Below are 234767 nucleotides of genomic sequence, written 5' to 3' on the forward strand. Positions count from 1 at the left end.
AGATAGTGGGAACAACGATAGTCATTAGATAAAAGTGTTTGAAAAATCCAGTTTGCCTGATGAGCCCCAGCAATTCAAGCTGCTACAAGCTATTTGACACGATGGATGACTCCCGTTTTCTGAGAAGGGGCCAGATCTTTCCTAGGATTCCTGAGGAGCAGCTAAGCCCAGACTCGGAACACACAAGACTCAAAGGCCCCTCACAGGCTCTGGGGCTGTGGGGCTGGGAGTGAAGAACCACTGAACTGTGTCAGTGCAAGTGTAGAGGGCTCATCTGAACCTCACCTCCCTACCACGTACGCCATTAGCATGAAACAGGCATGCAGACCAGTTTAGCTCACAGCCTGGTGCACAGTAGGTCTCAAGAAATAGTAATTTCTTTGCCCTCCTTCTATGCTTTTGTCCTGGCTGCTGCCTTCCTCTTCAAAGCCCTTGATTCATGCAAATTCCATCCCTTCCCAACCCAATTTTCACACCTGTCATCCCAGTCACTTGGAGGCTCCCACGGGAGGACCGCAAGTTTGAGGCCAGCGTCTGCAACTTCGTGAGACCCTGAGCAACTTAGGGAGACCCTGTCTCAGAATAAAAGTAAAAAAGGGCCAGAGATGAGACTCAGTGGTAAAGCACCTCTGGGTTCAATCCCTGGCACAAAAGAAAAGAAAAATCCTCAGAGGAAGCATCCTTCCCCGGCCTCCCCTGGACTTGCGCTCTGGACCATGCAGTCGGGGCTAATTGCATCCAGCCCCACATTGTCCTCTAATTGTTTGGGGTGTGTTTGTGTTGTGTCCACGCTATTAGTTCATAAGCACCCCTGACTGTAGAGGGGACGTGTGCCGGAGCCAAGACAGCTGCACTCAGCCCTGTCTCTGCCCTGGGCTGAACGAATCATCGAACCTCTCAGCTTGTTTCCTCAACTGCAAACTCTGAGCTAATGACATTGCCTCCCAGAGCTGGTGCTGGGATAATGGGTGTGAAAGCGCCTAAATCATTGCACAGTGTCAAGTGCTGTTATTATCACCTCTGTTGAATCTCCAGGGCCCCAGTGCCTCCCCTGCCTGGTGGGATGTAGCTGATAAATATCTGATTGATTGGAGATGGAATCGCTTGGTGACAGCTCCTGTCTCAGGCTCCTGGGAGCTCCAGTCTGAGCCTAATCCTGCTATTACTTCCTTCATTGGCAATGCAAAACCTCCTGCATTTTCTACATCCCTAAGAACCTTCAGCTGATAAAGCAAGGGCTAGTGCCCCTTGGATAACAGGACTGCACCCCAGGCTGAACCACAGTGCCCTGGACAGGCGGCACCAAGCTGCACAAGGAAAGCCGAAGCTGCTGCTTTTACTAAGTGGGATTCGGGTAGTTGCCCCTGCAGAAGACTCGGCGAGCCCAAGGAACCTGAGTCCTTTCTGATAAAGGTATCATGGCATCGGTAGAAGCTTGTAAAATACCTCCCTGCCAAACTTCATAAATGGGAGAAAAAAGGGTGCATGCGGCAGCCACCCACAGGCAGGGAGAGAGCGGTGTTTGCTTTGGGAGGTTTTGATAAGAAGCCAGGCAGTTACTTTTTTCTCTCTGTGTTGAAAACTCTGGTTTGGGCTTGCTGGCAAATGCCGTGCAAAGCTCATCTTTTGTTAGTCTGCCGAACAATGTTATTGGTTATAATTGGGGCAATTATGGGCTGCTTGAGGAAGCTAAACGCAGATGTTGAAACCCAGGATCAGAGTATCCAAGTCCAAAGCAGCTTGCTCTAAATAGCCCCTTCCCCGAATCATCCTGCCTTACTTGAAATTCCCCCAGAACTTGCCCATGTTCCCAGTGAGACAGGGGAGGAGGGGACGGGAAAGGGAGGGGATGGAGACACGCAGGGGAGACGCACAAAGAGAGGAGGAGAAGGAGGGGGCTGAGCGAGAGCAGCCAGAGTCGCTACGTTGCCACTTGTGAATGGAGTATTCCACGCGCCCTGGGCAGAGACCTGGGCAGAAGGGACACAGTGCCGAGAAAGGAGGGAGACCTGGACACAGTGCAGGGTCTAGAGATCAAGGTCACGCCCGCAGAGAGCCTCTGTGGAATTCACCCACAGCCCTGGCTTTGGCAGTGTATACAGGTGGCGCACACCCTGCAGGTCTGGCTCTTCCCCACGTCATTTGTGATGACTTCTATTTAGGGTGGAAGGCAGAAGGGTTCCCTCCAGATTAAGAACTCGAGACCAAATGGCATTAAGTTCAGTGGTACCTTTGGAGCAGCCCGAACATGTCAGGGAAGCAAGGAGAAAAAGCCACAGCAAGAACCCTGGTGCCGGTACCAGGGGCTTCCTGGGGGCTGCCCCCCAGACAAGCGCCCTCCAAGTGCCGCTCCCCACCTGACCTCAATCCTGCAGCCACCTCTCCTCAACAGAGCAAGTCAGGGCCACAACTGGGGAAGCAAAACTTTTCCTCATTTGCAAGTTCAGCTTTCTTCTTCTGCATCTCTCCGTGAGATCAGAAAACCCTCCGCACTCCCCCTTCCTCACCCTCTGAGCCCTGAAAATAAGATGAATGAAGAAATACTCTCAGGAGAGGCCAGCAGCGGCCACACTGGACAAAGGACAGGGGCGGAGGAGCCAGCCCGGGCTGCCCTGCTCTCCGAGGCTCCCGCCATTGGTCACGGCTGGGGCTGGGGGCCGCATGCAGTCGCCTACCTGAGAGCTGTCAGTGGCAGGGCTCCCTCGGATGCGAGGCTCGGTTCCTCCGAGGCAGCCACACCAGCATATATATCCTCCCCCCACGCACAGCCCTCCCCTTCCCTGCCCACCTCGATGACACATGCACACGCTGACCCCCTTCATCAACCAGACAGCACAACCTTCCAGCCTCCCTGCTGCCCCCTCCCCCCTGCTCTGCAGGCAGACCTGACCTGCCAGCCCCCCACCCAGCCAGGCTCCAGCCTGCTTCACCTGGGCTCGGTGCAGCCGGGATCCCACGGCTGCCTTCCCGTTGCTTCCAGAGGCACTGAGAGGACTGACGGGGAGCTCTGGCAAGTCAGTCAGAGAGAAAGACTCCTGGCGACAGCGATGAGGCAGACCCCAAATCCTGGAGTCTCCTTGAGCAACCTTTTGCCTGAGGAGTGGCGAAGAGGCAGCAGGCAGAGGGAGGAAGAGCTCACGCAGGCTCCCACCGGCTCACAGGAGCCAGGGCTGAGCTAAGCCAAGCCCCCTCCTAATGTCATGGCCCTACAGGCGGCAAGGGCCAGGCCAGTCGAGGAGGTGTCTCCACCTGCGGTGGCCAAGTCAGGAGGCATTTCCACAGGTGCCCACAGCATGGCGCAGTGCAAAACGCTGAGCTGAGGCTCAGACGGAGGATCTAAAATTCTGGCTCTCCCTTTGGAGCAGGTCCTCCTGTTTGCCCACCTCAGGTCCTCCTCTGTGAAATGGGTGCCAGGCCTCTTGAACAGCAGTGAGTGGAACAAGGAGGCCCTTAACAAACCTAGCGCTGCGCTCTCCCCCGCCCGCCACCTTTCCACACTAGTACCCCCAGTCTAGAAGCCTCTCCCAGTGGGTCACAAGGGGCTTGTCTAGCTGCTGCTGCACCTTCGGGTGTAGGGGCCTGGAAGCTGTTGGAGATGTCCTGCCCCGGGCTGCAGAGCCTCCTTTTCTGCTGCGGCTCGGGCGGGGAGGTGGGCTGCAGGAAGGCAGCTCCCAGGCAGCCAGGTCTGCAGTGCTCAGATCCTGAGGCAGGCCTGGACACTCTGACTGCCCTTGTCCTGGGTGACTTGCTCTGTGACCTCGTCCTTGGCTTTCCCAGGAGGATCTAATCTATTCCAGAACCCCAGGGCTTGAGCCTGGGTGGTCTAGGGAGTGCAAGCATTTACTCGAGGGCAAGTTCCGCTCTTTCATAGACCTGGGAAGAGGAGGATTAGGGGTAGAATTTGCCCTTCTTTTTAGAGTGATGGAAATGCTCTGGAATTAGATTGTGCTGGTGTTTGTACAATAGATACTAAAGCCCTCCTACTTTAAATGGTGAACTTGATGTTATGGGAATTATATCTCAATAAAAAGAAAACAGAAGAAAGGAAGCACTGCCCCATCAGGAGCCACAGTCCTGAGACTACACCCCCTCCCATTGTGTCCCCAGCAGAAGGGCCCAGGAGGCAGCGCAAGGCGACTCCCCACGTAGCTGTCTGTTGCCCAGGTACCACCCGCCTCCCCTGCCCATCAAGGTCACCACTACGAACCTTTTTGGAAACCAGCATGTTCTCTGCATGGCATGGTTGTTTTGCACCCTCATGTATTTGGGGGTTTGAAATCTGGAATCTGATTTTGCATGTGTCTTGGCAGATTGTGCTGGTTGCCTACTGAATACCCACTTCCTGGCTCTTCTTTACTAACCACTACCCTTGATTTTATTCTAGGTGGCAATATGCTCATTGAAAGACTGGCTATATTTCCCCGCTTTCTATGCAGCTAAAAGTAGCTGATGGGAATCAAACAATTAGTCCTTGGATGGGGCTTCTAGGAAAGTTCTTTTAAAGGAGGCTAACTCAGTTAGAAGAGGCCTCCTCTTTTCTTCCTTCCTGGAATACAAATATGTTGACTGGAGCCCTAGCAGCTATATTGGATCTTGAGACAACTTTGAGGCTAAAGATGATGGAGCATAAAGGTAGCAGGATTCTGGGTCCCCCAGGACTATGGAAGTACCACATGAACCCTAGATTTCAATCATCTCTATTTTTTTAAAGAAAAAATTACAAACATTTATTTCTGCTATCAGTAAAGGCTCAGATACAAATTGCTGTATACCAAGCTGCACCAAAGCCAGAGGCTTAAACACCTAACCCCTCACCTGACTCGGTCTTCAGACGGGCGTCCGGCTGGGGCAGCAGGGCAGGTCGCTCTACCTCGCTCTCTCAGGCTTCTGCATGGGGGCTGTCGAGATTCTCCTCCACGCCTCTCATGCCCCTCCAGAGACTCACGGCAAGGCTGAGGTGTAGCATAGCAAAGAGACATCACAGGAGGGAGTGCAGTCTGTGGAGCCTGTCCAAGCCTCCCCGTGCAGTGGCTCCATGGCTTTGGCTGCATTTACTGGCTGAAGGCTCTCACCAGGCTGTCCAAAGCCAAGTCACAGGGCTGAAGGGGACAGTGTACAGATCCCATTCATTGGGGTCACCAAAAACTTTAACCCTTGTTGGGTGCACTAGTGAATGCCCATAGCCCCAGTGATTTGGGAGGCCGAGACAGGAGGACAGCAAGTTCAAGGCCAGCCTGAGCAACTTTTATTTTATTAAAATAAAAGATAAAAAGGGCTGGCTCAGTGGTAGAGTGCTCCGGGCTTCAATCCCCAATATCTCAAAAACAACCAGAACAAAACCAAGAACAACCCCTCCCCACAGAAACAAGGAGCAGAACACTTCAAACTTCCACCTGTTGTGTAAGCTACTCATTTGGATTTTCTGTCCCATGGAAGGGAGAGTCAGCCTGCAGTATGTCCTTGACACACCTGCCATTCCTAGGTCGTTTGGTGGCTACCGATTTTCTGCCTTTGCAGTTGAGAGAAAGAAAGAGCAAGAGTGGAAAGCCATTTCTCGGAACCTTTCTTTCCTGGCTTGCTTAGGGGAAGAGGAGAAGCTGGGGGTCTGGAAGTGCTCTGGCTCTGGAATGAAGCCACATCTGCCAGGCTGTGTCCTGACACAGGGAGGGGAGGTGCTGAGCCCAGCGGGGACCCTCGTGTGGGGTGGGGGTGCCAGAACCTGCCCCTCAGGAAAACATCTGCTGCAGGAATACCAGAAAGGGCTTGACCCGGGAATCCTGGGAGAGACCAGAGCTCCTGGAAGCCTGGAGTTTCCCTCTGGTTCACTAACGGGTGGGCAGGGACAAGCTGCCCTCCACTTTGTGACAAGATGCATTTGTTAAACTAGTTGGCGGGAAGGTCACACTATCTTACTTATTTTGAGGGGACAGAGGTCTGCTCTTGCCCACTGCAAGCTGTCTTCCTCCTGCAATGGGGAGGTCCCACAGGCGTGCTCTGAGGAGGTGGGGCAGGGTCTTGGCAGGGTCCTCAGAACCTCTCCAGGGAGGATGCACCAGGAAGAAGGCGGCCAGGCCCGGCTCCCGCATCGAAGTCCACGCGCTCCACCCACCCAGCTATTTCTCAGGGAAAGGAGCATCTCACGCCCAGGTACAGGAGACCCTGGATTTACTTATTTATTATGGCTCCTGCATCCAACTGGTCTCCTTAGTAACCAGAGGAGCAGGGTCCCAGTTGGAAAAGCTGCTTCTTATTTCCAAAGAGGACAAACCCATTTCACATTTAAAAACACTTTTGGGCTGGGGAGATAGCTCAGTTGGTAGAGTGCTTACTTTGCAAGCACAAGGCCCTGAGTTCAATCCCCAGTACCGCAAAAAAAAAAAAAAAAAAAAACAAAAAACAAACAAACAAACAACAAAAAAAAAACTTTTAAGTTTGGTCACAAGTGGCAAGAGTAGACAGAGACACATTTCCCAACTTTGCATCAAAATAAGGATGGGCTTTTGGACTACTGACAGCAAGGTGAATTTTAGTGATCAAGAAGAGGTAGGTTGTTTTAAAAAACTGATACTTCATAACTGCATGTATCTATGGGGTGTGGTGTGAGGTTTTGATACTTGTATCTAATGTGAAATGACTGGATCAGGGTAAATAGCTTTCCTCTCACTTCAAAGTCTTTCCTTGTGCTGGGAAGATGCTCTTCTCATTTAAAAATCACCATAAACTTTTGTTAACTGTAGTCACCCTACTGTGCTGCAGAACTGTAGAACTTAACCCTCCCCTCTAACTGTGTTTTTTAGCTGTTGACCAGCCCTTCTCCTTCCGCACCCCCACGTCTCCCTGGCCTCTGTAATAATTCTACTTTCTGCCTCTATGAAAGTGGCTTGTTTAGCTTCCATACATGAGGGAGAACATGCAGGATTTGTCTTTTTGTGCTTGGCTTATTTCACTTAACATAATGTCCTCCCATCCATCCACATTGCTGCAAATGACAGAATTGCACTCTTTATGGCTGAATAATATTCTGTCATGTACGTATCCCACATTTTTAACCATTTGTCTGTCCACGGACACTTGCATGCATTCCATATCTTGGCTGCTGTGATAAACACAGGAGTACAGTTATCTCTTCCACTTCCTGAGTTTAATTCCTTTGAATCGATAACCAGCAATGGGATTGCTGGGTCACATGGTGGTTCTATTTTTATCTTCTTGAGGGCCCTCAATACTGGTTGCCATAATGGCTGTACTCATCTCCATGGTACAGCTTTGCCACCACTCAATGCTTTTTGATTTTTAATGATGGCTGTTTCAACTGGGAGGGTGGAAGAGTGAGGTTTTAGGTGATGAGTTGGGTGAGCACAATTTTGGTGCAAATAGCTAACGGTTGCTTTGGCAAGTGCACGACTTAACCATAGTGTCCAGCTGAGCGAGGGGTGCTATGAGAACAGAAGGCGTCCTCACCCTGGAGAAGTCAGTCTGGGTGACAGGAGATATGCTAATGAAGGGGGACCAGCACAGTCTATACCGCAGTGGCTGATGATCAGAGAGCCAGAAAGTATATGATACGAATTGCTAATTGTAGATTAGACTGGAAGTGAAAGAGAAGTTCAAGTGAGGGAAGATGACATGATGTTTATCTTTTTTGAACACAATGTTAAGATGCTGAGGACAAATTGCTGGTTCTGAGTGGGCAGGAAAGTGGCAGGTTGGCATTGATACTGGCAGGTAAAAGGATGAGGGGGCGTAAAGTTGGCTTGGACTGTCACAGTGAAGCACCAGGCTGGGCGGCTTTGACCACTGGTATTTATCGTCTCACGGTCCTGGAGGACAGAAGTTCAAGGTCAAGGCTGGTTTGCTCTGAAGGCTCTCTCCTTGACTGGTAGATGACCTGTGTCCTCACATGGTCATCCCTCTGTGTGTCTGTGTCGTAATCTTTCTTTTCATAAGGACACAAGTCATGTTGGATTAGGGCCCACCTTAATGGCTTCCTTTGCACTTAACTACTTCTTCAAAAGCCCTGTCTCCAAAACAGTCACATTGCAAGGTACCAGGGGCAGGGCTTCAGCACAGGGGCTTGGGGGAGGGTCAAGTTTGTCTATAAGGGGGAGGATGAAACTGGGCCCATCAGACAGCGGGGATAAAACCCCAGAGAGGGAACAAAGGGACACTCTGGGACATTGGCTGAATAATGGTCACAGTGTGTTCCTTCCACCTTCTGGTCTCCAAACTCAGGAACTAGTATCCCAGGTGATAAGCTGATGTTGTATCCACTTTATGCAACTCCTATGGATACGTCTTAGCATTTGTCACTACCAGGAGCTGTATCCTGATAGTAGGTGGTTAAGAAATGCTATGTGCAGAGTCAGAGGCATCCAGCTATTTCAGAAGTCTGATCATGTCCCTGGAAAGTTTTTTTTTTTGGGGGGGGGAGGGACAGGTACCGGGGATTGAACTCAGGGGCACTCGACCACTAAGCCACATCCCCAGCCCTATTTTGTATTTTATTTGAGACAGGGTCTCACTGAGTTGCTTTGTCCCTTGCTGTTGCTGAGGCTGATTGTGAACTCGAGATCCTCCTGCCTCAGCCTCCCAAGTGGCTGGGATGACAGGCGTGTGCCACCACACCTGAGGTCTGCAAAGTTTTGTAGGATGGTGCGGTTGATCTGAATGCTGGGGAAGCAGCTTGATATTCTCATGTTCCATAAATTCCCAGAAATGGACATATGCTCCACCAGTACACAGACCAGTACCCAGTACTCGGCTTGCCCCTCTGTTAAGTTGGTTACGAGTTCCACATGTGAGCTCATGTGCATTCAAACTCCCGGAAGGGCCCTCCCCAGGAACCTCAGCGCCCTGTTTCCAGTGCTCTCAGGAATTCTCACTCGATGCCACCTTGATGTTCAGAGGCTATTGTCCTGTCCCTGCTGGCTGGCCCTGTCCAAGTGTCCAGCGGCAGTAATAACATTCTCACAGCCTGAGCTCATAGTCTCTTAACCTAAGCCATCTCCTGGTTCTTTCCCTCATGCTTGGTGTTCGGATGCTGTCAAGTGCAATCGATTCATCCTTATTGTCATTAGTCAGAGCACCTGGTGTGCTCTCTCCCTCTCTTCGATCTACGTGGCATACAGCAAACAGCCCAATATTTTTAAATGGTATTTTCATTTTGCTTCAATATCTTGCTCTAAAATTTAAAGTCAGGAATGAACACTGGAAGGAAACAGGGCTCCCAGTAGAGATCACTGGATCTGAACCCCAGAGACCAGGGTTTGAGTCCTAACTTTCCCCTGGCCAGCTACAGGACTTTGGCCAAATCATTCTTGCTTCCGGGGACTTGTAGTCTTATTTTAAAAAGTGGACATAAGACCAGGCATGGTGATGCACACCTGTTATCCCAATGACTCAGGAAGCTGAGGCAGGAGGATCTCAAGTTCAAGGGCAGTCTCAGCAACTTAGAACCTGTATCAAAATAAAAAAATAAAAAGAACTGAGAATGTAGCTCAGTGGTAAAGCACCATGGATTCAATTCTCAGGACCTAAATAAATAAATATAAAAAGGTAAAAATAGGTATAAGAATACAAAACAACTGTGGTGTGAGAATTTATATTCAGTTAATGTCAGTGAAGGGGCTTTGAAAACTACAAGATCCCAGACAAATACAAAACACAGTACTTACCTCTCAAGGCTTTCTCAAGTACAATCACCTCTTTCAACTAATTAAAAGTTGGACTTTTCCTTCCTGACCTCATAGCACTTTTCTGGAAGACCTCTCAGGACAATTGCTTATCTGCAGATTTGCAGTCTGCACAGCACACTGCCGGCTGTCTTCTGCCGGTCTCACATCTGGCCTGTCCAGGAAGACCGGAAACCCCTGGAGGCAAGCAGCTTAGATCTAATTCCCCCGCATTAGAGCCCAGTGCCAAGCACACTGGGGTCCATCAGACTCACAGGCATTGATTGGGCACCGTGTATTTGCTGATATGCAAAAGGCCCATTATATTGATAGTCAGGGCATTCACTAAAACATAACAGAACTTCCCACACTCAAAGAGCTCAGTGAGACTCGGGAGATGAGCTGCCAGGATTCAACGAGGAATAGAGGGAGTTTCTGTGTTAGTGAAAGATTTCTGGGCGTCGAGAGGCAGTGCATCTCCTGTGGCTGGAATGGTGGCAAAGTCTTGGTGACAGGGAAGATGTCAGAGGGTCTTGGAGAACAAGCAGGATCTGGGTGGGCAAGATGGGGGAAGGGATGAGGAAGGGGTGGCAGCAAAGGGACTGGAGTGCAGGTGGGTAAGATGGCAGAGGGCTTGAAGGGTGGCCGCAGGAGCTCACGCCTTCCTCAGGCTGTGGGACGACTCTGTGCTTTGTGCAGGGCAGTGTGATGCTTGGCAGGATTTTAGGAGTGCTCATTTGGGGCTGCCTGGAGTCTTACTGACTGGAGATAGCAGGCGGCGCCTGTCAGCGTTCATCTCATTGTGGCTGGTTCTGTCTGGATGACTGCAACCTCAGAATCCAGCTGCAAACAGATGTACAAACAGTCAAGCAACCGCAACGAAGGCTTTCTATTTTTTTCAGCAAATAGTGTCACATGAAAATCTTAATCTCTTGACATTTCCCGTTTCTAGATCAGGAAATCTCCAGTCTCCAAACTCTGTCACCACCACCGTGGGAGTCATGACTACCAGTTCCGGCATGAACCTGTGCTGAAGGGAAGAGGGCCCCTTTCAGCTCCGTCTCCCCTGCCTCACATCAAACAGTTGGCTTAAAGCTGGTGGAATGCCATTTCACGAAATTGTGTTGTTGTTCATGTGAGATGACTATCTTCCCAAAGCAATTTTGTGGTTCTGGAAGAGAAAAATACAAAAGAGATTAAAAAAAAATTTGGGACAGAAAGTGGTTTTGGTCCTTTGCAAAATAAAATAATGAATCTTTAAGTCCAATTTTTTCTGCACCAATTAAAAGACTTCCTAGCACCTTGTTGCGACTTTCCTCCTCCATGGCCTTTTACTGTTGTGGTCTCTGCTGGCTGGACAGACACACAGACTTGGATGTACAGACAGTGTGCATGTACACAGCTTTGTCTATCATCATGAGGAAGAGCATTAAGGGAGCACCCACGTGAGCTGGTGGTGTTGGAATTATTTGCCAAATGCATCTCGCTGGAACACATAAGAACAGCCCCAAAACCATCTGAGGCCACATGGTCGTTTTAGATAATGGAATTGTCTCTCGGAGGGAAAGGTAGGCGATTAACCTCTTGTGTCTTGTGTAGCACCACTGAGTGCTGAGCTCTGGGGGAGGAGCTTTTGCAGGGTGGCTGGCACTTGCCAGAACTCTGTCCTACCTCTTCCTGTCACTTTGCCCACCAAGGCTGTAGCTACCCACTCCCAGCCCCAGGGGGTGAGGCTCCTACCCTTATGACAGAGAAGACTGAATGAGAACGGAGTTCCCTCCTGAGAAAACACATCTGTATTCCAGGCTGTCGCACGGCCTCCACTGGGGCTCCATCCAGGACCTGAATGTTTTATTGAACCATTAATAGTGAATTTTCTGCTTGAATTCCCTGCTGCTTGGAGACAAAGACACCAGAGGGCTCTGAGTTAGGGCTCAGGGTTGGGGTGGAAGTACTCTTCGCATTCCATAGCTCTGTGCGTGTCTATGCTCTCAACAAGGCAGGGAGCCCTCTCCCCCACAGACTCTGCCCCTGTTCATGCTTCCAGTCACATGCATGGAGCCCTCCCTGGTGCCAACCCGTGCCGGGGGTTGCACACAGAAAAGACTGAGACTGGATCCTGTCTGCGTTGTGCCGGGGCCCTGGAAGCTTGGAACAGGCACTTTGGATGAATAGAAAGCAAATGTGAACGGGCTCCAGATGGACTTAAATGAATGAATGACAGGTTCAGGAGAGGGTAGTAAAAGGAAGGTCAGATGATTACAATTGCATAAAATTACCACAGGTGTGGATGGTTGGGAGACAAGAAAGAAAGCATCAACGCGGTGATTTTTCCTTATTCTCAAAAATGTATTTCATGCTGGTAATATTTATGTGGTGAAATTGGGGAAAATGTTAAGGTTAGATAAGAAGCCTTTTAAGATGTAGAGTCTTTGCAAGCTAATACTATAGTCTCTCATTCTGAAATATTTGCTGAATGAACAAGTGTTATACCTCACAGTTGTCCCAATAACTTCCTGAGCTGGAAAGATCCCTATGGAACAGGAAATGGTATTCTCTCCCCAATGAGAAGGTTTTTTTTTTTTTCCTGAGTATACAAACAATGCATGTTTTTTGTTGTTTTAAATTCCGCCAGCATAAAAATCTTATAAAAATGAAAGTAAGAGATCATCTGAAATTTTAACTCTGAGAGATAACTGCCATTCATATTTGCTTGTATTGACTGCACACATTTTTTTTTTAAACACATGTATCTTTAAAATCCTACCACTACAGTCACAGTGGCATTATTCACAAGAGCCAGAAGGTAGAAACAACCCACATGTTTGATGCAGGATAAATGGGCAAGCGGAATGTGGTCTACCCGTGATGTAAGAAGTGTTCAGTCTTCAGGAGGAAGGAAGTGCTGGCGGGAACTCCAACACCAATCAACCTTGAAATGAGCTGGACTCAGAAGGACTTAAGTGAGGCAACCAGAGAAGTCAAATCCCTTGAGACAGAAGGTGGACCAGGGCTTCCCGGGGCTGGGCAGCCGGGTTGGGGAATCAGTGCTTAACGGGTGCAGAGCGTCAGCTTAGGAAGATGGAGACATTCTGGAGATGGATGGTGACAAGGTCCCGCCACTTTGAGGGTGTACTTACTGCCACTGCACTGTGCACTTAAAACGGCGGACATGGTAAATTTCACGTTAAGTTCATTTCATCACAGTGAAGACGGCACAATTGTCAAAAACCTCCAAACGCTACTCTTAACCAGTCTTCCAGCTCTTAGTGACACCAGGTCGGCCATGGGTTCTTTTGTTTGATTCAGGATAGAAGTCAAGAACAGGCACGCATATGGCATCACCCTACGAGGCTTTGCTGGGCTGATGCTTGGGTGGAAGGGAGGTGGCACACAGGGTCTGGCGGGTGGACTTCTCCCTGAGGTGTCAAGGAGCAGAGCTCCCACAGGCAGGAAGGGCAGGCTGGTGCAGGTGCACCGTCTCTGTTGCACACCATCCCAGAGCTTCTGCACACATCTCATCAGTTCTTCGCTCTTGGCGCTGGGTTTTGCACTTGGCACAATGATCTGCTGCGTGTTGGGTCTGACTGCACTCAGCTTGCAGGAGCTGGGGGAGTCCTCAGTGTGGCACCTCCAGTCAGGGTGACGTCAGCAAGCCCAGGAAGGTGTACATTGGTCAAAGTTGGGATTCTGCCCATGTAGGGATTGCCAAAAGGCTTGGGGGAGGAGTCAGAGCTCCTGAACCTGGTCACTGGTAGAACCATCTTTTGAAGACAGCTTGTACCATGGACGAGAACATTGACCAGAGAATGAGAGTCCTTTCTATTTTGTCTCATACCTCATTGAGTGATTTTATCCTCCTCCATCATAAAATGGTGCTGGACGAAGGATTTTATTTTCTGTGGTTGCTTCTTGCTGACCAGGGACATTGACCTTATAGTTCCCGAGAGGTGTAAAAATCTCTCACTAACTGTTCTAATGATCTATATAGGCCTGATTCTTCCCCCAAAGATTTTGATTTGAAAACTTGCATAACCATCAGTTCGATAAGCAATCACTGTAAACCGGAAGAAACAAATTTTACTAAAAGGTTGAAAACACAAGGCCCAAAGATAACAACAGTATAATAACTACTAATGGACCCAAGAAAGACAGGAACCAAGTTTCTGATGGTAGGGTAGATCTGACCACATCCCCACAAGGTTACCTTGTCTGAAAGTGTGAAGCCACTTCACCTGGTCATATAGAGCCCTGATGCTAACTTCTCTATCTCTGGTGGTGTTAACCAAAATATGGCAAGAGGTATTGCTAACCATACAGACTCCTCTTGTCCATCTAGAAAGAAGTCTACAGCTAGACGGATATCAAGGGCCACACTGCCAAGAGAGTCTAAGGACTCAAAGAGATCACTGGTGGTATCTCTAGTCTTCTGAGTCAGATAGGTGAGATTCCCTAGAGTGGCCTCTTGGTATATGAAGCCACCCCGTAGGGCCAGCAAACCAATTCTGCTCATCCTACTCTTGCTAGAAGTCCCCAATGGCTCTCTTAGATCTTGCCACGGGGGGAGTCTTGTGGTGACATTAAAAACAGTCATGCCCATTTCTCTGGGTCCTGGAATACTGACAGTGTATTGTCCTGGAACTGAAGGTTCTTTGTGCTGGGGGTACCTAATGCTTGCGGGTGGGGGAGTGGAGAAGGCGAAATTGGGGTTCTCCTCATAGAGTAGCAAATCTTATTGGTGACAACATGGAACAGGTATTTGGGGGTACACAAGACTGATGGGGAGTTGAGGAGTTGAACCCTTTCAGTAGAGAGTTTCCACAACTTGAAGAGTCACGGCACAGTGTAGGTAGAGATCCTTCTCTTAGAAATGGGCCTCCAGATCTGTGGCCACCTGAAGGCTCGTGGGGCAGGAAGACGAGGCTGCATTTAGCCGTCTCCTCCCCAGCCTCCTCTTCCAGGTGGTGTTCCTTCAGCTTTTCACCCTGCCCACCTCTGCCTCTCAGTGCCCTTTCCATCTTCCTCCAACGGGGCTCAAGTTTCTATTATTCTAAAAATCTTTTCAGCTGTTCCCTCTAGTTACGTTCCTATCATCTCAAAATTTCTAGAATGAAAGGCCTAAAACTGTTACGTGCATGTCTTTAGCACCCACTCATTTCCTAATCTCATGCAATCTGGTTCTCATTATCATTTCTCCTAAATACAACCCACCAAATTTAGTCGGGAGTCTCTGCAGTTTTTGGCATTTCCTTACAGTTTCCCGTTGAGAATCTCCTCCTTCAGTCTGGCTTACCGCATCCTCAGTGTCTGTGCTTGACCGTCTTCTTATCTACTGGCTTCACACCCTTCCTCTGCCCTAAGTGGAGTAGCTCCTCAAGGTTTTTCCCTAGCTTTCTCTTAATTCCCTTCCTTCCCTTAGGGATCTGCACTTCTGGTCTCCTATCACCTCCCTGCAGCGGACAGGTGATCACTGACATCTCTGGAACTCTAGACCTTCTTCACAACAATCTGCTGGCAACTCTACCTGTACTTAAGTGTTTATCCCAATAGAACCCATGACTTTTTCTACCCCTCATGCCCCAAACTAATTCTACCCATTTCTTTTAACAGAACGTTATGGAAACTTGTAAGATCATGCCACTCTCCCACCTGCCTATGCCTGAAACCTTCGTATTATTTTTCATTATTCCCTCCATCTCTACCCCATGTGTAAATAGCACACAGTCCTACAGACTGCCCATCTATCATCCCTCTCACTTCCACCCCTCCTTCCCATTTCTACTAACCACAACCTGGGCCAGGACCTTGATGGGTCTTGTCTGGCTTTCTTCTTCTAAACTGGTCTTCTTAATTAATCTGTATCATTCTGACCCCCTGCCATTTCCCTGCACATGCCACACTCTAACACAGAGGCTCTTGCCTGGCGACCTTTAGAATCATTTTGTTTCTGAAACAAAAGCCAAGGCCACCCCCAATGGTTCTGGTTTAGCTGGCCTAGGGGAGTGAAATTCATTGTTGGTGGTGGCATCTTTTACTTTCAGGTGATTTTATCGTACAGTATAGTTGAGGCTGAGAACTACTGCTAGCCAAAGTAGAAATGGAGTTTCTCAAACATACACTAGTTTTCTTTCTTTCTTTCTTTCTTTCTTTTTTTTTTTTTTTGTATTGGTGATTGAACCCAGGGACACGCAACTACTGAGCCACATCCCCAGCCATTTTTTTAATAAATATTTTATTTAGAGAAAGGGTCTCGCTAAATTGCTTAGGGCCTCGCTAAGTTGCTGAGGCTGGCTTTGAACTCACAATCCTCTTGCCTCAGCCTCCTGCCTCGGCAGTGGTGAACCACCAAGCCTGGCCAACCCAGGGGTGCTTAATTACTGAGTCACATCCCCAGTCCATTTTTTTATGTTTTATTTTGAGACACAGTCTTACTAAGTTGCTTAGGGCCTTTCTAAATTGCTGAGGCTGCTTTGAACTTGGATCCTCTTGCCTCAGCCTGCCAAGATGCTGGGATTACAAGGCATGTGCCACCATGCCTGGCTCATACAGTTGTTTTCTTACATCAAATTTACCCACTAGTTTTTGTCTGGTTCTATTCTTATGGTATTTCTCTGCTGTGAACTACCATGAATCCATTGTGTTTTAACAAATCTGTTCAATTTTATTACTCATATATTAACCTGAAATGTTTGCTCAATTCCTTCAGCTTCCTTCCTACTGGTCATTTGTTATATATACATATGCACTAAGTAGTTTTTTTTTTTTTTTTTTAATAAAGTTTATTTTATTTTGGCAACTTGGTGCTGACTTTAGGCAAGTAACCTCTCTGCTTCTGGATTTCTCATTCCTAAATTAAAAAGTCTAGATTAGATGATCTTTGAGTTTCTTTCTACATAAGAACTATGATTCTATGATTATTTTATCAAGACTAAGCTCTTGGACTCCTGGTAAACGATGCTTTCAGTATATTTTACCTAAATGCCCAGTTCTAAGTTCTCTGATGGTTTTTGCAATTAGAATTACTACCTTATCTAGTGTGATATCAACAGTCTGCACCTTGCCCTGTGAAAGTGTCCACAAACACCAAAAGATAGGGCCACTGTCCTTCTCTTTTAATTACCCCTGTATGACTTTTCTTCCATTCCCATAATAGCACAGTTTTCTCTGGTTATAATTCCCTACAAGGTGTTCAATACTGAGTAGGTGGTCCCCATGTCAGCCAAAAATCAACCTTTTTTCCTTCTTACTGTTAAGGTCAGTTGAAACTTCTCAAGGATTGCTTTTAGTGACTTGTGAGGAGCCTTTTGGCTCCTTCAGTCTTTTCCCTCTACCAGTTGTGCCATCTTCTGGGCTGGGTCAGGGTTTTGCTGACCACATGGCTTCCCTTGGAAGCACCAGGGACATCCCCCTTCCAGATGACCCTCCTCTGCAGAATGTGCACTGGTTGGTTCCTAGTCTCTAGGGTCCTCACAGTTCCCCTGATTGGGAAGTCAGGCAACTCACTGGACTTGCAGGCCCTTCTAGTGGGGTCCCATTGTGTCCTGGGTTCTGGCTCATCTTGAAGGGAAAAGGTCAAAATACTGCCTGTCCTCTGAGCCCTCGGATCTCAAGTTCTCTCTGGTTGGTCTCCAAGTCTCAGTGTTGGACATCTGTTCCACCAGTCTAGAGTCCCTGGTCAAGTTCAGTCCTATCTGTCCAGTTGATGGCTAGCATCTCAAAACACCTGGATCACATGATTTTGTTAGGAATTGTACTTCTGCAGAAATAGGAGAGGCAGAAGTTGATTAAAACCATGAGTGACAAGGACTTAGAACTGTCATATTTAGAATTTTGGAAAGAACTTAACAATTGACAACAAAATTCAGTTATTTCCATTGTATGCAACATTTTAAGATAATAAGTATGACTGACAGTATTTTGATAGGACCATCAGAGTTTATAAGTTTTATAAAATCTCTGGAATATTTACATAGTGGTCACATATCATTGTAAAACAATGGTTGTTTACTTAACCAGAGTTATAACCAGACCATTTAAAAGACTTTAATGTAGGTGCTTAAATAGATCCTTACCCTTTTAAGATCCAGTTTCCCTATGAAATGAAAAACCTAACAAAGGCAGTTGAAAACACAAGAAATTTTCTTGGTACAATACAACATCTTTGCTCCTTAAGTCAATTCTTCATAAACTTCACTAAGAGCAGATCAATATTTTAAGAAAATCTTGTTGTTTTAAACATAAATAGTTAGACGGTGGTTTTTACACCAGTGTATTAAATTTTAATTCTAGAAAATAATGTAAATAAGTTTTCTTACTTATAGCTAATTTAACTACACACAATTTTCCTTTCATTCCACTGTCCTTCCCAAACCTCCGACAAATTGCTGTTACTCTCTAACTCAGGTGTACTCTTTGAACTTTTGTCCTATCTTCTTGTTTCCCTCTTGGAACAATCCAGACATTTACTTTAGGATAAAAATCTTGTTTTACTGGACAAAATCCTCCCCATCCCAAAACATCTTCTTTCTTTTAACCTTTGTTGCTCCAAACATATCCTCACCCTCCTCACTTTCTTCTCTCTTTATCTTGCCCACTGGTTCTTTCCTTCCATGTCTCTCTCTTAAATTTGTATTTTAAAAATCAATCCTCACTAGGTTTTTGAACTTAAACAAACTAATTCTTTTCGAATAAGAAAACCCTTTATAGTTTTCTTATTGAAACACAGCTTATATTCCCTTTTGGATTTTTTCATATAGAATTTACAAATGTTAATTAGAAAGTTAATTCTTGGTAGTCTTACTGTTTAGTGTATGCCCAGAGGAAGGTACTCTTAAGTTGTTTCTCTATATGCCAACAGTTTATGAAAGTTAATTTAATACATCCACATACATACTTACCAATGACTCAGGTGTTTTATCTTTACCATACACATTCATAAACATTTATCCCACTGCCTTTACCTAATGTATCCATTTGAAACATCCTAGAATTACCCATGAAGATAAAGATATCAGGCAAGCAGAGTCAGTACCTGAAATTATTCCTTCATCAAAGAAAACCTCAGAGAGTTGCTATACTTGAAACATGGAACGTGACCTGCCACGTCAGAGGTTAGCTGAGGCTCTGCTGATGGTGATGTTTCCAGGGGGCCGAGGAGCCTGGTCTCTGCTTCACACTCGGTGAAGACCTCTTGCACCGAGTGTGACATCAGGGTCCCAGGTCCCGCCCAAGTTTTTGTGATTCTCTTTCATGTCTGGGTCCCCTGAGTCGTAAGATGCACGTTATTAAGGTCCTTCCTTCCACCCGCTCTGGATCAATGTGTGTGTGTTTTTGGAAGGTCTCTGGAAGTGCCTTGAGAACACTGCAGGATTTTCTGACCTTTCCTGGGTTACCTCCTTAACTAGTCACGACTGACAGGCCTAACTAGACGTCTTCCATTCCTTCAAGAACACAGGTTGTAGGATGCTCCTCCTTATCCCTAGGGAGGGGATCCTCAGGGTCCCTGTCAGTAAACAGACACCTGAGGGAGGCCTTTGGAAGGCTGGGAGCATTTGCTGTTCCTGTAGAGTCAAGGACCAAGTGCCGAAGGTCCGGGAGAAGGGTGAGCCTCGGGAGTGGGGGCCTGCTTCTTTTGACTCTGCAGCCAGGCTTGGTTCCCTGCTTTTCTAAGCACATGGGAGAGGCGCTACTCACAGCTCCGGGGTTTACTTCTCTGTTTGAACGGCCAACCCTGAGTGCTTCATGTTTCTGAATCCCAATTGCAAATCCCCAGACAAGAGATTAGGAGCAAATGTCTCAACTCAAAAAGTTGATAGAATAACAAAGCTTCCGTCAGACCCATCAGGGCTTCACATGTGTCCATGTGATCTCCACCCCCCACCCTGATTTTTTGCTGGAACCACTTGAGAGTTGTGGTAGATATCATCATACTTCTCCGTTGAATTCTTCAGCAGGCGTCACCCAAGATAAAGAGCTCTTTCCCCAACCACTACATGCTTATCATATTTAAGAAAATTAGTCATAATCCAGCATCTAATGTCCAGTGTTTATTCAAAATTTCCCATGTCTTCGACTTTTCCTTTATAATTGTTTTTTTTTTTTTTTAAATCAAGGATTCAATCAAAGCTGATACATTGTATATTTTGGGTCATTTCTATAATCATTTAAAATCTGAAATGGTCTCCCTGTCTTCTTTTATGTCTCTTTTTAAAATTTTATTTATTTATTTATTTTTATTGTAAACAAATGGGATACATGTTGTTTCTCTATTTGCACATGGAGTCAAGGCATACCATTTGTGTAATCATAAATTTACATAGGGTAAGTTTGTTTGATTCATTCTGTTATTTTTTTCCCTTCCCCCCCACCCCTCCCACCCCTCTTTTCCCTCTATACAGTCCTTCCTTCCTCCATTCTTGCCACCTCCTTAACCCTAACCCTAAACCTAACCCTAACCTTAACCCCTCACACCCCCCATTATATGTCCTCATCCGCTTATCAGCGAGATCATTCGTCCTTTAGTTTTTTGAGATTGGCTTATCTCACTTAGCATGATATTCTCCAATTTCATCCATTTGCCTGCAAATGCCATAATTTTATCATTCTTTATGGTGGAGTAATATTCCATTGTATATATATGCCACAGTTTCTTTATCCATTCATCTATTGAAGGACATCTAGGTTGTTTCCACAATCTGGCTATGGTGAATTGAGCAGCAATGAACATTGATGTGTCTTTTATGTTTCTTGACACTAATTTTTGGACACTTACTGGCTAGTTATCTTATAGGCTGTTCATCCTCCCGAATTTGCCTGGTAAAGTGATTCCGTAAGTGCTCTTGGGTGCTTCTTATGTCATCACATCATGAGGAACTGTCCCCTGAGGCCATGATGAATATTCTCTTTCCCCACACCTTTTGACCCAGTACTTTTTTTGTGATCCTTACCTGAGTCAATAATTGCGTTGTGAGTCGCAAAGTGGTCATTGTCTACCACTCCTTCCTTATTTCTAGTTGGCCTTCTTAGTAAAGAAGAGCTTTCCCTCACTTTCCTTCTCTTTGCCTCTTCCTGTCTCTGTAGGAGCACTGTAGGTGGATAGATCTTAAAACAATAGCTCTGTGGTACTGAGTTTGCCAAGGATGCTGGAGGCCCCAGTTTCCACTCAACACTGGAAAAAAAATACCAAAACCCTTAATGGGTTGTAAAAACTTAATGTGATCATCCCTTTTTTGAGGTTCAAATTGCCCCAAATATGACCAGTGGTTCCTGATCTGACCCTATTAGTCTTCGAACACTGTGTTTTCTGGCACAATGTGTTCCAGAATGATCTTGAACATTCCTTGCCCTAGACATAGAATCAACCACGAGAGAGAATTTGAGTGACCCAACTTGCAACCTGTTCCCTGTCACCCTCGCCCCAATGGTCATGGAGGTGGGTAAGCATTCCACAGAACAAATATCCCTCTGTGTGTGTGTGTGGGTGTGGGTGTGTGTGTCCTATACACATATGTGTAGGAGGGGGAGTCCTTTGGGTGCCAGAAAGGTCTGGAAGGTTTAACAGCCCAGGACACCGTGACTGGGACCAAGCGCCTAGCCCAGCGCTCTTTCCCGTTATTCGCTGGGACGCCTCATCTCGCCACTTTGCCTCCGCTGGTCAGCTGAACCAGTTCTGTCCGTGTGGACGTTGGAGCACAACAGTGTTGTTTATTTTGACCCCTGACCTCTTTAGAGATGCGGACTCAGATAAGCCCTTATACATTTGGCAAATCTTTGCTGATCTACTGTGTGCCAGGGTAGCTGATTGCACAGATAGTATTTAGGCTTCGAAACAACTGTGCAAAGTGGGTGCTATTACTCTCGATTTACAAAAGAGGAAAGAAGCTGCAGGTGAAGTCACACGCTCAGGGTTCCTCCCTGTAAGGAGCAGAGGCTCAGTTAAATCCAGGTCATCAGACCCCAAATGTGGCATGCTCTCTCCTATATCTTACGAGTCTGTGTGTGAAAACAACCTGGCACCCTGGTAGAGTCAGTCACCAGATACGCCTTGAGTACTGACTACGTGTTGGCCACCATTTCAGGCAATTCCAGCTCACATCACAGAGGAAGCGCCGACCGTGGTGGGCACTGAACTCATTGCGGCAGCAAATGAAGGAAAGACATGCTTCCGATTGTTCAGCCTTCATGCTGTCATTTGCCAGTGAGGGGGAACATGAGGAAAGACTCAAAGAAATGGTAGAGGTCTCTCGAAGAAGGTGAAAAAGATGTCACAGAAACATCAGGGCATCAGGGAATGAATTCTGTTCTTTCAACTTGCTCAAAGAATTGTGCAAGAATTGGCCTGGGTGTGGAGAGACCTTCTGGATAATTAGGTGCTTTTAGACTGAGCACCTGTGGTGTGCTAGGTACATTATCTAAGGACCACGCTCTAGCCCTCATAGCCCTCTGTTCTGAACCGAATTCACACGCGAGGCCCTCACCCGCAGTAGAGCTGTTTAAAGAGGTGATTAAGGTAGGAAGAGGGCACATAGTGCACCCTACCACAATACAAGACTGGAGTCCTAATAAGAAGAGGAAGGGACACATACAGAGGAGAGGCCATGAGAGGTCATGAAGGTGGCTACCGGCAAGCCAAAAGACAGACCTTGGAGAAACCAAACTTGGTGTCACCTTAATGTTGGACGTTCACTCTCTAGAACTGTGAAAAAGGAAAGTCTGTCATTCAAGACCCCTTCTGCATTGTTGTTATGGCTCCCCACGCAAACTCATACACAGCCCTTCAAGGAAGAAAATAGACCTCCAGTTTCCAGTGGGATGGTCCAGGTTCTTGTCACAAATTATGGCATAATGAAGTCCTTCCTGTTGACTAACAGGACGGAAATGCTGTATTTCCTTTCTTTCCTTCACGATGCATTATTCACACGTCGATCCTTAGGTCTGAGAAAATTCACTCTGGGGAGTGCCATCTGAGGACTCATATTCTGAGATTTCACGTATTGGATACATTTTGCCATCAATAGAATCTCGAGAGCTGCTCTCTGTCTCTTCATTTCATCTTCTGGTTGGTCTAATAGTTTGAGATGTCTTTCTTTGTCCATTTACTTTTCTTTGCCTTTAAGAGTGGAAAATGAGAAATTCTGAATTGTCGATTGTGTTCCGTGAAGACTAAAAGCAGACTACAGAAATGGTGTCCGTGCCTTTTTTCATCCCTCCCTGAAAGAGATGATGTGATTCTCTGGCAATAAGAAAACAAAAAGTGATGTTCTGCTTTACCATTGCATTATTCTTCTGGGCCATTCCCTCACTCTTCCATTCAAAAACTATTTTTGCCTCTGGGTGAGGCTATACACACCTGTACTCCCAGCAACTCAGGAGACTGAGGCAGGAGGGTGGAAAGTTTGGGACCAGCCTGAGAAACTCAGTTAGACCCTGTTTCAAAATATAATGAAAGGACTGGGGATGAATCTCGCTGGTAGGGTACCACTGGGTTCAATTCCCAGTATACAAACATATGTAGCATATGTATTTCAGTACATGTGTACACAGTACATACGTATGAAATACATATATGTAATAATATACATATATTTTATATATATATGTTTTTTGTTTTTTTTTTTAGTATAGTTGGAAACAATTGATGTGTAATGATGAATAACAGTAATTCCTAGGATAATGAATAGTGAACTATTTCAATATATACAAAGAGAAGATCACTGAGGACCCATAGTGTATCTTAATAAAATGGGTCCCAAAGGACTTTAAGAAAATAGAATGTGTTCCATTTAATTTAAAAGATGTAAATTGTTTCTTTGTTCTTTGGAAGAACTCTAAGAAGAAAAGTCATGATATCCATCCTTATGAAGAGTTAGAACTCAAAATAAGTAACCACAGGGGACTTGCCGCAGCAGACAGACGGACAGGCACACAGCTGCCCTGGAGCAGGGCTGGCCAGTGGGTACAGTGGGTACAGTGGGTGTGGCCACAAGGGAGCCAGCAACTGGGTCCGATTCCTCATGGCCAGGGTGTCACTGGGAAGCAGGGAGGAGGTGGGGGTCCAGCGGCCACCTGTCCATCTGAGCAGCGTGGTCTCTGTTCCACAGCTGCTCTTACCTCTGCTGGGATCTGGACAGGGGCGTCATGATGCCGAGATGTGTGCAGACATTTTCCTGGATGTTTTCTACTGTGACCATGGAGCTTCATTCCCGAGGGAAAATTTTATGATGGTTAGAGTAATAACAATCATACCTTCAGTTCAGAACATTTATTTTGAAGTACTTCAGTAGGCGCTAATTCATTAACGCAAATTAAACCCCATGCTGTCTTCAAAGCCGATTAAAACCAGCCACATGTTAACAGCCGGTTGTTTGGTTAAACCCCGTTTCTTTGGCACTGATTGCGCAGGCCTTGACTGTTCTAGGTGCTACCCTGGTTAGCCTTAGGGGTGATGAAATACCCAACTCACCTGCGGTGGGGGCGGGGGGGCGGGGAGCCTTCCACCCAGTGCTGGGCACGTGGTGAGTTTGCAGCTGTTTTTTTTTTTCATAGTGAAGAAGTTTATGGAACCATTATCTCAAGAGGTGGTAGTGCCTGAAAACTAATTTCAAAGATTAAGGTAAAGGTGGGATGACAGTTATAATTGGCTATAAAAGAAAACCCAAGCTGTGGGCGGCCCACCCCTGCAGGCTGCAGTCAGGGCGGCTCATCTCGGGCTGCTGGGACTCTGGCCCTTCCTGTGCTCTCGGGAGGCACTTGCTCCAAGAGGAGCCCCTTGCTCTCAGAACACGTCCACACCCACTCTTCCCCTTCTTGCAAGGCAACTGCTCACTGTTGACTGGGCTCGGGAGGTGGTTCTCCCTTGAGGTCTCTTGGGAGGCTGCAACCAGAGAGTGACAGGACCTGCCATCATCTCATGAAGGCTATTGCTGATTTTGTTTGCTAGGACATTGCTTGGGGCTGGGGACCAGGACACCCACACTTGGCTTCTCTATTGACGGGTGGGCTTCCTCCCTGCATGGCTGCTAGGAATTGAAAAGCAAGCATCCCAGAGAGAGCCACAGGCTGTGTGGCACCTTTTGTAACCTTGCCTTGGAAGTCAGGCAGTGTCCCCTTGTGCTGCATCCTCATTAGAACTGGGTCTCTGATCCAGTCTATATTCAGAGGTAGGAGAATTAGACTCTACCATGGATTTTTTAAAAAAGAATACTGGCCATCATAGCCACATATTGGTAATAATGACAGCTAACATCTTCCCATATCATTCCTTTGGTAAGTCATTCATTCATTCAGCAAATATGTATTGTTAGGCTTTATGTCCAGACTTACTCCAAATAGGGCTTTATAGTTTTCAGACCACCTTCATAGCTGTGATTTTACTTGGTATTCCCAACAACTATGCATGAAAGACTGGCCATGTTTTGTTATTTCCATTCTTCAGAAAAAGCAAGGAGGGACTAAGAACCTCACCCACAGTTCTTGAGCTGGTGCCTGGTCTGGAGGTCATTCACACCCAGCTGTCTAGGGACTGTGATCTTTCCACTTTTCCAGCATGGTCCCCATACATTTGGTGAAAAAGCACAAGACACTTTCGTTCTAGGCAAGTTTGGCTGTGTGTGGGAAGGGTGACCATCTGTCTGAGGTACCTGGAATGGCCCTGGTTGGTGCCTGTCACCCCATGTAACAATTAAGAATGCTGCCTTTCCTTCTCAAGAGTCTCAGCGTGGGCACCCAGCGCACAGGCCAGGTTGCCTCAGAGCCAGCCTGATGCTGGCTGTCGGTCCTCCTCCATTTTGCACATGCTGAAAGCCAGGCGGTGCATACCTCACGTGCACCCAGGCTGTTATAAAAGAAAATAGAAAAAATGTCTGTTTTAAATGAGGTGTGGTCTGCAGTTTAAGGGACCCAAACCTGGTGTAGCTGCTGCCACTAATTAATTTGTGTGACTGTGGGGCTGTCTTTCCTGCCTCCCAGGACTCCCTGTTCTTATTTATAAAAGTGAGAAAACTGAGTTAGAGTTGGAGCTGGCCTGGCTCCTGGTGCCAGTCACAAAGCTACCTGAGCTGGGCAGACTTCTCTATCTTCCGAGAGTAGGTTGAATGGGGCATTTCTGCACTTGGTTGGGATATTCATTACAGGCTATTCAAAGTAAACTAGAATACCCCCTGGGGAAGAGTGTTTTAAATGAAATAGCAATTTTTGTGTGTATGTGTGTGACTGTTAAGTGGCTAAAGAACAGAGAATCCCTAGGGAGTGATCAGATGCCACTTGTCACCCTTGTTAAAGATGTAGCCTTTCCATTAATGGGAGAGAGTGTGTACAGAGATGTGGTTAATCACTGTCTTGTACCACACTTAACCTTTATGGAGAATGGTATTGTGTCTTTTCTCTTTTTTGGATTTTACTTCCTTCCTGAAAACTCTTCACTGGCCTCTTGTGTGTTTTATAAACATCAACTTAGAATGGTACATTTGATGTACCAAGTTTTATTTTTTGATCTTTCTGAAACTAAAGGATTATCTGTAGCTTTCCATTACTCTTATCTCCTATTTCCAAGGTCATTTAAAGATGACTCTGCCATTGAGTAATTTCAAGCATTTTATCCAGTTATCTACAATATTTATCTTTCTCTGAATTGCCAATCATCCTATTTTCTTCTACTTGATGAAATCTTGGAGGTTTCACTGTTTCTGGCAGGTTACTGACACCAGGGGCGGAGGTCGCCCTGGGACCTACCTTTGAGTCCTCTGCAGAGTTGGGCTTCTGTAAGGTTGAGGTAGGAGCCTTAGTGACAGGTGGGCATATTAGAACATTCCACCAGGCTTCTCAGAGGATGGTGGAGGTAGGGGAACCAGCGACCTTGGAGGTGGCATCTCTGAGCATGTGGAATTGTCTTCCTGTTCTGAGGGGGTGACCTCAGGAGCCATGGCCCCACGGGTGGAAGACAGCGGAAGAGAGTGCCTTGGGCTGTAGAGTCAACTCTAGTGCTGAGGGTCTTCAGCAGTGAGAGGGGAGAGGGGACCAACATGGGGCCATGACCATTGATAAAGGTCATCTCTGGGTTACAGTTGAGACGAACCCCGAGGAGCTGAGGTGGAGTGTGAGGAACATGAAGGCTATTGACATTGATGGGTAGAAAGGAGTAGGGCCCATGTCACAAGGGCACTCCAAGGCCAGGACTCAGCCAGGGCTCCTGTGTGCTGGAGAACAGACCTGGGCTGGCCCTCACAGGGAAAGGATGTGGATGGATGAGATGGCTGTTGGGAATCAGAAGTCCTTCCTCCAGGTTTTGCCTGCCAGTAACCTGAGGGGTTGAACTGGGAGCCATGGCAGGTTCTTGAGACTGTGGGAAAATGCATTTGGAGTCTTTAGGGAATGGCTCCCAGAGGGGAAAAGACTGGATGGCAGGGGACACTCAGCGGGAGAGGAGGGAAGGAAAGTGGTGTGGAAACTCTAAAGCCCAGTACAAACAGGTCCTTTCTCAATGTCATCAACACCCTCCAGAAACCTGGACCTTTGCCTGGGCTATAACCTGGTAATGCCCCAAACAGCTCCACAATGCCCCATTTCCCCCTCCCCTGCCCTGTCCCTCATTGATCCCAAATAATCTAAGTCGGACGATCATGAAGAGCTTCCCCTTGGGCTCTGCCTTGGTCTCCTCTCCTGCTTCTGGAACCACCTTACTAACGCAGCTGTGATCTTCTCTTCTGGATGAAGTACCCCTCTGTCCCTTCAAGTGCGGCAGAAGTCGCTGAGCAAGCGCTGAGCCTGTCAGCTCACCCTTCCTCGCGGATCTCCTGTACCCCCGCACCCAGTCCTACAGAAAGTCACTTTTAATTTTGCTGCTTCTGTGTCTTTATTTATAACTTGTCCTCCTGATTAAAGTCTCCTCCTTTTCCTCCTCCCCCTGTGACCTCATTGGTAGAAACTTGCTTGGTGAAGGCCTGGATCTATTGCCACTTTTTCAGAAAGTCTGCCAAGGTTTCCAAGAGCAGACCCCATCTCTTCTTAGCACCGTTATCACATTTAGTTCTTTTTACCCTGTTTCCTGTCTTCCCCATCTACTGCTGGTAGTTGAAGGGTGGGATGGTGTCCGATTGATCTACCTGTGCCACGTGGTACCTGGGCATTCAGACACAAGTCGCTATACCCCTTACCGCTGTCCCTTGAGACTTGGACATCTGTTATTTCTCCTTTCTACATCCTGTTCCTCTTGGTGACCACTGTTTCTTCCTCGGATGTCCTGGTTGTGTTTCTCTTTGGGCCAATGCCACCTGCCTCCACATGTCCCCCCTGAATGGCAGCAAGAACAGTCAATGTCCCCAGCCCTTCTGCAGCAGGGGCTGTGACTGCACAGGACTGTTTCCTCTGTGCTGACCCCACATGGGGACCCACCAGTGTCAGGGGGCAGATCACTGGGTAAGTTCCATAGCCCTATTTTGCAGATGCTAAAACTGGGGATCAATAACTACTTCTCTGGGTGTGATAAAAAATAAAACTGCTGGTGAATGAGGACTTTGTAGAGTTTAAAGCTCAGGGTGAAATGTTTAGATGATCCTTAGCTCATTATTTGAATTTTGGATGTTGTTGAAATATCAGTTCACCTCCACTTATAATCAGTGATATTAGAACTGGGGTCCTTAGAAACACTCATCTAGCCCCCTGGAGAGTGCAAGGGGTGAACAGAATGGAGTGAGTGACCCTCGGCCACACGGCCAGCCGGTGCCACATGGTACATATGACCATCTATAAGCCAAGTACAGAGAGAAGAGGAAGTTGTACTGGAGCCAGAGGTTCTGAGGGCGAGTAGACTTCCTTCCTGAAGAGATGGACTTGGCATCCTAACGCGTCATTAAGTGGCTTGCCAGGGCCACGGCTATTGACTAAATTGGTCATCTGGCTTGGTCACCCACACCTCTTCCCAAATCAATATAAGTGACTGTCTCAGGCTCTCCCTCTGCTGTGTCACGCTGCAGCCAGCTGACAAGAACCGCCACTGCAGATAAGCGCAGTGGGGAAGCGCCGATGCTCCTGCTGGGCCAACCAGAAGAGTGGCTGGGAGGATTAAAAGAGGTCATGGCTGTGGAGGGTCCCTATGGCTCCCGACCAGAGTAAGCACCGCATTAACGAGTATCACTCAGAACTGTCATCTGAGCTACTTCCATATAATCTCAGAATTTGCCACTGGAAGAAAGTGTAGAGATCTTTTAGTTTAATCTCTTCAACAAAGACTTCCTGTTGGATGGTCTGAACCAGAGCCTTGCTACTCAAAGTGTGGGCTTTGCCCGGCGGGGTCAGCCCCGTGTGTGTACCTGGGAGCCCTCCACCTGACCTGAATGCCGCTTAGGGATCTCCAGGGAGGGGAGTGGGTACTAACGACTGCCCCATCCCCAACTTTGTTTCTTCTTCTTTATGCTGGGTGAGGTCTTCTTCTCCAGGCCTGTACCCTGAGTTGGGATTTGGCCTTTTGGTGCAGCACAGATCAAGTCTTTGCAACTCCCTTAAGGTCAATCCTTCAGTCTTTTGAGGATAAGCATGTTTCTCCCCTGAGTCATCTGGGCCTAGAGGAGTCTGACCCCTCCAGCTGAGCCCTGGGAGGCACCGTGATTTCCTGAGCCATGAGTCTTGCTTCCCTGCCTCGGGCCATTTTCAGGTTTATAATTAATGCAGAGCCTCCTCCTTAAAGGATTAGAGTTGGCTTCTGACAATGACAGCAAAAGTGTAGTAAGAGGGGGCTTGATGTCTGTCAGAAAGGGGAAACAGACTAAGAGAACGGAGGAAATGTGCCTGGCAACCCTGGGTTAATGAGACAGGTATCTTCCAGGTAGAACTCGACTCTGAGCATCTAACAGCAACTGTGAATGGAAAGGACTTTGTGTTCAGTGTCTCTCGATAAAGAGCAGGACACATACAGGACTCTCTTGGGAGACGTGTTTTCTTGACTTTAAGTTTCTCATGCAAAATTTTTTTAAAATACATTTTTTATGTTGGAATAGTTTTGATTTATAGAAAAATTGCAAAGGTAACCGAGTTCCCCTATGTTCCTCATTCAATTTCCCCTAATGTTAACATCTTAGACAACCATAGCACAGTTGTCCAAACTAAGAATTTAACATGGGTACCTACTAATTAACTAAACTCCAAACTTTTATTTGGATTTCACCACTTTTCCCACTACTATTCTTGTCTGTTCCAAGATTCATTCCAGGACAACAGTTGAATTTGATTGGACTCCCTAGACTTTGGTTGGTGTTGTATGGTTTGGATATGAGGCGACCCCCAAAAGTTTATGTGCGAGACAATGCAAGAATTTTCAGGGTGAAATGATTGGTTTATAAGAAACTTAACCTTAATCCACTGATTAATCCACTGATATGTATTAACTGGGCAGTAACTTAGACAGGTAGGGTGTGATTGGAGGAGGCTGGCCCCTGGGGTGTGGCTTTGAGGTTTGTGTTGTGTCCCCTGGTGGTGGGGGGCTGCTGTCTTCTTCCTGGTTGCTTCGTCCTGAGCTGCTTCCTCCACCACACACTTCTGCCATGATGTTCTGCCTCACGTGGGTCCAGAGCTATGGAGTTGACTGACCATGGACTGAACCTCTGAAACCGTGAGTCCAGAATAAACTTTTCCTCCTCTAACTATTCTTGTCAGATCTTTTGGTCACAGGGATAGTGAGTTTCTCATGCTTTCCTTCTCACAGAAATTTATTGTTGTAATCAGAGCCATCTCCTTAATGATAAGATTCATAACAAGAGCAGAATCACCTTTTATATACCCTCTCTTGTAATGACGCTCGCCACTAGCCGTTGTTCAACAATCCGGTGCCTGCTCGGGAGACTGGGAACGGGGCCAGGGCGAGTAGCCTTCAGGTGGTTCAACCTGCACAGCAGGGAGCAGGGAAGCTGGAAGGGGGACTTTAGGCCCTCATCTTGGACATCACCTCTCCTAGCAAGGCTTTCTAAGTGCCCAGAGTAGGTGGCTCAAAGTCATATTCTCCGGCAATGACTTGAAGTGGTGGTATCTATATGGACAAAGAGGTATTTAGTGAGGGTAAATCCTCATTTTTTAAAGGGAACAGTATGGTTTTGGAGACTTTTTGTCATGTGAACAGAAAATTCATCCTCTTTAAGTTTAAAAATTTACTCTCTGCAGGCTTTCTCTGCCCCTTTCCTTCAAACTGAAGAAATAGGTGTTCACTTCAAAAGTTTTTCTTTTTCTTTTTCCCAAGCTGTTTCCATGTGAGAACAGTGTACTGTGAGAACCGATGCCACGTGGGCAGTGGCAGCTACATAGTGGCGACGGGACAGTTGTTAATCGGGCCAGCCATAACGGGGCTGGAAAGGAACGCAACATAATGGACTGGAACGTATGGATTGCTTCTAGACAAACCGACATTGTGGTCCGGCTGGACGAATCCTTCTGGCAAAGCAGAGTCTCCTGCTAACACTGCACATTGGCCTGCTTCACATGGTGTGTTAAAGAACTTTGCAACCTCCAGGATCAACCTTCAGAACTCCTATGATTAATTTTTCTGGCCTAGATGAGCAAGAGTTTCAAATATTAGACAAACTATAGTATTGTTTGGGCAAACTATAGTATTGTTTGGGCAAAAATATCCATATGCAGAAAACCAAGGCCAGGTAATAATCTAACTTCAAATAACTCTTGAAATCCAGTATTGCCTTGCCAAATAATGGAAAATTCTTCATCATGTGTATTGCACTTTAAATACTTTGGCTTAATTTATTAAGTGCTCATAGAAAATTTGTGGGGGGATTGTAAAAAGAGTAGGAATTTCATTCAAGTTGGAAATTGTGACATAGGTTCAATTTAATTCAATAAAAAGATACTTGGTAGACATGCCTAGTGATTGACACTATGTTGGGTACTGGGAGGAAGATAAATAAATAAGTCGAGGTCCTAGCACCAGCCTTGAGGTGCTAACAGTTTAGAAGTTTGGTACCATTTGTAGTAGATGTTATGTGAAGTGGACTGTGGGGATAGGGATGAGGGACCAATGTCCCTCAACCTGGGGGTTCAGGGAGAGTTTGCTGGAGGAAGGGACACCTGAGCTAAATCCTGAGATAAAAGAACATTGGAAGCAAGATGTACCATAGCAGTGTGGGCAACAGCGTGTGTGCAAAGGCAGCGCCTGTGCACATACAAATTGGGAGTCTCTGAGGGGCACGGTGAAACCCGTGGACCTGCTGAGAGCTCGCACTTTTTCTTTGGCTGATGGAGAATCACAGAAGGGTTCTCACCAGGGCATGCCCATTTTGTGCTTTAGGGAAATCTCTCTGGGGACCACTTGAAGGATGGGTCCAATGGGTGCCAGCCTGGATCAGGGAAGATGTTGGCTGGAGGCACTGTTGGGATCCTGTGTTTCCTTCTCTTTGCCAGGATCAGGGACCAGTATGACAGATGGTTCCTGAAAGTTTGGTCTGGCAGAGGGATGCATTGGCACATGATTTTCCGTGCTTCTGAGGGAAAGCCCAAGGACCTTGGAGGTAGCAAGATTTTTTGGATAGGCCTAAATCAGAACCCGTGGAACGGAAGATGATACTGTGACAGGGGATAAACTGTCAGGGGATAAACTCCTGACTCCATTGATCCTGGTCCCCCTCCAGGGGAAGCTTCCCTGTTGGACTGACCTGCTCTCTTTCCCTGTGGTTGTGGGGAGAGGTGGGCACTAGCGCTCCTGGAATCCCTGGGAAACTGGGCGCCTCCTGAGGTGCTCAAGAGTCCCTGCTGCAGGAGCAAGCTCCCCAGGTCCTGTGCGAACCTGACCTGAATTCAGTGATGTGGGGAGGCAGAGAGGGTCTCTAAGTCATTTAATGGGCTCAGTAGCTCAGAAGAAAACCTAACCAAATCCAGAATAGGGACCTATGATTTAGATTTAGGATAAAACATACAGTCAGACAATCACATAATCATACAAATTATACAAAACTTACAGAGTTACTAGACTACTGATTTCAAGGGAATGGTCAGAGAGGAAAAAAAGGTTCTGGAAATTGAAAAAGTTATTTCTAAATTAAAAAGTTAAATCAACTACCTAAAAAAATGGAACAAGCATGACTGATTTAGTAACCTGGAAGATCAAAAGTGTGCACAGATTTCTAGTTACTGTGGTCCCTCCTCAGCGATCAAGGGAATCACAGGTATTTTCAAAAGAAAAAAAAACAATGGGGCTATAGTATTCATAACCATTTTCTGCATTTTTAAGGCTAGTTATTGATTTTAAGGGGCTCTCACTGCATTGTCTGTCTCCTCAAATCGTTTTGTATGAACAGCATTGTCACAATATCATCTTCCGTCACATTTCAGTGAACAGAAATCAGTCCTCCAGGTTGATGTATTTACACGTCATTTGCAGGTTGATGTTTATGTACATGGGTTGAATTTTTCCTCCAACATAATCACGTTTGCATTGCAATCTCTGAAAAACCAGTGAAATGGAGAGCAGGAGATCACTCGGTGTCAAAATCAGCAGGGAACAGTGAGAGCAATACCTATGGGAAACTTTATAGCTTGAAATGTGTCGCAGTGCTTTCCCAGTTTACAAAGAAGGTAGATGGCTTGAAAGAGGTTTAGCGAAGCACAAAGGTAAATATGAAAACAATGTTGTGAACTCTGCAACAGGAATGGAGAGTGTGCAAATGCAGAATGGGATTTTATGTGCCGCAACAGGTAGAACTGCCTGGTTCATCAAAAGAAGAGTGCGGATTAAGTATGAGAATAATTAGATTATGGCTTTTATTGGGGGTAGTTCATTTTCCCCTGATGCCTTAGATACTGTCTTCTGTGTCACGTTACGGAGCTCTTAAAATTCTTGCATTGCTTCTTCATGAAGCTCAGGAACCTACTCAGTCATCTTCCAATGGATTACTTTTGACACTATGGGTAGAGGAGAAACTAGAATTCCAGAAGTGTCATTCAGTCTTGTAGTCATAGCAAAAAGAGGTACTGGTTACAGTGGTGGTGGGAGACTTGTAGAATCAGCCATCACTGATGATAGATATACTTGGAGAGAAAGTAAAAAAAAAAAAGTTATTGCAAGATTCATTTAAAATATGATGCTGTTGGGGCTGGGTTTGTGGCTCAGTGGTACGGGGCTTGCCTAGCATGTGCAGGGCACTGGGTTCGAGTCTCAGCACTGCACATAAATAAATGAGTAAAATAAAGGTCTATCAACATCTAAAAATTTTTTTAAAATATGATGCTGTTATAAATGATGCTGGTGGATATCCCAGGCAATAAGAAGGGGCAGCTGTCATTGTGTATGGTTTGGTGAAACCACTGATATGGATACAGGATGACTTAGCTCATGGGATACATGTGATCCATACACGGGGGAAGAGAATTTGGAGACTTCTGTCTTGTTTGTCACTAAAAAAGCACATGCTGCAAAAGTAGTTTTCCATTTAGTTGCTCATTAGTTCATGAACTGTGGCACAGACTGCTAGAATGTGCTGGGATCTTCTCTGAGCATACTGATCTGTGTGTACAGGATGGGCGTTGATTGACAGCAGTTTGCTCTGCTAGTATCAATCCACATGCTGCTGAATTGTCAAGGACAATTAATAGCCTATATTCTGCAGCCTGATGTTGGTTGCAGCTTGGTGGACTCAGTGAAAATTGTGAATATATCCAAATCAAATCCACTGCTAGCATATCTTTTTAATAGGCTAAGTTAAGAAATGAGCACCTAATTAGTACAAGAGTCTTTCCACACTAAAGCACCCTAGCTATCAAAGAGCAAGAAACTCTCAAGAGCTTGTGAATCAGGAATGAAATGAAAACATTTCTTCATGCCACTGGCAACGTCAGACACTCTGATTTTGAGATGGCAAGTGTTAATGCTCAACTTACATATTCAGCACTATGTTTATTGTCTCTGCGACCGGAACCTACTGCCTCAGAGTTGAATGATCAGTTTTATTATTGAGGACAAGTCACCAAAATTCTTCAGGGTCCAAGGAGCTCAGCTGCAGAAAGTAGGTCTTTTCTTTAGGACTTGATGACTTTCTTCTCAGGGAGAAAGAAATCAATGATATATTATTGGGCATATATTCCAGTTACCTCCAAGGGCTGTAGTGAAGCATGAAAAGCTACTTCCTGAAGAGTAGATTTCGAATCCATTCAGCACTGATTCCTGAGCTGAGTCCTTCCTCCAGCTTTGGAGCGTGATACGCTTGTTGACTTCACATCTGACGGACGACTGGAAGGCAGCTTCAGGGAGACATGCCCCGGGCTTTCTGTGTCCCGTCCCATCCACATATCAAGCACTATCGAACGCAGCCAAGCTCTTGCTGCCATGAGCTCAGCGACTTATCATTGGGACTTCAAGTTTTACACTTAAGTAGAAAACTTAATCAGATATGGGTGTGATCTGGTAACACAAGCCATCACCAACCCAAGGAATGGAAGAGTCCAATGGATCTTTTCCACTGATATAAATAAGCATTATTGATTTTATATAGGTCATTGTTATTGTTAAAATCATGATGAAACTTTCTAGAAATGACCTAAAGTGTGTGTCCCTAATGCCAGTAAGTGTCCTGTGGGCATGACCCGGTCAAGGCAGTGTTTGCCAGGCTTCTTCACTCCAGAGTTACATTTCCCACTTTTCCACACTTCGTTCTTTGGAAGTGAGTCATAAATCCTGCTCATACTTGGGCAGGAAGTGATTACTAGATTAAACCTCACCTCCTGGTGGAAGGGAGGGGTGGATCATCTACATAAATTATTTGAAATTCTTTTGTAAGGAAAGATTTGTTTCTTCTTCCCTGTTCATTCACTTACTAAATAATTTACTTGGATAATAATCCAGTCCTGTGTTATGTGTTTTGTTGCTCAAGTTGTTCCAGCTTTGAGCATGTGGAACTCTTTCAGCTTGGTTTCTGTGTTGCTTGGGCATATCTTATGGTTTTGACATGAGGTGTCCCCCAAAAGCTCATGTGCGAGACAATGGAAGAAAGGTTAGAGGTGAGTCAGGTGCAGTGGCATGTGCCTGTAATCCCAGTTATGTGGGAGGCTGAGGCAGGAGGATTGCAAGTTCGAGGCCAGTCTTAACAACTTAGGGAGACCCTGGCTCAAAATAAAAAAACAAAAAGAACTGGGGATGTAACTCAGTGGTAAAGCACCCCTGGGTTCAATCCCCAGTACCAAAACCAAACCAAAATACAAAGTTTACAGAGGAAACAATCGATTTATAAAAGCCTCAACCTAATCAGTGCATCGATCCTCTTGAACAGATTAACTGGGTGGTAACTGTAGGCAGGTAGGGTGTGGCTAGAGGTGGTGGGTCAGTGGAGAGGTATCTTTGGGGTACATATTTTGTCCCTGGTGAGCTTCCTGATCAGCATGTCCTGAGCTGCTTTCCTCCACCTTGCCCTTCTGCTGTGATGTTCTGCCTTACTTATGGGGTTGGCATCTATGAACAGAGACCTCTTTAACCATGAGCAACAAATAAATTTTTCCCTTCTAAAATTGTTCGTTTTGGGTCTTTTGGTCATAGTGATGAAAAAGCAGACTTAAACAATGTGACCTCATCCTTTATGTTTTGAACATGTGCTTTCTGGCACTGCTACCTGCTCCAGGCTCATCTTGTATTTGCCTCAGTCCTAGAATCAGCCATTTCTCCAGGGAGTCTTGGCTCCTTTTATTGAATTGTACTTAGAAACCAAGATCCGGTCTCCGAGTGTGCTTGTTGTTGCTGGGGTGTCACTGCTCCCAGCGGACAGCTAAAGGAACTATATGCATGTACACCAACCCATCTATGCACATATCTATACCTGTGCCTGTTAACTACCTGTCTATATTTTTACTAAACTAAATAGAGTTCATAATGACGGATGTTTCTAATTCTAATTCAGTATCACAGGATTCATTCTAGTTTTCTCTTCTTATTTATCTGTATCCTCCCTTTTTAACATTGAGAAACCTGGCTTTCACTGTTCACCATTCATTCACATTTTTTTTTTTTTCAGTTTATTTGGTGCTCATGGAGATTAAGCTCAGGGGCACTGTGGCACTGAGCTACATCTCCAGATTTTTAAAATCTTGAAAAAAAATGTATCTTGAGACAGGATCTTGCTAAGTTGCCCAGGCTGTCCTTGAACTTGCGATCCATTTCTGACTCAGCCCCCTTAGTAGCTGGGATTACAGGCATGTGTTGCTTCACTGGAATTTATTTACTTTTTAATTTGATTCCAGTGTATATGTAAATAAGTTTCAGACTTATTATGTCATACCTGTGAGACACAACTTTATTAACTAGAGTATCATTAATAATAATAATAATAATCAGAGTATTATTTATATACAGTTCCTTTTTTTTTAGTCTTACAATTTTGTCAAAATATTTTCCAAATTTACTCATGAGTTTCTTCCTTTCCCACCCCTTTCAGTGAGTATATCTATATATATATGGAATGTGTTAGATTATTTGGTCTCAGTCTGCATTCTACCCTTAGATTCTCAAAACTCATTTAAAAATTTTTTTTTAACTTTTACATACATTAGAATTATTAGAATTGGCTCTATGGTATGAAGTTCCATGGGTTTTGACAAATGCATAGAGTCATGCACCCATCATCTTAGAATCACGCAAAGTAGTTCCATCACCCTAAAAATTCCTTTGTGTATTTCTTTTCCCAACCCCTGAAAACTATTGATATGCTTTCTACCCCTGTAGTTTTTCTTTTTCCCAAAATGAATATGAATAATGATATATAATATTTTTTTTGTGGCGTCTTCTTCTACATCTGTGTGTGTGTGTATGTGTGTGTGTGTGTGTTATGGGATTGAACCCAGAGCTTTGTAAATGCCAGACAAATACTCTACCACTGACTATCCCCTGGCTTCTTTTATTGAATAATATGTATTTAAAATTCATCCATATTGTTGGGAAAGTCAATATGTGTTCTTTTTTAAAATCACTAAATATTATAACACTTGGTGGCTATATCATGGTTTATACATTCAACTTTGAAGGACATCTTGGTGGCTTCCAGTTTGGGATTATTATGAATAAAGCTATCATAAACATTCATGTAGAAGTTTTTGTGTAATTTCACACAGTTGAAATTCAGAAACTATAATTATCAATTTTCAAATTACTTGGAAACACAAATATCTAAGCGTTTGATTGCTGGATTACGTGGCAAATCTATGTTGAACTTCTTAAGGAACTGCCAGATCATCTTCCAAGTGTCTGCACAAGTTTGCATTCCCAACAGCAAGGAAAAAAGAAAAAGAAGTTCCAGTTGCTCTGCATTCTTGTCAACATTTGATATTGTCAGCTTCTTGGATTTTAGCCATTCTAATAGGTGGGTAGTGGCATATAATTGCTGTTTTAATTTGCATTTTCCAAATGATAAATGTTATGGAGTACCTTTTCATATTTTTATTTGCTATCCATATATCTTCTTTGGTGAAATACCTTTTCTTTAAACTTTTTTATAACTTCATTTGTTTTATTTCTTTTATGTGGTGCTGAGGATCAAACCCAGTACCTCGCATGTGCCAGGCAAGCACTCTACCACTGAACCACAACCCCAGCACCCCCCAGTTTTTCTTTAAATGACTTTATTGAGATTTAATTCATTCATTTAAAAAATACAATTCAAAGGCCTTGTGTGCGGTCTGCCAAGTTAAAAAAATTGTCACTGTGGTAAAATATGCATAAAATTGATATTTTAATCCTTGTTCGGTGTGCAGTTTGTTGGCATTACGTACATTCCCACTGCGGGCAAACATCAACACCCTCTGTCCCCAGAACTTGCTCCTTGTCCTCAGTGGAAACTCCATATCCACCGAACACCAGCCCCCATCCGCCCCAACACCCAGCCTCTGGCAACCACTGTTCTAGGTTCTGTCTGTGTGATTTGGACTCTAGGTACCTCATTAAGTTCCTAGGACCTTGCCAAGTTGCCGAGGTCAGCTTTGAACCCTTGAGCCTCCTACCTCAGCCTCCCTGAGCTCCTGGGATTACAGGCGTGCGCCACCATGCCCAGCTTCCCTTTCTTCTCAACACGGTCAACACTTACTATGACACTTACCGACATGTACCATGCTGCACACGCGGCTATACACCGTTTTCCATCTTTTAATTTAACGCCATCTCTTGGAGCATTCTCGTTCTTCCTTGCAACTTCATCAATTACCGTCGTATGGAGGTAGTACACTTCAGCTCCCCTGTGGATTGTTGTTTAGGTGGTTTCCGTTCGTGTGTTTTAGAAATACAGCTGCAATCATAAATGAATAAACTTGGGGAAATGTCATTTCTTATGTGAATCCATATGTCTGACACATCCCTAGTTCCTAGAAGTGGAATTGGTCAAAGATAGTGCATGAGTAATGTGTGTGTATTTAGCCAAATGTATATAGATAGCGATCTGTAAATATCTCAGAATCACTCCTATATATATATGAGTAATATATTTAGCCCGTTGCCCTCCATGGAAGCAATTCCGATTTATGTGCCCATCAGCAATGCGTGAGCGGCTGCCTGTGTGACCTTGCTAACGAGTACCTTATCAAAGTTTTTCATTTTTTCAGACCTAAAAGATGAAAAGTATCTGGTATCCACACAGAGACTTAGCCAAGAATGTACGTGACAGCATTATTCATAAGAGGGAAAGACATTTGCACCAATTAAAAAATAGGCTGTGAAGATCATGCGGTTCCCAGCCTGGCCTTCTCTGTGCCCACCTCAGAGGGTCTGTGGAGGACCGTGGGCCAGGGAGCTCCAGAGGGCAGAGAAGGTCACTCCAACAGCAGAACCAGGGATCACCTGTTTGACTGAGTCACTTCTCTGTCAACCAGAGTCTCTGCTCTACTCATCTTTAATGGACTGTGGTGTGTGTTAGGGGCCTGGGACTTCCTTGTGTTTTCTGCTCTCCTCATTCCTGAAAAATACTGAGTCACTTATTTTATTCCCGTTATCATTCCTTATCGGGTGAATGCAGTAATGCATTTTTTAAAAACTCACCAGATACTGAGAAGGCACATTTGAACCCAGCTGGATGTGTGAGTGGAACAGACATTAAGATATGGCCCGATATCTCATGGGTAGACTGAGGCAGATGCTCTTGGATTTCTGATAAACACTCACCTTACTGTCTTCAGCCTGTACTGTCTCGATTAGAATCCTGATTTTATTGGGGTGGTTGGAATTTGTCCAGCTGCCATTACGGAATCACAATGGATTCACCCCAATTCAGAGGCCATCAGGGAAGTGTCCTTATCTTATATAAAGAGCCAATGTTGTCCTTTCTCTCCTCCTACCTTGATACAAGCGGGATGCCTGGAGCGTCAATACTATCCTGTGACGATGACGTGATGGTGGAGGACGGTGGCAGAACATGAAAAGGAACCTGGGTTTTTGGTGTCTCTAGGCCAAATCCTGCAATTCATATTTCCAGAGCTCTTTTTATATGATATAATTAGTCTTCAGTGTTCTAGCCACTCTTAACAGGAATGTTTCATTACCTGGAACTGAAAGCATTCCTAATGAATTCATTCAGATTGCCAGTCTTATGCCTTCATACTAGTGGGACTCTTAACTGTCTGGAACTCTGAGCAGGTAGGACAACCAGTCCTAGGGCCCTCTCCCAGTTTTTCCTGAGATTAGTCACCCAAAGTGCCTTCCTTTCTATGTCAGTTGTTGAGAACCAAGAAGCATCAGAAATTTTGTTCTGCTTGTTAAGAAGTTAGCTCACCGGGGTTTCATGGATGCACGATCAGAGACAAAGGACCTCATTACGTATTGCAGTGATGATAGCCAGAACATGAACATGTGTGCCAGTTCCCTGAGCCCCAGGGATAACAAGAAGCCCAGATGATATCTGCATATACAGTGGGTGCATTTCAAGAGAGGACCTCAAACTTCAGGACACTGAGTCTTTTCTAATGGATATCTGCCTGTCTGACTTTTGCCTGGGAAGATGTTATTTTCATCAAGCTGGAGGAGAGTAAAGCTGCCTCGCCTGCTGCTTCCAGGGAGGACCCTGTCCTTCTTTTCCAGAGGCTGTCAACTCTATAAACATCCCTGAAAAAAAAGTCTAGGACAAAGATGGTCAGGAACTCTGCTGTAAGTTGTGCAGAGTGGTGGAAACCCAGGGAAATTGTCCCCAACATCAGTTTGCACTCTTTGTTCCAAGTCACAGAAATGGACTCTGGTTGGTTTAAGCAGAAAAAATAAGATGGAATACAGCCATTTTCAAGAACAAAATGCATGACAGTATCTAATCAACTTGGAAAGGCTCAAGGGGTAGGACCCAAAGCTCTGTAACTAGGAATGTCCCTCCCTCCTCGAATGCTTGCACACGGAAGTCAGGAGACATTTGCAAGAGGGTCTCCGGCAGTGTTAATATCATCTTCGAAATAGCTCATCTCCACCCGCGGGGGAAGGTACAAATCGCAGCACAATCATTCAGTAGTATTCGAAGAGCCACAGCAGTAAAAATGAAAGAACTAACAGCCACATAGATCATCCTGGAGGAATCCCATAATGGCAATGTTGAATAAGAAAAAGCCAGAAGGACACTTAATGTACACTACCATTGATATGAAGTTTAAGAATATACAAAATGGTTACCATCCAGTGCTTAGGGTTATCTACATATGTAGTATAGTGTTAAAAATACATGGAAATGATACTATTTAATTCAGAGCAGAATGTTGCCTCTCTGGGGTGATGTGAGTAGGAATGATCCAATTTGTCAAAGTTTTGCCTTTAAGCTTTGCTATCTGTGTACCCTCTGTGACCTCCACCTTGCTCACTAAATCCAGGTGTTGTACCAATGATGCTGGCTAGCCTACTGGAGTGGTAGAGGCATGCAGGCCTGAGCTCCAGGGCCACTGAGCCAGGACCCAGGTGTAGAATTCCAGTACGTTTCAGTACGTTCCAGAACATTCCAGTATAAAGCTGGCCTGGGGAGGACGCTACTGCCTACCGGACTCTGGATCCTTTGTGGCACCAGGACCACAGGCTGTGGACACTGGCTTCTGTCCCTAGCACTGGCCTTCCCTTCCCCAGCAGTTCACTTTTTTTTTTTTTTTTTTTTTTTTTGCAGTGCTGGGGATTGAACCCAGGGACTTGTGCTTGCAACAAAAGCACTCTACCAACTGAGCTATCTCCCCAGCCCAGCAGCTCACTCTTGAGACACTCGCAGGCAGAATGACCTAGGAACCCTGCCTCTCTGTCTCATGCACTCCCGTCTCTAAGCTGAGGACAGGTACACTGGCTGCACAGCTCGGCTGCTTGAGGGTGCTGTACCTGCAGGGGAGCTGGGAAGGTGATTCCCTGGTACTTTCGGCCCCTTTAAGCAGGAGGTGGGCTGTGCCTTTCACTAAAATACATAAGGCTGGAAGCACCCCACACATTGGAAGGGGGTTCAGATTCTGTGCCATCCAGAAAATAAAAATGTGCATCGTAAACTTGCCATGTGGCCAGGCAGAGTTAGTGAAGTAGGCATTGGAGGGGAAAGAAACAGGTCATGAGAACACGAAGTGGAGTTTTTCTAGAATACAGGGAAAAACTAGTAAGAGATAAAACACAATAGACCAAGCTTTCCCAGGTTATAAGAAGTACTGAAATCTCAATCTCTCTGCTCACAATTATTACCTAATTGATTATTATTTTTTATTAAACCAAAATTACCTCCTTTATTAGACAATAAGTTCCTCAAAGTTAAGGAACAGTCCCTCCTTTGAAGAGACGCCAGGTTTGCCATGGAAAGTCAGACATGCACGTTTGGGGCAGAGGAACTGAGCTGGAATCCTGGGGTCTGCCACTGATCAGCTCATTGGAGCGGCCACACCAGATGCCATTTTGAGAAATGGGGCTTGCACCCATTTCTCCCCGTGGCAAAGGTGACGTGCAACTTGCATGTAATCGGAGCACTGATGTTCAGCAAACATCTCCTTTCTTCCTGTTCCTCAGGCCCCAGCGCCGGGCCCTGAAAGCTCTCTGTTGGAGTTTGCTGACTGAATGAACTTGGCTTCCACGTGGTATTGGTAGATGTGCTTCTGCCCCTTAGACTCTGCAGCAGTTTGGCAGCTTGGTGTAATTCTTCTTTTCATAGACAGCCTCCTGGAGAATTTCACAGGCCAGTACGACTTCACGGTCACTACTCCTCTTAATTCAAGAACAATTCATTGAACAAATGGAGCACCAGATACACACTCAGCTCCGGGGGTCATCAACGTGGCTCTCGCCATCATGGTGCTGACTGCAGCAAGAGGAGGGGCAGGCTTGACCCACCATCCTGGAAACGCAAGTGCTGCAGTGGAGAGACAGTCAACAAGCAGCCTGCGTGCCATCTGTCCCAGGTTGACATCTGCCATCTTACCCTTGGTTATGCCATATAGTCCCTAGGGTGTCTCAAAAGATGACTGTTCAGGTAATGATCGTTTAATTGTTCTATCAGAATGTTTTGAGAAAGCGATACCCTGATACACTCCCCAGCACGCCTGAACTACGACTTCCACTTGCCTCTATTTACCGAGCCGCAGTGGTCTTTCCGGTTAGGAATTAGTCAGATCCCATTTCAAATTTCCTGCTTCCCATTGTTTTGAAAGCTCTGTTCCCACTTTCATCACCCCTTCTTCCCACTGAGAAGGATCATGACTAAAACAACTTCTGCTGAGAACTAATTATGAAGATGGCAGTGAAATTACTATATCAACAGTCTCATTAATCCGATTACTTGGGGTAAACCCTGATGGAAATCAGGGAAGGCTGTAACGTGGTAGGAGATGGGCCCTTCAGAGCACAGGAGGGACCATGGAACCTGGCTGCCTGCTCATTCTGATGGAGGAAGAATGGAGAGAAGGGAAGGAGAGGACTCCTGGCAAGACTCTGGCTGTTGGAAAGAGGTGAGGTTGTGGAATACAATGGTAGTTCAAAGGAGAGAAGTAGAGCTGATGTGTGGACCACACTCAACACCAAGCTAAATGCCAGTGTGGAAAGCAAAAAGAAAAAAAAGCAAGTTGCAGAATAATATAAAATATTTTGCAATCCGCAAAAAGATGATGATATTTATACATATATGTTCAAACTAACATTAGTAAGTCTACATGGGCAAGACAAATTCTGAATCCAGGACTAAGGTTATCCCTGGGGAGGGAGGAGAGACAGTGGAATTCAGGCAAGGATTCAAGCACTGTAGTGTTTCAGCTCAAGCAGATCTGAAGGACAAGGAGGGACAGTGTGTGAGGACAGAAGCTTTGCTGTCCCCTGGATGCAGCGTGCATGTTATAGGGGAAAGTGCACGGGACTGGATGGGGAGGAACCTCAATCTGCTACTGTCCATCTGAGGTTGCATTCTGAGGATGTGTCTTCAATTACTTCCTTTCACTGGATGGTGGAAATTGTGCTTGGCCCTACCCTCCTTGTGTTTCTGTGAACATCCTTTCTTTGAGGAGTAGGAACGAATTGTTATGACTGCCGGGTGTTCTCCAAACGAGGGTTCTTTAGAGCTGGGAGAGAAGATGAGCTACCACAGGGGACCTCTGTATCCACACACAGCAGAGTTTAGGCCGAGAATCAAAATCATTTTAAAAAAATGTGAAGAAACGCCTGCAAACATCAAGAAAAACAATCCTAAAGCTTTTCCCAAGTTCCCTGTTCAACTTCAAGGCATCTCCAACCCTGAGAGCATTTGTTGGCAGCTTCCAGAGGGTGCCGGGCTCAGGTTGTCTGGGTTTGAGGGGAAGGAACATCATCTATGGTCATCTGCCATAAAGTGGTCTGATGTCACCTGTAGCCCTTGAAGGCAGAAATCAGTGTGCAAGATTCGCTGTCCAGGCTGTCCCACTGAGCGCAGCTTGTTGGGGATGCAGGGTGGATGAGATTGTACCTGGGGTCTCCCACCTGCAGTCTTCTTTCCAGAATTATAATCTGGAGAGGTGGTGGGGGGTTTTGCTTGCACTCACACTAATACTTCTTCCCTATTTTTCTGGAGGAACAAATCCTGTCTGGAGTCGAGTGCTGGGAGAGAGCCACGGTGGGTGAGCGTTCACTTTCTTCTGTGTGCGTCCCTGTTCCTCCAACCTCTGCAAGACACCAGAGTGAGAGGCCATTATGTTCATGCTGGGCCGTGGTTCAGAGAGCTGCTTCTGGGGACGTAACTCCAGAGATGGAGTGACTGGGTGAGCAATGCGGCCTCGCTGGTCAGATATGATTACATTTTGGGAATTTAGAGAGCAGCTCAGTAGAGAGGAAAATCCTCATTTCAGGCAGTCATAACTTCTCACTCTAGCATGTCGCTGCCGATGGTATCGAAAAGAAAAATAAACAACAACGAAAAAATTGTTTATTTTTTTTTCCATGAAGGTCTGTGTGGTCATTTTTCCAGCCTGGACTTGCCACACTGGGATTGTGAAATGAAAATTGGATTTATTTAAGCTAGTGGAACCAATCAGCACCCCCACACTGATCAGGGCAGGAGCCAAAGCATTGAAGAATGAAATAGAGGTGTCTTAAGGCAGCTTTAGTGAGCAGAGCTGGGGTAGGGGTGGGGGCTCCTAGCAAGGAAGGGCTCTGCCTCTTATCTGGGTCCCAGATTCTCATGCTTAGTGGCGTCGAGCAGTGTGGACTCAGAGCTCAGAAGCTCTAGCTGCTGGATGTGGTTCTCTGGTTAGGGATGAACACAGGCGCTGTGTTTAAGGCACACTCACCATTATTTGGGTCAGACGGAGCCAGAATTCATACAGGTGTGTGCATACGCACACACACACACGCACACGCACACACACACACACACACACACGATGCGCATCACATAGAGAGAAGCATGGCCGCCTCCAAATGGGAGTACAGAAGATATTCCTTGCCCCTTGGACACGGCCTCGCCCTCATCCTGTGTCCCATGGAGCTGATTCAGTTTGCAGCTTCTTGCCAGCAGGCCTCCTGCACAAGGCTCTGCATCTGGAGCTCCCGCTGCCCTTCTGGGATGCTGTAGTCATGGAGATGGTGCAACCCAGCAGGTCAGAGCAGAGGCTGAGGCCAGACCTCAAACATGAGTCCTGGCTCTGCAGGCGAACCCCGTCGGCTCTGTTCCTGCCCCTCATCCTTCAGAAGCCCACTCTCAGCCAAACCCAAGAAAGTCCTCAGAGGAGGACTGGGAAACTCAAGGAGCTAGAGCAGGCAGAAACCAGAATGGCCCAACACGACTTTGCTCCCCTCAGGAATCTGACAGAGCCAGCCTGGAGCTGGGTGGGGATAGCGTGCCGGGTCAAGGCAGAGGCACACTGGGTGGGGGCACCCCTTCTCCTCCCCTGTCCTCCTGCATCCCCAGACCATGGTGGGTCTCGTTCTCAGCTCCTGTTCTGGAGGCCCTCTGCGTGCTAGGATCAGGGCTAATTGCTTAGCTGGAAAGTGACATGCTGAATTCCATCTTGGATCAGAATGAAGGCCTGAGGAAGTTCTTCTTTCATTTATGGCCCCAAGAAGTATAATCTGGACGGAGAGGGGGAGGGGGAATCGATTTCACCCCGTCAAAAACAAATTTCCAATACAGCCACCCAAAGATAGAATGGCCACACCTGGGAGAGGCTAATGTAGTCAGCGGATGAAAGTTTACTGGGAATGTTGCTGGGCAGACTCCAGCAATGGGCAGAAATAGGACAGGTGGCTTTAAGATCACACATATTCTAAGGTGGTAAAAGCCGTGTGGCCCGTGGACACCTGTTTACTTCATTTTCTGGAGTCTGGAGCACATTTGAGTTCAATGGCAGCAAAGCCTAGTGGGGACTGATTCCTGTCCCTTCCTCCTGCCTGATCCCGGCTTCCCCTACCCCTTCAACTTTCCTTCCGAGTGACCTGTCATTCACCCAGCAAGTACCCGTGGTCTGCCGTGAGCAGGAAGAGCCAGACTTGGGACTGGAAACAACCTGGATGAGATGCGAGTTCTACCTTCAGGGAAATTTCCTTCTGGGATGGGTGGATGAACACTTAGGATGGGAAAGAGATCATTTCTTTTCTAAGAGAAATCATTTTTTGTCAATATATTATTTTCTTAACTTGGGCAATATTAGAAGTACATAAGAATGTAGAAGTTGCCTGAGATAACTGCCACCTTTGTGCATCAATTTTAAGCATGGAAAATATGTAAGTATAAAAGATGGGATGACATTATGGGCATGGAAAGCATTTTATATGATAGCACAATAACAGATGAACAGGCAAGGTGTCGCGGGGTTGTGATCGGGGCTGGGGTCGGGGGCGGGAGGAAGGTTTCCTGGAGGAGGCCTGGGTCCCTTTGCTGGCCTGCTCCTTGCTGCCCTGCTTCTGGCTTCCAACCTGCTTCTCCTGGTTCCCTCGCTGCTCTTTGGTTCCTACTTAGAAAAATGAATTTGCCTCTTCTCACTCAGATCAAACACCAACTTTATTGTTTCCAGCAAACAGATTTGAAAAGAGAATACTATAACAGAAACCCACAAACCCACTCCCCAGCTCCATCAAATCTCAATATTTAGCCACATTTCCTTAACATTCTTTAAGAAGAAACGACACATCACAGACACGGCTGAGGCCCCCGTGCGCCTTCTCAATCTTTCCCTCTCCCTCCCTCTCTCCCCAGAGGGCATCATGCTTATGATTTCAGCATTAGTCATTTCCACCCAAGTTTTTAAAATTTTTTTTGCCACATGTTGTGTATCCATAAAAATCACAAAGCTTTGTTTTGCCTATCTTAAAAGTTTATATAAATGGCATTTTGTTGTAAATGTCCCACTGCCTCTTCATTCTTTTGCTCAACATTATTTTTGGGATTTATTCAAAATTGATAGATGTAGCTCTGGTGTTTTCATTCTTAAATGCCATATGGCGTTCCAACGTCTGACTGTAGCACGATTTTCTTAGCCATTCTCCTCTGGAGGGGCATTAGGTTATTTCCACTGGGAAGGACTTGTTTTGTTTCTATTACGTGCCATCGATGTCCCTGTACACGTCTTTTTGTGCATATATGTAAGAGTTTCTCTAGGACATTTACGGATTTTAAACCGGCAGACCAGAGGATGCACAAGGTCAGCTGCGCTGGATGCTTCCAGGGTGCCCTTGAAGTCCTAGCCATGTATAGTACCTCATGTGCGCTGCCGACCTTCAGTGTTCTGCCAATTGCATGTGTAGGAGTGGGGCCATGGCTGTGGTCCCTTGCACTCACCTCGTTGCTAGAGATGTGACGAATCTTCCCATGTGTCCATTGGCTACGTGGTTTTCTCTCTTGAGCAGTGCTCTTCATGTCTGTCCATTTTTCGGTTGGACGTCCTTAGCATCTTCCCTGTGAGAGAGAAGAGCCACCCTGGCATCCAGGAGCTGGTTGGCACCATCAAGGAGGTTTCATGGAGTATCAGCTTCAGGCAGGGCCACTCCATGACTACGAAGGATTGAGACTGAAACAGGACTTCTCCACCATTGTGTCTGAACACGGGCAACACATGAGTATCACCCAAGCCACAGGATACCAGGTACCCAGCTGTGGAAGGCAGAGTTCCTAGCTGACCCCCACAACTCTATCCCTGGCATGGATATACCTACCCTCAGTTGTTCGGCAAATATTCCTCTACTCACCATGCAAAAGGATTTCACAGATGTCCTTCATGTCCTGTTCAGTTGACCACAGGGTAGGTGGATTACCCAGGTGAACTTGACCTAATCACACAAAACCTTATAAAGCAAAAGAGGAAGTCAAAGGGACACCTTCAGCTTCTCTGGAGGAAACTCCATACTGGGAGCTGTCTGTGGGGACTGCATGACCACCACTTCAGGGAGCCTCTTGGAGCTGACAGGGGTCCCCAGATGCAAGGAAAATAATTCTGTGAGCAGTCAGTGAGCTTGGAAGCAACCACCTCTTCTCTCCACTCCTCAGGCCTCTACCTGTTCCAAGTTTATCTTGCCTAAACTTGTATTGATTAAGTATCTCCAAAGAAACAAAACCAACTGGTGATTGATTGATCCTATTCCTGATTGGAAATAATACACATGATTACGGAATCTGAGATTCCATGATGTGCAGTTAGCAAGATGGATACAGGAGAGCCAATCATTAAGCTCTGGTCTGGGACTGAAGGCCTGAGAACCAGGAGATTCGATGGTGTAAATCCCAATCTAAGATCAGAAGTAGACTGATGTCCCAACTCCGGCAGTCATGCAGAGGGAGACAGAGAGAGAGAGAGAGAAAGGAGGTGGGAGGAAGGAGCATGGATTCTCTTACCCTGCTTTGTTTTCTAGTCAGGCCCTCAATGGCTTGCATGACGCCCACCCACACTGGAAAGGACCATCTGTTTTAGTCAGTTTACCAACTCTAATGCTAATCTCATTTCAAAAATAGCTCTGGTCTCAATCCATGTGTGCTGCTATAACAGAATACCTGAGCCCGTGTGATTTATAAAGAACAGAATTAATTTTCTCATAGTTTTAGAGGCTGAGAGGCTCAAGATGAAGGCACCAGCAGTTTTAGTGTCTGCTGTTTCCAAGATGGCCCCTTGTTGCTATGTCCTCACATGGTAGAAGACAGAAAGGCAAAAAAGGGTCTAGAATGCTCTCTTCAACTTCTCCTCTCAGAGCACTAATCCACTCAGTGGGGGAAGAGCCCTCATGACTTGTCACTTCTCTAAAGACCCCACCTCTTAACACAATCATCATCTTGGGACTTAAGTTCCAGCATGTGAATTTTGGAGGGACACATACATTTAACCACAGCAACCCTCACAGGATAATGTTTAACCACATATTTGGGCACCCCGAGGTCCGAATCAAATTAACACAAAATTAACTGCCAAATATCTCTTCTTTAGGGAGGATGTTTGTGTCTGGCCCTGAAATCTCTCTACTTCCCTGAAAGTTATCTTCTGTTGTACCATTCTAACTCTGTGGACACATATAAACACATTTGAATCTAAGTCATCACTAAGTCACTAGTTTGATAGGAATTTTATTATGTGCTGGGAAAAAGACAACATTGCTCCTGTCAAGAGCTCAGCATAATGGCACAAAGAAGAAAATACATGAATGGGCAGGAGGATGTAGGGAGTGAGACAATTACTGGAGGGCAATTACAGAGAGGAGGTGAATACCGAATGGCAGGGTGCCACACGTGCAGACCGGCGGGCCAGATCATGCAAGTCCTCGTATGAGTTTATAAAGGCTGCCACAGCGCAGACCTAGACCTGGTGGCTTAGACAACAAGCATTTACTCTCTCTTAGTTCTGGAGGTGTTGGTTGAATCTGGAATGTTCTTCAAAGTCTCACGTGTTTAGAGGTGAGGCTTCTGGGAAGTGATTGATGGGATGACGAGGACTCTGGCCTCATCAGGGGATCAGTTCATTGACATCTGAATGTACTGTGGGGGTGGGTCTCTGTTGGAGGAAGTAGGTCACTGGTGGCATGTCCTTGGAGACTATCCTGTCCCTGGCCCCTTTCTCTTTCTCTTTCTCTGTGTTCCAGCTGCCTTGAGCTGAGCAGCTTTCCGGGGTCACACGCTCTTGCCATGATTTTCTGCCTTGCCTCAGGTCCAAAGACAGAGCCAGCCGACTCTGGACCGAAATCTCTGCAACTGTGAGCTGAAAACAAATCTTTGCTCCTCTAAGTCGTTTATGTCAGGTTTTGGTCGAACCCTATGAAGCTGGCTAACACAGAAGGCTAGACATCCGAGATCAAAGTTGGCAGGTTTGTTTTTTCCTGGGACCTCTCTCCTTGGCTTGTGGATGACTACCTTCTCCTGTGTCTGTACTGTGTTCCGGTCTCTTCTCTCCATACTGTCTCTAAGCTCTTCTTCTTATGAGGACACAGCCATTTTGGATTAGGGCCCACCCTGAACAGCCTTGTTGTAATGTAATCACCTCTTTAAAGCCCTCTGAGTTACTGAGGATTAGGTACTGAGGTTTAGAGCTTCAACATGTGAATTTTGGGGGGACACAGTTCAGTCCCTAACAGCGCTACAGGCTTTGGGCAAGCAGGTGTTTGGATTTCACTCGAGGCCTGAGTGATGTGAGGGAACTGAGTCATGTACGCTAACTAACTGACAATGTGGAGCAAAGGCTGGCTGATGTAACAAAGTGCCCACTAGCTGTGTGGCTTCACGAACCAGGAGTTTAGCATTGTCCTCTCGTGTTTCATTTGGGGTGGTAGGTGGATTCTACCTCATGACCTCAATCCAGAAGCCCGGCTGGCAGGTGCCATTCTCAGAAGGGGCTGAGAGTTTCAACTGTGACTCTCAGACTTGCTCTAATTCCCATGGGCTCATCTGGGGGAAACTGGAAGATTCTGTCTCTAGCTTTTGTGTCCACAAAAGAGGGGAGAAAAAAATCTGGGGGTGAGGAGGGCAACCGGTCTGGCAGAATCTCCACATTTTATTCTTCAGTGATGTTAGAGGAGAGCACACCTTTGTTAAGTTTTAATATAATTTCTCCGTTAATTTATTAAGATTTCCATTTGTTCCCGGGGGTCATCCACCAAAGAAAATGTATCTCATTCTTTAAATGAAGACTTGAGTTGCGATTTGGGGCTGTTGATGGGTTGTGGGGGGCTTGTCAGGAGATCTGAGCTCAGAATCCTGGCTCAGCGACCGAAGCCTGTAAGTTAATTGAGTGGAAACAATGAGTTAGTCAATTGTCATTCGAGTCAGACCATACATCTGACACACTAGATCATTGAAGCCAGGCATTCTGGGAAAGAATGATTATGCTCATTCATTATGCTCAGAGTCTCCAGACACTTGAAAAACGCTAGATTACAGAGTTGCTGGGGCAGAACCTGGAAAAGATAAAGTCATAATTGAAAGTTACGTGATATATTTTCAATGAGTTCAACTTTCCGCTTGCAGGCATGTTAAGAAATCTCAAATAATTGTTTTTGGCCAGAGCTAAATTTAGAACCACAGAGATGGATGGTTCTGTTCTGCTCTTGCCCAAGTCGTGTTAATGGCTTCCTGCTGTTAAACAAGTGCCACCACTGAGTGCCTACTGTGTGCATGCCGCTTCAGGCCCTTGTCATCATTTTCTTGAATCCTTGCAGTCCTTCTGGATGTGGTTGCTAGGTTTAGTAAATAAAATGCAGTATGCTCAGTTACATTTGATTTTTATATAAATAATAAAGCTTTAAAGTAAAATGATGCCCTGAATATTGTATCAGACATACTTATACTAAAAAAAATTATTTATCTGAAATTCAAATGTAACTGGAAAGCTTGCATCCTCTGGTCACCATACCTAGGAAGTAGGTGGGACCATCCCTGTTTTTCAGAAGAGGAAATGGAGATTTATGAAGTCTTACTTGGACAGGAAGGATGGAGCAGGGTTCACACACGGGCTTCTGGATTTAAGAGTCCTTGGTTTTGCAGGCACCTCGTGCTACTACATATTTGTCATGCGGTCTGCTTGAGCGTGGCCCTGTCCACCCTGCTGATATGGCCTCTCTTACCTCTCTCGTGTGGCTCAGCTCCACCAGGTCCTATGTGGGGGCAGGGGCCATTTCTGTCCTCAAGAAGATCTTGTCTAAGAGAGGACGGGCAGGTATCTGGTCAATCATAGCACTGTTGTAGGCTGTTAATACCACACACTGGGTAGTCTAGATCCCACAGTTCTTGGACTGGCAAGTCCAAGGTCAAATGGCTGCATCTGGTGAGGATGGTGTCACCACAAGGCAGAGAGCATCACAGGAACAGAGAGAACATACCCGAGAGGGAAAGGGGCTGAACTCCCCCTTGGATAGCTAGCCCACACCTGTGCTAATGGCATGAATCCTTTCATGAGGGTGGAACCTCAGGACCCCAACCGCTTCCCATCAGGCCCTCCCTCTTAATTCTGCGATGATGGCAATTAAACCTCAACATGAGTTTGGGAGCAACCAACATTTGAACCCTGACACGTACCAAGAAGTAAGTGTGGGGACCGGTCAAGGATCTAATTCATTCTGTCTGGGAGGCTAGAGAAGGCTTCGTGGGGCAGGTGACACCTGAGACAGAGCTAGGAAAACAGGCAGACATTAATGTAGAGGGAGGAGAGACGTCCTGGCAAGAGGACGAAAAATCATGAGCTATATTGGAGTCACGGTGAGTCATCTGGGGACTGAGGAGACGCAGTGCTCAAACTTTCTGTACCTGCACGTCCGCTGGGGCTTATGTTCCATCCTGGGTCAGTGAGCTCAGGAGTCTGCATTTTCACCAGGAGTCAGGTGGCTCTGGGGTGGGTTCTCCATTGACCACACTGAGAAACCACACAGCTCCAGGGGCACCTGGAGACCAGGCAGAAAGGGCTCACTAGACCAGGTAAAAGAATTTTATGGGGCTGGAGAGATAGCTCAGTTAGTAGAGTGCTTGCCTTGCAAGCACAAGGCCCTGGGTGTGATCCCCAGCACAAAAAAAAAAAAAAAAAAAAAAAAAAAAAAAAAAAAAAATTATGCTCCTTGGAGGAGTTAAGAGCTTATCACACATTTATTTATTATTTTTTCAGTGCTGGGGATTGAACCCAGGGCCTCGCTCATGCTAGGCAAGCACATTTCCATGGGCTGCACCCCAAGTTCTCATTTTAAACTGAAGACAACTGTAGACTTAAGAAAAGATCAAGATGAAGTCTCCCAAGATCAAAATAGAGGTGTTTTTGAAAGTTTAACTTTGAAAAGATTTTAAACAATGAAATTAAAGCTCTTTGACAGTCCAGTTGGATGAGATGAGTTAGGAGAATTTCACCCACAAATTTGGGACCAAGATTAAATTGCAGAGGTCAGTTTGGAGTCAGGAAAGCTGACAGGTTGCACATGTGGGAGGACTGGAGTTTGTTTTATTGCTCTTTCTGAGGTGTGAGGGACTAAATCCAGGACCTTGTGCATACTAGACAAGTGTTCTACCCCGGAGCTACATCCTCAGCCGTAGGCTGGCTTTTAGATGGTTGGCTTCTGTTTGTCAGAGAGCTGGACCAAATGTCAGTTTTTCTTTTTGGTGAAATACTTACCTGATAGTGTCAGGAAACTGGTGAATGATACATTTGGGCTAAAGAAACAAGCATATCTGCTGAATAATCCTGTGGATATGTCATAAATGATTATGTGATTTTTCGTTTCCTAATTTACTTGTTTAAAAGTTACTTTGTTAATAAATAAGCACACATTTATGAAAATTAGGAAAACATTGAAAGATAGAAGAAAAATTCACTCCTATTCTTATTTCTCAATGATATATATGTATATATATATGTATATTTTGGTTTTAAAATGTAAAATTCTTTGTTCTCTGATATTACTTCCAGTTTGGACTGATGCAACATGCCAATGTCCCCACCTTATTTCAGGAAACACGATTTTTTTTTTTTTATAACCTGGAACAGACCTGAATTAATGACCTAGTTTAAATTACATTCACTATGACAAATATCTATTGCATGCCTGCCACGTGCGTGGTGCTGAGTTAGAGCCTGTGGCGGTTACAAAGATTAATAAGGCACAGCCCCTGACTTGAGGAGGCTGTGAACTAGTGAGGGAGCCGGATCTGTGTAGAGCGAGATGGAAGGAGAGGCAGACACAGGTAGGAGCCAACTCCAGCTCACCTGCAGATTGGCATGCTGAGCAGGGACTGAAAGGACGCCGTGGCCTTGGACGGAACCATCTGCAGAAAAGAAAGCAAAGGTGTGAAACTGTGTCGAGAAAGGGAGAGAGGGTGACTTTGGCAGTTGCTGTTAATGAAAACATTTGGTAAGGAGAGATTCTAAAGTGGATCCTAGGCACCTTTGGTAGGATACACCTTCTAAAATCTGGAAACATCTTTTTCTCACCTTTGAGATCATCCCTCAAGAATTTGGTGTTGGATTTTACTTTATTTGGATGAGCTGACATGCAGAGTCAGATGGACCAGACACGGTGTAACTTCCTGCATGATTTCTAATGCTGGGCCCCAAAGACTTTCAATTAATTAGGTCCCTCCCCCAAGAGGCAGCTCTCGTTATGAATTGTGTTATTCCCTGGTTTTTGAAAAGAGTCCACTGCGCGTGGACGAGTCCTGGACGCCACTTCCTTCTTTGCTGGGAAGTCTGCCTTTGGAAGTTGGTCAAGCACGGGCAGTAGGTCTGCCTGCCTGGCTGCAGGAGGCCTCACCTTCATCTCGCTGGCCAGCATGCAGGCCTGGCCTTGCTCCGGAGGGCAAGCTCCATCTTCGAGCTTCTGCAGCACACAAACACCTTTGGAAAGAGGGTCCAGAACTCCAGGCCGGCAGCACCTCCCTCCCAGGACGTGCAGTAGAGTGTGCTGGCCCTGGAGCAGTGCTTCCCTGTAGCATCCATCAGCAAACCAGACAGGACAGAGCCCTGCTCTCAGCACACGGAGACAGGACACAGGCAAACAGACAGCGGATTGTCTCTGGTGGCTGAAGAGACATGCAAGTGCACAGAGCCAACTCAGGATGACCGTCAGGCGAGGCGGCCCTAGGTGGGGTGGATTAGGCTCCGGGTGGGAAAGCACACCACAGCCAGCGGGAACAGCCTCTCTAGGACTCACAGGCAGGAAGGAGCATGGTGGCTGTGGTGGCTGAGAGGCAGTGTCTGCAGAACAGCCAGCTGGGAGAAGAGGAGTCAGGCCTCCAGCTGTGGGGCTGACCGTGCACAGGGAGCGTCTCGAGAGCTGGCTGGCTCTTTCTCCAGGCTCACTCACTGCTGTCGCAGGCAGGATTGGAGGTCTCCTTAAATCATCGACGAGCCTTGCTATTCCGGATGTCACTTTCCACTCAATTGCTCCACCTGACATTCAACAGGCTTCGCCTTCCCTATCCTCAATTTAAAAGCAATGTTAAGTTTGATCATGGACATTTCTTGCAGCTTCTGATAAGAACACATGGCTTTTCCTTCTCTCTCTTCTGTTCTCATCTCAGGCACTCACATGGTAAGAAGGAAAAATGCCTGATTGATATTTTTATTGAACTAAAGTCCACACGAATACCTTGTGGACCCCGGATGCTTTACCCAGGATTAGGCAGGGGGCTGACTTCCTTAAACCCAGAGATCTGTATGAACCCCCAGACAATGCCTCTCCTTGGTCCCCTCTCTTGGGACCCTTCCCTCTTTGGGAGCTCCGCTTTCCATTATTCTAACAAATCCTATTGGTTTATCCTGTGCCCCTGGCTTTTATTCTTCAAATTCATGAGACAAAGGACCCAACCCCCCGTCCCATGCCACACCAGCGTGGCACTGTCACCTCTGAGTGAGGCACAGGTGTGGTGGAGAATCACGGGGGCCTGTGCTCACTCCCAGCCTCCCCTGCAACGTGTGGGATCTTGGCCAAGCCTCAAAGTCTGGGAGCCTTGGTTTCTTTATGCGTAAAAGAAAAAAACGCAGCTGGTCTAACGAAGCTCCAGAGGATGACTGAGACTCTAAGGAGGTAATGGATGTAAAGTGGGTGTCGTCGTTATTTTCTCGCAGCCTGCTGAGTGCTCCGTTCTCCCGCTTTTAAGGTCCACGGGGTTCCCTGTTTGGAAGGTGTTATGGCGACTCTCCTGTCCTCCTCTTGCTGAGATGCTTCACCTGCCAGAATCGAATTTCTTCCTCCGCAGGGACCTCACTGTTGGTCATCAAGTCTTGGTTTTCCCCCCCAGGGGTCTAATTTTCATATCCTTTAAAGATATGAAAACTGTCCCTTCTCCACTTGGGAGCCCCTCCATTGGCCCTGAAGGGGATGATCTTCCCTGTGTGAGGTGACCTGGCTGTCCCGAAAGCCAGCTGCGTCACAGTGAGCAGTAGCTCTGGTTTCCAGTCCCGCTGTGGCTTTGGTGCACGTGACAGTTCACCTGGGAGCCTGGACTCAGGAGCATCTTTATTCCTCAGAGGACAGCACAGGTTTTCTCTTGTCCTTTCCAAGGCCAGAGAGCGGGGCAGCTGGGTCCCTCTCTGGAGCCCTCCTTGACCTCTGCAGGGTCAGGCCCGAAGCTGACCTGAGGGATACGAAGCTCTCCCGAGAGAGCCTGGTGTGATAGTCTCCAGGTGAACTGGCCTTGAGCTGACTGGCTCCCCAGCTCGCCCACGGTTCCCCTCTGGGCTTTCCAGGCCCTGGGCCATGTTGCTGGTGTCCTCCTGGGGAGGATTCAGAGGCTGGTCCTACCTAGGGACAGTGGTGTCCAGGACCACCTAGCAGACTGTGAAGGCTCTTCTGCCTTCGGCCGAGTGACCCGGGAGGGTGGACTGGACCTCTCATTTATTTCAGCTCCTCCGCTGTCCAGGCCCCTGTGCGGAGCTTGTCTTCATCGGGCCTACAGGTGCCAGGGTCAGGGCTCCCCAGGGTGTGGTAAATAGAAAGTTCCGTGGTTCATTTTCAGAATATAGTACTTAGACTTAATTGGGATTAAGATCCACCTGTAGCCATTTTAACTCTAACCCTTCCCTTTGCCCGTGCCAATTTAAAAAGCAGCTCATCGCGTACATTGTAACCCCAAGCTCCTCCTACCAGTGATGCGTCAGGGAGGAAAGCGGGTGGACCGCTGCCCAGGTGCGCTTGCTAACCAGGGCTGGTAGCGCATCCTTCTGGCAGGTAAAGTTTGCCTTGCTGGCCCACCTCCAAGCACGTGTGATTTCCTGCGGCACCTTAGTATGTCTAAGAGGATCAGAGCCAGGAGGGCAGATGATCTCCCTCTCTCATTATCATCCACCTTGCATCTGTTTATCACCATCATCTATATATCATCTACCACCTACCTACCTACCTACCTCCCTATCCATCTATCTACATAGCATCTACCACCTACCTACCTACCTACCTCTCTATCCATCTATCTATATATCATCTACCACCTACCTACCCACCTACCTTTCTATCCATCTATCTACATAGCATCTACCACCTATCTACCTATCTACCTCTCTATCCATCTATCTATATATCATCTACCACCTACCTACCCACCTACCTTTCTATCCATCTATCTACATAGCATCTACTACCTGTAATACAAAGCTGCTCTCCCCGCCCTTTCCGGTGCAGCCATTTTCCCTGTCTCCCAACCACTTGTCAATCTGTGAACATCTTAGCTAGCTATTGGTTCATCAGTCTGCTTGCAAGTATCCTTCTCCATTATTGGTCCCCTGTTAGCCCAGCAGAATTCAACTGCTTCACGGTAGCTACCCCACCATCTTTCCTCTCTTGCTTTTCTCTCCCCGTTACTCGCTTTCTTTCTCCTCCTCGCTTTCTACTCTCTCTAGCACACGCCCTTTCTCTTTCCTTTCTCTTTTCCTCTCATTTTCTCTCTTACCCTTCAGGGAGACACTCTGTTTGCTCAATAACTCTAAGGTGTGATTTCCCGTGTCCGGCGTGGTCTTCGTGGGATCCCTTACACTACCTACCTCCCTCCCTATCTATCTACGTAGCATCTGTCATCTACCTACCCATGATCTATCATCTGTCTTTTGTCTGTGTGTCATTTATTACCTATCATCTGTCCATTCTTATTTATTCTAAGGAACTGATGTAGGGGTTGGCAAATTGAGTCTGCAGCACAAGTTGGCCGGCAGCAAATCCGGGGAAGAGCTGACATTGCAGTCTTGTGTCTGAACTCTGTGGGGCTGTGGGCTGGAGACGCAGGTAAGGTTTCTAGGTTGCAGGTTGAGCAGAATTTCTTCTTCTCGGGGAAACCTCAGTCTTTGCTCTTAGGGCCTCCACCTGGCTGGAAGAGGCCCAGCCACTTCAGGGAGTTATCTGTTTTCCTCAAGGTCTACTGATTCACTACAATCGCATCTAAGAAAGAAACTCACAGCGACATTTAGACTGGTGTTTGACCAAACAACCTGGCACCAGAGCTTCGCCAAGTTGACACGTAAGATTAAACATCACAAAGGCAGCGTGGGGCGCTGTCACCCTAGAATCTGTTGCTGTTGTCCCTATCGCTTCTCCTTTCTCCTGCCTGCTCCCCAAAATTCCACTATAATTTCAAAATAATCATAAGCGTGTCTCTGGCTTCCACCGCCCCACCTGCTCACTTGCCGCCATGAGGCCCCGGGCTCCTTGCTCTGAAAGATAAACCACAAGACCCTGAATGCGTCTACCTGCTACACCTGCTCAAACTTTCCCAATTAACTCTTTAGGAGTTTGCAAAATGTGCCCAAATGTCAACAAGGCAGGAGCGCTAGTATTCTCTGAATATTTACAATTATGACTTACATGTTGCAGATAAAATTCATGATAGAGTAGCATTGTATGTTCATATGTTTATGAGTGTACCATGGAACCTTGTAATCAGCATAATACTATATTTATGATAGATTTATTATTGTTCTTTGTAAATTTTTATGTAAACAATTTGAGAACGATCTTAAAGATGGTATGTTTTTTCTATCAGTGTATTTATTAATTTCCAGTTATAACATCATTTCCACAAGCGATATATGCTTTAAGACGATCTGCCTTTTGGAAACCTCTAGAGTTCATTTTGGCCAGGGGGCCGGTAACTGACCTTGAAACCCCCTCCTGCCCGTCCCTGAGGGCCGAGGCAGGGCTGGAGGCCCCATTACTTTTGGTGTTAACAGAGGAAGTCCAAATATCTCTTACTACGTGTTTGTCCTGAGGATCAGGCCAAATCTACAAAAATGGAATGTTTGCCTTGTAAGAAATTTATGTTTTTCCTGTTTTCAGAAGAAGCCTCAGGCTAACATCCTTGTACATTTTAAAATGAGAAAGAGTCTTCAAACAAATCCTCTAATTTATCTCTCAAGAAAAGCCCCTGAATCCTTGTTTACTAATTTATTTTGAAAGAACCTTCCCCGCTGGAGGCCTCCTGGAGAGCTTCCTGCAGGCAGAGCTTTTTGAGTCTGGGAGGTGAAGCTGGGGGGTAGGCGAGGGGGTGGGGGATGGGGTGAGGCCAATTGTGCAGTGGAATGGGTCCCGGGTTTTGAGACACACAGGTGGAAAGAGGGCAGCTGCCCTTACCTGGGGGCCTTGGAGAGGAAGAAACTTGGCCTTCCACCCGAGCTTTGCACGGGCAGGGAGGAGGAGGGGTGAGCGAGGGAAGGCGGAGTGAGCTTCCTGCAGGGAGTGTGAGCCTCAGGGCTGCAGAGGCCTGGGGTGCAGGGAGGCAGGCAGGAGGGCGAGGCTGACCTTGGAGAGAGGTGAGGGTGGGATGGAAGCAGGATTTCTCTAAAAAATCCTGGGAGAGGAGTCACAGAAGGTTCCGAGATGGTGCCGAGGCGGAAGGCAGGCTGTGTTTGGGAGGAGTGGGCCCGGCAGGATCTGGGAGCCGGGATACAGGCAGTTTGGCGGTTGGGATGATGACAGCCCAGCCTTCTCACTGTTGATTCGTCCCTTAAAGGGCTTATGCAGCCCGAACCAGGACTAGACAGGTGCCCCTGGACTCCTGGGCTGGGTTCTCCATGCTGTCTTGGTGGGAAGATTGGGAGAGGCAGAGCTACTTTCCAGTCACCACCAGGAGAGGCTACTCAAAGGAAGGTGTGTGTGGAGGAGATGCGCCATCTCCTCCTCCTCCTCCTCCTTTTCTTTTGGTACTGGAGATTGAACTCAAGGGCACTCGACCACAGAGCCACATCCCCTGTTTTGTATTGTATTTAGAGACAGAGTCGCACTGAGTTGCTTAGTGCCTCTCTTTTGCTGAGGCTGGCTTTGAACTTAAGATCCTCCTTCCTCAGCCTCCTGAGCTGCTGGGAGTATAGGCTTGTGCCACGTATTATTTCCTTCTTGTTTTAGGAGATGGTTACCTTCCAGTGGAACTTTTAGAGAATTAAGGACAAGTTTCTGTTTGGTTGCGAGCGGCAGAGAGGCGAGTGACTAGAATTTGGTTCCAAACAAGTTGGCTTTATATGATACACTCGGGATAACACAGACCTTAATATTCCTAATATCACACATCAATCAAATCGTATGGCAAATAAACACACCTCAATCAAATAGTCCAAAGTCCTCTCTGCCTTGTCGGTTCCGAGGACCCCGAATGCGACGTATCTTAGTCGGAGAGAAGATGACGGCTGGTCTCAGAACTTTTCTCCGGCCGATGGTCGGAGGATCGAGGACGGGCAGGCTCTGCTGGTTGTGAAGCCGTCAGAGCAGCGGAGTCTCGGCGGGCGGTCTGGAGGGATGATGGGTGGGGCTCGCGAACCTGGCTGGCCTGGATTGGTCAGGAGCTCTGGGCTGAGCCGAGGAGCTGTCTGAGAGGGGAGTTTATACACCCTTCTTCTTGGCTTGTTTCCAGTTCTGATCCAGATGGTGTCCTATCTCCTTGGTGCAGCGCTCTCCTGACACTTATGTCTTTTTGGCTTGCCGTCCACTGGGGGCTTATCATTTATTCCTTAGACATCCAAGTCTGCTCCTTTCAGGTAACCCGTTCATTCCCATGATTTTCCTGCCTAGGAATGTCCCTAATCCCAGATCAGGAATCGTGGAGGAGAACAACAGGAGAGATGGGGCTGGCCAGGACATGCTTGTGGTCCCCAGGGTGCCAGGCCCTCCACACGCTTGTCTTCACACCACCCCACCAGGTTGAGTGTGGGATCCTCATTTTGCATGTGAAGAAACAGAAACTTAAAACAACTTGGTTCAGAGCCAACTTGGAAATCTTGACCACGGGCCAAGCCAAGGTAAAATTTAGATTCAGAAATAATGCAGATTCTCGTGGTCCATTACTTCTACACAGGGGGAAGAGAACTGGGAAAACTTGCTCTTAAAGTTAGCCATCCTATTTAAATTTCTTTCTTCAATACGTATTTTTGGGGAGGAAGCGGCTTTGAAGTAGGGAGAGAGAGACTCAGTCTGGAAGTTTAGGCTTTGGAGAGCATGGTTGTGTTGGCTCAGGGCCCACAGAGCTTTGGTCAGAAACACTACAGGTAGAGGATGGGACCCTGAAACTCAAGAGGAAAAGACAGAGCTTTGGGAACGGGGACATTTTCCATGCGTCCCTGCCCATGTTCTGCTTATATGGAAATTGGTCCATTTGCCACACAGAAGATGGGACTCCACATTGACAGCAATGGCAAAGAAGGAGTCAACTGGTCCTGACGTGCACCTGTTGAGAAAACACCTTTGCCTTTACATTTTTAAATTTTAAGCAGTATTACTGATTACAGAACTGATTGAGTGCAACATCTTTTTTTTTTTTTTTTTTCCCCGAGACAGGGTCTCACTAAGTTCTTAGGACCTCACTAAGGTGCTGAGGCTGGCTTTGAACTTGCGATCCTCCTGCCTCAGCCTCCCGAGCGGAGAGTACAGTGTGCACCACCACGCCTGGCTTAACATCTTTCCATTGCTCCCATCTCCCTGTCGCTCTGTAGCTGCTGGTTGGTTAACAGTTGCACAGATGTAACTACTGCCCTGGGTCTGGCTTTTATCAATTGTTATTTTTTCAAACACAATTCCAAGTGTTAACATTATCTATTTGATGTTATTTGTACTCTCCAGCATTTTGACTTCTTTTCATGTTCTTTATCATTTCCCTAATTTGGAGGGGAGCCGTGGTATACGCTGAGGGCAGCATTGGAGTTATTTCCAAACTTTCCATTCTGTGTATGAAACCATTACGAACTGCTTTGTACAAATCATCTTTCTTTCTTGGAGGCTGTTACACACAGTGGAATACTGAGTCGAAAAAACCCACTACACTTTCATAGTTTTTATTAGTTCTGCAGTATTTTTTTTTTTTTTCACACTGAGGGCTGAACCCAGGAAAGCTCTACCACTGAACTACATCCTCAGCCATTTTTATTTTTTATTTTGAGATAGGGTGTCACTAAGTTGCTGGAGTTTTCCTTGTACTTGAAATCTTCCTGTCTCAGTCTCTAAGTCACTAGGATTACAGATGTGTGCCACTGCGCCCAGCTCCTTGGCAGAATTTTGTGAATTCATCATTCCTCTCTCCCCGTCACCCAACAAAAGAAATTCTGGTCCTCCCTGGGGATAGCCTTTTTCCACACTGGGAACTTCATCCTAGTCACAGAGAAGTTGGAAGCCTCCATTCTAGTCTCTTCTGCCATTTAGCTCTGGGTTTTGTCCAAATCATTTAGGTTTCCCCCTCTATAAAACGAGGCCATATTTATCCTTCCCATTCTGACGGAAGATCAGTTAAGTAAAAAATACCAAGGACTCTGCAGGTGAAGGTGGTGTCACTTTATGTGGGGACTTGCGTGCGCTCTGTGCTGAGGGCAGGGAAGCCAACACCCAGCCTGAGTATCAGGCGCTCCCCTTCATTCAGTCCAGGCTCGCTGGATCCTTATTTCAGCCTGCGAGGTAGGATCTGCCTTCAGTACCCAAGGAACCTAAGGTCCAGAGGCAGAAGTCCGCTCCTAGTCACACAGCTGTGAAGCAGCGGACACAGGATTGTGACCCCGGTTGGCTTGATGCCAAGCCCCTGGTACATCTTCTGTCAGGACCCTGCAGGACCCTTTGTTGGACATGATAGCTCACAGTCAAGCCTGAAAGCTTCACCTGAGGATCTGAGGTCAGGGTGTTGGTTTGTCAGGGCTGCCATAGCAAAGTTCCATAAACTGGGTGACTTAAGCCACTCTCTCCCTGTTCCGAAGTCCAAATCAAGGTGCTATCAACGCTGACTTCTCTGTTTACTTCCCTCTCTTTCTTTTTTTGAGCTGGGATCTTGCTGTGTTGCCCAGTCTGGCCTCAAACTCCTGGACTCAAGCAATCCTCCTGCCTCAGCCTCTCAAGTATTTGGGATGGGCGTGTGCCACTACGCCTGGCAGGGATGGCTTCTCCTGAGTCCTCTCTCCTTGGCTTGTAGGTGGCCATCGCCCCCCTGTGCCCTCTGTGGTCTCCCTCTGTACATGTCTGTGCCCCGATTTCCTCCTCTTATGAAGACCCTGGTCCTAATGAATTAGGACCCACTCATTAGGTCCCTCCTTTAGGTCTTTTCTAGCTAGTCCTATCCCCTTTATCCCATTAGCATAATTTTGTCATTTCAAGAATGTCATATAAGGCACTGGGGTTGTAGCTGGGTGCCTAGCATGTGTAAGGCACTGGGTTTCATCCTCAGCACCCATAAAAAATAAATAAATAAAATAGAAGTATTGTGTCCATCTACTACCAAAAAAAAAAAAGGTTATATAAGTGGAATCTTACAGGTCACTCTGAGGTTAGCTTCTTTTCTCTCAGCACAGTTCCCTGAGTATTCATCCAGGTGGTTGTCAATAGTTATCAATTGTTTGTTCTTTTTATTGCTGAGCAGAAGTCTATCATATGGATGCAGCACAGCGTGTTTAACCATGCACCTGCTGAAAGACATCTGTGTTGGTTGGAGTTTAGTGCTATTACCAGTAAAGCTGCTACAAATGTTTATGCGAATTTTTGTGGGAACACGATTTTTTATTTCCCTGAGCTAAATGTTCAGGATTGCATTTATTGGGTTGTTTGGGGATTGAGTATTTAGTTTTTTAAGAAACTGACAGGGACTGCGGCGTGGCGGAACCTATGGAAACTGAAACCCAGATTTGTGAGGTACTGGAAACCTTCAGGACGCTATAAATCTACAGGGTAGAAACTGTACTACCTCAGATCCCCACGGCTAGATGGGAAAACACAAACAAAATGAGAAAAAAAAAAAAAAAGGAATAAAGCACTCCAAACAAACCAGGATGCTCCAATTATAGACTCCATTGACAAACCAGTAATGTCAGAGAAGGAGTTCAGAATTTACTTAGTAAAACTGCTTCACGACTTTAAGGAGGATATAAAGAGTGAAATCAGAGCTATGTTTCAGGAGAAGGAAGATAAAGAGATAAAGATCCTGAGAAGAAATCTAGAAGAAATCTTTGAAATGAAGGAATCAATAAACCAAAAAAAAAAATTCAATGGAAAAGTAGTACCAACAGAGGAGACCACTTGGAAGACAGAACTTCAGGCAATGAAGACAAAATGTATAATTTTGAAAATAAATGTGACCACACAGAGAAGATGATAAATTGCGTGACGTTCCCTCACCCAGACACAATGCCTGAACAGCAGCTGCTGAAGCCAACGGAGCGGAGCTACTGTGACTACTTCTGGGCTGATAAGAAAGACCCCCAAGGCAATGGCACCGTGGTGGGGTTCGAACTGCTGCTCCAAAAGCAACTGAAGGGCAAACAAATGCAGAAAGAAATATCTGAATTTGTCTGAGAGAGGACAAAGATTGAAGAAGAATATGCAAAGATCTTGGCTAAGCTCTCAGCACTCGTTGGCTGCACAGGAGGAAGGCTCCCTGGGAGAAGCATGGGCTCAGGTGAAGAAGAGCCTGGCAGAGGAAGCAGAAGTTCATCTCAAGTTCTCCGCCAAGCTGCACAGCGAGGTGGAGGAGCCCCTAATGAAGGTGGAGAAGGCCGGGAAAGCCCTCACAGAGCGGCAGAGAGACCTGGAGATGAAGACCCAGCAGCTGGAGAGCAAGCTGAGCAACAAGACGGAGGAGGACATCAAGAAGGCACGGAGGAAGTCCACACAGGCTGGTGATGACCTCATGGGCTATGTGGACCTCTGCAACCAGGCCCAGTCCACGTGGTTTGAAGAGATGGTGACCACCACTTTGGAGCTGTAGCAACTGGAAGTGGAGAGGGTGGAGTTGACCCGGCAACATTTGTGCCAGTACACACAGCTGCGGCACGAGACGGACATGTTCAACCAAAGCACAGTTGAGCCTGGGGACCAACTGCTTCAAAAAGTGGACCTGGCCAAAGACAGAGAGCTGTGGGTCAGAGAGCACAAAACGGGCAACATTCACCCTGTGGACATGGAGATCTAGACACGCCTGTGTGGCCCCGGGGTCCTGCCCAGGAGAGGGGCTGGGTGTCCCACGGAGAGGAGATGGTGTCTCCTGCTGGGTGAAGCTGCCCTCCCACCCACTCTCCTGTCCACTGAGGAGAGAAGAGAGAGCTGGTGATTCCAGAAGGGTGATCTGGATGACCCAGCTGGGGGACCCCAAATATTCCCAGGCCAAGAAGACAGACCTGCAACCCTGCCCTTGTCTCCAAGATCCCCAAATCCCCAAATCCCATGCCATGCTTGTTGCTCTGAGAACAAACTGAGGCTGGAAAAAAAAAGAAAGAAAGAAAGAAACTGACAAACTGGCTGGGTGTAGTGGCACATGCCTGTAATCCCAGAGGCTTGGGGTGGCTAAGGCAGGAGGATTGCAAGTTCAAAGCCAGCCTCAACTTAGCGAAGCCATAAGCAACTTAGTGATGACCTGTCTGAAAATAAAAAAATAAAAAGACAGGGCTGAGGATGTGGCTCAGTGGTTAAGTACCCTCGGGTCCAATCCCTGGCACAAAAACAAACAAAAACAAAACAAAAAGCCAAACTGTCTTCTAGCGTATCTATGTTGTTTTATAGTCCCATTCCCAAGGTGATGTACAAGTGATCCAATTTCTGGACATCTGTGCTAGTACATGGTATTGTAACTATTTTTCATTTTAGTTATTCTGATACCCTCATTGTGGTTTTATTTTGCATTTCCCTGATGGCTAATGACGTTGAACATCTTTCCGTGTGCTTACTTGCCATATATCTATATGTATATTTCTATATATCTGCATCTATATCTATATCCTCTTCAGTGAAATGTCTTTTTGTGTCTTTGACCCATTTTCTTTGGATTTTTCATTTGTTCTCTTACTCTTGTGTTTGAGAGTTCTTTATATCTTGTAGATGAGCTCTTTGTCACAAATATGACTTGCAAACCTTTCCCCAGTCTATAGCTTGTCTTTTCATCCTCTTAATAGAGTATATTGTAGTGCAAATGTTTTTAGTTTTGATGAAATCTAATTTACAATTTTTTCTTTCATGAAATATAATTTTGAGGCCAAGTCTAACAGCTCATTGCCTAGAAGATGAAGAGTTTTCTCCTATTTTTTTTCCTAAAAGTTTTATATTTTTATGTCTTACATTTAAGTTTGTGGTCCATTTTGAATAGAGTCTGTATAAGGTGTGAGCCTTAGGTCAAGGTTCATTTTTTTAACGGAGGGAAAATCATCATTTATTGAAAATGATATCCATCCTATGTTGGATTTCTTTTACATTTTTGCCAAAAATCAGTTGGGCATATTTGTGTGGGTCTATTTCTGGGTTCTTCATTCTGTTTCATTCATTTATGAATCTACTCTTTCACTAGTACTACACAATCTTGATTATTGTAGCTATGTAACACAATGGACTGATTCTGTCCATTTTATTCTTGTTTTCCAAATTTTATTAGCTATAATTTCCTTTGTTTTTCCATATACATTTTTAAATACTATTGATATTTACAAAACATCTTGCCAGAATTTTTATAGGAGTTACATTAAAACTGTATATCAACTTGAGAAGAATTGATAGTCTCGCCATTGAGTTTCTCAATCCATAAACATGGTATATATTTTCATTTATTTCAGTCTTATCAGCATTTAATAATCTTCAGCATGTAAGATCTGCATGTTTTATTAGATTTATACCTAAGTATATTTAATTTCTTGAGTGATATTTAAAAATTTGATGTCTATGTGTTCATTGATGGTATGTAAAAGTGCAATTTATTTTTTGTATGTTTAACTTGTATCCTGTGCCGTTGTTGAACCTATTTATTAGTTCTAGGAGCTTGTTTCTTTTAAAAAAATTTGGGGACTGTTGATGTATATAATCATGCCACCTACAAATAGGCATTTCTTCCTGTTCCTGAGTGACTTTTTACTTCCTTTTTCTTGTCAGATTGCATTGACTTTGAAACCTATGTTGAATAAGAGTGGTGAGAGTAGATATCCTGGCCTTATTCCAGATCTCAGGAGGAAAACATTTTACCATTAACCTTAATGGTATGCTTTTATCATTAAGTATAATGTTAATTGTAGGAATTGGGGGGGCAGATATTTTTTATCAGAGTGAGGATATTTCCTTCCCTTCCTATTTTTCTGAGAGTGTTAAAAATATTGATTGATTTTTCAATATTGAATCAACTCTGCATTCCCAGAATAAACCCCATCAAGTCACAGTGTATACTTTTTTTATATATTGCTGAAATCTATTTACTATTATTTAAAAGGAGTTTTTGCATCTATATTCATGTGGATATTGATTTGTAGTTTTCTTCTTTTGTACTATATTTATACGGTTGTTATGTCAGCTTAAAAATGAATTGGGGAAGCTAGGTGTGGTGGTGCATGCTTGTAACCCCAGCAGCTCAGGAGGCTGAGTCAGGAAGATTGTGAGTTCAAAGCCAGCCTCAGCAATAGCAAGGCGCTAAGCAACTCAGTGAGACCCTGTCTCTAAATAAAATACAAAATAGGGCTGGGAATGTGGCTCAGTGGTTGAGTGCCCCTGAGTTCAATCCCTGGTACCCCCCCCCCCAAAAAAAAAAAAAAAAGAATTTGGGAATATTTCCTTCTTATTTATTTATTTTTTGCAGTACTAGGGATTAAGCCTAGGGGTGCTCTACCACTGAGCTACATACAACTCCAGCCCTTTTTTATTTTTATATTTTTGAGACAGGGTCTTGCTAAATTGCTGATGCTGGTTTAGAGTTTGTGATCCTCCCGATTCAGCCTCCCAAGTTGCTGGGATTACAGGCATGCCTCTCCATACTTGGCTCCTGTAGTGAGACAAGGAAATAATAGAAATTGCTATAGTTGTGTGTTCTGTAGTAATAATAAGCTGTATTTGGCATTTGCCTGGACTTGTAAAACTAAAATAAAGGCAGCTGGTGACAAACTTGCTGTGTGGCAGGATGACACTCCTGATCAATGCCGATATGAGCCTTTATCTACGATTTGAGTGGTAGCTCCTAGTCTAGTCGTGTTCTGGTCTTTATCAATGAATACCAGAGCATGACTGGGCTGAAAATCACTACTTAAACCCCTGGACTTTTGGAGCAAACTGTCAGTAGCACCATGACCAGAGGACTTCATGTCGCTGTCTCTTGACTGCCCCGGCTGCTGTCCACTCCATCACTGATTGCTGATCGACTGTTGTCACTGAGGCCAGACGACTGACCACCTCTCCCATGGTGATGACTGCCACCCAGCCTCCGGCTTATTGGACACCCCAGGACGTTCGGATATCCAAGGAGCTGAGAGAGGCTGCGGCTGAGAAGAATGCCCTCGGTCTGCTGACTGACTTCTCGGCTAAGAGACGTTGCATTGAGTAAGTGCATGGGGACTGGACTCTAGGTGAACAAGGGAGTGAATCTTCAATGTATTCGTGACTTGCTATCATTAGGGATGTTAAGTTGGGTGTGCATTCCATGACTAAAATCCACTTGTTGGAACCAAACTTGATTCCTCTCTTACTGCTCGCAACAGCTCCGCCTTTTGCATTTACTGGATGAAGTTGTGGAAAACTAGTGTTAAGTGATCTTTAAATGTTTATTTCAGTGAAACACCTGGGCCTTGATATTTATTTGCTGGGAAGTTTTGAGTTAGGAGTTCCTTTTTCCTTAGGCATCGTGAGGCTCTCTGAACCATCTGTTTCACCTGGGTGAGCTGTGGTGGTTTTCCACCGCCTCCCAGCAGGGCTGTCCTGTGGACCAAGCCTTCAATTACAATGGGTCCTTGGGGTGGGGGGCATTTAAGTGACCTCCAAACCGCAGCGCGACCATCTCAGGATTTACTGCACTCCCTGCCGAGGTGGTGTCCCCAAGCCCCTTTCTATCTGTGTGTCCCTTTGACTTTGGGAAAACACGGCAGAGCTTCAGGAAAGGCCTGAGGAGGCAGATCAGGGTTGCATATCTCACTGTGACCTCAAGTCCCTTAAACTCTTGGAACCTCATTTGCCCCATCTGTATGCACTTGACCCTCAGGACTGTTCACAGGGTTGAATAATGTCATATAGTCCCTCCTGCCTGCTTGCTTTTAGCCTTTGCACTAAATAATTTCCCAATACTTGGGAGATTTCTTGAGGGCTTTTAAAAAACCTATTCTTTATTCATTTCTTTACTTCTGCCTCTACCTGCCCCGAACTCCCCAGAGAAAAGATGCTGAGATCTGGGGCTCCTAGGAAGCCCCTGAGAGGTTTCTGAGCCAGGACAGATAAGGCTGACTCTTCCTGCGATTCCCAGAAGGGAGAGAGAACAATGGGCTGGATACACGTCACTGTCAGCGCCGTGCACTGTGAAACCAATCTCCTCTTACGCCTCTGCTTGACTTTCCTCCTAAGTTCTCCTTCCTCATTCAGAGCTCTTTACCCCTGTAAAAAGCAAAACAGGAACAAAGAGAAGGTCTTTGCATGTCTCGGAATAATAAATGGTCTACTTTATTTATTTTTTTTATCAGAGTGCCAGTGAGATCAATTCTTTGGATCTAAGACTGGCTGTCTGTGGGCTTTTATGGTGTTTGACCTTGAGCACAGCTCTGGCTGAAATAGACTTGAGATGCAGAAATCTATGCACCGCCCCCTCCCCAGCCCTCAGGAGAGGAGCTGTCACTCACACCCACCGTATCAGCGCCGTGGACACCGGTTATGCAGCCGTCGTACCCCAGCACTTACACAGAAGTTCTGCAGTTCCCACTCTTTCCTTGGCCAGTGGAGGTGTGTACATTTGGGTGCTCTGCACTCACGGATGCGTTCTGCCATGAAGGTGGGAGGATGCGTCAGTGTCCCTGGGCTGCTGAAGCTGATCATTGCGAACTTGATGACTAAAAACAACAGAAATTTATTCTTTCCTAGGTGTGGAGGCCAGTTACCTGAAATCCAGCTTGTGAGTCTCTAGGAGAGGCTCCAGTCCTGCCTCTTCTGGCTTCTGCCATCTGTCCTGGCACCGCCCCAGCCTCTGCCCCTTCTTCACACGGCCTTCTCCTCGGTGTGTCCATCTTCTCTTTTCTCTATCCCTCAAACCCCCCTCTGCCTTTCTCTGTCAAGGACACTTGCTATTGGATTTAGGGCTTGTGTGGCTAAGTCTCCTCTCAATATCCTTAACTTAATCACATCTGCAAAAGCCTTTTTGCAAAAAAGGCTACAGTCCAGGTTTCGGATATTCAATAAGAATATGCTCTTTTGGAGGTGGTGAGTGAGGTGCATTTTTTATCCTACCACAGAGGAATAAGGATCACTTCCGGTTGGATGACTTGTGGGTATCTTCTCTTCAGCGCTACACCTGATATTTGGAACGACTGAAAGATTTTTGTAAACTGGCATACCAGACAGTTCCTGGGAAAATACAGAAATGGCCAGGTGGCCATATAAATGCTATAATTCTGGTTATTTCTCTAATAGTGAAATTTCACTCATTCCAAATAGTTTATAATGTGTACGGTTGCTAAGACTCAGAAATGCAAAAAGGAAACCCTTGACCGTTTACTTGTAATTTCTATCTCAAGCTTCATTTACTTAATAGGAAAAAGTCAAGTCGCTTTGAAAACATCTCAGATTCTCTACTGATTTCTCTGTTGCTTTAGATTTAAATTCAGTTAAGTATTTACCCTTCTTGGGCTAATTCCAATTTCGCTGGCTGGGTAGACTGGACAGCACTGTGGTTGTGATGGAAACTTCAGGCCCAACTTAAGCAACAGCGGGGGTCTTCCTGCCAAGCCTCTCTCCTGGAACTCTCCAGCCCTGCCTGGGGCAGTCGCAGGGCTGCCTTGTTAGTTTCCTGTCTCTCAGGGATCACAGTTCTTGGTGACCTGATGGCCAGTGACTTGGAACCCACTTGTAATGGGTTTTGCCTGGTTTGGGGTAGCTTCAACACAGAGGCTAAGCCTAGGGAAAGCAAAATTTGACTGGGGTTTTCAAAACCTAAAGGCAGAGAAGTTTTTTCTTCTCCAGGGTCTCCATGACTCTTTTCCAATGTCAGCCTGGAACTTCTGGGCCTGAAAAGAGATGGCTACAGGTTGTCAGGAACATCAAAACCCCAGAACAGAATTGCTCTGTGCCACCCTCTCCCCTGGCCACGGGTGACTGGTATGGGTTCCTTCACCTTGACACCTTGATCAAGTTCATCCTCTTCACTGAGGTGGATTTAGGGTCAAAACTTGTTTATTCTTGGGTTTTTTTTTTTTTGGTGGGAGAAGTTGTCTAAAATGCACACAAGTCCTCTGAGAAATATGATCATCCAACTGTGAAAGTTTAAAAGCAGCGTGAGGAGAGCCCTGTGCTCCCCAGGATCTCTCCCCTGGGTGTCTGAGATCCGAGGCTCTCCAGCGCCCACAGGGTTCCATCCATCTGCGTCTGGCTGTCTCACCACAAGCATCACTCCGCAGAGCCATGGGTTCTTTGCCAAAGCACCTCAAGGTGCAGGGCATAGACATTTGGCCTGGCTCCTGGGCCCTCACTAAATCCTATAGGTCCCCTGGGAAAGTGAAGACAGGAACTCTGGGCGTTCAGGTCCTTTCGGGTCTCTGCTGTTTGTAACTGCTCTGTAGCGGAGGTCCCAGCTACTCTGGATTGCCATTGCAGGAGGACAGTGCTCTGGCTGAGTGGACTTACCAGGTAAGCTGAATATTCACCGTGGCCGATCTCCATATGGCCAGATGGTAACGTTCAACATTCAAAGCTGAGGCCAAAACCAATTACCACCAACACTGAAAGAACTTATGGGACGTGGGATGGAACTGGCATCTTATTGGAAATTCAATTGTTTGCTTTCACGAAAGGTGGAAAACACGCCTTCATTACATATGCCTCCAACACAGCCAGGTATAAATCCTTGGCATCTCCTTTAAACATGTATATATTTCTTACATAGTTACAGTAGTGTATAACATAATTTTGCTTTTAAGAATACATTTTTAAAAATTCAATAAGCACTGTATTTATGAGTCAGACCGCCCTGGATTTAGCCGTGTCTAATTTAGGTCTCATGTAGAATAGTAAAAATTAAAAATGAGTAATCCAGCTCGCAATGAAAGATATTTCCATCACAGTAACTCAGACTCTTCTTTTTTTCTTTTTCTTTTCTTTTGGGTGAAATTTTAAAGTAAGTTCACCCCAGGCCCCAGGTTACTGTGTTTTATAATGTGAAGACAACAAAATATAAAAGTGTGATGAATGCTCTTTATCATGACTAATTGCTCAGTTTGTTAGTTGTTTCAATCAAGTAAAACTTCATGGTGAAATAGCGTACTAGGAAGAGCTTTAGAAAAGCTTTCTACTGACATGCTTACGAAAGGACAGACGCAGGTGGAGATGTCGTCAGTGTGAAAACCTTGAACTCATTTCCTGCGGTGCGGCTGACTGGCAGACGCAGGCGGGCTGTTCAGGGCCAGAGTTGCTCCGTAGTGCCGACTTTGCAATTGTGCCAGCTTGGTTTCCAGTCAACCAATGGGTCGGTTTCCATTACTTCAATAATGCAGACATTCTCCAGGAGCAGTCGTGCACGCCTGTAATCCCAGCAGCTGGGAAGGCTGAGGTAGGAGGATCCCGAGTTTGAAGCCAGCCTCAGCAAAAGCGAGGTTTTAAGCAAATCAACGAGACCCTGTCTCTAAATAAAATGCAAAATAGGGCTGGGAATGTGGTGGGGTGCCCCTGAGTTCAAACCCCGGTACACACACACACAAAAGCAGAAATCCCACTTTATCAGCTATTCGAAGGTTTCAGAGAGGGATTCCTTTGGCTCTGATGACATTTGCTCCTGTGCCATTGTTCCTCACTGGTGCCCGTTCTCCCAGGAGGTCTTACTGTATCACCCACCCAACATCATACACTGCTTTTATCCAGGAATTGTCAGCAGGAGAGACCACCATAATATTCAGTTGTGATTTTACTTACCAGTTTAAGACTTTTTCCAGGAATGTTGGGGAAGCCACCAGGTCCATTATGACAGCCTGTGTTGAAGGTGAGTGAATCTGGAGGACCAAGTTTCTGATCCCTTCAAGAACATGGGATGTTGAGCCACCCAATGTCCAGAAATCAAGTGCAAACCTAGACCAGGTAAGGATGTTGTCAATATATAAGCTAGAGATTTAATTCCCCCAAGGCAGTGCATTATAGTGCCATTAGTGATCTGTACCAAAGTATTGATAATTTCCAGATAAGAAATTGGTTTGGGGTTGATGAGGAGACAGCCATAGGAATAAAAGAGAGATCCTGATGTTCTATGTGGATGCCTTCAGCCCCAAGGTGTCAATGATGATCCATGAATACCTCTTAAAGGAAATCAAATATGGACTCCAAGAGGAAGATTCTCAAATATTCCAAGTCAGCAATTCCATAGTTTTGTAGTGGACAAGCTACTATTGGGAAAACCTCATGAACTTCCAGAGTCACTGAGTGGCTAACATAGCCATCAAAGGAATAGGCCCTCAACGTGACCCATTTCCACTCCAGGGCTTTGGCTAAGTGACATGCAGTCAACTGTGAGAGAACCATCATAATTATAATTCATATGGAGTTGGGCATTTGATCCTTAGGTTTTTTTGCCAGGATCTCCTGGTGCTGATGAGCAGGACTGGGGGTTGTAGACAGGGGGAGTCTTCTTGAGTAAGCTGCTTCCCAGGGGGACCTGGGCTCAGTGTTTCAGCTCACATATCCTTCAGATTAAACCCAAGTACCCATTTTCAATTCCGATGCTTAAGTATCATTTCCTCACAGCTGAGCTGATGGTCCCTAGGTGTGCTTTAGCAAGAGGTATCAGCAGAATCGGTGCTGAAGCTGTGGATTCATGTGGACTTCCTGTCTTCTGCTTTGATGACACCCACAGAGCACTTAAGGTACTGAAGCTTGGGAAATAAAGGTCAGAGCATATTCATCTAACTCTGAATCAAATTTGTAATACCACCAAAGTTTTAAACACCTCTTTTAAATGGCTAAGTGTTCAAAATCTGTGCCTACACAACCTGTTCCTGCCTTGAGAAGAGAAAGGAGAAAGACATCTGCAGAAGATACCTGTTTCTCTTTGTAAGGGTACTTAAATTACTTTGCCTTCTCTCCCTAGTGACAATTTCAGGAAGTCCTGGAACTAACAGCTTCTGATTTAATGACTCCAGGTGATTTTCAATCATGGTGGGGGTTGGCACAGGGTCACGGGTGGTGGCGGTGGAGGCGGTGGAGGCGTGGATCTGTGTGTGAAACACATTTGTGTGACCTGAGCTAGGTCTCACATAGGCATTCGCAAACATGTTTTGGCTACATTCCATTCCGGAAGAGATCTGACCTGACCGCACGTTTAAGTTGGTAGTGAAACAGAGGGTACTTCTGTAGCTCAACACCTGGAGACAAAATCTTTCAATCATTTCATTAAACTACAGAATACTAATACAAATTATTTCTATTAAAATACCTGAGGGGGCCCAAAAGGAAAAAATCAAGTGATAGTCCTAAATAAATATTTTAAAGGGAAAGAAGCTGATCTGCCTCTGAAGTCAGAGTTCGCTGCGCGGTAATCCTGTTCCCCGCGGGGCGGCAGCTGGACCCCAATGCTGGGTTGATTGCTCATGTTCTCTCGGTTATGTTGGAGTGTCCCTCGCCATCTGGGGAATCACTAAGTTCTGATGACCGCAGGATTGCTGTAGGGACCTGGTGACCAGGGTGCTCGAGGGTTTGGGCTGCTGTAACAGCCCCACAGATAGGGTGGAGGCAACGACAGATTTACCTTCGCACTGTTTGGAGGCCAGACGTCCAAGATCAGGGAGTGGGCATGGCTGGTTCCTCCGGAGCCTCTCTCCTTGGGTGGTGGACAGCCTCTCCTCCCAGCGTCTTCTCCTGCTCTTCCCTCTGTGTGTCTGTGACCTGTCTCCTCTTCTCATGACCATACCAGCCTGATGGGTCAGAACCAAGTCCAGTGACCTCGTTTTACCTTAATTACCTCTCCAATGGCCCTATTCCCAAATGCAGTTACATTCGGAGGTACTGGGTTTAGGGTTTCAACATAGTAATTTGGGGGTTCTAATCCACCCCATAATAAATGGGTGCTAACTCAAATAAAGGGCATATGAGGATATGTTTGGAAACTTCACAAACACTCCGTGTCAGAGTCTGACTCTCCCTGAAAAGGGTGCTGCTTGGTTTATAGATGGGGCAGGCTGTTTGGGGATTTGTTTAGACAAGAGTCCACCATTACACACTCGTGGTGACAGACACGGGCTGAGAGGGACGCTGAGCTGAAGCCACCTTCACATCCAAGCAGACGGCACACCATCCCACTCCTCTCCTCCTGGATTCACACAGGGCAAGTCTTGAAGATGATCTTCGCGCGTGAACTCAGCTTCTCCTAGCTTGGATATCTGCCCTGGAAATTATGTGCCTACAAGAATAGGATCAAGACGATATGGAGCCCAGGATGATAGGGTAGTATTCCAGAAGTGGACCTAATTCGGGGACGAGTCAATGTGGTCCCTTTTTTTGACAGTGAATTTTATTCAGGGAGTCATCTGATACTTTCCCCATAAAGACAGATGGGATGCCATTTAAAAAAAATCATATCGAACGGATCCCATTAGTTTATTGGAATCCATATTGTGAACGCTGGTTGCTTTTTGTATGGTTCTCCATGCACTTGAAACCTTAATAGCAAAACCATAAACAGTAGGGCTGGGGCAGAGCAAGCAAGAGCACCACGGTGGGGGTTCGGTTTGAGCGTGTCCCCAAAGGTCATGTATTTGCAGCTTAGACCTCAGAGTGGTGATGCTGGGAGGGGTGGAACCTTTAGTAGGTGGGGTTTAGTGCGAGGTAATCAGGTCACTGGGGACACTGCCCTTGGAAGGTCTTGGGGGACCCCAGTTAGTTCCCCATGAGAGTGAGTTTTTATAAAAGAGCCAGGCTGAGGCTGGGGTTGTGACTCAGTGGCAGAGTGTTTGCCTGGAATGTGTGAGGCCCTGGGTTTGATCCTCAGCACCACATATAAATAAATAAATAGCAAGCCCGACCCTTCCCTGCCCTCTGGCTTCTTGTCTTGTCCTGTGATCGCCCCTCACACGTGTGCTCCCACCATGACACCATGCACCATGCGATGCAGCCAGGGGTCCTCGCCAGAGCTGAGTAGATGTTGGCACCATGCTCGTGAACCTTCAAATCTGTGAGTTAAATAAACCTGTTTTCTTTATACAGACCCATCCTCAGGTATTTTATGATAGAAATGGAAAACTGACTAGTATAGTATCTCAAGGCAAGGAAGTAAGGGAATGCTGACTCTCTTAACAAGGAAAGGAAGGAAGGAAGGAGAAGAGAGAGAGAGGAATGGGAGCATGTCAAAGGGACATAAGAGCAAACTGAAGGAGCTCCCAATGACCAAAGCTGGAAAATTTTGAGTCAAATAATGATAATCATGGATTATATACAAAAGAATAAAATGCTCTGAGCCCATATTGATATAACTGCAAAGCTGCCTTAAAGAAAATTCCAGGCTGGGGTTGCAGCTCAGTGGTAGAGTGCTTGCCTAGCGTGTGTGAGGCACTGGAGTTTGATTCTCAGCACTGCATCTAAATAAAGGTCCATTTTTAAAAAAAGAGAATTCCAAATTATATATATGGACTCTCTCCCCACCTTTCCCCTTGATTGTGGGTCAGATTTAGTGACCTGCTTCCAAAAAATAGAGCGTGGTAAAGGAAACCTGGGGAAGCCTGGCAGGCACCGGCTTAACCAAGTGACCAGGTTGACTTCACCGTGGCTCATCATGTTGGTATCCTGCATCTTTTGATAGCATGGGAAGGGCATATTATCTCTGTGGTGCTTTTATCAAAACCTTATGACCCCAGCCTGATAGTGAGAAAGCATCAGAAGAGCCAGCTCGGGAATGTTCTCCAACAAACCCGATGACTGACTCTGCTTTAAAACTTTCAAGGTCATGAAAACAAGGAAAGATTGGGAAAAACTGTCCTAGACAAGACAGGATGAACAAGTGCAAAGTAGAACCATAGACTGGATCCTAGGGCTGAAAAGGAAACTGCCTGGAGAAACCAGTGAAATCAGCAGAGTGGAGTTAATTAACAGTAGCCAGCTAGCGTTACCTTTTTGGTTTCGACAAATGCACTGTGATTATGTACGATGCTGACATTAGGAGGAGGGTGGAGCAAATGTGAGAACTCTCTGAAGTATCCTTGCAGTTATGTGTAAATCAAAAATTATTCCAAAATAAAAATCATTAAGAAATCATAATCATTTTCCTAATCGACCCGATGACCACCTGAGATGAGACGGTGTTCAGCGCTCAGGGTGCTGGGAGTTCAGAGGCATTCTCTGGTTCTGGGCTAATCGAATACCCTGAAGCCTCAGTCTAAAGTCTGCCACCAAAACTTGCTAGAAGATTGTCAAATGTCTGAGGTGGATTTTCAAAACCGTTTTGAAAAATGGTCTTAAATATTTGGAAATGTCTCCATCTCTGGGCAAGAATGGGTTTAAGAAGTCAAAGGACCCAGTATTCCTAATGGTCCACAGCGGGATGGGTCGCAGTGCTCACGTGGCCCTGCCAGAGCTGACCGAGGTCACGTGGCTGTGTCTGTGCAGAAGGCCCTGCCAGGACGGGAACCGGATGTCTGCCTGGAGCCCAGAGCCTGAAGCTACAAGTGAGCATTACACTTTTTGTACTGAAAGTTTAGGACTCAAATTGTATAAGTATGATACTTGAGCGCAGGAATAATAATAGTGCCACACACGCAGCAGCTCCATTGTTCCTGTTATTGCTGCGCTGCATGTCGGCAGGACCACACGCTCACTTCCCATGGCACGTAAAGAAATATAATGGGTCCTGGCTGGGGAGATAGCTCCGTTGGTAGAGTGCTTGCCTTGGAAGCATAGGGCCCTGGGTTCAATCCCCAGCATTGCCCCCCGCCCGGGTCAAAAAAAGATAGAGCTGGGATGTGGCTCAGTGGTGCCCCTGAGTTCAGTCCCCGAAATCCTGCCAAAAAAAAAAAAAAAAAAAAAAAAAAGAAATATAACAGATCTTTTTGTGCATGGCAGAATAATAGCTTAGTATTTTGACTACTGTGGATTCTAGATTGGGTACCAAGGTTTCAGCGCTTGGGCATATCTAAGTCCTCATCTTTGCAGAAAACAGCATTCTACAGCAAAGATTATTTATATATCTTTTGTTGAAAATGTTGGCTTCTATAGATTCAAAGCTATGAGGAATTATCTTCTTAAAATATCCTTTAGTCTACTATTTTGAATTTGACTAGTAAAAGCAAAATGTGTTTGGAGCACTTTTTTCTCTATCACGCTCTTAATTTCTTCATGTTCTATATTTAGGAAGCTTGAATCAAAGCTGATTAATCATAGAAGTTCCAAGACATGATTTTGGAATTTTACATTCTGAAGAAATCCTGAGCATCAGAAACGTGTGTATGGAAATTTCTTGCTGGTGCACCTTTTGGGGGGTCTAAAGCTTATTTTACAGCCACAGGCTCTTAAGTTTAGGCCCCCATTGTTTTCCAAGTGGTAATTCAATTCCAAAAATCTTATCATTTCAATGAAAAGATAGTAGCCAATACAAATTATGATTGAGATAGTTTCCTTGTTTCATACCAGGTCTTTGAGATCTGGTGTCTGTTCTACTCTGCGTCCGTCAGGGCAGCCAGGCCTGGTGCTCCGTCACCATGTGGGTTACACAGCGTCCTTCTAGACACCCCCTCGAGCCTGCCTTGTTGCTTCCTCCCTGGCCCTCCGGGGTTTCTGTTTCAACTTATTGGAAGCTGTCTTGTAAACAGCACCGCTAATCTGATCTTTCCAGGAGTGCCGAGTCCCTCTGAGTAATTAAGAAACCCTGGCCATTTGAACTCTTACCCTTAACTTTTGTGCTGCATCTATTTCCTTAACTCTGTTCTCAGACTAGGCATTTTTGTCTGTGCTCAATTCTTTGTCATACCTGCTAAGTGCAGCAAATAAAAACATACCCACAAAAACATTTGGGATTGTCTAATCATTCTTCTCAGAACCATGGGCTCAAATGAGCACATGAGCTACCTTCCAGCTATGGCAGGTGACAGTGTAACCAAATGATTCCCAACGCTGGCTTAGCCTACAAAGTCTGTTTTCTCTCAGCCTATACCTCAACTGCCAAACTATGGTCATGTATTCTTGGTGTTATTGTGGCAGCACCCCGCTTTAAAATAGCAATCTCTGATTAAAGATAACGCTAGCTGCTGTAACAAATAAACCCCAAATTTCCATGGTTTTACACAATCAACCACAGCTTCTTGCTCTGTAGCAATCTAGTTGGTGGAGATCAGGTGCCTTCTGTCTTGTTGATCTGTGGTCCCCTGGGGCCTTGCAATCCCCTGCATCCAGCAAGTGGACCAGGAAGAGTCTGGAGGAAGCACGGGTGCTTGTTAAGAGCCTTGGCCTTAATACGCATCACCTCTGTTCATAGTGTTTGTAAGAGCAGGATTGGCCTGTAACTTCCCTTTTCTATGCATTCTTTGCCTGCTGTTTGATAACCTGAAGTCAGACCAGGTTCCGCTAACTAGCATGAAAGTTTCTATCCTTTATAAAAGGACATAAATTGGGGGCTATTTATCCTTTTACTCTTCCTTGGAAGTGTTTGTGTAAAACTAAAACCTAGCTATTGCTTTAATGATCAGTAGATTTTCCATTAAAGTTGCCTGATTGCTTCCTTGCGGAAAGATTTTTGGCTCTTGATTCAGTTTTTTAGATGGTTGTGGGATGATTCAGGTTTTCCATTTCTTATCGATTTTGGTAGTCTCCATATTTTTTAAGGAGTCAATCCATTTTAACCAAGTTTTCAAACTTCACAAACTTGTTCACAGTACACCCTTCATATCTTTTTTATTTCTGCAGCTTTGATAGTTGTCTTTCCTTTTTCATTTCTGATACTATCTATCAACCATTCTTAGAAAGCTACTTGAGGATATTTTCCAGCAAAACAAAAGAGGGTAAACAGAAAAGGGGCACACCTGGAGATAGTGGATTCCGAGCTGGGAGGGCAGAGCAGGAGAGAGCACTCAGGAGAGAGTGGGGTTGACTTTGAAAATGACAGTCATGAGGGAGAAGGGGACCAGGGGCCTTCTTCAGAATAAAAGGGGGATTACAGATGGAGGGAAGACTCAAAGGTTGGGAAAAACTGAGGATATAAAGTTAAATAAAAAGGGAAGATAGTTAAATAAAAAGAGAAAGGAAATTAGAATAAACTTACCAGGGCATAACACCACGTATGGCCTAACTCTGGGGAGTGGATGGGGTGTCATGGTGGAGAATTCATTTGTCCTTCACAGTAGGGTTGTCCTCCTCCCTGTGGCTTGGTGTTGTGCAATTACACCCATGGAAAAATAAAAGACACCGTGTGGTCCAGGATGGGACAATACTGGCACAGTACAGTAATGAAACGCTTTTTAAAAATATTGGTTTCAACTTTCAGGGTGAGTGTACAAACTAGAAAGAGGTGAAGCACAGAGGCGAAATTTAATCAGCCTTGAAAATACAAACGAGTGGAAATACAGATGTCGTCGGAGCATGCATCTCCGTACTCATGGCTGTTTTTCCTTAGGTAAGTCCCCAGGGGCAGGGGGCTGCAGGTCTGGGCGTGCACCTTTATAATCGACATGCTACCCAACCGGCCTGCAGAAGAGGGTCCCAGTTTAAACCCTGTTCCCACCAGCTTCAGTTCTTCCAGGACGTCCTCAGAGCTTCCTGTGCACTTGGGGTGACTTTCTCCATCCTCGAGTCTGGCTGCTGATGCTTTGCCTTTGATCCACTATTGCATTGGCGGGTAAGTGAGCGTGCGCCTCATTATCATCTTGAAGCCTGGAGTCTCCTGCTAGATATTTAAAATATAGGTTTTTTCCCTTGTTATCAAAGTGAAGTGTGCTCATTGTAGAATCAGCGGGGTGGCGACCGCCAGCCTGCGCAGAGGCAGGAGATCTGAGACCAGGGCCGGCGCCCTGTGGCATCTCCTCCACCAGGACAGAAACAGAAGAGACAAGCTCTGTCCCGTTTGCCAGCTGCTGGAGAGACCAGGAGCACCGCTTCCTGTAGCCTCCCCAAGGCAGCGGCGGGGTTTGAGCGGGCTGCTATGCTGTCGCTGGTGGTCTCATCCGCTCACTCTCTTCACCTTCCTTCTCCTGCCTCACTGGTGCCTCTGCGCTGCCGGAACCCCCGCGGCGCCTGCTCCTTCAGGCAGTGAGGTCCGGCAGCTGGTTAATTTAGAACTGGTAATGACTCGGCACCCTCAGGAAACGTGTGTTACATCAGCTGGGGCCACTTGATACCCCAGCGTGGGGGGAAAGGGAAGGAGCCCTGCGAGAGCCATTGAGATCCAGACTGGATCTGTGAAGACGGGGTGTCCTGGGGGCTTCCATGCCCCTTGGGAGTTGGCCTGACCTGTCCCCAAGCTCCCTCCTCAGCTGGGTGGCTGGCTTCCTCCCGCTTGGCCCTTGCTTTCCTGCGACTTTCTTCAGCGTTGCTATTTCCATGTGGCAGCTCTGATTCCCAGGCACCTGGCAAACTTGGTAAGGAGGCTTCAGAGGGAGCCCTGGCTCGGGCAGGGCTGGCCCGTGGCCTCTTCACTCTCTCCTGCCTCCTCTCCTGCACAGGCGACCTCCTAGTGCAGGCTATGGCCTCTCCAGGCTCCTGGGGGGTCCAGGCTGCCCAGCCCTGGTCATGGAGGTCCCAGTGAATTAAAATGTCCCCATGGAGGTGTTGCGTTTTGTGCTGGGCGTCAGACACCCCTGTGTGATGACCCGCTTCCTGTCAACATGGCCACAGCACCCTGTTCTTTGATCAGACACCAGATGTGGTTAGCATCTACACTCAGTTGACTTCATTTCCTTGTAGTTCTGGGGATGGATTCCAGGGCCTGCTGCAGGCTAGGCAAGCGTTCTCCCACTGAGCTACCTCCCTGGCCCTAAGTTATGTTGACTTAGTAAAGGAGATTAGCCTCAGTGATGGGTGGGCCTCGTCCAATCAGCTGAAGGCTCTGAGAGAGAAACTGAGGTTCCCCCGGAGAAGAAGCAATTCTGCCTCAAGACGAAGGATCTGCCCCTGGCCCTACCTGGTTGCCAGGCTGCCAGCCTTTGGTTCTCTTCATACTTACCTAGATCCTGTCGACACTACACGCACGTGTGCAAGCACACACAGGTCTCCTGCTGCTGTGTGTGTCGTGCACACAAGTGTCGTGTGTGCCTGTCTCCTACTGGATCCGTTTCTCTGGAGAACCTTCACTGCTCCACCTGTTTGTTTATTTTAATATGGCAAGTCTATTACAGAAATTAGAAATAACAAATAAACCCAAAAAGATTGTGTTAGCAATTTCACTGCCACAAAATAATCACTACTAACTTTTTAAAAGGCATATATAGGTATACATATTTCAAAAATGTGTTTTTTATACATTTTTTTATAGATTTTCCTTTGGTTATGAATAGCCGTGTCGGTAGGTACAGGAGCAGGATTCCTGCGGAGCGTCGCATTTCGGAGTCTCCACAGTGATTTGCCTACTCCTTCCCTTTCTGTTGGAACATTTCATCTTTGTGTTTTGCTATGATAAACAACACCGTAAGGAACATCTCTTTGTGCCTCTGACTGTTGCCCCCTGAGGACATGTTCCGGCCTTCCTCTTACCTCCCCACACCCCCTTGCACACAAAATAGGGTTGGGTTTTTTTTTCCAAAATAGTAATTTCTACGGATTGCTAACCCCTTTGAGTGGGGTTCATGGATCCCTCGCAGTGGAGAGACTTTAAGAGTCTAGTTGGATGTCATCATATAGATAAACGGAGGTCGAGAGGGAGGAAGTGCTCTTCCTTACACAGCACAGGCCGGGGACAGCGGGGGAGGCCCAGAACCCCTTTCATGGCTCTGCTTCTGGAGGAACTGATCCACTCCCTTCAGCTGCTGGGTTTTCCTCTGGAAAGCTTTACACCTGCCCAGGTGATAACCTTCAGCTGGTGGAAAGCCCGCGGAGCCCTGTCAATGCCCACCCGTAGCACCTGCCCCCCAGAAGCCAGCGGGTGACGGCTGAAAGAGAAAGCTGCAAGTCCTCCATTTCTTTTTGCTTGACTTTTTGATCAGGGAAACTATCCGGCAGGCAAGATAGATGGTTGCTACTGAACCAATGTTTAGGCAAATTGAACTGAGAAGAGGTAGTAATTAATCACAGCAATAAAATGTCTCTTTCATTAGGAAGAAAGTTCTTGTGTTATAAAAATAATATATGGTCTTTAAAGCTGGGCTTGTTAAATGGTAGGAAGAACACCAACTACATGCTGCTGTGTTGTCCACAGAGGGCCATAGCTCATGCTGTGGTGGTGGATTTGCTTCCACGTTTTTGGATTTGCAGTTCTTTTAATTCTCTATACTTTGTTTTCTCTAACACCGCGTCGTAAACATCATCTGTCTTATGGTCAGTTTTAACACCTGTATAATATGCCACCTCCTGGTGCTGAACACAGGGTTGCTTCTGCTCCTTCCCTGGGGAATGACTAGCTTGGCACACTTCCTGCAAGTCAGGCTGGGAGGGAAGCTTTAGGTGAGTGTGTTCTGTGATCACTGGTGTCCTTGGCTCCCCCAGGATACAGGCAGGGATTGGCTTCCCTCAAGTAGGTATAGGATAGAAATTCTGGGAAGAGTTATTTCAGGCTTAATGTATGTGGGTAGGTCTAGCTGCCTTTCAGTTTAATGGATGAGGACCAGAAATAAGATAATCAGGAGAGCTCTAACCTGGCAGCGCTCTCAAGTCCCCAGTGCTAAGTGAAGGGGCCCCTCTTCACATACCTGAATTCGCTTTATCAGATCTTCAGAAAACAGTCCTCCTTTCTGTGCACTGAGTTTGCACAATCCCTTATCAAGGCCACCCTGACCCACTTTGTGGAACTGAGACACCTAGAGAATAGGTCAGATTCCTGGGCCCACCTGCAGACGGACCTGGGAATACCCGTTCTTAACCAGAAGCCCAGCGCATCTGGTGCCGGTGGCACGTTAGCTCTCCCCAGGGGACACACGATGCTGGATGATTGTGGGGGCGCAGACCCAGGGTGCCGTTCCATTCCTCAGGGAACATCTCCCCTGCTGTCTCGGCGGCGGGGGGTGAATCAGTCTGACATGTTCCCCGTGTGAACTGAACCCGGACTTCACTGGAGTCCCCATTTTACATCAAGATTAGGTTGCAAATGATACCAAAGATTTCCGGCCACCTCCTCTGTGGTAGGTATAAGTTTTAAAAATTTTAAATAATTTCACCTCATTGAAAGGGGAGGATCAGGCCTTCTATTTCACAAAATGAATGATAATTTTCCTTGCATCTAACGCTACTCAAGCATGATTATGCTCTGACGAGAGCTGGCTCACCGCGGGGCATCTGTGTCCCCAGATGACAAGAGTAATGAGCTGGTTGTTAGGAACGAGAGATGCGCCGGGTCCATCTGACTCAGTGGGCGGTGGGGACACAGAATTTCACCTGCGTGTCTGGGCTGACCAATGGGTGTGGACCGCTGGACTAAACACAGCCACAGCAGAGGGACCGATGACCGGCTGAGAACACGGCACAGGACTTGAGGAGACCCTTCTCCACAGAAGCCAACGAGCCTGGGAATGGATGCTCAGCATCTCACCTCAGGAAACGGGCCGGAGCCAAGATCAGATGCCACCGTACACCCGCTGGGATGGCTATGCTGATCACTGTACCGAGAACAGGGATGGACACGTGTTGGTGAGGATGCGGACAGGCTGGAGCCCACCGCCAGGGAAAGACTTCATGGTGGTTTGGTGGCTCTTCAGAAAGCTAAGTACAGAGTCACCACAGAGCCCAGCAGATCCACACCGGAGGTGTCCCCCAAGGAACCGAAAACACGTTTCAAATAGATGCTCCTCCGCGTTCTCCATGACAGCCAAGAGGTGGGACAGTCCCAGCCCCGTCCAGAGGTAAAGGGTCAGCACCACGGTTCACACGCACAATGGAGTACTTCCAGCCTTAACTAAAGTGCCCTACTGACTCGTGGACCACCCTCAGAAGCCTGCTGCTAAGCGACAGTGACAAGAGTCCACACGTTCTTTTTTTTTTTTTTTTGCGGTGCTGGGGATCGAACTCAGGGCCTTGTGCTTGAGAGGCAAGCACTCTACCAACTGAGCTATCTCCCCAGCCCGAGTCCACACGTTCTATGTTCCATTTACAGGAAACCTCTGGGCCCATCAACCTACAGGGATGGGAGGTGATGACTTAGGGGTGGAAGGGGCGGGGAAAGGAAGGGATAGCGAAAGGACCTGGGAATTCTGCTTGTGGAAATGAAAACATCCCCAAACTGACTGACAAGGGTGGCGTGACTGTGAACACCAAACCCCACCGGATCCCGCGCTTCAAATGGGTGAATTGTATGGTATGAGAATTACATCCCAATAAGTCTGTTTTTAATGAAAGAAAAATTAGCTAAATACATTTATAGCTTACATTTCTGATTCAGGGGGATGGAACAAATTCAGGATAATTATCCACGTGGAACTCTGATAATGCTGCAAGAGAAAGTAACAACAGAATACTTCAAGAAAACAGAGCAACGCAAAGCTACGTGTTAGTGCACAGCCTGTTATCCAAGAAACACCAGCTGGGGCATTGAAATCACTGCCCATTAATATTAATAGGATGCTAATGATGATGAAATGGAAAATATTCTTTTTGCATATTGGTAAAGGTCCGTATCCAGGAGAACTTTTTCCTGATCTTTTTCTGTCTACGTATGTGTCTGCAAGTGTATGTCTACATGTACTGTGGTGCACAACTGCCGTGTGCAAACACGCTTGACTCTGCAGGTTTACTTATTCACATTCATAGATCTGTGCAAATCACTGGCAAGAGGCTTTTTCGTGCCTTGATGGCGGCCCTTGTTCTTGTCACTTGCCCTTGTTAGTGTGAGTAATGGGCGTTTTCCCTGGAGACCTGCTGCCCCTGCCCCCAGGAGATTCAAGCCTGCAGCCGGAGTCAGGAGCCCCGGGTCCCGAGAGGCCAGGGAGGCACGAGCACCCGGCGGACAGTCAGGGAGGCTTCTTACGCTCAGCGCTGGATTCCTCCTGCGTTTCATCTTCCATTTCCCCAAAGTCTTTCCCCGTGTGGCCAATTCGCTTGCTAATTCAACCAAAAACCTGATGATAAAAGTTTACACCCTGAGACTGAGAACGGAGCCCCTGAGAACAGGGGAAGAACAGGGAAAAATACAAGCAAAAAGTCAGATTTTCAAAACCAGGGTTGGGGATATCGCTCAGTTGGTAGAACGCTTGCCCAGCACGCGCAAGGTCCTGGGTTCAGTTCCCAGCACCGCACACAACCGAAACTGCGCAAATTTCCAAAAACCATGACTATGTCGCAGGTTGACCGTTTGGCTTAGAAGGCTGCAGGCAGAGCTCAGGGACCTTCCACGCCCAAAGACAGAGTCAAGGCGGAGCCTGCTGTGTGGAGAACTGTCCCCCAGCCCTAGGGCTTCCGTGGCCACCGCCTGTCGGGACACGCAGGTGTTTTGATGGAAATGCCAAGGTCCTCTCAGGAGCACCGATTCTTATAATCCTGCAATTTTACTCCCCCACAAGCCTGGTAAAGCAGGTGACCACCTTTATTAGCCCCTGTGGGACCAGCCAGGTCCCACCTCTGTCCCACTCCCTCACACAGTGAGTACCTTTTTACATGACCTTGAGAATCAAGGTATTCTTAAAACCTTTACCCCTTAAGTTTTACTTTAGGTTCACAGCAAAATCAGCAGAGGGTATAAGGAGTTCCCGTATGCTCCCCCATACCCAGAGCCTCCCTATTATCAAGATTCCCCATGAGAGTGGCATGTTTGCCACCATCTAGGAACCTCTGTTGAGATATCATTATCAGCCAGACTCCACAGTTCACTCAGAGTTCACTCTTGACATTGTACATTCTGTGGATTTGGACCAATGTACCATGACATGCATCTGCCATGACAGTACCCAGAGCCCTCTGCACTCTCCCACCCAACCCCTGACAACCTCTGGTCCTTTTCTGTCTCCAGAGATCTGCCTTCTCTAGAATGTTGGGTAGTTGGAATCACGCACTATGCAACCTTCAGATTTACGTTTAGCTTTCTAATAAACTGCTGCTGTCTTCCGCCATGGCTGCCAGCAATGGACAGATGAGAACTCCTGGTGTTTCTGGTCCTCATCAGCATGAGGTGGTGTTTCAGATTTTGTCTGCACAATGGTATTTCATGGTTGGTTTTCTGTGCCACTCCCTAAGGATGCAGGAAGTTTGGCATATATGTCCATGTGCTACTTACCGTCTATCTTCTTTGATGAGATGTCTTTTGCCCACTTTTAAAATGCGGTTGTTCATTTTCTTATTATAGAGTTTTAAGCATTCTTGGTGTGTTTGGCTATAAGTCCTTCATCAGATATGCCTTTTGCAAATATTTTCTTCCAGTCTTGTGGCTTGTCTTTTCGTTCTCTCGACATTATCTTTTGCAAAGCAGAAGTTTTAATTTTAGCAAAACCCGGCTTATCAAGTATTTCTTTCGTGGCTTGTGCTCTTTGTGTTGTGTCTGAAAAGTCATTTCCACTCTCAAAGTCATCTGGGGTTTCGCCCGTGTTATCTTCTGGAAGTCTTATAGTTTTGTGCTTTACGTTGAGGTCTGTAATCCATTTTAAGTTAACTTTTGTGAAGGGTGTAAGACCCGAGTCTAGTCTCATTTGTTTTTCAGGTGGATCGCTGAGCATTTTTTACAAAAAACTTCCTATGTCTTCATTTCCCCTTTGTGTGGGCTCTTTCAAAGTTAAACCATTCAAAGTCAATTCTTAACCAGTTTTCAAACACAGTTAGAGAAAGGTTTCCTCACAGTGTCTCTGTCGGGGGCGTGAACTTCTTGCTTATCATGTGGAAACAGCGTGGGCCTCAGCCCAGCGCAGATCGCTCTCCTGTTGATCTGATTTCTTTTCTTTCTCCCCTCGGTGAGTAACCAGGGAGCACGGCATTTATCAGCGACAGCCAGTGTCAGGTAAACAATGCGCTGGGGAAAAGGTTACTGTTGATTTCGGTGTAGCCAGCAGGCAGCTGATGTTCAGGGCCAAGATTACGGAAACAGATCCCAAATTGTCTCTGGAAGGGGTAACACAAAGCAGAAGCCCCTGAGCGGGTGGGAGGGTGATGGTGATTCAGTGTTTTATGGCTCCTTCCCTATGAGTCAGCACAGAAGCTATTTTCTCTAAGGGACCAGGAGGACTGTCTACAGAACCGGGCCTGGTAGGTTGAGCTGAGGAGTAAATGAACCTCAGGCGGGTGGGAGCCTGGAGCCTCCTGCCCAGGAGTTGGACTTGGAGGAGAGGAGCCCCCGGCAGAAAGCACAGGTTCTTTCCCAAGGTGGCGCTGACGTGGCTCCGCTGGCCGGGGGAGCTGACTGACAGGCAGGCGGTGCATGATTCTCCACAGAGCTTGCCGGTTCCTCTGGGGCTCCCTCCTCCCTCTCCTCCAATCCACTCCTCACTCGGTCCCCTCCATTGCTCAGGACGGGGGTTCTGATGGAACTCCCCTTCACACCAGAGTACCGAGTGTGTGCTCTGGGCCCAGACCCCGGACTCGGCCTGGCCCTGGGCGGAGCACAGACGTATACAAGACAGTTTCTTTTCCAAGGGGCCAGGAGGGGCATGCATGGCATTATGGCAGCAGGACAATCCTTAATATCTGTGTTTTGATCATCACAATGTCAGAAAACACACAATTGAATTTTCCTCTTTAAAATAATCGAAGTGTGTGTGTGTGTGTGTGTGTGTGTGTGTACTGAGTATTTCTGAAAAGATGGGTGGTCTCCCTTGGGAAGCGGGGGTGGGTGAGAACTTAGTACACAGGAGACATTTCATGATACATCCTTTGTACCTTTGGAGTCTTGTACTGTGTGTATGTATAACTTAGTAAAAGAAAAAAGAAAAAAGAAAAAAAAAGTCAAAGTAGTTAAGGAAATAGAGTTCCTGTCTTGTGAGGCACAGACCTTCCTACTGTCCCTGAGTGTCCGCCAGCTCAGAGACCGGTGAAGGGCAAGATGGTGTGTGGGTCAAGGATGTCTATTATGAATATTTCTAGGCAATTAAAATAAAAGCAAAACCAATAATGCAACTGATAATGCATTTGTGTTCTGATATGCCTGCATCAGGCCTCCTCAAAACGTCTTCATTGCCAAAATGACCCCACTGGCTCTCGCTGAGCCAGAATGTCACACCCTCCTTGACCAGATACACCTCAGAGAGAAGGTGCCACTTAGCACGGTGGCACTGATGATGCGGGTGATGTGGATCCATTTGTCCCTCATATGCATTCAACTGAAGAGTCTGTATTTGTAAGAAAACATGCTAAAAGCAGAAATCAAACATGTTATCAGTTAACGGAAAGGGTTCAGCTGGATGCAGAACACGGTAACGAAAAGTACTGTTCCAAGTGAGGTGCACCGTGAACTTGGCCAAGCACCAGCCCGAGCCTTCTGGACAGACTCCCTTCGTGGTCTTGAGCTTGCTTTCCGCTCGTCCCGACAGGTCTTGCTGCGTTCGGTGGGCCTGCCAATGGTGACGTGAGACGGAAGCTGGGATCCCGTGGTTAAAGCAAGAGCGCTGGAAACCGGGGAGCTGGAGGTTCAATCTGCAGCCCACGAATTGGGGCCAGGGGAGAACCAGGCGGAACCATGTGCAACCAAAGAGGCAGCGAAGTTGGCAGAACAGTGGACGACAATTTCCAGATAGCCAGTGGCTGGCTGACGGGTGGTACCTAGGATGCCCCAAACCCAGGCTTTCTTCTCGGGGAACTTGACCCACAGAGCAGGGAAAAATCAAATTGTTCAACTGAGCCACAACAGCAGCACAGCCCAGAGGCAGCAGAGGGCTTGGTGAGCTGAGATGGCTCCAGAAGGGGCCGCACGGGGTGGGCTGAGCTGTGTTTGGAGAACAGGACAGGAGGCAAAGAGGAAGGGAGACACGGGAGCACAGGAGGGGAAGCATGTGGCACATGTAGCCACGGGAAAGGTACCAGACTCCCCGAAGTCAGGGGAGCTGTGTGGAGAGTAAGGTCCAGGCACTCAAAGGAGGAAGGAGTTTCATCTCCCTTCTGTAGTACATGGGGAACCCCCAATGTCCTCCTCCACATCTTTGCTGTGTGTTTCTGGGCAAGCTACTTAACCTCTCTGTGCCTTAAGTTTTCTCATCCGTAAAATGAGAAAAACAAAATGAAGGTTGCTGTATCGAATGTATGCAGACACATAAAGATCTCAGAACACTGCCCAGCACATATTGAGTGTTTAATAAACGCTGGCTATTTTTACTGTCAATATGGTTACAAGAAGGTCAATCTGATAAGTTAAATTTAAGGATAGAGAAAATGGAGGCAGATGGATCAGTTACAAGGAGCAGAGGTAAAGTAATATAAACCCAGAAGCTGGTCCAGGCAGTGAAAATTCAGAGGAATACTAGAGACTATCTGAGAAAAAAAAGCGTAGTAACTGGCCTCCTCCACGGGGGAGGACGGGGGAGGACAGAGTGACCACAGACTGGAGTTTGGGTGGTGGGTGGCAGGAGGACGCTGAAGCCATGAAGGGCTGTGGGAGTCACAGCGGGCAGTGGTTTGTGGGGATGGAGGGAAGGAGTCTAATTTTAGATGACTTTGAGGTGACAGTGGGACATCACAGCAGAAATGTCAAGTGGGCCATTGGAAACAGGTGACTGGTGCTCATGGGAGGGGACATGGCTGTCACTGCAGGATGCAGGATCCTCTGGGCGGAGCACGCGGGGCGGGTGGGAGGAGGCGGCGGCTGCAGGACGCTGGCTGTTCACTGTCACCTCACAGGAGCCCGAGGGCGGGGAGGGGCCGGCGCGTGCTGGGCAGGGGCCCAGGAGGAGCTCCGGGTAACGGCCCTGGGGTCTCGAGCAGCAGATGGACGCTGAATTTTAAAGCACAGAAAACTTTCAGTGTGTGACATTTAAAGTAAAATGTTAAAAGTAAGTGACAAAATATGACGCAGTTTTGCTTTCGTTTTCCTGTGGGCTAGGACAGAGGCACAAAGAAAACCACACAGAACGACCCTGGGCCACCGCGCGACCGCGCCCCGGCTCCTTCCGGGGAGGCGACGCTTCCTCCAGAGCCTCCGGTCCTGCTGTTTGTCCGGCCGGCACGCATCCTCAGGGCCTGGGAACACCTGGGGACGAGGTGATCAGTCCCAGGCCTGGAGCTGCTCCCAGGGAGGCCGGCCCCTCACCTGCGCCCTGCGACACACACCTGCGGGGCCCAGAAGTCAGGCTCCAGGGCACTGCTTCCCGCTGTGCCGGGCCCACCCGGCCCGCCTGGCCGTTCTGGCTGCATTTGGGGCCTCCGCACCGAGCTCCCAGACATCTGCCAGGTGCCCCGCCGGCCTATTTCTTTCTAAAGTTGGCCCGAGCCGCCTGGGTCCCGCCAGGCTGGGGCCGCCTGGGGGCTCCCTGCTCTCCTGCTCTGCGCGCAGCCTCGGGACGCCCCCCAGCTTCAGATTCTCTTCTGCCAACTCCTCATCCGTCTCGGCTCTGACTTCATTTCCTGCTGCTGTAACAAAACCCCTGCGGTACAGAAAGAGGCCGGGTTGGCGCACTGTCCACGCCGGGGCGGCTCCGTCTGCTGGGCGTCTGGCGAAGGCGGCATCGTGGGAACGTGAGGAGATCACGGCGAGACGGGACCAGGGCGACTCGGGGCCAGCGCCCGCTGTGGAACGGCCTGTGGCTGGGGCAGCTGGCCAGGGCCGGAGCCTGGCCCCTCGCCCGTCACTCCCCCTACACGTGGAACTCTGGGGAGACGCTCCAACCACGACCACAGCTTGCCCATGGCCCTCCTGGGTCCCCTCGCCAGTGCTCGACGAGCATCCTATTTCCTCGTGCAGTCTGTCCCGGGTAGAAAGTGAAGGGCAAGGACGAGCCCCTGTTGGCGTTGCAGTGTGGCCCGTCTCCAGGCGGCCACACCTGCGGGGTGATTCCAGAGTCTGAGAGCAACGCAGTGCTGGCAGAGCTTGCGGAGGGTGCTGGGGTTGCCTGCATTTCCTCAGGTTTGCCATGAATTTAAAGCGTGAATTCAAAACCCGTCCTGTTTTCCACTCAATAACATTTCCTTGCACTGATAAATTCATGAAAATTCAATATGCTTGATTTCCTTTTATGTTCTTCAAATGCCTGACGGGGCAATTATTTTTCATTTTATTCTTAAGATGGGGTCTTGCTGTGTTGCTCAGGCTGGTCTTGAGCTCCCAACCTCAAGTGAGCCTTCAGCCTCAACCTCCCAAGTAGCTGGGACCGCAGCCTGTGTTCCCACACTTAACAGGCACAACCTTTCCAGGTAATTTTTAAAAAGTCTTATAAATCTAACACTGACTCTCAAGTTTTCCTAAACATGCCAGCATTGTTTATAAATGTAGCCCAAATCTCTTAGATCTTTCAACTTAGAATTCTAAGTCTAAAAACCAACTGCACATTTAAAATTTGAGTTGTAGCCAACCTGTCAATGTTGGGACTTAGAACAGGATAACCTCAGGTATGGCGGTCCTAAAGTATGGCACCCTGGCAGGCCAAGTATTTGGAAGGGCCCAGAGTAAGCTCAGAAGCAAGCTCCCTTGGCCTTCTCCTGCCCTCCTGTCTCCACTCCCTCTGGCTCCCCGAAGCAAGTCACAGAAACCCGAGTTCCCCTTGCCCAAGGTGGAGCATGGAAACTAGACGCCCTCTCCCCGAGAGCCAGCCCCAAGACCTAGAGAGGTCACTTTCCCCTTTCTCTTGAAGACCCATTCCAGAGAGGACCTGCTCCCTACACACACAGTGGCCAAGACTGAGTGATACCTAATTTTAACCCCAAAGTGTTGATACTGTGAATTTCATCTCATTCTAAACTTCCTGAAGACTGAAAATGGCCTCATCCACTAAATAATCCCAGGAGAGGGATTCCAAGCTGGGAATCCTCTAGTCCCAGAGAAATGTCAAATTCGACTCATGGGAGCAAACCTCTGCTGCGCAGTGTCTATCTTCAAAGGGGGTCACCAACTATTGAAACAGAGATGATGCTAAATATCTGTTATCCCATATTGTTGCTGTTTGTGATTTTAAAGTGGACTCCTCCTTGCCCGCGTGTGCCCTGCTAAGTGGACAGCTGAGCGCATGGAGCACACGCAGCGCACCAGGATCTGAAGGAGCCCAGTGGATGCCGGGCTCTCGAGGTGGCCGCGTTTGCCTCCCCTGACTTTCATGGAGTGACCTGTCCTTCCTCCTCTGAGCCCCTCACCATGATCTTGGCTGCACAATTAGGACGTCCCATCCCTAGACAGCCACATGTCCAAAGTGTGGTTGCCCTCTCTCCCATGACAGCCTGATCCACCCCTTGCGGACGAAGGGACTGGACGCTGGGGACGAAGGTGGGAGGAGCCCTCTGAGGTCAGGCCCCACCTAGGTGACCTTTGCTCTCTCTGGGCCCAGCACAGGATTAAGGAGCAGAAGGCCCTGACCCCTATTCTGCGTGGTCACCGACTCCTCTGCAGTCCTAAGAATCGTGTCCATGGGGTACTTTCGGCTTCTCCCTGTGGAGACCTCTGTGCCCTCTGGGAAGACCTTCTGGACCCGCGCCAGCCCCCCTCCGGCGTGGCACCTCTGATCCCGGGGAGCACTCGGCATCTGTGTTGGACCTGGGAGCCATGCCTTCCTCCTCTCCCCCTCCTCCCGAGTCTCTCAGAGGGACACAGAAGCTCCAGGTTTCTCTGCAGGGCGATACTTCGCCCATGTTCTCAGAGGGTCCCTGCTGTCCCCACCTCTCGTCTTTGGCAGATCAACCGTCTCTAAAACGTCCTTTTCCAGAATCTTTGTGAACGTCCAGCCTGACTTTCTGCACTCTTGGTCTGGCTGAGAGGCTGAGGGTCCGAGGAGCTCCAGGGCCTCATGGGGAGCTGGGCGGGGGCTTTCCGACCTTCTGTGACTTGGGCCGAGGCTCAGCCGCTCAGCAGGCATTGTCCGGTCGTTTACCTTGCCGCCCGCCGTCCTGCGACTCCACTGCTGTCCCTGCCTGCCTGCCCCACGATGCTCGGCAGAGGCTGGAGGTGCTGAAGCAGAGTCGGTTTGGGACATTTGAAAGTCCACGGGGTGCCCCGCACCCCTTCTCGCCCCCTCTCTCCCCGCCCCCAGGTGGACCAGGGTGCAGTGCCAGTGCTGCTGAGAGCCACCCGGCCCCTCTCCAGCGAGGTTTGGGTCTAGAAGGAGGGCCAGGGCCTGGCTGGCATCAGTCCTCGCTCTGCTGACCGTCTCCACCCTCACCACCGGCGTCTCAGGGCACCTTCTGTGGAAGCCATCACCCCGGCAGATGCCCTTTGACATGGGCAGTCTGTGTTCTTGGGTCCCCAGCTTCACGGGAACATGTGCGTCCGGCTGGAACTCCCGGCTCCTCTCCTGGCCCTGCGATTCCCTTGTCCCCACCTCCTGGCTGGCCCCCACCTCCTGGCTGGCCTTTCTGGCTGCGAATCCTCCTGAGAGGCCCTTGCACCCCAGACTCCAGCTCTCCCCAGACCCTCCTCTCTGGGCCAGGCCCTGGTGGTCTCGCCCACGGCCTGGGTTCCCGTGGTGCCTTCTGGGGCACCAGGTCTGCCTCTGAGGGCACCGGGCGTCTCGGTGGTTCTCGTGGAGTCGCCACCGTTGGCTGCGGGGAGGGAATTCCTTCCTGATGGCTCCCCAACCCCACCTCAGCCTTTTCTCTACGGGGAGTGTGTGTGGCAGGGACAGTGACTGGCCACTGTCACTGTGTCCTCGGTGTGGAAGACCCCAGCCCAAACCCTGGGACAAGGGAAGAGCACGGTCACAGCGCCCGAGTCTGTATTTATAGCCTCCTGGCTTTCCTGCGGATTCTTTCTCACCCGACTTCACTGGCCCTCTTAGCGCCTCGGCCCTGGTGGGCACTGGAGACCCAACCCCTGGCCTATTTTCCACTTTCCTTTTTTAAGCCGTCTGATCTTCCCAGGAGGGGTCGGGCCTCCCGTTGCTGCCGTGCTTTGTGTTTCCTTCACATTCGCTTCTTTTTGTGCTTTCCCCAGAAAAATGATCTGGGACTTGGAAATGGGCAAAAGGGATTTCCAGGAGCCTTTCAGTGCAGTGCTGGGCCTGGCCTGCTCTGCGCGGCAGGGCTTCAGGTCTGCAGGGGTGGAGGCCGACTGTCGTCCAGTAGAGCTGTCCGTCACTTCTGTCCCAGGGGATAGATCAAAGTTAATGGCCCTGTTGGATATTAACTAGTTTTGTTTCGAATCCATGATTTATTAAATTAACTGCATAGGCACACCCAGCTTCTCGAATGCTCTCTTGACTGGTTTTAACATCTTTTTGTTTCCCTCATTAATAAATTAGTTAAATGAACTCTTTGACACTATGGTTTTTTTTTTTTTTTTTTATTTGTCTGAGGACTTTTATATATTTAAAATTATAGGGCTGGGGAGATAGCTCAGCTGGTAGAGTGCTTGCCTTGCAAGCACAAGGCCCTGAGTTCGATCCCCAGTACTGCTAAATAAATAAATAAAATAAAATAAAATTATACCGTAAGGGTCTTTACATTTTCGTACATACTAACTGACATGATAGTTTCTCTTATGTGTTTAATATTTTTGATGAAATTGTTTTGTCTGATATGAATGTAGTAACTCCAGTTTTTGCTTTTAGTTGATGTTTAATAGAGCACACAGATGTGTTATGTTCAGTCTTTCATCTTAAATATCTCATACTTAACAATCATTAGATTTTATTATTTGGCTCTATAAGAGTGTGTTCCGCTTCTGTTTATTAAAATTACAAGCATATTGTTACAGTGTGAATCTGGAATGTGCCCTGAACATGCACGTGTTGAAGGCGTGGTCCTGAGCTGGGTGCTATTGGAAGCGGTGGGAACTGTAAGTGGTGGGCCTAGCAGGGGGTCTTCAGGAGACAGAGGGCGTGCCACCAAGAGGGACTCTGGGATCCTGGTCTCTTCCGCTTTCTCTCTTTGGGCCTGCTTGTGAGATGAATGGTTTCACCACACGTTCTCGCCATGATGTGCTGCTTCACCATGGGACCAGAGCGATAGGGCCAATTATGGACTGAAACCAGGAGCCAAAACTGAACTTTCCTCTTTTTAAGTTTTTTATCTCAGGTATTTTGTTACAGTAAAAGACAGGTAAAACATATGTTTGGTCTTAATAATACTATCCTTTTGTTTTCTTTAATACTTTTAAGCTATTTCTTCCTCATGTCATTTTAAAGCTTAGGGTATACAGTGGGTGTCTTATTCTGATCCATACCATAACAAATATCACATACTGGGGAGAGCTTCAACAACAGATATTAATTTCCTCACAGTTATGGAGACGGGAAGTCTAAGATCAAGGTGCTGGCAGGGTTCATTTTCTAGAGAGGGCTCTCTTCCTGGCTTTGGATGGCTATCTTCTTGCTGTGTCCTCATTGCAAAAAAGGAGAGAGGTTGGTGGTGTGTGTGTGTGTGTGTGTGTGTGTGTGTGTGTGTGACAGAGAGAGAGAGAGAGAGAGAGAGAGAGAGAGAGAGAGAGAGAGAGAGAGAGGCACACGCATGCGTGAGCGTGGGTCCCCATGTCTCTTCTTTTGAGAACACTGATCCTGTCAGGTCAGAGCTCTGGTTTCCTCACTTAGCCTTAATCACCTCCACAAAGCCCTGTTTCCCAATATGGTCACATTGGAAGTAGGGGCTTCAACATGAATTTGGAGGACACAGACCACAGAGGTGGGCTTCCTGACTCTGAGTTTTACTATGGCGTGGCCCTTCTGGCTTGTTCCTTGAGGAACTCTGCACACAGTATCTTTAGGTCCTCCTTCTCGGGCTGGTCAGATTCTCCAGAGGAGCCTTTCAGTTTCCTGCCTGACCTGGGCATGGTGGGAGGATGGCTTGAGCCTGGTGTTTGAGACCAACCTTGACAAGATAGCAAGACACCATGTCCAAAAAATAGACAGGCAAACAAACAGACTTCCCGCCTGTGGGGAGAGGCCTAGCTGCCGCACTCTGATCCAAGCGAGGAAGCACTGGCAGGATCACTTCACCTCGGCCCATCGCCCACTCCCTTGACCCTGACGCCCAGTCCTGTGGGCCTCGCTGGAGAGCAACCCAGCCTGCAGCAGCCCCTCCGTGCCGCTCCCTGTCTCCGGGGCAGCCTGACCGGGCGCCCCTGCAGGCCCGCTCTCGGGGCTCTGGGGGTGCTGCGTGCTCTACCAGGTCTCCCTCCTCTCCCGGCGGGGTATGAGGGTTGTTTTAAGATTCACTGGTCTGCTCTCGGGTGCTCTGGGGGTCGGAACTGACGTGGGCATTCAGTCCTCCTCCTAATTCAGAAAGCTCCGAGGTCTTTCCGCAGTGACTGCCAGCGCCACTTCGCTTCCGCCTGTCCGGGTAGGCGGGTCACCTGCCCGCTCCTCTCTGCATCGTGCCCACTCCCACGCTCTTTATTTGGGTGCAGCTCCGGGTGCATTTCTTCACGGGGGGTGGGGGGTTCGTGGCGCCCGTTGGCAGGGCGGGCGGGTGCAGCACACGGGTCTGCTGTGCCCGTGTGCCAGGCCCATCCTGTCGCCAGCCCGCCCTTGTCTTAGAGACTCCTGAGCCACTGCAGATGCGGGCAGGAGTCCTTGGCTCTGCACGTGACGTGTGCCACGGTCAGCTGGCTGCCTTTACGCCCAGCTCTTCACCCAGGGGCCCTGTGCCTGGTGACGGCACTTCCTTCCTTTGAACTCTGATTCTGCTTTGTAAAGGGAGACCCTGGTTCCTACCTCGAGGACTGTCACGAGGGTGTCAGGGAGTGGCCACTGGACAGGCACGACTCCCCTCTGTTCCTCCCTGTCTCCTGGCCTTTCTCCCTCCAGGTAGCTGTGGTTGGCCCTGTGCCACTGCCCCAGCACCCCAGGCACTCAGTGACCCAGACCTGTCTGCAGCGTTGGGCAGAGGTGAAGCCCAGAATCCCCAGAACCCTGGTGGCTGGACACCGGGCCACTTCCTGGGGACAGCAGGTCCGAGTGCTGGGAGCCCGTCTCTTGCCTGCCCTGACTGTGACGCCAGGGGCTGCCAAGTCTTCCTGGAGGTCTCCTGTTCCAACCTCGGAGACAAGAGGGACCCTGAGACCAGAGGAAGGCCTTCTCCGCAGGGCTGTGGCTGGTGCAGGAGCCAGCCTCCACAGCAGGGGAGGGAGGACAAGGAACGGCCACCTCTGACCTCAATAAAGGATGTCCACGCTCCAGTGGCTCACAGTGAGCATGCGGGCTGACATTTTGTATGACGGGATTGTTCACCGTCCGTGTGCGGCGACCGACTGAATGAAAAAGGCCAAGTGCCAGACAGCCTGGCCCGCCCGCCCGCCTTCACCTCCACAGGCGTCAGGAGGGAAGGGCTGGAAAGTGTGGGGGCGCATCTCAAGGGAGGACACGGGGGCCTTGGCTGAGTGATGCTCGTAGGAAACAACTGGAAGCAGCAGACCTGGGGACTGACTCCACCCCTGTGCAGCCCGTGCTCATCTGATTCCAAGCACTGTGACGGAAGCCAGAGGGAGACCTGTCCTCGCCCGCCTGTGCCACTGCAGTGCACCTGAGGGGGTCCCTTGACAGGGCACGGACTGGTTTCCCACGGTTCTGGAGGTTGGGAAGTCAAGGTCAAGGGGCCAGCACCTGAGGGACCTTCTTGCTGCGTCCTCCCACGGTGGAGAGTTAACAGGTGAGAAGCACGTGCCCAGGAGAGAAGGGAAGGGGCCAAGTCCATCCTCCATCGGGGCCCACTTCCGGGACGACCCAGCCACTCCTAGATGAGCCAGGCACCTGGGAGGGCAGAGCCGACTCCTCGGAATGGCTCCACCCTCAGCACTGTTGCTTCGGGGACCAACTTCCACGGCATGGACGCTGGGGGACATGCTGGAGCCTGAACAAGCTATTCTCATTTTTTCAAAGAGCAGCCCCTGCTTTTCCCTCCCATTTTCTTGATGAAGTCCTCTGCTCCCTCCATTTCCAACCGTAGACACTGGGGTGGTGACAGGAGGACCTTCCTTACAGGTTGGTGTGCAGATGACATAAAGACACGAAGGACTGTTCCTGTTGGCATCCTCTTCAGCGTGAGCTGACTGACAGCTTTTCCCCCGAGAAAGGAGATGTGGTGTAGAGCGGCTGGCATGGCCCAGCCACCGACCGGTGTTGAATCCTTGGTCTTCCAGCACCTCAGTGGCTGAGACCACGGCTGGTGTGCCGGGCCACTCGGGGGCCTGCTCATGCTGCAGCGGAGGCCACCCACACTGCAGGAACGGTGCTGACCGCCACCAGCAGCACGGTGGCCGTCTGCCACTTCAGGCCTGGACATCAAGACACCAGCCCATGCCCACATCTGATAAATGGCAGAGACTATCATTCGCTTTGAGGATGGCCCTGAGGATTCCTCAAGATCAGAAGTCACCTGCACAGAACCTGGGGCGGAGTCCAGAGCATGGAGCAACCAATGTGGTTCCTCTGAAGCCAGGTGGACAGCAGGGTATTCTAGGCCCAGGGTGGGACAGCAGCAGGAGATAAGGCTGCACACAAATGGGGGATGGGAGGAGGAGGTGGAAAGGGGGCAGGAGGAGGTGGAAAGCGCTGATTTGTGCTTGATCGGGTCGGTGGGATGATCTGTGAAGGTTAAAACCCATTTCCTTAAAAGGTCTGTAGCTCTGCTTGTTGGAGTTGCCTTCCCGGGACGTTGTGGTGCACACAACTCTATACAAACATGTCTACCCCTGCCACACGAGGCGGCCCTGCTCCCTCAAAAGGGACTCCCTCCGACACTGCGACCAGCTCACAGGCAGCGAGCAGGGCACACCACATTGGACAAGCTCTCAGAATGACAGTGGCCTTTAAAAATGCTTTGTGCTGCTGTAATCTCAGCGAGTATCTTGTCCCCTAAGGCAAGGATTTGACAACCCGCAACCCTACAGATTAGGTGAGCAGAAGAGAAAGATCCACCAGTGGATGGAGGAGACGGGGCTTCAGAACACCAGACACGGTCTTTTTGGTGCTGGCTTCCAAGAAATTTAGATTCCAGCAAAAAAAACTGGAGATTCTGTAGTCAGCAGATTTAAAACTCCCTCACTGAGACACTGCCCAAATCATGCTTGCTGGATGTTTGTAATTAGAGCGCCACGCAGGCCCTGCCTGAACTTGCCTTGAGCCGTTTCTCCAGCCTGAGGCCGCACGTCCCTGGAGAAACTGCTTCATCAGGGGCAGCGACTGTTCATAGAGCTCTGCTTATGTGCTGCCCTCAGACAGGAACATGCTGACCCTCCCACTTGCCCAGGGACGGGGGTACCGAAGCTCAAAAGGTGAGGGATGTCTCCAAAGCTTCTCAGTCAGCGAGCCCAGGCCTCCAGCTCTCTGCAAGCTCAGGGTTCTGATTTATTTTTTTCCTGGTCCCCCTACTCACTGCTCCTTGTGGTGGGGAAAAACCCCAGGGGTGCCCTATCACTGAACTACACCCCCAGTCCTTTTTGTTTTCTGAGACAAGGTGTCACTAAGATGCTGAGGCTGGCCTCAAACTTGCCATCCTCCTGACTTAACTTCCCAAGTCGCTGCGATTACAGGTGTGTGGCTTTTGAATACCTCAAGAACAAAATTTAACTTCAACTAGATGATAATCTAAAAAAATATCCCAAACACCTTTGGCTATGAAAATTTGCAATTAGAAAGATGTTTACATAGAAAGGCTTTGGTTTTTAATTGCATTTTTTCAGTACTCTTTCAGATCAACAGAGATGGAAAATAAGTCCATTTGTTCCTAAATCTGAGAAGCAATAAGCTTTACCAGGCTTTTTGCTTGGTAGTAATAGTTTCTACAATCTCATTTTTTATCTAAACATATCTGCCTGGTTTTGATACGGTTTGATTTTTTTTTTGCTTTTTCTGTAAGTCTTCACTTGCACTGAAAGCAGAACTTCCTGTCTGGGCTGTGGGTGGCTGTGGGTGGCTGTGGGTGGCTGTGGGTGGCTGTGAGTGGCTGCAGGGACGTCATCACTGCACATCAGAAACGCGCCTTGGCTTTGCTGGTTTGTGCCAAGGATCATGCCCACTGGATCTTTCTCACGGGCTGCCTGAGGCTGAACAGCACAGGTCTCAGAAGGGCCAGACTGGAGAGGTGGCAGCAGCACCAAGTGCCACCCAGTCATGACAAGCTGGAGCTTCTGGTGGCTGAGAGCTTCCCAACTGCTGCCACTGCGCACAGCCATGGAGACTCCTGCCAAGGAGCGCTGAGGCGAGCCAGGAAGTGGCCTTCTGAACCCGGAGGGGAAAACAGGGTTAGCCAGGGCCGGGGCCATCACAAGGGAGCGGGCTCCTCAGCAATCTGGTTTTAAAATCTTGTTCTAAGTAGTCGTATTTTAAAATGATCACTGCTTTTTGACAGTTTCAAAAGGGCTTTCGGTACACTGCATGTTTTGATCCATCTGGGAAAACAGGAGTGAGGAGGTGGAGGCCCACCGGCTTGTTTTTCAGGCCCTGCCTGCGGGTCCAGCACAGCCGAGGCTCCTGAAATGTGCATGACAGTGTGGGCTACACTTTATTAGTTTTAATAGTTTTATTTTTATACAGAAAAACCCTATAATTGAGAAGTAGCTAAATTCCCCAAACCACACTCCTGGAAAGCCGCAGGGCCGCAGAGCGCCCGTAGGAAAGCCACCGTCGCTCGCCTTCTGGCAGCTTAATGAAATGGCAAACAGCACCCAGGAGGAAACCCAGTGTTGTGGGCTGGAAACTGAAACCTGTAAATTCATGACAAATGTCACTGCATTTAAAGGGGGAGGAAAATCTCCCACAGGGCTTCTCTGTATGTTAAAGACTTTATTTTCAGACCTTTTTAGAGGAATCAAGTCCATTAAACAAACCTCTGCAAGTGGCACAGGAGCCACAGGGCCCGCGGGAGCCACGCTCTCAATTAGGAGCTGACCCGCTGAGCCGTCTCCTTTGCAGATTGCCTGGAAGTTTAGAGGCAGCTTTACAAGATGAACCTTTGAAAAAACCCAATCTTTCCCCCATTTTTAGGTAAGGGCCTGTTTTTTTAGTTTTTTTGCTTTCTCCACTGAACACAAGCCACCATCCACCTTAGAGAACTAACAGTGGGCAACGGCTTCTACGGATGCAGGCAGGTCCTAGTTCACAGCCACAGCCTCAGACCATGCAGGGTGGACTGCTGGACAGGCCAGTGCTTTCCGGAACCACACTGGGGGCTGCCCCCACTGTCCTGCAGTCATCGAGTGTGGGAGCACACAGACAATCAGGACTGTGCACAGGAGGCTCTGTGACGCCTGGCTCAGGGGCAGCCTCCTGGGGGGGACAGCTGCTTGACTATCATCGCAAGCTACAGTCTCATTTCCAAACATCAGCACAGTAGCCAGAATGATTTCCGGGAAAAGGAAAGCTCATTTTAACTTGTGGGCAAATGCACGTGTGGCTGTGGGCCAGAGACCCAAGTCTGACAGTTTTCATGTGTCTAACCTGACTTTTGTCCCTGGAGTATATAAATAACTTCCTCACAGGCCAGTCATGGGGCTTATTTCACAAGTTACGCTGTTCAAGTGAGCTGATCTGCTTTTCACTGTGTCTGAGTCTACATAGGTCACTTGCAGCCCTCATGCAGAATGTAGAAACTGGATGAATGAAGTGGCTTCCTGGGTACAGAGATGACTGCTGCAGGGCTGGGTCAGCAGACATCGCCCCGGCTGTGAAAGCAGTTTCCAGTCTGCAGCTGCAGGAGGGTGAGGCTCCTTGCCAGGGGACAGTGTAGGTTCATTGGTCCATCGGCTTTGCCAGCCTCTCTGCTGAGTTGCCAAGAACTCCTGCTTCTCGTCTTCTGCCAGGAAGCAGGCTGCATCAGGGTGGACGGGTGCAGCCATTACTTAAGCATTTTGACCATATATGGGCCTTGTAATCTGTAGCCGATCTTTCTATAGTAGTTCCTGGTGCCAACCCCTGCAGAAAAACCAAAGTAAACAGCGTGTCATCAGCACAACTTTAGTAACACTTGAAAGTCAGCAACTCGTCCCTCAGCCCCTCCCACTCCCATTCACAGACCAAACCCTACTCGGGGCAGAATCTCTCGGCTTTAATGAGTTTCATTATGCGAAATTCAAGCTGTAGGCAAATATGGAAACTGCTGCATACAGTCCTCCTTCCTTGACTGCTACACAGTGTGGGTCCATGACTGCTCCCTCCAGAGCATGTACGCTGGTGGCCCTGCCAGCAAGACACTGCTTTAGGGGCTTCTGGTAGACGAGGGGGATGTGTGAGGAAGCCCGCTGATGCCATGGTTTCCCAGAAGTGAGGAGAAGTGGAGAAATGGGGTCTCCACACTCAACCAGGCTGGTGTCAGAACTGTGGAGAGGAGAGCAGTGCTCACAGGAAAGCACCTCCTCATTAGCTGCTGCCACAGAAGAGGGTTTGCTGGGATGGCGCTGGTGCACAGAAACGTGGCGTGCGGGGAGGAAGGGGGTCTTCCACACCAAGAGGTTCTCCAGTTCTCCATGGACACCAACCGGGTCCTACGATTTGACTCAGTTCTGATGCTGACTGCATGGAGTGCAGAGCCCGAGGTGAAGGGCTTGGCCCCACAAGCCTGCCCCCAGCTGCCGCAGACCTCCCTTGTGAGCAGTGGGCTACCACTACCAGGTGACTTCTGTCGAACCTGGCTACAAACTGGGGTTCCCACAACGCCATCAGATGAGATAATTTGCTATAATAGCTCAAAGAACTCAGAGAAGCATTTACTTAATGTCTACTGGGTAAAGGATGTGACAAAGGATACAGATGAACGGCCAGATGGAGTGTACGAGGTGAGGTCTGAATGGGCCCTGCAGCTCCTGTCCCGTGGAGTTAGCGTGGGCCACCTTTCCGGCACATGTGTGTGTTTGCCCAGCTGGAAAGCTCACTGGACCCAGTCTTAGGGATTTTATGGAGGCTTCGTCTTATAGGCAGGATCAATTATTAACTCAATCTCCAGCCTCTTTCCCCTCCCCTGGCTGAAGGTTCCAAGCTTCTAATCCCTGTCTGGTCTTTCTGGTGACCAGCCCCCATCAAGGAGACCACTGAGGGCTGCCCCATTAGAACAAAGGACATTCCAAGGGCTTTACAGCTCTGTGTCGGGGAGGCGATGGGCTGGGGGTACAGAGGCCAGTTATATGTTTCTTACTATGCCTTCATATTTAAGGAACATTTACTGACTTAAGCCAGGACTACAGGTCCTTGGAATTTGTTTTTTCTTTAAAAGAGATCTGTATATGACCCAAGTTTGAGAAATACTATCTTAAACAGTGCTTCTAAAACAAATGTTTCTGCATCTAAGAAGCGGAACTTGCAGGACAGAGCTGACTTAAGCGGTGCCAAGGAGGTTACAAGAAGGTGCTTTCTGATGGTGGACCTGGGTCCGAGACCTGAACTGCCCTTTTGGAGACAGTGGTTCCTTCCCTCCCTGAGTCTCCACTACCTCACTGGTAATCTGGTGTCTGTGTCTTTAGGGTGCTGAGGAGTAAATGGGAGAGGAACCTGCCCTAGTCCAGAGCTGCCGAGCCCGGGCTGTTTGCTGTTATCCCAAAGTGCTCTGTGACCTGGTCCTGGCAGGTTCCAGTGCCTTCCCCGACGTGCTCCAGAAGTGCTGAGTCCCCATGTCTCCAATTCTCTGGTGCGCAGGCTCTTGCTCCAGCTTCCAGGCCTCTGCTCATGCTGCTCTCAGCCCAGCAGTGCCCAGCTGCTGCCCTTTGTGGACCGCGTACCTGATGCCGCCTGCTACAGCCCCCCAGCCCACTGTGCTCTTAGGCCACGGCCCGTGGCTCTGGAGCACTGGGCACTCTCCCGTGCTGGGCTGCAGGGTCGACTCCTCATGGTACTGGAGCCAATGATCCCGTCCGTCACTCTGTTCCCAACCATTAGTGCTGTGCCCAGTAAGCATTCATCAAATAAGTTAGATGGGAGGCAGAGCGTTCTGACGGGAAAGCAATCCCTTGTCAGCTTCCTCTAGTCTATGTGAATCTTCAATCCAAACGTTCCATATTCAGGAGGTGGATTCACCACCATGTTCTGCTTTACATCCACTTCAAAATTTACATTTCAGGAAAATCTAAAGAAAGTTAAAGAAAATGGAACTGCAGTGCACGTGATAGAGGCAACAGAACAGCACCACGGGACAGCAGAGACGCCCTGCTGACCCAGGGCCACTCAGATCCACCGTGCACATGTCCAGTTTTTTCTGTGTCACCAACAACACTCTGGGTTAGAGCAAGGGGAGGTAAGCATTAAGCCGCAGTGGGCTGAGTGACAGCCCCAGCTCAGAGACTAACGCAGAAGCCTGAAACCCGGGGCCTGTGCAGCGGCCTCCGTGCGGCATCTCCCGGGTTCTAGGTCCATGGGCACACCCTCCACCCAGCAATCATGCTCTCGAGTGAAAAGAGAAAAGCTTACGTCCAACAAGACGTGTTGTTCAAAACAGCCCAAACAAAGGGGAGCCCTCATCCACTGGGGGTAGAGCGGATAAACCGGCAGGTTCACTCAGGAGTCTGATGGCGTGACGGGAGAGTAACTACTGCTCGATGCAACAGACACAGAACCGACTGTCAGTGAAAGAAACCAGATACAAAACACTTGGCATGCACAAAGTTCACACACAGGCAAAACTAATTTTATGGCGACAGAAGTCAGAGAGTGGTTGCCCTTAAAGGATGGTCTGGCTGGTTCAAGAAAGCCTTTCAAGGTGTTGAAAAGGTTACATTGATCTGGGTAGTGGTGACACGGGAATACACACAGTAGTAAATCAAGCTGTCGACTTAAAATTTCACACTGCATTCCATGGATATTAAACTTCAATTAAGAATCCTCGGGAGGGGGCACCATCCACTCAATAGGCATTTCAGTGTGTTCAGAGAGTTCACTCCGTCCAGAGAATGGGGCAAAATGAGGCTGAAAGGAGCAGATCCAGAGAGGTGGCACTCAAGAGGATGTCCCCAGGACGGTCGTGGTACGGTTCACAGCGCCCGGAGTCATTCACTGTGGTTCTCCCACGTCTAAAACCCTACCGGCCAGAAACTGAAGTTGGTTCCAAGCTTACTTTAGTTTCTTCTAAGTAACGAGAATTGCAAATTCTAAGCTTGACTCCTAAGTAGAAAAAGGCACCAGCGGAGCTGTCTGATGTGGCTTACGTCTGAAGGGATCCCTGTAACTGCTTTTGAGAGAACAGAGTGGAAGGTCCCGGAGGGCAGGCGTTTTGTAGAGTGCAGAGCTGCCAGTGCCTGGGACGATATAAGTCGCCAAGGGTGGAAACAGGGAGGCCAGTGAGAAGGCTACTGCAAAGATCCCAGTGGGAGGGCAGCGGCTCAGGCACTGCCCCAGCGCTCAAAGGAGCTAGAGCCAGAGACCTTTCTAAGGCACGAGTAAAAGAACGTGTTGATGCCTACGGGGCTCCAAGTGAAGGAAGAGACTGGAGACGACGCTGCCATCTGGGAAAGCGGGAAGACTGGGAAGAAGAGGAGGAAGGGAAACCGGGAGCTGGGTTTTGGTCATGGGCATGTGAAATGGCTAGGAGGTTGTTCCAGGTGCAGAGGCCGAATACTGTGTGGTTCTGGAAATCCTTCTCTGCTCTTAATAAGAGACACAGGGACGGACGGTCTCTTCAGAATGCTCCTTGGCACTTCTGTAACTTTGGTTGGGACAGCTGTCTTAACTGGGGCTGCAGGGGATACGCAGAAGGTGGCAACGTGAGAAGATAGAGGCAGTTTGGCTTTTTGACACTGCTGAACCATGAATTAACAAACCCCAAAGCTGCTCCATCTGGAGATTTGTCATGAAATAATATATTTTTCCATTTGATTTAAATCATATTTTGTGGTATTTTTTATTGTGATAAAATATATATAAAATTACCATTTTAACCACTTAAATGTACAATTCAGAGGCATTAAGTATATTTACATTACACTATCATCACTACCACCCAGTCCAGAACTTCTTCATCCTATAAAATTGAAACTATACCCATTAAATAACCCCACAGCCCTTGGCAATCACCAATCTACTGTCTCTACGGATCTGACTCTCAGGGGCTTCATGAGGGGAATCAAGCAGTACTCTTATTTTGGTGACTGGCTTATTTCATTTAGCACAATGTCTTCACTGTTAAATCATGTTGAATTTAAACCATGTTATTAGTTCATTTTTCATCATCTTAACAAAATACCTGAGGCAGGTTAACTGTATAAGGAAAAGAGGTTTATTTTGCTCACCATTTTAGAGGTTCAAGGGCATTGGCTTAGCTCTGGTGAGGACCTTCTTTGCTGTGTCACATCATAGTGAATGGCAGTGGCAGAAGCATGTGTCAGAATGCTCATCACCAGACAAAATGCCAGAGAGAACTGTGAGGCCCAGATTGCTCTTTTTATAACAACTTTTTTTCTCAAGATCTACCTTGGGGATCCCACTTTAGAATCACATTAACTCTTTCCAAGGGCAGTGTGCACACAGTGACCCAAGGCCTCACCTCCTACAGGTTCCATATTCCTACATCAACATACTGGAGACCACACTTCCAACACAGGAACCTTTGAGGGGCAGGTACAAAACATCAAAAGCACAGCAGTTGTTTTGAGAAGAGTTGCCTTTTCTCTGTAACTGACATATAAACTTGAGGACAGGAAGTGATAATCCCATGAGGTTAAGTCACCAAGAATATAAACATCAGAATCAAGGGTGAAAATTCCGACCACACTATCTTCCAGCTTAGAATTGCTAAGGGCACATCCCAAGAAAAAGCTCCAATTCCTTAGCCTGAAACACAGGTCTTTCATGTACTGACTTTTTGGTGTTCGTGCTGCCCAAACGGACCTTAACGACACTATAGTCTATAGCTGAAAACCAGACACAAAGCCATGACTCTGCCGTCCTGGTGCGGCTCTCTGGTTTGGTGCTGCCCCAGCACACTCCCACTTGTTCTCGGATCCCCAGTGTGGACACCACTATCACCAGGAGGGAGGCTGCCCCCGGGGCCATCAGTCCACACTGCAAGCGGGTTCTGTTGTCCAGTGACCTGCCTGCTCTGTGTTACCTGCTTGTCCTCTTCTGGCAGGTCAGCTCTTCAGAGTCAATGGCTTCTTTCGTCAGGGATTATTAGTGTCTGGCACACATCAGCATGGAGTAACTCTCTGCAGATCCATTACAGTCTAGTTGTTTTTGTGTTGTCAACATACACAGAAACGTGATCCTGGAGGACGTACTGAAAAACGTTCCTGCACTGTCGTGGGAATGACTCCACACGGAAGGCACAAAGCGCGGGGCCTCCTAACCTGTGAACTCCTACCTTGTTGGCTACGAGATCTAAAAGCAGTTTTCCAATTTAGCACTATTCTTTCTAGCTAATAAGAACAGCCCAGGGGGCTGGGGGGATAGCTCAGCTGGTAGAGCACTTGCCTCGCAAGCGCAAGGCCCTGAGTTCGATCCCCAGTACCAAAAAAACAAAACCAAAACCAAAAACAAAAACAAAAAAGGACAGCCCAGGGCGGGGAGGCAGCTCAGTGGCAGAGTGCATGCTGCGTATGTGTGAGGACCTGGGTTCAGTCGCAGTGCAGCAAAAGAAAGAAACAAAACAAAACTGTCCCCAGATCTTTCAGAAATATCTCTGGCTTTTTATATTTCTATTCTAATTTTACAGAACAGATGCTATTTTCTGTGGACTTACACAGAAAATGGAAGAGTACACGGGACTCCCTGCCTGCGTCCTGCCTCAGCCCCGGCTTCCTCGCTCGGGCTTCCGGGAGCCCGGCTTTCTCCTCAGGCGGCATCAGACGCACCTAAGGCTTCCCTCTGGGTCTGCTCAGCTCAGTCCTGGAGAGGTATGTAATTCGGCTCTTTTATCTGTCCTCTGTCAGATCGAGATGATGTTTTCAGAACGAAGACGTGCAGTTGGGCGAAGTGCCCTCCCTTCAGAACCACGCAGCCCTGCGGTGCTGTCCACCTCCAACACTGCCCCGGCAGCCCGGGCAGCAGCCATCAGGAGCGCCCCACGGCGGCCGTGCGCTAAGGAAGCGCTTTACTGGGCACACTCAAGCGTTTCTCCATTCACTCCAGAAGAGCCTGCGGCTCCCTGGGACCTCTGCTTTAGCCTCCACACAGGCAGAGGGCCTAGGAAATGTCACCAACCAAGCAAGAGGCACCCAGCCTTGCCAGAGAGAAGAGCCCGTGTCCTCTGAGCTCCCGTCTGTTCTCAGTAGTAGGCTCGGGCCTCTGAGAAGCTGATGTGTTCTGGGGAGGAGGCTTGACCTCTAGAGTCTGGGCCCCGCCTGCTTCTCACCTAAGCAACTAAACAAAAATGCTCCCCATCTCTATTTCTTTGTGCTGCTGGTAGAAAGGGACATGCCATCGCCAAAGCCCTGCCCTGCTCCCATCTCCTCCCCACGTTTAGGAGGCTCCTAGAAAGTCCTCCGTCACGGTAACTTTCCTTCTGTTAGTCAGCCGAGGAGAAGCAATTACCCTGCAGAGCTGACGTCAGCCAACCTCCTGAACTGACGTGCGAGGGTTGTCTCGGCGTCCCCAGCCTCAGCCTGGCCGCCGCGCCTCCCCTGAGGAGAGGAACACGCAGTGGGGCGGAAGGCAAGTGCCCCACCGTCACCTGCCTGGGGTGCTGCTCCATCTGTGGGCTGGGAGGGCAGGTGCCACGGCCCCATGTGGTGGGCCTCAGGGAGCCCTGCTGCAGAGCCTTCAGCTGTCACCAGGACATTACGGGAGGGATGAGGCTGCAGGCCACACACTTACTGTGGGAGGACAAGGACACCTGGAGGGTCCTGGAGGACAGCTAGTCCACCCAGAGTGCACCTGTGCTGGGCCTTCTTCCCGTTCTTAGGCAGGAGACACATTTTTATCTTCACCACTTTACCAGCTAATGGCAATGACAAAACCAGTTGAAAAAAGAACACGGGGAAGTGTCCAGTTATACTCTGAGATCTGGCTGTAGTGACCAGCATCTGAGGTCACCTCTCTGGCCTCCACCTCTGCCCCAGGACTCACACCTCTTTTGGGAGAAGAAAATAAATGCTTCTGTGTGAACAGACTTAAATGTGTATGCTGCAAATTAAACTATTAAAACAGCTCCAGCTGTGTCCCCTAACTTAGACTGACTGCAGATCCAGGAGGGGGTTAATTAAAGGCAGAGGGCATGGCTTGCTGCTGGACAGATGGATGAAGCACTGCTCGGCTTGTGGCGGGTCCCCTCCCACTGCTGACCTGAGAGGCCGGCTGCTGAGAGTTGCTGGCCTCTCAGGGAGCTCCAGCTGAAGGGGACCAGAGGGACAGCATCTGATCCCTCTTCTGAATGGAAAGTCCCTAGGCTCAAGCCCCTCCCGAGGGGAAAGAACACCTCTGCTGTCTGATTCCCTCTCACTAGATGCAACCACTCTGCTCAGGACTCAGGTTTGCTCACTGTAAGAGAGGAAGAACAAAGGAAATCCGGTAAGACGCCTGAGCCAATGGCCTCAGGCACCGCTGTAGGATAAGGTTGTGAATTCCAGGTTGCACAGTGCTCTTTAAGTGTGTGCACACGCACATGTGCGTGTGTGGTAGTGGTGGTAGTGGGGGTCACGAAGCTTAAAGAGATGAACCAGAGACAGAATAGAGTGAATCCAGATGTTTGCTCAAGTACTGCTCTGATTCTATTTTAGAAAGAAAATGTCAAGGAACGGAGCGAGCAAACAGTCATCTCACCAAGGCGGTGCCCGCATGGGTGGAAATCGACTCTTTGCTCCTCTAAGTTACCACAGGTTTTATTACTAAGGGGATAAAGTTCAACACTAAAGTCTCAGAACACCAAAGATGAACACTTTTCCTTTGAAAGAGAAAATAAATCAAGAGTAGGAAATGAACCTAAATGCTACTGAGCTTGTGATTCTAACTCCATCGGAAGAAAAAACGAATCACCATGACAGTTGAGTGACTATAGGTATACAGTTAGGAACGAAAGATGACCTTTCCTGAGCACCTAAATGCGCACCAGGCACTGCAAGGTAGGGCAGGCACCCTGCATGTACCAGCCTATTCATAACCTGAAGGGACAGGGTCACCCTCCCAGCAGGAGCCAGCGTTTCAGAACTGGCCTCAACGAGTGCGCACTGCCAGGAAGTGGAAGAACGGCAGTTTGGGCCCAGGCTGTGTGAGCCCCGGTGCAGAGGACGGCCAGCGCTCCAGTGTCCTGGCATGGGCCTGCCCACCAGACCTCCCCACTCCGCCCTCAACGTGAGCCTGCCACTGGTAACACACTCTCCTTTTACAGGGCAGCAACAACTCCAGTTTGGATCGCCTTAAACTTCTGTGTTTGTGTCTGTTTTTTCAATGTCCTTCATTTGATAAATACTAGAGAAACAGACAGTGACCCTACTTTATTTCAATCAGGGATCAGTAAGAAACAGAATAAATCATAAAAAGGGTCAGATAACACAGGCAGACAGTAAGATATTTTGCCAATAGACAGGGCTTACAAATGGATAACTCCTGGGAAAGGGGGGTACTTTCCAGGAACAACTTGATAAACTGTGGTAACCATTTAAAAAATGATAAGAACTACAATACTGAGTTTAGGGGGAAAGTATATGTAACAGAGATGGTGAAATGCTGGAAACGAGATACCAGAGGAAGGGCAGAAAAGCAGGAGGATCTAAGATTACAGAAAAGATGACTTGGGATTGATTGTGGGAGACTACATTAGGATTAAGCAAACCTCCAGCTGCTGAAGATGAAAATATGTGGAATCTCAAGTGTGTCTACTAAAAAATTGTCAAAGACTTAACAGTTATTCATTATTAGGATGAGAAAGCAGAGAATGTGAGCTTCCAGCAGGAAGCAGAAGCTTTTCTGCCTCAGCAGTTTTGCCAATCCAGGAAGGGCAGCCTAGGCGTGGGACAAGGGGCCTGGGCAGGAGTCATTCGGTCACCAGGGCAGAGAACCAACTGCAACACCATGACCTGGGAGGCAGGGAGCCACTAAGAGGCAGAGTTGCTTCAAACCACAAGGAGGTGGGAACAGAGGTCTGAATTCTGAGCTGGAAAGACCAAGACCTGGCCACAGCACCCAACCTTCCAGGTGTGCTCTGGAGGGCTCCCTTTTGAAGCTGGGGAGGGACTGCTGCAGGGGTCATCCTGGTGACCTACAGAGACCAAAAGCCTTGGTCCTGGTCAAACAGCATGCTTAGGGGCCTAGTGAAGGAAGCAGAGAACCATAGAGGGGGCTAACACATCTAGGTCCTGACGGATTCCCGACAGCAAATTCTCATGTAAAATGCTCAAACTGTAAAACAAGATGAGGTACTTTGAGATAAGACCTGACAAGAAACAACAGAGTGCAGATTACAGATGTCAACCATTTGCCACAGACTGCAAAAGGGCTGTGCTACATTCATGGAGACAGAAGCTGAATTGAGTATGTTAAAAATAACAAAACCATCAAACGAATATTATAGAATTGAGAAAGATACCCCAAACCAGGGAGTTAAAAGATGAGTAGGACAAAGCCATTAGCGGAGTAGACATGGCGGAATCAGCACTCTGAAGCTGAGTCTGAACAGTGGCAGCGTAGCAGAGAACAGCACGGAGGGAAGGGGGCGGACACAGGACGGCACACCCAGGAGCCCCGCAGGAGTAGGCGGGAGAGAAGCCGGTGTGTTACCAATCAGAGGCTGGACACGACTCAGACCTGATCAAAAAGAATCAGCCCTCTGATTAAAGAAGCCCAATAGTGCAAGAGAGATCCATACCTAGGACACAGGGCGACTCAACTAGAGTGAAACAAAGAGTCTGAAGACACAGAATCATCAAAACGTCTTGGGGAGTATCCTCAAAGACAGGGGCTTCTTAATGTGACCTGCATTATTAAAAGCCAGAAAATAAGATACAGATTCAAGATGTGAAAAGAAAACAACTATAATCCCACAATTCCGTACTCAGAAAACTTTAAGAATGAAGCAAAATAATGACATTTTATTCAAAACTGGAATAATTTGCTACCAGCAGATTATTACTGAATTAGTACTTGTGGACTTTAGAAACACTTAAGAAAACCACTAGGCAGAACCTTCTAGCTCCCCAAAGCCCAGCATTCCTATTTCCAGACATATATTCCACAAAAATGTATATGGGATATTTTACATAATGGGATCTTACACATCAGTGAAAATGAATGAACTATAGCCACGCACAGAGAGACTCAATCTGGTTGAGAAAAAGTAGCTGAAATAAAAACTACACTACAATGATTCTACTTATCTAAAATCAAAAAAGTTTAACTATATATCTAAGGGATACAGGATTAGGTAGTGAAAATAAAGAAAGAAAATACTAAACAAGTTAGGAGACTGGAGGAAAGGCAAGGCAGGCAACAGGGAGAAGGAATCAGACTGGAAGGGCCACAGGGCACTTTTGGGATGCAAGATGATCTGTGTGGTAACGTTACGGAGCGGCAGTCTGAAAGTGCCCGTCCAGAGCTCACAGCTGAAACTCAACCTCCATTAGCACAGTACTGAGAGGTGGGGCCTTCAGGAAGTGGCTGGTCCAGTGTGCAGTCCTATGACTAATCCCTATAAGGGATTAGCATCCTTATAAAAGGGTCTGAGGAAGCCCGTTTGCCCTTTATGTCCTTCTGCCATGTGAGGACTCAGAAGGAGCCATTCCTGAGGAATGGCTCTCACCAAATGCCAAGCCTGCTGGTGCCTTGATCTTGGTCTTCCCAGCTTCCAGCACTGTAAGAAGTAAATATCTATTGCTTATAAATTACTTGGTGTGAGGTCTTATAGTGGCCTATATGGCCTGAGCACAGGCACGGTTAAACAATTCATTGTTTAATGTTTATAGACTTTCCTGTCTTAGTAGTGTATAGGAAAAAAATTAAAAATTAAAAAACAGGGCAAGATTAAGTAATATCAGGTATGTGTGAGTACTTGTTTAAATGGGAAAATAAATCAATTTTTCATACCTACAGAAAAACAAACAAGATGTGGGCTATAATTCCAAATGGACAAAGAAGGAACATGGAATTGTAAATGTGACTTAACAGAGGAAGAAATAATAAAGGAAGTTTGATCAAGTATTTACTGGAAACAGAAATTTTACCTCCTAGAATTTCTCAAGAAAAGCAAAACTTTGGCCTCACAATTCAGATATTTTTGTGCTGACACAGGAAAGGAATTAGGTATCTGGAGGTGTGCTCCTGTTCTTTGACACTTCCTCTGCTAGGACACCAGACTGCCCTTATGGCTAGTCACGTGTTAGTGGTCTGAATTAAAATTCAGCCCACCTCATCTCATACTCCCACAGCCAACCTTGAAAAGAAAGAAAAATGTGGTAAATCTATCCTTTGCAATGTAAATCTGATTTTTTTATTAGATGCAAAAGACTGAAACAATGATTCATGATTCTTTAATAAAAAAAAAAAAATCAGTGAAATAAAAACAAATTAAAGAAACTGCTTAAATTATTTTTGGTTCAATTAATCAACTATTTATTGACTGATATACGCCTAGCAGCATTAATACAAGGAAATATATTCATTAGTTTCATTATTTGCTGTTGAAATGAGAGTTTATTACATCTCATTGATCTCCTAGAAGGACGGCAATATTTCACTTTTCAACAACGCACACTGATATGGAAGTTGGGGAAAGGTTTTTATTCTGAATGTTTGAAAATGGACCAATTAACTCAATGACCCTAAATCTTTGAACTTTTCTCCTGTTCTGTTAAAAAAAAAATCTTACAAAGATGATAAAGGTTACCCACATACAATCTTAGCTCTTCAAAGCAGTTGGTTATTGTAAGTCATTAATATATTCTTCTCTATCACCTTAAGTATATATAGCATATCTCAGAGAAGTTTGCTACCCAGCAGCCTAAAGATTCCTCCACACATTTTTAAAGGGCTATATCAAGATAATAACAAAGTAAAATGAACAAAGAAGAAAGGCAGATAACTTATAAAGTAGGTATAGAGAATCTAAATAGTAGCTACCACAGTAACTTGCAGATGGGTGATGATGGATCATCTGCTACCTCTTAGTTTTCTGTTACCAGGGAGTCTTACACGGAGGCCCACAATCATCTGACTCAAAGGAGAGTGGCCTGTTCAAACAGTGCAGTGTGTACTGTGGCACGGATCATCCCACTACTGTGCTCATGGCTCAGATCACGAGTTGTCTCTGAGAAGTGGAGGTCTGAGCTCTACGCTTCCTTACAACCTGCAGGAGGAGAGATCCTTTCTATTGATAGTCCCTTTAAATACAGACTTTAAGAGGAAATAGTGCAGGCAGCAGTGGCACACAGCAGTGCTGTAATCCCAGTGACTTGGGAGGCTGAGGTAGGAGGGTCACAAGTTTGAGACCAGTCTGGTGATTGAATGAGATCTTGTATCAAAATAAAAAATAAAAAGGGCCGGGGAAGTAGCTCAGTGGCAAAGGGCCCTGGGTTCAATCCCCAGTACCCCCAAACCCTCCCCATGAAGAGGAAAAATGGCAAAGTAAGAGGTTCCCAAGGTCAGTTCCTCCACTGAAACAACCACTCAGTAGAGAAACAACTACTTTGCAATGTGGGAACCTGCTCAGACAGAGCGGCCACTAGAGAAGTGCTTGAGGAAGGCTGAGGCTGCTGAGCTTTGGTCAGAGAGCAGAGTGCTCAAACCACCTTCTTTCCCCATTCCTCAGCCCATCACAGCTGCACGGACGGCAGCCTGTGCTCCTTCGGCAGCTGGCAGTCATCCCCCAGGCTGTGCATTCGGTCTGGTTTGAAGGAACCAGTGCAGAGGTTTTTGTTTGGACCCCTCTGGCTGCACTGGCTTCCTTGGTAAGGTCTACTGAAAGATTTAAATAGACATATACTCCTTTTGTTGGATCCAGATATTTAAGGAAATCCCTCTTAGGTTACAGGCTGATCACAGAGGTAAGAACAGACATATCGGTGACCACACATATAAAGAATATGGAGATTGCAAAAATAGCTTGGAAAAGTCACTAGACAAATGGATCAATGCACAAAATTCTGATTTCCAAAATTAGCACATTATATGCTCAAATGTCCAGCTCTCAACAATAAATTACAAAGCATACAAAGAAACTGACTCATTTGAAGGAGAAAAGGATTTGACAAAAACTATTCCTCAGACTTTAAAATCACCAAAGATATCAAATCAACTACATTAAATATGCTCCAGGAGCTAAAGGAAACCATGGACAAAGAACTAAAGGGTAACAAGGGGACACTGAATGAAGAAAGAGGAAATATCAATAAAGAGATTATAAAAGGGAACCAAACAGAAATTCTGGAGCAGAGAATTAAAATAGCTAAAAGAAAAAATTCACTAGAGGGCTTTGATGGCAGTTATGAGCAGGCAGAATTGAACTGATCTACTCAGAGGAGCAGAACAAAAAAGAGTTTAGAAAAATGTGAGCAGCACCTCAGAGGCCACGGGGGTCACCATCAAGAATACCAACATATGCACCACTGGAGTCTCCGGGAAGATGAGAGATGTAAGATGCAGGGAAAAAAAACAAATAAATGGTTGAAAACACGATGAAAGACATGAATCTATACGTTCAAGAAGCTCAGCAAATCCCTAGCAAGATAAATGCAAAGGGATTATAAATCTATGTTAGTGGACACAGGTATATATAATCTGTGACAATAACAACATAAATGGAGAGGGACAGGGATGTACTGGAGCACAGAGCTTGCCTACTCTGTAGAACATGTCATCACCAACATCAGAACACACATCTTTCACAAGTGCACATAAGCCGCTCTCCAGGACAGATCATACGTATGTCTGGCCATAAAAAGTTTCAATAAATTTAAAAAAAGACTGAAATCAGACAATCACAGTGGAATGAAACTAGAAATCAATAGATGGAAAAGTGAAAAATTCATAAGTATGTGAAAATTAAATATACTCTTAATAGCCAGAGAAGAAATCATGAGGGAAACAGGAAAATATTTTGTACAAATGAAGACAAAAACACAACATTCCAAAACTTAAGGCTTGAAGCAAAAGCAGTGATTGGAGAGAAATTTATAGATGTAAATGCTTATGTCAAAAGAAGAAAGGTCTCAAATCAATAACCTACCCTATACCTTCAGGAATTAGAAAAATAATAAATTAAACCCAAAGCTAGCAAGAGGAGGTCAATAATAGAGATTATTATAAATACAGAATATATTATTATAAATATAGAATATGTAGTACGAGGTAAGCGCTCTACCACTGAGCCACAACCCCAGGCTGAAGGTCCATTTTTAATGAAACTGGCAAACCTTTATTTTAAGTTGGCTCTCCCGAAACCAAAAAGGAAACTTGCTGCTAAAACAGAAATAAAAGGGAGGACATTACTATTGACTTTACAGAAATAAAAAGAAACATAAGAGACTACTATGAAGAACTGTAAACCAACATATTGGATAACCTAGTGTTATGGACAAATTCCTAGAAACCAACTATAAAAACTGACTCCAGAAGAAACAAAGTCTAAACAGAAACTCACTATAAAAACTGATTCCAGAAGAAACAAAGTCTAAACAGACCAAGTAGAGACTAAATCAGTGATCAAAAAGGGGCCATGATAAAATGGCTTTACCAGTAAATTCCATCAAACAACTAAAAAAAGAATTAATATCAATTTTTCCAAAGAGGAAGCATACTTTTTCTTTGGTATTAGGGTGGATAAGACAAGTGGAAAAGAAACGAGGTGCTTTTCCTAAGTCATTTCCGCTGAGGTCCTCAACATCATGGGACTCAGAAGAACCATCTCTTTCATGCCCTGCTCAATTTCTCAATTTCTCAACAAGAGTTACTAAGTTTGCATGCGTGTGCACACACACAAACAGGATGCTATCTGAAGCCTCTAAAATTTGGGGTGGTGCATTATACAATAATACATAACCAAAACAACCAGTAATTGGTATGATATGCAGTAAAAAAAGGAATAGACTACACAGGGTACAGATGTGGGGCTTCTTGGACTGGTATACTGAACATAAAGGGACAGACAATCTAGATAACCAGCTGATCAGGGAGGTTCAGGTGGGTTGTGTAAGGAAATTATCCAATGGCCACAATCTAAAATCCCAAATCCAACAGTTTAAGCCAGAATGCCTAAGTTAAAAATTCCCTTACATGTCCTACTGATATCAGGAATCCCTAATCTCAAAGGCTCTATAAAGCCACCATCTTGGAGGCTGCTATGGCAACAGCACCAATATTTTCAGCATGATTTAGTTATTATCTGCTCACCTAAAGGGGAAGAATCTGTGAAATCCCCACCTCTAAAGGATCTAATATAAATGCCTTTATGAAACTGAATGGGTGAAGACAATGTCAAATATTTAGAGAATAGGACAGAATTATTGCTAGGAGAGTTATGCAACAGTAAGGAGCAAGACAGCAAGTCATTAAAACAAACTTCGTGATGGACAGGTGGTAGTGAGGACTGAAGGCAAGGCTGCCTTTGGGAGGGCTTCCTTTCTCTGTGAAGTGTCCAACTTTATAAAAGAGGCAGTCATTCATCTCAAAGCTCCCAGACTTTTCAGGAATGTTACCAGAGACCACATGATATAACCCTGTTTCTCCTAGGCTAAAGCATACAACCATCATTCCAATATTTGTAAGCCAAGAGGAACAAAAATAGGGGAGAAAGGGTTTACGAGAGCAGGCTAGCCTTTGAGACTTAAGGTACACATTTCTGAAACATAAGAAGGCTAGACTGCATGGATCAGGAATCAGCAACAGCACTTGCCAAATGCTGTTTTTCAGGTGCTGATGGGCCACTACGAATTGGTATCACTAGCTTCTGCCAAGGAAATATCACAAAAAGTTCAGTTGCCTACAAGATCAACAAAACAGCAGAAACTCACTGGTGGCCTATTCAGGAATATTCTAAACGTGCACTAATGAACAGCATCACGTGATGCCAAGTGAGGAATGCTTTAATGCACTTGACATGCAAAGTACTACAAACTGGTACCTGATTCACCTAAAATGAACAAGTGTCAAGCCAGGGAATAATGATTCCTGAGAGCAGCCATGCAACAATGCCTCCATGTGGAGCCAAAACATAGACACCAATTAGCTAATACCAAGCTAATTTGTTATCTAGCAAAGTAGCATTCTCTACTATCAATGTTAGTCTGATTAATAATGATGCTGAAATTAATAGAGATTTTGTAGTAAAGCAATACTCTATGTTTTATCTATTGTCTTTAAAAAGAAAGATACTAATAATGATTTTTCAAAGTCTGACTGGAACGTGCATCGAGAAAGAAACATGTATGATCATTGTTAGCATACCAAAATCAAAGAAAGGAATGAACAGAATCCAGAAAATGTACATTTAATTAGGGGCCATTTAGAAGATAATTTATAAAAAGACAAAGTATGTAAAGGGCTGAGGAGAGAGAATGAAAGAGGAAACAATCTTCCCTGTCCTTTCTGATAAGTCCCACATTGACACACACGCCTGTGGCATACACTGGTTTGCATTTGGCAGGCTTCCTGCGTCCATTAGCAAAGAGCTACGCCATAATGAAGAAAAGCTTTTCTAGGCACTTTGGTAAGGATTATGAGTCCATTATCAGACAGACCTAGCTACAAATGTACCCTTCTTTTCAACTAGATTATAATGCAAAGAATAAAACAACCTTCACCTGAAACTGAGGGAGATGTGTAGTAGCCTGGAATACAGGAGAAGTTTCTGGGGTCCAAGAAGTATAAGTCTCAGTCATTTATAGTGAAAGGCAACAAAACAACTGCTATTTTCTGCCTACAATGATTGTATTAATCAGTGGCTCTAGGGTACAAGACCATTAATTTCAGTCCTAGGAAACCATACTGGATTATATAAAGCATACGTGCATTGATTTTTTGACTATTGGGAATTATAGTCCCAGCTTTAGGGTCATATGACTGCGTATCATGATTAAAGAATGATCTCATCTCTATAGTGACTTGTTTAATTACCCTATATTTAAATTCTTCTCCCCTCCCTTGTTTTTGGGCTTTTTAACAGATTTAAACAAAATGCCATCAGCCTCTGACTTCAGTGATTTCTGTCACCAACCATTCAGACGTTTCCCTCGTTTCTCACCATCACCGTGTAATCTATCAGCCTTGAACAATTCTTGGCCAATGGCCATATTAATTTTCTACTTGAAAGAACACAAATAGAATCCTGCTTATGACGAAGGTACGGGGAGCTTGGGGAATAGCTGTTCGTCTTGCTGCATAGCAATTAGCTTGGCAAATTGAAACAGTGACATGACTGACTCTGATACCTAGCCAAAATTGCCAGAACAAAAAACTCATTCTGTGGGGGGCGTTAAATGGCTTTTTGAATAGTGGCTACTGACAGTTATATTTGCTCTTTTGGAAATGGTACGGGGAATATGACATCAGAGACCTCCCGTTTCCATGGTGATCATTAGTGATGGCATTTTAAAAGTTGTGGCTAGCTTCTACAGTATAATTCCTTGCACATCACACCATACATGAAAGAAGAGAAAAACTGCCGCATCTTGACAGGTCAGAAGGAAACAATGTGATCACCCAAGCAGATAAACAACATGGTTTTTAAGTAATTATGATTTGTTAATCTTAAGCAGATGTGTGTTGATAGAAGACACGTGGGTAAATGGGCAAGAGATATTAAAGCACTTGGACCTAACTGGGAAGAATTAATTGCTCAGACACTCAGCAACAATTTATGGTCATTTCCTGCTTAGACACTATTTTACAAACTAGTAGTTCTTATGACATTGATTTACCTATTTTTATACATGGGAAAAGATTATTTTCTTACTTTGAAGAAAATTAATCTGGAATCTAAGTAGGGAGAAATGGGCCTTCCTCTGAAGGTCATGACCCAGCCAGCTTTGAGCCCGGGCATGCCTGAGAGGAACAAGGCACTTCATACCTCGATGTGCCTCTGCTAGACCCTTGATACCTGCAGTGTTGTTGATGTCGTTTTGCTTTATTTAATAATATTCACATTTAAAAATTATGGCTAACTTTAAAACACAGTTTATTAAGACAATTATATGTACTTTGAAAAACACAGATGAATAAAACTAAAAATTCCTCTAAGGAAGTACTTCATTTGACTTTGATAAATGAGGAAGTTTTCAATTTTCTCACACTGTACTGTAAAGGTAGCACTAGTTTAAAAAAAAAAGGTCATCAGTTATAAAACCTACAGTATATAGCTATAAATAAAATATACTGAGGTAATACAGATAAAAAGCAATTTTGTTTACTAACAGGGAAATCAAGAATACACAGTCTTTCTGACTTGATATTCAAATGAGATCTGTGCAGTTAATATTATTTAGAGGTAGAATCAAAGGTCCTAAATCTATAGTAACTAAGAAAATGTGCTGGCGAGATGAAGGGAAATCATAATGAATCTGAACACAATTTTTAAAAAACTGTACATAGTGCATTACTTTTACAGACAGGGTAACCAAAATGATAAATGATTCTGTCTCTCCCTTACTGAAGCTACCAGTTACGGCAAGACAGAACATCTAGGTCAACACTGTGTATGATTTACAGGAAAGCCAGCAGACCCAGAGCAAGGATGGATTTATAAATTAAGGCCAAGGTCTGAGAAAAACGTAGGCCAATTAGGTCACAAAGTGTCACCAGCTGTGACCAACATTAATATGTGTCCACGAATCATGGACAGGATTAACTACCCATGGGAGACGTTATCATCATCATTGTCATCATCAAACACCCAACCTACAATGAGACTGGGATTCATTACTGACGAAATTGAAGAGTATTTTTAACATGCTATCAGAAAAATAATCTACTTAAACTGTAATCAGTAAAACCTAAGTGGTCATGTTGACAGGTAACAAAGTGAAGATTCTAAAGGATAGAATTCTAGATGATTAGAAATGTATAAGATAACCTAATTCATTTCTTTTAATAAGAAAATAAAGGCCCATAGAGATCAAGTAAAATAAATCTAGGGTCACAAGAAGGGCCGCTGGTAAAGCAGGCATGGAATCCTGGCCCCCTGCTCCTCCCAACCCCCATCACTGTCTCTTTTTATATGCTAGTGATATCTAATGAAGCACTGTTAATGAAATGTAGCCTGTAAATACCAGTACTACCATAAAGAGGTTTTCATTCTAAGGATCAACACACAGACTAATTGCTTGACTTTTTACAAAAACAAATACACACACACACACACACACACACTTTCTCATAATTATTCTTAAATCAGAAAAACCAAATTAAAGAAACATGGAGGGAAAAAGGACACTGTACATAATAAACAATTTATATCTACGCTCCTTCAAGTACTGAATAGACACCTCAGGTGTCTGAGGAGAAACTTGAAAAGAACAGTAACACATTGCTAAGTTGGAGAAATTAAACCCAACATCCTCAAGGCAGAAGTTCTTGGTGTTTTCACTGGAAGGGTGACCAGAGCTTGAGTCAAACGGAAGAGCCAAGGCCTATGTGGTCCTCTGCAGAGATCAATGGTGGGGCACCCAGGCCAGAGCAACACTCACTTTGTCCTTTCCCAGGAAGAACTAGAGTTCCTAGAAAGGCATTCCAGGGCTCTTCCCCTAGAACCCCGCCGGCCAGAAGAAACCCCCTTTGCGGCATGTGGCGGAGCTACTGTGCCAGCTGAGGGCAGGCTCTCCCCTGGGATGCGAAGTCTCTAGGTATTTTACAGTCTCCACGCAGGTGGATCTGCAACAGTTATCATTTAGATTTGGACAAAAAGCTGGAAAGATGACATGCTGATTTCCACCAGGAAAGACCCTGCTCAGAAAAGCAGAAACGGAGGCTCTTATGAACCACTGGATGTGACCTCAGGCAAGTCAGGGGCCTGAACAGTGATGGGATATGGATAACCTTCAGCTTCAAAATGGATTAGGTTCCACAGACACCAGAAAACCACGTGACTGCACATCAGTTGCCGCATATTAGGAGTGCAGTGCTGCCAGGGTCTCAGAGTTATCACTACCTTGATGACTGGGGAAGGACATTTGGAAGAGAACACTAAAATCCTGCTTCCCAAACGTACTCTGAAGACAAGGAACAGAGGTATCACTCAGGAGCGCTTAGAAATGTAGGTTTCCACCAGACCTAGAGAATCAGAATCTGCACTTCAACAAGCTTCCAGGTGACTCCCAGGCAGTCAAGTCCCAGAAGTGAAAACACTGATGGAACTCCAGCAAAAGCACTTTCAGCATTATCAACCCTAGAGATGCACATGCAGAGTGGTTCAGTCAGTCTGGCCTATCCTGGTACTTCTGGTCAACCACAGGTAAAATGGCTGAGAGGTAAACACTTTTTACTACAGGTGAGCCTCAATTAGACCTCTTCTTTGTGGAATTTAGGTGATAGAGAAACATATATAAAGCTAGAAATACTCTATTAACCTGGGTAATATCAAAAGTCACAGCCAGACTAAATGACTAAGTGAACCTGTGTGATTACATTTTCATAATTATAATGATTAAAATCTGGGCAAGGGTATTGATTTAATGATTGGCAACAACATTGATTTTTTTAAAACCTCATTTCAACTTTCATTTTCAGAAAAGACTATTTTCTCCAAAGGTGTGGTGTAGCTTTTGGAATGTGTTAGTCTGGTGGGAAAACAAAAAGCCGCTGAGGAAAAAACCAACCTATATTTTGATCCTGGCTCTCACCATTTTAGCTCCTACCTCAAATCAGCCATTTTTTGTAGGGACACAACACTGAAGAGTGAAATGAAAGGGTGTGCACTCACATCAGATCTCCTTTTCATGTCCCCTTCCCCGTTACCTGATGCCCTGGGTAAGGAATGGGGAAGCTCCCTATGGGGTTCAGAACATACTACCCCCAAACAGGTGATTTGACACACTGAAAATTTTAAGCTGAAGGAATCTAAGAAAATAGCAGGTGCATGAAGCCCTCTCTGACCTTCCCCTGCCCTCCTCTCCTGAAGCAGGGTAAGGCCCTCAGATCAGAGGTGCCCTCCCCGCACAGGGGAACAGGAGCATCCCGACCTCTGAATGAACGAGGCTTGCTAAGTGCCCCTAGTTTATTACCTTTCGCTCATTCTCCCGCGCCCAATCATATTTCCTTATGACTTTCCAATCTACATCAAGTATCTAGTATCAAAACACTATATCAAGTAGCTAGTATAAAAAATGCACGCTTAACCATTTCTTTGGATCTTCATTTTCTTATGAGGGCACCTATGTTCTATGAAATTTACACCACATAAGCCTGAATGTTCTTCCCCTATTAATTTGTCTTTGCTGTTTGCATTTTAGATCCAGCCAGGGAACCTAACGCAGTTGAAGAAATTTTTTTTCCTCCCCTGCCCCCACTTGCCCAGGAATGACTTGCTGAAAACAGTACTGAAGGAGCAAGAACACTGCTTTTACACACCTTATACTGCCAACCAAGGTTCCACTTTAATTTTCTGAACAATGGTGATAATCTCCACACTGGTTTATAATTTTATTGGATCCTTATAATCAAATTCCACTTCCCCAGACAAACTAACTGGGCACAAAGCACAAGAGAGATGCTGACCACAGCCACCAGTGTGACAGACGGCGAAGAAGATAAGATCTGGGTAACTCGCCCTGCACTCTCAGAGTTGGAGCGTTTCTGAAAGTTCTACTCCACCAAACTGCTTCCATGATTTTCCTGAGTGTTTGGGCACAAGTCCTTCAGTCAGGTCTCATTTTGAACATAGTAATCATAAATAGGGGCAAGAGAATATTGAGGTAGACTTCATAGTGCTACCAAATTCAAAATGTGGATGAATCATGAATTTCTCCCTCCCCAAGTTACCTGAAATAACAGCTATTTTCCCAGATCCGTGTTCTTCTCGAGCTATTCTTTCTGCCTCCTCCATCAGCAGCATGCCAAATCCCTGGAAGGAGCAATAAAGGGTTTGGGGGATTAAGAAGGGAGGAAGTCCATCAAAAGAAGTCCATAAAAAAAGGTTATAATTTTGCAGTTGCTAAAATCTATTAAAAAGAATGACAAAAATCTACTTATGTGAGTAAAGAAAAAGAAACCATTTAATTATACCAAAAGTGCTTGGCAGCCAACCAGTGAAAAAGGTTTAACTTTCCAACCAGACCTACCAAATGGTATTCTGTGCAGGACGTAACCTAGTCATAGCAAGGGGACAATACCCCACAACAGTCACCTCTTTTTAGGTAAGTTCTAGGCAGTCTCCAGAGGACAGAAGTCTGGGGCAATAAATTTTTTATTTGACATCCCTCTACTTTTGAAAATAGCTTAGAAATCAGGCAAGGTCCTTTACATCACCAATTGTGGGGCTTACCCTAAATTCACCACTGGTACTTTTTAACACATTTTTCTGGGTTTTAAAAAGTGAGTACTAATTTTAGGTTGTCTGGGGTCAGAACAGCGTTCCTCTGTATAAACAATAGCTTGCAGTTTACAAAGTGCTTCATTATTCCTTATGCACTTTCATGTCATATTCTCATTGAGTGCACAGTCAAGACGACTCAGGTAAAACTGCCAGTATTATGATTTCCGACTTCCCAAAGAAGCAATTTTGCGTGGTTCAATCTGATATATTCAATTTGGCTGAAACTGTTTGTCTTTCCTTCTGCCCCTTCACTCCCCAAAGGGAGCAGTGTGGAGAGAAAACATGGTGGAACAACTGAAATGCTGATCCTTTTGTTCCTAATTCTACCTTTCCCCTCTTCTGTCTCCATTCACCCTCATCCCCCATTCCTTTTCTTTTTTTCTACCTTGGGCAATTTCTTAATTATAAGCCAAACAGAAACAGAATACAGGATACCTGATGCTGAAATTTAGTAGGATCCCGGCTGCTCACAGGGACTACGCTTCCATATACATGCAGTTCCCGGACTATGGACACACCTCCACCCAACTCAAAACGGAAAGTTTCCTCTGAGCACTTTCGTAGTCGCAGGAGGCCAATCAGAATGTCTTGATCAGGATCTTCATATGACAAGAATGTTTCCCAGCCACCATTTGCAACATAATCTCTCCTTACCAATTCAACCTGTTGAACAGAGAGTGCACAAAAAATATTTTTCAAAATTAAAATCCAAGTTCATTTTTATAATCATACGCATTTATTTAGGCTATTATTCAGTTAGGAAAAAAGAATGAATCATCACTAATTATGTTCTTTTTACTGATATCCTTTCAAATAGTCCCAATAAATAAGAGTTCATGCCTTGATTATGAACTCTTGTAAATGGAAAACAATTTAATAAATATTTGAACTCAATTAACCTGAGATTCTTCCAGATATCCAGCTCAGTTAATGCTTCTATATATTTAAATCTTTGATCTCCCATGAACAATCTTTAAGATAAAATTACAGATTATGTCACAGGTTAACTCTCAGGAGCAACCCATTTAGTCCCCAAATGTTGGATGTTCAGAGGTTTCCTTTTCTTTTTGGCACCAGGGATTTAACCAATGAGCGACTTCCCCAGTCCTTTTTATTTTGAGACGGGGTCTCACTAAGTTGCTTAGGGCCTTGCTAAGTTGCTGAGGTTGGCTTTGAACTCACAATCCTCTTGCTTCAGCCTTCTAAGCTGCCGGGACTATAGGTGTGCACCATCACACCTGGCGGTGGTTTAATTTTCTAGACCTTACTTCCTTCATTAGAACCTACTGGGGCAGGGGGCGATATTGACACGGGTCCCTTGTACTGTGATGGGATTTAAGAAGTATTGCATCTCACAGAGCTCTTAAATCATACCTACTTATGGTTCAATTATATTAAAGAAAATTTAATCACTGGGCAAAAGCTTTTTTTAAAAAATTTTTTTTAGATGTTGCTAGACCTTTATTTTATTCATTATATGTGGTGCTGAGAATCGAACCTAGTGCCTCACACATGCTAGGCAAGCTACAACCCCAGTTCCATGGGCAGAAGCTTTTGAAGGGAAGTGTTGTGGGGGAAATCTACAATGAGCTTTGACTCTTCAACTCATTGTATAAATGGCCCTGGTACTTTGCATAAAAATGAGCTATATGTAATATATGAATATACACAGAAGACTACATGTTTGGAATATAGGTACAGCATCTATTCATTTGCTTATCAGCAATGGGCAAGAGTTGAACAATTACAAAGATAAGTGGAAAAGCTCTACCAGAAGGTAGCCACTACATATGTGTGGCTGTTTACATTTATTTTTATTTTTTACATTAAATAAAACTAAATCGTCAGTTCCTCATTTATACTAGCTGATCAACAGTCACATTTGACTAGTGGCTGCCATAGTGAACAGCTCAGACCACAGAATATTCCCTATACTGCAGAAAGTTCTGATGGACATTACTGATCTAGAATAAGATGCAGTCTTGTTTTTCCTAACCTAGCTCTTCTATAATTCAGTTACCCTCATATTTGGCTTTCCTGGCTTGACATCTGTATCTAATCTTCAGTTATTCTCTGCTCTGAGTTATTCATTGACTTTCAGGACTTGGTACTGTCTGTAAGAGGTGAGGGTCCAGTCTTGGCAAAGACAAAAACTGACCTGGTAGGGCCGTACTTTGTGATGAATTTCTTGGATTCCAACCTCTCTGGTTCTTACATCTCGACACTGCCAAAAAAAAAAAAAAAAAAAAAAAAAAAAAAAAGATGGTGGAGGGAGAAGGGAAAATTAAATTGGTAACTAATTCATTATTTGTTTAAACCTCTCTTATTTAAACCAAACCTTGGGCTCAAAATTAAGTTTGGATACAATTTACACTGAGATTAAAAAACTGAATTTAAAAAGGCCCAGTTTTAATAAATTTGAGAATGAGGGAAACTAAAATGAAAAATTTGTGCATCTGTACTGTTTTAAAATAAATTTAGACATAATTTTGGCCCAATGGATATAACTATCTGAAAGTACAATACCAAACAACATATATAGAAAAGTAAAAAAATCCCAAACTATGTATACAGAAGAGTAAAAAAGCAAATTTCTAAATTAAAAAAAAAAATCTTTGCTATTTTACAGCAGTTAACATTTCTGGTATCACCACAATGGTATCATTTCAGACTTATTGGAAAGAAGCATGTTAGAGATGGCTTTGTTGTTGTTGCAGAGAAGGACAGTGTAGAAGAAAGGATGGCAGGCAGGAGGCAGGGAGAGAAGACAAAGGAAAAGCAAGCAAGGAAGGAAGGGGCCTAGAGTCAGACTGCACAATCAGAACTACAATTACAACTGGTTCTCTGACGATGCCCAGCATGCACATGCTGCCTGCAGATGAGGCTAGTGCAATGCCTGGTCTGTACAGCCAGGTACTGTGATGTTGCTCTCGCTCCTGCCTCACAAGTGGGATGCTACGCAGCCTGACACTCCTAATTACAAAATCCTTACATCACTCACTTATATTTCCTATTTTTCCCAGAGTATTATTTTCAGGGTTCTAACACGTTCCACTAGTAAGAGAAGATCACTCTAGGAAACTTGATTATGTCACACAACCTATTGTATTAATATATTTCTGAGGGACTGTGACACGTATGTGAAATTCCAGGAAGAAATAAGAGAGCAATGTTCAGTTCTTCAAAAAACAAAAGCTACTTCCATGCGCCAGGAGGCAGCCCAAGAAAACACTGTTGATGCAGACTGCACAGCAAACGGGTTATCAATCCCTGTAATTACTGATCTACTCGATATGTAGTCCTGTACAACGGCTTACATGTGGATTGTTACAGTTACATGCTCTTGAAAATTTGCCTGCTGTTACTTCCTTGCGTGCTTTTTTAAAGACAGAGATGGTGTGTGCTTACTTTCTGGAAAAGATGCTGCCTATGGGAACTAGAAGTCTTTTGACTCTGATTGAATGCCAGTCTTCAGTCTACTTCACAGGCTAGTGAGGTGGGAAGTGTTAAGGAAGAAAAATGGACAAGGAGATTGTCAGTCACTGGGCCCTGAGTTCCCTCAGCAGTGGTTTTCTTAGAGGCCAGAGGAGATGGAGAACAAGGATAACTGGAAAGCAGAGCAGGCACATGATCTTGTTTAGAACTTAAAATTGTACTCAGTTTTTTTTTTTTTTTTTTTTTTGGTAGAATAAGCCAATGTTGTTTGTAGACTTTCTTGGGGCAAACAATCTTCTGAAAAATTTTCTTCATGATAATTTGAGAGAAAATATGAAATGTCTTAGGCAAGTACACAATGGGAAATCCTTGGAGCAACGTTTCTCAAAGCATGCATGGTCCAGGTCAGCAGATGCTTGCACTACATGCCCACCCACTGACAGAATCAACCACCAGTGCCTTGGTAGACCCATTCCCGTCTGCTACCCGCAGCAGCTCTAAGTGTCTAGGGCACTGACTTTCGAAACTTCCTATGACTTAAGAATCAACCATAAGGAGAGAGACTATTAAGTTACAAATTCCTCTGTTCTTCCAGGACCAGCAGAGGAGATGCTTAGGAAATATTTGTAAAATAATAAGTGCCTTTAATAAACTTGGGGTGGAGTGAAGGAGCCAGGTTATGAGAAGCACAGCATTGTTTGGTTACTCATTTCTTGTACATTATCCTTGTCTCTTCAAATTCATTTTGGGGAACCACATCATCTTATTCTACAGCCTGCTGGTTAAGAACTGAACACCTAATATTTGAAAAGAAAAAAGTTTTTGAAAGCAGTTGTTGAGCACATAGTTAGCAATCAGGGTAGGTAGAAAAAAACCACCATTCAACCGAAAAGCCTATAGAGGAAGGCAGAGGGAATGAGGGACAGAGTGCCGCTTCTGCCACTGTGCATTTCGGCTCCCAGGTTACCCAGATGCATGCAGGCTTTCTAACCCGTCTGGTAGGAGCAGCCTGTAAGAGCAACAGCCCCAGAGCATATCTGTGAGGTTCCTTTTTTCTCAAAGGTGATGGTCTGATAGCCATGTCACTCTCACCTGTATTCCAAGGTCCTTCATTCTGGCAAATGCCAGCTCCCTCAGGTTGCCATGCTCTACTCCGGAGCTGACCAAGGGCATCGGGATGTCTCTGCAAGAGAAAAACCTCAGCTGCAGCAAAAGAGAAATCATTTTCCATTGTAGTAAGGTAGGGGTATTAAAAAAAAGAGAAAAAACAAAGAAGCAAAAAAACCTATGAAGCAGACAGGAAAACAGAGATCAAATATCAAAATCAGAAAGTAGGTTCAGAGCTGCCCTGTTCCTGAGTTTTCCATCCAAAAACCAGTTTTCATCAACTTCGTGCTTTCCTGTGAGACACATCTGACAGAAATTATAATATTACAAAGTACAAAACCAATGTCCAAATGCCCAATAACCATCAGTATAGATTTTTGGCTGAAGAGAGACTTGTATTAAATAAAACAAGAAATAAAAATTTAAAAAAATAAACTTTTTTGATTTGTTTAATGAGGAGAAACAACAATTTCTATTAATGGCCTGCTTCATAGCCTACACATTCCCACATAGTAAATGAATATAAGTAACCAGGAAGCTCAAATGTCTGGTTTAGCTAACAACTGGTCTCAAAGAACATTTTTCCCCCTCATTTCACAAAAATAGAAAATTAGAAGTGACTGCATTAGAAGAATAGCAGACTGCCTAAAGATCAGAAGAGATAAAATTTAATTCCTAGCATTGGTATAAAGTGCCAGGCATAAAGGAGATGTCAATCAAAAACTGAAATTATGAGTTCTATTTTAGTAGCCCCAACACTGTCCTAGAGGAAAAAAAAAATTAGTATATAAAGATACAGTATCTAAGCTTAAAAAACAAAAACAAAAAAACTGAAGAATATGCTTAGCATATCTGCTTCCTAGACAAAGATAAACCTCAAATTTGTTTTGTCTAATATTTGGTTGATCAAAAGAAAGACAAAAGAATATACCAATTATCTTCTCTCTCCTCATATTGCTTTTGAATCAACTTGAGTTTTCTCTATTTTCACTTGTCTCTTCATACGTTAAATACAATTAGCTAATTCATCCACTTGATTCTAATATGATATTTCTTACTTATAAGTTTCAAAAGGCAATCAATTTGCACAAAGAGCTATACACAGTAAGTTTATTAGACTCCGGAACCAGCAGTTTTCATAAAACACGATACAGACAAAGATGTACTGGGGGTTCAAAGTGACAGTGACATATCACAGTATATGTGGTTGAGATACAGGTTTTAGTAAAATAATTTTCTATCTTAGGAACTATAATTTCTTAAAATCAAATATATTAAAAAGTAATCCGATGAAACTGAAGGCTATTAAGGTAAAAAGTACAGTTTATCTTAGCAAGGAATACATATATATGTATGTACACAGATAGAAAGATATATATTGCTTTAAATATTTTGCTGTTTCATATTATCTATGCCCAAGGTAAAAAAGTAAAGTCCGCTACATGTTCTTTTTTACCCTGAAATAGTTATAAATAATTCACAAACATATGAATATATAAAATATAGAACTATACATCATATAAACGAACATACAAAACAAGAAACATACTTGCAACTTGAAGTAAATTTTCAAATGTTCATTATCGTGGTATGAAATCAGTCTGATAACATCAATGGCTGCAACGCTAGGACCTATTACATGACAAACACATTTGTGTCTTGCTGTTCATGATAGTCAGGTGTTAAAGCTGCTGCGAACACTGACCCAGACAACCTTGAAACAATGCTCCTGAGAACAGTTCCTGAGCTGGGTTCCTGTGTGCCCCTCAACACTGTCTTCAACCGACCAGGACTTACCCTTGTTTTACGTGTGCCTCTGATAAGGCACCCATCTGGCATAGAGCCGACTCATTAACAAGGACCTCAGCATCACAGCTCATGCCTCAAAGAAGCCCATCTAACACACATATTTTCTTGAAGGCATACGAAGACAGCATGTTAAGAACAGGGGAATGTAAATGGAAAGATGGAAATCCAAATAAAGAACCAAAAACAAATGTTGAGAGATCCAAAACGCCATAACAAAGAAGAATATTTTTGATGAAATTATTAGTAGTGGATAGAGTTGAGGGAAAAAAATCTTGGAGCTTGAGAATTTATCAACAGAAACTTCAAAAACTAAAAAGGCAGAGAAAACAACTGAAAAACAAAAAATAAGACAAACAAACAAAAAGACAGAATATCTGAAGACTCTGAGGCAACTACAAAAGGTGTAATAGCTGCACTGTGAGAAGAGGGAAAAGAACGGGGGAGATACTTAAGCAATAAAAGAATTTCTCCAAGTTGACATCAGACATGAAACCACAGATCCAGGAAGCTCAGAGAACACCAAACGGGACAAATCCTCCCAAACCTGCATGTGGGCACATCACTTTGAACCCACAGACATGAATGATGATGAAACTGTCCTGAAGGAAGTCGGAGGGAAAGACACCACCGAGGAACAAGATTAAGAATCACGTCTATCTTCTCTTTAGAAACCATGCAATCAAGTATACAGTGGAGTGAAATGTTTAAAATCCATTAACCTAAATCCTGTGTCCATGACATCATCCTTCAAAAGGGTAAAAGACTTTCTAAGATAAACAAAAAATTGAGGGAATTTGATGTTAGTTGATCTTCCCTGCAAGACACATTCTAAGGCAACCACTAAAGTAAAAAATGAAGTCCAACTGATACATTAATAAAGAGGAGAAAATTGCATTAAAAGATCAATTAAAACCATAAAAGGCAGATAAAGAATGGAAGTCAAAAAAGGAATAAAGAATAAGGGCAATAAAAGCAGTGTTTAGAGAAAAAAATTTAAGCACTGAAATGCATATATTAGAAAAGAAGAAGAAAAAAAATTAAGTTCCAACCTTAGGCAATGAGATAAAAGAAGAGCACATTAAATTCAAAGTAAGCAGAGGAACCGAAATAACTAAAATTAGAGCAGAAATCAATGGAATTCCAACAGAAAATCAATAGAGAAAAAGAACAGTTACCAAAAGCTGGTTTTTAGAAAAGATCAATCAAATAAATCAACATTTAGCGAGAGTAACTGATGGAAAAAGAGGTGGCAGAAATGATTATCAGAAATGCAGGAGGGGCATCACTAACAGATCCTATAAACATGAAAAGTATAAGGGAATTCTCGGTGCTGTGGTTTGGGTGTGGCTTGAAGGTGCCCCAGGGTTTCACTGTGACTGGAGGCTAGGTCCCTGGGAGTGGAACTGGGAGGTGGCAGAACCTTTAAGAGGTGGGGCCTAGCGGGAGGCTAGGTCCCTGGGGGATGCTGTAGTTCTCATGGGGCCCCTTGGCAGTTCTCCCAGGAGGGATACTGAAATCAGCCCCTGGTTCCAGATGCTCCCACACGTACTCCCGTCACTGCTGTCTGCACCATGAGGTGACACAGCCAAGGGATGGTCCTATAATGAGCCAGGGCCATGCCGCTGCCTCTAGACTCTGTCGGTATACAAACTAAGACATTTATGTTTGTGTATCCAAGTAGGTATAGTCATATGCACACTCAGAAATATGTATACAACTACTACATGCAGATTTGAAAAACTGCAGGATCACACTGATGATTCCAATGCTGAAACAGCACCTCAGGGGACGTTTCAGCCTTCTAATACTCAGAAATCCCTTCAGAGAGTGAGAAAGGTGGCTCTCATTATCTTTAGTGTGTGTACTGATCTGATAGATCAGGTAACTTATCTGCTCACTGTAACCAATCTCCCAAGACCTCCAGCTGCCATCTCTGCACTCAGACTGCACCTGTCCGCTGTGTCAGATGCCAGGAATGCCGCGTCAGCGCCTCTGTGGTACTGCTTCCACGGGCAACAGGAAGGCAGGTGGGAAGGAAAGAGAAGATGGACTCGACAAATATTTTTTAATAACAAACTAGTACTTTTAAAAAGACATTAGGGCTGAGGATGTAGGTCATTGGTAGTGCATTTGCCTAGCATGTGTGAGACCCTGGGCTTGATTCCCAGCACCACATTAGTAAATGACACTAAATATTTCAAGAGAAGTAAACTCTCTTTATAAGACAATGTTGGGACCCAGCAGACTGCTACATAACTTGTGGGACAGTACAAAATGAGAACATGTGACTCTCATTAGAAATTTATTTATAATCCCAAGATGGTGACTGACCATCAAGCCAAATGTAAGGCTCTACAAAACTGCACAGGGTGCGTGTTCTCGAGGCTGGTGCTGACCACCAGAGAGGGCCTGGTGACACAGGGATTTACAATGATGCTGACAGTTCACAAATGTCCTTAAATTTATGTTTGTCACTACAAAAATGAAAAATGACTTTAATGGTCTTTGGCAGTGACATGCCTCGAGTACACCAGATGGAACAGGGAGGTGGCAATTGCTACTTTCAGTGATAAAGTCTTTTTTCATTGAAACCCAGGGAAAACAATTCTACATAGGCTGAGCATCTTCTATGTGTAAAGTACTATGTAAAGCCATCGGGACCATACGCTCAGACAATGCTACAATCTCCCAGGAATTCAAATCCAAGGCAAGCTAGGACTTAACATTAGTTTTGGGTTTCTTAATTTAATTCAATCTAGTTTTGCTTTCTTGGTTTTGAGAGAATACATGAGAGAATATTCCTTTTCTAATTCTATTTTTTAATTCTAACATCTCAAGCTTGGAGGTGCTGATATTTGCAATTTGCTCATCAAAAACCCTTCAAAGTGATGTCTAGAGCTGTTTTTGTCCAAAGTTTCTCACGTTTTGTCATGTTTTGGTTGCAAATTGGTATTCCTATTCTAATGCCTCACAGTGATTTAAATATCACATCAAGGCAGACAGCTGTCGAATAGCCTGCGGGCAGCAGCAGTTTAATGTGGCTCCATCATGTGCCTGATGAAATTTTATACTTAATCATTGAGCGCACCCTTGGGGGCAAGAATACAGAATCTCCTATCAGGATGCTGCTTCATAAAAATTCCCAGAAAGATGTTATGGACTTAACTATCATGAAATTAAAAACTGCAAAATAGTTTAAAAACACGTGTGCGTGTATTTGTGTGTGTGTATGTGGGGCAGGGGGAGAGGGAGGTGCAGGATGTGGAAAATAATCAATCAAAAGCATCAAGTAATCTATTAGTAAAATGAGAGAAGCATGAAACATGTTCTCACTTGAGCATCTTCCCTGGATCCTTTAGATGCTGCCTGAAACAGTTCCTAAAACCCCTTTCTCCACATAAGCCTTGTCAGCTCAGCACCAAGCATGTTGCCTGGAGCCGCAAGAAGCTCCCACTAGGCTACCTACACAGAAACAGGCACAGAATGGAAAGCAGGATGCTATGGTTGAAAACAAAAATCAACCACGGTTACGACAACCACCTGGATTCAACAACCGGAGGAGGCTCTGCTCCTTTGCCAGTGGTTTCTTTTAGCAAGAGCTGACTGATGACTTCCACATGGAACGGAGAGAGGGTGCTTAACTGCACCCTTACACTCCCCCTTTTCTATCTTCTCAGAATTATTCTGAAACATTAAGCCTGAGGCGAGAAGAAAGATGCTCAGTACAAACCCCCTATTCTCCTTCTGGGCCAGAAGCTTCCCCACCACCGGACACTGCAATGTCTCCGCAATGTCTTGGCACGGCGGTTTTCAGGGTCCCTCATACTTTCCTTGCCACTTGTATTTCAAAATTCACCCTCTAGCTCTTGATACAAGCTTTTTTCTAGAAGTTCAGACAAAACAAATTCTCACTCTATCCAAGTGTAAGTTTTAAAAAGCTTGAAATGAAACAGGTTTTAAACAGATATGGTGCTGATTCACTAGAACGCAGAGGTCACAGAGGTTAAACGTGCTCAAGTGCTAACTGTACTATGTGGACATGAACTTTTGGTTCCCCGGTTTCCAGGAGGGAGGACAGAATTCAACACAAGAGGGAATATTATGAACTTTTTGAGCTCTCACCATAAAAAGCATCATTTTTATGATCCAAACTCCATGACTGGCAAATATAATCAACTGGTAGAAGAAGGAATACAATTTTTACAAGGTGAAAAAGTTATTCTTGCTCATAATAGGAAAACACAAATTAACACCTGTACTTGAATAAAATTTAAAAAAAATAGGGATTCAACTTCGTAGAAGATGTGATAAAACCAGTAACTATTTACTCTAAATTGGTCTAAACCCTTTGGAAAACCTTACCAATCATGTCAATATATGCAGCAAAAGCTGCATATTTATTTATATTCCCCTTGTATCAGAAAATCAATAAAAAAAAGAAAAAAGATTCTTAAATTCTTCACCATGAATATTCCTTATAGATTATAGTACTATAAGGTATTATTTCAATAGTGGTAAAAAGTTCCGGTATATGAAATTTAGTATAGACTAGAATAATTGTTGTAAAGGTGTAGAAACAGTTAATGAAGGGAGGAAACAACAACAACCACCCATGAAACCTTCTAGCTTCATTTGCTCTTAATTGACTTAAAAAATCACTAACTTTGGAGGTCACATAGCTGGAGGGTGCATCATTAGTCTCCCACTAGCTCTGCTGTGGCTCTCACCTCTGAGGTGTGGGTTATGATGACTAACAGTTGCCTAGGTTACTCTTTGGGCTCCTGAAAGCCGCTTCTGTGAAAACACTGGCTCTTCACGTGGGCCTCCAGATGTCCCATGGGTGATTGGAATGGGATGGAGAGGTGTGGATCTTGGCCTCCACATTGAGTCTGTTCCCTTAATTGCCTAACTTTTGTCAAATTCTACTCAGTGCTGCACAAAGACACACTGATCACTGAAGCTGTGTCTTGTTCAGAACTATAACATATGGTTAACTAGACCCAGACTTGCCTAGTCTCCCCCTGGCCTCTTTGAGGCCAAAGGCACCTACTAGCCATCATGACCAGAAACACCAGACCATGAAAAGAACAAGACCCAGTTCCCAGGAGGTCTCCACTTACTCCCAGTAAAGACACGGGTACCCCACTTCCTTTTACTGGTCTGTCCCTCTTCTTCCTTATTCCTATCCTCCATTGTAACCCCTCAACCCCACAGAGTTGAGAAGCTGACTTGTGAGCAAAACTCCCTCTTCTCCACTTTTGGCCACTGAATAAAGCCTTTCCTTCTCCCTAACACTTGTCTCTCAGATAGACATTGGTTCTTTTGTGGAATTGGTCTCTGAATCTGGGTTAGGTAACAAAACCCAGAAAAAACCTAAAATGTCTAACAATGGGAATAGTTACTGAAAAAGAAAAATTAGAATGACAGACTACTATGCTGCCTTTAAAATTATATCCAAGAAAATTATTCTAAAACCTTTTCGTATTTCAGAAAATTTTAGCTGTATACATGGGGTACAATGTGATGTTCTGATACATGTATACATTGTGAAAAGATCAAATCAGGGTATTTAGCATATCCATCCCCTCAAACATTTACCATTTCTTTGTGATGAAAACATTCAAAATCCTCTCTCCTAAAATCTTGAAATAGTTTTTAAAAACTACAGTCACCTATTGTGCAATAAAACACCTGAATTTATTCTTCCTAATTTTGTACCAATTGATCAATTTCTCTCCATTCCCCTGGTCCTAAACTCCCCAGTCTCTGGAAGCCACTATTCTACTTTGTGTTTCTGCGATATTATTTGTTTTAGATCTCACAAATGAGGACTATCATGCAGTATCTGCCTTTCTGTGCCTGGTTTATGTCACTTAACATGTCTTTAATATGAAATGGAATGCAAAAATACAAATAGCAAATTTGCCAGCATATAAAATGTGCTGCTATATGCATCCCAATTATACAAGGAAATTTTTGAAAAAATAACATATTTGTTATCAACACAAATATTGAAGTAGCTTTATAGAGAAAAATTATTCATGTATATACAAGACTGTATGACCAGAAGGGAGGGAGAAAATATAAATTCTGGATATTAGTAATGTATTACAAAGTGTTGGAAATAAGGTATAAGATGACATGGTTATGTAAAAATGTATGGAGGTCACTGAACAGAGGGACACAGCACAAACACTTGGCTCTAGGCATTTACTAGTAAATGAAATCTTTTAAGCTACCTTGGCACTGCACAAGCCCAGTTTAAAATTAAAGTGATTACTGAGAACAAAAAAGCAAGTTAGAGTATAAGTTAAACATGAATCATTTTTTTTTAAACATGAATAATTTTTCAATGTAGTACAGTCATCCCTCATTATCTGTGAGGGACTGGTTCCAGGATCCCCTGCAGACAGCTCAATTTGCGGATGCTCAAGTCCCTCATATTGAATGCTGTGATATACATTTGTGCAACCTCATGTAGACTTCGAATCATCTCCAGATGACTTAGGATACCTAATATAATGTCAATTCTATGTAAATAGTTGTTATTCAATACATTTAGGGGAAAATGACAGGAAAAAAAGTCTATACATGTTCAACACACAATTTTTTTCCCCATATGGAGGACCTACTCCATATACAAAGCAAATATGTATGTAAGAATAGATAAAAAATAGCAAAATATAATAAATATGAATTCTTATGCAGGTAGTGATTTTAACAGTTCAGTAATATCCAATGCAAAACCTAAATAACATATTTGAAGGAATTCTTCTCATGCTTACCAAAAAGAAAGTGCTTTATTGATCATCGGTTTACAGTAAACTACATTTAAAAAGAAACCTAATGAATTCTAATGTAAACTTGTATAAAAGTAAATGTTTTAAGAGCATCAAAAATATAAAAAATAAAATGGAAAGCACTATGAAGTTTTTTTGTCTCTGTACAAAACAGTCTAGCAAATGATCATCTTTAAAGTTAAGTCACTGGTCAGCCCAAAGCATGAAAATCCAACCCACACAACTGGACTGCAGGACTCGCCAACACACTTGCTGTTAGTCATCACTCTCTTCAAACCAGACCCCCAGGACATCACCAACTCCACATTTCTAAGGAGACTTTGCACTACTTCTTGCTGCACCGCCCTCCTTCAGGTCTGAGCTCACCCACGCATCTGTGAAACAACTTCACGCCTATGTACCCTCAGCAGCGCCTCCCTCAGCCATTTCAGATGAGATCTGCTGCCCTTCTTCCTGAGTCCTCGTCTTCTCAATTGTGGGTGGGCCACGATAATGACTCTAGTAATATTTCACAATGTCCACAAAAATAAGCTTTTAACGTCTCTGTTACTCTTGACCCACTAGTTGCAGCAGTGAGAAATTTCAAGCTGAAAACTCAGCAGGGGAGAACACACTCTTTCTCCTGTGAGCCACGCTGGCCTCACTGGGAAGAAAACTGTGGTTCTCTGGATGTCCGTTCCATGTCAACTACTGTCACAAAGTATCTTCTCACTCTTCTCTTGGTGGTCCATGTCAGTTAAACACAAATTACTTTTTTCCTTTGTCTCTGGTAATGCTATTTATTGTATCTTTGGTTCCTCAAAGTCACAGAAGAAATGCAAATAACTATTTTCCTGAACTACCTGAAAGTAAGTGGTGAATGACATGTACTAACACTCTCAGAACATTTTAAGCATTTCCTACAAGGATATTCTCTTATATAATCACAAAACCACCATCAAAATCAGGACATTAAAATGGATACTTCCCTACTGTCTTATCTTTCACTTCATTTGAGTTTCTAGGGTCCCAATAAAGTTCTTTATAGCAAAGGGACCCAGTTCAGAACCCTATATTGTATTTAACTGTCAAGTTTCTTTAGTCTCCAAAATGGAACCAAAAGCCCTGACTGTGATACTTTCAAAATGACAGGCCAGTTATTTTTTTAGAATGTTCCTCCATTAGGAGTCTGTCAATGCTGACTCCTGATTAAATGCAAGGAGGGACTTCTGGCTGATGAACACAGAGGTGACACTGTGTTCTTAACCTGTCCTAGCAGGTGGCACATGACTGTGCTTCACACAATTTCAGATAATGCTGCCTTTGATCAGCTGCCAGGTTTCTCCACTGTCAAGTTATTCTTTCCACTTTGTAATTAATACATATGTTGTAGAGAGATACTCAAACTATGTACAGTCAATTCTCATCAGGTTAGTAGGCAGTAAGTAATTGGTAGGTAATTATGTTCTCTACAGTTACCAAAAACAGTGAAGAAGTAAACCCTGAGTCATTGCTGCTATAGAAAATAGAGCATTAGGTTCCTGTAAGCCTCTGGCCACAGTATTTTTGTCATTCATCAATACATAATCCTGTTTTATGTCTTTCAAGGCACTTTATTTAATGTATACTGTGACTGAGTATCATATGTTGTGATTTTATTATGTTCACTGAACTCGTGGTCAGCAGCATGGAACAAGTATCTTCTCCATAAGGCACAGCACCGTCTTTCTGCATTTAGGAGCAATAGACAGGATTTTAACAATGTTTGGGGGCTGTTTTAAAGAGTAAATCCCTAATAAATTTGACAAAAATTTTAAACATGCAGCACTAGGTAAAACTATAAAAGGAATACTAGGTCACAGTGTGAAAACTAGAAAACGAAGGCAGAGTATCGCCTTGTTTGACCTTGGCTGAGAACGTGTTCGGGGGTGATTCAATTTTTTCACTGTTCTTCATGTCTGAGGATGATTTGTGGGCAAAGGACTGCAAGTATTGATTTTGAGTCATAAATTTTATCAAGTAGGCACATTTGCTAATACAGAATCTGCTTATACTGAAGATTGACTATTGACATTATATTCTTGACTCATACTTAGAATTCATTGATCTAATTAGGTATCTCACTGTGGACTCGTGAATTCCTATTTTATTCAGTTGATTATAATCTGTTAATATCAGTATTTAGTTTGCTGTTCAAATGTGGCCAAAAATGGGAGCCCTCAAGCTGGCTTCCTCACTCCTCTCTAGACACTTCTTTGCTTCCTGGCATTAAAGGTTCTAGGTTCATCTTGCACTTTCCTGGTCTAAGGACTGCAACCAGTCATTTCTCCAAGGAGCTCTGGTTCCTTTCAGTGGAGGATATTTAGAAACCAAGATCTGGAAACCAGGCACGCTCATTGCTATAAACCCATCCTGGAAACACACTGTATTTACTGTTATTTGTTACATTTGTATCTCTTATGTTGAGAATCATGAGTTCACACCTGTATCTTCTTTCCAAAATCACAGCATTCACCATTAATTTTCTTCCTTTTCATGTGTACTTGCTTTCCCAGATAAAAAAGTAAGCACCTACCATCCTTAATGTATCTACAGATCAGACCAACCCCGTCAGTAATCAAGCTTTGGTTGCTCTCGCCATCAGAGACAGCCTCCACACCCTGCTCCACTATGACACTACACGGGTTCTCTGGGGTGAATGCCCTGTTCACCACTTGAAGCTTCACCAGCTTGCACCATGCCACTGCCTGCTCCCCAAGGTACTGCTCACCCTGCGCTGGGTCCCCAGGGCTCCACCTCCCTATGTGGACATTGCTCTGCCCCACCTAATGTCTTTTTGACTGAATTTTCCCAGGACTGAAAAGAAAGGGAAAGACATTACAAGTGATTTTAACAGTCAGTTTTTCTATTTACTATCTCCTGAGTATTTCCTAAAAATAAGAGATCATACAGGCAATTTAGACCCTAGAGTTAGGCCACTGATTTACAAATTTTGAGAAATCAAGATGCTGTATCAAAAGCAGAGTATAAATATCCTCTGACCCTTTAAGAGAATTCACTATTTTATTTGTACCCTTGATAATTTTCCTTAAGTATCTGATAGTTTTCTTTCCTTAGTAGCCTGTTCTTAGCATTCACGGTTCCATGTTACCTGTGACATGATTTTGTGCTCAGGGAAGCACAAGTCAGCAGCCAACTGTGCTCTCATTTACCTGTGACCTTTGGCCTTATGTGTGTTATAGGGGAACATGGGCAGTTTTTGGCAGGGTGTGGGAAGGTATCTTAATGACCACAAAGTTCAGGAATAGCTTTGTTAGGACAGGAGATATACTGGTAACTTTAAAGTTTCTAAAACTTTTCTTCAATGTTATCATCCTAGTTTGAAAACATTAATAAAGGTACACAACTGTAAATGGTTTACTTTTTCTCTCCTGGGAAGAAACAAATTATCTTACTTTCTTCATGCCATCAGCAATGTCACTTGTTTTCCACATGCACTTGAATTATCTACCTAGAAGGATGTTGCTTCCTTTCTCCTGAGGCTCTGGAGCAGGGAGAAGACACATGGCCACGCTTCTTCTCATTCCCGATACACATCTACACTGAAGCAGTCCTGCCAGAGGAAATCTGCACCCAGATCAGGAGCTCCTCAGATGCAAGCACCAAGTCTACTGGCCATTGCAATGCCATCTCCAGGCTCATGAACAAATGGATGGACGGATAAATAGGTACTGACAGTGTGGCTTGGATGTGCCATGCTTTGGCTTCTCTCCCTCTCTACTTGTTCAGAGCATTCTAGATATTTCAATTTAAAAAAACCGAAACCCTCCATATGAAATCAGACTATTTCTAATATAAATTACTAAGAGAGTCACCAATTATTCTGGGAATAAAAGACAACATCCTACCTCTGCACTCGGTACACTCGAGTCCATGGAGGCACAAGGGCTAGGATCCGAGCCACCAGTTCAATCAGGTCACTAGGAGAATAACTCTTGTATCTTCCTGATTTCCAAAGCTCATACAGCCCAGTTCCACGAATGACCAGGGTAGGGTAAAGCTTCAAACCGTCAGGACGAAAAGCAGGGTTCTCAAAAAACTCCTGTGAATAGAGAATGGAAAATTACTCCTCCATTCCTTATACAGACATCACCCACAGTGAAGCCTCAATCCTGGACTAGCTTCTCCCACACTCCTGCAGGCCCCGAGGCTGCCCTTCACTTCTGTACATGGATAGGACAGGAACTCACTGTTCCCTCAGCCTCAATAGAGCAGAGCACACATTCGCTGGACCAGGTCTTCTCAATCTCTCCCCATCTACAGCTGTCATCTGATCTCAGGTCCTCTGCCTTTGCAAAGGCAATTTCCTCTGCCTACAAAGTCCACTGCTTTTCTTCATCTAGCTAGTCTTCAGGTCTCAGCCTGACTGCTACTCTTCAGAGGCCTTCCCGACCTGCAAACACTAGCTGCCCCACCTAAAAAAATAAATCCCACTGAATGCTGTTTGTATCACCTCTTTCTTAACAGCATCATCCTAACACTTTACTCCATGTCTGCCTTTACTTCCAGACTATAGCCTCCTTTAATAATGGAATATATTTAATTATTTAAACTTTACTTTTCTAAATTTTTTTGCGGTGCTGGGGATCGAACCCAGGGCCTTGTGCTTGCAAGGCAAGCACTCTACCGACTAAGCTATCTCCCCAGCCCACTAATTATTTAAACTTTAAAAAAAGTTTTGACAAAAACAAAAGATACAATCAAAAAGGAAAAAAAAAAAACAGAAGAAACAAAATTGTGACAGAGGCCATCTGGCTTATTAAAAACCCACAATGTTTGATATATGGCCCTTTAGAGAAAAGTTTACTGATCCCTAGATGTGACTATTTTGTCCTCAGGCTAACTGGCACCATCCTTAACTTGGGCTACACACTGTCCATTTGTTATCTAGACAATGAATAATACATCTAATTCAACTGCTTTTGGAATAGTCATTTTTTGTATTCCATTGTCCCTGCTGGCTGCCTTGTTTCTTGACTTGGATGCAGAAAGAGACACGAAGTATTCTCCTTGACATGACTTTGCTTTAATCTTGATTTTGCATGATTTTTTAATCTTCTGCTATATTATTCTTGCAAAACATTCCACTGTTTAATTTGCTTTTTAAAGAAATGCAAGTAGAGTTTTCAATGTTTCTCACTGATTTGACATTCTTAAATGCCATATTCTTTATGTACCACATGGTCTTATAGATATTCTTCTGTAATTCTGTGATTTTTCTCAGTAACATTTATATTTTAAAGATATCAGGTCTTTAACATATATTCTAGATACCCAAAAAGAGCATATAAGAAAGCCATTCTCCACTTAAGACTAAATCCACCTTTGAACATCCAACTTCAGAAAAGTACTTCAGGTTCCTGGAGACATGTATACTTTTTTAAGAATGAAAGCATTTTGGGTTTTGTTCAAAAACTGAAAATTAAATATGTATCTCTCTCCTTTCCCTCCAAAACTGCAATAAAATAACACCAAAGATTTTTAAAGACATACAAAGTTAAAAGAATGAAGAGAGCAAAGGAGACAAGAGTGGGGAAAAGTGATGGCAGCAAATTTATTGAAAACAGAAAATTGATGGAAGACTGTAAATGGCTTTGCAAGTGAAATAAACTACTAAGGAGATACTAATGAAAAGCTACTCGGACACACCAGAGTCCTAGAGACTTAAAGATCAGAAGTATCAGGAACTGCGTAGGATGAAAGAAAGACATGGAAATAGAAAAGGGACACTGGATCAGAGTCTGCACAGAGAGGATTTACCCCTTACTCTGGTACAGGCAGAAGAGAAGGTTCACTCCCTAGAGCTAGTTAGAGAGCACCAAGGCTGACAATGGGGAAAAACCAGCACGTTTACCAGTTAGGCCTCTTCCCTGCTCTGTGTTGCCAGCAGTCAATTTTCTGTTACTTCCCCATGCCACCCACTGGCCAAGTAGGAACTTGAGAGTTCATCTCTGGATTCACCACATGGTCTGGCATAAGGGTTCAAGATACTAACACTTAGGAATCTCCTAAAGAAAGAGTTTATTACATGAACATTTTTCAGTGAAGCACACCAGTGGCTAACCACTCAGAGCTTGCAATCTGTTTTTTAGTCTTTCATTCCTAAAGTATGAATATATGGTTGAGGATCACCAGAAAGTTGGGGAAAGCCAGAACATGATGGGAGCACCAAAAGGAAAAAAAAAAAAAAGATATATTACCTCTATAAAACAAGAACAGGATGCTATATAAAATTAAACCACCTGGATATAAGAAAGAACTCTTAGAAATTAAAATTACAACAAAAATAAAAACATTTAATACAAAGGTTGAAAGGTAAAGTTGAGAAAACAACAGGAAAGCAGAATAAGAAAGAAAAATACATGGAAAAGAGAAGAGATAAGAATATTGGATGATCAATCTGGGAGATACAATGTTTGCTTAACAGGCATTTTAGAAAGAGAACAGAGACATGAAAGGGGACATCGTCCAGTTATACAGGAATGTTTCCCTAATGGCAGGGTCCTTCAATGTCCAGCACAGTTAGTTAAAAACTAATTATTGAAATACATTGCTGTGGGGTTGCAGCTTAGTGGTGAAACACTTGCCTTGCACATGAGGCACTGGGTTCAATCCTCAGCACCATACAAAAATCAAATAATAAGGTATTGTGTCCATCTACAACTAAAAATATTTTTAAAAATGTTTAAAAATATACATTGCTGTGAAGTTTCACAACCTATGGGATAGAGAATTAAAACAAAACAAAACAAAACAAAACAAAACTTAGGGGCAAGAAATCCAGGGAATCCAGGGTAAACACATTTTAAGATTAAAAAATAAGGAATACAGGCCTAGGAATCAAAATACTGAGTAATGCTAATAGCCACAAAACAGTGATGCAATTCCTCAGAAAAACCTGAGGGAAAAGAATTTTCTTCCTAGAATTCTGTGCAAGGTGTAACTGTGACATTTTCAATATGCAAAAGATTTATCTCCCATGGTGAATCTTCTTTTAGGAAAAAATTCTGCTGGAAAATGTGCTGCAGAAAAATGAAGGACTAAACAGGGAAGATAACAAGAGTCTGGAAAACAAAGGATCTGATCTGGAAGAAGAAAAGAAGCCCTGAGGAAGACACCTGTGTATGAGAAACAGCATTTTAGTCCATTTTGGAGCTAGAAGACCTCTGGGAGGTAGGTTTCTAAAAGCTGAGAACTAACATACATTAAAAAGGAACTAAGAATATCTGACAAGGTAATCCACCGAGAAGGGGCTTTAACATTGCATAGGTACACCTGAAAGTTAGAGGTACATAGAGTACTGCATAAATTAAAAAAAAAAAAAAAAAAAAAAAAAAAGTAAGGCAATTGGTAATCCCAGAAATAAACTAGGTCACCCAAGAAATGTTCCTGTTACATTTGGCTAAGTATGTGCAATTATATAATAAATAGGTATAGTATATTACTTGGTTGTGTGTGAATAACAATGTATGTAGAAGTTAAAATGTAAACACTGACTAATAATAGAAGTAAAAAAAGTAATATAAAATATTGGGAGAACAGGAAAAAAGGATAAAAGAATTAAATTTTCAACTACCATAACAGCAAGATAAGTGATCTACCTAAAACTGATAAATCGAGAAATAGCAGTCTAAGTACAGGATTAAGAAATGAAAAGGCAAATACTAGGAAAGAAAAACAAACCCAGTTATAAACTTGAGAATAGCAGAGGACTCCTACTCTCTGATATACTCTTTTAAGCACTATTGGATTTTCAAATTTTATTAAGGCTTTTATTATATAATAGCTTTCTATAATAAAGTAAAAATGAATATAACAGTCATGAGTCTGGTGGCCGTGTGAATGACACACTGGAAGGGAACATGGCTGGCTGCAGGGTGACCAATCAGGAAAAGCAGGAGAGCTGGGGAAAGCCTGAACTCAAGTCGTCACAGTCGGGGTGAAGAGGAGGGTGACTCTGAAAGATACTCAGAGGGGCAACAGACAGGACCTCCTGTCGGACAGCTCAGGGTAGGAGGGAGTAAGAGCATCTGCTACTGTTTATGTGCCAGGCATTTCCTGTGTGCTGCAAGTACTGCCTCAGCTAATTTTCCTAAGAGGTGGGATTGTGATTAGCCTCAGTGTAGGAGGTAGGCAGCAGGAGCTGGGGCACTTCACAGAGATAGGCTATACTTGGTGAAGGAGACTAACTGCAGGAAGGGTCCTACTTTTCATTACAGATTTATAGTACATCTAGACTTTCATAGTCTATTTTGATGCAAATAAAAATAACTAAAAAAAAAAAAAAGTGAGTTCTGAAATAAGATTCATCTTGACCATTTCTGCTAAGGGTTTTCTGTGCATCATTCAGGCCGCGTGTAGTCATTCACAGTAAAACAGACTTTCCTCACCTAAGAAGGAAAACTCAGGCAGGTAGGGCAGAAGGTGCTGGGTAAGAGCCTGGGTTCTACCTGAGACTGAACTCTGACCCTGTAGTTCCTTAATTCACAAGGCTCTACTTCCTCATCTGCTGAGGCTACCTCAGGTGGTCTTTCCACTATAAAATCTGTACTAACTTGAACTCATGACACCACCTTAAGTGATAACCTTTTACATTAAAAAACAAACAGCAACAAACACTATAGCCGCCCTGCCAAACCCTGAATTTATTGTGTTAGCTTTTTGGGGAAAACAGTTCAGTGAAGAAGAAAGAACTGTTGAGTGTCACAAGAGCAGGAAAAATGTCAACAGACTAAAAGATTTCTAGTTACTAAAATATTGATGGAGATAAATTTTTCCTCAAAAGAAAGAGACACCATTCAAACATTTTCAGTAATCCTGAGCTTGGACATGCAGGAGTACTCCAATTTTAAAATAATAAAATACCCAAACAGTTAAAAGTTATTTTGAATAATAAGCCCTGTCTGAGGATAAATGGGAAGGATGAAGATAATGCGTGCCAGATAAATCCCTCAGATGTTAAGCATTCTACATCACAACAAAGAGAGACTTTCAGTTTTATAAGAAAAATAAATCTGATCAAGATGTCTTACTTCAGTAACACATGCATCCCTGTGTTTATGGTGGCACATATACCACAGCCAAATTATGGAACCAGCCTACATGTCCATCAACTGATGAATGGATAAAGAAAATATGGTATATATACACAATGGAGTTTTTATTCAGCCATAAAGAAGAATGAAATTATGCCATTTGCTGGAAAATGGATAGAACTAGAGACCATAATGTTAAGCTAAATAAGTAAAAACTCAGAAGGCCAGGGTTGTATGTTTTTGCTCATACAGGGAAGCTAGAGAGGAAAAGGAAAAGAAAGGTGGGAGTGAATTTCATGAAAATTAAAGGGAAATCAGTAAAGGAAAGGGACCAGAAGGTGGAAGGTGGGGAGTGAGGGAGGAAGTGCTGAGGAGTGACACAGGCCATATTATGTTGTTATATGGTGTGTACATATGGATGTAACAACAAATCCCAATAAAAATATGGAAAAAAATCTGAGTTATTGGAAAACATAAGCAATTGCTATTATAACATAGCTATAATCCTGCACTTATCATTATTTAAGAATGTGAAAGAAATAAGTTCTGGGGTTCTACTGCCCAGCAGGGAGACCAAAGATAATGATAGTGTACTACATCATTCACAAAAGCTACAAGAAAGGATTTTGAATGTTTTCACCACAAAGAAATGATGAATATTTGAGGACACAGATAATATTTACTCTGACTTGAACATAATACAATGTATACTTATACTGAAACATGATATGTTGTTATAAATAAATACAATTTTTAGGTATCAATTTTTAAAAAATGTGAATTTATAAGAAACTGATGCAAACAAATAGGATTACACTCTTAGCGATACAGAACTGACCTACACAATAAGGGGTGAGACATAAGCCACTTCATAACTAACACATGCAGCTTAACTAAAACCGTAGTGGGCTTGGCAGCGGTTTGATGGACCCATGTGTGCCAGGCAAGTGATCCATCCTCTACAGAGATAAAACATAGACTTGTGCAATTACACAAGCAGACCCTTGATTTAGCAACCCTTCCAACAAAACACATGAAAGGGAATATACCTGTGGTTGTTCATATGGAATTCTGGGCAGATGTGACAAAGTAGGGGGGGTAAACACTTTAAAAGTGCAAAAACCAGTGCCTACTAGGTCAGGAAAGGCTGTGAATTTCAAATAGGCCCAACAAGATTTTCTAAGCAAAAAAGCTAGTTTTGAAAAATTTAATGTAGACTTTTTATTGAAGTATATACAGAAAAGTACACAAACCCTAAGTGTACATCTTAACAATTTTTACAAAGCATGTAATTAGCATCTGGTCGCTCAAATGAAGAAAAAGAACATTATCAGAATCTCACAACTCCACCTCATATCTGTTTCCAGTTACCAAACTTCATCCAAAGTTCTGAGTTCACACTAATGGCCTTCTGTGTGCTAGGCAGTCTTCTGAGTTTGACTTCCTGTGCTCAAGCTTATGCTGAATAGAAGTGACCATGTTGTTGTGTGAAGTTGTGATGGGTTCATTCTTATTTCCTCACATGATTACATCAACATTTATGCACTGTACAGCTAATGAACACTCAGGTAACTTCTACTTCAATGATATTACACACACTTCTGTTGGGTGATTTGCTGGACCAGGGAAAATGCATTTAGTTTTAGCAGATTCTGCCAGTTTTCTAAACAACTAATATGATGGAATTACTAACAGAAATATCTGTGAATTAATGCAATCCTGTAAACTGGCCTTCAGCTGTAGTCTAACAACTTGAAAAATAATAAAAAATTAAAAGGAAGGGAAGAATCAATAACTTTACGTGAAACATCAAATGAACTCCACCTTTCTGAACAGAGCAAAATAAAAGTATTTTTATAGATGAAATAGCTTGATAAATGTCTCTCCTGAAAGGATATCCCTAAAACATACTTCCCTTATTTGAGAACCCACAGAAAAACAAAAGGCCTGACCAGTCTCATTTGTCAAAACAAAATTAACATGGATCATGAAACTGTCAGAGTAAACAAATAAATAAACAAAAAAACCCCTCAGAGTTACAATTACATATTAAAATTCAAAGAACAGAACAGTTAGAAGAAAACAAAGGCAGCCTAAGCTCAGAAGCCAGAAAAAATAAAAGATCAAATTGACAAAAGGAGGAAAAGTAGAATACCAACCATTGGTTGGGGAAAATACGAGCAACAAATATAAAAAAACGAGTCCACACTATCCTTATTGAAAAAAATTATAAAATTAAAAGTATTCATATCCTGAGCTGAGGATGCAGGTCAGTGATGTAGCACTTGCCTAACCTCCATAAGGTCTTGGGTTCAATCCCCAATATCATGAGGGAAAAAAAAGCATTCATATCCTAATAGAATAATTGGTCAGAGAAGAAAACAATTCCAAAAGATGAAAGACATATAATTAGTAAATACAAATCCAAAAGTACAATTTCAAAATGTAAGTCTGAATTGCATTTTTATCCATTAAATTAGCATTAAGATGCTATATATGTATACGGTGTGTGTGTATATGTATATATAGAAAATAAAAACAAGAGGATTATTTGGAGAAAAAGAAAGTCCTGCTGAAAATGAGTGCAAAACTGTTAGAAACTTCTGAAAAGTGACTGAGTAATATAGTAAGATTCTTAAAACATTCATACCTTCACCAGATAATTCTACGCCAATGAATTTATCATAGGGAAATAAACCTAAATGCTATAAAAAGTTATAAAGTTGTTTACATGCAGCATTATTCATAATAGTGAAAACTGGTAATGTCATAAATTTTGAGAGCTTTGGAAGTAGTGAAGCAAAGCATGACAGATTACATTAACAGACATTTAAATATGCAAACATCTTAACAGAACCAGTTAAATAAACTGGTTAAATTCTTCTTACAACCTTAGGTGAAAAAGCTATGGAAAGGATTACCATCTCTACACATGGAAGTGTAAGGGTGCCTATGTCACATGTGCATTAACAACCTCAGCCCTAAAACAGCCTAAGCATTCAAGATCCTGGGAAGAACGTATGAAACAGAGTGTGTCTGGAACTGGACTGGGACTTCTTTTTTGTGTTCCTACTGTCCTGCGGTGAGGGGGTACTGCCTCACTAGGCAGAGAGGGTGTAGGAGCACGCAGAGGCGTCCTACATCAGCCTGGGCGAAGGTTACACTTACTGTAAACTGCTCAATGTCTCGTTCTAGTCCCACGTTTGGCAGATCAGGCATCATATGAGCCACAACTTTGAAACCGGAATCTTTGGCCAGGTGGAACGACTCACAAACTGCCTTCACGGTGTGGCCTCTGAGGGAAGAAAAGTCACTACCTGTTACACAAATAAATGGACACCAAAGTTCACATGGGGAGCAGAGGAAAACAGTCTGTGAGCTCAGGAACCACATGGCTGGGGACACAGAATCTTATGAGGAAGTCATTTTTTATATCTGTACCTCTGAAGGGGCCTGGAAGTATATAATTTTACTTCCAAGGTATTTCTCAGAAATTTCCTTATGCACCTATTCAAAATCCTGGAAGTAAAATGGGACTAACAAGAATTAATGTATAATAAAATTATTTGACTTAGTGTCATTGATCAAAACAAGCTTATTAATGTAAATATCTATGTTAAAACAAGAACAATGAGCTCAAAACCATGAAGAAGCTGCAGCTTGCTAAATATCCCTTCCTTTAAGACTTGTGAAGTTATTGGTAGAGAAAGGAAAAGTGAAAACTACAATATAAAATAAATTTAACTGATAAGTATGGAGAGTCCTTAAAGAAAAAATAGAAGACAGAATAGTCTAGGGCAAAGTAGAATCATTTGGGACCACGTGATGAGTCCTCTTGGCATTTGAGTACCACATCCACAAAGAAAGCACGCCTCAGTAACCATCTGGAGACAACTAAAGACCGAAGCCTGTTAACCCCTTCCATCACCAGGACATCCCACTCACCACACAAGACCTAGAAACCTGGACTCCATCTCACACCCTCTGGATGCTCCCATCCATGTTCATGGCTTCCATTTCTCATCTCCTTTTGTTGGTGACTTCCAAAGTTCTATGACAAGGATAGGCCTCCCTAAGACATCCAAAACCCAATACATCAAAGTTACTCTGTGCAATACAGCAGCCACCAGGTACATGTTGTTTTTCAAATTATTTAAATGGATTAAAAGGGAATATTCGGTTCCTGGGCTGCACTATCCTACTGGAGAGTGCAGATATAGAATGTTTTGATCCTTGCAGTATGTTCTGCTGGCTAGCCCTGTTCTAAAGCAAAAACCTTCAACTGGTTGTTCCACAAGAATCTATGACTTAGCGTACTCAAAATGAAACTCCTGTTCTCTCCATGACTTTGTGACTTCCCATTCCTTCCTACCCTCATCTCCAGTCACCAAACACTGTCTCTCACTTCCTTCCAGGACATCAGTATTTCCTGCTTAAATAACTCCAACAGCCTCCTAGTCAGTCTGTCTCGCTTCAGTTTGCTATTCTCTAATCTACTTCCCATTCTGGAACTAAAGTGAGCTTCCTGAAATGCAGATGTGCTCCTACCTTAGTTCATAACCTGTCTGCTGATTAGGGCTTGGATCTGGAGGCCACCTCTCAGGGACCCTCCTAATTTAGCCCTTCTGTTTGCCATGCGGGTCTATCCTCAGGAGTCTGATGGTATTTTTTTTTTCTGCCCAAATAACCTTCCTTTTCTATACCTAACTCCTCCTCTCCCTTTGTCCCAGTTTAGATATAATTTTCTTCAGAAAGTATTCCTGACCTTGGAGAAACTCTCTTTGCCTCTCTGCAGGGACTTCTCCAGCACAGCCTGGGAGGATGACAGCTCTCCAAAAGCTTTTCTCTTCAGTTCAATGACACATTTCTAGGGGAAGAGAACTTCATTTGACTCTACCAACTCTAAAGTCTTTCCTTCTTTATACTTCCTAATTCATACCTGTTGTCTCAAACGTTTTTCCACTTCCCTGACAAATGCAATCGGTTTCACAAAAACTAATTTTTTAAACCTCATCCAACTGCCTTCTTATTAAACTCTTTCTTTGTGCCATTTTTGGGGGCCTTCTCTCCTGCTACTGACCTACTGCTACTACTGACCTTGCGCCCCATCTCCTGCTCATACACAGGAAAGGCTGTCTATGACAAGGGCAGGGAGTGACACCAGCATGTTTAGAGGCTACTGGAAAAGGGTCCACAGGGAAAGAATGAAAACAAAGGGAAGAGAGGATGGACTAAAGAGCATGGACAGAAGGAAAGACCTGGCAAGGAGGAATTCCAAACTTCTTTCTGAGAGCCAGAGAGAAGAAAGAACTGGTTTGGCAGAGAGAGAACCAGGGGCAGAGGAAGGCTTGTGCAAGATTGCTTGGCACCGCCTTACCTGTTGGTATCTCTGGCCACATCTTCATAGACGCTCTGCACCCCAATCTCCAGCCTTGTGCAGCCATAGGTCAACATGTCACTCAGGTGCCGCTTCATGCAATAATCCGGTCTGGTCTCAATAGTAATTCCAATACACTTTGTGAGGCTTCTCTCAGAATACCTGTAGAGCAAATCTAAAAATAACGAACCTGCCGCAGCTTTGGGTCATTAGCTCTTACTCAGAGGACTGCCTTTTCTCAGTTGTACCAGTGCGAGACAGCGGTTAAGAGCGTGGGCTCTGGAGCCAGGCTGCCTAAGTTCAAATCCTGGCCTTGCTATTCCTAACTACGCAAATGGAATGCTATTAACCTCTCTGTGCTTTGGATCTTTATCTGCAAAGTGCAGATAATAACGGAACCTGAACCTCACAGGACTGATGTGAGTGACTAGCACATGGTAATGTTATCTTCATTATCATCACTCTTCTCCTGCAGCACGCTGCAACAATCATCTCCTGGAAACAGTGATTTCAATTATGAGAACCTTTTCTCAATTTCTTGCAACCATTTTTCACATAAGTGAAAACCATCTGTGTTATTTATTTCCCATTCTATATTTTAGAGTCACCTTAAATAAAAGGAATAAAAGGGAGAAGGGAGTATATGCAATGATCATGGCAATAATTTAGATGAAATGTCTTCTAAATACACAGAAGTCTTTTGCCAAGTCTGTTTAATCTCAGCACTAACTTATAAAATTAGGAAACATTTTTATCATTTATTAAAACCAGGAAACAGATTAGTGAGTACCACTTTAAACTTTTTTGAGTTAAGGGCTAGAAGTCACATCACTCGCTCAGCAGGCTGGTGAGGTGAGGAAGAGGAGCTCATTGGACAAAGGCCACCATTGGCCATTTGCTCTATCATTACGGAGTCCCCCGCTAACTCTCTGTGGTATGCCCTGTCATTTCCATTCTACAAAGACACTGGAGTTCAAAGGGAATAAACAGCTTGTGCAAGGGTCTAGAGCTAATAAAATCCAATTCAGGTTTTGAGGCTGGGCCACCTCATTTAAAAATCCTTGCTGGGTATCACTCAGCACACTGCCCAGACGATGCAGCCGGGGCTGCAGACTCTCTCCTCCTCATCTCTGATCTTGTTCTTCTCAGTGCCCACTGCCACAACTTTCTCAATTCTTTGAGGAGGATTAGAAAGAGACTTTGTTTTTTTCTTTCCTTCCCTTTTTTTTTTTTTGCCATGTATTTTCCTTCTTTCTAAAGAAAGCTCTTTATGGAAAAGTAAAAATCACAAAATTTCCCTAATTTCATAACTACTCAGGCTCATTTTTTCATTCTTAATTATCAATAAAAGTCATTTTAATTCTAAATAATTATTAGATAGTTAAGAATCAGTGAATTGGAAGACTAATTCTAAAGTCTTTCATTCTAGACATTCAAACTCTTCTGTGCTATTTATTGTATTCCATGAGGTTTTATTTGGAGGTAACATGTCAAAGGATAAACTAGTACAGTTACTAAAAAATGAATTAAAAGACAAAAGGGGCTCACACCTTTTCAAATCTCGCCTAAGACAGGACACTAAGTCACTGACTTCTCTGAAAACAAGAGAATCAGAACATCCCATGCCTCCCATTTAAGCAGGTGGATGCCACAGCATCAGGAGAAGTACAAGGTACTGCTGGACCAAGGAAACCTGCCTTCCTCCAGCAGCGATTACTGGGTATGAGGGAAACTTCTTTTTAAATGAAAATAGATTTGTACAGATCATGGAGAAAGCAAACTACTTGAAGCTTGATGAAAAGACAGAAAGCAGAAAACTCTCCATGAGTATATTTTAAAAAGTAAATGAGAATGTCGTAAAAAAGGCACTCCAAAATTCTATCATAACCTCCCCTATTAAGTGATATTTTTAAGAAGCCTACAGTAGTTCTTAAAATGATGCCCTTAAATTAGCAAGCCAGGCAGCACAATACTAGTTTGTTACAAGTGGGAGAAACTAGAGGGTAGGCAACTGCACCAATGGGAATTTGTCTAGAGGAGAGGAAAACTTCCTAGCTAACTGTCCTGTTGCATGGATCACCCAAGGCCCAAGAGAGGCCACGTGGGGAAAGCTGCTGCAGCAATGAGGAGGTCTCTTCACAAGGCAGACAGAGGACAGGGCAGAGTAAACCTCATTCTCAAATATTTAACTCCATCAAAAACAGCTTTACTCTGGGGAGGACATTACCTCCTGCAGGAAGCAGAAATGGAGGGAGAAAAAATAATTAAAGTTGCTAAAAGTCAAAATTTTAGATTTTTTTTCAGAATTGTATTTTCACCTGAAAAGCAACTAAGTAGAAATTTTTATCAAATCTGAATACTTTTATCCACAAAAATAATGAAGGAAGTATTCTCCTGAAGAAGAGAGCTGAGGCCATGCCTCCCATAAGCTCACAGAATCTTTAAGGATTTTTTTAATGCTCTATATAGTCTCATTAAGTCTGCCAACTCCCCTATCTTCCCTGGCCTCCTCAGGTTGCTGGGCATACAGGAGATGTACTAACTTCTAAGAGAAGAAGCCAGGATTTGTACTGGGATCTTCTGATTCCCATTTCACTGTTCTTTCTGGGGGCCACCTTGTTATTTTAATAAGCCTATACAGACCACTGAGGTGTGACTACGCTGAATCCTGCCTGTGCTTTTGTTTTGAATGCCACAGGAGCGATACCAACTATAAAAGATGATAATGTTCTCTGGGAAACACAAATTAAGTCAATAACTTAGCGTAACAGAATATTTTTACAATTAGGTGGTAGGAAGTAGGAGTGGGGAGAAATGGGACAATAACCTGGGAATTTAAAAGCAAACAAAACCGTGTTACCCAGTCTTCAAAACACAGATCAAATACACTCCCCCTATCATGCCGTCTTCCAGAGCCCAGGGTATGAACTCTGTGCTTCCACTCCCAAAGCACCCTGTCCATACTACAGTAGCTTGACTTGTTATTTATTTATGGACATGTCTGTCTCTCCATCTAGACAGGAAGCTCCCAGTAGGCTCGTAGTCTGAAGAATGACTACACAAATTAGGTGAAACCGGGGACAGAGGAGAACTCGCCTCACTCTCACAGCAGCCTCTCTCAATCCTACTAGTTACCTTTCCTTTCATACACCCCTAGGTGGTGACTGACTCTCCCTTGGTCAGGGATACTGCAAACTAAAAATACATTAGTTTTTATCCCAGAAATACTTGAACAACCTAGCTACAGGGGTAAGACACAAAGAAAACTCTAAAAACCACTACAGAACAAAAAGCTAGAAGTGGTGGAAATATAAATAGATATAGATGATTTCTTGGGAAGCACGCTTCTATTTCTGGAAAGAAGCAAGTGGCCTGCAAAAGTAGCATCTATTATCACTTACTGTCTCCTTTTAGGCCTCAAGCAGGGGACACTGGTGGGAGATTGCACACTGCTTTTAAAATCTCTTTATCTTCTGGAAACCACCTTTAGATTTTTCCCAAGAAGGCTGTGGCATCAAAGAGAACCTCTCATGACTACCAATCTGTTGCAGTTCTTTCACAACTTGGTCATTTCTGTGCTGGGTGTGCCTTGGTCTAGGCCCACCTGAAAGCTCACAGGAGCTCTAGGCCCAGGGTTCTGAAAGGCTGACATGACATTACCTACACAGACAACCCAAGACCTCAAACTCAATCGCTCAAACCAAACTTCAAAGTAAATAGTGGCACGCAGATGAAATATTTACCTTCATCAGTCACAATCTACAAACTTCAGCATCTACAGTTCCAAATTGAGTCAGTAGAATTTATGACTTCTGTGGACAGTCAAAGATTGTCTGGATTGCCAATAACATCTGGGGTTATTGTTACAGCACCTCAGTTGTAGCACCATAGAGCAAATTCCTTTTTTTTGCTATTACTATATCTGGAAAATCCCTCAATAAACTGTGGTATTCTGCCCAATGCTGCATTAGTGATATTTGTGATTTAAGAATTGGGTATTTGGTGTGTTCAGCAATTTAAGAATAACTCCTCCACCTCTACTTTTTTTTGAGATAGTGGTAAGTAGTCTAAAAAATAATACTTTGTGCTGGGAGTGGTGGACCACACCTGTAATCCCAGCGGTTTGGGATACTGAGGCAGGAGAATCTCGAGTTCAAAGCCAGGCTCAGCAAAAGTGAGGCACTAAGCAACTCAGTGAGACCCTGTTGCTAAATAAAATACAAAATAGGGCTGGGGATGTGGCTCAGTGGTTGAGTGCCCCTGTTCAAACCTAAGTACCCACCCCCCCCAAAAAATAATGCTTTGCCCAACGCAAACTGAGGAAACAGAAGAACAGAATCTTGGTTTTTAAAATGAGTATTTCCTATGAAAAACCAAACTGATGACATTGTAGCTTAAACTCTAATCAAGGACTCATCAAGTTCTACCATACTTGTCAACAAGGCCTGTTACACAAACACATCCCATGACATTTCTTTGTTTTCTTTCTACAATTGAAAAAAAAAAACTCTATCTTATAGTCTCAATCAACACACTGATTAGAAAAGAAAAAAAAAAATCAGATGTTACATTTTTTACTATATCCACATTGAAATTTAAGGATTATATACACAAAAGTATTACAAAAAAACTTGTCATTGTTACAAAGTAACTGCTAATGAAAAGTAACTTGTAAACATATCTTTTACACAAAAATTCTCATTCCAACAGAAATCTTTGAATCACAGATGTCGGAAACAGAAATAATTTCAGAGAAAATTTAGTTCCACCTCCTCATTTTTATAGATTAAGGAACGAAATATAGAACAAATAAGTGACTTATACGAGGTAATTATGACAATAATAACAGAAATAAGCCTGGCCAGGTGTGGTGGCACACACCTATAGTCCCAGCTGCTCAAGAGTCTGAGGCAAGAGGATGGCTTGAGCCCAGGAGTTTAAGAGCAGCTTGGGCAACATATTGAGACTCCATCTCAAGGGGAAAAATAAGTCTGGAAATTAAGTCTCCTAATTCTTAATGCACAGATGCCTCTTTTCATTGCATTCAATTAACGTTCACTAAGTGTCTTCTATCCTTAAGATGTAAGAGACCCTCTCTTTCTTTTAAGGAGACCCTAATAAAGGATATAGAAAAAAAAATTATATGGATTAGAAAACTATTATTCTTGGCTACTGAAAACCAAAGTAAGAGGATAATTAAACTAGAAGATGTAAATTCAACCATCAATATCAATTGGTTTATCAATAATTACATCAATTTTAACAGACTAAACACTCCAATTAAATAAAACAACGTCAAAATTTTGGACAAAACCCCTTGCAAGACCCATGTTTACAAACTGTAGTCTATAAGAAACTCACTTTGAGTATAAAGGTATATACGTGTGGAAAGTAAATGGATAGAACAACACAACATAGGGCAAATGGTAAGCACACGAGGATACAATGGCTGCATTAACATAAAATAAAGAAAACTTCAAGACTAGGATTACAGAAGAGCATTTCAAAATTATAAAAATACAATTCTTATCCAGCATTAATGTGTATGTACTTAATAACAGATCTTTAAAATACAGTAAGTAAAAACTAAAATAAAGGGAAAAATACATAATTCTTGAATCATGGTTTGAGATTTTGATATCTCCCTTTCTCAGCAATTGATAAAAGGAGAAAAGAACCAAAACAAACAAACAAACAAACAAACAACAAAAAAAAACCAAGACAAAACCCCAAAGACCAGGACTACATGCTACCATCCAACAGTCCCCAAAGGCCCAAGTGTGAAAGGCCTGCTCCCCAGCTTGGCCCTATTTGGAGCTGGTGAAACTTAAGAAGTATGGCCAAGTGGAAGGCCTTCAGGTCTCTGAGGGCTACTTTCCAAGAAGACTGGGGGATGGTGGACCCTTCTTCTCTCTTTTGCGTCCTGACCATGAGGCGAGGGGCTTTGCTTGGCATTCTCTGCCAGAATGTGCTTCTTTGCCATAGTCCCAAAAGCAATGGGGCCAACTGACCAAGGACTGAAACCTCTGAGCAAGCTAAAATCACCCTTTTCTCTTTATAAGCTGATTATCCCAGGTGTCTGTTTCACTGATGGAAGGTAACATACTGTCTGATCAACGCTACCAACCACTGAAACTTACAGAACTTAACACCCAAACTGTCGAATATACATTCTTTTCAAATACACATACCATATTCACCTAGAGAGAACATATATACTGTGCTGTAGGATAAATCTTGATAAATTTTAAATAATGGAAATCTGAATAGGCTTCTCTGAGCAAAATGAGATTAAATTAGAAATCAGTAAAATACCAAGAAAAATCTGTTTGGAAATGTGGAAATTAAACAACTAATTTCTATACAAGCCATGGATCAAAGAAACATAAAGAGTATAAAACACATTTAGAAATGAATGATTAAAATACAAAGTATTGAAATATGTGTTTAGTTAAGGAGTGCCTACAGGGAGAATAGCATTGTAAATACTTACAAGAAAAGAAAAAAGGTCTAAAACGATGGCCAGGCTTCTCTACCTGACTTGCCACTAGAAAAAGAGGAGAACTGTAAACTCAAAGAAAGTAGCGAATAAAAATAAGAAGAGAAATAAATGGAGAGGAAATAAACAAGAGTCAAAGTTAATTCTTTGAAAAGAACAACAATCAAGAAAAAAAAGAGAAGGCAAATGATCAACAGCAGGGTTGAAAGAGGGGTGATCACTACATTCCTACAGACGGTGAGAGCATTCTAAGAGAATACTATGAACAACATAATCCTCAACAACCTGGACGAAAGAGACAAATTCCTTGAAAAACTTACTAAAATGGACAGGGATGAAACAAAATCTGAGTAGCCCTGTACCTGTTACAGGAATTAGTATATCATCTAAATCTCACGGAAGGCGATTCTAGCCCTGGGCAGTTTCCCTGGGAGTTCCACACACACTGTGGGAGAAATAACACTGGGCTCACAGGAGCTCTTCCAGAAGACAGAGAAGGAAACCATTTCTTACTTGCTTTATAAGGCTGCATGATACTAATACCAAAACCTGACCAAGTCTGTATCCTGGGCTGTCTAATGTTAAGGCCCCTGGTCTTAATCGTCTATGAAGAATGAGGTAGACATGGAAAGAAGTAATCAACAGATGAAGTGAGGGGAAGGGAGTATGAGAGCCAAAGTCCAGACACAAGGAAGGTTCTGAGGTCTGCCCCAAGGCCTGGAGCACAGGGCCAGCCCCAGTGTTTTTAAGCCTGCGTGGGTTGTTTTTGCTTCCTTCATAGTTGTGCAAGTCTATGAAATTGTCTTTGGGGCCTGGAACCCAGTATTACCTAGCACTCTAGCTTTTCTAAGACACATAAGGACACAGTTGGAGGATTTAAAGTCATTGATGGGTGGGTGGGGAGAGTTAAGGAACGGAAATCAATTAAATATTCCAACAGAGAAAGTATGACTCAGCCACTTCTTGATGGGCAACTACCCTTTAAATTGCATCTTATGAAAACAGCCAAGAAGCATTAAAGATGGAATGTAAAACTGCTTCTGGGGTGAGCTGATTAAAAAGGAATAAAACTCTTCTAAAAGGCTGTTCTGAGTTATTTGGCAACATTTGCATTCTGGTGAATGGGTGGCTCAGAACCCACTGATGGTCCTTTTCATCTCCAGAGCTATCATTTTGGGGGGAAGATGTCACCAGTAAAGAATGCTCTCTGGAGACTACTGAAGAGTCTCAGAGTAGATGACAGTCATGAGTGATCAGCACTGTGCCGATGCAGTGAGCCCTCCCTACCTGCTGTGTCCTTGAATAGATCTCCAACACTTAGCTTTCCAATTTTCCCATCCACGGGGATATCACGTACTGCTTGCTACTCACTTGCACAAATAATAACCAAACTCACCTTGTTGAGTTTCCTCTGTCCCGACTTCTCTTGTTTTAAGAAGTAGACTTTTACTCATGTTAGACACAGGAAAATGGAGCAGGGACACCTGAGCTAATAGCAAAGCATGGCCCTGGTTTGAACAAACTCTTAACCTTAAAAACTGTTGAGCTGCCAGGTGCAGTGGTGAACACCTGTAATCCCAGTGACCAGGGAGACTGAGAAGGAGAATCATGAGGTCAAAACCAGCTTCAGCAACTTGGTAAGACCCTGCTCAAAATAAAAAATTAAGAGCTGGGGATATGGCTCAGTGGTTAAGCGGCCCTGGGTTCAATCCCTAGTACCAAACAAAATAACAAAAAACAAAAAACCTGTTGATTCATCTGCCACAATATGTAATTTTAACCTAGTTTAAAATGAATCTTTGAAAACACCCTACTAGGCTTGTGAAAATCAGTGTTATACTAGTGTAGTTAGCAAGTGAAAATATGAAGATGAACCTGAAGTTTATAACCTACATCCCCAAGGAAGGGGGACATCCTGATCAACCAAGCAGCTTTCCTGAATACCCTCTATGCAAGATAGTAACAGCAAGGTTAGATCCAAAAAATCTGAACAAAACATAGTATTTCAAAAGCAGTTTTTTTCTGGGCTGTTCCTTATTTCACAATGATGCTAACACTTGAAAATAATTTTCTTTCTCCTGTTCTCTAGTGCTAATAAGACTACTACTACTACAAATAACACAGTTTCTCTAAGAATGAATACCAACTCTATTACAGGGAGTTTTTAGTAAAAATTTACCTCAACGAAGCAAACAAAGAGTCCACAAATTGGCTTCTTCCACATTGTCTCAGTACAGAGACGAGGAGAAAAGAGCAAAATGCAGAGCGGGCTGGCAGACTCAGTGTGACATTATGGAGGGTTTTATGGCTCCCGGATTGCACTTTTATTACTTCCTAGGAGCCATTCATGAGATCTGTCGCAATGAGGACTCAAACCTACATAAATTTTTATCTGAAAGTAAAGTGTGTGTTGCCCTCTTGAGGTAAATTTAAGAACAGAAATAACAATGCTGGCTTTGCTTCACTCACCATCGAAAAGGGCTTTGTTCTCCAAGGGCTTCTTGGACAAACACACTGCCACCCAGAGTTAGTGAGCTGTCACACAGAACCCCATTTTTATCCCAATGACAGCCAACTTACACTCCCACACCACTAGGCACTAGAACATTTCTGCACATATAAAACTTCCCAAGAATAAAGCAAAACTGTTAAAAGTTTCAATTGATGAAAATGTCAAACTAGTTGTATTCTAGAGATTAAATTAGTTGGCTACTTCAGATATCAAAAGGGACCAAACTGCAGACTGTGGAAAGCTGTGTGGCAGATTTTTAGGGGGGCAAGCAAACATTTAAGATAATTACAGCTCAATTTCACTTAATATGCAAGGTCATCAACACAAGAAGTCTACACTGAGAAAGGAGTATATAAGCTCAGGAAGAAAAATGGTCTTGATAGATCACACTCCCAGGGAATTTTTGGAGTTCAAATAATTTCTGTCAGTCACCCTCTGAGGTAATTGTTCTCTCAAGTCACATTTTCTTCTAAGCTATAGTGTGATCTTTCAGTTTTAAAGAGGAATGAGCTGGATTACATCATTACTCCTTAAAAGTCTGAAGACTTCAGCATTTTACGAAGCATGACTCATAACCATGAATGACCAAGGTTTTGAATGAGCAATAAAAATAGTCACCATCTCATCCTGCTTCCAAGTCCCTGTGGGAAGAGATCACATGACTGAGGACACAGAACTCACCTGTCACATTCCCTAGAGTTAATCGAATGAAAGGCTGCTCACCATGCACTGTCCAGTGGCTGAGCCCTTCACACACCCCCTGGAGCTACCCTAAAGAGTAAATTTATGAAAAAGCCCCTCTATTCTTTTTCTTTTGCAAACCCAAAGATCAGCTATAGAGCAAACAGGGATAGTAAACAAAGATGACTCTATCCCCATTTCCAAGAGGCAAACCTACCAAGGTCATCTGTCAATATTTGACCATCCCATCAAAATCCTCTTATACATTTACCTAAGCCTACTATGTGCCAAGAATTGCTCTCATTATGGGTAGTAAGACCACCCTTAGGTTCACTTAAAATTTGGGACTACTTACCACCAAACAAAAAGTCTAGGAGGTGGCACTATTTGAACAACCACGCGTAATTAGCTATACGATGCTCCCTACCCTTTTCTAAGAGAAATCGCAAAAAATCCTAAAGGTAGTGGGTACATCAGAAAAAAGAGAGCACATTCCTTCCAATATTTTCAAGTCCTCATGACGTACACACGTGTGCATGTATACAGAGCCACTCATTTCGATTTTTACATTTAGTACATTTAATTTCTACCACTGCAGCAAGTTCAGGCTCTGAAGCAAAGTTACCTGGAGTCTAGTCCCCAATCCTCCACCAATGACCTGTACAACTCTGGGCAAGCTGCCTCAGTTTCTTCATCTGTAGAATACTTAACTCAAAGGCTTACTATTAGTATTAAATAAGTGAATCAAACACCTATCACAATGCCTCTGTGCACCAAGCAAACAGAAATATCTTCCCTTACTCCCTCCTCATGTCCCTTCCTTCTCAGCTCTGACTTAGGCCCCTGATGACCACGGTGGTGACATGGCAATAAGGTCCTTGCCAGATGTTAGCACCTTTATACTGGACATCCCAGTCTCCAAAGTGATGAAACAGTATACTTCTGTTCATCATAAAGTACTAAGTCTCGGGTATTCTGCTATAACAGCATGGAACAGAGCCCATTCATAAATAGGAATTATTAATGGTAACAGTTACTAATAACTCAAGTTTTTAAATGATAGTCATTAGCTTTTATAACAGCTAAATGTTTCTGATAATAAGTACTCAGTCCTATTATTGGGTGAGCTGAAAAATCTAGTCCAATCAAAGCTAGTCTTAGTTTGGACCATAGTTTAAATCAGCCTAAATCTGAAAAGATCTTCTCTACACCACATTTTGTGAATCTATTTGAGAATACTACTACATCAATGGGTCACATTCATTTGCTTAGGTTAATTTCAATGAAAATAATACTTTAGTACAAAATAGGAAAGAGTATAGGAAATAAGACCATGGATAAACACTAAAAGGCCTTCTCAGAGGCTGTTGCTAGAAGGACAAAAAGATAACAAAGTGTTAAAAAATACTCTTGGAGAGTGTTAAAAAGTAAGGATTTCTTACTTGACAGCCTCGTAAATATTGTTGGAGGTATGTCCTGATAAGGCATCATGTAAATTTCGAATAAAATAATCTCTGTATTCTTCTGGAAGGGCCATAAATGTTCCTCCCATCACAATAAACTCCACTTTATCCACACTGTGACCAAGTTGTTTTAACTGAAAGAGATAAATTTATCATCAACATTAGAAAGATTTAGGCAACTACTCTAAGGTGCTATTGCAAAATTTCTAATTTTATTTGGCAGTGTTTCACAATCATAGTTTAAAAATGGGATGCAATTAAACACATTTAACTAATTCTGTGGAAAAGAAAACAGACTCTAAATCTGAAAGAAAAAAATTACTGTTCAAATGAGTGGAGGTGAGGGTTAAAACAAGAGGCTTAATTTCAATACCTGCAGAATTAAATGGAAATTTAAAAACACCAGAAATATAAACTAGAAAGCAGTAAAGGTAATAAAATACAACATAAATATTCAACAATCATGTATTTTATGGTACACCTTGCGGACTAAGATGCATTCATGACTATTAAACAATTATGCATGTATAATTACACAACCTCATCAGGATTTTAAATAATAGAAAAAACAAGAACACTAGATTAGAAGGAAAATTGAAAAAGCAGTTTAAAATTGAAGATTATGGGCACAGGTGGCCTCTCAAGCCTTTTTCTTGGGAAAAGAAATCGCAAGTGAATGTCTGATTGATAAAAAATGAAATACTATGTCTCTTCTACCAGGGGACAGAATGGCACAATCTTTCATTTTGTCAATTACAATAAGCCAAGATTCTAATTTTTAAAAACAGGTATTTAAGTTGCTTGCTCTATCTCAGACTTGAGGAAAACAGAGTCAAAGTACCCAATTACGAACTAACTGTACCAAGAAAAGAATGACAATATTAACTGTGGACAAAAAGGCACCTTTAAAAATACTTTTTTCTGAAATGGTAAACAACAATCTACAAAAAAATAACTGAATAAGTACATGTGTGTATATCTAGACTTTGACACTAAAAGAACACTCGACTACTAAATCTATGGTTGTTTACAAGGGATACACAACAAAATCACCCTGGCAGCTTTCGCAAAGTATCTTGCCAGGAGGACTCTAAATCAGACGTAAGCTAAACCTCCAGAGGCAAAGATCTGCTCTGCATCTTAGAAGTTACTCAGTTGATTTTAGTGCACTGACAGTTAAAAGAACTGTTCTGTTAGTTTCCAAATCTCTAAAACCCATGCTCCTCTCTGGGTTTGATCCTTAGCATCCAAATAAATTAGTAAATTTTAAAAATGCCAAAAACAACAATAATAATACAAAAATCTATGCTCCTTTTTTGTTGAACACATTCACACTCTATTGAAGCAGAATTTCAATACAATTCCATACTCCAAAAGTTTCTCACACTGTTTTGCAGTGATTCTTGGTCCTCACCCAGCAAACTTATCATGATACTTCTTGATAAGGCTTATAGAAGCTAAAATCAACCTGTTCACCAACTGTCTAAGAGCTTTCACATACTTTCACAAATGATTTTCTACCAACTGAAAGAAATTTAGAGAATATACAGCCATGAAAGAATGTAATACTGTTTCTCAATAAAACAGATATGTGACCATGCTATGCACTGCAAAATAATCTCCTTCCCTCAGACAAACATTCAAAGGGTGAAAACACAAATTTTTTTTTTCTGTGCCAAAGTCAAATCAAGCAACGATACCTTATCAAGTACAAAAATCTAATTTAAAAGAATGTTTTTTTCAAAATTTACCTGTTCTATCCGGTGTCTTGTCTGTAGATAAGGGTCATATCTAGCACGGATAGCTCTCATGGAGGTTGGCTAAAACAAAAAGACAAAAAAAAGAAAAACATTCAATTATGTCCACATCAAATTGAAAACAAAAAAGTAGTTCTCTATGGTTCTGTGTCTCATTTTTGCCTTCTTAATCTTTTCAGGGTTCAAAATAACCTGAGCAGCATCTGCCTAACCCCCACCCCCACCGGGTCTTTGGAACCTCAAAGGCAGGATGTCTCCTTGCTTACTTGCCTTTTGTGTGAATGCTATGGAACCACCATGGTCACCAAAGTGTGCTACTACTCATATGGATGTGCACACATACTCAAAAGTGACATGGCAAAATAATCTTTGAACAAAGTTCTTAAATACACTCGGCTTTCAATGACTCAACAAATAGCCTTGATGCTACTGGCTCACAACGGAATACTCTACAGCCATCAAACAATGTACTTGTGTGAAAGGTTTCGAGACATGTTCTAAAATGAAAAGGGTAAGGTTCAGAACTGTTTTAATATGCTACTTTATGTGTAAAAAAGTAGGGTAAAAACATGTCCATACTTGCATACCCATAAAATATTTTTTGCAGGTTATAGAGGAAACAGGTACCTCTGACTGTTATGGGCAAGAGCAGTAAAGGGAGGCTAGGCAAGAGGAATTAGGGGATTTTGTACTGAACAACTGATGTTGTATTTTTAAATATTTGGACCATGGCTGGGTATGGTGGCACACACCTGTGATCCCAGTGACTTGGGAGGTTAAGGCAAGAGGATTTCAAGTTTGAGGCCAGCCTCAGCAATTTAGCAAGACCTTGTCTCAAATAAAAAATAAAAAGGACTGGGATGTAGCTTGGTGGTAAAGTACCCTTGGGTTCTATCCCCAGTAACAACAACAAAAAATTGAACCATGGAAAACGGGAAAAAATGAAAACCTGAAAAGAAAAGAAAAAGTCACGTTGTTCTCGGCTTCTGACTTCTTATGAAAAGGATGAGTTCTTCCAAAGCTGCTCACTGGCCTCCTGCTTTCACTCTTGTTCCCATTCTGGTTCTTTTTCCACCTGGCCACCACTATTGTCTTTAAGAAAAAAAAACTGAGTCCCTACTTTGAACCCTAAAGGCTTCTCCTGATCTACAGTGAATGAAGATTCCTCACCCCACCTTATGAATCCCAGTCCAGCTGCCCTGCCGGCCTCAGGCTCCCTCTTACCTACCATGCCCCAGAACACCCCACTCTCATTCCTACCTCGGCCCGTACCTTTACGTTCTCTGTGAGGAAGGGCCTTCTTGACATTCTTATGACTAGCTAGCTCTTTCCTGTCCTTCAGGACTCAGCTTACATACCACCTCCCAGAGAACCCTCCTAACCACCACAGCTCAGGTCCCCAGCTTCCCTCACCTTACTCAATCTTATTCCCTTGCTTAGTATTTGTTACCATCTAATATTTTTCTTGTTTCCTCACAGTCTCTCTTCCATTGTTGGAATGTAAATTCTGTAAGACCAGAGGCCTTGTCAGTTTTCACTGCCCAAGAGGCAAGACAGTGAGGAGTTCAGAGGACAGAGCTGCTACTTACTAGCAGTGCATTTTTTGGGCCAGTGAGTTGTTCAGGCCTCAGTTTTTTCACCTGTATAAGTGGGATAAACACAGGGTCTCTCTCCCAAGCACTGCTGTAAAGTTGAAAGTTGTAAAGTTGTATTAATATGTTCAAGCCACTTAGGACCGTGGCTGGAACATGTTAATAGGAAGTGCTTATGTAAGTATTTCCCGAGGGCTAGAAAAACAAAAGGAACTAGTAGACACAGAACAGACGGTGAATGAACCGCTTTTATAATCAGGAAAAAAAGTTCAATTTAAAAAAACTTTAAAGAAAGCAAGTATATGTAAAACCACACTATGGGTAAAAAAAAAATGATGTAACACCTGATCAGGATAACCTCATATTACTTTACCTCATATCCAGTGTAAGATTGTGTTGAATACTCAAAATCTGAATCAGGTCCACCAGGACAGTATCTGCCAATACCATGAAAGGACACAGAGGTCAGATACAAAACTATTTCAACAGTCCAGTTCAAGTACCTACAGTATTCATAAAATCCTGGTATCAAACAAGTTTCACTTCCAAATCCTAATGGAATAGTCTTCGCAGTATTTGCAAATAACATATTTTCTACTGATAAGGGAGATTACTAGGTGAAGGAGTACTATTACATTCATCTGCAAAACACTGCAGTTACTGTTATTTTAGAGGTTTAAACTTTCAAGGGGACAAAACAAACAAATTTTTCCATGTTGGAGCAACATGGTGTTTTCCTGGCAATCACACACAGGAAAAATCTCCCTCCTATCTTCACATCTAGAATCACGCATTGATTCTGCTCACTCTTACAAGTATCTAAGTTTGGGAACCTAAAGGTATTTATATAAATTTTTATTCTGATACTTTTCTGATCTGAATTCATTTTAAATTTCTGGCAGCTCTTATTTCCATATTTTGCCTATTCAATTAATAGAGTGCTTGCTGTTTGGAGTTTCATAACCTAGGTATTTGTTTCTGTAATTGTAACAAATTAAAATCTTCATATGTCCCACTTTTAAAGTATTGAAATATCCTATCAACAGTTGCTGCTTCAGAGAAATAACCTATAAATCTATTAAATAAACATTTCAAATATTACCAGCATGTACTAATCAAGAGCTTTTGGGAATTTACTAATTCAATTAAAATATTCTCATTCAACTTTTTAAAATTCTACTTACACACATATATTTCCTGTAAAACTGATGTGTGGACATCTGTGGGGTTTGCACATCACAGCCACAACTGCGATCTATAAAAGGAAGATTAATATAACTTATTAGGGAAAAATTAACAAAAAATTCTGGAGAATGGTTATCCCTCAGAAGGAACAAGAGGCATGTCATCAGAGTAGTGTGTAAAGGGCCTCGGTGGTACTAGTAATGCTAACTTCTTAAATGGGTCCAAGGGTGATCTTATTTCAATATTAATAACCTTTAAAATGGATGTACAAATTGTATATGTGAGTTTTATATTTTATTTCACAATAAGTTACATGCAAAATAAGGAATAAAGTTTAAAAGTCACAGTGATTCTGATTCTCTGATTTACTATTTTACTAAAAATAAACTACAAGAAAATAATCACTTTATGTACTAAAATATGTTCTAAAATTATATATAAACTTAACTTTTATAATCCAAATTCCTCATAGACACACTAGATCTCAATATTCAGAGCAGAGACTACAAAGTTAGGGTCTTGACTGATTCCCAGCGTCTGTGTGCAAAGTACTCTGAGGGTCTGACTCAGCCAACTTGGGTGAGCAAAGTATCAGCCCGAGAAAGGAGCTGGTGGCAGAGACGCAGGACTGGATACCTCTGAGTTGACTTGCCAGGTAAGGATACTCACTGAAGCCAATGCAAGCCAGGTTTCTTACTGGCAGAAAGGGAGGGAAGTAGAGTAAACCCTGGGGCAGGGTGAAACTGAAGGTATTTTCCTGAACTCAGCATTTTCAATACATAGAGATTAAGACACCAATAAACATAGGCAGAAATGAGTTATGTACAAGAGTACACACGTATGTATGTAGATTCAGTTAACACCTCTGTGGTATTTCTGCCAAAGATGTATACCTGAGTCTAATTATGACGAAATAATTTGACTAATCCAAATTGAGGGACAAGATAGAAAATAGCCCAAAATTTTCAGAAGAATTAAGGTAAAAAAGTCAAGGAAAGACAGAAAATGTGTCCACGTTCAAGAGACATGACAACTAAATGCAACTGGGTCCTGTCAGACATTACTGAAGTAGCTAGTTGGTGAAACCTGAATGAGGTCTGAGGATTAAATGACAGCAAGGTTTTGATGGCTGTATTATGGTGACATGAGGAAACATCCTTATTTGAAAAAAATATACACTGAAGTATCAGCTTTGTAATTTACTCTCAAATGATTTAGGGGGAAAAGTTCTTTGTATTGTACCTTTCGATTTTTTGTAAGTTTGTGATTATTTTTCACAACAGAACTTATTATGATTTAATTTAAATCACTAAATAGTGATGTAAGGAAACCCCCAATAAATAATTCTGTAAGAAACTCTTAAAAATCTGCATTAAAAACTTTGGATTTCCAAGCAAATATTTTAATTAAAATGAGACAGATATATACCTCACTGGTGAAGTCAATGATCCAATAATCTACTGAGGGGCTGCCATAAGGGCCCCAGGTACCAGGTTAAACAGCTCTGTGGGCCCAAAGGCTACAGAAATGATAATGCACTGCCTGTGCCTTCTGAAATCATAGTGCCCAGCAGGGAAGGACACAGAAACAGGCCATTTCAAAACAAGAGGATAAGAAACTTGTAGAAAATATGAGCACTGTGCCCAAGGAAGGCAACAAGCCCTGGCCAGGAGGGTTAGACGGCTTTTCTGGGGATCCAAGTCAGCTGAGCCAAGGGCGCAAGGCAAGGGGGGCCAGGGAAACCAGGGCAGTGTTTCTCAGGATTTTTAAAGAAATAGCACTCTCCTTCAAGTAACATCTTATTCAGAATTCAATACAGAAAAGAAATAAGAGCAACTGGGCTGGGTGAGGTAGAGATGAGCTCTGCTCCATAGCGCCCCGTCACTTCGCACAGTAGTTCTAAAAAACTTCAAAGAAACCCTGTAGTGTCACAGAACACTTTTTAAAAATTACTGACAAAATGGAAAAGTGATGACTCTGGAGTCTACCAGAGAGACCAAGGTTTGAATATTTTTTCTGCCCTTGCTATGTTTTTCCTGTTTTGTAAGATGAAGACAATACTACCTAACTCTCAAGACTAAAATTAAAATAGAAAACATACTCAAAGTACCTGGCACAGTGGCTGATACACAGAGTAGCTATTATTATTACTGCTAATATTTATACTACTAAGAATAATAACAATGAGTGTTTCAAACAGAACAAGCACTCAAAAAATATGAACTCTAAATGGGTCATATACTGAACTATAAATTACAAATCTATAAAACTTCCAGATGATAGAAAAATTGAGGTGACCCTGGGTCTCATAACAAGTTTCTGGATATAATACCAAAAGTGTAATCCATGAAAGAAAAAAAAACTGTGAAGCTGGATTTCATTAAAACTTAAAAGCTGTGTTTTAAAATAATAAAAGGACAAGCCTCAGAATAGGAGAAAATATCTGCACAATACACATCTGATAAAGTATTTGTATTGAAAATATACCAAGAATTCTTAAAATTTAATAGGAAAACAAATACCCAGTTAGAAATAGTACAAAAGATTTGAGCAGACACCTCCTCAAAGAAGATCTATAGATGGTAAATAAATCCATGTGAAGATGCTCAATATCCTATGTCATTAGGGAACTTTAAATTAAAATGATAAGGAGATATCACTACATAACTATTACAATGACTAAAATCCAAAACAATTATAACACCAAATGGTAAAAAGGCTATGGAGCAACAACAATGCTCATTTGTTGCTGGTGGGAACACAGAATCAAATATCTACTTCGGGGGACAGTTTGGCAGTTTCTTACAAAGCTAAATATACTCATACCATACAACTCAGCCATCATATTCCTTGATATTTACTCAAATGAACTAAAAATGTATGCATATACAAAAACCTTCTCATGAATGTTTATAGCAGCTATGTTCATAATTGCCCAAAACTGAAAGCAAACAAGATGTCCTTGATATGTAAATGGACAAAGGGTACATCCACATGATGGAACCTCATTCAGCAATAAAAAGTAATGAGCTACCAGGCCATGAAGACATGTAGAAAACTTAAAAGCAGATTGCTAAGTCAAAGAAACTGACCTGAAAAGGCTTTGCACTGTAGTGTATGATTCCAACTACATGACATTTTGAGAGAAGCAAAACTATGGAAGTACTAAATAGATCTGTTGTCATTAGATTTGGGTATCAGAAGGAAGGAATGAAGAGTTTAAGGGCAATGAAACTAGTTCTACAGCACTATAATGATGGCTACATGACATTATGCATTTGGCAAAACCCATCCAATGCAACACAAAGAGTGAACGCTAATGCAAATAACAGGGTTTAGTTAATAATCATGTAGCAAAACTGTTCATCAATTGTAATGAATGTACCAAACCAACACAGGGAAACCAGGGTGGGGAGGAAAAGTATATGGGACTCTATTTTCTGCTCAGTTTGCCTATAAACGTAAAACTGTTCTAAAACAAAACAAAACTAAACAAAAAAATGAACCAAACGCCATTAGAGCAAAAGCAAGAATAGATCACAGAGGTGAGAATGATAGCATGTAGGGAATAACTGTGCTTCTGGTATTTCTGATAGATCGCTCTAGTGACATTGTCAAAGATGGATTTGGTGCACATAAGACAAAGTAGCCAGTTAGGAAATGACTGAAATAATCTAAAAAAAAAATAATAAAGGCCAAAACATTCCTGCCAGTGGTGGGAGGAACAGATGATGCATTTCACATTTTTTGGAAGCAGTGGATGGTAGCAAAGATGAATGGGCAAGTCCAGGGTTAGTTTCGGTTATGCTGTACTTGGGACAGTCAAAGGACAGATGTCTACCAGGTAAGACAGGGTCTGAGACTGGGGAGAGGTCAGAGTAGGGGGTCAGCATACAGCTATACTTTAAAACATCAAGTGAGCCAGACATGGTGGTGCACACCTGTAATCCCAGAACAGGGGAGGTTGAGGCAGGAGGATTCCAAATTCAAGGTCAGCCTGAGTAACTTAGTGAAACCCTGTTTCATAATAAAAAAAATAAAAAGGCCTGGGGATGTAGCTTAGTGGTAAAACACTTGCCTAACATGTGCGAGGCCTTGGGTTCAATCCCTGGTACCAAAAAAGAGGAGAAAAAGAAACGGAATCAATTACCAAGGAAAGCATGTGCAGTACTGAACACAATGTGTCTACAACAACAGGAAGCATCAGCCTGTAGAGGCAAGCAAAACAAAAGAAGCCTTCCAAGAAAGGGACAAAAATGACCAGAGACAGAAGGAGAATCAGACAGGCTGCTGCCATGGAAGTCAGTTGTACAGGTCCTGTTGAAAGGTTGCTAAACCTTTGTCTTCCATAGTGGTAAACTTGTACGTAATGCTTAAACCTAAAAATTCAAGCCCTGTCTATAAAGCATGTTATTTAGGGATGAAGAAGTAAATGCTAAAGCAATCTCTAAGATTTCCATGCTTCACATGGAGATCAGACCAAAGTCTCCAAACAGGTCATTCTGTTTCCAAACTACCCTGCAGGCTGTCTCCAGATTAATTCTCTTTTTTCTTTTTCTTTTTGTCTTAGTTGTAGGCGATCACAATACCTTTTAATTTTTTTATTTTTATGTGGTGCTGAGGGTCGAACCCAGAGCCTCACACGTGCTAGGCCAGCGCGCCACCACTGAGCCACAACCCAGCCCTCCAGATTAATTTTCCTGAAATATACTGTTCGTATCATTCCTCTTCTCGAATCCTTTTAACAGTTTCCTATTCTTTAGCTTCTTTGCCAGACATTTAAGATCTTTTATAGCTGAAGCTAAACTCATGTCCTGCTGCTTTTCCAAGAGAACTCTCAGGTCCCCTGAGTCTGGCACACTCACTGTCCCTGCACATCCCAGGCCCTTGGCATTAGCCCTCCTCTGCGCCTTAGTTCCCAGTACCCTGGCTCTCATTACCCTTGGAGCCTGCTCTTCTCCACTGACCTGAGCACCACTTGCAGGTCAAGCAAGCACCATGCTTTCCACTGGGCTTCCCTTTAGTTCGACTTGCTGCAGGGACCCCTTTGTCCTCTGGACTCCACAGTGCTCTCTACTGTGTTGTCATTTCACGATCGCCATATACAGAACTACTAGGCCACACTAACTGCCCTTTTTTTTACATTTTATTTAGAGTCAGGGTTTTGCTGAGTTGCTTGGGGTCTCACTAAATTGCTGAGGCTGGCTTTGAACTCATAATCACAGCCTCCCGAGCTGCTGGGATTACAGGCATGCGCCACCACATCCGGCTACTAACTTCCTTTTGAAAGTACTTTTTATCAGTATCGATTACACTGAAAGCTATCAGCTTTAGCAGGCCCACATTTATCATACTGTGATTATCACCAAGCCTCAATCTTTATTAAAGACATTGAAACATCACCTATTCATTTAAGCACAACTAACTGGTTTCCTCTCTCTGCTCCTGGCGTTCTGCATGTCTCCACTCCAGCACATAACAGGCGTTAGGAGTCTGAATCACCCACCTCCACCTCATTTCAGGAGTTGAATCACTCACCCCACTGGCAGTCCTGATGGGTTTTGCCTTTAACTTGGGGATCAAGACCTTCCGATACTGAGGAGGGACTGCAGCGATGATGTCCACCAGGCGGGGCTGAGCTGAAAGGCCGTATTTGGCAGCTGTTTTGGTTTTCACTCTGAAATTTCAGTAAAGCATCTAGAATTATCAAGATCACCATATTTCAAGCACAAGCTACAAAAGGGTAATGTATAAATAACATCATTAACTCCTGTCACTTGCCTACCCTTCACCAGGTGACAATAGAGGCTTTAAGATCTGTGAGTATCAGGGAAGCAGAAGAACAAAATTCATGAGTAGGTGACTTCTTACACTCAAATACCTGAAAGAAAATCGAAGGACTATGGTGGAGGGGCCCAGGATGGTGGCACAACACAGGTCTACTTCCAAACGCTGCTCCAGCTTCTATTTTAGAGAGCTACTCTGATTACCTTTTCTCAACCTCAGCCACTGACATTTGGGACCAGACGCTCTTGGGGTGGGAGGCTATCTAGTGCAATGTAGGATGTTCAGCAGCATCCTTGGTCTCCACTCACTAGCCTCCTTTTGGTGTGTCTCCAGACATTGTCAAATGTCTCTTGGGGAGAAAATCACCCTGACTGAGAACCACTTTCTTAGACAAAATATTATATGTAAAACAGAGCATAAAACAAAGACTTTAATAAACAATTATCAAACAACCACTCCTACAGGCCATTCCTGATTAGAACCCTAACCCTAGTCCCCAGAATTAATCTTCATCATAACTAATCATTCCTCTGACTTTTTCTCTACAATTTTACTAGCTTTTCTTTTAATTGTGACTGCTAGGAAAACCCTGACAGTCATCCTGTCTTCTAATTTTAATCCATTTAGAGACATCTGTGGGGTGCTCACATCATTTTCAACAAATATTAACTGAATATCAAGTATACAAAGTATGTGAACACTACCTAAGTACCTGATACATCAGAGGGTGTAAGGCACAGTCCTTTCAAGTTCTACATTGTGACAAAATACATTCATCTGCCTCACACCAAACCAGTGAATGCTTCCAGAATTCAGAGAGGATTTAATGTGTGCTGGAGAGATGGTCACAGAATATGAACCCAAAGAAAGAGTGGACTGCAGACAGGCAATGCAGACAGAGATGAAGCTGAGAGCAGACAGGCCACCTGTGTGAAGATGCAAACACAGGATGCATGTAGTTTGAGAACTATGGGTAGACCAACTCAATAAAAAGATGATGACTTTCCATGTAAATATACATAAGTTTAAAAAGTTGGAAAAACAGGTTAAAGCCAGGGTGAAAGTCCATACATAATGGGCTAAGGTCATTTGAGTAAAGAACAGTTTTAAGGAAAATGGCAAATTTAACTTTAGATGTGCTCAATTAAGAGAAGGACAAAAGTATATAAGAAGTAGAAATGTTCACTAGACATTAATGACTTATATACTTAGGGGCATAACCAACTAAAACAAACAAACAAAAAAACCTACTAAAGTCAAGAGAGGAACATCAGTAAAATATATTGAGTTCATATTCAAAGGGGGTAATTATTTACTTATTTATTTATTTATCAAATGTTTACTGAACCTGATGTTTCAGGGAAGGGGTCAAGTATTGCAGAAGCTCAAGTAACTAAGAGAAGAGGATCTAAGAAAAGGTCATGTATGTGGTGATGAGGTGACCTGGGGTGAGGGTAGAATTCTTTCATTAGGGCCGATCTACACAGTGAATATATAGCTTAAAAAAAAATGCAGAGATGAAAGACGACTCTCATTTGAGGGTACAGCAAAGACTACTGTGAATGTGATTATGGAGAGGAGGTGGATGCATGTGTCCATGAGGATCTAGTGAGGAGAGGGGATAGATTACATCAAGGGCCCGAAGGGAGGGTTGTCCCCAAAGAGCAGCTGCTTTCACTGAGAAAGTAGGAAAGAGAAGTAGGATGTAAAGTGATGGCACACAGAACAGCACGGACTCTGGAGACAGAGGACCTAATTCTAGATCCCAGCTCTACCAATTAGCTACTCACCTCTGGACAAATTATTACCTCTCTGTGGCTCAGCTTACCATCTGTCAAATACAGATGACACCTAATATTTTTGATAGGGACAGTTTTTCAGAGGATTAACTGAGCTATTCATAAAATGCACCAATAAAAGTACCTGAAATATAGTTTAGTGCCCCAAAAATATTAGAAACTCTTACCATTATTACACAAGACAATTTTGGCATAGACACACAAGTGAAAAAAAGCAGAAAACTATAGCTCTTAACTAAAATATGAAATAGAGAACAAGTAGTATTAGCTGAGCTTAGTGGCACATTCCTGTAATCCCAAACAACTGAGGCTGAAGCAGGAAGATTCCAAGTTCAAGGTCAGCCTCAATAACTTAGTGAGACCCTGTGCAACTTAGCAAAACCCTGTCTAAAAACAAAATAAAAGAAAGAAAAAAAGGACCCGAGATACAGCTCAGGGGTAAAGCTACACCAGTACCAAACAAACAAAACACAAGTAGTATTAGAATCTTTAAAAATGTGCACTACTACTTAAGAACAAAGCTAACCCCTTTTTATAGATACACTTACTTATTAAGATCGATGTCTTTCCCTTGTTCATGGGCTTCGATCAGTTGTTTAATAACATCTCCTATAGTCAGCATCATCAGCTCAGCAGGGCTGAGATCTCCTGGAAAGATAATACTCAACAATCAAAAATCAGTTCAGTCCAGATCTCCTGAAAAGATATTATTCAATAATAGTAAAAAAAAAAAAAAAAAAAAAAAAAAAAAATTATTCAGTAAAGATTTTAAAACCTTATTTAGTACCAGTTTTTCTTCCAAAAATCAATCCAACTATGCCAAAAGAGTAGCTCAAGTTTAGAAGAAACTACTGTTTACCAAGTGATCATCTTTTGAATCTCTTTTGAAACAAATCTTGGCTTTCCCTACACATGAGAAAAGGTCCCATTAGAGGCACAGAACATTATGAGAATATTACAGTTAGATACAGGAGAAAATAAGGCCCAACCCCCCTACTTGTACAATAACTAAATATCTTGCTTTTGGCTCCAGATTAGTAATTACTAATTTTGCATATTTTACAGTTCATAGAGAACATTTAGATGCATTAATTCGACTGATTCCCAGAACAGAGTGTGACAGAACAGAACATTGCCAAGCCCATAAAGATATCACCAAGGGTGAAGCAGAGACTCAAACCCATCTTCTGTCTGCAGAAGCAGCATTGCAAAGCACAGCTGTGAGTTTTACACCATCTAAGGATCTTGACATGTTTCTAAGATCCTGCCTGCCCACCATCACGACCCTCTCCTGGCAACTGGGGCTCCTCTTGTCATACAAAGGCACAGCAAGAGCTGACATGTTCTCATGTGACCCCATCCTCAATCCTAGTTTACTGTTCAAAAATGAGCACCTACACGTATGACTACACCTACATGTGTGACTCTACATTGTGTACTACCAGAGAAATGAAAAGTTATACCCCATTTGTGTACAATGAATAAAAAAAAAAAAAAAATTAAATAAAAAAAAAAAAGAAAAAAAAGGAATGAGCTCTTTTCTTCAAGGACAAAGATGCCACTCTTTTTAGCTTGGGGGCTGTCAGCAAGCATGTTTCCTGCCTGCAGAGAAAGTTGGTGTGCAAAGATACTGACGTCATCACAGAAGGATGGATGAAAAAGCCCTGGAGTCCTTTCATTTACTTTAATTTCACCTGAAACCTTATTGTAACACTGTAAGGCGGGTACTGTTGTCCCATTTTACACATAAAAGCAACAAAGGCAAGTTACACCTTTGTAAATGGCACAGTTAAGACTCAAGTCCAGTTTTTTCACCATCATTTCCCTGCCCACCCCCCACTGTTTAAGACCTCTAGTTTAAGAAGACAAAGCTAACACACACAGAACACACAATTTGAGAGAAAAAGTCCATCTACCGTCAGAGGTTTTCCAACCCACAAAGTTCAGCACTTCAGAGTTTTACAAAGATGCCTAATGGGCTGTGTACCAGGAAGGGCTGGTGGTGGTGGCAGAGGAAGAAGTGGAGGGAAGGGAAGGGTCTCTCCCCTTACCACCACAGCAGCTTTGCCTTTATCTCCATGTACTGAGGTTCTGCAGAAAACTTCAATTGGAGGGTAAAGGAGGCTGGGCTGATGAAAATAGATTAGGATCTGAAAACCACTTAAATTAAATAGAGCAGTAAATCAGAGAAAGCTTCATGGAAGAAATGCACAGGGGTCTTTGTGCCATTTTGTGTGTGAAGGAGCACTGCCTAACTTCAATACAAGCTGCCTGGTGGGGGTCAGAGTTCAGTAAAGATCAGATAGCTAAGAGCACAAGGGCCACAAGACAAAGGCATTTAGATGGAATGCAATACACAACTGAGAGTTTTATATTCTCAATTTTGGAAACAAAAAAGATGAAAGAAGTGTTTTTAAAAAGACTGTCAGTACAAAGAATGATTCCAAAGGTAAAAATCATACACATAAAGTGGACACTATGCAAAAGGTTCTTGAAAAGTAACAGTTAAAAATCCACAAGATGTGAAATTAAAACAAACAAAAAAACATTTAACAGGACAGATTTCAGTCCCAACCCCTGTTGACTATGTGATAAAGGAAGGATCAAAGCTTTCTGAGTATCCATGTCCTTGTCTGTAAAATTGGTATAATATACACAAATCTCACAAGATCAATGTAAGAATCAACTGAAATAATGTATAGGAAAGCCAAAGTATCATGTAAATATTATTTATTGATGAAAGCAGATTAGGATGACCAAAATGGCCAAATGACCAAAGTGAGAAGGGATAAGCTATTTCAAGTGTGATTTCTAAATAACAGATAACAGGGTTTGATGACAGATGACGCTAAAAGAATTAAGTTGTCTGGCCTGGCTAACTAAGAAGGAGCAAGTTAGAGACAAGGACAAATTTAATCTGGGGCATGTAGAGTTTGATGTGACAAGATAATAGAAAATACTTGGGACACTGGAGCTGCTGCTTGGAAGCAAGAGAAACAGCAATTAGTGCTAAGAGGCACAGTGATTAAGAACACACACTTTTCAGTTTATGTTTTGGGGTCACAGATACAGCCTGACCAACCAGCTCCTCTTCTCCTATGTATAATTTTGGGTTGGGAAAGTTAACTTAACTCTCTTCATGTGTAAAATGGAGATGATAGTGACTTCAGAATGACTAGTAAAAGACTCAATAAAAGTAGTTATTTCTCTAATAACTATTAGCATTACTAAACCAGTGAGCGTATGGAGATTAGAACAGAACCCCTGAGAATGTTTAAAATTTGACTCCTTCCGTTGAAAAACTAACGAGAATTTTCCACGCTAGCTCAGGAAATAGAAATGGGAGTTAATGCACAATGCATGCATAACTGTTCACAGACTGCAAGGAAAATCCAGGGCTTTTCAGATTTAACTTAAGGCTTTAAAAAAAAAAAAAAAAACTCGAATACGTCAAGCGTCTGGTAAAGTTCGAGAAGGCGTTCAACGCATTAACCACGTTAACTCCTTGAAGAGCATACTTTGGTATAAAGCCCACCCTGCGACTTGTGCAAAAGACACCAAGTCACTGCCCAAGAGGAGGGAGAATAAGTGTAGGCAGGTTTAAAAGCATAAAGGGTATTGAGAGGGCGGGGGCTGGAATCCACACAGGACCGACCCGGGCGGCCAGGCGACTGGATCCGGCAGCAGATACGACACAGGAGGAAAGTTGGTTTTTACATCTGACCGCCGAGGCGACCACCCCCCTCTTCCCCTCGCCCTCCCTGTTTGCACCTTTCCGCTTCTGCCTCATTTCTGCGCCGTCGTAGCAGATGCCACCACGAGACTGTAGCTCAGACCACGGAGAAAGTTAACAGCCACAAAGCAACCCCGGCCTGTCGTAAAAGCCCAGCCACCGTATCGTAAAGCCCTTCCCAGAAGTCTGCGCGCACATAACTCCTCCCCGCCCCTGAGGCGGGGGCGGGAGAAGGGGCGGGGCGAGAAGGGACGGCGCCAGGGGGTGGGGCGAGTGGAGAGGGCGGGGCTTGGCCGCCGCCCTGCCGGGTCGCTGGGCGGGGGGATGAGTGGAGTGGCAGCTTGGGGAATCGAGTGGCAGCTTGGGGACCCAAGCTCCACCTGGGCGGAGCAGCGATGGATCGGAGCTTTTGCCCCTAGAAGCCTGAGAGCGGGCGGTCTCTGAATGGCGTGTGGGAGCGCAGGCGGAGGCGGGGCGGGGCGAGTGGGGAGACCGCAGCTGAAGTGGTAGAAGCCAGTTCAGAGCCTGGGAGGCACCAGGCGGGAATCCAGCAAATGCCGACCTGCAGACAGTGAGGCCAATCGGTTACTGTGGTCCCAGAAGAATGGCACCTTTCCATCCATTGGTAGCTATTGGAAAACTATGACTCTCTCTCCAGAAAAACACACATGTACAACATATTGCAGAGTTTGGAGGCAGGACTTGGGATAGTTTTTACTGAAACCCACCCATGATCTCCTTTGTCCACGGATGCAAGAACCCCTTTCATTAATAGAGGCGGGGAAAAGAACCGAGGTAACTCCAAGTCCTTGACCCCTCTGTGACACGACCTGTCCTCTCAATGGTATCTGTACTTTTGTCATCTTCAGACCATTATACGTAAATTATATTCCTTGAAATATCTTCCAAGAGTCCTGGCATTTGGGTTCCAATTGCTGGTTCCAAGGTCTATCATAAGAATTCAGGCAACTTTAAAAACACTCAAAACTGGTTTAGTTCTTAAGTCATTTGGGAGCGCTTCTGATTAGGATATAATTAACTATTGAAGCAAAGAAATCTCCAGTAGGGGGAGAGCTGAGCGCCTGTGATATGAATGTCAGCCTGAAGGCGATTTTGCCTGGAGAGATAAGTAGAAGATCCCACACTAATGATGGTATTCATATGGATTTTCTTTTCTGTTTTAAACTTTTATTATTGATGCGTCTCTGGCTTTCTTATGGAGGGGATACATCATCGTACTAAAAGTTCAAAGCAGTCTTTTAAGACTCACCTACAATTCTTTCTGCATTTTGATCCCTTTACTTTCTACATCCCCACTTTGGACTAAGTACACACCTAGAGTCCCTGAGAGGGTGTCCTGGAAATGAGCAAGTTGGTCTTTAAAGGTAACACACTACCCCAAACTGAAGGTTCAAAGTCTTTTTCCACGTACTTAGGGTCACTGTTTGGTTCTTAGACACAGCACTGTGGAATAGGTTTTCTTTTCCTCTCTTCTCTACTGGACAGTACTTTAAGAATATTTGTTCTTAAAAAACATGGATTTAAAACTGAAGTTCCAGAAAGTATTATTTAAAGTGGCTTGCTGTCCATTTCTCTTATCAAACCATCCATTGTTATTTTGTTTTTTATGGATTTTATTTTGGGTGAACTTCAGGATTTTGTGTCAAGAATTGGTTTATTTTAACCCCTCTCATATTCTCCATCTCTCCCAGTCATGTCTCTTGTTTGGGTGTCGAGGAACCAGCTCTTATCTCTCTTGCAACTGGGATGTTTGCCATTCTGCTCTAGTGAGCCAGATCCACCAGAATAGGGTTCATCCTCCAAGAAAGATTGCTGCAGAGTGGATACTGTGATATGTTTAAACAAGAAAAGGACTAAGCTCTGCCTGTTTACAGGAAGAGGGCAGAGAAGGGTACATGAGCCCCTGATCATGTAATTTAAGTTTATATGAAAGCAGAAAATAGCATGTGTCCTGTGAGGGAGGAGACTGTGGTGAAGAGCCTGCGGATGGCAAGTTAGTTTCACTTCTGTTGTGTAAATGTGGGTTCCTGACAGGCCGCAGGGCCACGTACTTCTTACATAACCGGTTCTGAATATCTGTACCAAGGCAGAGCCGCTGCCCTGGTCTTCTTTGTGGACTCCTAGAAGGAAAGCAGAAAGAGATTTTTTTTTTTTTTCTATTCAGTAACATCTGGTAAGTTGTTTCTCTTATATGATTCATACTGTAACTTGTTGATATTTTTAAAAAAGAGACTTTTCAGGGGCTGGGGATATAGCTCAGTTGGTAGAGTGCTTGCCTTATAAGCACAAGGCCCTGGGTTCAATCCCCGCACTGCAAAAAAAAAAAAAAAAAAAAAGAAAAAAAAGAGAGACTTTTCAGAGAATCCTTTTAGATTTACAGAAAAATTAAGAAAATAGTTTAGAGTATTCTCACATAATCTACTCCCTTATTATATTACTGTTGTTATAAGTAATGAGCCAATACGGGTACATTATTATTAACTAAAGCCTATATTATTCAAGTTTGTTTGTATCTAATGTCATTTTTCTACACTAGGACTGCCCCCCACCTAAGATACCATATTGCATTTAGTTGTGTCTTCTTAGGCTCTACTTGGCTCTAATGTTTTCTCAGACTTTGCTTATTTTTATGACCTTGACAGTTTTGAGGAGTGCTGGTCAGACATTGTGTAGGATTCTCCTCTGTGGGCATTCTGATCATTTTCTCATGATTACCCTGGAGTTCTGGGTTGGAGAGGAAGATCACAGAATTAGCATGTTGTTCTCATAACATTGTATGGAGGGTGCTTACCATGACTGTGATCTGTGACCATTGGTGTTGACCTTGGTCACCTGACTGAATAGTGCTGGTCAAGTCTCTCCACTGTCCAAGTTACTCTTTCCTGCTACTTCCATACTGTGCTCTTTGGAAGGAAGGTCTACGCACGCACCTGAGCCTGGGGAGTTGTACCCCACCTCCTGGAGGGTAGAGTATTGCGTAAATTACTTGGATCTTAGAAACTGATAAAGTATGTCATGAAAAAAAAAAAAAAACCTCCTTATTTACTCACCAATTCACCCAGAGAGGAGGCTGGAGAAAAACCTGCCAGCCCTCCACCCCAGAGACTCTTCTGCTTCTCTGACTGCCTCTGCTAATGTCCAACATGTTGTCTGATGTATTTATGCCAAAACAAACCCCTTTTCCATTAGGGGTGTGGAGGTTCTTGTTTCACCCTTTGCTTCTGACCTAGCATGTTTAAGTTGCTCCTTTGGTTCATCCCTAGTTTGGAAGAACGGTACAGTGTCCAATAAGGTGGTTAAGAAATGTTGCTGTTCCTCCCAGGGCTGCAGTTGCCCCAAGCACACTGTTTACTGATCCCAAAGAAAGAACTCAGGAGACTCAACCAAGAGGTTTTGGACATTTTCTTACTCATGTGCTTCTGGGTGGCAACAGGCCAGGACACCAGGAGGGCACTCTGCAAGCAGGGGGACGTTCTAGGACAGACTGCATGCCCACCGCCCGACGGAGCTCTTCAGAGGTTTGGGAATACATTCCTTTACTCTACCACCAGGGTCACTCTGCTCTGATGCTGACCTCTGGACTGGAGACCAGGGAGGTGGCCAGCTTCCTCTCTCCATTTCCTTCCTTAGCACATTGTTTAGAGTCCTTCTCTTACATGAGCTTTCCAAGGCACTGATTCGTGTTTAACCCAACAGTTGCCCACACCAAAGGTACTTAAACCAAAACCTAAACCTTAAAAAGAAAGGAAATAAGTCCTCAATTTTATCAATGTTCATCATTTTGTGAAGAATCTCCTGTTCTCTGTTTCATTCTTTAGCCTTACTCCCTGTTGGAGGGGGATGAAACTTGACCAGAACCTCCAGGGAACATGGGATAGCCTCCTCAAAGTGATTGATCAGTGGGGACAAGAAGGGGAGTAAGTTTACCAGTGAAAGTGGCATTTGCCCCTGCCAAACTAAATAGACCCAGCCCTAGTGAATACTAGGACTGATTTCTAGTTTAGCTGCCTTTACAACATATTCTAGAAATAACACTCGTACAAGTGCTTAAATGCCCACAGAGCATTGTTCTGTACATTATCACAAGAAACTCCTGATAGGGCTGTTTTCACCATTCCCACGTGATAGTTGGAGAAACTGGGGTTCAGAGAAATCAGGCAATGCTACCTTGAAATATGAAATATAAGTATCCTGACTCAACGTCCTGAGCAGTGTTCAGAATACCGTTGAGATCGGAAGGTGATCCTGTGTGCTGCTCCCCTGCTGTACTCCAGCACCCCAACCTCTCAGCCAATCTTTGTTGAAAGAATGAACAAATGAATAAAATAAATATAACTCCTACCATTATGAATCTTACACCTAAGATGTATTTTAAAGATGAATTTTGTTCAACAAATACCCAGTGCTTACTGCGTACCAAGAACTTACATATTTGTTAAAAGGCAGAAATACACCAGTGTTAAAAACCAAAATGCCCCCCAAAGAGACTTTGCTAATTTAAGCATTTAATTTTTTTCCCTATTAGTGCCACTTTGAGGGAAATAATAGAAATGAAAAGAAAAATGAGATTAATTTTGGGAAGGGCTAATAATGGGAGCAAGGTAGAGTAAGAAGATTCTGACTCAAAGAAAGTAAAGAACAGAATGTTTGTGATTTGCAATAAGCACATTCAATTCTGCATCCAACAGAGCAAATGCAGTGAAGGTGTATTACCCTGACCCTTGTCTCTCTCTCTCTTTCTCCTCTCTCTCTCTCTCTCTCTCTCTCTCTCTCTCTCTCTCTCTCTCTCTCTCGTAACCCCAAGGGCATCTTAGAGTTTGCAGGCAGTAGCTTCACTTTGAGTCCCTATGTACAATTTTGTTTTTCAGGTTGCTTTTCTTCCTCCTTCTCAACAACATTCATCCCCAAGAAACGTGTTTGTCAGTCATTTGAGAGAACCCTCACTTGTGGGCGCTTCTCCCTCCATTCCCCTGTGTCCACGCTCCAGAGGTTTTGAGTAGTATTTATTACAGAACTCTTAGTGTAATGAAAAGGACTTTGGCCTTGCCCCCAGGAACCCCAAGTCTGAGTCCTCATTGCCATGACCTTGATACATGCCCTAGGACCTGTTCCTTCCTCTCCCTGGGCCTCATTGTCCATATCCCTACAAGAAGGGGCCTAAGCCTTCTTTATTTAAATCCAGTGTCTACAGCTGTTTTAGCATAGATATGACTTGCATCTGTGTCATCTTTGTTACTTTGTGGTTTTTTTTTTTTTTGTTACTTTGTTACTTTTCCGTAAGGTAAGCAACAGAGAGAAGGGAGATGATAGAAGCAAGAGTAACATCCCCGAGTCACGTTACTTAACAGGAAGCCAGTTCTGAACAACCTCCCCATATCTAGCTAAACCTGCAGAGTCTCATTGAAAGATGCTATTCTTGGGCTGGGCATGGTGGCCCACACCCGTAATTCCAGCAGCGCAGGAGATTGAGGCAGGAGTATTGCAAGTTCAAAGCCAGCCTCAGCAATGGCCAGGTGCTAAGCAACTCAGTGAGACCGTGTCTCTAAATAAAATACACAATAGGATTGGGGATGTGGCTCAGTGGTTGAGTGCCCCTGAGTTCAATCCCCAGTACCCCCGTCCCCCCAAAAAAGATGCTATTCTTGGGCTCAGTGCACATGAATGTAAATAAGTACTAAAAGCAAAACTGAAGTGCTAACCACATAGTTGAAATACAAGTGGAATAAACCACACTTGCAGAACCTTGCCTGACTGAGCAATAAGTCTGTACTGTCTGTTTCCTATTGCTTCTCTACAGAACCAAATTTGCATGATATGCACTATCATTACTACCTGCTCTGCAGGGAAGTGGATTCCAGCATCATCTAAGGAGGAACAATGCACCTGTAGGTCATTTTCTCCTATTTTTAATACAACGAACTTGACATTATAGTCTTCTCAGTTGTGCTACGTAGAAGACCCTAATCATTGATACATTATTAGTTTCCATAAAAATGACATTTTAAAATGAGAATTTCCATTCTTTTAGCACTTGTTTAAATCTTAGAACTTTCCATTGTGAGGACTAGTTTAACCTTTCATTTACAGATGGGAAACCTGAGGCCCAGAGTGATCAAATGATTTGTCTGCAGTCCTACAGCTCTATTTTATTGGTGGCAATACCAGAAATAAAAGGTGCCACCTCTGATTTCTGTAACTACTCTTCCCACCACATTGTTTAGTTCAACCCAGTGACTCCATACTGAGCAACTATACCAAGCTACCTCCCCTGTTTATCTATTGGTTTTCCTTTTTAAGCATCTGTTGTTCATTTCTTTCTACCTCCTTTCCCTTTTTGTAAATGATATCGTTTCCATTCTCCAGTGTCATGACTTGTCAGATGACCTTTTCCTGCCGGTCTTCAAACATTTGAAGGAATTTGAAGTCCAGTTCTTTACAACCACATCTCAAACAATTTCCATTTTCTCAGATTTCAGTTAGGGGTTACATGCTACTTATGGGCTAGTTTGGTGGGTGCTGCTTTGGTTTGGTTGGTGCTTATGATTTGGTATCTCCACTGGAAGCAGCTAAACCCAATCCAACTCCAGATAGCTGCATGCTGATGACCTTTGCTGGCTTTTGAATTCTGTCGATTTAGTAAATGAAATCAGAGAACTGAAGTTCCTACAACCCTGAAAGGAGCCAAACCACTACCTTCACCCCAGAACAGTGAGCACATCTGATTCTCTGCTCAACTCTTAGTACTTTTTATGCACTTTGATTCACATCCCTCTCAGATTGAAGGGCCTCAGTCTCAAGATCACATTTATTCAACTCTCAAGATTCTGTGTTCTCACTTGAAATATTTATTTAATTTGATGGTGGTCTGGTGGTAATGCTAATCACTTTGGTTGATTCATTCTTTTGGGCTTCATCTGGCCCCACTGGTTCTTCCTGACATATGAATTCCAGGATGGAAGTTTTCCTGGAGGTCTGCAGAGTAGACCATATGTCTACCACTAGTAAGACCATATGTTTTATTTTTTTATCAGTGTCCACTGTGATAATATAATGCCTCACGTTTTATGTGACAATGGCTTTGAGCTGCTGTCTTCAGGAAACAACAGATCTCTTTGTTAATTCCTAACTCTGTAGTTATGGATAGACATGATGGTAGGCTTTCCCATGTGATAGCTCTTCCATCCTTTTTATCTCCTCAATCACCTATTTGATGCCGTTCAGCATTTCTGAGTGTTTCAAACCAGAAATTGTCATGTCTCTTATGAAATGTAGTGACCTCGTAGAGTACTTCCATTACCAGCTTCTCTGGGGAACACTTCAAAAACTTAGACTCTTGAGAGTTGAAGAAGCCCTAAGATTCATCTTATCCAATACCATTACCAGATGGTCATAGGTTTCCTGCTCAGACTCCTTAAGTGGCAGGAAATGCATTACTTTCTAAGGGATCTCGTTCCATTTTGGACAGCTTTGATTATAGTAATCCTGCCTTATCCTTGGAGAATTCATTCCAAGACTGCCACTGGATGCCTGAAACCACAGACAGCACTGAATTCTACATTGACTATATTTTTTTTTCCTATAAGTACATATTTATGATGAAGTTTAATTTATAAATTAGACACAGTAAGAGATTAGCAACAATAACATAATAAAAATAGAACAATTATAATAATCTACTGTCCTAAAAGTTATGTGAATGTGGTTTCTGTCTCTCAAAATACCATATTTATTTTTACTTTTTCACTAAAGGAGGCACTCTGTGGCTTCTTTTTGGCGTACCTGAATTGCCCACATCACTACTCTTGCAGTTTGGGGTCATTACTAAGTAAAACAAGGATTAAACACAAACACTGAGATACCACAGTGGTTGATCTGATAACCAAGAAGGCTGCTAAGTGACTAGTGGGCAGGAGTCACATACAACAGCGGTATGCCGGACAAAGGGATCTCATGTCCTGGACAGGATAGAGCTGGACAGTGTCAGATTTCATTATGCTGCTCACAAATGGTGTGTAATTTAAAACTTAAGCATTGATTATTTTTGGAATTTTCCATTTAATACTTTTTGGGCTATAATTAACTGTAGGTAACTGAGACTTTGGAAAACAAATCACAGATAAGGGGGGAACTACTGAACTTGAGAACATTGGGCCAAAATGCTTTCTGTTACCTTCCACCCCGGGGGTCTAGTTCTACCTTCTGGAGCCATGAAACTGATGCATCACCTCTCATTCATGCTGCTCTGGGTGATGCATTTGAAACCACCCTGAAGTCCTTCCTGTCTTCTGCCTCTGCCTGTGTCTTCCCTTCCTCAGGTCCAGCATTCCCAGTTCCTGAGCAGTCCTCACTCTGATTGCTGCTCCATTTGCATACCTGCTGCTTTACTCGCTAAGGCAACTCTAACCATGTCAAAAATGAATTTGTTATTTATTTTTTAATTTTTAAATTATTTTTTTAGTTGTAGGTGGACACAACACCTTTATTTTATTTATTTATTTTCATGTGGTGCTGAGGATGGAACCCAGTGCCCTACACATGCTAGGCAAGTGCTCTACCACTGTGCTACAACCCCAGCCCATGAATCTGTGTTTTAAACATCCTTTGGTGTGGAATCTGATCCATTATTTTTCATTCATTTATTCATTCATTCATTCGTCCATTCAGCATTTACTGACAGTCATGCACTTCTTGATAGAAATGCAATGTTGAAAAAAGGGCAATCCCCTGAATTCTAAGAACTGATGGTTCAATAAAGAGGAGAAATAAAGAAAGCACGGTCAACAATATAAGAGTAGTGTCTGTGGAGCAGTGGGACTCAAGGGGAATGATCGAATCCAGGCATCATATCACAGAGGGAATGCCAAAACAGGATCTTGAGGAATAAAAGTTCACTGAGAAGAAGGGGAAGGGCACCTGACTGGGGTAAGAGGCTTGGCAGGTCAGCGGGATGCTGTGCCCTGGAGAACCACCAGGGATGTGGGTGACCTGAGCGGGCGCTGCAGGAAAGGAGTGGAGAGGTAAAGAACTCTACCTGAGGCTCAGGACTTAGCATGTAGCAGGAGTCTGGACCACAGTCAACCAGCACACCAGCTTAGCCAGTTTCAACAGATGGGTTGTGATTTTAATTTGGGGTTAATGTGTAAATGAGACAGTCCCCCTAACAGCTTGTGTGACGAGTATAGGTTGACACATTGGGAGGGATTTTGCATAGTTTAAGGGCTAGTGATTCTGTTTTTGAAATACACGGTTGAGTGCTCTCAACAGAAACAGCAGATATGGGGAGCACTCTGAGTGCTTCCTACTTGTGTCCCCCACATTCCTCTCTATGGGTGGGGACCAAGAAGCTCCATCATAGTGTATTCCCACCCGCTAGGTGTGTGCCCTCCCTTCTGAGCCTCTAGGGTCCATGGCTCTCCCTCCATGCCTGTGCCCTATCTGCCAATGGGCTGGGCACCTCCTTTGGAGGTGACTCTTTCTCTCCCCACTGCAGATACTCCATGCCTCTGGGCTGCTCGTAGCCCCCCAGTAGGGCTGTCCTTTGGTGGGGGAGGGGTGGTGAAGAAGGTCCATAGAACCCAGTTACTGCATCTCTCCTCCCTACTCAACAGCCCCCAGAGAAACTCCATAGGAGCATCCGGTGTTCCAAACCTCCCAGATTCTTGCTGAGGCTCTCTGGAACTGAACAGTGCTGGCATAAGGGGTCAGGGTACACCTGTCTGGGACCCTGGGCACAAAGCCCTGCAACTTCACTTGCAAAGTTCCGGCCTCCAGAGGTTCATTCTCTGTCTTAAAGATCACAGGCAACATCAGTTTAAACTTTCAAAGATACGAGTATGAAAGGAAACTAATGATCCCACACTGATGTCATATTTAAGACGAGTGTCGTTGGCACTAGGTGTCACCAGGTTTTCAAAGATTGAATGGGTGCTACTTTTACAGAGCTTGAAATCCAGTGAGGGAAACAAAGCACAAACAGATCTACGCATTCTTAGTTTCTGCTTTTTGTATTCTTAATGTCTGCTGCTTTTTCCCTTGTACTTTGTATGTCCTTTTAGGTCAGTTCTCCCAGGTGGACAAAAGGAAGATTTCACATACATAACAAGAAATGGCAGAAACAGAGCCCGGGCCACACCCAGGTAAGACACCTGCAGTGGTGTCCCCTGATGGAGCCCCAGGAACCGACTGCTGTTGCCTGGTCAAAGGCAATGACTGGAACTGTGTCTAACCATCTCCATCACTCCTTGCTCTTCAGTCATACTCTCTTTTTCTCGACAAGTTTTAATAGTGAATGAATGTCCATTATTTCAACGATAACTAAAATAGCCTATTCATAATGAAGTGAATTGTTTGACTGGCAATTAAGTTTGTGGGGTTTCCTACCTTTTTAAAAAAGAAAGTTCCAAAAACCACCTTTTAGGACCCTCGGAAGATAGCCTCTCTTGTAGTGGGAAAGGTAGGGCCCTTGGAATGATGTCAGTGGCTTTCCTTACGAGCAGAGATGTAGGCCTCTTAGGTTACTTTTTGAAGGGTGAGTCTTGTCACCTTTCTCACACCTCCATGTGCAGAAAATGGGGTTATCATCAGTTATGTTTTGAGATTTATGGAGGAATGCTTCTTCCTTCCTGTGGAAAGAGCTCAGGGGTAAGGGAAGCCAAGTCTTCAGGTCCGGAGGGTAGTGGCCAGCACCTGAAACATGGCTGAGCCTGCAAACAGAAGAAACTGCAACTCTGGGAACCATTTGGTTGAATTTAGCATTAAGGAGTGGGATTATTTTGCTTGGAAGATCCAGATGGCCTCTGGCAATGGTATGGATCAACAATGAATCTGCATCTCGGTCGGGCTGCTGGGGATCAGTTTTCAAATGTGACACCTTGTGGCAGCCAGAAGTAACAGCAGCAGTAGCCTGGTTTTTGTTTTTGTTTTTGTTTTGTCCTGTCTCCCTTCCCTCCTACTGTCTTTCCTAGGATAATTCGGTATAAAAGAATGTTGGAAAGGACAATGGTTGCCTGAGCAATTAAAGGGAAAAATAAGAGCTATGATCCAAGTTCAGGCCAATACATTTCAAGTTACAATTTAATATTTAAATACTATCCATACAAATACTCTGAGTCCAGGATGTAATACTTTCTCCTTTCCAGGCAGTTTTTCATTTGGGAAAATTTTTAAAAAGCATTTTAAACCATGCTATTTTATCTACTTCTTAGCCTTTGCTTTAGCTGATAAATAAGCTTCCAGTCTCTTATCAGATTAATTGCCAGTCACTGCAGAGCTGAAAAAAGGGTCCTGGATATATGGGCTTGTCACTTGTCCCATGTGGATAAGAGACTATGCAAACATAGATTACGCAAGAGAGTCTGTGAATTACAAAGTGGATATCGTGTCGCGTACTTTCCCACACAGGTGGAGGCGACATTCTGGCACTGACTGCCTTTTGAAACAGGCTGTGCTGCAGCTGGCCCAAGTGCCTGAACAGCATGCTCTTTTCTTCTCTGCCTCTTCCTCTCCAGCCACTGAGCCAGCAACCACTTGGTATTCAATTCGAATGTGGTCCTTAACCTGAGCCAGGGTGAATTCTTCCAGTTGAATTTAATCTTGGAGTGAGATGTCTGAGGCACAAGGTCTAAACTACAAGCTCTTTCAACAGTCCCTGCATGAGCAGGAGGTGGCAGAGGTTCAGTCTTTGGCAAATACATGACTGTGCCCTAGAATACTCTGTGGGGTGTGGGCTGGTTCTGGATATAGCAGAATGGGTGCTGGAATTTACAAGGCTGAACAGTTGGAGCTGCATGAGGCATCTGGGAAATGCACATCTGGAACCTAGGACAGAGGCTGAGACTTCTGATTCAGCTGCCATCCTGGGTCCCCAGTGGAATTCTTCAGGGAAAATGGCCTTTGTAGGTCACATTCGGTTTTGGAGCCTGGAGCCCTCTTTGTATAAGCTTAGAGGGTTATGTCTCTTGGGGATCAAGTCTTCTAGTTTACCCCATAGCTATTTCCTAAGGCACAAGCCAGCCCCAGAAGCCCTGGGTTAGGACTATTACCAACAACTTTAACCCCTAACCAGGTAAACGCCACCACCAAGGTATTTCCTACCCCCCACCACACAACTTTTTGATTAAACTTTCTTTTGGGTAATGGGCCTTACCAACCTTCCACTTTATAACCTTGAATGAGTGAATCTCTGCAGAACTATAAAGACCTGCCTCTCATGATGTCTATTCTTGCCTGTGGAAGGAGGTAGTTGCTAATGTCTCCAGGTGAAGAAGGGGAAAAGTTCCCCACAATGTACTCTCTCAGAGGCACCCATCTGGTACAGCACTGTCCCAAGCTCCTCCAACGCTCACATATTTCTCAGCTCTCTTGTTTTACAGATGAAGAAGCTGCGGCTCAGGGGAGGTTATTTACCCTGGGTACGTGGCCCCTGATTCCCCCCACGTTCTGCTTCTGATCAAGTCTGAAAAGGCCTGTCTTCACTCATACTTAGCACTGCCTTGGGATTTTCCCCATAGTTGGTTGATTTCCTAAAACTTGATATGTGGTAAAGAATGTCTAGCCACTTTGGTTTCTGAAAATTTCCTAGTAGATGTTTTTCATCTGGGGAGATATGTTGAATGTTACATTTTGGAATCGGATTAAAAAAAAAAAAATCCTGGGACTGAGAACTAGGAACCAAATGGGATGAGCCCACAGCATCCTGTTCCAAATGAGCTTTTGGGCAGACAGAACTGCTGGCTGAAGTCCTCTCTTAGTCTCTCTGAGTCTGGGCAATAGTGAGCGAGGTGAGGCAAAGATCCCGTGCCCCAGATCTATAACTTTGTATAATCTCTGCTTCCCTCTAGCTGACGATGATGCATTTAAAGAACCAATGAAGAAAAGACGACGGGCATGTCCAGACCAGCGATTCCGAGCCTTTCCCTCGGCAGAGCAGTGTGCTCTTAAGGAATGTGAGTATCCAAAACCTGGATCTTCCTTTACAAATGTGTTAAAATGCTCAGAGAAGATGAAAGACCTTCACATGGATCCGCAGAGATGTGAAACTTGACAACTGTCTCCAGGTTGCTCTGGGAGAGGGGGTGTTGTTGTGAAAATAACCTCTTTCTGGTTAGAACAAAGACTGTGAAAATAGTTAATTTGGTGCTTCAGTGGGTGTTGGTATGGTGTTCTTGCATTTTGGTCTTTTTATGATCACAGGAGAGAAGAATCTAGAAGGCCCTAAAGCCCATGGCAAAGTCGTGACAGCTGATTAGGAGTTGCAGACAGGCTGGCCCTGTGGAGTTGTCAAAAATCAGTGCTGCAACTCATGATAATCTCCACCGTGGCTCCCTTGCTCTCTAGTGTAAATGGTTTCTCATTCACTTCTTTCCCCCTTCTCTGCAGTATTCAGTGGACTCCTCTTTTGGAGACCTAATACTTTGTCCCTGCCAGGCACATCCCAGATAATACATTTCTATTGGTTCCAGATGAGAAATTGGAGTCACGGACAAGAAGGGTTTTGAGCAACACTTACCAGAAACTTCTCCAGTGTGTCTTCTTGGACGACAGCATTCCTAACGGAGTCAAGTACCTCATGTGAGTTGAAATCCATACCCTCAATTCAGGCATTGGGGCCTTTCCCTACAAGACTCGGGTATTTTACCTTCTCAACGAAAAGAAGTTTTCAGTTAGATACTAAGCAAAGAAGGCTGGGAGTTTCTGTAGCTGTGGGTCATTATTATTATTATCACTGATAGTTGCTGTTTGTTGCTCTGTTCCTGCCCCAGGTGATCTGCTAAATATTTTACACATATGAAGGCTCATTTCAACCCCTCAACACACCTATAAAAATGGAACATATTTTGATCTTCCCATTTTACTGAAATTGAGACTCAGAGAGGCTGATACACTGAGCAAAGTCACGCTGTTGGCAAGTGAAAGGACCCTGAATCTGACCCAGGTTATGTGACTCTGAGCCAGTGCCCCCTACTATACATGTGGAGCTGACTTGAGGGACTTGAGATGTGCCTAAACTATAATATCTCCTGCTTAGTAAGACTCTGGGTTGCTCCTAATACTGCTTTGCCTCTACATAAGTTTTATTAGGGACAAGAATTGTAATTTCTAGGGCTGGGGAGATAGCTCAGTTGGTAAAGTGCTTGCCTTGCAAGCACAGAGCCCTGGGTTCGATCCCCAGCACCGCAAAAAAAAAAAAAAAAAAAAAAAAAAAAAAGAATTGTAATTTCTATTGAACACAAACAAGGTGCCTCACCTATGTATAGAATTATCTTTACCCAGTATTTTTGCCTAGTTTCATTTGCTGCCCGCCCCGACTCTGTGTAGCAAACAGAGAATAATTTTTTCCTTTGACCAAGGACAGAGGAGCGATTTGGAGGATGCCGTAGAGTCTTGCCCAGTATTAGAACTCGGTTCCTTTGCATTTGGTTCTGATAGTCTCCCCAATGCATGTGGATGATCACAAAAATGTACATTTTACAATTAATACAGAAACAGGCTTCTTGCCTTGATTGAGAAGCCATCAGTGGACCCCATCTACATTGGCTTATTTGGAAGCACTGGGGCTGGGAAGAGCTCCCTGATCAATGCCATCATCCAGCAGGCCATGTTTCTACCAGTGTCTGGAGAAAGCATATGCACTTCATGTATCGTCCAAGTGAGCTCAGGCTGCTGTGAGCAATACGAGGCCAAAATCTACCTTCTCTCTGACCAGGCAAGTGTGTCCCCACTCCTCTTCCCTCCCACCCTTCTTCTCCCTCTCCCTGCCTTCTCTCCCTCTTTTCCTCCTCTCTTTTCCTTCTCTCTTTTTCCCTGATATTTTTTTCCTTCTCACTGTCTCATAGTCCCTGTACTTTGTTGAATGGAAAGGATATATGGTGGAATGAGGAAGCTCAGTGGCATGAGATGGTTCCGGACTGGGTCCTATAAAGCTCCTTGTGTCACTTTGGACCGGCTGTTTCCCCCTGGGGCCCTGTTTCCTCATGCACACAGCTGGGGGCGTGGTAGCTGATCTGAGATGTCCTGATGGTGCAGCCCCCAGCCCTGCACAGGGTAGCACACTCCTGTTATTGGATTCTCCACCTGTGTCACCATGGGTGTGGCCCTGCTCTGCCTTGGCAGGAGTGGAAGGAAGAGCTGAAGAACTTGACTAAACTCCTGCACAGGACAGAGGTGCCGGGCGGGGAGGCCGTGGACCCATGGGACGGGGATGGCGCCGTGGAGGAGGCTGTCCAGAAGCTACAGGTAGTCTACGGAGCCGGGGCAGAAAGGAAGGACTATGAGGACCTGCTAAGGGCGAAGCCCAAAGGGAAGATCCCCACTTCCAGAGTCATCACCCTCAAGGCAGAAGAGGTAGGGAGCTTTCAGACTTGTTATCTTCATTTTTTCACGAGTCTTAACTATAACTGTGAATCTATTAAGAGGACTTACCCAAGGTACAGTGTTTTTATTAGAAATAAATTGATACCTGAATCAGAATTACTCATGACCCTAGTTATCTTTCATTCTTTATGGCTGTTGAATAGAAGTTTTTAGCATCTGAATGGAGGAGGTTTTGTACAGAAAATACTGTTTATAGTTATTTTTGTACAGAAAATACTGTTTATAGTTAGTTAGGGATGCTATTTAGCTGCAAATGATAAAAAATAAAACTGTATAATAATTTAAACACATAGGGGTTTTTCATCTTCTCATTAAGAAGCCTGTAGTTAGCGGGGTCCCGGGTTGATTGAGAGGCTCAGCAATGTCAAGGTCAGCCTCTCTTGGGGTCCTTGGCCTTCATCACACTTGCTGCCTTGTGGTCCTGAGGTTGCTACTGATGTCAGCGCTAGACTTCACAGCTAGCCCATGGAAAGAAGTTGGAAAAACTGGCACTAATCACATCTCCCCTTTCATTAGGAAGTAAAATCTTCCTAATGAAATCTTCCTAAACACCCTCCACAAATGTGTGTGTGTTGATTTCATTATGTAGAAGGGAACCACGTGGTCTTTCCTAGCTGAAGGGTGGCCCACCGAAGGCAGGAAGCAGGCTTGTCTTGATTGGCTTAGACCCATCTCCCTCCCCTGCCTCCCTAGACAGGCAGAGGAAGACTCGGGATTGTGCTGTGTGAATGAGGGACAGGATGGGTCTTGGATGGCTAATGAGAAGAGAGACACTTTTCTCACTTTATAATCCGTACTGATTTTACTACTTTAAAATTCAGTTTCCTCTTTAAAACAAAATATTTGTGGGAGCAACATTCCAGTTTATTCAAGTTTTACATTTAAAAACCTAGTTTTTCTTGTTTCTTAAAATTCATCTTTAAATTATTCTTCTTCTATTTATAAACCTTGTGATTTTCACACAAAATAAAAATAGTTGCTTACATTTGTCCTATCATTTGATGTTCAGTTATCCCCTGCTTAACAAAGCAAATCCTTAAATATTTAATGCTACTTACATATTTACAAATTTAAATTTCCTTAGATTTTTTTGCATTATAATTAAAGTGCAATATATGTGATTCTGTCAAAATATTTTAAACACTTGATGGGCACACTTAGAAGTCAGATGGGTGAAACATTTCAAAGCCCTTGCAGAGCAGATCATGGGTCTCCTGACATCCATTGGCCTGGCAATGCCTCTTGTGAGGTGGACCTGCGTCCCGGCTGACCCAGGAGAAATAACTGGAAGCACAACTGGTGTGTGACTGTGTCCTTCTTCTCAGGCAGGGGAACTGTCTGTCAAGCTCGACCCCTACATCCGGACTCAGGGGAGGGATGAGGACCAAGAAGCAGCTGAAATACGGATCTGGCCCTTGATCAAACACGTGGAAGTGACCCTCCCCAGATCCGCGCTGATTCCAGAAGGGGTGGTGCTAGTGGACATCCCAGGCACAGGCGACTTCAATAGCAAGAGGGATGAGGTGTGGAAAAAGGTGATTCTCTTTCATGGAACTCCATTTCCTTTCCCTCACCTCCTCTACCCTTTCTAAGCCAAAAAGAATTCTCTACTTTCAACTTCAAGAATTTTATGAATTCCCTGGAATTAAATTCTACTTTATATGTTCTGTGAAAAGCCAGCCATAGAGAGGCCTCAGAGTAGAAGAGTAAACAAGACAGGGTGGGGTGGGAGAGAGTGCAAAGGGCACAAGGCCCGAGAGCTCACTAAAGACCTTGAGGCTGTGGCCACCTTGGTTGTAGGGACAGAAACCCGCTAAAGCAATACCAGATCAAGAGAGGTCAGGGAAAGAACGTCAGAGGACCTCAGGAGACACGGTCAGGCCTCAGGACCACCAATCAGGGTAGAAGCAGCTGTTCTCCTTCTCTGCCTGGCCTCCTGTGACTGCCTCCCTTCCCATAGCTCTCACGAGGTCCTGCCCCTCTCTCCTGGCTTTCTTAGCCATTAGGATTCACATTGTCAAAAATGACCACCCTGGCCCTGTCTCTAAATAACCTTGAAGTTCATGGGCTTAGCATTGCCTTTATGTCTTTTTGCTCAAATTTCTTAGAGGAAAAATCTGATAGGTTACTGCCCAGCCAGTGGATTAATTCTCTCCAGATTAGGTGTCCATCCTTAGATAATTAGCTGTGGTGGAAGGTGGTGGTCTGGAGGGAGGCCCATCCCTTCCACCAAAGGCTTGGGGTCAGAGCACGAGTTCCAGCAATGGAATGCTCAGGCACCTCCAGACGTGAGCTGATCAGGCAGCTCCCAGAGGTGAGAAGCTTCAGAGAGTCAGCATTAGGGACAATTATCAGTTCCCACCTAGTAACCAGAGGTTGAGATGTTTCTGAGGTATCTCTTCGTTTGTTCATTATCACACACGTGCAATATACTAAGCACAGAGGAGGCAAAGACTCTAGCTAACAATAACAGCAGATGTTTCCTGAGCATTTCCTGTGTGCCAGCTACCATTCTAAGCAAATTGCACCCTGTAACAGAGAGATTTTAGCCCTGGGGGGTCCTCTGCTCTTAACTCCTACTCTATCCTACAGTTTTCTCTGTGAATGAGAACTCAGAGAATGACCTGTTACGTTAAGAATCACATATGCTCATCCCTCGGTGTCCGTGGGGGTTGGTTCTAAGATGCTCTGTGGACACCAGACTCCTCAGATGCTCAAGTTCCTCATCAAATGGTGTAGTACTTATACATAATCTACACACATCTGCCCTCATGCTTTAGATCACCTCGAGATGACTTGTAATACCTATCCAATGTTAATACTATGCAAATAGTTGTTATATTGTATAGTTTAGGGAATAATGACAAGAAAATGATACATTCAGTAAAGTTTTTGTTGTTGTTGTTGATACTAGGGACCGAAACTAGGGGCAATCTACCCATGAGCTACACCTCCAACCCTTTTTATCTTTTATTTTGAGGAGACAGCTTCCTTAAATTGTTCAGGCTGGTCTCAAACTTGTGATCCTCCTGCCTCAGCCTCCACAGCTGTTGGGGTACAGGTATATGCCTCCACACCCAGCACAGTTTTTTAGAATATTTTCCCTCCGTGGTTGTTTGAATCAGTGGTTGTGGAACTCATGGACACGGAGGGCTGCCTATATGTGTGTGTACATGTATGTGTGTGTAATGTTTAAAATGCACAGCAGACAGAAGGACCTTGCCTTCTGAGAGGATGCATCCCTACAGCTTCTGGTGGTTTCTGTTTATTATCGCTCTTTACTCACACACCTGTATTGCTTGTGTATTTTGCACAAACATGTATTGTATTTACAACGAACATGTTGACAGCATAATAAAACAAGGTGGCGGAAGAAGCAGAGCCTTCCCACAAGGGCCTCAGAGTGTCATAGAAGAGATAAAACACACGACATGCAGATGACCAAGTGAAGTCAGAGAGGTCCAGGGTGCTGGGAGTGCTCACAGGTAGCAGTGACCTCCAAATCGCTGCCTTCCTTCACAGCGCCTGTGGAGCATCTTCCCAGTTTTGTAGCAGGCTCTGGATGGGCAAAGTTCTTGTCTTGGGGATCTTAGGGTCCATTCTAATGAACAAGCCATCTCACCTAGAAAGGAGAGCTTACATCGGGAGACACATAGGGCTGCAGCAAGGTCATGGAAGCCTGACCTCCACCAGGCAGAGAGGGGAGTTGGGAGTGGATCCACCAAGCCCAGTTCCCTGGCAAAAAGGAGCGTGAGCAATGTGCCAGGGAGGCAAGGGGGTTGGCATGCTCGGAAGAGCAAGCCTTCCCCAGGGCAGGAGGGAGGGCGTAGGGCAATAGAGAAGGGAAAGGCCTGGTGAGCCCGAAGAGTTCTGGAACATGGAGGGAGACACAGGATCTGAGCTAGACTTGGACAGGGAGGGACGATCAGCATTGTGAGTTGTAAGTAGCAACAGCTGCTTCCGCAAAGAATCTTTAGGTTTTTGCTAAGTGAGTGACTGTGGGTCGGGGAGATTTGTGACTAGTTTCCTATGACAATTTAGAGCAGGATGGTGGTTGAAAGACCATCTAGCCTGTTCCCTGATTTTACAGATGAAGCAATGGCTGCTCAGAGATGGGGAGTGACTTGCCCAAGACCACACAGCTAGTGAGTAGCAGAATTCAAGGAAGAGAGCAGGGTTCCTAACTTCCAGCTGGAACTCTGTCTACCGCCCTCTCTGGCAGGATGTCTTCTTTATCCACTTCCTTTGAGACCAAGATGGCCCAGCATCCTTCCCCTCAGCCAGTGGGCAGGCCTGACCACGTGAGCCTTGGTTTCTGTAGGGTCTCAGCTCTTGGAGTGGGACCCCTGCCCTTAGCTAGTTCCAGGCCAGGCTGAAGGAGCGATAGCCGAGGGAGGTGGTGAGGCCCTTTCCCTGGACGTGGCGCGGTCACAGTCAGTTCAGAAACGCTGGCAGTTCATCAAAGCCCACGGATCTGGCTGGAGAGGCGCTCTGAGGAGGCCGGCTGGAGCGGGAGATGGTTCCCAGGGTGCTTGGCTTGGCCAGGGCTCCCCTGCATTCCTGTGGTTTCGTGATCACCTCCCACAAGGAACTTCTCCCCTGCCCAGGGAGAGCAGAGCACAGGGACACATCTCTCAGCTGCCAGCTTCGCCTTCCCTAAGAACGACCACCAATTCAGACACCTTGGTCTGCCATCTGCAAAGGGGGTACTTTCAACACATCACCTAACCCCTCCGAGGCCCATTGCCATCACGGGGCAGAATGGAAGTGGGGGTGGGGTGCCGCCCCACCCGCTCCCGAGTCCAGTGGGTCTTGTTTTATAGATAAGGTTTCTGTGTCTCCCAGGCCCTGACTTCACCCGATCCTGGCCGTGGGGAGCTTGGTGCAGCCCCACATTTAACATGCGCTCCTCTTCAGAGTCTCCACTTCACATTCTGCCGCAGACCACAGCCTTTTTCTCATGTTAGTATGCACTTAGTAAGCACCTAGTTTACCAGAACCATAGACAATGCAAGGGTGAAAGAGGGCCTGCTCCCGAGGAGCCCCAGCCTACTGTCCTTCCATCCTCCTCACCGGATTGGATGGTCGCTGCCCTCCATGAACTCAGAGAGCCTGGAGCTTCTCTCAGCTGATTATCATTTGGAAAGTGGGAGGCGGCAGTGATTGCTTTTATTTTCCTGTTTAAATGCAAGTCCGTTTACAAATAGGGGAGGGCCAGGATCCATCGACAGGATCCATAGTGGTCCTCGGAAGTCCCGTTATCTCTCAGGGTCTGTCTTTTCCATAGTCCAAGGGGTTTGTCTAGCTCATGAAACTGATGCTTTTAAAGCAATGATCTGTGGAGCCAAAAGGCTGTGGACACAGGGTAGGGTGTGTTGAGCAGGTGGCGACTCCAAGTCCCCCTCTCTGAATTCTACCAGAGAAGTTGTTTTTCAAACAAGTTCGTGTGTTGGGACTCTTCCAAACCCACAGATTCTGAGCTAGTTACTGACCCAGGGAAGGATGTTGGGACTGCTTGATGTTCGAGGAAGTGGATAGAGGGGACGGCCTGGGGGAGAGGGTGGTAGGTTGAGCCCCTGCCGGAAGTTAGGAAACGTGCTCCCAATTCAAATTCTGCCACTCACTAGCTGTGCTGTTGTGGGCAAGATGAATTTGAAACTCACTTGTTGGAGATTAATGTATCTCAACTGCATGACATTTGGGGCCAGAGAACTCTTGTTCCAGGGGGCTGTCCTGGGCATTGTAGGACGCTTAACCTTTACCTACTAGTACCCCCACTTTGTCACAATTAAAATATCTCCAGGGCTGGGGCTGGAGCTCACTGGTAGAGTGCTTGCCTAGCATGTGCAAAGCCCATATTGCCAGATGTCCTGTTGGGCACAAAATCTCCTCTGCCATAAAGCAAAGTAATGATTTAATTATCAAATCACAAACTTACCACAGCTTTATGTGCAAAGTACTATCTTGAGAACAAGACAAAGCTCTGTCTTGATCCCTGAGTTGGACCAACTTTTCATTCATATGGAAATAGGACAAGAGAAGCAATTTGACGACAGACGTCAGAGGTAACCCACGCTTGCTTGTCACATGAGAGTGGCACATTTGATGAAGTAGCATTTGTGCTATGAAGAGGTAGTACTTTCGCGTTCCTTTGCCTTTGCAACTTGAATCCTAGGGTTCCTGGCTCCCTGCTGCCACGTGGTGGACGTATGCTAGACATGCAGGGACCATCAAACATCAAACTGAAGCTGCAGGTGACAGCTTTGGGGTAGATACATGCCTTTTTCCTTAGAGGACAATTCAGATGAAGCAAGTGAGTGGCAGATCTGGGATGAGAGGACTGATTTCTTGAATTCTGTCACTCAATCATACCGCAGACATCTGCAAAGCTCTGTCAAGCACTGCGCTTGAGGTGATGTGGTTTCCAAGATGAAGGGCAGAGTTGCCCTGCACAGTAACTCTGGCTGAGAGGAACCGTGGAAGGCAAGTCCAGGCATTCTAGGATGCTGGAGAGAGGCGGCCAGCCCACCTGCCATGGTCCTGCGTGGCCCTGAAGGACGAATGGAGGCTAAGCAGAGGTTGTGGCAAGTGCTGAGGCCCCGAGAGTTAAAGAGTAGGGCACCACTGAGTACCTGAGAGCAGCTCTGTCTTGCTGGTGCAGAAGGAGGAGGGAGCCCTGTGTGTAAACAGGACGGCGGACAGGGCGTGAGGGGAGTGGACACAGGCGATCCCTCAAGGAATCGTCCTCTGGAACTGAGCCTCTGTGCATACTCTGACCCCTGCTGTGGGCATGTTCTGCAGACCATTGATAAGTGCTCAGCGATCTGGGTGATCAGCGACATCGAAAGGGTTTCTGGAGGGAGAGCCCACGAAGACCTTCTGAATGAGAGCATCAAAGCCTGCCAGCGAGGCTTCTGCAGGGACGTTGCCCTGGTGGTCACCAAGACAGACAAGCTCCACCTGCCAGAATATCTAAGGTATTGTGCTGGGCTTGTAGGGAGGGGGTCCCAGCTGGGGACTTTCCTTCCTGGGTCCCTGCCCTCGCCTTGGCTTCAGGAAATGACTGCTGGAGTTGAAAGAGAAGACTGGATGACATCCGAATGTCCTAGGAATCGGAGCCCTGTGTCTCGATCTTCCAGGGTAGCAGGTAGTGCCAAGCCAGCTGTCGCCTACACAGCTCCAGGGTGCCACACACATGTAGTACGCAAAACAGCACCCCGGATTGTGCAGCGTCGGCCCTTGCCCCGCAGATGTGGGACGTGTGCAGTTTCTGTGAAACCGCCTGGCCTGGGACAGCAGCGAAGGATCAGGCCATGTTTCAGAATTGTCTGACCCTGAGATTTTTAACTCATCTGCAAAAGGCCCTTAAGGTCTTAGAACTTTGGCTCAAAGTAAATGCGTTCTCTGAGAGTTAGTCTAACAACGAAGAATGCAGGGTGAGCACTGTGAGCCTGGTGGGGGTAGCAGAGGGGCTTTCCCTGCAGACCTCTGGTCCCCCAGTGACTTAGGAGACTGTAACTTACCTTCCACATTGAGACACTTCGAGTGGAGGGCGGACCCGCAGAGGATGGGTGGGTGTGCCCTGCAATGCCCTGGGCACACCAGCGGGTGGTCGCGGAACGCAGCACTGTCAACACCTCTCTGCTGTCACGAGAGCTTCTCCCCCCGCCCCCTCCACCATTTCCCCAGGCCCCCTGAAACTCAAGTCTGACTGCCCTCCCCAGGAGTTCACTGGGTCTAGGTGGGAATTTCAGCTTCCTCTTCCTTCCCTGCAGTTCCTTCCACCCTCCCCCCACCACCGAGTAGTCTCAAGCTCCCCCTTCCCAATGCCAACACTAAAACTAAACAGAATTAAATCAGATTTAGTAACTGCTTCTCGAGTGCCATGGGAGGCTGCAGATTGCCTCATCTCTGAGCTCATGGTCAGAAGAGGGTGGAAGGCTGTTGACAAGCAGAGGTCTGTGACACCAGTGGAGAAGGGCTGCCTCGTGGCTGGCCAGGGAGGGAGGTCACAGGACATTTTGCAAAGGGCACTGAGAAATAAAGGCACTTTTTTCAAATGGACGCTGGAGGAGGATCAGAAGAGGGGGCTTTGCTGGGTGCCGTGGCACACACCAGTCATCCCAGCAGCTCAGGAGGCTGAGGCAGGAGGATTGAGAGTTCAAAGCCAGCCTCATCAACTTAGCAAGGCCCTAAGTAACTTCAAAAGAAAAAAAAGACTGGGGGTTTGGAGGTTAAGCAACCTTGGATTCAATCTCCAGTACCAAAAAAAAAAAAAAAAAAAAAATAGAGTGGGCTTTGGGTCAAGGAGCAAATACAAAGCCACAGAGGCAGGCAGACCATAACTGCTTTCAGGGAAAGTTAGAGGACTTCCGGGTCACAGAGTGGAAGTTCAGTAATTGTGTCATTTTTCTAATTTCATTTCAGGGAAAGAAAGCTGGGAAATGTAAGTATGGACCAGTTATTTTAAATAATGCTTTTTATGACAGCACATAATACAAATGTATATGTATTTGACTGGGCCAAAGGAAGATGGTCCAAGTAACATGCAACCTGTCCCTCTATCCCTATTGGAAATGCTGGCTTCTTTGCATGCTTTTAATTTTTTTCACTATCTAGCAAGCTGTCCAGAGTCAGCGAGAGGCTGTTTTGGAAAGAAATGAAATAATAAAGCAACAGAGGAGTAGAAATCTCAAGGAAAAACTGAAGGTGAGTTTACAAATTTTCCTATGTATTTTTCTGCTTCAGCAGATTTTGAGAAACAGATGGATCTTTGGTCCTGCATAGTAGCAAGGGTATAGCCTTGGAGTGTACAATTTGAACTTTAACTCAGTCCTACTGCTCAATGTCTCGTGACCTTAGGCAAGTGACATTACCTCTCTAAACTTCCACTTTATCATCTGTAAAATGGGGATCTAATCATATCTATCTCTTGGAAAAATTGCATGAGGATATGGACTATTGAGAGAGATGTCCGGGTAAGTCAGGGATGCCTGTACAGTTTGAGGTGTGCTCAAGGAGGAATCCTGGAGCATTGTGGGAACGTGGGAAAGATGTCCAGCTCACACTGACAATAGGTGAGGGTGGTCTGGGTAAAGTCCAAGACTCTTGAGCAGAATTTTAAAGAACCAATAGTCTTTAGTCAGGTTAAGACACAGGGGAAGGGGCGCTCAGGGCACAGGCAAGAACATGATGGAAATTGGCTGCCATGTTTGGCATACTTCAGACAGGTAGTTTTGAACAGCCCAGGAAAGGGAGTCCTAGGAGATGAGGCCAGCCCTGTGTTTTCCCAGAATGAATAATCATTCTGTGAACTTTTAGTGTTTGCTTAATTATTTTTGCTCTTTTTGTCACTAAAATAATGCAAACATAAAACTTCTTATTTTAACGGTCTTAGCTATAAAACTGCAACCAGTTTTGAGATGAAACACAAAAAATGCCATAGATGATGTGTCAGAATAGGTGCAATAGGTAGATGATTTGGATATGCCAGAACCAATCTTCAGTCCTGGGCTCAGTGGTAGAAATATTTGACCTATGTCCAATTCTACATTCAATAGCTTTGTGTATCGTGACTTCAATACCATTGAGGCAGAAGGTGTCTCCTGCACTACGTGGACCTGAGCATCTCAGAGTTTTCGTTTCTGGTTCAGGATGTTCAGGCCTCATATTTGAGCCCGAGTCTTCCACCAAGCAATCGAATGCCAGTCTTCATGAGGTGATAACTCCGTAAAGCTGTTCTTAATCTTCTGGTCTTGCTGGCATTAAAAAAATACCCATTTTTATGAGGATCTAATCATATTATTTCTGGAACTGGAAATATAAAATACTTCAAAGCACAGTTCATAGCAGTTTATTGCTAATAAACGTGGCAACTCGGTGTGTGTGAGCGAGGGCCTGGGTAGCAGGGCCTCGGCTTGCAGGGTGGCTGCATTTCTTATTGAAGGATGCCAGTTTCAGGTGTGTACGCCATGCCTTGGGCAGCCAGGGGAAGCCTGAGTTCTCCACCCACCATTCCTTTTTTCCTTTTTTTTTTTTCATTACTAGTTGAACCCAGGGCCTCACACATACTAGGCAAGTGCTCTACCACTGAGCTACATCTCCAGACCCTTTTATTTTACTTTGAGGAAGAGTCTCACTGGCCTAGAACTTGGGATCCTCCTGCCTCAGCCTCCCATTGCTGGGATCACAGTTGTGCACCACCGTGCCTAACTCCAGCCATGATATTTGTTTGAACAATTGTGAAGCTTTTGTTTGTACTGCACACCTTCATTTGGAGTAAATTTAATCTTAATCATAGAAAATAGGAGACAGAAGTGGACTATAAGGTAGTCGTTCATATAGCTGTAGGTCAATATTTTTTAAATTATAAAAATGGAAATTATAAAAGCTAAGGAAAGAGCTTGCAGAGAAAATGGGACAGACGACTAGGAAGGCATCAGGAGAGGCCCGTGAGGTGAGGAGGTGGGGAGGAGAGAATGAGGAAGGGGAACGAAAAGAAGTCGCAGAAGGGGAACTAAAAATCCCTCACTGGCTGCAAGTTAGAAGTTCGTGAGCATTCCTCAGGGCTCAGATCTGAAGCTGGATTGCTAGGGACTTTGCCAGATCCTTGTTCCGGAAGCTGGGCAGCCAAGAGAAGAGGAGAGGGAAAGATCGTACACACACACACACACACACACACACACACTATTTTACACACATTTTCCCTCCTGCATTTCAAAGCAGCACTTGCTCTGGTGCTGGGTGGCAGAAGTTGAAAGGGGCTTTATTTATTTATTTATTTACTTAGAGTACCAGCAATTGAATTCAGGGGCACTCGACCACCGAGCCACATCCCCAGCCCTATTTTGTATTTTATTTAGAGACAGGGTCTCAATGAGTTGCTTAGCACCTCGCTATTACTGAGGCTGACTTTGAACTTGTGGTCCTCCTGCCTCAGCCTCCGGAGCCACTGGGATTACAGGTGTGAGCCACAGTCCCTGGCTAAAAGGGGTTCCGTGAGGGTGTTCTCTCCTGAACTTTATCCAAACTTTTTGAGACTCATTGATTCCTTAGTCCATTTGGGCTGCTATGACAGGATACCATAGAGTAGATGATTCACAAACAATGGCCGTGTATTTCTCAGCTTTGGAGACTGGAAAATCCGAGATCAAGGGGCTGGCACATTTGGTGTTTGTCAAACACCAGTTTCCTGGTTTATAGAGTGAAGGGCATCTTCTGACTGTGTCCTTCACAGTAGCAAGTGTGCAGGGGGTCTCTGGGGTGAGGGCACTAATCCCATTCACGGGGACTTCACCCCACAACCTAACTACTTCTTAAAGTCCTTGCCTCCTGAATCCAAACCTATGGGGCTAGGATTTCAATGTATGGATTTTAGGGGGACACAAATGTTCTGTCCAAAGCATACAAAGTGATTCATTCATTTTAGTAAGAAAGCCTGTTATCCTAACAAAGATTTGAAAGAGAAAATTAAATTTATTAGGAAGAAACAATATTAGCATTTTTTTAAAAAGGGAAAATTATAGGGTTGAACATTGTCTTTTCAATGGAAAACTTTCCCTTATCCGCCCACAGCAGACCTCTGGAATTTTCCGAGACTATAGGAGAGAACTGCTATTAGCTTTGACACTTGGAATTTTTAGATCCCAGGCAAAGTCGGGAGGACAGCCTTTCCTAATGTGTGCAATGAGGAGTGTGCGGAGGCCAGTCCTGATGGCCTCACAGCATGAGCCCTGTCCCTCTCTGGTCTGCGACTGGCTCTGAGAGGACCCTCTGCACACAGAGACCTCCTGGGCACACTCAGAAGAGCCACAGACCAGGAATCTCCACTAGGCAAGAGCAGCACATCTGTCCCCCTGGAACGGGCACTGTGGAGGAAACAGGGCTGAGGGGAGCAGGGAGGTGCCCCCTGCCTGCAGGAGGCACTGAGGTCTCAGCATCAGAGGCCACTCCTGCAGTTACTCCTGCAATACCAGCACGGCTGGTCCTTCCCTGGCTCATTCAATTCGTTGTATGTCCTGTGTAAGGTCGTGTATACGTGACAGGTTGCCTGACTGGACTCATTTGCATTCAGCTGTCAAAATAATCAGGAACTGTTAAGCGCACCTTACAAATCTTACTTGATTTACAAAGCTAATAATTTTTTTTTTGGTGCTAAAATTCTTACTTTGGTTAATGCTCCATTAGTACACGGAGTTGGATAGATTTGATCTCTTTATAAAATTATATCATGTTTAAACCAAATTATATTTCTGTAAACATTTGAAACTGTAACCACAAACTTTTGTCCTTCAAATACCTGTAAAAGTAGGTGCAATAGACACAGACTATTGCTATTTGCAAAGCATTTCTAAAACTCAATATAAAGTAACTTACATGATGGGTTTGACTTATTTCATTATCACCTTTATAATTATTTTTACACCTTCTCAGGCTTCAGGGTTCCTCATAACCTCCTGGGAAGTAAATGTTTTCATGTTTCAAAAAAAATCTAAGGCATCATCGGTTTTAAGGTATACCATTGTTTTACATTTTTAGAAAAGAAAAAAATGCCTTTTAAACTATGACATAATGCTTTGTTATTAGAATTTTATTTTATATTATCAAAAGAGCAGTATTAGTTCATTTTTCAAATATTTAAAAATCATTTTAGTTGTTGATGGACCTTTATTTTATTTATTTATTTTCATGTGGTGCTGAGAATCAAACCCATTGCCTCACACATACTAGGCAAGTGCTCTGTCACTGAGCCACAACCCCAGTTCAAGAGCAGTATCAATTCTTTAACATGAATTTTTAAGATCATACACACTCTTATGCATTAACCTAATGACAACAGCCAGATGCAGTGACACACGCTCGTGATCCCAGTGACTTGTGAGGCTGAGATGGGAGGATCGCAAGTTCAGGGTCAGCCTTAGCAATTTAGCAAGGCATAAGCAAGTTAGTGAGACCCTGTGTCAAAGTAAAAAAATAGAAAAGGGCTGGGGATGTGGCTCAGTGGTTAAGTGTCCCTGAGTTCAATCCTGGTACCAAAAAAAAAGAGAAAGAAAAAGAAAAAAAAAGAGAAAATATATTGGCTAGGTATTGTTTCAACTGCCTTTTCGTTCAGAGTCCAACTTATTCAGAGTCCAGCTCATCTAAGTCAAGTTTTAACTCCACGGTCCTGTTCTTTCCCCTCTATACCTTCATCACTGTCTTCTATACCTTCAGGAGTACTAGGGATGTGGCATTTCTTTTAAGAACACTCCACAGTGGTCTCTGGGATTTTCTCCGACCTGTCTCCTGTTAGTTTTTTTTTTGGTTGGGGGAGGGTACTAGGGATTGAACTCAGGGACACTTAGTCACTGAGCCCATCCCCAACCCTATTTTGTATTTTATTTAGAGACAGGGTCTCTCTGAATTGCTTAGTGCCTCACTTTTGCTGAGGCTGGTTTTGAACTTGCCATCCTCTTGCCTCAGCCTCCTGGGCCACTGGGATTACGGTCGTGCACCACTGTGCACAGCCTGCTGACTTTTTTTTGACTGGGTGTGTGACAGGCAATCACGTTTCACCTATCTCAGTACCAAAACATCTCCTGGTTTCGTTCACATGCGGTGTCTCCCTTTCCCAGGTCATAGGAAGCGCTAGTGTTGCCTCGCAAGAAGACTTGGAATTATTGCGCAGGCCGCCAACCAGCCGTGTGTTTTTCACTAATGTCAAGTGTAGCCTCACTTTTGTGTTTCCAGGCCTTCGTTGTAAAAACCCATTTCAATGCTGCATCCTAATACAAGCTCTTTGAAGACATTTTAAATAGCAATTACATACAGTAGCACCAACAGCATGAGCTGCTTATTTGAGGGAGGGTGACAGGCGCAGCCATGACCAAGTTCACCGTGTGCAATGTGTCAGTTGCTAGGGCTGCAGTAACAAAGTACCATAATAGGGGTGACTTGGGACAACAGAAGTTTGTTCTCTCACAGTTCTGGAAGCCCAAAGTCCAAAATCAAGGTATTGGCAGGCCATGCTCCCCGAAGGCAGAAGGGGGAGTCTGTGCCAGGCCTCTCTCCCAGCTTCTGGCGGTTCCTTGGCTTTGGCAGCACAACCCCAGTTGTGGCTCGGCACTCTGGATGTGTGCGTGAGTGTGCCTCTGTGTCCAGGTTTCCTCTTCTTATAAGGACACCAGTCATGTTGGATCAGGACCTCGCCCCACTCCAGAGGAGCTCATCTCCACTAATTTCTTCTGCAGTGACCCCGTTTCCATATAAGGCGATGCTTAGGGGTACGGGGAGTAGGACCTTCACATATGAATTCTGGGAGGCCACGATTTAATCGTATCTTGGGGGCTTTTGGCAGTTACACATTACCAGTGTGTCCACAGCTTGCTGGAGGTGCGGCTTCTCACCGGCACCTGCATTGAGCTCCGTCATACCTTTATATCAGAAAGACGCTGACAGCTCTCCCGTTCTCCACCACCCACAAGCGCCCATGCACACTCTATAGTTTTTTTCTTTAAAGTAAGAAGAAGGAAAGGTTATGGAACAAAATTGACAAACGATTCTAATGTGACTTCTGGTGATGCTATTTTTCTAATCATAAAAATTTTTTTTCTCACATAATTCTTAATTCCTTGACATTTAAAACCATCATGTACACATAAACGTTACTCTGTATTAAAATGTATATGATTAATCACTGACCACCTGGCTCAGAAACTTTCGTTTTTATGTGTTGTGCTGGTGAATGTTTAAAAATCAGCTCTGTGTTCAAACAAGAGCAAGCGCGACATCAAAAACTCTGATTTGGACCACTTGCCAATTTCTATGGTGTAAAGTCTCCCACCGTTGCTGATTTCAAGCTACCAACGTGTTACCACTGAAGCAGAGTTGGGAATCCACATGACAATTAGCTGTTGACAGTGATGTGTTTTTTACTTACTTAATAACTGATGGATGAACTGATGCTGGGAATGGAACTCAGGGCTTTCTGCAGGTTATGAACGTGCTTCACCACCAGCCACATCCCCAACCCTGCGTTCCCCAGGCTTCTTTTCCCAAGAAAGATCCTAGTACTTTTCCCCTCTGAACATTCACATACACTTTTGAACTATTTCCTCTATGCATTTCCTTTGAGAATTGATATATTTAACTCCCAAGAGATTAGTTCCAAGGCAGTAATTTCCTCACGACTTCTGAACTGAGAAGTGGACAATGGCAACACGGGACACTTAGGATAGGGCCTGTCCCTTCCAGGGCTCTCGCAGAACTGAAAGTGGGCCAGCTGAAGCTTGCCGAAGGCTTTGGTGTGGGCTGTGCCTCTTTTCCTTTGCCACCGTGACTTACTCTGTTTCCTGTGCGCCTCTCACTGCAGAGAAAACTGCCGGCGGACTGCAAGGCCCTGGAAGCCTCGGATCTGGTGTACACAGTCAGCGCCCACGAGTACTGGCAGCAGGCCCTCCTCACCGAGGAGGAAACTGGTAATTTATATTTCTTGTCTCAATCATGAAAATTCTCAAAAAGACTGAGCGTGGCACTCTGAATATCCTGCTCTAGAAATTTCTGTGCCACAAGAAAAATTTTTTTCCAGTTTTCCGATTTCTGTATCTATTAGCAAACACACACACACACACACACACACACACACACACACACACACCTCCCTGTATCATTGTGGGACCTGAGACCACAGTTCACCTCTCCTCCAAATCTTACCCTGGGTCAGCAAAGGTCGAGGGAGCTGGTTGTCATATCCTTAGCATTCACCTTGAGATTCTCACCCACCCAGCTACAGGCATGAGACGTAGTTTGTAAGTGTGTATCATTTGCTTTGTTTGTGAGGCAGGAAAGTGGAAGGCATAGCCCTTTTCTTAAAAAATCTGGATGAGGGACTAATAGTAACCCATGTGCAAAATTTAAAGGAAAAGCCAGACTTGGTTAGATGGTGGTGGCTGTAAGCACAACAAAAGGCCAGAGCATCCCGAAGATCCCGTGGACTTCACGGCTGTATGGCAACCAGGCCAGCAGGCAGGAGCAGAGCTGGACTTCCATCTGGGCCTAACATGGCTTACAGGGCACACACGTATTATCAGATGTGTCCACGTGCCAAGGGAGGTGAGGAAGCAGAAGGTGAGGCAGGCTCCAGAATTGGGGAAACGACTTGAGCAGGACATAGAAGACACAGTTAGCATGGTCTCCGCAGGGAGTAGTGGAGAAGAACTGCCTCCTGCATGGAGCTTGGTGACATCTATTAGACCCTCACATTGGGTCAGGACAAAGGCAAGTTCTGCCTAGAATCCCACACGGCAGAGGTTCTTGTTCCTTGCTGCGGCAAGCACAGGCTGTTCTGATGTTAAGGGTCACTTGACTTAGGTAGAAAAATCTGGGGGCACCACAGAGTTGAGCACCTTTGCTTCAACTCTGTAATGAACACCAACCCAAAGAACAATACCCATTCTTTTTATTGCCAGCCTGTACTTTTCTATGAATTTTATTTTGAATAGCTAAATCAAATTAATCTTCACCACTGCTGAATTACCGTTCATTGTTGTTGATCCCAGACATGAAAAAAAAACGTCCTTCAGAAAGGTGGTTGAGTGGGCGGCCAGCGGCATGGGACCTCAGATATAGTTCACTAGGAGAGCCAATTGATCTTTCAAACCCGTGGATTCTGTGCCATACGAGCCTGACCTTTTGAAATTGTCTGTGCTGCCTGTGAATTCCAGAAATCCCCAAGTTAAGAGAATACATCAGGAAAAGGATCTTGGACGAGAAGAGGAGGATGGTGACCAAGTATGTTACTGAAGCCTTCGGCCTACTGCTCCTTACCGACAGTTTCAACTCCACAGAAAACCTGCCGGTACGCGGAAGTGGCCTGGGTTGTCCATTCTCTCCCTCCCACCTGGGCAGAACATTCCCTTTTCCTATTAGAAAACGATGACAGGGAGGAGACAAAACCCAGAGAATCTAAGGGGACAAAAAGATAACGAGAGGGTTGTAATCATAACATCTGGATGAAATGGAGAGAGGGGCCGAGAGGAAAATGTTAACGTAGTCTGTGGTTGCTTTCCACCTCTCCCGGGTCCCGGCAAGATGGAATCTGTGCACATGATGGAGAGGGAGACTTCCGGTGGAATGCAGATGATTCTTGGCCGCCTTGGAGGGGTGTGTCTGTACACGCATCTGCCTGTGGGTTTCAGCAAAGTTCAGGCATTTATCTTCCCCGTCTAGAATGCAGCCCCTTTCAATGACCAGTGAAAAGTTACATTTCTCATGGCAACAGACACATTTATCTCTCTGATGGATGACTTTTTAAAGACCCTACATGAGAGGGATAAGCTGCTAAATTAGAGGCTTAGGAGAGTTACAGACAAAAAACACTCCCTTCCTTTAATCAGTCAGCAACCACTTTGTTTCTTTGTAAGAGACTGACTACACAGACAGCCGCAGACCATATATAAAAACAGAACTGTGCCCACACCCTGCAGCGAGCTGCCCAGCTGGCCTGCCCCTTCCTATGATAATCAGCCCAGGAAGCTGGTCTTGTACCACTAAGTCAGACTTAGAGGAGGTCCGACTGCCAGCTCTAGAGTGATCCAGGAAGCCACACAGTGACTTCCGCCACAGTGTGCCCCTAAAGGCCACCACTTAGTTAAACGCTTCTCTAATCCTTGTCCTGTTTCCAACTCAGGACCAGCCCTAGAAAGCCAATGCAACCCTAATCTGCCCCAAGGAGGATATGCCCCCCGCTTCCCCAGGCCCATAGCCTCCCGAGGGCACACGGTCAAGCTTTCCCTCTCCTCTGCCAAATCCAAGTGCCGGTGGGCACCCCCTGGCTGCAGTGAGCTGAGTAAACAGCCTTTGCCTTTCTCACTTGGTTGATCTTCGTTAATTTCCACACTAGCTTTCACCTGTCAGATTTGCGCAATCAAGCTGTCTGACTTCTTATTATGCCGGAACAGGGAAGGGCCCAGAAAGGTCACGGGGCTTATCTTGGAATGGGCTGCGGGGTCGTGAGGAGGGGCTGATCCTGGAGATCCACTTACATGTGAAAATAAGCAATGCCAGCTGGAGAAACTGTGCAGTTTGGCCCAAGGCCTGCGTGTGAAAAGTGCTGTATAAAAAGTGGCTACGGGGCAAAATCCACTGTCTCTCATCGTGCCTCGTGTGCTTTGTTTTGGTTGAGCTGTGGAAGACAAAACACAACTCCTGAAATCTGAGATTTTCTAATTTGACTTTTGTCCTCTGAAATCGTCAAGGAAGGGTTTCACCTTCCATCTTCTGGAAAGGTCTTCAGGGTGACAGTGGCCTCTCTGCCCAGCACAAGATTGCTCTTGGAAGTGCCGATGGAAAACGAATCAGCTGTGGTGCTGTGTGTGGTTGGTTTATTTTACAAACACAGGACGAGGCATTCTGCAGTCAAACCTGAAAGTGCCCTGCCCGCGTGTCCTCTGCTAACTCAGAGGTGCAGCCGCCTAGGGGCTCATGCCCGTCTCTACGGCCAGAGCCAGGCCACAGAAGACACAGAGGAGGCAGGGCTGCTTGGCCTCTAGCAATGGCCTCCTAAGGGAGAGGCCAGCCGCTTTCCTTAAAATTCCTTGGCCTCTGACGTTGGTCTTGGTGTTGGTTCTTTGATGGAAAGTTGGAAGACAAGAGCTTTGTGAGTGCCTTTGCCTTCTGAAAAGTCAAAAATGTACATGACTGATGATTTTTTTTCAAGTTTGTAATCCAAACCCAAAATTTAGAGTTGGGTAGTTAGTGCTTTTAAATGACGGTCATTACTTTTAAGAATCAACAGGAAGTTGATTATGAGGCCTCACTGTCTCAGGAGCCCTGGATTTATTCCTTCTCTTACCTTCTTATGTTTAATGGGGGGGGGGGTTTATAGTGAGACGCGAGAGTATTGCCCCTAGGTTTTCTTTCCATGACCTCTTACTTCATTTTGATCACCAGTGACACCACAATTTCCTGAGAATGTAAAGGGCATCCAGGAAAAAAAAGGTCTGGCTGCAGAATCCTCACCCGTGGGGTCTAGGAGAGTCCCCAGGGCGCACCAGGAGGTCTAAAACCCGTGCCCTCAGCGCTGTGGAGTTGGAGGCTGTTTCCACCATCAGCCCACCTAGTCCACTTCTTTAAAGGTGATGCTGCTGACAGGCAGAGAGGCAGCCGTCTGTGTGAGGTCGCACGCCCACCCACAGCTATTTCCTCTGTTGGGAATAGAACTGCCAATCCTGCACGATCTAGCATTTCCTCCCTACCTCTTGTTCACTCTGCGCGTGTGTATGGATTTCCCCTCTGTGCCGTGCCCTGGATCAAACAAACGCGAATGACCGTCCATCCCTTCAGCAAGTGCCTAGTCCAGGGAGGAGTCAGTGAGGCGAGGGCGACTTCGAGTGCAGGGCGATGCCGTAACACAGCAGCGTACCCTACGTGGTGGCCCAGAAGAGGGCCCAACTCTGGCAGGGAAAGCATCCCAGCGGAGGTGACCTTGAGCCTTGCCTGGAAGGATGAGAAGGGGACATGCATGTGCGGAGGCACAGGGCCCAGAGGGACGCGTGTCTGGGGAGTGGTGGCAAGCCCAGGGGCAGTGACCTGGGATGTCAGGCAAGCGCAGACAGAGGTGCTGGAGGGGTTTGTTGAGTCCCCACCGTGGAGAAGTGCTGAGCCAGGGGTCGTGGCTGCCACCGGCCGCGGGCACTGTGGAGTCCACCACGGTTCTCAACAGGAAGAGTTCCCAGTTTGGAACCAAAGGTCACAGCTGTCCTTTGCGATCATGCCTTTGTATTTTTGGGCGTTACTTACCGATAGGGATACTCTCTGAGACAGGCACCCTTAGCCGATGTCGTCGTTGTGTGAATGTGATAGAGTACGTTTTCACACCTGGATGGTGCAGGCCCCGCACACTGGGCTGTCTTAGAATCTTAAGAGGCCACGGTCATGTATACCCTCCATCACTGACCAAACCATTGCCAGGCCAATGTGACTACATATTTTTTTCCCTGACTAAACTGAAGAAGGAACCTTGACTCTATTTCTGTGGTTCTGTAGCTTTGCTGTTCAAAGTGTGATCAAGGGCCCAGAAGTGATCTTGGGGGCTCACTTGGGGGCTGGCTAGAATGCAGAATCCCAGGTCATGGACTTTAAGATTCCGCAGTGATTTGTACATACATTAACACTCGAGAAACACTATTCTCAAAACCGCTTTGTGAAAGCCCAAAGTTTGTTAAATAAGATGTCATTGGAAAAATCGGTTTTAATAGCAGTTCAATTGCTATTTGGATGATTAGTTCCCCAAAGAGCCTGATGGATTTTATACTCAAAATAAGCTTCAGTGGACCTCAGTTGTTTACTCTCCAATCCCACAAAACCCAAGGAGGTCTGTGCACTGAAGGGTGCCCTCTGGGATCCGCAAGGGGAAGTCCTCTTGGCACAATGATCTCAAATTTAATCTCGTGTTGGTGGCTGGCCTTATCCCTAGAATGAACACTTGCACTTCAGCGACCTGCGGAGATTTGTGGAAGAGAGGATAGAGCTGCTGGAGAAGGCCATCGAGCAGTGCTTTGCTCACATCGAGTGGCCTCTGCAGGAAGGGGTCCGGGTGGCCAGGACTTCCTACCGGCGCATCCTGGGGGCATGCCTGGTGGTGAGTGACCCTTTCCATGGAAAACCTGTGCTACTTGGTGAGATCAACCCGATCCCCACGCTCTTTTACACTATCCTTGCTCCTAAAAGAAACAAGGAGGTAGATGAGAGTAAGAGAGATTGAAAATTTCAGGTGGAGAAGCAGAGAAGGGGGTTGCTGGCCTGTGCATGTGGGCGCCAGGGCAAGTGTGCGGTTCAGCAGGGGCCAGGTTGGAATGTAGGGTCTGAGGGTCTTGGTTTGAGCACCACCTCCACCAAACATCTACTGCAGAGCCCTGGGTAAGGTGGCAACCACTCAAGGCCTTACATCCATTAGAAAACCTCTTGCTCTTTCTTCTGTAGCACTGGATGCTGAGAGCTTGCCCTGCTTCCCTTGTGCTGTTGTTGTCAGTATCAATCACATTATGCGAGAAGAAAGCATCTCATAACCTCTTACTTGGCATGCAAATTGTGGTTTTCTTTACTAATTAGTACTTTGGGACTCCTAAGGGATGAAAATACAAGCCCTAAGGTAGTGTTTATCCAAGACTAAGAGGTGGAAGGTCCCATTGTGTAGTCTGTTTGGGTTGCCACAACAAAACACCACTGACTGCTTGGTTTCAACAACAGATTTCCTCTGCTCAGGAGGCTGGAAGTTCAAGATCAAGGTGTTGGCTGGGCTGGTTTCTCCTGGGGGCTCTCATTGCTCCTGGATGGCCGCCTTCCCGCTGTGTCCTTGTCTGGTCTTTTCTCCCTGTGCACCCTACTGCTGGTTCTCTTCCTATGAGGACCCCAGTCCTATTGAATCGGGACCCTAGCCCTTATCACCTCACTAAATTTTAGTCTCTACCTGAAAGGCCCTGTCTCCAAATATAGTCACATCAGGGGCCAGGACTTCCATACATGAACTTCTGGAGGACACGATTCAGTCATGGCACCTGCTAAGAGTAAGGGGTGAAGGACGACACTGCCCAGGTGGCAAGGATGACAGGGTGGCTCCAGTGCCAGGAGCAGGGCACAGACAGCCTGTCGTTGTGGCTGATCCTATTGATTGGCAGGTTGGGATATTAGCAGTGAGGACGACGGGAAAAGGCGTGCCTCAGAGTTCTTTCATTTCAGTAAACGTTTTCGTATTCTTGGATGATACTAGCTTTCCATGTGTTATTTTCTGTGTTTTGTGTAAGAGTTTTTTTCAATATTGGATTAGTAGGAATGTGTGTTGCAAGAGGGAGGCAAGAGAAGTAGGAGATGCTTTTAGCGTAAAACAAAGAATGAACACTAATAAAAACTGAGTGAATACATTGGGCTGATCCTGGGGCCAGCGGAGGAGACTGCTGGGGATGGTCGCAGGACAATAAAGGCAAGGGTGCCTTCCACAAGGCAGGGATGTGTGGTGTGTGTAGTGTGGTGGTTAATTCAGCAAACACAAGCAAAATGCTCACTTTGGACCAGACACTGTACGCTATCTTTGTGAATCCTCACAACAACTCTGTGTGGCCTATGTCCTCATTATTATTTTGTTTTTTACAACCTTATAGAGACTCAATATTGCTGAAAGGTCAGTGGTGCATCCACAGACAGAGCAATGGAGGGGAAGGGTGGACATTCAGGTGAGGAAGGATACATGTGGAAGCCTGCAGATGACTCCATCTAACTTTAGCTTAAAATTCTCATTTTCCAAAAAGGAAACCAAGATAGGAAAGCTTGTTAAGAAGGAAATCAGATGCTCCTCAGGGATCAAGGAAAAAAACTATGATGAAGAAAGGTCCCTGGATCTGACCACTGAAGGTATTCAATGATGACTATGGAGTAGACAGCCTCCAAGATGACACCCGAAGATCCTCACTTCCTGGTGTCCCCCTTGTGGATTTTCCTCCCACACCTCGACTTAGACTGGTCTCTGTGACCAGGAGAGTACTGCAGAGATGTCAGTGTGTGACTTCTGAGCTAGGTTATCAATGGCCACTGAGGTTTCCTTGGTGACCTCTGAGATCAATTGTATAGGGGGACGCCAGCCTCTATGTGCTGAAGACAAGTCACTGTGTAGAGCGGCCCATGCAGGAAGGCGCTGAGGCCTGCTACCTGAGGCCAGAAGCCAGTACCAACCTGCCAGCTGTGATTCTTGGAAGCAGATCCTCTAGCCCCATTCAGATGACTGTAACCCCAGTCACAGCTGACAGATCCCTCATGGGAAGGCTTGAGCCAGGAGTGGCCAGTCAAGCCATCCCAAATCCTGACCTACAGAATCTGTGAGAGAAAATAACATTTACTGCTATTTTAGTCACTCTTAGGGGTAATTTGTTTTGCAGCAATAGATAACTAAGTTACAGGGGAGAGAAATAAGTAGTTCTATCTGGTAATAGAAGAACCCAGATCACAGAGTGGATGACCAAGCGTGTGCCAAGAAGATGAGGCACAAAGGGGCACTCTTTGAGAAGGAGAGGGGCACCAGCCACCTTTAGGCCTCCCTGGGACCTGTCCTCTCTCTCACTGCTGCTTTAGTGACTGCTTTCTCTGACCCCAAGCAGCTGAAGGGGCTCCTATTCTATGAACAGGGTGCTTTTGTGATCAGAAATTTGGGCACTCATCTGCATAATAACATGATATTTTACTTAACATAGTAAAATAGTCTGTCTAAAAATAAGAGGATGATAAAATAAATTATTCTGTATATGACATTACATGGTTAAATAAAACAATTTTTGGAATGCATTTAAAATAATTTTGGAGTGTGCTCATGTTGTGATTATTAAGTAGAAAGAGAAAATTATACAATTGTATCATGCTGTACAGTTATTCACTTAAAATATATTCATTTAAAGCTCATTTCATTGATTAAAGATCATAAAGCCATCCACTGATATTTTAGCAAACATTTTTATTCTCCTTATTATTAGTCACTATCTGGCTAAAATTGATTGTCTCATAGCTCTAACTATAATAATTTCCCTCTAATTTGTGAATTAGTTTCCCTGGGGAAAATATCACCAAGATATACAAATCAAAGTGTTCCATTAACTATTTATTGAAAAATATACAAATTTGGAGTATTCTCAAGAAATCCAAGACATATACTCACTCTCAGGTCAGAGCACATTTGTGTTCATTCATTTATTCCATAATTGCTCATTTAACAAATACTTATTAAGTACTACTTAAGTCAGTACAGGTCTGGAGGACATAAAGATGGGTGAGATATTATTCCTGAGCCCCACAAGCAGACAGTCTGGGAGCCCAGCAATGAGTATTGCCAAATAAAGTGCTCTATGGGGAGGGTTGTAGTCAGAGTGACCTCAGGGGACCTTGGGAGCCCAGGCAGGGGCTCGCAGCCATCCTGGAGGTGTGACCACCGTCCTCCCTGTCTAGCTTGATGACATGTTTAAAGACCATGTTTCCACTCCTTCCTGTAGTTCTTGGTAATGACCTTTAGCCAAAGGCAATGCTGTTCTGATCCTGTGACTTTCTAGTTAATGCCTACTAACTCTGCTGATTTCTTGTTTAATAATCTAGAGGAGTAAAGGAAACCAAGGTTTTCACCAGACCCTGAAAGCTGTTTGCCTGAAAAATGGCATCTATGCCTCCAGGACTCTGGCAAGAATTGATCTGAACCAGGCCATCACTCAGCCCATCTATGACCAGATTGACCCTGTTTTCGGAGGCATTTTTAGGTAAACAGTCTTTCATCTTGCTTTTGCATGAACAAACATCTGAAGAACATGGAGCCAGAGTCTCAGTTTTAAGAATTTACACTTTGGATCTGGAAGAGTAAAGGGTAGCCTGTGACTTGAGGAGGACTGCTCGGTCTTTGGCAAAACACAAAAGCAATCTCGGTTTGGTTGACTTAACCATCTCCCCTGGTGACCCCGGGCGGAGTGAGATGTTGCTTTCAGACTAATATTATGTTTCCCATTATTTTTCAAGTCTCTCCTACATGCGGCAGGGATGGTTTTCTTAGGGATCGGAGCCCAGGACAGGGTATTTTGATTGGAGAGCGTGGAATTAAGCAAACACATGGCCTTCAGAACCTTTCCTGTATGCGAACACAGAAAGTGGCTCGTGGAGAACTCCGAGTCTGGGATGCGTGCTCACAAACGTGGCATGAGCTGCGGGCAGGGCTGGACCCTCTTGTGGTCCCGCCCCCAAGCTCCAGTTCTTTCCGCCCCCAACAGACAAAGGTTCTCCTGGCCCCCAGGGTGGCAGTCTCCTCCTCCTCCTCCTCCACCATTTCCCCTGGTTGACCACCTGTCCCCCTCGGTGCCCCCGTCCCTGCCCCTACCTTTCTCTAAACACTTCCTGGATCAGGCCATTCCACATTCACTCATCCTGACCCTGGTGACAGCTCTGTACCAGTCTCCAGATTCCTTAGAATGGCATTCAGTCAACCTTCAACTCGCACTTCCTACCTATCCCTGCCTGGCCACCTGGTGCCAGCCCTCTGCTGGAGCCAACGTGGGGGAAACCGAGAGCAACCAAGAGGTCCCAGGCTCGGTGCCAAGCATCTGCCTGCATCATCTCATAGCATGTGCTCGATGACCCTACCAAGGGGCTTCTGTCTCTTTACACAGGAGCAAAGGGAGATTCAGAAGCACTCACTGTACAGTGGTGCCCCTAGTTCGGGAGTAGAGAGCGAGGGTTTAAAGCCCATGCTCTCTGCCCTGTAATCTGCTGCTTCTTACTCCTGGAATATTCTGAAACATCATTGATTGTGCTGTCCCCTGGGGAATCATCCCCTTTCTTTTTCTGCCCCCAATCTTACCAGTCTTTGAAAGTGTAGTTCAGGTCCCACTGTCAAGTGAAAGCACTTTGTCAGCCGGAGGAAAATGAGTTTTGTGGTTCAAAGCCTGGCTCTGCCTCATACTTACTGTGTGACCTTAGGCACATCATCCATCTTCTCTGAGCCCTGATTTTTCCCATCAGTACCTCACACTGCTACTGTAGGTCACAGGCCTGGCCCAGCACAGTGCCTGGCCCATGATAACAATTTCGTTGTTAGATGTCCTCACTCATCTCTTTAGAGCGAATGAAAGGACACCAGGCAGACTCATGCTTGTTTCGCTTTCTTCCGCAGGGCCGGGAAGCCTGCCGACTCAGCTCTGATGCCTCATATAGACGCTTTCAAACATTCTCTGCAGGAGAAATTGGCAGAAATTGGGATAAGAAATGGCTGGAAGTGTGATAGCTACAAAAAAAGTTTCCTGATCCAGGAGGTAAGTTCCTTATAAAGTGAGGTTGGGCAGAAGCTGAAGGCCACCTGTCTCTCTCCACTCAGACCCTGGAGTGCCCAGGGTCTGGATGTGCTTTGTAGGAGGTGCTGTGAAATATGAAACATAAGGAGTCCTGAGACCACCAGGGAGGTGGGCATGCTTTGCCCCACAGGAAGCATCTGAGGTGCAGGCCGAGGTGGTAGGGTTGACTCAGTTCCCAGGAACAACCTTCAAAACATCCTTAGAGGTACAAAAACGTGCATCGCCTTGTAGCATTGTCACTAATTCTATCATTTTTGCCAGTACCATGAAGTAGCATCCAAAGCAGTGAAGCTTTGCTAAGCTTAAAGTCGGTTTTTGCAGGTTGTTTGTTAGTGTTGAGAACTCAGGACTCTCCTCTGTGACTCACTTCCGTCCAGGCCAGTCCGAATCATGTGGCAAGAGTAGGGAGATAGCCGGTATACCTCTGGCCTCCTAAGATGGCCAGTGCCATAACCCTCCCTGTCCAGGCCTGGGTTGAGCCCAGCACTTACTCAGTGAGTAGTTTGTGGGACCAGGCGTCGTGGAAGCACTCGGTGAGGTATACGCATGCGTAAGCCAGAGTTCTGCCCAGAGGAGCCCACAGCCAACCAACACATGAGGCAGAGGACAGTGGTGGCCACAGACGGGCACACCTGACCTGCCTCTGCCAGAGGAAATGTCACTGATGGCTTCGTGTCAACGTGGCTTTGCAGATAAGCGCCATCCTGGGAGGTCTGGAAGGCTACATCCTCAGGAGGAAGAGGAGGATCTACGAGTCTGTCACCAGCTCCGTTCAGAATGACCTGAAGCCCTATTACGAAGGTGGGGCTCCAGAGGACGGTGCTTCCTCTTCCTTTGGGGTCTTCCTTGCACTTGGGCATCCTGTCCCACCGCTCCCTGTCCTTGGTCTTCCTGCATCCTAAGTCCTGTCACACTTCCAGGCTGCATGTGGAGATCAGATAACTGCAGGGTGCGGGGGGAGGTGATCGGGACCTTTGTCCCTGTGTTTCCCAGTTCCTCTGTCCTCCCCTGGTCCGGACCCCCTCCATGCTGCTGCTTGGTATCCGGCTCTTGTTCTTAATTTCCTTTAAGTGTTTGTGGGCCCACGTTCAGGCTCCTGGTTTTGTTTTGTGGGGGGTAAGTTTGTAAGCTTCTGCTCAATTTACTCATTAAGTTTTCTGAATGATCATTACCTAACTAGTAAGTGATGCTACTCTTTTAATGTAATGAATTTTATGTGTGTATGTTTGCATGTGTGGGTACACATTTAGATATATGCACCTATGCCTATCTGCAAAAGTGCCCACACACACACACACACACTTTGATTTCTTGCTTACTCCTTTTTCTGATGCCACAGATTTCTGGCAAGTCCTTGCTGTGGTGTGACTGTGGCTATCGTTTTTGCCAGAGGCAGCTCAGATCACTGGCAAAAGAGCGTGTGAGAGGATGAAGGATGTCATCAGAAGAGGGGTGGAGCGGCAGGTGGCCGAGGGCATGTTTGAAAGGGCTCAAGAAAGAATGCGGCACCAGTTTCAGCAGCTGAAGGTATTTGCGCCCTCAGTCGGAGCCCTGGTCCCCTGCGAGGAGCCTCCTAGGGGAGTCGAGGGAGCCAGTGCAGAGGGTAGCAGAAACAGTAGGCATTGGGCCCAGGTTCGGCTGGGTGCCTTCTTCCTGGTGGGCTGGAAGGGGAGGCCCCTGGCGCTCAGCGTTCCCCACTCCCTGCCACTGAATGCTGGCACTGCCCCTCCAGCTCCCCCGAGCCCTCCTCTCCCCTGGGTCATCGATAGAACAACAGCCACTGTAGCTCGATGAGAGCTAAGTTCTTCGCAAGCAGTGGCTCATCTAACCCCCTGCCCCAGTCTCTGAGGTGAGCACTGTTATTGTTCTCAATCTAAACAGAAGCCAACTAGACAGACGGTGAATCAAGAGGCCACACAGCTAGTGAGGTGCAGAGCTGGACTTTGGGACCAGGTATCTACTCCAGCATCTCCAACAACAGCACGATTTCAAGACAGATTTTTTTTTAAACAAGGGAAATGACCCCCATCTACATAAAATGCCAATAAGTGAATGTCAGCATGAGGCTGCAGGTCAACCAGTTACGGTACCCAGCACAGATCTAGTCTGAGCCCATCTACCTTGCAAGGTGTTTACTAACAGTCCTTTTGGGCCTAAGTGCTGCTGTCAGGTACACTCGGACCATCTCGCCCCAGCTCTGGGTCTCCTGACCCCGTCCCTTCCTCTTGAGTGATAGAATGCCTTCCTCTTAGTCCAGGTCACTGTAGGCCCCTCTCTGTTCACATGAGGTTCCAAGTTCTTCTGTCTCGGTTCAGGCTTGGCTGATCCTCTCTCCTGATCACCTGAGGAAGCCTAGTAGTTACTGTACCAGCTGCCCAAAGCGTTCCCACCAGCGTCTGCTCCATTCAATTCTGGAAATGCCTCTCTTCAGTAAAAAGCAGGGGACCTCCCTTGAAGAGGCTAAGAGCATCTCATTTCTCAGCAGCAGTTTAATTTCAGGCATATTAGAATATCATCACAGTCTACACATACATGCAAGAGAATGGCTGAACTCTATAGAGCCAATTTCCATCCACCAAATATGTAGAAATCAGACCCTCAGGTGCTTAAGAAAACAGAGCCAATAAAAAGTGATTAATATATTGCCCATGTACACTTGTATCTTAAATCACAGAAACAGGTCATTATAAATAGGTAAGGCCATAGGAGGATCTCATCCTTGATCCTTTTTCTAAAATTAAGAATATCGGTTAACTTTTTCTCTTTTTTTTCTCTTTCTTTAAAATTTTTATTTATTTATTTATTTTTTTTGGTACCTGGAATTGAAACCAGGTGCGCTTAACCATTGAGTCACATCCCCAAGCCTTTTAATTTTTTATTTTGAGACGAGGCCTTGCCAAGTTGCTGAGGCTGTCCTTGAACTTGCAATTCTCCTTCCTCAGCCTCCTGAGTTGCTGGGATTATAGGTATGCGCCACTAATGCACCTGGCAAGAATATCAGTTAACTTTTAATTGTTTAAAACGTTTTAATTCTAAGTAATGAATGGAATTTCTTTTTATACATATTTTATGTTTGAAGATCTACTGTCCTTTTAAAAAAATCACCTCATCCCAGTGTTCTTCTGACTTGGAGAATGGAGAGACATTCTGCGGGATGTGCAGAGCAGCCTCTGATGTATTAGTTGTGTGGTTTGCTGATTTGTTTTCACTCTGCAGTGAGGTGGCTATGTTTGCTTTAGGAGCTGTTGCGCTCCCTCTCCCTGATCTTAAAGATAAGGAAGCTGAGGTCGGAAGGGCTTAAGTCACAACTTAAGGCCGAGCTCTTGGCCTGGCATAAGATTTGGAGTTAGCAGATCCAGGTTCAAAACCGGAGTCCACCAAGTTAGAGAAAGGACTCTGGTGTTTTCCAAAAGAAGGCAAGAGATCAAAGAGGAGAGAGTGATTTTGGTTGATCAGAGGACTGAAGAGTAGCAAGAAGATTGATATTTTTCAGGCTGTTGGGGCAAAGAATCAGACCTGCCATTGCACAGAGCAGTGCCCAGTACACAGTTATCAGTGAATAAATGCAGGAGAGGATAGTGGGGTAGTGACCAGTGCGTCCCCTCTTTTCCCATCTCTGTGGCTGCTGTTCCCTCCCCGCTTGCCTTGTCATTAGCTCCGGATTCAGTTGGTCAGCATCAGAGGGACGGTCCCTGTGAGTCTCCATAGGCAGGGAAGGAGATTTGGAGGCAGGAGGGAGCCAACGGAAGTGCTTCCCTGGCACTCCGAAGTCCTTCACCCTTGGACCTGACTTTGGCAGCTCCAGTCTGGACCCTCTCCAGCTGGGGGATGGGGTGAGGTTCCCTCTACAGAATTTGCTTTCCCCCGGACGACACCATCCTAACAGAGTGACTGTCCTTGTCGTGTAGAGCGGGATCACTGAGAAGGTGAAGGGCAGCACTGCCACTATGCTGACTCTCACGTTGTCCCAGGGGGACGGCCTCTGCAAGGAGCTGGCAGGTAAGTGTGTGAAACCTTGGCAAAGAGGGCCATAGTACAGACACCTCTGACTGCGCTTGCTCCTTTCTGAATGTGAAGAACTTTCCAGAGCAAAGAATGGAGATGGTGATGCTGGTAACTGCCGACCCTTTGCCACTCACCCAGCAGGGACAAAGCCTTGTACTCAGACGTCATGGGTGCTGTCCGTGGACTGCTCACATTAGCCCCCGGGGAGAGATGCTGTGGCTCCATTTTGCAGATGCAGAACTAGAGACTTGGATCAGCTGATGTGCCCAAGGTTTCATAGCTGGCAAGTGGCGAGCTTCCACTCGCAATGCTGCCCTGCTCTCTGGGTAAAGCCTTTCTTTTAAGTTGATGCTACTTAGGGAAAAAAAAACAAAACAAAACCATTTTTCTGGTGGTGGTGGAGAAAGGTCTCCTTCTCTCCACTGGGACCCAGGGAAAGCAGTGCTAGCCATGCGTGCCCATGATGGGCAACCATCTCCTTGGCCTGCCAGGTATGCCACCTGGCTACCCCGTGTAAACTGGAGCCTGTAGTAAACCGGAGGGAAAAGCAATCATGACATTTCTAGAAAAATGGAAAATGTAGCCATCCTTTGGTCCTGCAATCCTTCGTCTAGGAATTTATCCTGACGATATCCTCCTGATGGTCTATATAGCACAAGGACATATTATTCAGGGTAGCATATTTTATAATGACACAAATTGGAACAACTCAAGTAGAACACTGACTAAATTAGACTCGATATAAGACCAGTAGAGGACCATGCCACTGTTATAAAAATAAAGCAGCTTTGTCTGAGGTTCAGCTATATGAAATGATCTCCAAAATGTGTTTTAAAGAGAGAGAGAGAAAAAAGATTTTTAAATGTGTGTAGTATGTGACCATTTGTCAAAGAAACAAAGGAAATACATACATATATGTTTGTATATATGCATAAAAATCTCTGTGGGATACATAAGAAACGGGTGACATTAGTTGCCTCTTAGAAGGGAGGGAAGACAGGGGAGGGTGGAGATTTTGTGGCTTTTACATTTTAAAACATGTGCCTGTGCACATCTGCTAGGAAAAAAAAAAAAAAAAATAGCCCTGATACTATTGCTGAGTAATCAGGGTGAAAGTGGGCAGAATTATTTCCAAAAGAGAAGCCACAACTGCTGCTTCTAAACATATGACCCGTGCTTGCCTACCTTCCTGGGAAGCACTGTCCCCATCCCGGCTGAGTGGATGAGCATCTGGCCTGGTCTTCACAGCCCCCAGGGAAGGGGGAACAGCACCCCTCACACTGACTTGCCCCTGACCTTCTGCCCAGGCCTGTGTTAAGCTCCTCGCAGACAGTTTGATATAAATCCCGCCTGCCTAGCTGAAATCTGCTCGGTCCTCTTCACCAACATGCATAGTATAGGGAGACTGCCAGGTGCCAAGGCCGTGAAGTCACTCAAACAGCAGGCCCTGCTCTCAGGACTCGCCTGACTGGCAAGAATGGAGAGCCCCAGACTGGACCGCCTGCATCCACTCACCAAGCATTGGCAGTTCCCACCAAGGTGCTAAGGGCACAGCAGTGACCATGACAGACAAACCTGCCTTCATGGAGCTCCAGCCCAGTGGGCCAGAGGCAGGCAATAAGCAAGCTATCAAGCAAAATATGTGGCAGGGGAATTAAGTGGGGGGATGCTGGTGGAAGGGGAGAGAGGTCAAGGAAGATCTCCTCAGGAACGTGACCCCTAAGTAAAGACCCACTGGCAGGGACCTGCTCGCGGACCCGATCTAGCGGTTCAGAAAACAGCAGTGGTTCAGGCTGGACGCTGGGGAGCCTGCGTGAGCTGGGCCCCGTGGTAGCCTTGAGGTGGGTAGCAGGATTGGAGAGCAGTGAGCAGGAGGGAGGCCTCCAGTTAAGGGCCAAGACAGGGTGCCTTGGGTTTCACCTGTCCTTCTGGGCCTGAGCCCCATTGCAGGCCAGGCTCAAGGTGAGCTTGCCCAACTGGCCACTGGGGCACCGAGAACAGAGTGGGATAGAGGGCATTCAGGTGAATGGCTGGAGCCGACTCCAAGGTCAGCCTGAAGTATCTCTTCAGAGGGGACTCTGCTGGGGGCACTCTCCAGAAAACCAGGACCCACAGGACACGTGTAGCTGTAGAAAGATTTGTTTTAAGGAGTTGGCTCACACAATCCTGGAGGGTCAGAGTCCAGAGTCTGAAGGGGAGGCCAACAGGCTGGAGGCTCTGGAAAGAGTTTCAGTGGAGTCCAGAGGTTGTCTCCTGAGAACAGGCCGAGCCTGCAGGGTAGGTGGAGGCGAGGCAGGCTGCTGGGGAACCCCTCCTGTGGGTTGTGGGGGGCTTTGGTCTATTTGGGCCTTCTGCTGATTGGTCAAGGCCCATGTGCATTGGGAGAAGTGACTGCTTTACTTAAGATCCCCAGACGGAAAAGTCAATCTCATCTCAAACAGTCTCCCAGAGAGGCATAGGCCGAGATTTGACCAAGAATCTGGACACCGTGGCCTAGACTAGTTGACGTGAGATTTTAGGGGAGGAGAGGAACTGGGAGGAAGAGAGCACAGGCCTCAGACAACAGGCTCCCAGCCAGCGCCTGGAAACAGCCTAGGGGAGGGTCTCTTGTGTCTCCTTCCAGCTGGCACTTGGTGCTCTGGGCAGGCCTTAGCCAGGACCCCCTGGTTCCCCTGGGGGGACGGGGGCATGTTTTTGGTGGGAAGTCTTGTGATTCTTCTCAGGGTGACCCACGCAGACACAGGCCTTCAGGTGAAAGGGAGAACACCCGTTCTGATTCGGATTGTTTGTACAACAAGGAGACTGAACTAGCTGATTTCCCAGCGTCATTCCAGAGCTTCCTTTCTGGGACAAGGACGGGATTCTTGGGGGCTATTTTCTGGAGGCACTAACTCGCGCGCCCCCTGCTCTTCCTAGATGTCAGCAGTGAACACAAGGAGATGGAAAAGCTGCACAGAAGCCTGAGGGAGGTGGCGGAGAACGCGCAGCTGCGGAGGGGCATGCAGGACTTCCTGAGAATGTCGCCCAGCAAGGCCTCACCCAGAACCTAACTACTTCCTGGGGCTTAGCCTCAAGGGCATGGAAAGTACGCCCAGGGTAACCAGAACGCCTTCTGTTTCCTTGAAATCTAATAAAGAACATTTCCCAACTGTTTGGGCTTTTTATACACAATATAAACCCAATATATTGTTGCTTCTGGTGTAATTTTATTTTATAGCTAAAAAAAAGTTTACCAGCTTGAACCCCTAATAAAGTTCTCAAGCTTAAGGAAAAGAGACTTTTGCTTCACTAAACTTTGAAAGACCTACATATTATGGAAAAATTGCAAAATAGAACTTTAGGGACTCAATTCTATTTCCATTTTAATAGCAACGAGGCTTCTGGGTAAGCAGGCAGCATTGTCCCATAGAAACAACAAGGTCTGGGAGAGAGAGACATGAGACCTGGACTTGTCACTTGCAGGGTGTTATATCCCAGGCCTGTCCTCCTCAAACACTTTGTTATCCTTCAGAGGACCTGGGAAAACTTTTGTTTATGTGGGTTGTACATATTGATATTAACCGCATGAAATTAAAATGGAAAGAAATTTAAATATCTATTCATTCAAATTTAAATATGAATTAATTAAAAAAGACAATAATAAATCCATTACATGTTAACATAAACTTATTTTTGTGAAAAAACTATTTTCAAAAAAAAAAAAAAAAACAGTGAGAAGAGTGACATTGATATCCACTTTTCAAATCCTTCATCTCTGGCTCTACAGGTGACAGCTAGACCCTCCTGACTGTCCCTGCATCCCGTCTGTTGAGTTTGCATCTTTGGTGAATGTATATGAAGAAAACTGTCTCACACTGTTGGAATACAAAAAACTATTTTTAATTTGTCCTTTTATCGAATTACTGGCTATTCTTTGATACTACAACCTTGCAAATTGGTTGTTTTTCTAAAGGTTAGTTTTAGTGTACAGTCTGAAACCACATCCGTGAACTTTCTTTTTAAACCCTATTACATTAAAATCCATGGGTTTATCTTGAACTTTGTGTGGATTTTTTGAACCAAAGAATGCTTTTATGGCATCCGACACTGGTCATTTTGAAAATATTTGTTCACTGAGTTAAGCAGGTCTTTGAAATGTTGGCATATTTCATCATAAAATACAACTTATTAATACCTTCTCCGATCTTATCGGGAGACTCCTGAAGTGTTGGGAAGCTGTCAAGCTCATGGTAGAGGATACAAGTTTTATAAAACCTTGTGTTGTTTTCCCCTAAAAGCTCATCCTACCATTGGCAACAAGTACTATTGGTTGTTTTCTTGAAGTGATAGATTGATTTTGTTCATTTTCAAGAAATCGTGGAGCACATGGCCACGTATCAATAACCATAGTCTGTCAGTCGTTCTTTCAGGTGAAGATGATGTTCAAGACAGTGTCAAGTCCAGCTTGCAGCTCAGTCCACAGTGCTTATCTCTGAGGCAGCAGAAGCAGTCCTGTGTGCTTCCTATTTTGTCACACGGAGTAACAAAATAACATCGGTGGAAGGGTGAACAGCTAGTAGAGTTAGTAAGTTAATAAGTTGCTTTTCACTGTTAGTAACAGTGTCAAAAGAGTCAAATAATCCCGGCTGTCATGTTATAAGTATAGTTATGCAATGGTATACACAATTACATAATTTTATATTTATATAATATTACTTAAGGTAGAGTGTGACAAGTTAAGGATATAGCCCTACAGCAACCATTAGAAAAACAAGAAGGACATATCTAGTGAGTCACTAGAAAAGATACAATGGAATGTTCAAAATGTTCAAGTAATTCAGAAAGAGGCAAGGAGAGTGGAGAAAAGGATTAAATATCAGAGGGTACAAATAGAAATAAAGTAGCTAGATGGTAGACTTAAATCCAATTATCTGAATAAGCATATTAAATGTAAGTGGTCTAAAACACTATTTCAAAAGCAGGGATTATCAGGTTATATTTTTATATTTTAAAGTAAGCCCCAACTATAAGTTGTCTACAAGAAATCCACTTTAAAAGGAAAAACTCAAATAGGTTAAAAATAAAAGGGTGGAAAATTTATATTTTTAAAAATTAAAATCTATATATTAATATCATACAAAGAAAATTTCAGAGCAAGGACTATTATGAGGAATAAAGAGGACTATTGCATAGTGATAAAGTGGTTAATTCATCAAGAGCCATAATAATTCTAGTTATGCAGCTAATAAAATGTCAAAACATAAAAGCAAAAGCTAGCAGAACTCAAAAGGGAAATAACCAAATCCACAATTAGAGTTGGAAATTTCAGCACCTCCTCTAGATAGTTGATAGAACAAGTAGAGAAATTCAGTAAGAATCTAGAAGTCTTGGGTAGAATATCAACCAACTTCACCTGAGTTTTACAGAACACTCTACTGAGAATCAGAGTACACATTCATTTCTAGAGGACTTAGAACATTTACCAAGATAGACTGTATCCTGAGCTATAAAATAAGTCCTGGTAAATTTAAAAAGATGGAACTCATACAGAATATGCTCTGTGACCACAATGGAATTATATTAGAAAGCAATAACAGAAATATGAAAAATCTTCAAATATTTGGGGACTAAACACACTTCTAAATATGTAACTACATTTTACATGAATATATTTACAACATGTAGAACTAAAATGTATGACAGGAGAGGGCTGTGTTCTCATTGGATTTATATCTCTCTCCACCAAATTTAGTTTGTCCAATTAAAATGACCTCATTGGTATCAGGAGCCAAGGAGTTAACTCCAGCCAAAGCTTAGAGAATTTGAGCTGGCACTTGCAGTGGGGTTGATGTTAACTGCCTGAAGAACACAGTGAAAATCTGCCAGTCGTGAAGACAGGTCCACAGGCAGCGTGGAAATGACATAAATCCAAGAGAGAAGTTCAGACTGATCCAATAAAAGGAGGAAAACCTTAAATTCCAAGGGCAGAGTCAAGAGGATTCAGACAGGTAACAGGAGACTCAGGAAGAAGGGTTACTGGTTCTGGAAGTTAGCATCTTGGTGCTGCTCAGTCTAGACAAAAGGTTCCATATGGGTGCCAAGTCACGGCAGGCCACTGACCCCACTCAGGAAAGCAGGGAGTGGCTAGGAGAGGCAGGGAGCATGCTGGGGTTCAGTTGTAGAGGAGACCAGGAAGGAAGGTGGGTTATGAAGAAGAACGCGAGGTGGGCAGGAGTGCACCAGGAAAACCATGTCTTTAAAAATGAGACTCCACAGAGTGCTTCTCCTCAGTGTGACAGCTGCTGCCCCAGATGTTGGTGTTGGTGCTCAGTTCAGAGCACCTAACCCTGCATTCTGTCCTATACATACTCTCCTACTGTTGATTGTACAGTTGGTTCTTTTGGTTGTCTTGCTTGAAGACTGATTCATACTTTTCAATTTGAAAGAAAAATTTTGTGTGCTAAAAAAAATTCCACCAGAAAACAAGACTAAATGACCACACAGTATTCGCACATAGAACTGTATTCATTTAACCGTTATCCTAATTTTGGACATTTAGATGATGCTGTGTTTCTCCATTGTAAATAACACTGGAGAGAACACCCTTTATGTAAAATGCTGTCCCCATCTCTGATGTTTTTCTCTTGGGTAAAATTTGAAGAATTCCGTTACAATATGTGTGAGGTTTCCATCAATAACAAATAACTGAGAGAATCAACTTAGGGGAGAAGGATTATTTCGGCTCACGATTTTAGAGGTTCCAGTGTGTGATCACCCAGACGCATTGCTTTTAAGCCTCTGGTGGGCATGGCAAGCACATCCAGGTGGGAAGGAGGGCACATGGTGGAAAAAACTCTCACCCCATGGCCAGGGAATGGAGACAGAGGGGTGGGGAGAAGAGACAGGGGTCCTATAGTCCCCTGCAAGGGCACACCCCTGTGACCTACAGCTCTCCGCTAGGCCCCACCCCTTAAAGGTCTACCACCTCTCAACAGCACCAAGTTGGAGACCCAACCTTTAACAAATGGGCCTTTGGGCAACATTACGGAACCAAACTACAGGACAAGGTCTAAGTATAAGAGCATTTCAGCCTTAAATTGCTTTTCAGAAACACATCCTCTTACCAGTAGGGAGGAGAGTTCTCATGTCACAGCTCCCTGACCTCATATAGGCTTTCTCCCTTTCTGTAGTAGGTTAATGGGAAGAGTTTTCAAAGTACCATCTTGCACTCCTTGGGTTGTTAGTGATGTTGAGTATTTTCATGTTCATTTAATTCCTTCTATTTAAATGCTCCTTCCATGGTCTTTTCTCTTGGAGTTCTCCTTCGCTTTCCTTCTTACTTTGAAAAAGTTCAGACTTACAAGAAAGTTGCAATCACAGTAAAAAGAACTCTCGCGCCCACTGCATTGGCTCCGTAGCAGCTCACATCCACTTTGCTCGTCCTGCTTCCTGTGTGTGTGTACTGGGTGTGTTTATGCAACTTTCCCTGAACAATTTCCAAGTAGGTCACCTATGCCATGTCCCTTTGCCCCTTAACATTTTGGCGTATTCCATGAAAACACTACGTTCCCTCACCTGACCCTGGTTCAACCATCAAATTCTGGAAATTCAACATCGATGCAACATCATCATCTTATCTAAAATCCATATTCAAATGTCATCATTTATAGCCAGTTACAGTTCATGTGTCCACCCCGGAACCATAAACTGCACTTATCTGTCCCGTCTCATTGACTCCTTGAATCTGGAACACTTCCTCAGCTTTGATGTGTCTTCTATGATACTTTTGATATATAGGATTTTTAATAAAACATCTCCTTGACATTTTTGAGAACTACAGACAGGCATTTTCTAAAATTTGAATTTGTCAGATGTCCCTTTGTGCTTAGGTTTCGAACACACATCTCTGGCATTTACACAACCATGTAAATGCCCTGTTGCCTTTTTAATCAAAAAGTGAGAATCCCCTGCTGCTGGCTTGACAATGAGGGAGAAGACCAGCATGAGAAGGGATGTGGTCTAAAGTGGTGTAGTGGCAGGTGCCTCGCTGCCTGCTCTGCAGGGTGACCCTTTCCAGCTTACCTGGGGGAGCGTGCAGGGCAAGAGGTGAGGGATGTCAGGAATGAGTCTCCCAGTCCTTCAGGCCTGCACCGTCACCTGCCCATGGCTGCCAGTGTCCAGGGTAGCATGTCCAAAGATAATTTTAAAGTGTGGTGGAGGAGGAGAGAGAAGGCAGCAGACTCTTAACTCCATTTCTGGAGGCAAATCCCTTCCTGCCTCAGCTTTGCCCTTCTCTACCGAGAGGCTGGACTGCAGAGGGACAGGGTGAGGCCTTTGGAGGTCCCTTCTCTCCTGACATCTCTCCGTCTCTCCTCACAGCCTCCCTGCTCCTAACAGCTCCTTTTCCACCTCTGAGTGGAAAACTCAGCTGAGTTGAGGCTTCAGCCAGAAGTGAATGGAGATTTTCCTCTGCCAAGTCCGTCAAATCTGAAGTGGAGAGGAACAAACCTAACTCCGCGACTTCCACCTCCCCGCCAGCTCACAGACAGTTTGCAAGCACGTCTCTCCAAAGCAAGGCTCAGCGTTTTTGAGAAGAAAAGGTGATCTTGTCTCACATGGTGGAACGCTTACTCTCAGACAGTTTCTTGGCATGGTAGTGACAGGAGGCCAAGTCCACCCTGCTCTGGGCTGTTGTCACTCAAGTCACCCCTTGAACAGAGGTGGACTGTCTTATCCATCAGACCCGGCAGCGCCAACCTCAAGGAGCTTCTTTCTGGCTTCATCGGTTCACTACGTACAACAGCCACAAAGGGGGCTCTGCCTCACACTTAAGGCTGATTTATAACCAAGGAGCTCTGCTTAAGAAAGCAGGGGAGTGATCCTGTCAGAAGGCGCACCATCCAAGCTGGAATGATGAGAAACTTCATTCCTGATGCTGAATGACATCAGGACGTGTGCTGTTTGTGGAGTGTCATGCCTGGCTAAGGCCACCCTACCCCCAAGACAAGATGCTATTATCTTACAAACAGGCACCAGCATTGCTAGGCCAAGGAGATGATTCAAAAAGGGGCTCTCAAGTTTGATTTCTCTGAAAGCATTCCCGCACGCGCCGTGTTATTGCTGACCTT

General features: G+C 44.7%; 3 protein-coding genes across 9 annotated transcripts in view; 1 reads left to right on the plus strand and 2 right to left on the minus strand.

Moving 5' to 3' along the window:
* The window catches only part of Pnoc (prepronociceptin), a 21215-nt gene extending 18202 nt beyond the window's left edge, over window positions 1-3013 (minus strand). For 3 of the 4 annotated variants that reach the window (XM_047551396.1, XM_047551394.1, XM_047551397.1), the window contains exon 1: window positions 2931-3013. The gene's annotated coding sequence lies outside the window, so the exon portion shown is untranslated. Of the gene's footprint in view, window positions 1-2675; window positions 2704-2930 lie in introns of those variants that run through there. The other variant, XM_047551395.1, reaches the window with a different exon arrangement.
* A 98102-nt stretch (window positions 3014-101115) lies between these two features.
* On the minus strand, window positions 101116-180571 carry Elp3 (elongator acetyltransferase complex subunit 3). Of its 2 annotated transcripts, none has more exons than XM_047551652.1 (15): window positions 180460-180571; window positions 177237-177336; window positions 174641-174779; window positions 169102-169172; window positions 168291-168354; window positions 166320-166388; window positions 164548-164702; window positions 153414-153575; window positions 151205-151331; window positions 142850-143043; window positions 130339-130429; window positions 127970-128035; window positions 126247-126474; window positions 125259-125340; window positions 101116-103364 (listed from the first exon to the last, which is right to left on the minus strand). In XM_047551652.1, the coding sequence occupies exons 1-15, from the start codon at window positions 180476-180478 to the stop codon at window positions 103288-103290; spliced, it is 1644 nt and encodes a 547-aa protein (XP_047407608.1). In that variant the 5' UTR covers window positions 180479-180571; the 3' UTR covers window positions 101116-103287. The 2 variants fall into 2 exon arrangements, with proteins under 2 accessions (XP_047407608.1, XP_047407607.1); XM_047551651.1 differs by having other exon boundaries at window positions 142850-143040; window positions 151199-151331.
* Window positions 180572-181185: 614 nt separating this feature from the next.
* Window positions 181186-229136, plus strand: Nuggc (nuclear GTPase, germinal center associated). Of its 3 annotated transcripts, XM_047551573.1 has the most exons (20): window positions 182446-182615; window positions 188758-188829; window positions 190497-190578; window positions 193282-193386; window positions 193903-194011; window positions 194924-195146; window positions 195554-195784; window positions 197140-197349; window positions 202616-202791; window positions 204242-204260; window positions 204434-204523; window positions 211164-211269; window positions 212515-212648; window positions 216267-216431; window positions 219920-220077; window positions 221478-221616; window positions 222348-222456; window positions 223046-223182; window positions 225564-225654; window positions 228577-229136. In XM_047551573.1, exons 3-20 carry the CDS (start codon window positions 190548-190550, stop codon window positions 228708-228710), a joined length of 2367 nt encoding a protein of 788 aa, XP_047407529.1. In that variant the 5' UTR covers window positions 182446-182615; window positions 188758-188829; window positions 190497-190547; the 3' UTR covers window positions 228711-229136. The 3 variants fall into 3 exon arrangements, with proteins under 3 accessions (XP_047407532.1, XP_047407529.1, XP_047407530.1); XM_047551576.1 differs by lacking the exons at window positions 182446-182615; window positions 188758-188829 and adding an exon at window positions 181186-181216 and having other exon boundaries at window positions 190498-190578; XM_047551574.1 differs by lacking the exon at window positions 188758-188829 and having other exon boundaries at window positions 190498-190578.
* Window positions 229137-234767: the final 5631 nt, after the last annotated feature.

The sequence above is a fragment of the Sciurus carolinensis genome, chromosome 4 (genome assembly GCF_902686445.1).
Source record: "Sciurus carolinensis chromosome 4, mSciCar1.2, whole genome shotgun sequence".
Classification (NCBI taxonomy): Eukaryota; Metazoa; Chordata; class Mammalia; order Rodentia; family Sciuridae; genus Sciurus; species Sciurus carolinensis.

What these genes read in the sequence shown, in the direction of transcription:
- Elp3 (XM_047551651.1), bottom strand. An exon ending in GTGGCCAGAGATACCAACAG is followed by an intron (nt 151,332 to 153,413) that starts GTAAGGCGGTGC and finishes TTCTTCCCTCAG; the next exon opens with AGGCCACACCGTGAAGGCAG. An exon ending in GAAAATAGCTGTTATTTCAG is followed by an intron (nt 103,365 to 125,258) that starts GTAACTTGGGGA and finishes GTTTTTCTGCAG; the next exon opens with GGGTTGGCACCAGGAACTAC.
- Nuggc (XM_047551576.1), top strand. Translation starts at nt 190,548, where the DNA reads ATGGCAGAAACAGAGCCCGGGCCACACCCAG. An exon ending in GCAGTGTGCTCTTAAGGAAT is followed by an intron (nt 193,387 to 193,902) that starts GTGAGTATCCAA and finishes TATTGGTTCCAG; the next exon opens with ATGAGAAATTGGAGTCACGG. An exon ending in ATCTCAAGGAAAAACTGAAG is followed by an intron (nt 204,524 to 211,163) that starts GTGAGTTTACAA and finishes CTCTCACTGCAG; the next exon opens with AGAAAACTGCCGGCGGACTG.